At 54.8% G+C, this 262,393-nt stretch overlaps 5 protein-coding genes across 24 annotated transcripts; 1 reads left to right on the top strand and 4 right to left on the bottom strand.

Annotated features, from left to right (window-relative positions):
- Positions 1-10,643: 10,643 nt before the first annotated feature.
- On the bottom strand, positions 10,644-20,525 carry SH2D5 (SH2 domain containing 5). Of its 4 annotated transcripts, none has more exons than XM_071575669.1 (10): positions 20,439-20,525; positions 18,182-18,406; positions 17,886-17,966; positions 17,699-17,773; positions 16,780-16,923; positions 16,484-16,693; positions 13,875-14,040; positions 12,894-12,996; positions 12,300-12,459; positions 10,644-11,118 (listed from the first exon to the last, which is right to left on the bottom strand). In XM_071575669.1, exons 2-10 carry the CDS (start codon positions 18,263-18,265, stop codon positions 10,804-10,806), a joined length of 1,338 nt encoding a protein of 445 aa, XP_071431770.1. In that variant the 5' UTR covers positions 18,266-18,406; positions 20,439-20,525; the 3' UTR covers positions 10,644-10,803. The 4 variants fall into 4 exon arrangements, with proteins under 4 accessions (XP_071431770.1, XP_071431769.1, XP_071431771.1 ...); XM_071575668.1 differs by lacking the exon at positions 20,439-20,525 and adding an exon at positions 19,966-20,428; XM_071575670.1 differs by lacking the exon at positions 20,439-20,525 and adding an exon at positions 19,966-20,428 and having other exon boundaries at positions 18,182-18,269.
- Positions 20,526-22,009: 1,484 nt separating this feature from the next.
- HP1BP3 (heterochromatin protein 1 binding protein 3) lies at positions 22,010-51,971 on the bottom strand. 4 transcript variants are annotated; one of them, XM_071575651.1, is made up of 13 exons: positions 51,902-51,971; positions 41,025-41,222; positions 40,530-40,632; positions 37,261-37,411; positions 36,764-36,923; positions 34,800-34,943; positions 33,825-33,905; positions 31,521-31,675; positions 30,155-30,245; positions 28,655-28,814; positions 26,600-26,711; positions 24,635-24,772; positions 22,010-23,155 (listed from the first exon to the last, which is right to left on the bottom strand). In XM_071575651.1, exons 2-13 carry the CDS (start codon positions 41,121-41,123, stop codon positions 22,870-22,872), a joined length of 1,680 nt encoding a protein of 559 aa, XP_071431752.1. In that variant the 5' UTR covers positions 41,124-41,222; positions 51,902-51,971; the 3' UTR covers positions 22,010-22,869. The 4 variants fall into 4 exon arrangements, with proteins under 4 accessions (XP_071431752.1, XP_071431751.1, XP_071431755.1 ...); XM_071575650.1 differs by having other exon boundaries at positions 51,892-51,962; XM_071575654.1 differs by lacking the exon at positions 41,025-41,222 and having other exon boundaries at positions 51,892-51,959.
- A 10,256-nt stretch (positions 51,972-62,227) lies between these two features.
- Positions 62,228-239,902, bottom strand: EIF4G3 (eukaryotic translation initiation factor 4 gamma 3). Of its 8 annotated transcripts, none has more exons than XM_071575714.1 (36): positions 239,303-239,902; positions 188,908-188,983; positions 180,210-180,353; positions 154,311-154,406; positions 148,563-148,595; positions 142,365-142,385; positions 141,455-141,634; positions 139,066-139,180; positions 134,249-134,349; positions 131,083-131,205; positions 125,881-125,989; positions 121,280-122,458; positions 112,841-112,923; positions 110,343-110,595; positions 107,819-107,976; positions 104,786-104,911; positions 103,589-103,699; positions 98,684-98,854; positions 97,016-97,213; positions 95,570-95,716; positions 95,075-95,311; positions 92,146-92,250; positions 89,796-89,928; positions 88,488-88,582; positions 86,876-86,969; positions 85,315-85,432; positions 82,179-82,402; positions 80,922-81,037; positions 77,302-77,474; positions 74,706-74,831; positions 73,625-73,706; positions 71,844-71,942; positions 70,871-71,017; positions 69,664-69,745; positions 67,404-67,550; positions 62,228-64,663 (listed from the first exon to the last, which is right to left on the bottom strand). In XM_071575714.1, the coding sequence occupies exons 1-36, from the start codon at positions 239,467-239,469 to the stop codon at positions 64,482-64,484; spliced, it is 5,751 nt and encodes a 1,916-aa protein (XP_071431815.1). In that variant the 5' UTR covers positions 239,470-239,902; the 3' UTR covers positions 62,228-64,481. The 8 variants fall into 8 exon arrangements, with proteins under 8 accessions (XP_071431815.1, XP_071431818.1, XP_071431816.1 ...); XM_071575717.1 differs by having other exon boundaries at positions 107,843-107,976; XM_071575715.1 differs by having other exon boundaries at positions 180,210-180,338.
- On the top strand, positions 239,811-246,057 carry LOC139682055 (uncharacterized). The gene is made up of 4 exons (XM_071576015.1): positions 239,811-239,900; positions 240,041-240,687; positions 243,233-243,362; positions 245,975-246,057. The coding sequence occupies exons 1-4, from the start codon at positions 239,811-239,813 to the stop codon at positions 246,038-246,040; spliced, it is 933 nt and encodes a 310-aa protein (XP_071432116.1). The 3' UTR covers positions 246,041-246,057.
- Positions 246,058-247,063: 1,006 nt separating this feature from the next.
- On the bottom strand, positions 247,064-261,285 carry ECE1 (endothelin converting enzyme 1). 7 transcript variants are annotated; one of them, XM_071575747.1, is made up of 18 exons: positions 261,199-261,285; positions 256,469-256,555; positions 255,419-255,560; positions 254,621-254,833; positions 253,191-253,315; positions 252,679-252,891; positions 251,770-251,961; positions 251,127-251,269; positions 250,932-251,046; positions 250,620-250,730; positions 250,266-250,364; positions 250,093-250,194; positions 249,608-249,711; positions 249,340-249,450; positions 249,144-249,211; positions 248,876-249,066; positions 248,691-248,786; positions 247,064-248,439 (listed from the first exon to the last, which is right to left on the bottom strand). In XM_071575747.1, the coding sequence occupies exons 1-18, from the start codon at positions 261,199-261,201 to the stop codon at positions 248,263-248,265; spliced, it is 2,292 nt and encodes a 763-aa protein (XP_071431848.1). In that variant the 5' UTR covers positions 261,202-261,285; the 3' UTR covers positions 247,064-248,262. The 7 variants fall into 7 exon arrangements, with proteins under 7 accessions (XP_071431848.1, XP_071431850.1, XP_071431846.1 ...); XM_071575749.1 differs by having other exon boundaries at positions 256,469-256,691; positions 261,199-261,266; XM_071575745.1 differs by lacking the exon at positions 261,199-261,285 and adding an exon at positions 258,979-259,247.
- Positions 261,286-262,393: the final 1,108 nt, after the last annotated feature.

Raw genomic sequence — 262,393 nt, 5'->3', positions numbered from 1 at the left:
TCCCCCCTGGGGCAGCATCGTGTGTCCTCCCAAGAGGAAGGCTGAGAAGTGACTGCCTTAACCACTCCCACACTGGTTCCCACTGCCCTGGAGATGATGTCATAATGTGGTATGGAATACAAAGTTACTGGTTAGAAGAGGTCAGCTGTTAGCCCAGCCCAGCTCAAATCAGCTGACAGCTTCAGCCTAGTCCAGACTTCAGAGCCCAAATCTAGGCCCACCTGGGTGAACCCATGACAAGCACAAAAGAGGAGTGTAAATATTTCTTTTTCCCTGTTGGGATTAAAATTGGGATTTTGCAGACCCAAAAACCATCTACTGTCTGTGCTAAATGAGTAATTCCCCAAATCCCACACATGCTGATTTGGAGAGTGGAAAATGTGATCTTGTCATCAACATCTGGAACCACAATTTAGAAGACATTGTGTAACTTTCCCCATGGCTGGAGCAGCTGAAGAAAAGGAAGCCAAGCTGTTCCCAGCCAGGCTCAGAGAACAGGGAGACATCAATTCCTTTCTGCTCTGAGAAAAACCCTCTCCAGGTCTCTGCTCAGACCCAGCACCACCAGCTGTAGAAATGCCAGTGGAAAGAAGATAGTCCAGAAAGGAAAATTAGTCATTAAAACATTATTAAAGTGTTCTTTTATTGCATCTTGTGCTGGTTTAAAGGTAAAGGGGCAGAAGAAATGAGCCCAGCTCAGGAGAGATTGTAAGTCAGAGTTACAATTTAATAAAAATACTACAGTAAATGCAAGGGCACAAAGAGAAATTGGGTTTAACCCCCAACCCCAGCAGTGCCACCCACCCCCTGGGGCACAAACACAGGGGGGTTTGGTGGCCCCTGTGCTGAGCCCCACGTGGTTCCCCCGAGGCCAAAGGAAAAGGAAGGGACAAACCTGTTGGTGCAGATGATGGCACAGTCTGGTGGAGAGTGGGGGGCTCCTCCTGGCCAGGGTCTGCTCCTCCTCTGGATCCAGTGAGTGGTCCCCCAGTCCCCAAACCCCAAGATTCCATCCCCTCAGGTTTGGGTGGGAGCCCCCAGTGCCTCCCCCAGGGCAGGGAGTTCCACACTGGGGGATCTGACTCTGGCACTCAGGGGGGATTTTGGACTCGTTGCTGGCCCCTGAGCAGAGCTGAGCCCTCAGGTGGGTGTGGAGGTGCCAAGGAGTCCCTGCAGGGCAGTTCTCCCAGCTCCTCTGCCAGGCTTCTTTCCCAGCCAGCTCCCAGCCTGAGGGCTCAGCTGTGCCCTGGGCAGCTGCTGCCAATGGGCCCTTGGGAACAGTTGCTGGGGAATGAATGGAGGGGGGAGAATGCCCAGCTTTGGTCACCCCACACAGGGATAAACTGGTCCCACCTGCTGAACTGGGACACCCTCACACCCCTGCTCTGGGTGCCCCTTCAGCTGCCCACAGGAACCACACAGGGCAGGGAAGAACCAGAAGCTCTGAATCCAGGGAAGACACACCAGGAACACTCTGGAAGTGCCAGGGCTGCGTGACAGGAACCTGCAGTGTGACAAACCCCCCTCTGACTGCCACAAAAAGCCTCATTCCAGAAGGAGGAATAAAACCACAGGAAAAGAGGGAAACACCTTCATAGCTCAAGAGAATTCAAGTAAAAAGCTGCTGATGGAGTCAGACATCCCCCGGGCCATGAGGAACGTGGATTCCACCTGCCCTCCTCCTCCCCTGGAGCTGAGCTGCACGTTTGAAACAGAACCCTCAGTGCTTCTCACCTATTATGGCAAAGGCTCTGAGATCTCCTCAGTCACAGGGAGCTTTTTTTAATCCCAAAGCACAGTTTCAGTATTTCCAGATATTGTTCCCTGTGCTTTGCTGGAGCTCTGAGCTCACTGACAACATTTCCCAAATCACCCCCATCACACACAGGTGAACAGGCACATTTTTCTCCAGATTAGTTCATTTTTAAGATGCTCTAAAATCCTATTCAGGCACCTGGGTTGAAACAGAGTCCTAAATACCCAACAGCATCTTCTCAGTAATGATCAACTAAACCAATGAAAAATGTCATACAGAACATTAATAAAGGATGGAGGCATCGAAAATCTTGAATTACCCATCAAAGCTACCTAAAAATACAAAATAATCCAGAGATCCCTGCACTCCTACACCAGCTCCCTCCACACTGTGAATTTGAAATGAGCTGAATTAATTTCCCACGGCTTTTTTACGCCCCACATTTGCTGAGTTCATCACCAAAACTATCTTTGTTGTGCCAGTTGGGATATCAAGAGGGGGTTGTCATGATGGGTGGCAGAGACCACGTGTGGCACCAGCACTTCCAAAGGGAGCCCCAGGTACCTCAGGGATGCTCACACCTCTCATCCAGCACAGAAGCCTCAGGCTGGGCCAGGGCAGGGGCAGGGGCACAGCAGCAGGAATTGCTGCCTGGAGAGGGTGGGCAGGGGGCACAGCAGCAGGAACTGCTGCCTGGAAAGGGTGGGCAGGCACTGGAAGGGGCTGCCCAGGGAGGGTTGGAGTGCCCAGCCCTGGAGGTGCCCAAGGCAGGAGTGGCCATGGCACTCAGAGCTCTGGGCTGGGGGACAAGGTGGGCATCAGGCACAGAGTGGGCTCCATGGGCTGGGAGGGCTTTGCCAGGGTGGGCATCGGGCACAGGGTGGGCTCCATGGGCTGGGAGGGCTTTGCCAGGGTGGGCATTGGGCACAGAGTGGGCTCCATGGGCTGGCAGGGCTTTGCCAGGGTGGGCATTGGGCACAGGGTGGGCTCCATGGGCTGGGAGGGCTTTGCCAGGGTGGGCATCGGGCACAGGGTGGGCTCCATGGGCTGGGAGGGCTTTGCCAGGGTGGGCATTGGGCACAGAGTGGGCTCCATGGGCTGGCAGGGCTTTGCCAGGGTGGGCATTGGGCACAGGGTGGGCTCCATGGGCTGGCAGGGCTTTGCCAGGGGGGGCATTGGGCACAGGGTGGGCTCCAGGGGCTGGCAGGGCTTTGCCAGGGGGGGCATTGGGCACAGGGTGGGCTCCAGGGGCTGGGAGGGCTTTGCCAGGGGGGGCATTGGGCACAGGGTGGGCTCCAGGGGCTCGGAGGGCTTTGCCAAGGTGGGCATCGGGCACAGGGTGGGCTCCATGGGCTGGGAGGGCTTTGCCAACCTCAGGGATTCTGGGATTCTGTAATTCTATAAAATTACATTTGTTGTTAAACAATCTGCACCCAACAGAGCAGAAGTGGCTCAAAACTAAACCAGATGAGATTGAACCTCGTTCCAAAGGTGTGACTGTCTGGGATGGGTCCAGGTGCAGGCACAGCCAGAATTTTTGCCAGCCTGTCTGTGCCACAGCAGAACCTCAGGGTGCCCCACCTGTGTTTGGGGTGTCACAGAATCCCAAGGAACACCCAGCCAAGGACAGGGCTGTGGTACCTGAGGCGAAGATTTGGGGGGAGAATGGAGAGGGAAAGAGGAAAGCAGCAGGGCAGCCTGGGATTGGCCAGGGCACCCCTCCCAGCAGGGAGTGTGACAGTGCCAACCTCAGACTGTCCTGCCCAGCCCTGCCCTCCCAGTGCCAACAGCATCGCCATGGGAGCCGCCTGGCACAGAACAAGGGATGGGAACTGCAGCAACAGGTGCCCTCCTGCCACTCTGCACACGACGGCGGGGCAGAGGGGGGTTTGTCCCCCTGAGAGCCACAGGACACACCTCTGGCACAGGACAGGGAGGGCAGGGGGGGGTTTGTCCCCCTGAGAGCCACAGGACACACCTCTGGCACAGGACAGGGAGGGCAGAGGGGGGTTTGTCCCCCTGAGAGTCACAGGACACACCTCTGGCACAGGACAGGGAGGGCAGGGGGGGATTTGTCCCCCTGAGAGCCACAGGACACACCTCTGGCACAGGGCAGGGAGGGCAGAGGGGGGTTTGCCCCCTGAGAGCCACAGGACACACCTCTGGCACAGGACAGGGAGGGCAGAGGGGGGTTTGTCCCCTGAGAGCCACAGGACACACCTCTGGCACAGGACAGGGAGGGCAGAGGGGGGTTTGCCCCCCTGAGAGCCACAGGACACACCTCTGGCACAGGACAGGGAGGGCAGAGGGGGGTTTGTCCCCCTGAGAGCCACAGGACACACCTCTGGCACAGGACAGGGAGGGCAGAGGGCGGGTTGTCCCTCTGAGAGCCACAGGACACACCTCTGGCACAGGACAGGGAGGGCAGAGGGGGGTTGTCCCCCTGAGAGCCACAGGACACACCTCTGGCACAGGACAGGGAGGGCAGAGGGGGGTTTGCCTCCCTGAGAGCCACAGGACACAGCTCTGGCACAGGGCAATGCCCTGAGGGCAGTTTGGTTTGTGTCCACCCCAGCACCTCTCATGGTGCTCCTGCCCCGGATTTATTCACCAGAGAAGTAAACTGGGACAGGAGATGTGCAGCTCCCTCCAGGGACAGGTGCAAAAGGGTCTGCAAAGCCACCAAGGGGGACATTTTATAAAGATCAATGCCTTGATTAGGATTTGGGGAGAGTTTGCCCTCCTGTGGTCCTGGAAACTTCCCCATGTGTTCCCACGGGCAGCAACATCTGCTGTGCCCCCTCAAAAAGGATCAGCCCCTTTGGTTTAGGCAGATAATGGGATCACCCAGGGCTCCATTGGATCAGATTAAACATGGATAAGGCCCAGAACCCTCTGCTTTGGAGAGGACTGAGATGAAGAGGCTGAGGAATACGTTGCCCCATGAACACTTTATTCCATCTTTGTGCAGGACAGGATCTCCCACAGCTGGTGCTGAGCCCTGGCCACTGTCCCATGGGCCATCCTGGGCATGTGACCTGCTGGATCCTGGCTCTGAACTTCCACTGAAGTCCCTCAAAGTCTCCTCTTGCCTTCCAGATTCCTCACATGATTCATATTCTGGCCCTCAGTTTCCACCAGAACTCATTGTGGCCCTTCTGCAAGTCATGGTAACATTTATCACAGCTAATTAAAGCACTTCATTAAGACATCTTGGCTCTGCCCCACCTCCAGCTCCTGCTTGGTGGCAGCTCCTCGAGGGTCTCATCTGTCCTCGTTGTCACCAACAAGGAGGTGTTTTCAGCACTGCAGACACAGGGGGGATTTTGGGGTGTGCTGGTTTAAAGGGGCAGGAGAAATGAGCCCAACTTGGGAGAGATTATCAGTCAGAGCTGCAATTTAACAACAATATTGCAATAAATATAATGGCACAAAGAGAAATTGGGTTTAACCCCCAAGCCCAGCAGTGTAACCCACCCCCTGGGGCACAAACACAGGGGGGTTTGGTGGCCCCTGTGCTGAGCCCCACGTGGTGCCCCTGAGGCCAAAGGACAAGGAAGGGACAAACCTGTTGGTGCAGATGATGGCACAGTCTGGTGGAGAGTGGGGGGCTCCTCCTGGCCAGGGTCTGCTCCTCTTCTTGATCCAATGAGTGGTCCCCCAGTCCCCAAACCCCAAGATTCCATCCCCTCAGGTTTGGGTGGGAGCCCCCAGTGCCTCCCCCAGGGCAGGGAGTTCCACACTGGGGGATCTGACTCTGGCAGTCAGGGGGGAGTTTGGAATGGTTGCTGGCCCATGGGCAGAGCTGAGCCCTCAGGTGGGTGTGGAGGTGCCAAGGAGTCCCTGCAGGGCAGTTCTCCCAGCTCCTCTGCCAGGCTTCTTTCCCAGCCAGCTCCCAGCCTGAGGGCTCAGCTGTGCCCTGGGCAGCTGCTGCCAATGGGCCATTGGGAACAGTTGCTGGGAATGAATGGAGGGGGGAGAATCCCCAGCTTTGGTCACCCCACACAGGGACAAACTGGTCCCACCTGCTGAACTGGGACAGGGATGAGGTTCTCCCAGGGAGCTCCTCCTGCCCCTGGGTGCCCTCTGCCCCTCAGTGCATCCCTCCTGGCACCTCTCCCGGGTGGAACCACCCACACACCCACTGTGGAGGACTTTGGTCCTCAAACACCTCAGGGCCACCAATCAGGGCACCCCAACCCTGTCCCCATTTGTGTCCCCAAGGGCCACTGGCACTCACTCCTCGGGATGGGCCACCAAAAACTCTTGCTAGTAAAGACTTCTCAACAGGATGATTTTCCCAGCCAAAGGTGCTCCCACAGATGTGTTCAAATCCCTGGGAATGAGCCCCTTCTGTGAGGAAGGACCCACCACCCCTGAGTGGTGAATGACCACCCTCTGCCAGTCTGATGTGGGCACAAATGGTGCCATTGCAGCCTTTGGAAATGGGGCAAACCCCCCAAAAATAGCCCTCCACGCTTTCCCTAACTGGGAACACCCCATCCAAACCCAGCCCCAACTGCTAAAAGGGATTTGAAAGGAAGAGCTGGAAGTGAACACCCAACAACTGCCTGATCTTCACCTGCCACCAGACTATAATTATGAAGAAATTAGCATATAAATCAATGTTTTTCTCTCGAAACTGGAAATCTTGAAGCAATGCAGGTGTTGCAAAGCAGCTGACAACTCTGAGACAACCAGAATACTTTTGTGATGGGGCACAAAAATCTTATGAAACCCAGTGACAACCAGAACTGGCTGGGGGGCCCAATGGGATGGTCTCTGGCTTTGGATGATTTTCTCTTGACAAGCTGCTCACTGGCTCTTCTTTCTGTTTCAGAGAAGCATGGTAGGAATAGAAAATATTTGCTTTTGTTAAGGAATAAATAAAAAAAATAAATCTCACAATCTGCTGTTTCATACTCTGCTTGTTCTCATGATCAGGATCTTCCATCTTAAAACCATCACAAGCCACCTAATCCATGTTTCTTCTTCTAACAAAACTGGCTTTCTGAGGGAGGTTGGGCTGTTTTTGCTCCACTGGTTCCTCTCCCTCCACAGCTGCTTTCCATGATGAGGTTTAACAAGGAAACAAAACAGTCCCCTCTCATTTTGCCAGTCTAAGCCAGGTTGAGGTTCCCTCCCTTCCCTGAGGTTTCTCTCACTTAACAGTAAAAATGTCCTTAAAATCATCAGGAGTCTCATTTGTTCCTTTTCTTCTCTGGAGAAGGCTGGGAGAGCTGGGGGGGCTCCCCTGGAGAAGGGAAAGTTCCAGGAAGACCTGAGAGCCCCTTTCAGGGCCTGAAGGGGCTCCAGGAGAGCTGGAGAGAGACTTGGGACAAGGGATGGAGGGACAGGACACAGGGAATGGCTTCCAACTGCCAGAGGGCAGGGATAGGGGGGATATTGGGAAGGAATTCCTGGCTGTGAGGGTGGGGAGGCCCTGGCACATCCCTGGAAGTGTCCAAGGCCAGGTTGGATGGGGCTTGGGGCAATCTGGGATAGTGGGAGGTGTCCCTGCCCACGGTAAGGAGTGGAATGAGATGAACTTTAAGGTCCCTCCCAATCCCATCTATTCTGGGATTCTATAATATAAACATCCCCCTAAAACAATTAAATGTAATTCTCTCCTCAGCCTCACTGGCTGATGAAGTTTTTTCTTCCTGATTTCCCAGCCTGGTGCCAGGACAGTTTGGCCTCCTCTGCTCCCCAGGGTTGCAGCTAAACCTCCTGAAGTCATGGACAGGACTATTTCTGGCCATAAATCCCAGAATCCCAGGATGGGTTTGGTTGGGAGGGACTTTAAAGCTCAGCTCCTTCCACCCCTGGGCAGGGACACCTTCCAGTGCTGGGAAGGCCCAGGGGATCCTGTTCCACCTGGGGATCAGCTGCTCAGATAAAACTGCTCAGCCTGTCCCAGGCCAGGTGTTCACAGAATCCTGAATGTCCTGAGCTGGGAGGGACCCACAAGGACCATCCAGTCCCACCCCTGGCCCTGCACAGACACCCCAACAATCCCACCCTGTCCCTCAGAGTGTTGCTCAAACCCTCCTGGAGCTCTGGCAGCCTCGGGGCTGTGCCCACTGCCCTGGGGAGCCTGGGCAGTGCCCACCACCCTCTGAGGGAAGAACTTTTCCCTGAGATCCAACCCAACCCTCCTGGCACAGCTCCAGCCATTCCCTGGGTCTTGTCATGGGTAACCAGAGAGGTGCTGCCCCTCCTGAAGAAGCTGCAGCCCCCAGTGAGGTCTCCCCTCAGGCTCCTCTTCTCCAGGCTGGACACACCAAATACCCTCAGCCACTCCTTGCATGGCCTCCCCTCCAGGCCCCTCCCCACCTTCCCAGCCTCCCTTGGATGCTCTTCAAGAGCTTCATACCCTTCTTACATTGTGGTGCCCAAAACTCCCCCAGTGTTGGGGGCACAGGGCTCGCCTGGGGACCCACCTTCCTGCACGAGTGGGTGATGCTGCTGTAGCTGTGCTTGGTGTGGTGGTCAGGGCTGTGGTCAGTGCTGTGGTCAGAGCTGTGGTCAGGGCTATGCCCAGTGCTGTGGTCAGGGTTGTGGTCAGAGCTGTGGTCAGTGCTGTGGTCAGGGTTGTGGTCAGGGCTGTGCCCAGTGCTGTGGTCAGGGTTGTGGTCAGGGCTGTGCCCAGTGCTGTGGTCAGTGCTGTGCCCAGTGCTGTGGTCAGGGTTGTGGTCAGAGCTGTGCCCAGTGCTGTGGTCAGGGTTGTGGTCAGAGCTGTGGTCAGAGCTGTGGTCAGTGCTGTAGTCAGAGCTGTGCCCAGTGCTGTGGTCAGGGTTGTGGTCAGGGCTGTGCCCAGTGCTGTGGTCAGGGCTGTGCCCAGTGCTGTGGTCAGAGCTGTGCCCAGTGCTGTGGTCAGGGTTGTGGTCAGAGCTGTGCCCAGTGCTGTGGTCAGGGTTGTGGTCAGAGCTGTGGTCAGTGCTGTGGTCAGGGTTGTGGTCAGGGCTGTGCCCAGTGCTGTGGTCAGGGCTGTGCCCAGTGCTGTGGTCAGAGCTGTGCCCAGTGCTGTGGTCAGGGTTGTGGTCAGAGCTGTGCCCAGTGCTCGGGGCTGTGCTTGGGACAGTGCCCAGTGCTCCCAGCCGTGCTCGGGGCTGTTCTCGGTGCTCCCGGCCGTGCTCGGGGCTGTTCTCGCTGCTCCCGGCCGTGCTCGGGGCTGCTCTCGGTGCTCCCGGCCGTGCTCGGGGCTGCTCTCGGTGCTCCCGGCTGTGCTCGGGGCCGAATGCCCCATCGAAGGTGACCTCCTCGGGGGCTCTGTGGGGCTCGGAGGAGGTCCCAGCCCCGCCCTGTCTGCGCTGACCATCGCTGGTCACCCCCGGGGCTGCCCCGCAGCGCTGACGGGCCGGCAGAGACTGAATGACCACCCTCACCCACCCCCCGGCCACCACTCCGGTCACCCACACCCAGGTCACTTACAGCAGTGTCACCCACACCTGGCCACCCACACCTGGTCACTCCTACCCTGTCACTCCACACCCGGCTCACCCACACCCAGGTCACCTACAGCAGTGTCACCTACACCTGGTCACCCACACCTGGGTCACCCACACCTGGTCACTCCATACACAGCTCACCCACACACGGGTCACCCACACTTGGGTCACTCCATACGCAGCTCACTCCCCACACCCAGGTCACCCCAAACATGGGTCACCCCACAGACACACAAAGGACTGAGATCACTCCTGTGTGGGGGTGCCAGTGGTGCATCACACGAGTGTGCAGGAGGCTGTGAGTGCACAGGTGTGTGAGCTCATGGGGGTTCGTGGGTAGCCCAGTGTGTGTGACTGTGTGAGTGTGCACGTGTGAGCTGCACAGGAACATGTGACATTGCACAGGAACGTGTGACATTGTACAGGAAGGTGTGACATTGCACACGGGTGTGTGACATTGCACACGAGTGTGTGACATTGCACAGGAACATGTGACATTGCACACGGGTGTGTGACATTGCACACGGGTGTGTGACATTGCACACGAGTGTGTGACATTGCACAGGAAGGTGTGACATTGCACAGGAGTGTGTGACATTGCACACAAGTGTGTGACATTGCACATGAGTGTGTGACATTGCACAGGAAGGTGTGACATTGCACACGGGTGTGTGACATTGCACACAAGTGTGTGACATTGCACACGAGTGTGTGACATTGCACACGGGTGTGTGACATTGCACACGAGTGTGTGACATTGCACAGGAAGGTGTGACATTGCACAGGAAGGTGTGACATTGCACAGGAGTGTGTGACATTGCACACGGGTGTGTGACATTGCACATGAGTGTGTGACATTGCACAGGAAGGTGTGACATTGCACAGGAGTGTGTGACATTGCACATGGGTGTGTGACATTGCACAGGAATGTGTGTGACATTGCACAGGAAGGTGTGACATTGCACAGGAGTGTGTGACATTGCACAGGAACGTATGACATTGCACAGGAATGTGTGACATTGCACAGGAGTGTGTGACATTGCACAGGAATGTGTGACATTGCACACGGGTGTGTGACGTTGCACACGGGTGTGTGACATTGCACACGAGTGTGTGACGTTGCACACGGGTGTGTGACATTGCACAGGAGTGTGTGACATTGCACACGAGTGTGTGCTGTTGCACACGAGTGTGTGCTGTTGCACACCACGGGGCAGCTGTGAGCAGCCCGCAGTGTGAGCAGCCGGCAGTGTGAGCAGCCCTCAGTGTGAGCAGCCGGCAGTGTGAGCAGCCGGCAGTGTGAGCAGCCGGCAGTGTGAGCAGCCCGCAGTGTGAGCAGCCGGCAGTGTGAGCAGCCCTCAGTGTGAGCAGCCGGCAGTGTGAGCGGCCCGCAGTGTGAGCAGCCCTCAGTGTGAGCAGCCCGCAGAACTCCGGATGCACAAGAACCGTTTATTGCCGGACAGCGCGCGCAGCCCGCGGGAGGGACGGACGGACAGGACAGATGGACGGACGGACAGACGGATAAATAAGGCAGGTGGCAGCCAGGGCGAGCTCGGGGGTTGGGGGGCAGCCGTGCACGGGGGTGGAGGGGCCGGGCTATCCCCGTTCGTGCTGCACCCCGGAGGAGCCACAGGCGGCCTCCCCGCCCCAGGCGCTGCTGATGCCGGAGTCCTGCTGCTCGTGGTCGGGGTCCTGCTGTTCGTGGCCGAGGTCTCGTTGCTCCCGCTGTTCGTGGCCGGGGTCCTGCTGCTCGTGGCCGGGGTCCCTCTGCTCCCGCTGTTCGTGGCCGGGGTCCCGCTGCTCGTAGCCGGGGTTGCGGTGCCCCAGAGCCAGGCGGCAGAAGCAGCCCCCCGGCGCCCCGGAGTAGTGGGCCAGGAGCGCAGCCACGCTGGTGAACTCGGCGTTGGAGTGCTGCCCTCAGCACCACGGAGGGGAGAGGGGAGAAGCAGAGGTGAGCCCCCCGAGCGGGCCATGCCGTGTGCCCACCCAGCTGTGCACCCCTGGACTGAGTGCACCAAACACCTGTGTAACTGTGTACAAGCCCAGCCACTCACCAAACACACCCCTGTGCTCCTGCACCAGGTACCCACAGGCTCAAGGCACCCACACACCTGGGCACAGGTGAACACCTGAATCAAAAACACTCATGCACCCATTACAGCTGTGTGTGTGTGCACTGATGTACCTGTGCATGTGTGTACAGATGTACCTGTGAAGCTGTGCAGGTGTGTGTATGGATGTACCTGTGCACCTGTGCACCTGTGTATCGATGTACCTGTGCACCTGTGCATGGATACACCTGCAGACCAAAGGCCTGTGACCAGTGGGGCTGTGACTCAAACACACCCCACACACCTGTGGGCCCTGTTCCTAATAAAACACCAGGCTTCATTTCCTCTCCAGTTCCCTCCCTTCTCCCCCACAGCGGCACAGAGAGATGGGAATAGGAGTTAAGGTGAGTTCATCAGGATTCTGCTGCTGCTTCACCCTCAGGGAGAGGAGCCCTTCCCCTGCTGGAGCACGGGGTCATTTTGCACAGGGCACACCAATACCCCAGAGCAGCTGTGCACAGCTGTACTAAATGCACACACTCACTGTGCCAAGTGTGTGTGCACAGCAGGACATCCCTGCCCTGGCACCCCAATACCCCAGAGCACCAATGCACAGCTGCCCTAAACACACTCACTGTGCCAAGTGTGTGTGCACAGCAGGACATCCCTGCCCTGGCACACCAATACCCCAGAGCAGCCCTGCAGAAATCCACTAAACACACTCACTGTGCCAAGTGCACATACACAGCAGAGCACCCTGCCCTGGCACACCAAAACCCCAGAGCACCAATGCACAGCTGCCCTAAACACACTCACTGTGCCAAGTGTGTGTGCACAGCAGGGCATCCCTGCCCTGGCACCCCAATACCCCAGAGCAGCCCTGCACAGCTGCACCCAATGCCCTTTCACCCAGCGCATCCCCCACAGACACGTCACTGGCACTTCCCCGGGTGTGACCCCGCAGCGAACACCCACCCCCGTGTGCCCACCCCCTGTGTGCCCACCCCCTGCCCCACCCCCGGCCGTGCAGCCCCGACTCACCTCCACGCAGAACCTGCCCTGCTGTGTCCTCACCAGGCCGTAGGGCACGACCCCGCAGGGTGCCCGCACCCAGAGGCACCAGCGCTTGGGCAGCCCCGGCTCGGCGCGCAGCAGGAACGCCCCGGGCACGTCCCGCCGCAGCAGCGCGACCCCCGCGTCCCTGGGGACCAGTGCAGGGTGGGCACAGGGGCCAGGGGGGTGGGCACGGGGTCCAGGGAGTGAGGTGGGCACAGGGGTGGAGGGGAGTGAGGTGGGCACAGGTGGGTTGGGGGGTGGTGAGGTGGGCACAGGAGTGGAGTGAGGTGGGCACAGGGGTGGGGCGGAGTGAGAAGGGCACGGAGTGGAGGGACGGTGAGGTGGGTGCAGATGGCAAGAGGTGGGCACAGGGTGTGGAGGGTGGGCACAGGCTGTGGGGTGGTGGGCACAGGGGCCAGGGGGTGAGGTGGGCGTAGGGGTGGAGGGTCATTGAGGTGGACACAGGGATGGGGAGTGGTGAGGTGGGCACGGGGGTGGAGGGGCAGCGAGGTGGGCACAGAGGGTGGAGTGGATGGCAGGGTGGGCACAGGTGGCGAGGCGAGGCCCACCCGCCCTCACCTGGCGATGCCGGCGAACGCCCACACGCTCTCGGCGAGGACATTCTCGTTCTCGGGCAGGAGGGCCAAGCTCCTCACGCCTTTGCTCTCCCAGCCGGCCGTGGCTGCAGAGCCCGTCAGTCCCCTCTGTGCCCCCCATCCTGGCACTGCGTGTGCCTCCCAAACCCTCCATCTTGGCGCTGTGTGTGCCCCCAGCCCCGGGTGCCCCCCAAGCCTCCCACGCTGGCGCTGTGTGTGCCCCCAGTCCCGGGTGCCCCCAAGCCTCCCATCCTGGCACTGTGTGTGCCCCCCAAGCCCCCCACGCTGGCGCTGTGTGTGCCCCCCAAGCCCCCCACGCTGGCGCTGTGTGTGCCCCCAGCCCCAGGTGCCCCCAAGCCCCCCATCCTGGCTCTGTGTGTGCCCCCAGCCCCGGGTGCCCCCAAGCCCCCCATCCTGGCTCTGTGTGTGCCTCCCAAGCCCCCCACGCTGGCGCTGTGTGTGTCCCCCAAGCCCCCCATCCTGGCTCTGTGTGTGCCCCCAGCCCCGGGTGCCCCCAAGTCCCCCATCCTGGCTCTGTGTGTGCCTCCCAAACTCCCTATCCTGGCTCTTTGTGTGCCCCCCAAGCCCCCCCCCCCACGCTGGCGCTGTGTGTGCCCCCAGCCCCGGGTGCCCCCCAAGCCCCCCACGCTGGCGCTGTGTGTGCCCCCAGCCCCGGGTGCCCCCAAGCCCCCCATCCTGGCTCTGTGTGTGCCCCAGCCCCAGGTGCCCCCAAGCCTCCCATCCTGGCTCTGTGTGTGCCCCCCAAGCCCCCCCCCACGCTGGCGCTGTGTGTGCCCCCAGTCCCGGGTGCCCCCAAGCCCCCCACGCTGGCGCTGTGTGTGCCCCCAGCCCCAGGTGCCCCCAAGCCTCCCATCCTGGCTCTTTGTGTGCCCCCCAAGCCCCCCCCCCCCCCCCACGCTGGCGCTGTGTGTGCCCCCAGCCCCGGGTGCCCCGTGGCACTCACCGCTGTCGCGGGGCGGGTGCAGCTGCCCGTCGGCGCCGCAGTCGCGATAGGCTCCCGAGCGCAGCACTTTGCTCCGGATCGCTTTCTTGCGCACCAGCACCGGGGAGCAGTAGGGGTTGCCCGGGCGCCACAGCCCCGCTCTGCCCTCACCCTCGGGCCGGCGATCCTGGCACGGGGGGATGGAGGGGATGGGAGAGGGGTCTGGGGGCTCCGGGGGGGCAGAAACACCAGGCGGGGAAGGGAGGGGGGAAAAGGCGGCACCGAGAAACGCAGCGCAGAGAAAGCGCAACACCAAAAGTGTGACAGCAAAGCAGCAGGAGGGGGAAAGGCTGGGAGGGAAACGCTGGGGGGAAATTGCAGCACCAAAAGTGCCGTGCAAAGCATCATCCAGGAAAAATCCTGGGGGAAAAACATGCAGCACCAAAACTGGAACAGGAAAAATTGCAACGCCAAAAATGCTGTGCAAAAAAACTTGTGCAACGAAAGTGCTGTGCAAAAATTGCTGTGGAAAAATGTTGCTACGCAAGAAACTGCTGTGCAAAAAAATTGTGCAAATAAACTGGTGTGTAAAAAAATTGCTGTGCAAGAAACTTGTGCAAAAAAATTGCTGTGCAAAAAAATTGTGCAAAAAAACTGCTGTGCAAAAAAATTGTGCAAATAAACCGCTGTGTAAAAAAAAGTGCAAAAAACTTGTGAAAAAAATCTGCTATGAAAAAACGTGCTGTGCAAAAAAATCTGCTGTGCAACAAAACTATTGTGCAAAAAACTGCTGGGCAAAAAAAACTGCTGTGTAAAAAAATTGTTGTGCAGAAAATTGTTGTGCAAAAAATTGTTGTGCAAAAAAACCTGCTGTGCAAAAAATCTGCTGTGTTAAAAGCTGCTGTGCAAACATGCCCGATGCCAAATTCCAGGCAGGAAAAGGCCGTCAAGGAAAAGCCAGTTAATAAAAGAGATTGTGTGAAGTGAGGACGGGCTGCTCAGGGTGGGCCCTGCAAAACGGGCTGGGCAAAAACGTGCCCTTCAAAAAGGGGCTGTGTGAGAAACGCTGCCCTGACACCCCTGGGCAAAGAGGAGGGGCAAGAAAATGCCAGGCTGGGGGAAAAACCTGCGTAAAAATGTTTACACCGGGTAAAAATGTGCTTTTGGGGGACGTGCTGTGCAAAGGGCAGTGAAAGGAAAGGCCGGGCAAGACCCGCCCAGGAAAATGGGGGGCAAAAAAAAGGGCTCAGCCAAAAGCACCAGGAACAACACGTTGTTGTGGAAGAAATGAGGCTGTTCTGTGCAGGGCCAGGAGTGGGGCTTTGGTGAGCTTGGTGGGTCCTTTCCAGCTTGGAATATTCTGTGGAATGGTGTGCAAGGGTGTGAGAGAAGCTGAGCCAGACACTGTGCAAAGATGGGCAGTGCAAAAAGGGCTGTGCAAAGGTGGGCAGTGCAAAGGTGGGCTGTGCAAGAACAGGCTGTGTAAAAATGGGCTGTACAAAAATGGGCTGAGCAGGAACAGGTTGTGCAAAAATAGGCTGTGCACGAACAGGTTGTGCAAGAACGGGCTGTGCAAAAATGGGCTGTGCAGAAACTGGCTGTGCAACAACATGGTGTGCAAAAACAGGCTGTGCAAAGATGGGCTGTGCAGAAACAGGCTGTATAAAAATGGGCTGTACAAAAATGGGTTGTGCAAGAACATGGTGTGCAAAAAGGGCTGTGTAAGAACAGGCTGTGCAAGAATGGGCTGTACAAAATGGGCTGTGCAGGAACAGGTTGTGCAAGAACGGGCTGTGCAAAAATGGGCTGTGCAGAAACAGGCTGTACAAAAATGGGCTGTACAAAAATGGGTTGTGCAAGAACATGGTGTGCAAAAACGGGCTGTGCAAAGGTGGGCTGTGCAACAACACGTCGTGCAGAAAGAGCTGTGGAAAAAGGGGCTGTGGAAGAACAGGCTGTGCAAGAACGGGGCGTGCAAGAACCGGCCTTGCAAAGGTGGGCTGTGCAAAGATGGGCCATGCAGGAATGGGCTGTACAAGAAGGGGCTGTGCAAGAAGGGGCTGTGTAAAAATGGGCTGTGCAGAAACTGGCTGTGCAACAACATGGTGTGCAAAAACAGGCTGTGCAAAGATGGGCTGTGCAAAGATGGGCTGTGCAGGAACAGGTTGTATAAAAATGGGCTGTACAAAAATGGGTTGTGCAAGAACATGGTGTGCAAAAACGGGCTGTGCAAAGATGGGCTGTGCAGAAAGGGCTGTGGAAAAAGGGGCTGTGCAAGAATGGGCTGTGCAAGAACATGGTGTGCAAGAATGGGCTGTGCAAGAACAGGCTGTGCAAGAATGGGCTGTGTAAAAAGGGCTGTGCAAGAACAGGCTGTGCAAGAACATGGTGTGCAAGAATGGGCTGTGTAAAAATGGGCTGTGCAAGAACAGGCTGTGCAAGAACGGGGCGTGCAAGAACCGGCCTTGCAAAGGTGGGCTGTGCAAAGATGGGTCGTGCAAAAGCACTCACGCAAAACGCCACGCAGGGGAACGCTGCCCAAATCCCCGTGGGGAAAGCGGCGCGCACACAAAGGGCTGTGGGGCAGCGCCCCGGGCAGGGGCCGTGGGTGGCACCACCCCCGCACCTACCCCCGAGCCCAGGGAGCCGAGCCCGGCGGGCACGGGCAGGCGGCGGAACGAGACCAGGGCGTTGACGTTGCGAGACACCTCGTCGGGGTTGAGGGGCTCCCGCAGCACCCCCGGCCCCGCGGGGTCCCCCTCGCCCACCTGCTCCTCGGGGTGCGCCAGGAGGTGGCCCAGCTGGAAGCAGCGGCAGAGCAGGAGGTGCAGGGTCTGGACCTGCGGGAGGCGGGAGACGCTGCGTGCAAATATTAAAAATGACGGTGACTGGGGGCTCTAAGGGGGGTGGGGGGCTGAGGCACCACCTCTGCCGGGAGCCCCACGAAGAGGTGGCAGAAGAGGGCGCTGGGGGGGCTCAGGGGGTTCCGGGCCACGAAGGCGAACTGGCGCTCGGCGGGGCGGCAGGTGCTGAACAGGATCCGGCGCAGGGCGTGGGCCATCAGCAGAGTCTGGGGGCGAGCGCGGGGCTCAGGGGGACCCGGCACGCCCGGACACCCCCAGGGTCAGCCCTGTTTGCCCGGAAGGTTGCATCCCAACTTACAAATGCAAAGTAGGTTCCCCAGCAAAAAGCTCAGAGGTGCAGCCCACCCAAAATACCTTTCCAGCAGCACCCAGAACCCACGAACATCCCCAGCAGTCCCGACCATCCCCCAGGGCCTCTGACCCGCCTCCAGCACCCCTGACCGCCATCCCCAGCATCCCTGATCCCCCCCAGCATCGCTAACCCCCCTCCCCAGCACCTTTGATCCGCCCCCCAGCATCCCTGACCCCTGCCCAGCATCTCTGATCCCCCTCCCCCGCACTCCTGACCCCCTCTCCAGCACCCCGATCCCCTCCCTAGCCTCCTGATCCCCCCTCCAGCCCCCTGATCCCCTCTCTAGCCCCCCTGACCCCCTCCCCAGCCCCCTGACCCCCTCCCCAGCCCCCGACCCTCCCTCTCCAGCCCCTCATACCTCCTCCCCAGCCCCCTGACCCCCTCTTCAGCCCCCTGATCCCTCCCTCTCCAGCCCCCTGACGCCCCTCGACCCCACCCCCGCCCCCTGACCCCTCCCCAGCCCCCTGACCCCTCCCCACCCCCGTGACTCCCTCCCCAACTCCCTGACCCCTCCCCAGCCCCCCTGATCCCCTCCCCAGCCCTCCCGGCCCCCTCTCCAGCCCCCTATATCCCCTCTCCAGCCCCGCCCCCCCCTCCCCAACGCCCCGACCCCTCCCCACCCCCCCTACCTCCCCGTCAGCACCGTAGACCTTCAGCCCCTGTAAGCTGAACTTCAGCACCACCGACCTCCTCCTGGGACAGTCCTGTCCGGGGGAGATGTGGCACTGGGGGGGCCGAGCTGTGCCACCCGGGGGTCCCCCTCATTATTCAGGGTCCCCCCATTCCCAGCGAGGGGAGCAGTGGGAGATGCCCGACCTTCAGTGCCCGCAGCTGCTCCTCCAGCCGCCCCACCTGCTGCTGCAGCTCCAGGTCCTCCACCACGAAGGAACCCACGTACTGGGGGGGGCAAAACCCCACCCGTGTCAACAACAACCCACCCGTGTCAGCAACAACCCACCCGTGTCAGCAACAACTCCCCCCCCCGATGCTGCAATCGCTGCCCCCCAGGGCACCCAGCCCACCCTGAGATGATGTTTTGGGCGGTTGTGGGGATGCAGCCGCACCCAAAGCTCATCTTGGGCTGTGTCCCCCCCCCGCCCTGGCTAAGTCACCTCTGCTGGCCTGGTGACACCCCGGGCTCGCTGCTGGGGGGCCGCAGGGTCCGGGCCCCGCCCGTTCGAGGGTTTCTTCTTCATGGCACTGCGGTTTGGGGGGTGAAGGCTGCGTCAGGGTGGGGTTAAACAGCTCCGGCGCCACATCTGAACTATCCCGAGCCCCCCGGGGTGGTGGTGCTGGGCAAGCGCTGGGAGCCCGGATCTGGTCCCTGGTCCCCGTCCCTGCGAGGAGGGAGGGGACAGACACAACCTGCCCCCACTCTCCCCCGTTTCCAGCCCCTGCACGGAGCTCCCCACGTCCTGACGCCAATGCAGATGTCCCCAGGTGCTGTCCCCGACACGAGGGTCCTTCCATACCGGCCCAGTAAAAGGTCCCAAAGTCCTGACCCCTATCCCAATATGAGGATCCTCAAACCCCAGACCCAGCACAAGGGTCCCCACATCCCAGCCCGCTGTGACCTGTTCCCCTGTGGCCCCAGGGGCCATGCAGGGCTCCCCACAGCCTGACCCTGACCCCAGGGTGAAGGTCCCGGTGTCTCAACCCTAACCCCAACCCCAACCCCAACCCCACGGTCCCGGCATCCCGACCCCAAGGGCGATGTGAGGGTCTCTGTGCCCACCCCCGAGGGTCCCTCTGCCCGCCCCCGAGGGCCCTTGTGCCCACCCCCGAGGGTCCCGTACCCTGCCCCGAGGGTCCCTCTGCCCGCCCCCGAGGGTCCTTGTGCCCACCCCCGAGGGTCCCTGTGTCCTGCCCCGAGGGTCCCGTGTCCTGCCCCGAGGGTCCCGTGTCCTGCCCTCGAGGGTCCCTGTGCCCACCCCCGAGGGTCCCGTGCCCTGCCCCTGAGCTCCACGCGAGGGTCCCATGTCCCCACCCGAGCAGGATGCCGGCAGTCCCCATGTCCCACGTCGCCACTCGAGCAGGATGCCGGCAGTCCCCAAGTCCCGAGCCCGATGGCGACATGAGGGTCCCCAGATTCCAACCCCAAAGGTGATGGATGGAGTCCCCACATCCCACCCCCAAATGTACCCCGGGTGATCCCTGCAACCCGAGCACACAGCCCTGACCCCCAGCGAGGTGCACAACCCAGACTCCAGCAAGATTTTCAGGGTTCCCATCCCATCCTGCCGCCGCTACCCCCGTCCCTTTCCCCGCTGCCCCCGCAGCACCGACCCCCCCAGGGCTGCCCTTCAGGGGTCCCTAAAGCACCGGCGATGGGGCAGCAGGTCTGGGGGTGCTTTGTCGGCCAGGGCACCCACCGAGAGCTGCGCCGGCCCCTCCGCAGACACCCAAAGGTGGTTTGTGCCCCGCAGCCCTCGGGCTGAGACCGGCGCAACTCGTGTCACGGAGCCGCAGCCCCCGGGCGCAAACACAGAAGGGGGTCCGGCTGTACCAGGGGCAGCCCAATGAGGTGTGTTTGGGGGTCCCTCCGGGGCCGCCCCCCGGGTGCAAACACAGAAAGGGGGTCCGGCTGTACCAGGGGCAGCCCAATGAGGTGTGTTTGGGGGTCCCCCGCTACGAGCGCGGGTTCGCCCCTCTCCTTCCCGGCGCAATTTGGGGGGTCTCCCCCCCTCCCCCAGCCAATCCGCGGGCAGGCAGCCCCCAAGCCCCGCCCCCCTTTTCCCACGCTCATTCCTCAGTGGAGCCCCCCGGCCCAGGGGCCACCCTGGGGGTCCCCAAGGGAGGGATGCTGACCCCGAAATTTGGGGTGCGCGCTGTGACAGCGGGCACGGCGCATCCCCAGGGACCCCCATCCATCCCGCTGGGCCCCCCCCCGGCTCACGGGCAGCTCTCGCTTGGATGGCTCCGCAGAAACGCAGGTGAAAAATCCCCGGTGCTGCGGCGGCTCCCGGCCTTGGCTGGCTGTTCTCCCTCCCCGGCGCAGGGATCGGGATGGATGCTCGGCCCGGGGGCGTCAGGGCCTCGCCGCCAGCCGGGCCCCGGCGAGCCCGAGCCCACCGAGCCCACGCCGGGCAAGGGGCAGGCAGCGAACTCCCATTTCCTGCCTCCGATCTGCCCGCGATGAATCACCGCAATTTTCCTCCCCGGGTCTCTCCGTTTCTTGGAAGAGACGGCGAGCAGGAGCTCTCGCTCCGGCTTTTTGGAAAACGCGGCTGCTGCAGCCGATTTTCTCTCTCTTTCCCCCTCTGTCTCCTCCAGCGCGCCCCGCGGAGCAGCGATTTCCAACCCCGGCACGCACACACGTGGCCCCTCCTGGCTCGCCACCCCCTGCCCTGATGCTCAGACCATTCTCACCCCAATTTCTACATTCCCTGGGGAGTTGTGCCCACTGCTGCCTGCTTTCGCTGGAAAAAAGATGAAGAGGGATGGCTCTGACCTCAGTGCAAAGCACCCACATAACCGAGAGCTCCCCAGAACTCTCCGCTCAGCCGAAGCGAAGCCCCCAACCTGAGCTCGGCTCCTGGAGTGGGAAAGCAGCAGTTTGGGGAGGAGATGGGGTGTAACACTCTGGGATGCATCCAGAAATCCCTGTCTCGTGTCCCAGGGGTCCCAAAGGTGGCAGAAAAGGGTCCGAGGGGCAGCGTTCACACCTTGGGGCAGCGCCGGCTGCTTTGAGATGCGCCGGCACAGCCACCGGAACAACCAACAGCACAGAAAGGGTGGAAAAAAGGGAAAACCAGCCCAGATGGGGCTGAAGAAATAACATAACAGAGCCCAGTCTGGCCAGGAAGTGGAGACTGGAGACAGTGAGTGGCAGAGCAGGCACGAAGCTCCCTGGATTGTGCTTGCTCTGCTGGCAATGAAGGGTTTCCCATTCCATCGCAGTTGCTGCTCCTGGGAAGTCAGGATGGCTCCTTTGGAGGAGATACAACCAGCCCCGTGGTTGGTTTTGGGTCTGGGCAGAAACCACAGCCAAGGATGACCAAGGGAGCCAACAGCTGGTTTGGGCACAACTGACAAGTCGAGGTGCACCTGCCCCGGTGTGAGAAATCTGTGTCATCCAGAGCAGTGTTTTAACAGAGCTGTGGGATTGTTGGTGTGGGAATGTTATTGGGAAGAGGGAGGTGGCAAAATGCCCAGTGGTTGAGGCGAGGACTCCTTGTCCCTGTGAATATCCTATCACTGAGAGAAGTCTCTCAGGTTTGACTCACTGTAATGCCAACAAACCCCGTGGTTCCAGCACACGCAGCCCCAGGAAGAGCCTTTAACTAATGATTCTAATTGCTTTACATCCCTGTGGATTCTTCTTTGACAGGAGCTTTCACTATTTCCCATCAGCTGTGACTTTTAGCCTGCTGTTTGCACCCTCCTTACAGGGCTGGGAACAATCTGGGCCCTTTCTATAGGAATTCTTTTAACTCCCTGTTGTTAGAGGTAGCACACTGGGGCAGCAACTGAAAAGATAAATTCAATAAGGTTGTTTTCCCCCTTTCTGTGTGTAATTGCCCTCCTCACTGCAAGGCAGGTGCACAGCTCTTTGCCACAGCACCTTGGAGACTGTCAGATCCCATGGGAATCACTGCCCTGGGCACAGCAGAGCCAGGGATGGGGCAGGATGTGCTTTGAAGGTGCTGCTCTGCTGTTGAGCAGGGCAGGGGGAGGTTTAACTTGGGCTTTTGTCCCCACTGATCCCACCAGGGGAAGAGCAGCAGCAAGAGGTTCCAACAGAGCTTTCTTCTCGCTCACCTTTGTCTCCAGAGAAACCAGGGAAGGGAAAGGTCCAACTACAGGGCTTGGCAGGGGCTCAGGCTGGCACTGTGCTTTTACCAGAGCTCTGCCTCTGCAGCAACCCATGGTGACTGTATTCCCTCCTCTCTACCTTTCCAGGAGGAGCTGTGGCAAGGAAAGGACACAGGAAGCAGGCCTGGAATCTAGTTTCATTTTATTTTAGCAAACCGCATGTTCTTCACTTATCAACATCTCTACATTAGCACTTGGATAGCTCTCCAACTTCTCTTTAGAAAAGGGTAAACAAGAGGTGACAAACTCAGGCTTTTTCATCTCTTAAAAACATCTGAAGGTTGGATCCAAGAAGACTTTGATATATTTTGGTTTTCAGGTAACAGACGTGATGTGGAAACACTAATTCAAATCAAGTGCCTGACCCAGAGCTGCCCCTCCTGGAGCCCCCCTGGCACCAGACCCTGGGGAGAGGCCAGGGATGGACTCTCAGAGCTGTGGCTGGCTGGGAGGAGCCAGGGGTGCTCCAGGGCAGCAGCACCTCTGGCTCAGTGCAAGTGCTGTATGTACAGGCTCCCTCTGGGAGCGCCAAGGGCCCGGCATGCAGCGATCCAGGGAAGGCCCCTCTGCCGCGGCACCTTCTCATTACAGAATCACATTCCCCCAATCATCCTGTTCCTGCTGTCTAAAGATACAAAGATCTTCTCTGAAGAATTGTTTTAAAAGCCAACCCTCCCCCCGAAACCCACGCGGAACACTGGAAATGTACAGATTAGAGACGTCCTAGAAAAGTCCTAAAATTATTGCAGAAACTAAAGATGACTCGTTGCAGGGGAGGGGCAGGCACGAGGCACAGCATCGGGATCGAACCAGTGCTCGGGTCCGTTTGATTTTAGTTTTCAGCTTTTCCCCCATCATTCAGAAAAAAAAAAATGAAAAAAAAATAAAGAAGTGTTTAAGCATCAGAACTAAAATACAAATGCACGTTGACTTATAAAACAAGATTGTGGATTTGACCATGGGATTCCCTGACACTGGAAACATTTTACTTTTTTGCCCGGAGAGATTTCCTCATGGTGGATTTGCCCTTAGCAGAGGGTTTCACCTCCTTCCTCCCGCTGGCTGCTGGTTTCTTGGCAGAGCTGCCACCAGAGGGTTTCTTGATGGCTGGGGCTGCTGGTTTGGCTTTCTTGGCAGGGGTTTTAACCTTGGGAGGGGGCTTTGCCTTCCCCCTGCGGGCCGCGGGGGTTTTCCTGGGCTTGGGCTTGGACTCTCTTCGCTTCATCGGAGGGGCCCTGCTCCGGGATTTGGGAGGAGGTCTCTTCTGCATCCTGCCAGGAGGAGACACAGCACAGCAGCTCAGGGGAGGTGCCAGTGGTACCAGGGCAGAGCTGCTGCCATCAGGGATTTGCATAAACGAGGCAGGTCTCACATCCCTGTTCTGTGCTCCAGCAGCACATTCCATGAGCTGAACCTCAAAGAACAAGAGCTCTCACCACACTGAGCACTTCCCATCCCCACAGAGCTCTGCCAGTGAGGCTTCCAACCCCTTCCTTAGGCAAATAAACAAATAAATAATGACAGTGAATCAGTGAGCTGTCAGAACAATTAAGAGCCCTGAGCACGCTCTCTCCTCTCTAAATGGAATTTCATTCCTTAATGAACAACACATCTCAGATCCACATTCTGAGTGAGGCAGGTCTCATATCTGGCTCTACAGAGCTGCAAATAACATGCAGGGAAGAGTTTTCCTAAGAAAACAGTTAGTAAAGACAAAGAGTCCCACATGAAACATGACACTTAGTAAAGGAGGAGACTAAAGGCAGAACAAAGAACAAACACAGGCTCTCTGTCATCTGGGATTAAAAACCAGGAAAGCTTCAAATTACACAGTGGGGGAGATCTGTTATGGAATGGGGGAGATCCGTCATGGAATGGGGGAGATCCGTCATGGAATGGGGGAGATCTGTTACAGAATGGGGGAGATCCATTATGGAATGGGGGAGATCCATTATGGAATGGGGGAGATCTGTTATGGAATGGGGGAGATCTGTTATGGAATGGGGGAGATCCATTACAGAATGGGGGATATCCGTCATGGAATGGGGGAGATCTGTTACAGAATGGGGGAGATCCGTCATGGAATGGGGGAGATCCGTCATGGAATGGGGGAGATCCATCATGGAATGGGGGAGATCCATCATGGAATGGGGGAGATCCATCATGGAATGGGGGAGATCTGTTACGGAATGGGGGAGATCCATTACGGAATGGGGGAGATCCATCATGGAATGGGGGAGATCCGTCATGGAATGGGGGAGTTCTGTTATGGAATGGGGGAGATCCATTACGGAATGGGGGAGATCCATCATGGAATGGGGGAGATCTGTTACGGAATGGGGGAGATCCATTACGGAATGGGGGAGATCCATCATGGAATGGGGGAGATCCGTCATGGAATGGGGGAGATCCGTCATGGAATGGGGGAGATCCGTTATGGAATGGGGGAGATCTGTTATGGAATGGGGGAGATCTGTTATGGAATGGAGGAGATCTGTTATGGAATGGGGGAGATCCATTACAGAATGGGGGAGATCCATCATGGAAAGGGGGAGATCCATCATGGAATGGGGGAGATCCATCATGGAATGGGGGAGATCAGTGTCTCTGGAGCAGCAAGGAATAACCAGACACTTCTTCCAACACCTGTGGATGAACAGCCACACCAAGAGACACCTGAACACTCCACAGCTGTGACAGACACTGTATTTCCATCCAGAGGAGCCCACCCATCTCTCATACTGCCATACCTCTTCTTTGGTGGGGGCTCGTCCTCCTCAGACTCTTCCTCTTCAGATTCTTCTTCCTCCTCAGATTCCTCCTCTTCTTCCTCATCAGATTCCTCGGACTCCTCATCCTGTTGCTTCTCTGGGTAAAGCACATCTGGGCTACAAGAGGGGTCTGGTCAGAGTGGGATTTGCTTCCAAGGACACGACTCCAAGGCTGGCAGGCCTTGGACAGCCTTGGCTCTCCTTTGGCACTGCAGCTTTTCCCCCCAAAGGTTCCAGCTTTGAGCCTAGTCCAGAAATGCCCCAGACCTCTGTGACTGCTGCTGTCCTGGGTCAAAAACAGCATGGCCAGCAGGCCCAGGAGTGACCCTTCCCCTGTTCAGCAAAGAGATTGAGGGGCTGGAGCGGGGCCAGAGAAGAGCAACAAGGCTGGAGAAGGGACTGGATGTGGCTCTGAGTGTCCTCTGAAACACCTCCAGGGACAGACAGAGAATCCACCATGTCTTGATCCAACCCCACTGTGATCACCAGCCCAGGGCACTCTGTGCCCTGGGCTGGTGATCACAGTGGGGTTGGATCAAGGGTTGGATGTGATGATCTCAGAGGTCTCTTCCAACCCAAATGAGAAGAGCAACGAGGCTGGAGAAGGGACTGGAGCACAAGTGCTGTGGGGAGAGGCTGAGGGAGCTGGGGGTGTTCAGCCTGGAGAAGAGGAGGCTCAGAGGTGACCTCAGCACTGTCTGAACTCCCTGAAGGGAAGTTCTGGCCAGGTGGGGGTTGGTCTCTTCTCCCAGGCACTCAGCAATAGGACAAGGGGGCACGATGGGCTCAAGCTCTGCCAGGGGAAATTGAAGTTGGAGAGCAGAAAAAACTTCTTTGCAGAGAGAGTGCTCAGGGATTGGAATGGGCTGCCCAGAGAGGGGGTGGATTCCCCACCCCTGGAGTTTTTTAAGCTGAGCTTGGCCGTGGCACTGAGTGCCATGATCTGGTAAAGGGACTGGAGTTGGACCAAGGGTTGGACTTGATGATCTTGGAGGGCTTTTCCAACCCAATCCATTCTATGATTCTATGATCCTACCCCAAACCAAAGTTGTTTAGTCCCTGCAGTGGCAGAAATACAACAGCTTGGGAATGGCCCACCCCTAAGCTGTCCCTCCTCTGGTTCTCCCTCTCCCTCATTTCTCCTTCCCTGCAAACCCAGGGAGATGGACAACAAAGGGGCAGGCTCAGACTGGAGGGACTCAGCTGTGCTGAAGCTGTGAGGACTCAGAGTGTGTGCAGTGAAGGCAGGTGGGGAGCAGAGCCTTCAGTGGCTGTGCTAATCACAGAATCCCAGACTATTCTGAGTTGGAAGGGACCCACAAGGATCATCGAGTCCAACTCTCAAGTCAGTGGCCCACAGAGGGGATTGAACCCAGGACCTTGGCATTATTACAGCCAAGTTTTAACCAACTGAGCTGATCTCAGGGCTGCATTTGGCTCTTCCTGGGACACCAAGTGCCCATCCCTGGGCTGCCCAGGGCCCAGCACAGCACCACGAGGACAGGAAAGGCTGGCTCAGGCCCACAGGGGCTGATGCAGGTCACCCTCCCCTAAGGAGGGCTGGCAGCTGGTGCTGCTGCTGAGGAGCAGCTTGCACTGAGCACCCACCACACCCCCTGCTCAGGGGAGCTGCTTTTAGCACAGCAACACTGCAACAGGCCCAGCCTGCAACAAAAGCATCAGGACAGGCTGTCTGAGAACACTGAGCCCAGTAGTTTTCTTTTTACTGCCCTTAAAAGCTTCTCTTGGCAATGAAATCAGCTTTATGTTCCCTCACAGCCGGGCACCCAAGCAATGTCATTACCCAGAGCAAGGGTGACAATGTGGCAGTTCATCAGTTATTGAACACTCCTGTAAACAGGAGGTTGGCTCACGAGCCTCAGCTCTGCTCCCTGACCTGTGCAACACCTCTCTCAAACATCATTTTACAGCCAAGCTCCTTACCTGGGGTAATATGGGAAGCAAAGCTGAAAGGTTCCACTGAAGCCCTTGCCAGAGATTTGCTCCATCCAGCCATTCTTCTCACATTTCTGCAGGGTTCTCTTCAGTAGATGCACTGTGGAAGAGAGAAGAAATCAGAGAAATGCTGTGTTACTGTCTTTATCCTCTTGTCTGACTTCAGGGCTCTCTGCAGTGCCCTCTGAAAGCAGAGCTGCAGTCGGGATGGCAAATCTCTCACAGTCAATTTCCAAGTAAGACACAAATGTCCTGAGCACTTGGCAAGAGTAGCTCCGAATTCTCCAAGGGAAGAAGTCAAGAATGGTGCATGTTTCTGATGTCATGATCAGGGGATGCTCCTTCAGATGCATTCAGCAGCATCACAGAACTACTTCTGCCCAAACATAACCCAGGTCTCAGCTTTTTTCAGCCTGTCCTCCAAAGTGTTTTTTACAACAAGCCTTTTTCCCTCCTCATGTTCTAAATCTCACATGTGCTACATCCTTCACCATTCTGTGGTTTCCTTTTCGTTTTGTTTTTTAAAGGGTAAAATATTTGGTGTAGAAATACAACAAATGCACTTTTTATTCCAGCCTTTTATGTCAGCCATTCCATTGTAACTCAAACTGTGCAAGTACAGGGGATCTTTGTCTCTGGCAAAGGGCTGAGGTTGTTCAGTCAGTTCAGAACCATTTTCTGCTTGAATTAGAGGAGCCATTTACATATTGAGCTCCCTCCAAACCCTGGAAAAGTGAGGTCTGTCCTCAAGCACATTCCAAAGAGGTTTATGGTTATACCCACAAGGCTGGTTTCACTCTGGGTACCAAAGATCAACAGCAGCACACAAAGGATTTGATTCCAGTCAAGCCCAGTTATAGGATGAGGTACAAACTGGGAAGGAGAGCAGAGCTTTGGCTCAGCTTTCTCATCTCACCACATCTTCCTCTGGTTGCTCTCAGAACAAAGCAGAGATCATCAAAATTCCTTTTATGTAACGGAAGGAGAGAAAGAAAACAACAGATTGCAAGCTGAGATTTCCTTATCTGCCTTGCAGGAGTGACAAGCACTGGGGGCTGGCTCAGCACAGGCCTCCAAGGACCAGGGACACTTCCAAGAGCCCTGAAAATAAAGCGTTCCAGGAAGGGTTATTCCAATTGGGAAGCCTGGAAGCTCTTTTGCCTGCCCCAGGATTAAGGAGTCACACTTGACATCAGCCTCTAACTGCCAGAAGGCCTCAGGCAACTTGGGCTGTGTGTCAGAAAGCACCAAACAGCTGTGCTGGTGCTGTGCTTCACTCCAAGTGCAGAGCTCAGGGGCAGCAGCTCCTCTCAGCCCCAGGTCCTGAGCAGTGGCACCAGCTCTGGGACACCACAGCACCAGGCTGAGCTCCCTTCAGGCCTGACTGGAGTGCAGAGCTCAGCCTGCTCCAGCTGACCTCCAACTGCACCAGGGCTCAGCCCAGACAACCCAAATAAGCCATTCCAAGAACTTTAAAGGCTCTGATAGCATTGCTTCTGCCAAAGCAAAGTCAAACCAGACAATACTGTCGCTCCTGGGAACAAAGACACGCCAAATCTCCTTCCAAATACAACAGGATTAATTTCTCTCTTCATCTGCTTGACCTTTTAAAAATCAGAGCCAAACAAGGACCTCAAACAAATCAGTAAGGGATGCTTGGGAATTTTTTTAGAAGTCAGACTATGCAACATCTCTAAATAAAATGCAATTAGGAACAGCACTGATACCAAGCTGTCTCCTTTCAAAACAGAGAGACAGATGAAATCAACTTGGTGATTTAAAAAACAATCAAGTACTTGAATACTATTGCCCCTTCCTGGCTATAGACAAGAGAATCATGCATTCTGTCTCAGGAAAAGGCCTTTGTCCAGCTGGGAAGAGTTTGATGGGAATGAAAACCCCTCTGAGCATCTCTGCAGCACAAAGCTGAGCAGCCCAGCTCCCTGCAGCCTTGATGGGGTGGTTTAAAGGTGCTGCACAGGCACAGCTGCAGCTGCAGGACTCTCTCAGCACACAGCAGTGGCACATGGATGGGGACTTTACCCTGGAAGTTGGAGTTGGTCCCTGGGTAATTTTCCAGGATATACTTCTTCAGGGCGGTGGTGGAGCAGGTCTTCGGTTCGTTCATGGCCGCAATGGCAGACAGGATGGCATCTTCCATCAGAGTCCCACCCAGCAGGGGCTTCTCCCCTGATTTCTTCAGCTATTTTCCAAGGAGGAAGAGAAAAGCATCAAGACAAAATTCTCCCAAACCAGGTCAGGACAAGCTCCTCTGCACCAGGTGGGTCGGCGCTCCTGCATTAGCACAGACACGTTTAATATTAAACACTGCACGGGGAATGCTGCTCTCCCAGCCTTAGGTGGGAGGCCAGGCCCAGTCAGCCAGCTGGCCTGGGGGGCTGGATCAGCCAGCTGGCCTGGGGGGCTGGATCAGCCAGCTGGCCTGGGGGGCTGGATCAGCCAGCTGGCCTGGGGGGCTGTTTCAGCCAGCTGGTTTGGGGGGCTGGATCAGCCAGCTGACCTGGGGGGCTGGATCAGCCAGCTGGCCTGGGGGGCTGTTCCAACTAGCTGGCCTGGGGGGCTGGATCAGCCAGCTGGCCTGGGGGGCTCTTCCAGCCAGCTGGCCTGGGGGGCTGTTTCAGCCAGCTGACCTGGGGGGCTGTTTCAGCCAGCTGACCTGGGGGGCTGTTTCAGCCAGCTGGCCTGGGGGGCTGTTTCAGCCAGCTGGCCTGGGGGGCTGTTCCAACCAGCTGGCCTGGGGGGCTGTATCAGCCAGCTGACCTGGGGGGCTGGATCAGCCAGCTGGCCTGGGGGGCTGGATCAGCCAGCTGGCCTGGGGGGCTGTTCCAACTAGCTGGCCTGGGGGGCTGGATCAGCCAGCTGGCCTGGGGGGCTGGATCAGCCAGCTGGCCTGGGGGGCTGTTTCAGCCAGCTGGTCTGGGGGGCTGGATCAGCCAGCTGGTCTGGGGGGCTGGATCAGCCAGCTGACCTGGGGGGCTGTTTCAGCCAGCTGACCTGGGGGGCTGTTTCAGCCAGCTGACCTGGGGGGCTGTTTCAGCCAGCTGGCCTGGGGGGCTGGATCACCAACACCTCACCCCAGTCCCCAAACACACTGCAAGTCTAAGGGCCTGTTGCTCAGGGGAGGAAGTAAAGGAGAATAAATCAGATTGTCCTCCATCCCACGGAGCAGATGTACCCAAGAGACTTCTGTAGCACAGACATGAGTAAAAGACACAGCAGGCATCTGGGGTACCTGCTGCACCTCCAGTTAGGGATGGAGAGGAAGGCTTACCCCACCAGCTCCCTACTGTGCTGGTGAGTCAGAGCTGAGGCAGCGTGTGCAGCACACTCAGCAAGGAAACAGGGGGTCTGCTCCTTGAATGGAGAGCAAGAGGAGACCAGGAGTCCTCCTGCCTCATGGTTGGACCAGTCCTGAACATGCCAGGCAGCTGAAGGAAGGGGTACCCAGTGAAGCCAGGGGAGAGGGCGCAGTAACTGACATCCAAGGCTTGTGGCCAACAAAAGATGAACCCGATCTCTGACCTGGAATGTGCCAGACGCTCCCTTGCCTGTGATCTGCTCTAACTGGCCCTTCTCTACAGCTCTCTGCAGGGCGTTCTTCAACAGCTGGGGCCTGAAACACAGGAGAGAGAGCTTTACTGACACACTCTGACAGCTCCACAAACACAGAGAAGCAGCAGTTTGCAGTGTGAGCAGAGCAGCACTCCCAGTGCTGTCTGCCCACACACAGACACGTTCAGTGGAGCCCTGTCAGCGGGAGCGGAGCTTTGGCACACGCCCCGTGCCATGGCACAGCCAGGAACGGGCACCTCCCGGGCAGGGCTCCCTCCCCTGCACACTGGGATGTGGTGGGCAGCCCGCCAGCTCCCAGGCAAACAGGGGGCTGGGACAAGCCCCTGCCAGAGGGGACACACAGGGTGCTCCTGGTTTTGCTTCCCAAGCCTGACCTGCTCTGCACAGGTGAACTCAGGGATTACTGTACAGGTGAACTCAGGGATTACCGTACAGGTGAACTCAGGGGTTACCATACAGGTGAACTCAGGGGTTACCGTACAGGTGAACTCAGGGATTACTGTACAGGTGAACTCAGGGGTTACCATACAGGTGAACTCAGGGGTTACCGTACAGGTGAACTCCAGGGTTACCGTACAGGTGAACTCAGGGGTTACCGTACAGGTGAACTCAGGGGTTACCGTACAGGTGAACTCAGGGGTTACCGTACAGGTGAACTCCAGGGTTACCGTAGAGGTGAACTTTGGGGTTACCGTACAGGTGAACTCGGGGGTTACCGTACAGGTGAACTCGGGGGTTACCGTACAGGTGAACTCAGGGGTTACCGTACAGGTGAACTCAGGGATTACCGTACAGGTGAACTCCAGGGTTACCGTACAGGTGAACTCAGGGATTACCGTACAGGTGAACTCAGGGGTTACTGTACAGGTGAACTCAGGGATTACCATATAGGTGAACTCAGAAATTACTGTACAGGTGAACTCAGGGATTACCGTACAGGTGAACTCAGGGATTACTGTACATGTGAACTCAGGGATTACTGTACATGTGAACTCAGGGGTTACTGTACAGGTGAACTCGGGGATTACCCCACAGGTGTGTCCCACCTAAAGCACCCAGAGCCAGGTGGGATGAGACCCTGAGGAGGGGCCTTCCCACCCCACAGCTGAAGGGATGTGGGCTTGGATCAGGAGTGCAGAGCAGTGCTGCTGTCAGCAGCAGGAACAGGGATGGGGTGTGGAGGGATGCAGAGAAAGGCACAGCTTTTCCTGGAGCTTTGCACCTGGGAGCAGCACCTGGGCTAAGCCACAGTGAGGGAGGCAGAGCCAGAGCAAGGCTGAGCTTCTCTGCTTGCTGAAGCCACTCTGGCACCCACCTGATATCTACTTTGAGCTTGGGGTAATACTGAGACACGTATTTCTTGATGAGGCTGTAGGAGGCTTCCTTGGGCTCGCACAGGCGGGTGAAGGCCAAGGGCAGGACGTCCTCCAGCTTCACCTGCTGCTCTGCACTCGGGGCCGAGGTGCTTCTCTGCAACACACACATTTTACACACCTTTGGGTCTACAACTCTGGGTTTCTGAACCAGCAATGCACAGGTGGGAGAAGAATCAGAGAATCACAGAATTACCTGGGTTGGAAGAGACCTCTGAGATCATCAAGTCGAACCCTTAATCCAACCCCACTGTGATCACCAGATCATGGCACTCAGTGTCACACCCAGTCTCACCTTGAAAACCTCCAGGGCTGGAGAATCCACCACTTCCCTGGGCAGCCCATTCCAATGCCTGAGCACTCTCTCTGCAAAGAATTTCCTCCTGATATCCAACCCAAACCTCCCCTGGCAGAGCCTGAGCCTGTGCCCCCTTGTCCTATTGCTGAGTGCCTGGGAGAAGAGACCAACCCCCACCTGGCCAGAACTTCCCTTCAGGCAGTTCCAGACAGTGCTGAGGTCACCTCTGAGCCTCCTCTTCTCCAGGCTGAACACCCCCAGCTCCCTCAGCCTCTCCCCACAGCACTTGTGCTCCAGTCCCTTCTCCAGCCTCGTTGCCCTTCTCTGGACCGTGGCCACAGAGCTGGGAAATCAGGAGCTGTAAGGCAGCTCTGGAGATTAATAACTTTAAAACTTTAAGTAAAATTGAGAAAATTTGCCTGAATTTTCATAGGAGTCTCAGGAAGGCTTTATAAATACAAATTGTTGAGTATTTACCAACATCTGTATTTTTAATTATTTCCTTCCTCTTTCTATAGAAATTTTCCTTTGCTACCCTTCAATAAAATAGGAGACAAATAATAGAGTCACAGAATCATTAAGGTTGGAAAAGATCTTTAAAATCCTAAGTCCAACCATTAACCCAACACTGCCAGGCCACCACTAAACATGTGCCCAAGGGCCACATCCACAGGTGTTTTGAACACTTCCAGGGATGGTGACCAGCACTGCCCTGGGCACCCCTCCCAATCTTTCCAGCCCTTTCTGTGAAGATGATGATTCACTCTGACACAAAACTTACACCCCATCAAAGGCAGGACCCCTTTACACTGATCAAACCTTCCCCAAAAGGAGCAGCTAAACACGAGTCCATTTTTTTTGAGATAACACAATAGGATCTTGATTGAAGCCAACACTCCCTTCTGAGTTCTCCTCCATCCCTTTTGTTACAATGAGGGGATGATTGGGAAGAAATGGTTTACTCTCTATACAGAAAATGTGCTGGAGTTCAGTGATTTGATGCTGCACAGCCCAGTGTGTGAGGGAGCTGCTCCCCTGCCAGCTGAATTCACCACAAACACCTGTTTTGCTGCCACACAGAGAAAGGAACTATGACCAAAGACACCAAAAAGCTGCAGAGGGAAGTGATGTCTCAGCAGGTATCAGGTGCCTTGCTCACATTTCTCCTGGGGCCAGTGGCCTGTATTTAAAAAGCTGCAAAGCAATGAGCTCCCTTCAGTGCCCTGCCCCAAGTGTGGGAGCATTTCCCTCAGTTTTAGGGCTTTTGGTCTGCCTGGCAGGAAAGGGATGAGCACCAAGGTGTTACCTGGCTGAGCTCACCTCCCTCAGCCCCAAAGGGACAGGCAATTCCAGCAAAGGATTTTTAACTGCAGCATTAGGAATGTGTTCCACACACCCAGCACAGCCCAGAGAGAACAGCAGTGCTGGAGCCATAACTGTGAGGCTCAAAAACCAGCCCTGTCACATTGTGCTGCCTCAGAACAACACTCAGCATCAGCAGAGTTCTTCCTGTAGCCTTGGGATAGTCTCCTCTTCCTCCCTCTGCCCTCACAGTCCATGGAAAAACATCCTGAAGTCTTCCCTTTCCCCACACAACAGATACAACAGACACAGCAGCAGCATAAAGCTCTCCCACAGTGTCTCAGAGCCCCCTCTCTCTGCCAGGTAAAGACAGAGCAGGAGCTTCATGGTTGTTCAGTTTTCTGCCTCTGAACCAAAGCCCAGGGGGTTAATGTAAACATTTTAAAACTAAGATTTTGATCACTCAACTTGGTCTTAATTTCTCATGGCAATTAATTTCTGATTCTGGTGTGACTGGGATGAGTGTTTGAATTACTGTTACTTGGGGAGGAAGAGCACAGCAAGGAGGAGAACAACGTTTGGGTTGGGGTTAGGTACATTGCAGTGTAAGATTTTTCAGAGTATGGGTTGAAATGATCCATCTTACCTTCCTGTCTCTGGATTTTGGAACAGTTTTTCCTGCATTGGACACCACCACAAAGCTCCCAGAAGCTCCTTTTCCTTTCACCTAGTTCAAAAGAAAGTCCTTTTCAGTCTTTAACAGGGTAACTCAGAATAGTGACAACCTGAGGGAGACTCCCTGGTATCATGATGCAGATTTTGAATGCCCTGTCACCCTGGCAGTGGCAGAGCCTGATGTGAACCCACTGAAACTTCAGTAAGATCAAAAGCTGCAGCCAGACCTTAACAGAGACTCTGCTGTGCTGACAGACAACACAGGCATAAACTACAGTGCTAAAACCCCACAGAGCTGCAGAAGGGACCCTGCTGGAGTCACATGCTGCAATGCTGAGTGACACAACACCCAGAAACAGGCAGGAATTGCACAAGAACCAACAGTGCAAAGCATCTGACTGACACAACAGTGCTGGAACTCCATCAGTGTCTGACAGAGTGGGGTCAGGGGCTCATGAACATCCATGAGGGAGAGCACTGTCAACCCAGAGACCTGCTAACAGAGTAAAGAAACTCCTCTGTAAGTCACAGGATCAAGGAATGGGTTGGGTTGGAGGGGAACTTAAAGCCCACCCAGTGCCACCCCTGCCATGGGTAGGGACATCTCCCACTGTCCCAGGTTGTTCCAAGCCCTGTTCCACTTGGCCTGGGACACTCCCAGGGATGGGGCAGCCACAGCTTCTCTGCCCAACCTGTGCCAGGGCCTGCCCACCCTCATAGGGAGGAACAGTTTTCTAATACCAACAGTTTTCTAATACCCAACCTAAACCTTTTCATCTTATCCCACACTAACTTGGCCTGGAGTCTGTTTTATGGGGTCTCTCACAGCATCACTACTTTGTGTCAGTTCAAAGCCATTCCCCTTGTCCTGTCACCCCATGCTCTTGTAAACAGTGGTGATTTCAGCACTGCCACCTCTGGGGCTGCTCCACAGGGCAGCTCTTACCTGCCTAATGATTCCCCTCTCCAGCTCCCTTTTCAGGGCTTGCTTCAGCAGGTACCCCCTCCTCTCCAGCTCCAGGGACGGGTACTTGTGGATGATGTATTTCCTGATTGCAACCACCGAGGCCCCCGTCTTCTGAAAGCAGGCCTGAAACAGAGAGCAGACTGAGCAGGATCCTCCTGCACTGGATTGTCCTGAGAGGGGCTGAAGAACAGAGGCTGGACTGATGCACAGGGCTGGCCTCTCCCCCACAGGCACTCAGGAGTTTGACATGACTAACAAAATGCTTAACTTGCCCCTTCAGAGCCCCTTCAGAGCAGGGAACACAAAAGCAGCACAGCAAGCACAGATCAGCTGCTCTCCTGCTCTGAAACACTGACATGGAATGGCTTAAACACCAAATACTGGCACCTTTTGGCAAACCACTGGTGCACAACTGGTAAACCATTTTACTAACATCAGACAGGGTAATCATTATGTCAGAACCAGCTGACAATTATCTTTTTTAAGAAGATGGAGGATTGACATAATAAATGAGTAAAAAAACCCCAAGAAGTTCATATTTTGAAGATAAAACAGGTGGAAAGGCCATCTTGCTGGTGGAGTTCAGGCCTCCTGTGAAGGCAGAGCCAAGCCTTGAGGGGACAGCAGCACAACTACAACAACACAGGTCTCCCTCTACAAACCAGGAGGGATCCAGTAAACCAGCAAACACCACTTTGGAATGCAGGTTTGCAGTATCTCCCTCTGCCCTGAACTAGAATAAGTTAATGATACACAAAGCACACCATCCAATAGATGGATGAATCAAAGTAAAGGAAGGTAAATGTGTCTACAAGGCACAGCAAATGAAATGATGAAGCAACCCAGCAAGGTTACGCCATCCTGGCTGTTTCTTATAGTGTATTTAGGGAGGGAAACAAGTTCTACAAACAAAGAAATCAGCTACAGGACCCCTGACCATCCTCATGGCCCTTGGGTTAACCCTAACCCTGACCCCTCATCATCCTCATGGCCCTTGGGTTAACCCTGACCCTGACCCTAACCCTAACCCTAACCCTGACCCCTCACCATCCTCATGGCCCTTGGGTTAACCCTAACCCTGACCCCTCATCATCCTCATGGCCCTTGAGTTAACCCTAACCCTGACCCTAACCCTAACCCTGACCCCTCATCATCCTCATGGCCCTTGGGTTAACCCTGACCCTAACCCTGACCCTAACCCTAACCCTGACCCCTCATCATCCTCATGGCCCTTGGGTTAACCCTAACCCTGACCCCTCATCATCCTCATGGCCCTTGGGTTAACCCTAACCCTGACCCCTCATCATCCTCATGGCCCTTGGGTTAACCCTGACCCCTCATCATCCTCATGGCCCTTGGGTTAACCCTGACCCTAACCCTGACCCTAACCCTAACCCTGAGCCCTCATCATCCTCATGGCCCTTGGGTTAACCCTGACCCCTCATCACCCTCATGGCCCTTGGGTTAACCCTGACCCTGAGCCCTCATCATCCTCATGGCCCTTGGGTTAACCCTGACCCTGAGCCCTCATCATCCTCATGGCCCTTGGGTTAACCCTAACCCTGACCCTAACCCTGACCTCTCATCATCCTCATGGCCCTTGGGTTAACCCTGACCCCTCATTACCCTCATGGCCCTTGGGTTATCCCTGACCCCTCATTACCCTCATGGCCCTTGGGTTATCCCTGACCCCTCATCACCCTCATGGCCCTTGGGTTATCCCTGACCCTTTATTACCCTCATGGCCCTTGGGTTATCCCTGACCCCTCATCACCCTCACACTCCAGGGCTCCCAGGCAGGAGCACACCCCCCTCACCCCCCAGCTCTCCTGCTGACACACAGCACTGTCCCTGCCCCTCACAAACTGGAACAGTGTGTTTTAGGCACACAAACTGCTCTGCTTTGGCCCAGGGGAGCCCAGGAACACTCGTGTCCTGCTCACCCTGATGGCCTCGGTGAGAATGGCGTCCATCTTGGGCCGGGACGTGGCTGCCATCTGGGTCTGCTTCTGTGCCCGGGCCAGCTGGCTGGCAGAGAGCGTGGCCCACGCCGGGATCGTCTTCTTCACCTTCTTCTCCTTCTCCTTGGCCTGTTCCTTCTCGCTTGGGGAACACACAGGGCAACAGTCAGACAACAGGCACTGAAACCGGCCAACGAGCAGAGGAAGGACAAAAAACCCCAGCCCAGAACATCTGACATTGTTTAAATTAAAAGAACTTAAAGAATATTTGGAGGTTTCTGTGAGTAAAAGAGACCCTGTCTCGATATTCAGCCTCACTTGTGCTCCAGAACAGCAGTAGCTTCTTCCTGAGAAATATGAGCACCTTTAGGGGCTCATCCAATTTCCCCCATTTCTCCCACCACCTTTTGTCTCTCTAAGCCCTGCCTTCCTTCAGAATCCTGCCCAGTTCCCTGGATTCAGCACCAAGCAAGCCTTACTCCTTTTTGGTTTCTTCTGAGGACTTTGTTTCCCCCTTCCCTTCATTCTCAGGTTCCTTTGGCTGTTCTGCTTCGTTGGATGCAGCAGGGAGGGCTTCGGGCTCTTGTTCCTCTCCAGCAGAGGCAGATTCCTCAGAGGTGACTTCTGCATCTAAAAGACAAGAAAAAGCATCAAGTTATTGCCTCAGAATAGCTCTTTTCCTTCAGGAAGGTAAAGGAAAATAAAAAAAAAGCTTAGAACACCCCCCAAAAATTATCTCCCAATCATTTCTTTTCTCTAATTTAAATGGATGAGTTAAATGTGATTTAAAAATTGAAGAAAACTGCTGAAAACAGCTTCAAAAAGGTGCAATCAGCCCTCAAATGCCAGAATAACTGCAAACAACATCACAGAGCACCTTCACAAGGAACCAACTCCCCCCAGTGTTCTCCTGGAGTTGCTGTTGCAGTTGTTCCTCAGCAGAGGGGCCTGGGAGGGGAGAAAACCACTGCCAAGAAATCTGATTTCCCCCTGGTTTGAGCATTAAGTGTTTTTAACTCAGAAAGGTGCAAACCCACACCTGCCTACAGGAAATTTAGACACACACATGTAAATACTGGCACAGGTTGGGCAGAGCAGCTGTGGCTGCCCCAGCCCTGGGAGTGTCCAAGGCCAGGCTGGACAGGGCTTGGAGCCACCTGGGACAGTGGGAGGTGTCCGTGCCCATGGCAGGGGTGGCACTGGGTGGGCTTTGAGGTCCCTCCCAACCCAAACCAGTCTGGGACTCTGTGACGTGGCTTTGTTTATGACCAAGTTGGTTTCAGACCCAGAAGCACCTGAAGGATATTTAACATCCCATCCCATTTTTCCAGACTTGGAAAGCTTTAGACTGCACATCATTTGTACATCAGAAGGATCAAATCCAGTCAGAAATCAACTCAGCAGGCAAATTAACTCCAGTATAATTAGCTGAGAACAGGCCTTAGAGGCTGGGCTGCCTCTGGGTAAGATGAATATACACTGGAATTCCACACTTTTTGGATAGAGAACTGCCCACCATCACTACCCTGTGCAGCTCAAGAATTCCTGGTACATTCCTGTGCACAGTTTTCCCACGGAGCATTTAAAATGCTCAGTGAATTAAGACTCAGTTTCGTGTGTAATTTAGTTAATTGTGACACCAAAGAGGACAAAGTCAGAGAAACCAGCTGTGATGCTGAAGTGACACATTCTGAGACACTGAGGTGAAGCTGCTCAGCCCAGACACGTTAAAATCAGACTAGATTTTATGACACATTGTGGTAAAATGTTTTTGTTGAGAAAAACAAAGAAAAAATTTAAATACTTTGTTTTCCCATTCATTACCTCCACCTTTTGATCTCAAGCCATCCCCCTGACACTACTGAAACGTCACAATTTCTTTACTCTGAAGGATGTTCAAGCTTAAAAGGGACTATTTTTAGCCATATTTTCATGTCTGCAGTGTCAGAATTTGCCAAGGGGGAGAAAAGACAAAACAAACGGGTTCAGGCTGAAAACAGTGAAAATACAACTTCCCAAAAGTTCTGGAAAAGTCTGTGACAAGGGAGCCAAACATTGAGGGGACTGAGACCACCATCAGCAAATCTGCTGATGACACCAAGTTGGGAGGGAGTGTCGACCTGCTGGAAGGCAGGAGGGACCTGCAGAGGGATCCGGATAGGCTGGAGGGGGCTGGAGGGAGCTGGAGAAGGACCTGGACAGGCTGGAGGGATCTGGACAGGCTGGAGGGATCTGGAGAAGGATCTGGACAGGCTGGAGGGATCAGGAGAAGGATCGGGACAGGCTGGAGGGATCAGGAGAAGGATCTGGACAGGCTGGAGGGATCTGGAGAAGGATCAGGACAGGCTGGAGGGATCTGGAGAAGGATCTGGACAGGCTGGAGGGATCTGGAGAAGGATCGGGACAGGCTGGAGGGATCTGCAGAGGGATCGGGACAGGCTGGAGGGATCTGGAGAAGGATCAGGACAGGCTGGAGGGATCTGGAGAAGGACCTGGACAGGCTGGAGGGATCTGGAGAAGGATCTGGAAAGGCTGGAGGGATCTGGAGAAGGATCGGGACAGGCTGGAGGGATCTGGAGAAGGAACAGAACAGGTTGGAAGGCAGGAGGGCTCTGCAGAGGGACCTGGATAGACTGGAGAGAGCGGCTGACTTCAGTGGGATGAAGTTCACCAAGGCCAAGTGAAGGTCCTGCCCTTTGGCCACCCCAATCCCTGCAGTGCCACAGGTGGGCACAGAGTGGGTGGAGAGGGACAGGGGGAAAGGGACCTGGGGGGACTGAGGGACAGGAAGCTCAACAGGAGCCAACAGTGTGTCCAGGTGGCCAAGAAGGCCAACGGGATCCTGGCCTGGATCCAAACCAGCGTGGCCAGCAGGCCCAGGGCAGTGACCCTTCCCCTGGACTCTGCCTTGGGGAGGCCACACCTTGAGTGTTGTGTTCAGTTCTGGGCCCCTCAGTTGAGGAAAGAGATTGAGGGGCTGGAGCGGGGCCAGAGAAGAGCAATGAGGCTGGAGAAGGGACTGGATGTGGCTCTGAGTGTCCTCTGAAACACCTCCAGGGATGGAGAATCCACCAGGTCTTGATCCAACCATGTCTTGATCCAACCCCACTCTGTGCCCTGGGCTGGTGATCACAGTGGGGTTGGATCAAGGGATGGATTTGATGCTCTCAGAGGTCTCTTCCAACCCAAGTGAGAAGAGAAGAGCAACGAGGCTGGAGAAGGGACTGGAGCACAAGTGCTGTGGGGAGAGGCTGAGGGAGCTGGGGGTGTTCAGCCTGGAGAAGAGGAGGCTCAGAGGTGACCTCAGCACTGTCTGGAACTCCCTGAAGGGAAGTTCTGGCCAGGTGGGGGTTGGTCTCTTCTCCCAGGCACTCAGCAATAGGACAAGGGGGCACGATGGGCTCAAGCTCTGCCAGGGGAAATTGAAGTTGGAGAGCAGAAAGAAATTCTTTGCAGAGAGAGTGCTCAGGCATTGGAATGGGCTGCCCAGAGAGGGGGTGGATTCCCCATCCCTGGAGGTTTTTCAGCTGAGCTTGGCCGTGGCACTGAGTGCCATGATCTGGTAAAGGGACTGGAGTTGGACCAAGGGTTGGACTTGATGATCTTGGAGATCTTTTCCAACCCAATCCATTCTGTGATTCTGTGATTAGTGATATTTTAATCTTGGCAGAAAGGGCTTTTCAGGAGTTTCAGAACTCGAGCCCGTGCTTGGATAGACTTTAACACCCACTGCTGAGCTCTTCCATACCTGCTTTGACCTCTTCCCCCTCGGCAGGTTTGCTCTTGGGAGGAGTTTCCCGGGACGTGGAATTCACCGAGCGCCGGATGGGCATCGTGTCGTCCTCAGCCTTCTACAAAGAGCACAGAAAATCACTAGAGGGGCTGGGAGGAACCACAGAGGTTTGAGATGGGATTAAAGCACATCAAAGCAGCACAGGTAGAAATATTCTGTTTTGGATTTTTCAGGCTGTTAAGGCACAGTAACCCTCAAACCAGCTTCTTCAAGGAATACCAGGAGAAGACAGGTGCATATTTTAGGTTATAAAAGGATTCCAAATTAAATGAGATGAGGATTTTGACAGAGACATCATCTCAGGGAAAGCAGGGGAGGGCACGCAGAGCTTGTTGGAGCCCCAGTGGAGTTTCCTGGAAGCAGGGGAGAAAGAGAACTGAGTACCCTTCAGCAGGCCTGGAAGTCAAGGACTGATCCAAGGGCAAGCTTGGAGCAAGGGCCAGCCCCTACCTCACTTAACTTGTCCGTGTGGATCAGCTGAGCTCCCGCTAAGAGAGGAAGCGCCTTATGATGCACGGGGGGTTCAGCTTCAGACAGATCAGTCGCCATTTAAATTAATTTCTAGCCCCAACACTGTGGATGGAGCCCCAGGTTTTAACCCCAAGGAACTTTTTCCTAATGGTTTTCCCAGTGCAGTGAGGAGTCAACCTGAAGTACAGAAAAGATGTGGTGTGAAAATTAACAAAACAAAAACATCTACGTCCACGTAGCCATCAAACCAAAGATTAAAAAGGAAAGGGTAAATGACTTACAGCTCGTGACTAACACAACTGACAAGCAACACTTGCATTCAACAGAGGTGCTAAAATGTGTGTGGGAACTGGAGAGCTACAATGGAGCAGAACTGGGAGAGGTGCAAGCCAGACCTGCTCCACTAAAGCATGGCTGAAAGACAAAAAGGCTCTTTAATTTAAGGGCAAGCATTAACAAAAAGCAGCCACTGCACCGAGTCCCTCTGTGAGGGCAGGAGTGACACAGGGAGGGAGCTGAGGAGTGAAAACATCCAATCTGTCAGGCAGGAAATGCAAACATGGGGAACCAAACCATGCACACCCCCCCAAATTAAACCCCATGCAATTTAAAGAAATGAAGGAGTCTTTCAATTAAAAAAAAAAAAAAAAGAAAAAAAAAAGAATCAAGCCAGCATTCTCCATGCCTTTCACCACCAAAAAATGTAATCCTTCCAAAACTGCTCCAGGCACATGCACTGCCATGGATACCAAACAGGGTAAACTCAGTTTAAACCTCATCAAGTCTCATCCCTTACTACTTTTTTTCACACTTTTACAGCCTTTCTTACCTGCTGCCCACCTGCCTGGCCTCTCCTACAGAGAGGGGCTCCCCCAGTTCCATCACCAAACTGCCTCATTCCTTTCAGCACCCTCTTAAAAGCCTCAGAAGCAAAGCCTCAACTCTGGCAAACCAGGGCTGGGCCCACCCTCCCCAATTCCACCCAAAACTCAGCCTGTCCTCTTCCCTTCCTTACAGAGAAACAGCCAAAATGGGCCCATTTGCACCATTCTGGATTTTTTTGTTGTTAAAGGCAGGCACTTCCCATCCATTTTCACTTTAATAAGTATTTTCCCCAGCCTGAGTGTTTTGCTCTTGAACACAGACCCACCAGCACTCCCAGCCACCTTTCCAAGATGACTCTCAGTACTTTTTCAGCACTTGGCACTGCTGTCCCCCCTGCCCACCCACACCAGGCTGTGCCCCACAGCAGAGCCCCCTCATTTCCAGCACTGGGCACTGCCAGGACTGGGCAGTGCCCTGAGAACCCTCTCTCAGCACCAGGGACAGCAAAGCCCAGCAGAGCTGGGGGGGTTTGCTGTGGAAAAACAGAAAAATCAAAACACACCATGCGCCAAAACCACAAAACTGAGATGAAAGGAGCTTTGTGGTGACAGGTCAGGGTGGGAAAAAAATATTAATGGGCAAATGGAACATATGAATTATAAGCCAGCACAACTCTGGCCTGGTTGGAGGGATCATCCTTCCCCAAGTGGGGAAAGTGAGAGGAAAAATGAAATTCTTCACCAGGATTCAGCTCAGTATTCAGGTTTTTTTCTACCAAGCTGAGAGTGAATTCTTTTGAAAAATGCCAGAGTTTTGAAGGGAGTCCTGAAATAACCAACTCAAGGTCCCCTCTCGGGGAAATCAGTTGGAGGCTACAAAAGGCACTTGCTCTGGGATCACACACTGGCTGACCTGGGCCTGGGGTTTATTTATTTTTAAACTGTGTGACCTGAATGGCACATGCAAGAAAATACAGCACTTAAAAGTCACTTGCCCCAGTTCTAAACCCCCTTTGTTTAGATCAGTGTGTAACGTGTTTGCTCTTGAAAGTAAAACTTCACACAGCACAATTCCTGACTCCTACAAAACAGAGAGAGTGCTCAGGGATTGGAATGGGCTGCCCAGAGAGGGGGTGGATTCCCCATCCCTGGAGGGTTTTCAGCTGAGCTTGGCCGTGGCACTGAGTGCCATGATCTGGTAAAGGGACTGGAGTTGGACCAAGGGTTGGACTTGATGATCTCAGAGGGCTTTTCCAACCCAATCCATTCTGTGATTCCTCTCAGCTCAGTGTGCAAACCCCTCTCAGTTGGTTCATCTCAGTTGGGTTCCAGCATCTTGAGGGGCTGGAGTGGGGCCAGAGAAGAGCAACGAGGCTGGAGAAGGGACTGGATGTGGCTCTGAGTGTCCTCTGAAACACCTCCAAGAATGGAGAATCCACCATGTCTTGATCCAACCCTACTTGATGGATCCAACCCATGTCTTGATCCAACCCTACTGTGATCACCAGCCCAGGGCACAGAGTGCCCTGGGCTGGTGATCACAGTGGGGTTGGATCAAGGGATGGATTTGATGATCTCAGAGGTCTCCTCCAACCCAAGTGAGAAGAGCAACGAGGCTGGAGAAGGGACTGGAGCACAAGTGCTGTGGGGAGAGGCTGAGGGAGCTGGGGGTGTTCAGCCTGGAGAAGAGGAGGCTCAGAGGTGACCTCAGCACTGTCTGGAACTGCCTGAAGGGAAGTTCTGGCCAGGTGGGGGTTGGTCTCTTCTCCCAGGCACTCAGCAATAGGACAAGGGGGCACGATGGGCTCAAGCTCTGCCAGGGGAAATTGAAGTTGGAGAGCAGAAAAAACTTCTTTGCAGAGAGAGTGCTCAGGGATTGGAATGGGCTGCCCAGAGAGGGGGTGGATTCTCCATCCCTGGAGGGTTTTAAGCTGAGCTTGGCCGTGGCACTGAGTGCCATGATCTGGTAAAGGGACTGGAGTTGGACCAAGGGTTGGACTTGATGATCTCAGAGGGCTTTTCCAACCCAGTCCATTCTATGAGTCTATAGATGAGCAGGAATCCAACAGAAATCCTGCATGGCCTGTGGATTCCCTCTGCATTCCCAGGTGTGGATCAGCTCCTGCTCAAAAGGCAATCCAAGGCCAATCCCCTCCTGATTTCCAAGCACTGGGAGCTCCAGGGCAAAGGCAGAGGCCCCACCATGGCAGAGCCTCTCTCAGCACCTGCTCAGCCCAGTATTTGTTTCCACACAGGGACCAAAAGTCATTTTGTGCACTGGGTGTGAAATACCAACCAAACCCAGGCCTGAATGCAGCTCCTCAAAAAGATGAAGCAAAAAACTTGAAGGTTTTGCAACAATATTGCAAAAACCTCATTCTTCCCCCCCAGCAAATAAAACAGATTTATTTAAGGGAAAAATCAAGTCACACAAAACATCACCTGGACACCCTAATTCAAAAAACAGCTTTAAACAGGAGCCAGTTACAATCACAAGCATCACTCTCAATAATAACAATAAAACCAAAAGTGATAACTGTATTTTGCATTTACACAAACATCAAACAAACCAACACTGTGCTCTGAAGGCAGAAGAGGCTGCCAGCTGAGGATGCAGCTTCAAGGTGCTTGTTGGGAAACTCTCATGGACACTTAAATCTGACCTGCTCAGGAGAATAAAATCCCACCAGCAGTGACACAACCAGCCAACCCTCACAGGAGCACAGAAAGCTGCTGCTCACACCCATCTTCCCTCTGAACTGCAGGTTCACAGGGCACCAAAGGATCATGAACTGGGCACTGCAAAGCTGGTGATCCAGGAAGGAGCAACAACATTCCCAAAGTTCTGGTTTTCTGGATGGGTCTCCCGGCTCAGGGAGGGGACAAGTGGAACATCCAAAGGGAGCTTTATAAAAACTACAGGAATTCTCTCCTGAGTTACCAGCACATCATTAGGGAGCAAAGAAAGGGAGGCCTCAGGATAATGTTTTGGAAGTGTGGAGTTCCCTCACTAATGTGAGACACAGGAATATTAAAAAAGTCAAAATAATTAATTTGAGGCACAGGCTGAGTCCTTGCCCTTCTGCTGGCCAGAAGATTTTTCAGTTTTTCTCAGCCTTCAATCTCCTCTGAGGGTTAGAATGTTTCAGGATAAATCAGGCTTGGAATGTGGCAATCCGAGTGTCAGGGGGGTGGAAACACCAAAGCAGAGGGACTGGGGCAGGGCAGGGAGGCTGAAAACAAACATGCAGAGGGAAAAGGAGGAAAAGCAGGAGCAGTCCTGGGCTGGGGTGTCCCCTCACTGTCACTGCCACATCAACGGGGGTTTGATGAGCTCAGAAGGGAGGGGATAAAGCACAAACCCAGAAATCAGGCCAAAAAGGGGCAAAAAAAGGTTTGATGCACCTGCAGATCTGAAGGGACACAAACCCAACAACCCTAAAATGATGCAAGAGTGACTGTTTATTATCAGAAAGGCTTAAACAGCCAAGGAAAATGGATTTAAAACCAGGCTATTGATTATTGTGCAATTACTCACTACTCTGTAAAGCTGAAGAGCATTTAAATGTCTGAGAAACTGCAGGGAAAAAGCACAGGAAATGTGAATATTTGTGCAAGTCTAAACCAAACAGGCCAAACCCCAACACTGTTTTCCTGGCCCCCCAAGGGATCTGCTCCTGCTCCCCAGGGATCTGTTCTGGCCCCCCAAGGGATCTGTTCCTGCTCCCAGGGATCTGTTCCGGCTCCTCAGGGATCTGTTCTGGCCCCCCAAGGGATCTGTTCTGGTCCCCCAAGGGATCCGCTCCTGCTCCCCAGGGATCTGCTCCTGCTCCCCAGGGATCTGCTCCTGGCTCCCCAGAGATCTGCTCCTGGCTCCCCAGGGATCTGCTCCTGGCTCCCCAGAGATCTGCTCCTGGCTCCCCAGGGATCTGTTCTGGCCCCCCAAGGGATCTGTTCCTGCTCCCCAGGGATCCGTTCCTGGCTCCCCAAGGGATCTGTTCCTGCTCCCCAGGGATCTGCTCCTGGCTCCCCAAGGGATCTGTTCCTGCCCCCTGGGGATCTGTTCCCAACTCCCAGGGATCTGCTCCTTCTCCCCAGGGATCTGTTCCCAACCCCCAGGGATCTGTTCCTGCCCCCCCCCCCCCCCCCATCTGTTCTCAACTCCCAGGGATCTGCTCCTTTCTCCCCAGGGATCTGTTCTGGCTCCCCAGGGATCCGTTCCTGCTCCCCAGGGATCTGTTCCCAACTCCCAGGGATCTGCTCCTTTCTCCCCAGGGTTCCGTTCCTGGCTCACAGGGATCTTTTCCTGCTCCCCAGGAATCTGCTCCTGCTCCCCAGGGATCTGTCCCCACTCCCCAGGGATCTGCTCATTCTCCCCAGGGATCTGTTCCCAACTCCCAGAGATCCGTGTCCTGCTCCCAGGGGATCTGTTCCCAACTTCCAGGGGATCTGCTCCTTCTCCCCAGGGATCTGTTTCCTGCTCCCAGGCACCTGTGTCCTGCTCCCAGGGGATCTGGTCCTGCTCCCAGGAATCTGTTCCTGGCTCCCCAGGGATCTGTTCCTGCTCCCAGGGATCTGTTTCTGGCTCCCTGAGCCACTCACTGCTGCAGTAAAGCAGCTTGTTCCAATTACCCAGGAATAGTTAATTGGTCCAGGAGAGATCCAGGAGTTCCCAGGGAACACATTCCTTGGCCTGACTGTGTCACAGTGTCCATTTCCAGGCAGTTCTTCCCTCCATGGGGTTTTGGGAGGAACAACAAACCCCACACACTTCAGGGCTCAGGGGAGCACAGAGAAAATCCTTCACACTTCCAGTGTCCCAGCACAGGAATTCCTACACTCAGAGAGCCAAAGGAGAACATAAACACCTATTTTCATTTGAAAATATTCTCACTCAGAGCTGAGCTCTGACTCCAAATGCTCCAAATGCCCCCTGACTCCCACCCTGCCTGCCCCAATTTTCACAGAGCACAACAAAAACTAAACCCTGCCCTTCTGTGCACACACACGGTGCTCCCACTGCAAAAACAAACAAATAAATCAAGAGGCACATTAGTGGAGTGGGGCTGGTGCTCCCACCCCGCCCTGAGCTCAGCCCCTTCACCTCTGACAGGGTCTAACAGCAGCACCCCCAACCAGCTCAATCTGTACAAATGTTAATTAAAACAGAAGTAATTCCTGCCTCACCTCCACTGTTCTCCATCCACCCCAAGCACAGCAGCTCAGTATAAAACCACCCCAGGTTTCAGATTCCTCCTCCATCCATCTCTGACATCCCAGAAAGCAGGAACAGCTGATCATCTGGTGGCCTGGGCAGGCTGACATTCCTGCATCCCTGAGTTCCTCCATTCCTGCACCCCTGAGTTCCTCCATTCCTGCACCCCTGAGTTCCTCCATTCCTGCATCCCTCAGTTCCTCCATTCCTGCACCCCTCAGTTCCTCCATTCCTGCATCCCTCAGTTCCTCCATTCCTGCACCCCTCAGTTCCTCCATTCCTCTATCCCCGAGTTCCTCCATTCCTCTATCCCCGAGTTCCTCCATTCCTCTATCCCTGAGTTCCTCCATTCCTCTATCCCTGAGTTCCTCCATTCCTCTATCCCTGAGTTCCTCCATCCCTCTATCCCCGAGTTCCTCCATTCCTCTATCCCCGAGTTCCTCCATTCCTCTATCCCTGAGTTCCTCCATTCCTCTATCCCCGAGTTCCTCCATTCCTGCATCCCTGAGTTTCTCCATGAGTTCCTCCATTCCTCTATCCCTGAGTTCCTCCATTCCTGCATCCCTGAGTTCCTCCATCCCTCTATCCCTGAGTTCCTCCATCCCTCTATCCCTGAGTTCCTCCATGAGTTTCTCCACTCCTCTATCCCTGAGTTCCTCCACTCCTCTATTCCTGAGTTCCTCCATGAGTTTCTCCATTCCTCTATCCCTGAGTTTCTCCATTCCTCTATTCCTGAGTTTCTCCATCCCTCTATCCCTGAGTTCCTCTATCCCTGAGTTCCTCCATGAGTTCCTCCACTCCTCTATCCCTGAGTTTCTCCATCCCTCTATCCCTGAGTTCCCCCATCCCTGAGTTCCTCCATCCCTGAGTTCCTCCACTCCTCTATCCCTGAGTTCCTCCACTCCTCTATCTCCGAGTTCCTTCATGAGTTTCTCCATCCCTCTATCCCCAAGTTCCTCCATTCCTCTATTCCTGAGTTCCTCCATCCCTCTATCCCTGAGTTCCTCCATTCCTGTATCCCTGAGTTCCTCCACTCCTCTATTCCTGAGTTCCTCCACTCCTCTATTCCTGAGTTCCTCCATGAGTTCCTCCACTCCTCCATCCCTGAGTTCCTCCACTCCTCTATTCCTGAGTTCCTCCATCCCTGCATCCCTTAGTTTCTCCATCCCTCTATTCCTGAGTTCCTCCCTGAGTTCCTCCACTCCTCTATTCCTGAGTTCCTCCATGAGTTCCTCCACTCCTCCATCCCCCAGTTTCTCCTCCCACACACACTCCCACCCAGACACTCCCCAGAACTCCAGCCAAGGCAGTTTCTGCCTGCACAGCTGTCTCCAAGTAATCCCTGCACTGATGCTCAGGATGGGGACAATGGGAGGAGTTTGGGACAGTTTTTCCCTGGAATGGTCCTTAATTCAGACTCTCCACACTCTGCCAGTGCCACGAGCAGCTGGGATGGAATCCCTGAGTCCACAGGGCTCAGCTCCAACTTCAAAACAAGTTTAACTCACAAACTTTGAGCTACTCCAACGTGACAATCCCCTGCTGAAAGTTTCACAGCCTTGGATAAAATACCTTAATTCAGGATCCAGCTTTAGGAGTCTTGACAAACTGCTGACACTTGAATGCAAATTCAGGCTGCAAATGTTACACACCAGGGCTTGAACCTTTGGCAGGCCCTCCCCTCCTTGCTCAGATGGATTAAACTTCAAACCACTGCATAAACCTCCTCCCAGACTATCACTCAGCCATCACTTATTGTCCTACAGACAAAACTCTACATGATGAAAGCCACGATTTCCTTGCAGCCTGTATAAAATCCACCCACACCTCACATTAGAGCCCCTCAGTGTAAAACTCTTCTTCCCTCTCACAAAGTTAAAACGCTCAGAGGCCCCCGAGGGCACCTGAAACAAAGGATTTCCACACCCCTTCCTGCTGAGAGGGAAAACACCAGAGAAAAGACAGTCTGGACAACAATAATTTAACAAGTTTCCACCTGAGGAATGTGCACGATGTATGGAGGAGATAATTCATCAGGAGGCACACACAGATACAGGGGAGAAAGCTGAGAAGCCACTTTTCTCAAGGCATTTACATCCCAAAAGAAATAATTATCTCTGTCTGTAACTGCCTGAAGGGAAATTCCGGCCAGGTGGGGGTTGGTCTCTTCTCTCAGGCACTCAGCAATAGGACAAGGGGGCACGATGGGCTCAAGCTCTGCCAGGGGAGGTTTAGGTTAGAGATCAGGAAGAAATTCTTTGCAGAGAGAGTGCTCAGGGATTGGAATGGGCTGCCCAGAGAGGGGGTGGATTCCCCATCCCTGGAGGGTTTTAACCTGAACTTGGCCGTGGCACTGAGTGCCATGATCTGGTAAAGGGACTGGAGTTGGACCAAGGGTTGCACTTGATGATCTCAGAGGGCTTTTCCAACCCAATCCATTCTATGATTCCTCTCAGCTCAGTGTGCAAACCCCTCTCAGTTGGGTTCCAGCATCTTGAGGGGCTGGAGCGGGGCCAGAGAAGAGCAACGAGGCTGGAGAAGGGACTGGATGTGGCTCTGAGTGTCCTCTGAAACACCTCCAAGAATGGAGAATCCACCATGTCTTGATCCAACCCTACTTGATGGATCCAACCCATGTCTTGATCCAACCCCACTGTGATCACCAGCCCAGGGCACAGAGTGCCCTGGGCTGGTGATCACAGTGGGGTTGGATCAAGGGATGGATTTGATGATCTCAGAGGTCTCCTCCAACCCAAGTGAGAAGAGCAACGAGGCTGGAGAAGGGACTGGAGCACAAGTGCTGTGGGGAGAGGCTGAGGGAGCTGGGGGTGTTCAGCCTGGAGAAGAGGAGGCTCAGAGGTGACCTCAGCACTGTCTGGAACTCCCTGAAGGGAAGTTCTGGCCAGGTGGGGGTTGGTCTCTTCTCCCAGGCACTCAGCAATAGGACAAGGGGGCACGATGGGCTCAAGCTCTGCCAGGGGAAATTGAAGTTGGAGAGCAGGAAAAAATCCTTCCCAGAGAGAGTGCTCAGGGATTGGAATGGGCTGCCCAGAGAGGGGGTGGATTCTCTGACCCTGGAGGTGTTTAAGGTGAGACTGGATGTGGCATTTAAACACCTCCAGGGATGGAGAATCCACCATGTCTTGATCCAACCATGTCTTGATCCAACCATGTCTTGATCCAACCCTACTGTGATCACCAGCCCAGGGCACAGAGTGCCCTGGGCTGGTGATCACAGTGGGGTTGGATCAAGGGTTGGACTTGATGATCTCGGAGGTCTTTCCCCCCCCAACCCACTCTATGATTCTATTCTAAGTGTATTTTTCCCCTCCTACTCATTCCTGATTTCCAAGGATCTCCCACTCCATCCACAGTCTCTCAGAGTCCCACTGAGGGAGGTCAGTGCTCTCCTGCCCACTCCATCAAACAGCTCAATTCCTGAACTGAACTCACCTCCCTCTCCTCTCACTCCCCTGGTGGAGTGACAAGTTTTATACCCACGAGCACTTTGATGCTTTCCCTCCTCAACAGGAGCTGCCTGCCAAAGATTGCCGGCCGACTCCTTCTTGAAGATGCTAAAAATACTATTTATGGTCAAACGAAACAAGTGCCATGTACTGGGAAACCCGAGTGCAACAATTACTCAACAGTTAAATAAGAACCGGGAAGTGACACAGTTGTCAAGCCACAGATAATTCAGCAACGCTCCTGGAAAGTGAGAAATACCCGAGTACCTGTGAAACACCAGACAGAAACAAACTACCCAAACTATCGGTCTCTGCTACACTATATGAAAGTCCAAACACACCCCCAACCCCACATTAGGCAACTTTTGTTCTCCTGCAGCACGGGCCGAACAGTTTCCCAGCGCTTTGCAGGCACTGGGGAGTGAGAAAACAATTAAAACAAATTAAAGGGTTTGTTCAGTCAGAGCAGTGGCCCTGGTCGGGCGCTGCCCTCAGGTGGGGCAGGTGAGGTGGTGGGGTTAGTTTACATCAGCCGGGGGTTCGGTAGCTGCTCCTCCTCTTCTTAAAACTTGCAAAAAAAAAAAAAGAAACCACATCCCAGAGTGCCAATGAAGAAAATGGCACAGGAACAGGAGCCTGCCCGGGCCAGCCCCGCTCCCGACGGGGCTTCACCAGTCTCGCTGCAGGAGGGGAACAGGGCGATGGCCATCCCTTAGCCGGGCTGCGGCCGGCGGGGCTCGGGGAGGCCCCGGGATCCTCCCGGGCCGGTCTGCGCTCACCCTGCGGCGGCCGAGGGGGATCAGGGCCCTCCCTTAGGGAAGCGCAGCCCGGCGCGGTCGGGCAGAGCCTCCCTCGGGCCTCCCGTGCGGCCCAGGAAGGGCCTCTGTGCGGGAAGAGCACCCCAAGGCCCGCCCGGCACAGCCCGAGGGGCCGCGGCGCTCCCGGGGTTTATAAATAGCGATAATTTGTTGTGTCGCGGCCGTGCCGGGCCCTTCCACCGCTGACCTTCCCGAGGGCCCGCCCGGGGCCGGCGGGGCGGGACTGCGGCCCGCTCGGGCCCCGCAGCTCCTTTGTGAGGCCCCGCCGTGCCCAGCGCCCACCGCCGCGCGCGCTGCGTGTCGCGACACCCCGTCACGACACCCTCAGGCCTGTCAGGGCCGTGAGGGGGGGGGGGGGGGGCGCGCTGAGGGCAGTTCCGGGGCCCTTCTGTGGCAGCGCCGCCAGGCCGCCCCCGCGCCTCGCAGCAGCCCCCGCGGCCCCGCAGCGCTGTCCCCGCTGCCCCGGGCGGGGCGGGCCGGGGCGGGCAGGGCCGGCACTCCCCGGGACCCCCCGGGACTCACCGGGACTCACCGGGCCCGGTGGACACAAAGCGGCGGCGCCTCCAATGGCGGCGGGACCGGCGGGGGGGGGGGGGGGGGCGAAGGGGCGGGACCAGGGCCGGGCTGGGGGCGGGGCCGCGGCGTGCGGCGGGGGCGTGGCCTGCGAGGCGGCGGCCAATGGGAGGCCGAGGGCATTTTTCGAACACCGCCCCCCCCCCTCCGGGTGCCCCCAACGCCTCCACGTCGCGCGGGAGGGACGGGCGCGCATGCGCGGGGGGCGGGGCGGGGCTGCGCGCGCTTCCCGCCATTGCCGCCGTTCCCGCCATTGCCGCCGTGAGGCGATTCCCGCCCCCTGAGGGCGCGGGGGGCGCGGCGGGGCCGGAGCTCGGGCTGGGGCCGGCCTGACCCTCAGAAACTGTCCTGTCTGACCCCCGAACTCTGCCCCGTCTGACTCCCAAATTCTGCCCTGTCTGACCCCCAAATTCTGCCCCGTCTGATCCCCAAACTGCCCTGTCTGACCCTCAAACTCTGCCCCATCTGATGCTCAAATTGCGCCATCTGACCCCCAACCTCTGCCCTGCCTGACCCTCAAACTGCCCTGTCTGACCTGCAAACTGCCCTGTCTGACCCCCAACCTCTGCCCTGTCTGACCCCCAACCTCTGCCCTGGCTGACCCCCAACCTCTGCCCTGGCTGACCCTCAAACTGCCCTGTCTGACCCCCAACCTCTGCCCTGGCTGACCCTCAACCCCAGCCTTGCCAGGCCCTCAACCTCAGCCCCCCCTCACCCCACACCTCAGTCCCCCAGGCTGGGGCTGCCCTTCCATCTCCTCAGCCCTGTCAGAACCCTGTGGACACTTTCCTGTATCACCTGCACCAGGTGAGCCTGCCTGGGCAGTGGGGGTGGACTGGGTGATCTCCAGAGGTCCTTTCCAACCCAGCCACTCTGATTTGGTACCTGTGAACTCTGATTTGGTACCTGTGAACTCTGATTTGGCACCTGTGAACTCTGATTTGGTACCTGTGAACTCTGAACTCTGATTTGGCACCTGTGAACTCTGATTTGGTACCTCTGAACTCTGATTTGGCACCTGTGAACTCTGATTTGGTACCTGTGAACTCTGATTTGGCACCTGTGAACTCTGATTTGGTACCTGTGAACTCTGATTTGGCACCTGTGAACTCTGATTTGGTACCTGTGAACTCTGATTTGGCACCTGTGAACTCTGATTTGGTACCTGTGAACTCTGAACTCTGATTTGGCACCTGTGAACTCTGAACTCTGATTTGGCACCTGTGAACTCTGATTTGGTACCTGTGAACTCTGATTTGGTACCTGTGAACTCTGAACTCTGATTTGGCACCTGTGAACTCTGAACTCTGATTTGGTACCTGTGAACTCTGATTTGGCACCTGTGAACTCTGATTTGGTACCTGTGAACTCTGATTTGGTACCTGTGAACTCTGAACTCTTATTTGGTAACTGTGAACTCTGAACTCTGATTTGGTACCTGCAAACTCCCCTTCAAGGCACTCCAGGCTGGCTCTTGGCTCTGCTCTCTTCATCCTCCTCCTGCCCTCTGTGTTCCCTCCCTTGGCCTCAGCCTTTCACCCCATTGCTCATTAGCTGTGTAATTAGTGCCTGCCACGCTCACCCCAGTCCCAGCGCTGAGGTCTGACTGAAAGCTGGGAATTCTCTGTCCCAACACACCCCCAGGTTCTCACAGGAGGGAAGGATCCCTTTGCTGATGATCCTTTGCTCTGTTTCAGGCAGGTTTTGCTGCACCTCAGCGGCCCAAAGTGAGGATTGTCTCGGCAGGCAGAGCTGAGGTGTGACCACACTCCTGTTTTCACCATCCCAGTTATTTCAGGGCAGGGCAGAGCACACTGAGGTAACAAACAAGTTCTTTCTGTGGATCTCCTGCTGTGCTTTTGCTCCAAGTTTATTTTTCAGCTGGACCCACGGGTGTTCTTTTTCCCCTCTTCCCCCAAACCCTTCTCACTTACCTTGACTTTAAGGTACAACTCTTCATTTGCCTTCCCCAGCTATGATGATTTTCTCCTCTGCCCGAAGCATGTTTGGAATCCTGGAATCACAAAGGTTGGAAAAGACCTCCAAGATCATCCAGTCCAGCCACAACCCAGCACTGCCCTGTCCATCACTAATCCATGTCCCCAGGGGCCACACTGAGCACTGCCAGGGGTGGTGACTCCACCACCTCCCTGGGCAGCCCCTTCCAGCCTGACCACCCTTTCCAGGAAGGAATTTTCCCCAATATCCAACCTAAACCTGTCCTGGCACAACTTGAAGCCGTTTCCTTTTGTCCTGTCCCTTGTTCCCTGTGAGAAGAGACCAATCCCACCTGGCTCCTCATGCACCACAGCACTTTTCCTCTGCAGCCTCTCACCCAAAGTCTCTCATACTCTTTATTCACCTACTCCCAACCTCCCTCTCCATCTGAGTTCTCACCATTTGAAGACCATACAGGCCCTCACCCATTTATTTGGGCACTTTTATCCCTCCTGTGATGGGAAGCCCCTCTGAGCCCATTCAGAAGCACTTACACCACTCAAAGCACTGCAGAGGTGTCTCATTTCTGCACTAATGCCTTGACTGTTTCTTGTCTAAGCTTCTTCCACCTCCTCCCCCTCTCAGGTGACTCCTCTCAGTGAGTGTCACCTCCTAAAGTGCTGTGCCCAAGGCCTGGCCCTGCTTGGCCTCTTATCCATTCCACATTATCCCTGTGGTGCTTCCCTTTGTCTCCTGAGCTGAACAGCCCTGGGAGCACCTGAACCAGATGGCTCCACTTTGCTCAGCATTCCTGTCTTGCCTGTGAGTGTGAAACGAGGCCTTTGCAGCTGCAGAAAAATGTGTTCTTGGGCCTTTTCCCCCTGTGGTGCCTCTTTGGCAGGAGGGGAAGGTGGAGGAGAGGGGAGGGAGAGAGAAGAAGCTCCTTTACTGCCAACTTTTAAGACACCAAGAAAGGAAAGATGAAATCATCCCAGCAGCCCTTCCCTTGCTCACTGCAAGGCTTGTGTGAAGCCCCAGCACCTGTTTGGGCTGAGCCACAGAGCTCCAAGCAGAGCAGCACAAAAGCTTTTGCCTCAAAGTCCCCCCTGAGGTGGCAGCAGGCCCTGCACACTCCTCACAGCCACACTGTGGGGTCACAAACCACTGCCCCCTCCCCTCTGCCCCAGCTTTGTGCCACTTGTGTCCCCTCCCTGTCCCCTCAGTGCCACACACTGTGTGGGACAGTGACAGGAGTGGAGCTTTGGGCACCTGTGACCCAGCACAGGGAAATCTGGGTGGGCCATTCACGTCAGAGCTGGACTTGATGATCCTTGTGGGTCCTTCCCAACTCAGCATATTCTGGGATTCTTCTGTGAACCCATGGCCAGGCAGTGAGACTGTAACAGGAGCTGCTGCCAGAGATGTTTGTGATGGGGTGGAGCACTACCATCGTCAGAAAATACCTCTAATAAGCATCAAACACTTTCAATAAGTACTAAGCACTTTTAATAAACACTAAGCCTTTTCTACACCTTTCCTACCCTCTCAGTGCCATGCTGGAAGGATTCCAGCTGGGATTTTTTCCTGAAAATCACTCCCTTTGATTCCACCTTGCTGTCCCCCAGACAGTGCTGGGCTTTAGCTGTGCCACTCAGTCTAACCCAGATCATTCAGACACGTTGGTTTTGCTCCCAAGGAGTCACAGGAGATTTCCCTGCCAAGGGGTTTCCTGTCTCCACCTGGTACCCAGAGCAATGTGTTCTGTGCTTCTCCTGAAAACATGAAACTTGGTGTGTTTCTGTTTTAAAGGCTGGTTTAAATTCTGTTTTCAATCTGCCCACAGAAACTCCCTTCCAGGGGCTACTTTGTTGACTTTCTTACCCTACACCAACCCGTATTTTCCCCATATTTTTATTGAAAGGCAACACTTTTTGGTTTAAAAGCATGGCCTAACATCTGCCTGCCACACATGGTACAAACCACAAGATTATTACCTTTTTTTATTACTTTGTCCCACTGGGCACCTGCTGAAATCACCTTCTCCCATGACATTCCTGCACCTGCTGCATCTTTTTTGCCAAATTCTGTTTCAACACTGACCTGCAGGTCCAAACTTCAGCTCTGATAAAATTCAGGCCTTGCCTCTGCTGTTTTCACCCCAAGATTTTTGGTGATTTTTTGCTTTTCCACCTTCACCTGAGCTTTGCATTTACTTTAGGAAGCCTTTTATCCCCTCCTGACCTGCAGCCCACCTGGCTCAGGGAAAATTTGAGCCTCTTTCCACCCTGTCCTGTGTCTAATCACCACCAGCCTGGGAAGCTCCTTCTGGTCTTTATGCTTGATCTGCTTTTTTACTTCTGGATTTTTTTCCCATCTTCAGTACAAACAGGCACTTCCAGTCCTTTAATGGTATTTTCCACTTGGTTGCTGGTTCACTTCCCCAAAGACACTTCTAGAGATCTCCAGAAAAACTTACACTTCTCTTCCAGTTCAGTTACATTTTTTCAGCATCAGTCCCACTGCCAGCCCTGAATTTCTAGGCAAAGATCACTCCTCTTGTGCTTTCAACTCAAAATCTCATACTCCCTGCCACTTTGTGGCCTTCCAGACATCACCTTTAATCTCTTTATTTCTTATAATCTTCCTAATAATTTGTTTTCCTTAATTTTCCCACTGTGACCCTACACTGGCTCCCAGCTGATGTCCCTGCTGGCCCTCCCACCTCCCCTTAGGGCTAATCCCAGTAGGTTCATCTTTTCAAACATTTCCCTTTTTCCAAGGGGTATCCTGGTTTTTTTACACACTTTCAACCCCACAGATGCATTTTTATATCAGTTCCCAGCAAGTGAATGAAAATACACTTAAAACACACCAAAGTTTGCTCTTTTCTGGAGCAAATGTGGACTAGAATGATGAGTGTAATCAGGGATTGGAATGGGCTGCCCAGAGAGGGGGTGGATTCCCCATCCCTGGAGGTTTTTAACCTGAGCTTGGCCGTGGCACTGAGTGCCCTGATCTGGTAAAGGGACTGGAGTTGGACCAAGGGTTGGACTTGGTGATCTCAGAGGGCTTTTCCAACCCAATCCATTCTGTGAGTCTCTGGATGTGGCACTGAGGGAGAATCCACCATGTCTTGATCCAACCCTACTGTGATCACCAGCCCAGGGCACTTTGTGCCCTGGGCTGGTGATCACAGTGGGGTTGGATCAAGGGTTGGACTTGATGGTCTTGGAGGTCTTTTCCAACCCTTCTCCTCTCCTCTCCTCTCCTCTCCTCTCCTCTCCTCTCCTCTCCTCTCCTCTCCTCTCCTCTCCTCTCCTCTCCTCTCCTCTCCTCTCCTCTCCTCTCCTCTCCTCTCCTCTCCTCTCCTCTCCTCTCCTCTCCTCTCCTCTCCTCTCCTCTCCTCTCCTCTCCTCTCCTCTCCTCTCCCCTCCCCTCCCCTCCCCCCTCCCCTCCCCTCCCCCCTCCCCTCCCCTCCCCTCCCCTCCCCTCCCCTCCCCTCCCTCTCAGCCACACCTGGCAGAGATGAACTCAGGTGAGCCGCACGCAGGGGCTGCTCCCCTCACCTGGGCAGGTGAGGACTTGCTGTCAGACCTCCTGGCTGGGATGGTTTTGCAGCCCCAAGTCTCCCTCCTGGCTGCCACACACGCCCTGCCATGAGCAGCCTGTGCCATCCCAGAGCAGGGCCATGCCAGGGAGCCTCTCTGGGAGGGCACAAACCCTCGGGGTTGGGCGGGAATCAGCAGCTTTGTTGGCGATGGCTCCTGCTGGAAGTGAACGGTCAGCTCTCGAAGATGCCTCACTGGTGGCTCTGGGAAGTCTTGCCCTTGGCTTTTCTTTGAGATGTGCCATCTGCAGCTCAGGTTCCAGCTCAGACCACGCACCTCGTGCTGCTGGAGGAGGCCTGGAGAGTCAGACACGTTTCCTTGGAGGGAGGTAAAACACTCAACTCCTGTTTTGTGGAGATGGATGGAATTCCTGCGTTTCTGCCCCAGTGTGAGGACACCCTTGCAGGGTGAGGGGTGGGACAGCAGAGCTGTGAGGTGTGTCCAGGAATCCCCACAGCAGCAGTGCCACATCCTGGGGCAGCTCTGGGGGCTGAGGGACTGCTCCCTGCACACACTGGTGCTTTTGGTGAAGTTCACACTTTCCCTGCACTCACACACCAGTGGGAAGTGGCCTGGACTGATGGATTTTCCCCTTTATGCCCCCTGTAACAGCACAGAGCATTTGCACCGGGTGTTATTGCAGAACAGCTCACTCTGCAACACTGAAATGACCCATTTCCCTTTGTGGGCAAGACCTGAAGGTACCAGCTGCATTCAGTGAGATTATCTTTGCAGCCCCTTCCAGCTGTTCTCCAAAATGCTGTGAAAACCACTTCTGACAGTGCTCAGCTCCACATTCAATGCTCTGTACCCCAGGGGCTTAGTGACACTCTGCTTTGTGACAACATCTGCCATGAGCCCCTGCAGAGGCTGCAGTGGGACAGCCAAGAGCTTCACCCTTCTCTCCACTCACTCAGTAGCACAAAGATTTCCCAACCAACAGCATCAATTGCCTTCCCCTCTCCCCTTTCCCATTTGCAACCACAGCACAACCATCCCTGCAGCTGGACCAGCAACTTGGACAAATTCCCCTTTGGAAAGGACTGAATGCAGTGGGAGCTGGTTTTATTCCTGCTGCTGGTTCAGCACAATTTGGCAGCTGGAAAGGAGGAAGAGAAGCTGGTGCTGCCTGACAGAGCTTTCCACAGTCAGCATCCCTGCAGCAGCATTCAAATAGAGGAGTTTATTCAGCAGGAGTTATGTAAGCTCAGAGATGGTTACCAAAGGTGGCAAATATGAGGGTAGACAACTAAGTTTCCTTGGATATTGGGATTTAGTCACACTGCTGGGAGCTGAGTGGGTTGATCAACCTCTTGCTGTGGTTCCTTTGCCCATCATGGGTTCTCCTGCAGCAGCTCCTTGGGGGTTATCTGTGCACAGCCAGCCAAGCAGGACCCTCTGGGCTGAGGCCTCCTGGTCCCCAGGCTCCATCCTGTGGTTCCTGCAGCTCCCACATGTACCCCAGGCTCCATCCCATAGTTCCTGCAGCTCACAGTTGTCCCCCAGGCTCCATCTCGTGGTTCCTGCAGCTCCCACATGTCCCCCAGGCTCCATCCCATAGTTCCTGCAGCTCACATGTGTCCCCCAGGCTCCATCCCGTGGTTCCTGCAGCTCCCACGTGTCCCCCAGGCTCCATCCCATGGTTCCTGCAGCTTCCACGTGTCCCCCAGGCTCCATCCCGTGGTTCCTGCAGCTCCCACGTGTCCCCCAGGCTCCATCCCATGGTTCCTGCAGCTCACACATCTTCCTCAGGCTCCATCCCATGGTTCCTGCAGCTCACAGGTGTCCCCCAGGCTCCATCCCCTGGTTCCTGCAGCTCCCAGGTGTCCCCTGGGCTCCATCCCATGGTTCCTGCAGCTCACAGGTGTCCCCCGGGCTCCATCCCATGGTTCCTGCAGCTCACAGTTGTCCCCAGGCTCCATCCCCTGGTTCCTGCAGCTCACAGTTGTCCCCAGGCTCCATCCCATGGTTCCTGCAGCTCACAGGTGTCCCCCAGGCTCCATCCCATGGTTCCTGCAGCTCACAGTTGTCCCCCAGGCTCCATCCCATGGTTCCTGCAGCTCCCACATATTCCCCAGGCTCCATCCCCTGGTTCCTGCAGCTCCCACGTGTCCCCCAGGCTCCATCCCATGGTTCCTGCAGCTCACAGGTGTCCCCCAGGCTCCATCCCATGGTTCCTGCAGCTCACAGTTGTCCCCCAGGCTCCATCCCATGGTTCCTGCAGCTCCCACATATTCCCCAGGCACTCAGAGCCCCTGCAGGTTCTCCCTCTCAGCGTGCAGGGTCTTGTGCAAACTCCAGGTTGGCAGCTCATGAAAAGCCAGTGCTGTGCAAAGAGCTGCTGCTCCTGCTGACTCTGCTTGGCTGCAGATGCTTCTGGCTGGCCCAGGACCAGGGAGCAGCTTCCAGGCCAACACATTCCAAAGAACAGGAAAGGCTGAGCTGTCTCTGCCACCACTGGCAGAGCAGGGACCTCAGGGCACTTGCAGCTGTGACACCTCCCAGTGGCTTCACCCCCAACCCAACTCCAGCCTTGCAGCATCTCACACCACGTGTGGACCACCAGCTCTCCTCAAGGTGCTGCATCTGAGGGCACAAAAGCTTCAGGGGGCCAAGCATGACAGGTGGGCTTAACAGCTCCTCTGCTCTGCTGACACCACAACCAGCTTCAGGTCCCTCTGCACACACAACTCCTGCTGGATGAAATGCAGCAGGAACAGTCACAGCCACCCTTTGGCAACCAGGTGCCAACATCTGAAAACTGGCTTTAATGTTTTCAGGCTGCTCAGTGACTTAAGGGGACTTTCTGAGGCCCTGTTTTATCTTTGTCAGTAAAAACAGTCTGTAGGGTTGGAACCAAAAGCTCTGTGGGTCACAGCAATGGCTGGTGTAAATTAGTACTGGCTTAAACCTGCCTTGTACACACTAGAGACTGTCTCTGCAGAGAAATCCCTTCTCCTGAGCCTCTCCTGCCACGTGGGCTCTTTGGTTACCACCTCCTGCTCCTGATTTCAGGCAAAGAAATTCCCAGGAGCAGAACACAATGATCCTGACAGGTCCCTTCTAACCCAGCATATTCTGTGATTCTGTGAAAATCTTCCACACATCCAGAAACTGAGGTGAAACCTGGACATGTTGACTCAGGCAGATGGAGTGCAGTGTCTGGTATTGGTGAGTTCCCTGCCCTCCTTCACAGGGATGGCTGATCCTTTTATCACAACAATTTCCTAGAAACAAACCAGCCTTAAGTTAAGCACACACCTGGAAATGTGCTGTTTGGCTGCTTCGGCTTTGGGGACATTTTTAGCAACAAACAGGGATGAAAAGATGTGTCTGCTCCTCCTCTGACACTGCCCCAGCCTCGGCCCAAGGGCTCCCAGCAGGGAAAATGGTTCTAAAGCTGCTCTTCCCTGACGGGCTGCACTGACTCCCTGCTGTGTCCAGGAGTCTGAACACAAGATGTGTTTAAACAGAATCAAGATGAGGAGAAAACAACCCAACACATCCCAACCCTGTAGCATTCTTGGTGGAAATCTCTCCTCCCTGCTGAGGCTTTGCTGTAATGGCAGGTTGGAGTAACCACAGCTCTTCCCTCCTCACTTACACCAAATAAGGATCCCTCAACTCTCATTCCCACAGCAACCTTTGTAACTCAACAATTCCCTTTTCTGTTTCATACACCTTACAGGATTTTTGTATTTTAACACCCTTCAGAGGAAACAGGTTACAAAGATCTTCCAGGACCAGGGGCTGCATCCTGAGGAGCCACAACTGCCTGCAAACCTGTGCTGATCTACAAGGCAGCTGGAAAACACCCAGATCTTGGTACAGCTGCAGGTAAGCACAAGGCCTGTGGCAAAGAGCACGAGGGGAGCCCAGGAAGGATTCAGGAGTTCTGCTCCTTGCAGTGACAGTTGTGGGACGCTGAAGCTCAAGGTGACACACTCAGAGCTGGAGACCTCAAGGACTCATGTATGAACTGCTCACTGCATCCCACCTGCAGCTCCCCAGAACCCCAAAGTTGCCAAGCTTCAAACCCACCTTTGGGTAATTCTGAAAAAAACCCACATGCCAAGTCCCTTCCTGGCCTTTGCAGGGCACTGACAGGGAACTTCTCACCCCTGGAACATCTCACATTAAAGGCTTCAACAAGGAGGGGAGAGACTTTCTCACCTCTCCTCTACCCACTGGCTCGTGGTTCCCATTCCCTCCATCCAGTGGTTTCCCAACTCTTCCAGCCAGGAGGTTCAAGCTCCCCAGGCAGATTTCCCTGCCCTGACACACTCGTATTCACAGGGCTGTTCAAAGGCTCTCAGCAAGTCCTTCCTTTCCAACCCGAGGCAATGGATGGATAAATCACAGTCCTAGCACAGCTCTCACTCCCAGCAGGCTCTGCCCATCCTGGCAGGAATTCCATCCCACACCAACCCTCCAAATACTCAGCCTCATTTACATACAAACTCTCATCCATTTAATTCAACTATTTAACTGCTACAAACCACCGTGTACGGCTCAAAAACTGCCTTTTGGAAGAACAGCACCCACACAACTTTCTGTGGAGGTTGAACAGACTCATCTGGAGCTCCTTTGGGTGGGAGCTCTGTGGGGCTGAGCCTTTTGGAGATCCTTTGGGCCCATCCAAACCTCTGGGCCCAGCTCTGGGGCACTGATGTGGTACACACAGATACATCTATGTGAGAATATTTTTTCTTTTCTTTCTTTTTTTTTTTAACAAAACATCAGAGAAAAGTGTTTTATTGTTACTAAAAAAAAATAACCAAACAATGCTCTAGTGTTTTAGGCCATGGATTCTCTAGCTCAGATTCATGGCGTGGAACACATAAACAGGGCAAGTGTCTCATGGACATCTCCCCTCCAGCCACAACCAGGCACCTCCTCCCTTCCCTGTGGTGATCAAATCACATCCTCAGGCAAGTACAGCAATTGTTTAACATGTAAAAGTAAGATTAGGAAAGTAATGTATTTGTAGCCTTTTTTTTAACTTGTTTTTTTCCTTTTTTTTTAAAAAAAAAGAAGTGATTTAGCAGCTGGAAAGAGAAAGTCAGCATGACATGAGCAGCCAGTGCTGCACCGATCCCCAGCAGGTGCTCCACAGGGTGCACGTGGCTCACGGGCCGCAGTTCCCAAACCAACCACACTCGGGGCTTCGCTGCCGGCACTGCAGAGCGTCCCATGGCAGGTGCTTGGCACAGGGAGAGCCAGCAGGGCATCTTTGGTGGCGGAGCAGAGGCACAGGAGCCCTCCCGTGCTGGTCTGGGGCAGCCCCACGGTGCTGGGTCCCTCTGTGCCCGTGGGCTCGGTGCTCCCGCGACGCGACGGATCCATCGCCGGGGTGGGCACTGGCACGGTGTGGGCAGCGGCTCGGGGTGGGCACCAGCACGGGGTGGGCACCATCACAGGGTGGGCACCAGCACGGGGTGGGCACCAGCACGGGGTGGGCACCACGGCGCTCCTCCACCTCCTCCTGTGCCCACCCTGCCGTGTCCCTCCGGTGGGCACAGCTGGCGACGGGCGGTGACGGCGGCGAAGGGCTGTCTGTCTGTCTGTCTGTCTGTCGGGTCTCTGCTCGCACAGCCGAGACCTCCAGAGCTCCCACGATCCCAAGTCCCCGCAGGAATCCACTGATCCACGGCACAGGAGAGACACGACACCGCGCTGGGAGCGGGCACTGCCCGCCCCGGGCACTGCCAGCCTCGGGCACCAAACACCCCACTGCTCCCCGCCAGCGAGTTCTCTGGGCACAAAGGTCTCCCAAGCAGCAACCCCTTTTTTTTTAACTTTTTCCTATTTTTTTTTTAAACAATTGCTCTCACCCCTCATTTTTGGTAGCCACACAGACAGACACACACTTTATGTACAGCTGGGCCCGAGGACCTATGGCAGGCCCAGGAAGCACCGCCAGGATGGTGCACACATTCAGCAGCTGTCAAAGGAGAAGTCGTTTTACTTTCTTTTAAACTTGCAATGTTTGTCTTTATTTTGTTCTTTATATTTTGAAAGTGAAAAGAAATAGTATTGAGTCAATTTCTTTTTTTCTCTTTTTTTTTTTTTTTTTTTTTAAATATTTGTTCTATGTATTTACAAGCCTTAAAGTTGCTCTAAAGTTTCTCAGAGTATCACTAGTATTTTTCCCCGGGGTTGCACTGGGTTCAATGAGTTATTTTCGGAGCCTTCTGGTCCGCAGCCGTTTTCTCAAATGCATTTCCTTCCCATCCAAGGTTATGTGTGGTTTGATTACTATTTTCTTTTTTTAAATTTCTGAAGCAAGCTGAGAGGCAGGCAGAAAAATCTGATGACAATTCCAAAAAAAAAAAAAAAAAAAGAAATAATAAAAAAAAAATTGATCTTGTCCTCATCTAGCTCAGCCCAACCCCCTTGAAAGTTTTGTCTGTTTGTCATGCTGTGAAACAAAACTGAGGTGCTTATGAAGGGGAGGGAAATTTATTTCTCTGCTTTTGTTCTATTATACAATTTGTTTACAGAAACTGCAAATTCAAAAATTACACTGGCATTTGCAGTCCTTAAAATAATAAATTAAAAGTTTCCAACCTTTCTCTTTTTTTTTTCCTTTTTTTTTTTTGCTAAACAGGTTTGTGTGTTTTCCTAAGTATGAGTCCTTGTCAAAAAAAGAAAAAGAAAAAGATTAAAACAGAAAATATTTTCTATAAATAATACAGGTATTTTGGTTTAGTGCTCCCGCCCTCAGGTTTGAAGTTTAGTTTTTGTGGTTTGTTGTGTTTTTTTTCAAGTACCTTTTTGCCTCCATGATCACCTCGGTGTTTATCGGGTTGTTGTTACCTCTCCCACTCGTGCGTGTGTGGGGCAAGGGGGGTCTGCGAGAGAGAATTGGCCTTGCTGCACTGTGATTGGCGAAGACGTGAAACTTTTTAAAAAAATACTTAAATTGTTTCTTTTTCCTTGTTTTTTTTTTTGTTTGTTTGTTTTTAATGTTTTAAATCTGTATTTTAAGTTCTAGTTATCCTCCGACTCCTCCTCGGCCTCCCGCAGCCAGGTGAAGAACGCCGTGACGGATTTCAGCGCCACCCCCTTCCCGTTCTGCTCCGCGGGGTCTTTGCTGCTCTCCCACTTGTAGAAGGCGTCCTCCGAAATCACCTCCTCGTCGTACAGGCAGTCGAAAAACATCCGCAACAGGTCTGTGGGGACAGGACACGGCACGGAGGGGTCAGGGGATAGCACGGAGGGGTCAGGGGGTGGCACGGAGGGGTCAGGGGATGGCACGGAGGGGTCAGGGGGTGGCACGGAGGGGTCAGGGGGTGGCACGGAGGGGTCAGGGGTCAGGACACGGCACGGAGGGGTCAGGGGGTGGCACGGAGGGGTCGGGGATGGCACGGAGCGGTCAGGGGGTGGCACGGAGGGGTCGGGGATGGCACGGAGGGGTGAGGGGGTGGCACGGAGGGGTCAGGGGGTGGCACGGAGGGGTCAGGACACGGCATGGAGGGGTGAGGGGGTGGCACGGAGGGGTCAGGGGGTGGCATGGAGGGGTCAGGGGGTGGCACGGAGGGGTCAGGACACGGCATGGAGGGGTCAGGGGGTGGCACGGAGGGGTGAGGGGATGGCACGGAGGGGTCAGGGGATGGCACGGAGGGGTCAGGGGATGGCACGGAGGGGTCAGGACACGGCACGGAGGGGTCAGGGGGTGGCACGCAGGGGTGAAGGGATGGCACGGAGGGGTCAGGACATGGCATGGAGGGGTCAGGGGGTGGCATGGAGGGGTGAGGGGGTGGCACGGAGGGGTCAGGGGTCAGGGGGTGGCACGGAGGGTCAGGGGGTGGCACGGAGGAGTCAGGACACGGCACGGAGGGTCAGGACACGGCATGGAGGGGTCAGGGGGTGGCACGGAGGGGTCAGGACACGGCATGGAGGGGTCAGGGGGTGGCATGGAGGGGTCAGGGGTCAGGACACGGCACGGAGGGGTCAGGGGGTGGCACGGAGGGGTCAGGACACGGCATGGAGGGGTCAGGGGGTGGCATGGAGGGGTCAGGACACGGCACGGAGGGGTCAGGGGGTGGCATGGAGGGGTCATGGGGTGGCACGGAGGGGTCAGGGGGTGGCACGGAGGGGTCAGGGGTCAGGACACGGCACGGAGGGGTCAGGACACGGCACGGAGGGGTCAGGACACGGCACGGAGGGGCCAAGGGGTGGCACGGAGGTGTCAGGGGGTGGCATGGAGGGGTCAGGGGGTGGCACGGAGGTGTCGGGGGTGGCACGGAGGGGTCAGGGGGTGGCACGGAGGGGTCAGGGGGTGGCACGGAGGGGTCAGGACACGGCATGGAGGGGTCAGGGGGTGGCATGGAGGGGTCAGGACACGGCACGGAGGGGTCAGGGGGTGGCATGGAGGGGTCATGGGGTGGCACGGAGGGGTCAGGGGGTGGCACGGAGGGGTCAGGGGTCAGGACACGGCACGGAGGGGTCAGGACACGGCACGGAGGGGTCAGGACACGGCACGGAGGGGCCAAGGGGTGGCACGGAGGTGTCAGGGGGTGGCATGGAGGGGTCAGGGGGTGGCACGGAGGTGTCAGGGGGTGGCACGGAGGGGTCAGGGGGTGGCACGGAGGGGTCAGGGGGTGGCACGGAGGGGTCAGAAGGTGGCACGGAGGGGTCAGGGGTCAGGGGGTGGCACGGAGGGGTGAGGGGGTGGCACGGAGGGGTCAGGGGGTGGCACGGAGGGGTCAGGGGATGGCACGGAGGGGTCAGGACACGGCATGGAGGGGCCAGGGGGTGGCACAGAGGGGTCAGGACACGGCATGGAGGGGTCAGGGGGTGGCACGGAGGGGTCAGGGGGTGGCACGGAGGGGCCAGGGGATAGGACAGTGGAACAGAGGGGTCAGGGGACGGCACAGCAGGGTCAGGGGATGGCACAGCAGGGTCAGGGGACAGCACAGAGGAGTCAGGGGATGGCACAGAGGGGTCAGGGGATGGCACAGAGGGGTCAGGGGATGGCACAGAGGGGTCAGGGGACAGGGGACAGCACAGAGGGATCAGGGGATGGCACAGAGGGGACAGGACAGCAGCACAGAGGGGACAGGACAGTGGCACAGAGGGGTCAGGGGATGGCACACAGGCACAGAGGGGACAGGACAGCGGCACTGGCACCCGCAGGAACCAACGTGCCCACTTGCACCTGAGGGGCTGTCACTCAGTTCCTGCTCTCTGGCTGCTCCCACTGACTGAGGGGGAATGGGGACCCAGCTGATGCTGCCCGAGAGCAGCAGCCTCTGTGGGGATGAGCTACCCATGACCCCTGTGCTGTGCAGAACCCAGAGCAGCCCATCCCCTCTGGACACACTGCCCGGCTCCCCTCCCACCCCACATTTCTGTGCCTCAGCAGGAGGGATGATGCCCAAATAACTCTAAAGGGCACTAAGGATGATCAGATCAGGTGTTTTGGGGCACTCTGATTTTGTGCTGCAGAGTCCCTGGGAATGCCAGTTTCTTTGGCACATCCCTCTCCCCCTGTCCCAATAGAGTTTTCTTCAGCATCTCTGGGATAAGACTCATCAGTTCCCCACCTCATTTTATTCCCTCCAAGCCCACAGACACCAGTGGAGCAGCATTGCAATGACAATGTCCAGGCACTGTGAACTCCTCAGATTGCTTTTACTGCTCTGTTTAACCTCAACCCAGGTTTGTCCTTCCTTCTGCACAGCTGCTTACAGGAGCAACCACGACAAGAGGCAGCCTCCAGCCAAGCATTTGGGAACCTGCACTGCTCTAAAAGCTGGACTCTGGACAAGCTGACCCACCACATGCTCCTTTCATCATCTGCTACATCAGGTAAGGAAAATCACACCCTCTTCCAGCCCCTACTCCCACTGAAACTTCCCTTCCTTACACTGTCAGGGCTCAAACCCTCAGCACAGAGGCAACACTTACTAGGAGGTTGATCAAGTTTTACTATTGATGCTTGTAGTGCATAAAGTGCTTGTAGTTCCTTCTCTGTGTCTGAGTCCAGGTACTTGAGTAAGATGGGCACTCTCTGCTTGATGACAGCAGTGTCCACTCGGAAGCTGGAGGAGTCCGCTGTGGGCAGGAGAGAACAGGGTCAGGCTGGCACACAGCACCAGGGACAGCCTGGCACACAGCACCAGGAACAGGCTGGCACACAGCACCAGGGACAGCCTGGCACACAGCACCAGGAACAGGCTGGCACACAGCACCAGGAACAGGCTGGCACACAGCACCAGGGACAGGCTGGCACACAGCACCAGGGACAGCCTGGCACACAGCACCAGGGTCAGCCTGGCACACAGCACCAGGGACAGGCTGGCACACAGCACCAGGGTCAGGCTGGCACACAGGACCAGGGACAGGCTGGCACACAGCACCAGGGACAGGCTGGCACACAGCACCAGGGACAGCCTGGCACACAGCACCAGGGTCAGGCTGGCACACAGCACCAGGGTCAGGCTGGCACACAGCACCAGGGACAGGCTGGCACACAGCACCAGGAACAGGCTGGCACACAGCACCAGGGTCAGGCTGGCACACAGCACCAGGAACAGGCTGGCACACAGCACCAGGGACAGCCTGGCACACAGCACCAGGGTCAGGCTGGCACACAGCACCAGGGACAGCCTGGCACACAGCACCAGGGACAGGCTGGCACACAGCACCAGGGTCAGGCTGGCACACAGCACCAGGGACAGGCTGGCACACAGCACCAGGGTCAGGCTGGCACACAGCACCAGGGACAGGCTGGCACACAGCACCAGGGACAGCCTGGCACACAGCACCAGGGTCAGGCTGGCACACAGCACCAGGGTCAGGCTGGCACACAGCACCAGGGACAGCCTGGCACACAGCACCAGGGTCAGGCTGGCACACAGCACCAGGGTCAGGCTGGCACACAGCACCAGGGTCAGGTCATTTGTGGCCCTCGCTTGCTCAAACAGCCATCACAAACACAGCAGAGTGGAGAGAAAAGGAAGGTAAGAAACAGCAGGAAGTAGTGGATTTTTTCTGGAAGTCTTGGTCTTTCCAGTTCCCCAAACTGCAGCATCTGCTGAGCCAGGCCCCAAACACACACACCAGAACCAAACCTTACTTTGCAGGGAAAATTGTGTTTTCACAGGCAACTGGGTTTACAAGTTTAGAAGGTTTTTAGAAAATTCTTTTTTTTTCTTCTAAAAATACCAGGGCAGAAATAGAATCACAAGCTGCACATGACAAAGGCATGAGGAATATACACAGAATATGCACTAGAAATCCATCAGCAACACAGGTAAATTATTCAGCAGCTTTTAAGTGGACTTGATCTTGAGGGTCCCTTCCAGCTTGGACTGCTCTGTGGCCCTGTGGGTCTGAAGTACCTCATGCAGCACAATTAAGTGATATTTTGAAAACAAAAAGAATAAAAACTCGATTAGAGGCAAGGCCAGAATTTAAGCCTGAGGATGATGCTCCTGAAACAGGTCAGGGAACATTTAACCACTGGAAATCAAATCCCTGTGAACAGCAGGTGGCATGAGCAGGTTCTGTTCTCGGGGAGAGGAAGGAGCTGGGCTGTCCCTCCCTCCCTCAGCAGAGTCCAGCCCATTCCCCACCCCCAGCCCCTCCCAGCTCAGAGCAGAACCACTTTTTGCTTTGCCAGATGCCAACAGCGAAGTCAAAGCAAACCAAGTGAACTGAGCAGATGTTTCTGGCTGAGCACTTTCCTCAACCCCCTCGGGGGTCTGAGGCTCCAACCTGGGAACCCCCCCCCCTTTCCTGCCTTTCCAGCCGACTCCTGTCAACAATCCACACACAAATCGCCTTTCCAAAACTGAAACTCTGGATGTAAAACTATTAATTACAGGCCTGAGCTGCAGGTTGGCTCCTTCCTGCAGCCCACGCTGGCCCTTGGAGCTGCGCTGGTGGAGCACCCACGTGGGGTGCTGACACAGGAGGGGAAATGCTCATTATCTTAGTAATGGCTCAGTCATTTCCACCTTCTCCAGGAAGATCAATGAGCCACCTGGCAGTACCCAGGGTTGTCTGAAACACCTGCTGACCCAAGGGCACTCAACGTGCTGGAACATCCTTGGTGTGGGATAAAACAAAGCCCCGGGGAGGGAAAGGTGAGAGAAACCCGAAAAATACCGATTAATTCTTTGCATGTGTGGCCTGTGTGGTGTTTACACTGCAAGTTACTCACCTATAATAGCTGCTTTACAAACTGCTGTCATTAAAGCTCTAAGGAATGTAGGTGAACTCATCTGGCTCTCATCTAGATTAGCCTGAAATCAAGAGTAAATGGATTAGTCTGAAATCAAGAGTAAATGGGCCAGACAAACACACGCAGCTGCAGCAGAGCCCCCACTTCCAGACTCTGCTGCTGGACCTGCAGCAAGTCCAAGCTCAGCAGCAGCTCCTCCCTGCAGACACTCAGCTTTCCCACTCACTCCACGAAACTCCCGCAGGGCCTCAGCAGGCGCCAGCAGTTCCCCCGGGATCAAAGCACCGTTTAACACCTCCCAGCAGGAGCTGTTTGTGCGCAGAACCAAAGGGCAGCGCTGGGCTCACAGCGCCCTCACACAGCTCCACAGGGTTTCAGGCTTTTCCAACCAACATTCCTTGGGTGGAGACTTGTTTGCTCGGTAGAAGAAGCTCAGAGAATGGCTGTGGAACGTGTCCAAGGCTCCACAGAGCCTCTGGGTGATCCCAGATTTTCAGTGCTGCTGCTGTTCCACTCTGGACTCCTCAAACAGCAGTGGAAAAATGACATTTCTAACGCATTGCTCTGCCACTGAAACGACTGAACTGAAGCTGACCAAGGTTTAGTGTGAGCACAGATCTAAATGCATCAGCTTGGGTAGAACTGCAGACAATAAATATCTGGCTTAAAAGATGCAGCCACAGAGGGCAAAGATCAGTGGGTTAAGAGGCCTTTTTCACCCCCTCCTTTTATTTTCTCTTCCAGTGCCTGGCCCAGTGCACTGGGAAAGCTACAGGTGATCTCAGTGACTGCCCAGATGTTTTTTCAGGGGGGGAATTTGCAGGTCATGTTGGAAAAAAGCAAGGAGAAACTCTCCCCCCTCTGTTTTGGGAAGGGAGAATGCAGCAGTGTATGGTCTAAAATGCACCAGGTGGAGGCAGCAGGTTATTCAGTGTCAGAAGTCTACAGTATTTAAAAGGCAGTTACACAATTAATATGATTAAAATTCTTCCTTCCTAAAGCTGACTCTGAAATAACTGGCTATATTTTAGATTTTAATTCTTTGGAATTGTTGATTGCACAGCCCAAATCCTCTCAGTATCCTCTTCCCCAAGAGGAGCCCACAGAACTGCTCCTTCAGGACAGGAAATGAGCACAAAAGCAGTGGAACAGTGAGCAGGGAGGGTGAAAATCTTTGTCTTTGTACCTCTACCCAGTCAAAGATTTGTTCATCATTCGCCTTGTCCTCAACTATGAGTTTTTCCAGCTGCTTGTTCAGCTCTTCTGCACAGAGTTCTTTCTCTGAAAGTGCTTCTGAGGAACTGGAACAGTCGGACTCTGTGAACTCCAACTTCTGCAACACCACAAGTGAGGGTGGGAATTAGTGACATGGACTTTCCTAGGCTGGATTACACCAGGCTGAGGCAGCAAACCACACCTCACTCTGCCTCCTGGCACCTTTCAGCTGCTCAGTTATTGCTCCAAGGACAGAAACTTTCTCTGCTCCAAAGGTCAGGAAGCATTTTACAAACAGGTGGGAATTACATTATCCAGCAGAGACAACCAGGCAGCTCAGGCAGCCCCAGCCCCTCCCAGGTGGGCACATAAAACAAAATCAGGTGCATGTGAAGCTGCAATGCAAGCCCAGAGCTGGCAGGGGCTCAAAGAAGTGCAGCCAGGGCACCAGTTCCTTGCAAACTGTGACAGCCCCCTCAGCAAGGCCCAGGCCATGGTGATCCACTTCATTTCCTACAATACAGGAGTTCTAAGGGTTGAAACTGGGCAGGGGATCACTCTGAGCTCCGAAGGGAGACAAGACCTCCAGCACATCCTGAGGAGCAGCACCAGAAGAGCTGAGGTGCCCCCATCAGTCCTGGCTCCCCCTGGATCATAATCCAAGGTGGGATGAGCAAGTGACTGCCACCATTTTTTGTGGCCCTTCTGCAGATTGTCTGTCCCTGCTGCAAAACTCATTTTGAGGGTTTTTCCCCAGCTGGAGAAAGATCTCCCAGGAAGGCAGAAGATGGGAGTGGAGGGGACAGGCCTGTCCTCCCTGTGCTCCAAAAGGAGGTGCTGAAACACCCACCCCAGCCTGGGGACACTTCACCCCATGTCCCAGTACACAAGAAAGGGATGGAGGAGGATGAACAAACAGGGTCAAACCCATGATCTGAACTCACCTGTTCCGTGAGAAAGGTATGTACATCCTCCCCTTCGGGCAAGTAGTCCTTCCAACTGAGGCCAGACTCCCTCCATAAGGCTCCCACTTTCTTATGGCTCTGAAACACAAAGGGTTTGTTCATGTTCCAGAGCTGAGGGACACCCAGAGCTCCCACGAGCCGAGAGGTGCAGCTGTGCCAGAGGAACCCCGGCCCGTCCGGCCTCCAACAACGCCCGGCAGCGAGTGCAACATCTGGAGATCCCGTGCAGGAGGAACCCATCACATGTGCAGCCCCCCCAGGGGAATGCACATCTGGGCAGGTGGGCAAACACCTCGTGATGGGGGGTAAACAAGGCACAGGTGACACGGGGGGTTGGCAGGAGCAGGACAGGCTGGCCCAGGCCCAGACACGGCGCTCGAGGGCCTGGGAGCTCCTCCTGGCCGACCCAACTCACAGCCCTGTCCCAGCAGGGCACCAGCAAAGCAGCTCCTCTGAGAAAACCTCATCTATGTGGCTGTTTGGTGGGCACAGAGCAGGCCTCAGAGCCAGGGACAAAATCCCAGAGTCTCTCCTCGATTCCAAGAATTTATGCAAACCTTGGGAAATACCTTTGAGCACAGAGAGCTCAGCCTTGCACAGCCTCTCATGTCACACTGACCTTCCAGGCCCTGCCCCAGAGGGCACACACACAGTTCTGACAAGAGTAAAAATGCTGAGAATAACCAGCTCTTTTCACTCAGATGCTCTGCCAGAATTTTATCCTACAGCACCTGCACACTGCCCAGCCCAAGCCAAGCACTGATAAACTCAGCCTGATTTTCAGTTTACAAACCAGATTACAGTTTTCAGTTTACAAAGCAGGTTGTTAAGAGCCAACTGTGCATAGTTCCTGCTCTGATCATCAGGATCTGGATTAGATGACTGGGGTTACACTGAAATCCTCCAGTCCAAGTCTTGGCCTGGACAAGGTCAGATAAGAAGCTGTGGCAGAAACAGAAACCCCAGGCTGTGCTTCCACCCCCAGAGCACAGCAGCTCCTCTTTCAGAGTAAGAAAAAAACAAATGGAAGTTGACTGTCCAAACAAGACTGGAATAGATAAATAAAAAGTCACTCTTTGCACTGTTAGACTGAAATGCTCCTGGAACACTCAACCCTACTTGAATACATGCTCGAAAAAATAAAAGAGAGGCAAGTGAGGGATTTTACAGGGTTGAAAATAGACACTCTCCAAAGTGAAGGATTTTGTTGGATTAAAAAAAAAATAGACAAAAATGGAGACAGGAATTATTGGGAAAGCACCAAACTGGTTGGACACACAGCTGTGAGGTGTGTGAGAGCTCTTGGAGCCACAGGGTGAGGAGGTGCCACTGCCCCTGGTGACGGGTGAACCTCAAGAGTCGGCAGGTTTAGTTTGGATAAACAGCCGAGTCTGAGCCAGCGGGAGCTCATCCGAACCCTGAGAACCTCTCGCCAGATTCCCGGCACTTGCTGCTTCTGGTCAGCCCAGAAATCCCTTGAGCATGTCCCTCTTGCAGCATTTCAGCACTCTGAGCTTCTGGGAGAAGCCAAGTGCAAAGGCACCTGCAAAAGGGAAAAGTCGGGAGAAAACAAAACGTTAACTCGACTTTTTGGAACCTCTCAAGGCTCGGTTGGGAGCTGGGGGTGCACAGGCAGTTTCCCGAGTTATGTGGACTGGCTGGCCCATCCCTAAATGTCTCCAGGTGGGAACTGTGTAGGATTCATGCCTGAACATGAGCACGTTGCATCCAGCCCCTCCCAGGGGCACCTGGACACTCACCATTTGTTTGCATAGAAGGTGCAAGATTTCAGCAAGCAGGACGCCGGCTCTTCCCACAGGAAGCAAAGGTTTGCTAAATTCTCTAGAATGAAAGAAAACCAGGCATTGATTTGTCACAATTCCTGTTTTGGATCCAAGGCAAAGATTAGTGATCAAACCGAGGCAGGAAATCACCTGTAACTTCTGTCAGGGAGGAGGTTTCAACAGGCCAAAGCACTTTGTGATGCAGTGACCTTGTCACAACAGGGCTAATTACAGAGACTTTAATCTCACATCAAAAAATACATTATATTTATTGTCAAATCCCTCAGTTTTGTGGGATGCTGCTTTCCCTTTCTGGGGAAAAGGCTGTTACTTTCTTAATACACTGGTGGTTACAGAGAAAGGGAACCATCCAACTGGCTTCTGGTTATCCCCAAAAACATAAGGAGATGCACAAAACACAGGAATTTTGGTCCTGGGAATGGTTTCTAGTCTTGCAGGCAGGTTTTTTGCCTCATTAAGACAGGTGGTAAAATCACAGAATCTCAGAATGGTTTGGGTTGGAGGGACCTTAAAAGTCCATCCAGTCCCACCTCCTGCCATGGGCAGGGACACCTCCCACTGTCCCAGGTGCTCCAGCCTGGCTTGGGACACTGCCAGGGATGGGGCAGCCACAGCTTCTCTGGGCACCCTGTGCCAGGGCCTGCCCACCCTCCCAGCCAGGAATTCCTTCCCAATATCCCACCTATCCCTGCCCTCCTTCAGTTCCTGCTCTGAGCCACACACACACCCCTGTGCGATGCCTCGCTCTCTTCAATTCCCAGCCCCTCTGTGCTCCCAAACAACTTCACTGTACAACACTGGGGTAACTTTTCACCTCAGCTGACACAGACAGGGCTGAGGCAGATTTAGGATAAACCCCTTCCCCAGGGGTGAGAGCCCCAAGGTCCCTTCCCAGCACAGCTCAGGCTGGTGCTGAGCCTGACCGATGTTCCACAGGCTTTGCATCAACTCCCAGGGCAAGCTGAGCTTCTGCCCCTGCTCATCCTTTACCTCCTGCCAGGAAAACCTCCAGCACAGCTGGGAGAGCATCACTTACTGTAGAAGTTCTCTCATAGAGATTCCTCCTTCTTTTAACATGGGGGTCACCAGCTCAGCCAGGTACAACCAGATATGGGGTATATCGATGGCCATGTCGTCTGCCATCTCCAAGGTCTCTGAAAAGCTTTAAAAGGAGAAGGAAAAATGTAAAATATTCAATAAAATTTAACTGGAGACTTTTCCTGCAAAGCAAAGCTGCACTTTAAAATCTTTTGTTATGAAGAGAGGGGTGAAGAGATAGAGGAGAACACAAAGGTAACAAAAATCCTATTGCCATTTTATGCTTTCAGTGCTTCCAAACTGCCAGGTGTGAATTTCTCCATGCAATAACATGGAGAATATGTGGAAAAAGCACCACCTTTTGTACAATCAGCAGATATATCCAAGAAAGCTTCATTTACAATATTCTTACATCCCATTACCAAATCTTTTGCTGACAAGTAACACTTGAAAAACTAAAAGCATTTTTGTCTATGAATATAAAGCACCAAGTAAATGGAGTTTTCTTAAAAATACCCAAAACCCTTAAAAAACCCTTTTAGAGAAGGAGGTTAATCATAACAAAATTGGAAATATAAGGTGAGCAGTGAGGTGTCTGTAAGTACATGAAACAGCACAAAAACGAGTCCAGTTTCCAACTGCAGCAGGAATTCCAGAACTGCTCCCCACTGAGACAGTTTCCAGAATGGCTCCAACCTCTTCTTTCCCACAAAACCCTTGGAGGAGCCTGGTACAAGATGATCCTTTTCCTGCTCTCCTGCCAGTTTTTATCGTGGTTCATTTGTCCCTTGAAAATTCCAGGGTCCAGTTTAGGGACTGTAAATGCACATTTCCCCTCGTGCTTCAAACCCAGGAAGCGCCTCCTTTGCTTCGTCCTTTGCCTCCTCTGCTGCTCCTGCAGCCCAGGCCTGTCCAAGCCTTTCTGCCACAACTGGTTCCTGCTGTGCATCCCAGAGATGTGGCTGGGGCTGGTTCTCATCCCACAGCCCTCCTGTGTCAGGTGGGTCCTGGTGGTTCCAGGTGTTCTTCTCACCACCCCCGAGAACCACTTGCCCTTTCATCATCTTCAGGAGCCCTTTCATGTTGTTTGTGCCACATTCAGACCACACAGCCACTGTTTCATTGTGATCCTCCTTACTTGGCATCCCAGGAAACACCAGCACAGCTTTAATCCCAATCCATTATGGAACTGCTGCATCCCTTCAGTGAGCCCCTCTCACCACGGTGTGGACACGACTCTACCCCCTGTGGATACAGATTTTTCCTGCTGTTCCACATGGTCCTGAGCTCAGGCTGCCTGAACTCTTCCTGTGAGTCCAGTGAAAGTCGGGGACAGTCACGGGCACAGGGATGGATCCCTGTTGGAGCAGCACCAGGATGGCACAGGGACAGATCTGGGCACAGGGATGGATCCCTATGGGAGCAGCACCAGGATGGCACAGGATTAGACCTGGGCACAGGGATGGATCCCTGTGGGAGCAGCACCAGGATGGCACAGGATTAGACCTGGGCACAGGGATGGATCCCTGTGGGAGCAGCACCAGGATGGCACAGGATTAGACCTGGGCACAGGGATGGATCCCTGTGGGAGCAGCACCAGGATGGCACAGGATTAGACCTGGGCACAGGAATAGATCCCTGTTGAAGCAGCACCAGGATGGCACAGGATTAGACCTGGGCACAGGAATAGATCCCTGTTGAAGCAGCACCAGGATGGCACAGGATTAGACCTGGGCACAGGGATCCCTGCGGGAGCAGCACCAGGATGGCACAGGGACAGACACGGGCACAGGGATGGATCCCTGTGGGAGCAGCACCAGGATGGCACAGGATTAGACACAGGCACAGGGATGGATCTCTGTCAGAGCAGCACCAGGATGGCACAGGGACAGACACGGGCACAGGGATCCCTGTGGGAGCAGCACCAGGATGGCACAGGATTAGACCTGCTTTACCCATCCTGCCAGGGGCCTCCCTGGGAACATGGATCCTTTTAGGACAGGATGAGGCTGTGAATATAAACCCCAGAGAGTTGAGATGAGCCAGCAGCCAAAACTCGGGTCTCCTGGGGCAGGTTTAACCCATCTGGTGCACATTCCCCTCCTCAGCCCCTTGAGGACTCATCCACTCCCAGGTGAGGTGTCCTGAGACACAGTGTCCTGTGGGTGAAGCCTTTTCCCGGTGGGAGAGCAGCTCTGGCTCTGTGGATGGGCAGAGGCTGCAGAGCTTCCAGGTACTGATGCCACGTGAACTCTTCCTCCTCTTTCAGGTTAGTCAGTGATTTGCCAAACAGACAAATGTGGCACAGAACAGAGATCTAAACACAGGCATTTAAACAGATGCCTCCAGATCTGCTTGGAGATAAATATGATATAAATATGAACATATTTACATTCACTAAAGCACCTGAAATACTTAAACACAGATTACAATAACTGTATTAAAAACAGACCACGGTGAAAATGCTCCTTCCAAAGGGTTGTGTGGAGAGGGCAGGACACCAAAGCAAGGTGGGAAGTCCTTCCTCTCCAGCACAGCCTCCATTTGGAGGGAACACCAGAGAAAAGAACCCATTCCATGTGCAGAATACAAACCCCTTGAAGAAATCCTGCTTGCTCAGCTTTCCCGACTGCACCAGCTGGTGGAACAACTGGCCCATGTGATCCCTGGTGCTCTGACTGCGCTCCAGCGTCGACTCCACGCCCACGCGCACGAACACGGGCAGCAGCCCCTGGGCACTGAGCTCCTCCACGCACTGCACGGCCTCCTGCGGGACACACAGTGCTTCAGCACCCCCCTGTGCCACCCAGCACCTGCCTGTGCCACCCAGCACCTGCCTGTGCCACTCAGCACCTGCCTCTGCCACCCCAGCACCTCCTTGTGCCACTCGGCACCTGCCTCTGCCACCCCAGCACCTGCCTCTGCCACCCCAGCACCCCCTTGTGCCATCCCAGCACCTGCCTGTGCCACCCCAGCACCTCCCTGTGCCACTCGGCACCTGCCTGTGCCACCCCAGCACCTGCCTCTGCCACCCCAGCACCTCCCTGTGCCACTCAGCACCTGCCTGTGCCACCCCAGCACCTGCCTCTGCCACCCCAGCACCTCCCTGTGCCACCCCAGCACCCCCCTGTGCCACCCCAGCACCTCCCTGTGCCACCCCAGCACCTGCCTCTGCCACCCAGCACCTCCCTGTGCCACCCCAGTATCTCCTTGTGACACCCAGCACACCCCTGTGCCCTCCCAGCACCTCCCTGTGCCACCCCAGCACCTCCCTGTGCCACCCAGCACCTCCTTGTGCCACTCGGCACCTGCCTGTGCCACCCCAGTACCTGCCTCTGCCACCCAGCACCTCCTTGTGCCACTCGGCACCTGCCTGTGCCACCCCAGTACCTGCCTCTGCCACCCAGCACCTCCTTGTGCCACTCAGCACCTGCCTGTGCCACCCAGCACCTCCCTGTGCCACCCCAGCACCTGCCTCTGCCACCCAGCACCTCCCTGTGCCACTCAGCACCTCCCTGTGCCACCCAGCACCTCCCTGTGCCACACCCCAGCACCTGCCTCTGCCACCCAGCACCCCCTTGTGCCATCTCAGCATATCCTGCGGGACACACAGTGCCTCAGCACCCCACTGTGTCACCCCAGCACCTGCCTCTGCCACCCAGCACCTCCCTGTGCCACCCCAGTACCTCCCTGTGCCACCACCCAGCACCTCCTTGTGCCACTCAGCACCTGCCTCTGCCACCCAGCACCTCCCTGTGCCACCCCAGCACCTGCCTCTGCCACCCCAGCACCTGCCTCTGCCACCCAGCACCTCCCTGTGCCACCCCAGCACCTGCCTGTGCCACCCAGCACCTGCCTGTGCCACCCCAGCACCTCCCTGTGCCACCCCAGTATCTCCTTGTGACACCCAGCACACCCCTGTGCCCTCCCAGCACCTTCCTGTGCCACCCCAGCACCAGGCACCAGGGCAGCTTTGTCATTGCTCTGCCCTGGCACAAACAGGTATTACAGACACACACCCAGCCAGAAGCAGAAAACATCTGGGCAGCATCTGGAGGCAAATCTCCTTCTAATGCTCCTCCTTTCTGTCCTGTGCCTCTGGTAACCCAGGCAAAGAAAACACTTCCACAGAGACTTTCAGAGCAGAGTCACACATCAAACATGTCACATGTCACACTGCCATCACCAGGACCTTCCCTGACCTCCTGGGTCCAGCCTGGGGACCTCAGGGCTCCCTGACCTGCTCTGTGACCAGGTTGGTTCTGCCTCGAGTCACCCACACCTGGCAGCCCCAGGGGTGTTTCTCAGGCTCTGAGCAGCCTTTTCCCACAGGTCAGGGCCTGGGGGTCCCAGGACATGCAGGGAATGGGCAGGGAATGGGCAGGCCCTGCACGGCCCAGCAGGAACCACAGGCAGGGTGAGCTGAGAGCAAACCCTGCAGAACGTGGGGAGGGACACAGAGCACATGATGGACACACAATGGACACACAATGGACACACAATGGACACACAATGGACACACAGTGTGTACACTGTGGACACACGATGGACACACAATGGACACACAATGGACAGACAATGGACACAGAATGGACACACAGTGTGTACACTGTGGACACACGATGGACACACAGTGCACACACAATGGACACACAATGTACAGAAAATGTACACACAGTGCAAACACAGTGCACACAGTGCACACAATGTACATACAATATGCACACAGTGCACATACAGTGCACACACAGTGCACACAATGTACATACAATATACACACAGGGCACACACAATGGACACACAGTGCACACAATGTACATACAATATGCACACAGTGCACACACAATGCACACAGTGCACACAATGTACATACAATATGCACACAGTGCACATACAGTGCACACACAATGGACACGGTGCACACAATGCACATACAATATACACACAGTGCACACACAATGGACACACAATGGGCACACAGTGCACACACAATGCACACAGTGCACACAATGTACATACAATATACACACAGGGCACATACAAAGCACACAGCAGTGACTCCCTCATGTGGCTGCAGGAACACCAGTCTAAACTCAATCTAAACTCAGCTTAAGCTCAGTCTAAACTCAGTTTAAGCTCAGTTTAAGCCCCACTGCCCCTGAAGGACCCCAGGACTCCTCCCACCCAGCAGCCCCTGGGCCCAGTACCTGCCTGACCCCTGCCCTTCCAACCAGCCCTGCCCTGCTAATGCAGTTCATGCCCTGCTAATGCAGTTCAGCTGCACTTCCCTCTGCCACAGAACTTTGCATCTGCAAACAGACCCCGAGCGGCTCCTCCACCCTGGACATCCAGAGGGAACCCCTGGGGTCCATCCCAAGGAGGAGGAGCGAAGGCTCCTGGCTCAGCAGCCCCAGTCCCAGCCCAGCCCTCTGCAGCACTGCCAGTCAAAGCAGGGCCTTTCCTCTCCAAACCAGCATTTAATAATTTATCCCAATGTGAACTCAAACCAATCCATCACGAGAATATTCCTCTTTCCCATTATTAACTGGAAGCCTTATGAAATGGAAGCAGCAACTCAGCTTTTAGGGTGCCAAACCAGCAACTCCCAAGTGCTGCCATTTCAAACTTGGCAGGTTTTAAAATGTCTTTCAGTGAAAGATCAAAGGAAGCAGCTTCGCAGCCAATGTAACACTTCTTGCAAAGTCCCTGGACGAGCTTTTTTACAAACCCTTTTACAAGGGAAACAAAATTTCAACCTTTTAACTAGGAAGTGATGACAGCTGCTCAGTAATTTCCAATGTTTATTAAAAATCCTCCGGAGTAGTTTGTTCAATATTTAGTGTTGCTTTATCTGCCTCCAGATCAGAACATCACATGGTTTGATAACTAAAGGGAAACCTCTGTTTATTTTCCCACTAGTTTTTCTGCTTCCAAAATTGCAGTTATTATGGAGCTGCTCAGTGATTCATGACAGATCACATACATCTTGCTACTTAAAACACACAGCCTAGGCTATTTTTCCTATTACCAGCAGGGCAGAAAATGAGTTTGGGAGACAATTGTCCTAAAAATGCTCACGGAGCTGCTGCTGCTGCCCAGGTTTTGTCTGTCCCCACCAGTCCTGCTGCCCCTGTGAGGGCTCACACAGTTCCTGGGGAAAACACACCCCAGCCCCACAGAGCTCTCTGCTCAGTGAGGATCTCATCTTGCTTACCTTAAAATCATTAATATGCAAGAACTCATCAATGATAGATTTGCATTTTCTCTCTATTTCCTCTTCTGACAGTGAAGGCTTTTCTTGCACTGGAGCTGGGGGAGCTTCTGGCTTGGCTGGTGGAAACACAACAGAAAAACCATGTTTGGAACAGGAAAATCAGCATCATTTTAAAGATGATGTTCTGAAAACAGAAGCCACCAGAGCAGGTGTGTTCCCTGTCCCACCCTCAGGCAGGGGGCACTTCTTGAATGGCACTTGGAGCAACCCAGTCCAGGGGAAGGTGTCCCTGCCCAGGGCAGGGGGTGGAAGGGGATGAGCTTTAGGGTCCCTTCCAACCCAAACCAGTCTGAGGGTTTTGTGATCCCTTCCTGGGGACATTCCCCCCACATGAGCTCCCAGTATTCCTTTAACTGGGCCTGGCAGGAACGCAGCTGGCAGTGGCAGAGCTTGGGCACCTTCAGAGCCCTCCATCAACATTAAATGATTTAACTGGAGCTGGTGCAGGACACTGCAAAGTTAAACACACTGCCTGCAATGGGCAGCAGCCCAAGGCAATCTGCTGATCACATCCCAAACCCCTGGTCCTATAGAGTCCTCTACAACATCCCAGAGCTTCCCAAGGAGTGTGTGCCCTCCGTGGCAGTTCCCAGGGGTTTCCCAGGGAAGGAGCAGAACATTGGACTTATACAGATTCTGTCCACAGGGACCATCACCCTGAGTGTCCCCAGTGTTCTCTCACTAACAAACCAGCTCCACCTGGCAGGAGGGAAAAGCAGGAGCTGCAGCACTGACAAGGTGACACATGAGTCACCCCAGTGGGTGCCACCGCCTCTGTGCCAAGGCTGGCTCAGGAGGGCTGGCAACAAACAGCCCCACAGAGCTGCTGGGAACCCTCTGCCCCAGCCCCACATCCCTGCCCTGGCCCTGGGGAATGTTGGAAAGGGTAGACACAGCTTTACTGGGCACTGAAGAAGCATTTCTGAAGAACTGACCCTGATTTGGGGCACTCAGAGCCCAGAAAGCAGCGGGACAGTGACAGGATCTGGCAGGCAGGACCACAGGCTGGGGCTGTGCCGGTTCCTGCAGCCTTCCAAGCCCTCTGGATCCTACGGAGGAGCTGGTGGGAGGGACGAGGCCCAAGCCCTCCAGCACCACCTCACACCCTGCACAGAGCCCTGTCACTGCTCCTGGCACACCTTCCCTTGTGCCTCTCCACACACCGAGTGAGACCCCATGAGTGGCATCGCCGCTCACCAGACTCCTTGGCTTTGCTCCTCTCGGCCTCGGTGCTGTTCCTGTCCACCTCCATCCCTCCCGTCAGCTGCTTCACCGTCTCCAGCATCTCCCTGCGCTGCTCCTCCTGCGCCTGATTGTCCAGGAGCAGCTCTTTGCTGCTGCTGCCCCGCAGGAACGTGCTGGGCCGGGCCAGGGCCGGCGGCAGAGCTTTGTCGTTCTTCTCCCTGCCCGTGCTCCCGCGACTGCCGAGAGGGAGAGACACGGTCAGAGGGGAGAGCCCGGGGGCACAGGGACTGCAGGGACAGCCCTGGGGCACAGGGACTGCAGGGACACCCCTGAGGGCACAGGGGCTGCAGAGACAGCGACACAGGGACTGCAGGGACAGCCTTGGGGGCACAGGGACTGCAGGGACAGCCACACAGGGACTGCAGGGACAGCCCTGGGGCACAGGGACTGCAGGGACAGCCACACAGGGACTGCAGGGACAGCCCTGGGGCACAGGGACTGCAGGGACAGCCCATGGGGGCACAGGGACTGCAGGGACAGCCACACAGGGACTGCAGGGACAGCCCTGGGGCACAGGGACTGCAGGGACAGCCACACAGGGACTGCAGGGACAGCCCTGGGGCACAGGGACTGCAGGGACAGCCCATGGGGGCACAGGGACTGCAGGGACAGCCACACAGGGACTGCAGGGACAGCCCTGGGGCACAGGGACTGCAGGGACAGCCCATGGGGGCACAGGGACTGCAGGGACAGCCACACAGGGACTGCAGGGACAGCCCTGGGGCACAGGGCCTGCAGGGACAGCCCATGGGGGCACAGGGACTGCAGGGACAGCCCTGTGGCACAGGGACTGCAGGGACAGCCCTGGGGCACAGGGACTGCAGGGACAGCCCTGGGGCACAGGGACTGCAGGGACAGCCCATGGGGGCACAGGGACTGCAGGGACAGCCACACAGGGACTGCAGGGACAGCCCTGGGGCACAGGGACTGCAGGGACAGCCACACAGGGACTGCAGGGACAGCCACACAGGGACTGCAGGGACAGCCACACAGGGACTGCAGGGACAGTCCTGGGGCACAGGGACTGCAGGGACAGCCCTGGGGCACAGGGACTGCAGGGACAGCCACAGCCTGGGGGGACACCCCATGGGGGCACAGGGACTGCAGGGACACCCCATGGGGGCACAGGGACTGCAGAGACAGCCCTGGGGCACAGGGACTGCAGGGACACCCCTGAGGGCACAGGGGCTGCAGAGACAGCGACACAGGGACTGCAGGGACAGCCTTGGGGGCACAGGGACTGCAGGGACAGCCACACAGGGACTGCAGGGACAGCCCTGGGGCACAGGGACTGCAGGGACAGCCACACAGGGACTGCAGGGACACCCCATGGGGGCACAGGGACTGCAGGGACACCCCATGGGGGCATAGGGACTGCAGGGACAGCCTTGGGGGCACAGGGACTGCAGGGACAGCCCTGAGGGCACAGGGGCTGCAGAGACAGTGACACAGGGACTGCAGGGACAGCCACACAGGGACTGCAGGGACAGCCCTGGGGGCACAGGGACTGCCGGGACAGTCACAGCCTGGGGGGGACACCCCTGGAGGCACAGGGACTGCAGGAACACCCATGGGGGCACAGGGACTGCAGGGACAGCCACAAAAGGGACTGCAGGGACAGCCCCAGCCTGGGGGAAAAAAACAAATGGAGGCACAGGGACTGCAGGGACAGTCACAGCCTGGGGGGACACCCCTGGAGGCACAGGGGCTGCAGGGACACCCCATGGGGGCACAGGGACTGCAGGGACTGCCCCAGCCTGGGGGGACACCCCTGGAGGCACAGGGACTGCAGGGACACCCCTGGAGGCACAGGGACTGCAGGGACAGCCACACAGGGACTGCAGGGACAGCCCCAGCCCAAGCCTGGCAGGATTGTTCACCCTGGTTTTTACAGCTGTAGCTACACAGAATGCAACCAGAATGAACTCAGTCTCAGAGGTGCACAAAGATGCAGAGAGGGCAGGCAGAGCCTTTCCAGAGGACACGTGGAGAGGCAGTGACACACCTACAGCACCTGTTTGTGAAACAGGGGGTTTGTGTTCCCCTGTGAAATGGGTGGGATGAGGTATTTGGATGGGATATTGGGAAGGAATTCCTGGCTGGGAGGGTGGGCAGGCCCTGGCACAGGTGCCCAGAGAAGCTGTGGCTGCCCCATCCCTGGGAGTGTCCCAGGCCAGGTTGGAGCACCCTGGGCTGGTGGGAGGTGTCCCTGCCCATGGCAAGGGGTGGCACCAGGTGATTTCTGTTTCCTTCCAACCCAAACCATTCTGTGATTCCAGGAGTTACATTTTTCACCCATGTATTGAAAAACAGCTTCTAAACAGTGAAGGCTCCCAGCAACAAGTGACAAGGATCTGTCCTATTAATTATTGTGTTAATGAGTAAGACAAGGCAAAGCAAAACCGAAATGGAATAACTTCCAGGTAGGGCCAAGTTTTAGGTGAAATAGAAGGGAAAAGATTAGAGGCACAACCCAGGAAAACACTGCAGCAGCTCATGTGTACTGGAAGGAAGAACCAGTGGCATTTTAAATGAACTGTACATTTATAAACCATGTCTAGAGTTAATCAACTATTCAGGGTTAATACATGTTTCATGCTACAAGCTGGAGTGGCTGCAGCCCTGATGGGGTGTGGGAGAGGCTGGGCAGCCTTTCCTGGGCTGTGGGAGCAAGGCCAGGCCTGCTCACACCTGAGGGGAAGGGTCAGCCATGGTGCTCCAGGTACCTTCCTCCAAGGCTTTAGGTGTGTTTGTCTGGATAGACAGACCCACTGACCTTGCTGAGCTCACATCCATTAAATCCAACCTATTCACCACTACATTTTATCTGAAGAGCTTTTAACGTGTTACAAACAACCACCATTAGCTGAAGGGTGAAGTGGAAACTCAAACATTCCCTGACACAGCTTTAAAAATTAATTCCACCCGTCCTTCCTATGATATTTTAAAATACAAATGTGTTTGAAGTTACTCAGAGGGGAGAAAGACCCAGGCACTCCTGGGAAGGCAGGAACTGCTGTGTGAGTGCTGGCAGGCAGAGCAGCAGGTGCCAAGGGCAGGGGCAGAGCCAGGAAGGAGCAACACTCACCTCGTTAAGGCCCTGCGGGACTCGAGCTCGGGAGGGGCGGCCGAGGCAGAGCCGGGGGAGACCGGAGGCTGCAGGGCAGAAAACCTGTTCAGACTTGTGGCACTTGGTCGCAAGGAGTCTGGGGATGGTGAAGAACAGAGAGCAACAAGGTCAGGATGGGGACACCTCAGATCCCACACTGGCACAGGGGACAGACCGGCAGGGACAGGCTGGGCCTGCCCTGCTCTGGTCTGGTGTGTTGGGAGGTCACAGAGGGAGCAACGGAGGGGCCTCATCGGGGTCTGCAGCTTCCCCGGGAGGGGCAGGCACTGAGCTCTGCTCTGTGGGACCAGGGACAGCACCCAGGGAAGGGCTGGAGCTGTGCCAGGGCAGGGACAGCACCCAGGGAATGGCTGGAGCTGTGCCAGGGCAGGGACAGCACCCAGGGAATGGCTGGAGCTGTGCCAGGGCAAGGTTAGGTGGGATCTCACTAAAAGCTCCTTCCCCCAGAGGGTGGTGGGCACTGCCCAGGCTCCCCAGGGCAGTGGGCACAGCCCCGAGGCTGCCAGAGCTCCAGGAGGGTTTGGATGATGGGACAGGGACAGGGTGGGATTGTTGGAGATGGTTCCTTTGCAGGGTCAGGAGTTAGACTGGATGACCTTTCTGGTTCCTTCTAACTCAGCATGTTCTGGGATCTCAGAAGGGTTGGGCTGGACCTCAGGGGAAGGTCCTTCCTCCAGAGGGTGGTGGGCACTGCCCAGGCTCTCCAGGGCAGTGGGCACAGCCCCCCAAGGCTGCCAGAGCTCCATGAGGATTTGGAGGATCCTCTGGGGCACAGGGTGGGACTCTTGGTGATGGTTTCTGTGCAGGGTCAGGAGTTGGACTTGGTGACCTTTCTGGTTCCTTCCAACTCAGCATGTTCTGGGATCTCAGATTGTGCCAGGAGGGTTGGGCTGGATCTCAGGGAAAGGTCCTTCCCTCAGAGGGTGGTGGGCACTGACCAGGCTCCCCAGGGCAGTGGGCACAGCCCCGAGGCTGCCAGAGCTCCAGGAGGGTTTGGGCAACACTCTGAGGGACAGGGTGGGATTGTTGGGGTGTCTGTGCAGGGCCAGGGGTGGGACTGGATGGTCCTTGTGGGTCCCTCCCAGCTCAGGACATTCAGGATTCTGTGAACACCTGGCTGGGACAGGCTGAGCAGTTTTATCTGAGCAGCTGATCCCCAGGTGGAACAGGATCCCCTGGGCCTTCCCAGCACTGGAAGGTGTCCCTGCCCAGGGGTGGAAGGAGCTGAGCTTTAAAGTCCCTCCCAACCAAACCCATCCTGGGATTCTGGGATTTATGGCCAGAAATAGTCCTGTCCATGACTTCAGGAGGTTTAGCTGCAACCCTGGGGAGCAGAGGAGGCCAAACTGTCCTGGCAACAGGCTGGGAAACTGAGGTGTCTGTGCAGGGCCAGGACTGGGACTTGATGAGCCCTGTGGGTCCCTCCCAGCCCAGGACAGTCAGTCACTCTGGGGTTCTGTGAACACCCCCAGAGCTGCCCTGTGGCAGCAGAGCCCAGGGGAGGATCCCCCCAACTCACCCATCTCGCTTGCCTTGGCTCCTCCACTGCTGCCCTTCCCCCAGCTGCCCAACTGGGCTTTAGGCACGAGCTGAATCTTCTCATCTATTGTGGGCTGCAAAACACACCAGCAGGGTCCATTACAAGGGCAAGTTGTCCAGTTTCATAATAAATTGGCTATTTTTTGGCAACAGTCCCTGTCTCCTGAACACCAACAAACACTTCAACACATTTTTGGAAGACCAAACCCTGTCCAAAGACAGAGGACACCAACAACAAAGGGCATCACAAAGAGCCTCTCTGAAGGTCAGTGAGAGACACTGACACAGGAGTAGGAGCTTCTTTTTCCTGGGAGTTCTGAAGCTCAGTAAGGTGGAAAAGCTCAGCAGATCAGCACTTGAAAGATGTTCAGTTTGTTTGTGCCTTGTAAAAAAGTTCCCCTGTCCATTCAACCCTCCATCCTGGCTTTGGGGGGATCTAAAGGGCAACAAACAAAACCCAGAGGGTGAAGGACAACAGGCTGCAGAACTTGGAGGTAAGAAGTGTCTGACAAGGACAGAACATCAACTTCAGAGTGCTCAGTGGGTGAGTTGATTGAGCAGGAGGTTGTGACCCCACAGATCTATGGGAGCTCCTCCCTCCTTCCAGCCAAGCAGCTGCTGTGGGACCAGCTCCATCTGCATGGAATGGAGAACAGGCTGAATCCCTCCTGCCAGTGAAGGTTTGGAGGCTGTTTTATGACTCTCAGAAGGAACAAACTGGATTTGCAGAAGGGCTGCAGTTTGTTCAAGCTCTCCAAGAATCCAGGCACTGAGTGTAAAATTCAGGGAGAGTGACATTAAGTGGGACCAGGGAATGTTTAAGGAGTCACCCTGATTTATGTGAAGGTCAGAGTTCTCCATGGTGAGAAAACCCAGAGCTGTTCTGAAGATTGAAAAAGGAGAAATCTCCAACTTGCCTAAACCTGCAGCCTGGAAAAATGTCCCAAACCCAGAAGTGATGGTGAAATGACAGGAAGATGCTCATCTGGAGGATGGATGTGGAAGTTTGTCACACCCTGAGGGGGATGCAGCCAGGCCACATGACTCTAGAAACACTCTGGGAGCAGACACAGCTCTTCCCATTCTCCTTGAGCCTTTCAAGCCTGCAGTGCTGCCCTCTGTGACCTGTCAGATTGGACAAGGCCCCCTCATTCTGAGGAGCAGCATCAGAACAGGGTCTGGAGAAGTGGAGGCAGCCAAGGATTCCCATCAGAGAGGTCTGAGACCCCCCTGCCACAGCCAGTGAGGAGCTGCATCCCCACCTCACGTGACACCATCCCTCACATTCTCAGCACTGAATAAACCATTTTCCAGCTATGAGAACTTCTGGGGACTGAAAGGACACTGTGAACCTGAGGGAGAATGTCTGCACACTCCTCTCCCTCAGAACAAACAGACCAGGAACATCCAGAAGGCAGCAGAGCCTCCCCCTGTGCTTTATTTATGCACAGAACTAACTCTGGGATTCAGAATGTCCCAGCCCCAGGTTCTGCCCTGCACACCCTGTCCTGGTCTCCCCAGGGTGGGCACAGCCAGTAAGGCAAGACCTTGGCACGTTCCTTGCCCTGAGGGGACCTTGTGCTGGCACCTACCTTGGTGATTTTAAGGAACTTGGTGGGGTCCAGCACTCTGCTGTTCTTTGCCCCCTGCACAGTGTTCCAACCGCCTTCATCCACCCGGGGGACACCTGCAGGGGACAAACACAACCTGCCTCAGCTCCTCCCACTGCCCCGGGGCCACCCCCAGGCCCCTCCAGCCCCAGGGCCACCCCCAGGCCCCTCCAGGGCCACCCCAGTCTTCCCCAGGGCCACCCCAGTCTTCCCCAGGGCCACCCCAGTCCCCTCCAGCCCCAGGGCCACCCCCAGGCCCCTCCAGGGCCACCCCAGTCCCCTCCAGGCTCCAGGGCCATTCCCAGTCCCCTCCAGGCCCCAAGGAGAGGAACCCACTGGGCACATCCCTGCCCAGGAAAGCCTTTTGGACTCTTCACACCAAGCTGACACCACCAGCCTGGCTCTGTTCTCACAGAGCAGCCACTGCTTTAAGGGCTGGCTTTGGCAGGGGCTGTTCCCAGCTGGGTTTCCCCAGCTCTGGACAAGCTGTGTGTGTTGTGTGTTCACAGCTCGTGGGAGGAACAGCTGAAATGCCTTCCCTGACCAGGGCCACACTTGCTCCACACCTTTCAGCAGAGCTTGGCTGGTCTGAGACAGAACCTCTCAGGCTCTCCCAGGTTCCTCACCCTCTCCTGATGTCACTTTTAGGATAATTAAAACAAAGCCTACATGTATTTTCTTTATGTCCTGTTTTCACAGCACTTTGACTTGACAACCCTCAGTATTAAAGAATCCCAAAGGTGACTTTCTCCTTGCCCTGCCCTGTCCCAGTGCTCATTTTCCCTGTCCCTCCAAACTCATCTCCAGCAGTGCCAGCCCCAAGGGCCAGGGGCAGTTGAAGACACTCCATGCAGAGTCAGATCTCCCAAACTGAACAGCCAAAGACAATCTGTCTTCAGTGCCATCCTCCTGAAATGAGGCCATGGTGCCCAAGGATGGATGGAACTCTGCCTCCTACACAGAAATGGCAACTCTGCCTCCTACACAGTAACCTGTTTCACAGATTTCTGGCAGCCTGTCACGAATCAAACATGGTTTGCATGAATGGAGAACTCCTGCTCTGTTGGCTTGTGCTTGGCTGTTTTCAGCCCAGGATTTGCCCCTGAAAAATCCCCACATGGTGAGTCTGTTCCTTCTCCAGCCTCAGCCATGACCAGGCCCCAATTCCTTTTGTTCACTGTATTTAGGAAAAAACAAACCCAACAGATCTTTTTCTTTTGTGTGTGATTCCTGCATGGCCACTGCATGTGAAAGGAGGGAAAGGAGCAGCCAACTTGGCCTTTACTTTACCTGGTCTCCTCTTGTCTTTGGTCATGAGTTGTTGCACCTTCCTCTGTTCTTCCTGCTCTTCAATCTTGGCTTCTTTATGGATCTGCTCGATGGTTTTGGGGCCCTGGTCTGCCCTCCGGGACACCCAGTTGCACTGGCAAGAAGCAAACATGTGCTCAGGGAACCTGCCCATCACCACCCAGGCCTGATCCTCCCACCCCTTCGTGTCTGAGGGGCTGGTGAAGTTCTGTGGGACACGTTGGGGACAAGTTCGTCCCAGCACCAGAGGCCAAAGCCAATCCCCTGGCACAGAGACTGTGCTGGAGAGCAGGGGCTGCACTGGGGGCCTGACTGAGCTCAAGCCATGGGAAGCCCCAGCTCTGGAACATTCCCAGCTTCCCACTCTTCCCAGAGGAAGCAGAACTAGAGGGAGCTGCTGTCACTCTCTGTCTGTGACTGACACTCCTTTCCTCTGAGCTTGAAGGAAAAAATGAAACCTTGAAAATAAAAAAGCAGGAAGAGGCTGATGTTTTGTGCAGCTCTGCCACTCCAGGGATGGTGATGGCAGAGACAGGGACCCTGCAGGGAGAGGGGCACAAAGCACAGCCCTGCCTGATGTGCCCACTGAGCCCTGCACTGCCCACACCCTTCCAGCCTGCAATGACCAGCCTGGCCCTCATCCTGCTGCAGCCTCACCACAGCTCTGGGGTAATTATGGACCCTGCAGCCAAACCAGTGACTTCAGCCCCCAAACCAACTCCTAACCAGCTTCCAGCCAGCTCCAAACCAGCTCCCAGCCAGCTCCAAAACAGCTTCCAGCCAGCTCCAAATCAGCTCCCAACCAGCTCCCAGCCAGCTCCAAACCAGCTCCCAACCAGTTCCCAGCCAGCTCCAAACCAGCTCCCAGCCAGCTCCCAACCAGCTCCCAACCAGCTCCCAGCCAGCTCCAAAACAGCTCCCAGCCAGCTCCCAACCAGTTCCCAACCAGCTCCCAACCAGTTCCCAGCCAGCTCCCAACCAGCTCCCAACCAGCTCCCAGCCAGTTCCCAAACAGCTCCCAGCCAGCTCCAAACCAGCTCCCAGCCAGCTCCAAAACAGCTCCCAATCAGCTCCAAAACAGCTCCCAACCAGCTCCCAGGCAGCTCCAAACCAGCTCCCAGCCAGCTCCCAGGCAGCTCCAAACCAGCTCCCAACCAGTTCCCAGCCAGTTCCCAACCAGCTCCCAGCTAGCTCCCAGCCAGTTCCCAACCAGCTCCCAACCAGTTCCCAGCCAGCTCCCAACCAGCTCCCAACCAGCTCCCAACCAGCTCCCAACCAGTTCCCAGCCAGCTCCCAACCAGCTCCCAACCAGCTCCCAACCAGTTCCCAACCAGCTCCAAACCAGCTCCCAACCAGCTCCCAACCAGCTCCCAACCAGCTCCAAACCAGCTCCCAGCCAGCTCCCAACCAGCTCCCAGCCAGCTCCCAACCAGCTCCCAGCCAGCTCCAAACCAGCTCCCAACCAGCTCCCAACCAGCTCCCAACCAGTTCCCAACCAGTTCCCAGCCAGCTCCCAACCAGTTCCCAACCAGCTCCAAACCAGCTCCCAACCAGCTCCCAACCAGCTCCCAACCAGCTCCAAACCAGCTCCCAGCCAGCTCCCAACCAGCTCCCAACCAGTTCCCAGCCAGCTCCCAACCAGCTCCCAACCAGCTCCCAACCAGCTCCAAACCAGCTCCAACCTGCCAAGGCTCCTCCCAGGGGGGTCACAGGATCTCGGGGGTTTGTGCCACACCCTGCACTGGTACTGCCCACACACCACTATCAGCAGGGCCAAAGGGAGAGATTCCCTGCCTCTGAACAGTCAGATTTTTGGGAGAAGGGGCACAGATTTCCCCTCAACAACCCCCTTGTGCTGTAAATCCCTGCTGCACATGAGAGCTCTCCCAGGCTGGACATGGAAGGGAACACGACAGGCTGGGAGAGCTGGGGGGGTTCACCTGGAGAAGGGAAGGGTCCAGGGAGACCTGAGAGCCCCTTCCAGTGACTAAAGGGGCTCCAGGAGAGCTGGAGAGGGACTTGGACAAGGACCTGGAAGGCAGGACAAGGGGGGAATGGCTTCCCACTGCCAGAGGGCAGGGATTGATGGGATATTGGGAAGGAATTCCTGGCTGTGAGGCTGGGCAGGCCCTGGCACAGGTTGGGCAGAGAAGCTGTGGCTGCCCCATCCCTGGAAGTGTCCAAGGCCAGTTAGGAGCCACCTGGGCTGGTGGGAGGTGTCCCTGCCCATGGCAGGGGGTGGGGTGAGATGACCCTTAAGGCCCCTTCCAAGCCAAACCATTCTGGAATTCCAAGATTTGATGCTCTTTTACTCCCTGGAGTTGACACCTACCAGCCTGAGGTCTATCACATCCTGAAGCATGAACCGAATCCTTGAGGAGGTTTTCCTCTCTTTCACAATCTTCTCCATCTGATTAAAATACTGGTCCATGCGGGGCTGGGCAAGAGAAACACCATCATCATCATCATCATCATCATCATCATCATCATCATCATCATCATCATCATCATCATCATCACCACCATAGAATCACAGAGTCATAGCATGGATTGGGTTGGAAAAGCCCTCTGAGATCAGCAAGTCCAACCCTTGATCCAACCCCACTGTGATCACCAGCCCAGGGCACTCTGTGCCCTGGGCTGGTGATCACAGTGGGGTTGGATCAAGATGTGGTGGATTCTCCCTCAGTGCCACATCCACAGAATCACAGAATCACAGAATGGATTGGGTTGGAAAAGACCTCCCAGATCATCAAGTCCAACCCTTGGTCCAACTCCAGTCCCTTTACCAGATCATGGCACTCAGTGCCACGGCCAAGCTCAGCTGAAAAACCTCCAGGGATGGGGAATCCACCCCCTCTCTGGGCAGCCCATTCCAATGCCTGAGCACTCTCTCTGCAAAGAATTTTTTTCTGCTCTCCAACTTCAATTTCCCCTGGCAGAGCTTGAGCCCATCGTGCCCCCTTGTCCTATTGCTGAGTGCCTGGGAGAAGAGACCAACTCCCACCTGGCCAGAACTTCCCTTCAGGGAGTTCCAGACAGTGCTGAAGTCACCTCTGAGCCTCCTCTTCTCCAGGCTGAACACCCCCAGCTCCCTCAGCCTCTCCCCACAGCACTTGTGCTCCAGTCCCTTCTCCAGCCTTGTGATCATCATCAGTGTGATGAGGAGGAAAATGAACCCCCTCCTTCCTTCAGAGGGAGCCCCAAGGTCCTGCCCTGCTGCTCTCCTGGGGCTGCTCTCCAGAGCTGGTGCTGGGCCTTGGACACCCTCCAGGTTGGATTTGGGGGTGCACAGGGTGGGATGTGCAGGAAATGAGGCCCAAGTGTGTGGGCACATTCTCTGTTATTAATTATATTATTAATTACTGAAACAACCAACACCCCCTGCACATGCACAAGGAAAGCACATCAATTGGAAACACACCCAGTGTGAGCTCCTCCTCCAACCAGCCCAACAAAAACTGGCTCAGGAAATGAAATGGCTCCAAAACTAACCCTGGTCACACCATTCCACGGCTCACCCCCTGAGCAGGCTGAGCAGCAGCAGCAAATCTCCCAACAAGGGCAGTTTAATGGGCTCAGCTGGAGGATAAAATCCCACAACTCCTTTCCACCCAAAAAATTGTGATGTGAAGGAATCTCAATCAGTTCAGACTAAGACATGAAACTGCATCATTAGAGGAGCCTCTGTTAGGGCTAAATTTGGGTCCCAAAAGTCTTTTTCTCAAAATGGGGGCTCGGGCTGTTTTAAATAAAGACTTTCAGGGCAGTTTTCTAAAGTGTGTCCCACTCCCTTCATCAAAAACCTTGTCCTTGTAATTAAACAAACAAGAAAAATCCCATTAAAGTTTGAGTCTGGCCTTGCCTTGGAAAGTTCCAGCTCTGAGAGCAAATGTTCCACAGTCAGGAATGATGGGGAAATATTTCCAGTGGCCTTTGCTCAGGAGTTTTAATGACAATGATGAGTAACACTTCAGCTTCCATAAAAACATGTATTAAAGTGTCTACTGCATGAACAAGGATTCTCACTCAGTCTTGGGAGAAATGAGAGATCCCAAAGAGAACAGGCCATCTGGAATGACTCCCTGGCTCCGAGTCCCCCGAGGGGCAAGTGTGGGTCAGAGCCCCCAAATGGTGGCTTTGACAGTGCTCAGAGAGACCCAACAGTGCCCAGTTCTCCTCCAGCCCGAGCTCAGCTTACAGTCAGAGCCTGTTCCCTTCCCAAAGCACCGGAGATTTAATCCCAGTCTCTGGCACTGCCAAACTGTGCCAGGAACGCACCAACCGTGTTCCCACCACGGGAGCTCAGCCTGGGAATAGCTGGGGAGAAACTGCCCTGTTTTGGGCAATGCTCAGGTTGGGAAGTGCTTCCCCTGCAGGCCTGGGATTGATCCCATGATCCCAGAGATCCAGCACTGCTCAGGCTGGGGAAGTGCTTCCTCTCAAGGCCTGGGATTCATCCCATGATCCCAGAGATCCAGCACGTGCTGAGGGATCTCCCTGCCTGGGGCAACCAAGCACAAAGAGCTCTGTTTGTTTGCAGAGCTCAGTCCCACTGACTCCTGGCAAACCCTCAGGTCTGGTTTTTGTGGAGGAGCAGCAGGTTGTGCCAGAGGAGCTCATGGAGTGTGTGAAGCTCCAGGAGTTGGAGGGCAGGGAGCAGGAGGAGGGAGTGCCACAGCCATGGCACAGCTGGGGACAAGGATGGCTCAACACAAAGGCACCTCCAGGGCTCAGGGCAGGGTCTGGACCAGCAGAACTGGAGACAAGGATGGCCCAACACAAAGGCACCCCCAGGGCTCAGGGCAGGGTCTGGACCAGCAGAACTGGAGACAAGGATGGCCCAACACAAAGGCACCCCCAGGGCTCAGGGCAGGGTCTGGACCAGCTAATGAGGGGTTTTGAGATTTAAACCCAACAACACGTCAGGTGGTGGATTTTGAAGGTAACATGAACCTTCAGGGTTGCAGAAACAACTCCAAGTATTAATGTTTTGGGAACTACAAGGAAAGAGGCCCATTCAGTTTGGAAAAAATAAATGTTGAGCACTTCTGGATTGTGTGTTTGGCTGAAATCTTTGGAAACAACTGGAGAACACTGTTGGAAAAGCCACAGAATCTGTTACAGAGCAGGAGCCAGGCCAGGCCATGACGACAGACCCACAGAAAAGCAGCTGATTCCTCCTGCTGCAGACAAACCAAATCCTCAAACCCAAACACCCCACAGCCACTGGGCAGCCTCATCCCTCCCTCCTGCCCCACCTTTGCCTTCTCAAAGTCCAGGTCCTTGCCAATGGTGGTGAGCAGGCGGCAAAGGCACTCGAGGGACTCCTCGTCGTGGTTCTTGAGCAGCTTCACCACACAGTCGTGCATGATGGCCTCGGTGAGCATCTTCAGCTTGAACAGCTCCCCGATGAACTTGATGTTCCCGATGGATCTGCGCCGCGCCTTGTCCTTCGCCTCCTCCAGCTCGTCGTGGAGCCGCGTCTTCTCCTCGGGCTGCAAAACAGGGAAACAGCCCTGGAGCCACACCCAGAGCTCAGAACTCTGCACAGACCCACTCAGAGCTGCTGGGTCTGCTTTTGCTCCTAAAGCCCAGAAAGATGCTGGTAAAAACCTGCTATCAAGGCAAGTGGCTTTTATTCTCCTCAGCCACAGTGGGAGGATGAACTCTCTGCTCCCAAATTCCCCTGCTGTCTCAAAAGGAAGGCACTTCCTGAGGGAGCTTGGAGAATTTATGGGGAAAACACCACTTACAGTGGTGGCAGCTTCGAGTTCTTTCTGCTTCTTCTCAAAGACGTCGTCGTCAGCCTTGTCCTTCTCGAACTCCTTCTGGCAGCGGTTCAGCAGCAGCTTCCGGAAGTTCACGGTGCTCCCGGGTTTGTCTGCCATGGGCACCTTCAGCTGCAGCAGGAGGAAGAGGAACATCAGCAGAAACTGGAACAGACCCCACAGAGGAGCAAAGTTCCTGTGAGCCACCCCCAGCACTTTGCTCTGCTCCTCACACTGAGCCGCCCCACCCTGCGAAGGGGAAGCCTCAGTCAGGATTTCCAGGGGAGTTTGACACTGCAGATGGAAAGTCACACTCCAAGCTTGGCTGACACCACCCCCATCCCAGGATGGAGCACATTTCCATCCACAGGATCCCTTAAAAACACCCACTGGTGAGAAACACTCCTGTTCTGTGCTGAACACTCGAGCTGTGCTCCTCCACTGCACCAAAACGGGGTCCTGGCCTGGCACCTCAGGCTGCCCTGGAAATGACAGACACTGAAGGGTGGCCAGGCCCTGGCACAGGATGCCCAGAGAAGCTGTGGCTGCCCCAGCCCTGGGAGTGTCCAAGGCCAGGCTGGACAGGGCTTGGAGCCACCTGGGATAGTGGGAGGTGTCCCTGCCCATGGCAGGGGTGGCACTGGGTGGGCTTTGAGGTCCCTTCCAACCCAAACCATTCCATGATACAATTCTCTGACTCCCCTGCAAACGAGGGTGGGTCTAAAGCCAGACCTGGTCCTGACCAGACTCAGTATTTGGGCTGCAAATCTTCCCTTTGCACACATGTGATAAATTGTTATGGGCTTTTCTCTTTCCTTTCCTTGTTACAAAAAAAGGAATTAAAGGTTGTTTCTAGTCCTTCTGAAGTGCACAAATATTAAAACTAATTCATTCATCCTTCCTGCATTGTGTCTTCTGAAATCCAAGCACTTCCAGGGTTAAATAATTATTAAAATTACTCCTCTTAATTGGCATTTGAAGCCACGTTATACCTTCCCCACTCTCCTCCTGCAGCTCTGACATCCAACCGCTCCCCCAAATCAGAGGAGACCCACCAAGCTGAGCCTCCCTGCACAAAAGCCCCCTGGAGGCTCCCAAACTTGGTGCTTCCAGTCCAGATTTTCCCAGGATTAACCTGATGGGGCAAAAAGCACAGAGGTGGGACTGAATGAGCTTTTAAGGTCCCTTCCAACTCAAACCATTCCATGATTCCCTGAACATCCCAAACACGACGCGGTCGCATCTTGCGAAGAGTCCTCATCTCCAAACACATCCCCCCAGGCAACCCCCTCCACCTCAGGCACAGCCAACAAACAGAACTCCATCATTAATTATTCTCAATTACACTCAGAGAAGGACAATCAACCCTCTGTCCCCCCGTTTATGGCCCTGGGTGACGTGTGTGACACTCCCCGTGCAGTCCCCGCTCACCGTGACGAGGCAGCGGCACATGTTGGCGTAGGCCACGGAGAAGCTGGGCTCATCAATGGCCTTCTCAAAGACCAGGTCGATGACTCCCTTCAGCCTCTCCTCCGTGTCCACCGTCAGGTCTGTCACCTGCTTCATCAGCTGGTTGAACATCTGCGGCGTCAGCTTGTTCAGGATGCTGCGCACCTTGCGGAACAGCTCCTGCGGCACAGGGACGGTGTTTGGGCACGGGGGGCACCTCCAGGGGCATGGAGATGCCAGGAACACCTCCCAGGGGGATGGAGACTGCCAGGAACACCTCCCAGGGGCATGGAGACTGCCAGGAACGCCTCCCAGGGGATGGAGACTGCCAGGAACACCTTCCAGGGGGATGGAGACTGTCAGGAACACCTCCCAGGGGCATGGAGACTGCCAGGAACACAGCCCAGGGGGTGTCTGGCAGGTTGGGTGACACCCCACTCATTTCTGCACATCCCAGGGGGTGTCTGGCAGGTTGGTGACACCCCATTCATTTCTGCACATCCCAGGGGGTGTCTGGCAGATTGGGTGACATCCCACTCATTTCTGCACATCCCAGGGGGTGTCTGGCAGGTTGGGTGACACCCCACACGTTTCTGCACAGCCCAGGGGATGTCTGGGAGGTTGGGTGACACCCCATAGGTTTCTGCACATCCCAAGGGGTGTCTGGTAGGTTGGGTGACACCCCACTGATCTCTGCACATCCCAGGGGGTGTCCGGCAGGTTGGGTGACACCCCACAGGTTTCTGCACATCCCAGGGGGTGTCTGGCAGGTTGGGTGACACCCCACACGTTTCTGCACATCCCAGGGGTGTCTGGGAGGTTGGGGACACCCCACACGTTTCTGCCCAGCCCAGACCTGGCTCTCACTTGGCTACCAAAGGCTGTGGGGAAGGGTTTTTGGAAAAACCCAAGTGCTTTTTTCAAGTGAAACAGAGGCACAAAGCCCCTCCTGTCAGAAATGCTCTTCCTGATACCAATTTAATCCATGAAATATAAATTAACAGGGAATGGCCTCTGTCTCTTTCAAGCACAGGTAACCAACTTCTCCTACATTCAGTTTAAGTCACCTGGATTTTCCTATCCAGGATGGTAATGAGGTCAACACCACCACTAGGTCCAAGAACAGAATTCCAGTGTCCTCCAAGACCATCCCAGCTTATCCTACAAATGACAAGCTTGGCCACCAAACACCTCCACCCAGGTGACAGTCCCATGGAGGGGAGGAGGGGGAGGAGGACAGAGGGAGTTCAGATGGTGCTGGTTGGGCTGGGCAGGACCAGCTGAGGAGTTTTACAGAGGAACCTCAGTCTTGGTGGTGTGAAAGGGGATGAAAAGCAAGTCCTGTCTGAAAGTGTGAGCTGTTTGCTTTAGGGTGGAGACAGGAATATTCCAGTAAAACAGCACTAGAAAATCAATCCTGGAAAAGAGGTAGTAGGTTGTCTGGTGTTCCCAGTTCAACATTCAGGACTGGCATTTAAACTCCAGGTCAAGAATAAACACATGAAAAACACCACCAAAGGCTGGGAAAGCTGGGATTCCAACTGGAATCCCTTGCCCTTTTCCACTGTGTGACTCAAGGGCAAAGGGGAAGGACCATCCTCCCCCTGGTACAGGGTGTTGTGCCCCCAGATGTGCCCCCAGAGCCCTCACCTGGGTTTTGACATTTTCCGGGTCCTCCGTTTGGTTTTCCCTCTTCAGACTTGGCTTCCAGGCATTCTCTGCCTTCTTCAGGTGCACATCCTCCTTCACACACACAGTGATGATCTTCCTGGGCTCCCTCCTCTGGCCTGGCTGAGATCTCCTCGGTCCAACATTCAACAACTAGGACAAAAACAGTCCTTGTTATATCCCCTTTTAAGCTCACTCCTGGTTACCACGCTCCGGGGACGACTGACGGCTCTGCCGACCACCAGCACCTCCTCTGCACTCTGAGCAGCCTCTGCAACCCCCCCCACTGCTCCAGGTTGGGCAGAGGGGACGTGGACACACCAAACACGTTTCTCCTGGGCAGCTTTTCCCACACCAGCCACAGGACGACGCCGCCCTCGCGACGCGGCGACGCTCCGGACACGGTTACAGCGGGACAGGACGGACCCCAACGGGCCAGAATGGCTTCTGGATGGAGGAACTGCAGAACTGAGGCACCACAGCCATTGTGGGGAAGGATGAAGTCCCTACAGGTGTATTTGGAACACGCCATCCCAGGCAATTAGACAATGATCAATCAGCATTCCTGTATCCTCTGACAGAAACAGAAAGTTTTACTGGCCGTTGCTTCCAACAGAGCCATCCTGAGATGGGAACTACACAGAACACACTGGAGGAGCATCAAGGCAGTTCCTGCCCTGTGGAAATATGGATCCTGACAGAGGTAGGACAAACCCTGTGTGGGTTCACAGAAGAAAGGATGAGATGGTGCTTTGAAAGTGCCCCAAGTGCCTCTGCAGTCCTGTGGAATGTGATGCTCCTCCCAGAGAAATCAGACACAAAACCTGCCACGACTGGGGAATTTTTCACCAGTTGTACAAGTGGTAGAGCACAAGGCACCCCCAAGCCCCCTCATCATCATCTGGGGTGTTCTCATGAAGGACTAAAGGTACCAGGTGCTGTCAGGATGTTGTTCTCCCCCCACATTCCTTCAGATTTCTGAGCGCGTTTATCAGAAATGTCCCACCTCAAAGCACCACAGAACTCCCTTCTCCAAGCTGGCACTGCCCCCAGCAGTGACCCATCTCCTCAGAGGGCACAGGCTTTGCTCAGGACACTGCTTTGCTCAGCAAAGGGGTTCAACAGCACCAGAGAGGCCAAACCATCACTGGTATTCCAAGAGCTTCACTGAACAGCAGGAAAAGGCTCTTGGCTGGTGCCTTTTATGTCACAGATCAGCCCCAAAAAAGCAAAATCCTCCTTAAAGGCAGGAGTGGGATCTGTGAATGGAATCACTTGCCTTTGACAAGGGGAATGTGTGCACAGGAACAGGATCACTGGCACTGCTGGAGCTCCTGGTTGGGCCTCCTTATGGGACGATGCCAACAGAGGGAGATGCCACAAGACAACACCCTCGAGCTCCATGTGCCAGGATGGTGCCTGGGATGGGGCTCTGGGAGCAGCCTGGCAGTGTGGTGTCCACCACCCAGCACAGCCCTGCTCAGGTCTCCTGGCACCCCCAGGAATGACCAGCAGAACATTCACACTCCTTGGGGCACAGGCCATAAATTCACAGCATCCTTAAGGTCAGGAAAGACCTCCAAGATCATCAGATCCAACTCCCAACTGTCTGGAATGCAACCACCCAGCTCATGGCTCCTGAGAAATCCCCAGGAATGGGACAGTGAGGACAGGGAGCCTTTGCCACCGTTTGTGTGTCAGACACATCCCTACAGCAGCACCAGTCCCTCCCCAGGGCCCCTCTCTGCTCCCACCCCAGCCCTGGACAGACACGGGTGCGGCGCAGCAAAGCCTGATGGCAGTGACACCTTCCAGAGCCACCTTTGGAGTGACACCTTCCAGAGCCACCTTTGGAGTGACACCTTCCAGAGCCACCTGTGGAGTGTCACCTTCCAGAGCCACCTCTGCAGTGCCACCTTCCACAGCCACCTCTGCAGTGACACCTTCCATAGCCACCTGTGGAGTGTCACCTTCCAGAGCCACCTCTGCAGTGACACCTTCCAGAGCCACCGGTGGAGTGTCACCTTCCAGAGCCACCTGTGGAATGTCACCTTCCACAGCCACCTCTGCAGTGCCACCTTCCAGAGCCACCTCTGCAGTGACACCTCCCCTTCCAGAGCCACCTCTGCAGTGACACCTTCCACAGCCACCGCTTGAGTGACACCTTCCAGAGCCATCTCTGCAGTGACACCTTCCAGAGCCACCTGTGGAGTGTCACCTTCCACAACCACAGCTTGAGTGACACCTTCCACAGCCACCTCTGCAGTGACACCTTCCAGAGCCACCTGTGGAGTGTCACCTTCCAGAGCCACCTCTGCAGTGACACCTTCCAGAGCCACCTTTGGAGTGACACCTTCCATAGCCACCTGTGGAGTGTCACCTTCCACAGCCACCTCTGCAGTGACACCTTCCAGAACCACAGCTTGAGTGACACCTTCCAGAGCCACCTCTGCAGTGACACCTTCCAGAGCCACCTGTGGAGTGTCACCTTTCACAGCCACCTCTGTAATGACACCGTCCAGAGCCCCCCCCTGCAGTGACACTTCCCCTTCCACAGCCACCTCAGCAGTGACACCTTCCAGAGCCACCTCTGCAGTGACACCTCCCCTTCCAGAGCCACCTCTGCAGTGACACCTTCCAGAACCACAGCTTGAGTGACACCTTCCAGAGCCACCTGTGGAGTGTCACCTTTCACAGCCACCTCTGTAGTGACACCTCCCCTTCCAGAGCCCCCCCTGCAGTGACACCTGCCCTTCCAGAGCCACCTCAGCAATGACACCTTCCACAGCCACAGCTTGAGTGACACCTTCCAGAGCCACCTCTGCAGTGACACCTTCCACAGCCACAGCTTGAGTGACACCTTCCAGAGCCACCTCTGCAGTGACACCTTCCCTTCCAGAGCCACCTCTGCAGTGACACCTTCCAGAGCCACCTCTGCAGTAAGACCATCCCTTTCACAGCCACCTCTGCACTGACACTTTCCACACATTCTGCTGCCCAGGTTCTGACCACGCTGTCCACGTGGAGAGAAGGAACTTCCCCCTCCAGCTGGAAAACCAGGAATGCCACAGAAGCTCATCACACACCTCCTGCCCTGCAGAGGGCTCGGAAACCAGAGCCAGGTTGGCAGAGCACCCTGAAAATCCAAACTTTGGGCTCACTCTCCCCAGGAACGGGGCAAAGCCAAGGAGGGGGGACCTGCAGCCACCCCCTGTCCTGCACAGGCAGCTCTGGCAGAAGAAACTTCCAGCTGTGCCAGGGCCGTGTTGGGGACGGAGCCGCAGCGGCCGGAGCCTCCTCAGAGACGGGTCCATGGGAATGTCCACACTCAGAGCACACAGCCCTCCCTGAGGGAGGTGACAGGAAAGCTGAGGGAGGCCCCTGTGCATCTCCTGAGTGCCACCTGACACGTGTCACCACCTCCTCTGGGCCCAGACCCTTCAGCACATCAACAGAGCCAAGACTTTCTTCAGGTTGTATTTTTTTAATAGCTGTGAATAAACTCGGCTCAAACTGTGTGATCAGGTTTGAAATCAGTGAACAGAAGCCTCCTTTGAATGTGCAATAAAATAATAGATGGATCAGACTTCTAAGAGAAGAAAATCTGAGATTTTTGGATTTACACAGCAGCACATTGAAGAGGTGCCTGGCCCAGGCCTGGCCTCCTGTACTCCAGGACAAGCAAATGATGATTGTTCTGGGGCTCCTACACTGGGAGAACCTTTTGCACCAGTGGCACGGAGCAGTTACCAGCTGTTCTTGCATTAATCTGCAGTGTTTGTCCTCTGGATGAAGAGGGGGAAAGGAAAGCAGAAGGAAAAGGGATGAGGCTCCTGCAGAGGAGCCACAGACTCAGCACAGCCCGACCTGGAGCAACCACTCAGGCCACAGGTCATGGAAATGTCTCAGAACACCCAAGGAATGTTTCTCCAAGAGGCTTTGAATGCAGAAGGTGCAATTGAGCTTCAGTGCTGGGAGAGGCTCTGCCTTCCCAGAAGCACAAGAACTGAGGTGACTTGAGTTCCCACCACCTCTCAGGAAGGACACACCGACTCATCTGTGATGGGGATGGACCCGTCCCCTCCATCCCTGTCCCTCTGCCTGCATCCCCTCCCCCGACATCCCCCCTGCAGCAGGGAGCCTTTGGAGCTGGATCCTGCTCCTGAGCAACTCCATCCCTTTGTGCCACCCAGGGTGACACTGGTTAGTGCCAAAAACACTCACACAACACGCTGAAGCGAAAAGAAGGAGAAATAAAGACACAAGCCAAGGAAGCAACACAAAGGAGTCCCAGCGTGCCAGGAGCTGGTTAGCTGAGCTGCTCCCCATTACTGGGGGCAAGGAGGAGGCAGTGGGTTGGATGGATCATGGGCATGGCCTTGCAGAGGTGGGATGGCCAGGGACAGGCAGCACACGCAGGGTTTGCCATGCCAGGGATCGTCGGGGGCCGTGGGGGCCGCGAGCCCTCCGGTCCTGGGCTGGTTGAAGGAGGCCACGTCCAGCTGTCCTCAGAGCCAGGCAGGGAGGGCCCTGCTCTGCCAAGGCCATGTGGGATGTATGTTATGTGCCGAATGCTCCAAATGAAGGGGGTAAGCGGCACTTACCTGTTCTCCCCCTTTCCACAGGTCTGCAAAGTGCAGACCCTCGCGGATCCCGCTCGGGCCAACGTCCCAGCATGCCCTCAGCTGGTGATGTCCCACCCACCACTGAAGACTGCCTAGAGGGGTACAATGCAAGTCTGGTTTCGGTTTTTTTTTAAACAAGGTTGCACCTTTTTGTAAAGTTTTCTGCCAGTCGTTCTTTATCAACAACAGTGGGCGTGGGGGGGAAAAGGCAACTCTACAAAAAGGTGCAAAGGCCGAGGGGAGAGGGGGGGATTTGGCTTACCCCTATTGGCAGGTTCCTCAGTGGTGGGTGAGGCGAGACCAAGAGAGGGCATGCTGGGGGCCCACACCGAGCCAGGGAGGGCAATCCAGGGGTGCTCTGCACTTTGCAGGCCTGCGGAGAGAGAAAGAGCGACAGCGCCGTTACTGCGACGCTCCGACACGGCCTGCGGGTCCCAACGGGGGCACCTCGGCAGGGTCTGTGCACCTGGTGGTGCTCCAAGAGGAACTGCAGCACTGAGGCTGCTCCAAGATGTGGATGTGAACCCTGGAATGTGGCACTGACCACGAGGCCGCTCCCAAACCAGAGATGTGACACCCTGAACCAAAATCACTGGGTTTGGCTCCTGGAAACCTGCACACCTGGAGGTCAGAGCAGAAACCTGCACACCTGGAGGCCAGAGCAGAAACCTGCACACCTGGAGGTCAGAGCAGAAACCTGCACACCTGGAGGCCAGAGCAGAAACCTGCACACTTGGAGGTCAGGGTGATTCAGGGAACTCTTCTGAGACCAGCAGGTTTGAAGACCAACGATGGTTGTGCCACTGACACATCTGGATGGAGACACCGGATGTATCGTAAGAGATGGAAATCAATGATTGCCCCAATGGAGTCAGTGTCCAGCCCCAGGGGGGCACATGCTGGGGGCACCTGTGCCCCAAGAAAGGAGATGGAAAAGACAAGAGTGAAGAACTCAGAGAGGAATTTCAGGGTGTGGGCAAAGACAGACACAGGGAAAAGAAGAGGAAGTGGCAGAAAAGGCAAGAAAAAACAGGATGAAGTGACCAAAGCAAAGCAACACGTGGAGGCACAGACGAAGCAGGAACACCCAGTGCCTGTGCAGTTGTGTCAGTAACACCTGTTTGCTCTGCTGAGGGCTCTGCAGCACAGCCCCCCCATGACACGCAGGCGACGGGTCGTGGTGCGACGGTGGCACGACGGCACTGGAGACCGACGGGTCCTGGGGTGGAATCCCCTCCCACAGGCAGGAGGGCGAGGACATCAACCCCACCCCACCAACACATACCCCTGACAAACCTCCACACAGTCTCTGATTTGCCTACACTTTCCCAGCCAAGCAAACCTCAGCCCTGCACTCCTCCTGCCCAAACCAGAGCGGCGGCAGAGCCCTGAAAGCCTCAGCATGGACTCCATCAGTGTTAGGACCAGCTTTTAGATTAGCAAGTTGGGGTGAACTCACACTTCCAGACACGTTCCTTCCCCCAGGGGCTTGCCTCCCAAAGTCAGCAAAGGCTGGAGTGAAGTCTGGGCCCCGGGGCAGGATCCGAGGGTCCAGCGTCCGCAGCGGCAGCTTGGGCTGGTTCACCTGCAGGGCCAGAGCACAGACAGGGCAGGCCCCTCAGGGTGCTGAGCTGCCAGGGGTCATGCCACCCACACACAGCTCTGCCAAACCACAACAGCCTTATTTAACACCCAAATTAAAGCTTTTAATGAACCGTGACAGTGTTATGCATAAATAAGTGTTTAATTTAAAATCCATCTTCTGCAGGTGACTGTTGAGCAAACAGGTGGAGTTCAGAAACATTTCAAGGCTGAGCAGGAGCTGTGGAGGATGAAATCACGGTGACAGGGGCTTGTCTTGGTTCAGGACCACAAAGCTGCCACCTTCCCTCAAATCAATGGCTTTTGGGCTAAAAAGGCTCATGGGCACCCGAGCCAAGGATCTCAAACACGGAGTAGTGAGAAGCAATCACAGGGAACTGGGAGGTGGGTGAAATAATTTGGGGAATAAAGCTGTGTTTTCCAATTGGCCTGGGTATGAAGCTCAGAGTGGAAATGTTTCTGTACTCGAGGATCACCTGTATCCCTGAACCCCAAGAGTCAGTGCAGTGGTTCATCAAACCCACTGAGCTCCCCCGTTCTCAGGAGGGCAGGACGAGGCCTTGGTGGCAGCACCGACATCCCAAGTGCTTCCCCAAGCCCAGACCTCCAGCAGACACAGCCAGCTCTGGCACGAGGCTTTGGAGGAATTCCAGAGCTGCCCGAGAACTGAGGTCTTAAAGATCTATTAGATCAGCTCATAAACATGACACAACTGCTTCACATGAAAAAAAGGGTTTGCCCAACAGCCTCTCTCTGCTTTTCACAGCACTTACAGAAGGCACTGCCTGTCCTCTGGCCTTGTCTGGATCCTCACTCTTCATGGCTGCATCATTTCACATTTTAGTAACTGCCTGGCATGACTTAATCTCACTTGGTTCAAACTTGGCTGTAATAATGCCAAGGTCAGGGGTTCAATCCCCTGTGTGGGCCCATTGACTTAAGAGCTGGACTCGATGATCCCTGTGGGTCCCCCCCAGCTCAGAATAGTCTGGGATTCTGTTAATCCAGATAAAGACCACTAAAAACACTCCAGTTTTAACCCCCTGTGCCCATTCACGAGGCACCAACACCTCCACTCGCAGGTTTTGTGTGTGCCCAACTCTTTGCCCTTCCCACCTGTTATGGCTTTACCTGCTGTAGGCCTAAGTTTAGGCTTTAGATTTCAGAGTAGGCCTAAAATTCTCAGCTGACACTCCTGGCCAATGCTATTCCACACCATATTCCGACATCATCTCAAAATATAAACGCCAGTGTGGGAGTGGTTTGGGCAGTTCCTCCAAGCTGTGGTCCCAAGAGGACCGACTGTGCCATCCCAGAAGGGATGGGAGGCCCAGGCCCAGCCCCAGCTCACCACCATGTTATCCTGGGGAAGTAAAATGGTTGTTCTTAGTCTTTCTCTCTGCTTGAGTCTGTCCCTCTGGGGATTGAGTTCTCTGGAATGATTTGTAGCTGAAATAGTGGGATTTGTGTACAATGGGGACTTTTTTTTTTGTTGTTTTTAACTTGTGAAAGTGTGTGTTATATTGCAGTTTTCTTTTAATTTTTCTTTTCTGTATAAATGTATGTAATTAGTTTAAGTTTAACCCTGTTTTGAGTTCCCAGGTGTTTTTCCTTTCTCCCTTTCCTCACTGGGGGGGTGGGAGGCTCTGACACTGCATTGGGCAGTTGGCATTTTGCCAGCTCAACCCAAGGGGGTGGATTCTCCAACCCTGGAGGTTTTTAAGGTGAGACTGAACATGGCACTGAGTGCCATGATCTGGTTATCAAAGTGGGGTTGGATCAAGGGTTGGACTTGATGATCTCAGAGGTCTCTTCCAACCCAATTGATTCTATGATTTTGTGATTCTAAGACACCACGCACAGCCTGCATGGGAGCAGTGCCAGCCCAGAGGCTGAGCTGGGACGCCCCTGCCCCTGCCATAGAATGGATTGGGTTGGAAAAGACCTCCCAGATCATCAAGTCCAACCCTTGGGCCAACTCCAGTCCCTTTACCAGATCATGGCACTCAGTGCCACAGCCAAGCTCAGCTTAAAAACCTCCAGGGATGGGGAATCCACCCCCTCTCTGGGCAGCCCATTCCAATCCCTGAGCACTCTCTCTGCAAAGAATTTCCTCCTGCTCTCCAACTTCAATTTCCCCTGGCAGAGCTTGAGCCCATCGTGCCCCCTTGTCCTATTGCTGAGTGCCTGGGAGAAGAGACCAACCCCCACCTGGCCAGAACTTCCCTTCAGGCAGTTCCAGACAGTGCTGAGGTCACCTCTGAGCCTCCTCTTCTCCAGGCTGAACACCCCCAGCTCCCTCAGCCTCTCCCCACAGCACTTGTGCTCCAGTCCCTTCTCCACCCTCTTCTCTTCTCAGCTGGGTTGGAAGAGACCTCAGATTATCAAACCCAACCCTTGATCCAACCCCACTGTGATCACCAGCCCAGGGCACTCCGTGCCACATCCAGTTTCATCTTAAACACCTCCAGGGATGGTGAGTCCACCATCACAGAATCATAGAATAGAATCATAGAATCAGTTGGGTTGGAAGAGACCTCTGAGATCATCAAATCCATCCCTTGATCCAACCCCACTGTGATCACCAGGGCACTCTGTGCCCTGGGCTGGTGATCACAGTAGGGTTGGATCAAGACATGGTGGATTCTCTGTCCCTGGAGGTGTTTCAGAGGACACTCAGTGGCACATCCAGTCCCTTCTCCAGCCTCGTTGCTCTTCTCTGGCCCCGCTCCAGCCCCTCAATCTCTTTCCTCAACTCAGGGGCCCAGAACTGAACACAACACTCAAGGTGTGGCCTCCCCAAGGCAGAGTCCAGGAGAAGGGTCACTGCCCTGGGCCTGCTGGCCACGCTGGTTTGGATCCAGGCCAGGATCCCCTTGGCCTCACGTACCTGTTTGATGGGCTCTCCCCTCACCTTGTCGAGCACCACGTCGCTGATGGGCGGCAGCCCCTCGGGTCGCTGCACACAGGCCGGCAGGAACTGGATGTCCAGCAGGAACTCGCGGTCGTACTGCTTCTTGCCCTCGGGGTCCAGGGGCTTCCACTGCTCTATAGGGAGAGGAAGGCCCTGAGACCCCCAGCACACACACCCAGGAGTGGCTCTGGTACATCCAAAGGGAGGAGGTGCCTGGGAGGTCAGCTCAGTTGGTTAAAACTTGGCTGGAATAATGCCAAGGTCATGGGTTCAATCCCCTGTGTGGGCCACTGACTTAAGAGTTGGACTTGATGATCCTTGTGGGTCCCTCCCAGCTCAGAATAGTCTGGGATTCTGTGAAACTGTTATTTGTTTTTGCTTTGAGGAGGTGACTTCACGTGGCACTGAAGGGACACGAACAGAGCCAGGCCCAGAGATCACACATGGACATGGGCACAAATTCCAGTTCTAACCCACATGTCTAACTCTGGTTTCCACTCCTCTGTGGGATATGATGAAACAGGGGCAATTTGTGGGAAATTGTAGAAGTTGAAGTGGTTGGTTTGGTGTAAAAGGGAGTGATAACACAGAGGCAAGGAGAGCAGTGCCTGGAACAAAAATATCCCCTGAAAATGTGAAAATATGGAACTGGGAACAGCCCAGGCTGGAGACAACAGGGCAAACAGAGCAAACACAACCACAGGCCACAATCTCAGAATTCCAACTTTCCACCCATTTTTTGCAGGGCTTTCTGGGTGTGGAGGGTCCTGCCTGGTGCAAATCCCAACACAAACCTACAAGGAAAATCAGCATCTGGTGGTGCCTGGAGATGGGATTTTCAGCAGTGGCCACACAGTTTGTTGGAAACTGGGGAGGAAAACATGTTTTGTCTGAAGGAAAGCACCTGTGGGAGGTGCTGCCTGTGGATCTCACTGATGTCAGAGGGCTCAGCTTTTATTCAGCCCTTCAGGTATTTTTTATTTCTTTATTCCACTCCCTGACCAGCAGCTTTGGCTCTCTGGGATCTCACCATCCACATCCCACAGAGGCCACAAACAGGGGCTCATTCCAGCATTTGAGTAACTGGGAATGAAAATACCCAGAACTAATCCCAAACTGTGGCTCTTTGAGGAGCTTTGTTTCTGCAGAGCTGTGGGACAGGGGGTGCAGAGGGGCTTGCCTGACTCGCTGCATCCCAGCCCAACTCCTGCCCATTTATCATCCCAGCCACAAACAGCTTGGATGGAATTTCCTTCTCCTGGAAAGCTCTCAGTGAGCTGTTTCAACACAAAAAGCAGCTGGGCAGTGTCACAGGAAGGATCCCCAATGTGGGGAGAGACCAGGATCAAACACCCCAATCCTCCAAAAGGCAAAAATTCCCCTTTTCAGAAAGAGCAGAGCTGAAATTAAGGACTATTGCACAAGTCCAGCATGTGTTGCTTTCCCAGGATTGATCCAACCCCTCCAGCTGAGTGAAAGGACATCCAGATCCAACTGGGATTGTTCTGACTGCATCAATTATGGATTAACTTCAGGAGGTGCTGCTCAGGCACCCTGAGTGTGCTGAACTACCAGGAGGCCTCTGGGTTTCCTCCTGATGATACAATTGCCCTGAACTAATAAAACCAAAGCCACTGAGGTCTTTGTCAGAGCAAAGTGGTGCAGAAATAACCACCCTGGTGCATCTCCTGCTGCTGCTGCTCCCTGTCCAGTGCCTTGTCCACCAAGTGCTTCCTTATTGCTACTAAACTCTTCAATTTCTGGGCCCCTAAATAATAACTAATTTATCTGGAAGGAGCTTCACCTGAATAAGAAATAGCTTAAAAATTGGCAGCAACTGAGTCTTAAGTCTCTCTTAATGAGGTGAATTAACTGAGGTTCAGGTCTATAAACTAAGTATCTTCATAATTAACAGAACACCCCCCAGATCCACTACAGACTGATCAGTGGGATTGAGCTGGACAGTGCCTGGATTGGACACCACAAACTGGTTCTCTTCCTTACTCTTCTAGAAATGCAAAGATCCCTGCACCTGTTCATGCAGGAAATGAAATCTTTGGGAACACACATATTCACAGAACACACATATTCATCTTTAGGACCAAGGAGCACTTTCCCATCTCTGATTTTGAGGTGCATCAGTTCCTGGGGAATTTCTTGGGTGGTTCTCAGTCACCAACCCCCCAAAATCCACACCCACACCACACTCACAGAACCAGGAGTTTCTCTTCTCCCCATCCCAACCAGCAAGACAAAGCCCCTTTTCCCCTTGTGCTCCCCCAGGTCTCTCTCTCAGGGGCTGCTGCTCGGAGGGTCCTGGCAGGGCTGGGCTGGGCCACTGAACCCCCTTCCAGCCCCACTGGGACCACCTTCCATCCATCCATCCATCCATCCATCCATCCATCCATCCATAGGGATGACACGAGCAGGTCCCAGCCCTCAGAGCAGGGAGGCAGAAGGGCCATTCTGCCCCAGAAGGGCAGGAGTGAGCAGGGCTTACCTGGCTTGTACTGGTAGCCGGGCCCCTCCGTGGCGCTGTCGGTGCCGCCGGTGCCGCTGTCGGTGCCGTCGCCCTCGGCGCCGCTCTCGGCCCCGTTCCGCACGGGCTCTGCCTCCTGCTCCCCGTTCTCCTCCACGGCCTTGGCTGCTGCCCTGGGCTCGGGGGGCTCCCTGTCCAGCTGAGCCCCAGGGCTCACCTTCTCCTGCTCAGATTCAAGTACTTTGTCCCCCGAAGGTTCCTCCTGCTCCGTGGGCTGCGGCACCGAGGGAAGCAGAGGCCGCGTTACAAACACCCCGACACGCTCAACCAAACGGCCCTTCCATGAGCCACGGGGCATCTCTGGGTGCAGCAGGAACACAAAGGCACCTCCCCAGGGATGGGGAACACCACACGGAGCCACGGGGTGATTCCTGCCTCCTTCCCATGGATAACCCACCAATAATTAACAACTGGAAAGACTCAGCTGCCCAGGAACCCCTCTGGGACTGGGGGAAAGGAACTGTCAAGCCATGAGAGATCCCAGCCTGGGAAGACAACTGCTCTCCTCCTCCCCTACCACCTGTGGTAAAGGGATGGTGAAGGGATGGTGAAGGGCTTGTTGTGGGGGATCCTTCCATTAAATGCCTGTTGTTAACTGGAGCAGATCCCACTAGAGAAGTTAAAGGGAGGTACAGCCACAATTCCAGCATCCTGGTTTCCAGAAAAAAACACTAAGAGTGTCCCTGGCTGTTCATTTCAGAGCTCTCCAAGAAAAAAGCACTGAGAGTGTCCCTGGCTCTTCATTTCAGAGCTCTCCAAGAAAAAAGCACTGAGTGTGTCCCTGGCTCTTCATTCCAGAGCTCTCCAAGGGCTCAGCCTGACTGTGCACTCAGCTGCAGGAGGTACCTGAACATGATCCCCCTGGGAGAGTTCCCAGCACATCCAGGCCCTGAGCACAGGACACCTTCACTGAGGAGGTTCCTGACCCCTCAGCCTCCCTGCCTAAGGCACCACATCCTAAAATGCCTTTGGCAGATTTTTAAAGGGAATTCTCTGATATCTTTGCACTGGTGGAACTTGGGAGTGGGGCAGGAGACAGGACTCCTCTAAGGGAGGATGAGGAGACTGGGAGGATGGAGCTGCTGGGGCAGCCCCAGCGATGCCCTGGGCTCTCCTCTGCCCCAGGTCTGGCCTAGAGTCGTTTTTATCTCTGCACTGGGCAGTCTGAACTTCCACTTTTTGATTCTTTTACTCCTACTCTGATCAATTCTGACCCCAGTCTGACACAGGACATTAAACAAGGAGCTCTTTCCTGAGATAACCCAACCAGACCAAGGGGACATTTTCTTTACTCATCTAAGTTCTGAGGTGGTTTTCCCTGAGAACTTCCACATTCTGCTTTCTCAGCTCCTCCATCAGCTGATCACCAGGAAAACCAACTTCTGGCCATGCCATCCTTGTGCAGAAGAACCTGCCCAGTGTCAGGATGGTGGCCTGGGACCCACCCCCAACCCCTCCCCTGGAGGGACAGCAGGGATGAGCTCCTGAGTGTTGGGAGCCTGGTGGAAGTCCAGTGGAACCTTCCTAGTGGGAGATGTCCCTGCCCATGGCTGGGGGTGGGGACTCGATGGGTGTCCTAGTTCAGCAGGAGGGACCAGCTAACCCTGTGTGGGGGTGATCAAAGCTGTGTATTCTACCCCCTCTATTCATTCCCCAAGGTCAATGGGCCATTGGCAGCAGCTGCCCAGGGAGCCATTATCACTTCACACCCAGCCTGAGGGGGTGTGGCTGCTAATGGGCCATCAACAGTTCAACACCCCCTGGCTCCCAGAGTTAATCACCCACTGTGTGAGTCCCCGCCCAGGGGGAGGGACTGAGAGCTCCCTGAGGGTACATAAGTGGTGGGTAAGAAGACCTTGGGAACTTCTCCTCGGATCCAGAGCAGCAGCAGGACCTCGACAGGAGGAGATCCCCGCTCTCGCCCAGACCACAGCCCTCGCCTGCACCAACAGGTTTTTCTTTTCCTTTTGCTCTGGACTTGGGGGAACCACAGGGGTCTCAGCACAAGGGCAAACAAACCCCCTTGGGTTTGTGCCCCAGGACACTGGGTTATACTGCTGGGGTTTTGTGAGTTGAAAGCAATTTCCCTTGTGTGTCAGTGTTGTTATTGTAATATTATTATTAAATTTTATCTCTGACTTATAATCTCTCTCGTGGTGAGTTCATTTCCCCTGCTGGTTCACCTTTAAACCAGCACAATGGGCTTTAAGGTCCCTTCAACCCAAACCATGCTGGGATTCTGAGTCATTAAATCAGGCAAAACCAAAGCAAACTGAAAAGCTTTAACAGGGAACAGACTAAAACCTCTTATCCAAAGGATGCTGAGGAACATCAAAGTTCCTCCCCCCAGCTCTGTCCTGGATGCCGAGACAAGCAGGAAGCCACATCTCCCCAGTGCAGGGCCAAGGGAGCCCCACCCCCAGTGGGTGTGGGTCAGGCAGCACCAGGGCCCCTCTCACCTCTGTCTCTGCCTCCTCCTCGCTGCCTTGGCTCTGCTCTTTTGGTTTCTTCCAGGTCTTTGGTGCAGTTACAGCTGGCTGGGCTGCAATGGAATTGTGCATCTGTTAAACACGGAGCTGCCCCTGCCCTGGGGATGTTCCTGCCCCTCTGGGGGACAGAGTGTGGCAGACACAGCCCTGAGCTGGGCCCGGCCTGGCTGGACCCTCTGGGCTCCAATGCAGTGACAACAACCATTAGAAGGGCATTAAAACACAGGAATTGTTCTCCAAGTTGCTCATTCAAGCTCCAGCTGGCACTTGGAGTAGCAGGAGGTCACTGCCAGTGGCACAAGGATTGTGCAGGGCAGCAGAAAACCTTTGGGAAGTCAAGGGGTTTAAACATCAGGTCCTGGCTGGGAGGGGAGGTTGTTCTTAACATGTTGGTCTCAAGAATTATTACAAGAATTATAAGATCATTGTAGGAGTAAACATGAACAGGCCAAAATTTCCAGTATCTCATCCAAAGGACAACTCCTCCAATCCTGTCTCGAGCTGGGTTTATATTTCAATTTAAAAGCAGGTTCACAACTGCACCATTAATTACCTCCCTGACTGAGCCAAAGGAAACACCACAGAATATTCCCCAAATCAGGACTGATTTACTCCAATCATCCCCCCCCCCAGAGGATAAGAGAAACCACACAATGCATTAAGGACACAAACCCATTAATCCAATCTGCTCCTGATTTGCAGCAAGTGCTCCCAGCTCTGGTGGGATCCCAACCACACATGCCCAGTTAACAATCCATGGGGCTGATTTCGTGACTCAAGTTTAGTGCAAACACATTTCCAGCTCCAGCCTTTGCTTTCCAGCAGAAACTGTGGAAAATCCCAGTGTGCACTTCCTTTATCACAGGACACAGTTTTGAAAGGCTCTTCAGGACGGATAAATTAGAAATATTAGTAACAGCCAACTTTGCTCCTAAGGGCAAGGAGAAAATGGGATTTGTGGCATTCCCACTACCCCAAAAGATACCCATGAGCCTTGGTGGCTTCTCCAGGTGTCTCCCTGTGTGCAGGGTGACCATGGACCTGCAGACACCTGAGAATTCCCACAGGAATCTCCACAGCCCACAGGGCCACTCCACCCCAAAGCACAACAGAGCTACCAGCACCAACGAGGGATCTTTACCTTCATGAACACCCTGAAAGCAAGGGGCAATTAAAAAAAAAAGTCTTATTTCAATATTCCAACACCCTGAATGTGAAGGTCAGTTAAAAAAAAAGTCTTATTTCAATATTCCAAGCCCATCTGGTTGTTCAGAGCTGGTGGTTCATGAGGAGCCGTAAAACCCTCCGTGTCTCCCACGCTCCAAGTCCTGCACGTTCCACCCGTCCCAGCTCCCTGTGGAGAGGCCTTGAGAGCCCCAGCAGGACCCCCCAACTTCTGGGGCTCCAAGGAGGGGAGAGGAAGGGCCAGGCAGGCCTGGATTGCACCAGGGCTTTGCCTCGTGCCACCAAGGGAGGCTCCGGTGCCTCGGCAGGGACAGCCCAGCTGTTCCCACCATCCTGGGCAAGGACCAGGTGGGGATTCCTGGGATGCAGCAGGACACCGAATCCAAGTGGGCTCCACAGCTCCCTCCACCACAAAACCTGCTAAGACTCAGTGGAAAGGGAACGTTTCTGCACAGCCAACCTGCTGGTCCCAGGCTGGACATCGGGGCTGCTCCTCTGGTGACAATTCCAGGGATTCTCCAAGGAGGGGTCACAGTGACAGCCCCAACAGTGTCACAGCCAAGCCACTGACCTGGTTAACCCCCCAGTGTGTCTCCCTGACAGGATTTCCCTCCCCTCCAGCTCAGCCATGGGAATCCCTCCTGGTGTAAAACAACATTTCATTCTGAATCACACACCAATGAGCTCTGGGGTCACCACCTGGGGCTGGCAGAGGCCTGGGGGGTTCCTTCTCCTGCTGGCAGATGTTTGATGGTATTGCTGCTCAAGAATACATTTTTTCCACCTTTTTTTTGGCAAAAGAAACCTCCACAGAGGCTGAGATCCTGTCAAGCCTCCTGAAGGAGTCTTGCCTTAAATCCCACAATCCCATCAGGCCGAGGGTGGAGCTGCCTGGGGAGGATCTCCAGAGATCCCTGGAGATGCTGCTCCATTTCTCCCTCCCTGAAAGAGCAGACTGCAGGTTCCTGTTCTTCTCCTGAGATCTTGTCTCTGCTGCAGGAACAGACCCAAAGGAGAACTCACACCAGGGCGTGCTCAGGAAACAAGCTGAGTTCAGGTGCTGACCCTCCCACACCCCAAATCCCAGAGGACAACGGTGTTATCCATGTGGAAATGGAGTTCCAGCTGAGAGGCACTCCCAGAGCCACAGGGAAATCCAAGGGAGTGTGTCCAGCCTGGCTCTTGGCACAGGAAGTCTCCACACACTTCTGTCTTCCTCTCAGTTCTGTCCCCCAAGGTGAGCAACTTCAGGTGCAATTCAGCAGTTCGATTCCTGCTTAAATCCAGGTCCATTCCTGCAGCATTTCCACTTCCAGACCCTGGATCTGGCCCATTAGGTCACTTCACTCCACTGGAGAAGCAACACCAGTAAACCCAACCCACACTCTGAGCTCCTCCTTATCTCTGCTCACAACACAAGGAGTGACAAGAGGGACCTGCTTTAGGCCTGAAGGGGAACAAACCCCCATTCCAGACCATCCCAGCCAGCACTCCCAGTGGGAACAGCCCCACTGGGGGCTCAGCCCAGCAGGTCCTCAGCCCATCCTGCAGCTGCACCACGTTCCTCCAGGAACATCCTCCCACAGGACTCCCCACCAGGGAGGGCACAGGAGGCCCCTCCCCTCTGATGTGGTGCCAACTGTGAAGCCTCAATTAATACCAGCTCTTGGAGTTTTACTTTTTTATCCAACATGCCATGAAAAACCAAAGCAAAGACCCACCATCGCCTTCCAGCTCATGGGGAAGAAAATCTACTCCAGTGGCAGCACATCAAGGAAAAGGCAACTCCTGGTTACTGTTTCTCCTCCCCAGGTCTATGTGCTGGAGATATTTCTCCAAGGTTTCTCCAAGTGCTGCCCAAGGTGGTTGTTACAGCCCTCAGAGCTCAGACATGTCAGGACTCACGTCCAGTTGGGCTCCTCTGGATTGGAAAATGTCTCCTACACAAGATCTGCAAGAAACAGCCCCTGGAATTCCAGGTGTGTTCAGCTCCTTTGGCTTCCAGCATTCCAAGGAGCTCTGCCTGGGACACACACCAGGCTCTGGTTGTCCTCCCTGCTCCCATAACAGCTGTGACAATGGGTGACATCCAAGGCCTCAGAGCTCTGGAAGCACCTTGGTCTGCAGAGATTCCACTCCACCAACACCATTTCTCCTGTTCTGATCCCTGGAAAGTGCTGGTCCCTCCCTGAGCTGCAGAAACCCCAGAACGGGGTAACAACAGCCAGTCCTCAGGAAGTTTGGGGTATCAGTGGCAGGCAGAGCACCCAGTGCCTCTCCTGACAACAATAATATCTCTATTTTCCTCCTTGCTGTGGGCATCACCAGGGATTCATTGCTTTCAAAGCCACCTGCTCTTGCCCCTTCAGAGAACAGCTCTGCCCTTCCTGAAAACTCCAGGACATCGTTCCTGAGGAGGCAGAAACACACCCTGTGCCCCCAGCAGGGTGAAGGTGTCGCCTCCAGCCCCATGGTGGGTGAACACTGGAACGTGGGCAGCAGCCAGAACCCACCAGCTGGCACAGGAGCCAGAAACCCCCACGTGGCACAAGAGCCAGAACCCACCAGCTGGCACAGAAGCCAGAAACCCCCACGTGGCACAAGAAACAGAACCCACGCCCTGGCACAAGAAACAGAACACACCAGCTGGCACAGGAGCCAGAACCCACCACCTGGCACGAGAAACAGAACCCACCAGCTGGCATGAGAGCCAGAACCCCCCAGCTGGCACAGGAACCAGAAACCCCCACATGGCACAGGAGCCAGAAACCCCCACATGGCACAGGAGCCAGAAACCCCCACGTGGCACAAGAGCCAGAACCCCCCACCTGGCACAAGAAACAGACCCACCCCCTGGCACAAGAAACAGAACCCACCAGCTGGCACGAGAGCCAGAAACCCCCACATGGCACAAGAGCCAGAACCCACCAGCTGGCACGAGAGCCAGAACCCACCACCTGGAACAAGAACCAGAACCCACCAGCTGGCACGAGAGCCAGGAACCCACCACCTGGCACGAGAAACAGAACCCACCACCTGGCACAAGAACCAGAACCCACCAGCTGGCACGAGAGCCAGAACCCACCACCTGGCACAGGAACCAGAACCCACCACCTGGCACAAGAATCTGCAGCTCCCAGAGGTTCAGGGCTCTGACACCTGGCAAATCCTGCCCATTCCCACAGGGAAGCAGCACTAGTGGAGCTGAGGGAGGAGCAGAAGGAGGAGCTGGTGATGGGCAGACACCAGGACTGAACCAAGACAACTGCAGGTGAGCAGAGCAGGTCCAACCCAGTGTGAAACACAACACGGGGCCCCTGGGGAACCCTCTGACCTTGGACAGCTGATGGAGACCCCAGGCCAGGGGAAAAGAAAGAGCAGAAGTTCCCTGGACCCTCCCAGGCTCAGCCTCTCCTGCCAACACTGACACAGTCGTTGTTTGAGCTGTGAAAAAGAACTGCTGGAGGACAAAGGTGTTAAAGGTGAATGTATTTTCTTTCTCTCCAGAGTCTGATGGAGCAAAAAATCCCAGTGTTGCTTCTCTGCCAGGAGGTGTGTTCTGGAAAGCACCTGAGGAACAGGCAACTCACTTCATTCATCCCAAAACATGGGACAGAGCTGAGCCCAGCCAGGCCTGGGGAGGGGGCTGAGGGGCTCACCCCAAAACCAGGCAGGGGGGAACATGGAAGGGCCAGGCAGGGGCAGCAAGAGCTCACTGCAAGAGGTCAGTGGTGTCCCAGTGAGATCCCTTCAAAGGGAAACCAGAGGGATGATTTGGGGCTGCTCTGAAACAAAAACTCAGTTCTGCTGAAAACCCCCAAGGAATATTGTTCAGTCTGAGAGCTCAGGCAGCTTCCCCTCCCTCACCCCAGCCCCAGCCCAGCTCCAAGAACATGGAAAACACTCCTGGCCTTCAGTCCAAGTCAAACACACCAACACAAGCCCTTCTCCCCGCTCCAGGATTTCCAAGGGGTATGGCAGAGATGCAGCTCCTTGTTCCTGAACTAACATGGTGTTATTTCCTCTCTCCAAGAAAGAACTGGAAGGTTATTGCTCCAACGAGGGCTGGCAGAGAAAAGCAGCAGTTCTGCATCATTAAACCAGGGGGGAAGCACAAAAAGCCACTTGGAGAGCTTTCTGCTTTCCTTGAAGCTCTGAGCTTTTAATAGAAATCTGAGTTTCAAGTCATCTTTTACACAACTTGAGAACTGTTTCCCTCCCTGTTGCCAAAGCCAATGGCTTGGCTCGGGTGTGCTGGGGAGCCTTAATGACATTACAGCATTAAAATTAATCTGGTGCATAATTAAAAGCCCCAAACACTGTAAGTTAATTTTTTTGTAATTTAAAATCCAGGCCATTACAAAGCCAGCAATAACACCACAAGCTGGAACCTGCCTGTGCAAACCCTTATTTACAGTCCCTTTTCTCTCCTTTGTAAGGAAACTAATTTGGGTTATGAAGTAGCTCAGATTGAAAGAATAACAAGTGCCAGAGCAGGGAAATGACCCGAGTCAAATAAAAATAGAAGAAGATTAACAGGAAAAAACCCTGTGGCTGGTGTAGGGAAGGTTCTGATCTCCTCTAGATACTGGATTTTATTTAGGTTCAGCATCAGTCTCAGCTCTGGATCTGAGATAAAGCAGAGCAGAGCCCTGGGATGTGCTCAGGCCACTCCCCACCCAGGGGAGAATAAACTACAAAAAGCCTGTTTTAAATGTTACTTCAAAAAACAAACAACAAGACCTCAAATCACAACTGACTTTCTGTCCTTTTTTTCCAAACTCTGCCAAACTCCAAGAATTTAAGTAACTCCAGAACAGGGTGTAGAAGGTGACACAGGAAATGCTGTGACACTTCTGGGGGCAGAGCAGCCACCTCTCCACCCCCACCAGCACACAGGGAACTGATTCATTTCTTTTCCACAGTTTCATCTCCAGGAATTCCTAAAAAAGCCAGTTTTCCACAGAAAACATGGCCAAGAAGACGAGTGGTGTGTTAACCCACTGAACACCAGCCAGGGATGTGACAAGGCTCAAACCAAAGGCAGGGGATGATGTGGAGAAACCAGCTGAGTTTCCAAAGGAGCTGCAGAAAAGGCCATTTTTAGTGAATTTCAAACTGTAAACTGTAACATTTCCTTTTTAAATTGTAAATCTGTAAACTGTAAATTTTGCTCAGATGGTCCTTTTGCAAAGGAAAAGCAGAATCACTAAAAAAGGTTGGGCAGGTCAAGGTGTGTGACACTGTGTGTGACACTGTGTGACACTGTGTGTGACTGCTGTGGGACACTGGGGTGTGACACTGTGAGTGACTGCTATGGGACACTGGGGTGTGACACTGTGTGTGACTGCTGTGGGACACTGGGGTGAGACATGGGTGTGACCCTGGTGTGGGACACTGTGTGTGACACTGTGTGAGACTGTTGTGGGACATTGATGTGTGACACTGGTGTGACACTGTGTGTGACACTGTGTGTGACACTGTGTGTGACACTGTGTGTGACTGGTGTGGGACACTGAGGTGGGACACTGGTGTGACACTGTGTGTGACACTGTGTGTGACTGGTGTGGGACACTGAGGTGGGACACTGGTGTGACACTGTGTGTGACACTGAGGTGTGACTGGTGTGGGACACTGGTGTGAGACATGGGTGTGACCCTGGTGTGGGACACTGTGTGTGACACTGTGTGAGACTGCTGTGGGACACTGAGGTGGGACACTGGTGTGACCCTGGTGTGGGACACTGTGTGTGACACTGATGTGTGACTGCTGTGGGACACTGGGGTGACACTGGGGTGACACTGTGTGACACATGTGTGGGACACTGATGTGTGACACTGGTGTGACACTGTGAGTGACACTGTGTGGGACTGGTGTGGGACACTGATGTGTGACACTGTGTGTGACACTGTGTGTGACTGGTGTGGGACACTGAGGTGGGACACTGGTGTGACACTGCGTGTGACACTGAGGTGTGACACTGTGTGTGACTGCTCTGGGACACTGGTGTGACACTGGGGTGACACTGTGTGACACTGTGTGTGGGACACTGAGGTCTGACATTGCTGTGACCTTGGTGTGGGACACTGGTGTGACACTGGTGTGGTACACTGGTGTGTGACACTGATGTGACACACTGATGTGGGACACTGGGGTGACTGGTGTGACATACTGGTGTGACACTGTGTGTGACCCTGGTGTGGGATACTGGTGTGACACTGGGGTGTGACACTGGTGTAACTGGTGTGGGACACTGGTGTGACACAATGGTGTGACCCTGGTGTGACACTGGTCAGTGACACTGAGGTGTGACACTGGTGTGACACTGTGTGTGTAACTGGCCTGTGAACCTGGTGTGACACTGCTGTGTGACTGGTATGGGACACTGGTGTGGGACACTGGTGTGACAGTGGTCTGTGACACTGGTGTGACCCTGATGTGGGACACTGTGTGTGACCCCGGTGTGACACTGTGTCTGACTGCTGTGGGACACTGTGTGTGACACTAGTGACAATGGTGTGTGACACTGGTCAGTGACATTGGTGTGACACCGGGGTGTGACACTGGTCAGTGACATTGGTGTGACACTGGGGTGGGACACTGGTTGTTTGGGAGAGCTTGGATGGTCCATTTCATGTCCCCACATGTGGTGACACCATGACACATTTCTGTAGTTGGAAAAGACCCCACTCCAGCAGTTTTGGGAATTCCCTGGCCCAGGAGGTTCATCCCAAGGGCTTCAGGGCCCAGGTGTTTATCAGGCTCATAAATCCAGAGCCACAGTCCCTGGAGCAGCCACTCACTCCAGGGACAACAGGAATTGTGGCTGCCCCATCCCTGAAGTGTCCAAGGCCAGGCTGGACAGGGCTTGGAGCAGCCTGGGATAGTGGGAGGTGTCCCTGCCCATGGCAGGGGTGGCACTGGATGGGCTTTGAGGCTCCTCCCAACCATTCCATGATTCCATGCAAAGCAGCATCCTCTGTACTCCCCTCCAACAGTGACTGTGAGAGCAGAGTCCTCGTGGGTCACCCAAACCCCCCACCCTGGGACACACCTCTGAGCTCGTGACCTCATGACCAATTACAAGGGTTTTATCTCTGCAAACGAAGAGCACTGTTTGCAATCACAAGTTATGCAGCACAATCAGAGTTTTGCTTCTTCCTGTAGGAAGAAGAGCCCCAGAAGGCCCTTCCTTCCCCCTCCCCACCACCCCGCGGAGCTCACCTGGGACAGGACTCTGGCTGGAGTTCACACTCGGCTCCTCCGTGCTCTCCTCCAGTTGCCCATCGGCTTCTGCCTCTGACTTCTCAGCATCTCTGCCCTCTTCACCCACTGCAGTCCTTGTGCTCTCCTGCCCTTCTGAATCCCCCTGGACAGCAGGGAGGGCACTCGGAGACGGCAGAGGAGGCGGCGAAGGAGCCGTCGTGGGAACAGCAGGCACGGCCAGAGGAGGAGGAGGAGGAGGAGGCGGAGAAGGCGGCGGAGAGGGAGCAGTGGGATGAGTGCTGGGCAGAGTGCTGGGCACAGCACTGGGCAGAGTGCTGGGAACAGCACTGGGCAGAGTGCTGGGAATAGCACTGGGCAGAGTGCTGAGAACAGCACTGGGAAGAGCAAAGGGCAGAGTGCTGGGAACAGCACCAGGAAGAGCACTGGGAAGAGCACTGGGAGATGATGGCACACGTTCCACTTCTGCCAGGGCAGCCTCGGGGGGCTCTGACTCCACAGTCAAGGGCACAGCTTCGGGCTGGGGTGTGTCTGCCCCACCTTGGGCAGCAGCTCCCGTGTCATCAGCAACGCTGCCGTCATTAATTACACTAATTGCATCAGCAGTGGTGGTCGCCGTGGCATCACTGCAGGGCTCGGGGCGCACCTCGGGGCACACCTGGGCACAGACCTCGGGGCACACCTGTGCACACACCTCGGGGCACACCTTGGGGCACACCTCGGCACACACCGTGGCACACACCGTGGCACACACTGCACCATGAGGCTCCTCTGCACCCGCGGGCTCCACTGTGGCCGTGGCCGTGTCCGCACAGGGGGTGGCACTGGGGACAGGCACGGCCTCCTCGTGGGGAGAAGCCAGTTCATGTTTGTCCTCTGGCTCAGCAGGGGCTGTGCTGGGCATGGGCACAGTGGGAGCAGCCACACTGGGAGCAGCTGTGGGAACAGCTGTGGGAACAGCTGTGCCGGGAGCAGCCGTGCCGGGAGCAGCCACACCAGGAGCTGCCACACCAGGAGCCACCAGGAGCGGTGATGGAGCAGCAGCAACTTCTGGGGGGGTTTCCACAGGGGTGGAGGCCTCAGGTGTCTGGCCAGCCTGGTCTTTCTTCTCCCCAGCAGGTTCTGGTCTGAGGACTGGAGAAGGTGGTTTTAATACTGGGTCTGGTTTTGGCTTCTCTTCTGGGAAAGGAGAATAAAAAGGCACCATTAGAAGGAGCAGGAGCAGGAGCCCTCGGGTCCCACCCCTGCCCTGTGCAAGGGAGCTCTGAGGAGACACCAGAGGCACCTGCAGCTCATCTGCCATCCGAAGGGGAAGTGCAGACAGCAGAGCTGAGAACACAACCCCTGCCAGCCTGAGAAGAGAAGGATCTGGGGAGACTCTGTGGCCTTCCCGTGCCCAAAGGGGGCTTATGAGGAGAGGGAGAGTGACCTTTGACATGGGCAGAGTGACAGGATGGAAGGCAGTGATTGGACGAGGTGTTAGGAAGAAATGTGCCAAAGCAAACCCCAAAATACTGTGTCCAGAGAACAACCTTGTGCCCTGTGCTAATGCTGGGACCAGGGACGGACTTGGTGACCTCCATGCAGCTCCCAGAGCTCTGCTGCAGCTCTGTGCTGCTTCCCACTTCTTTTCCACCAACCTTTTAGATCTTGCAGGAACACTAAACTCCCTCAGGACACTGTCACACCAGCAGAAACAACTCTGGAAAAGCCAGAGGCACAAACCCTGCTCTCCAGGTTAGGAAATCAAAGGCCACAACCAACCCCAAACCATCCAAATTCTGGTAGAACTGAACAGTTTGGCTTTACTTGGGCTCTTCAGCTCTGCTGGATTTCCATTTGGGGCTCAACAGCTGGGCTGCAGGGACAGGGTTTTTGAAAGAGAACCAAAGGGTCTTTGAAGGAGAACCCATCTGAAAGTGCCTGAAGCATTGAATCCCACCTTTAGGAATAGTTGGAGCAACGACAAACTCCACTGCCAGCCATGGGCAGTGGCTCAGGGCCAAGGCAGTAATTTTGTCACCAGGGAGATGGCCTGGGAGGGGATGACAAGTGAGCAAAGAGATGGGAGAGAGTATCCCAAGAGCTGATTCTGATTCCGGAGGCTCCATGGAAAAAAAGGGATCCAGGAATGGGTTGAGAAAAGACAAGGTGACCCCTCTGCCTTCTGGAAGGTGCTTTGCAGAATTCATGGAGCATTCCTGGCATTTACAGCTCCCTGTAAACAACAGGTCCCTCCACTGGGGATGTTCTGTGGCTTTGCAGCTCAGCATCAACCCTCTCCAGAGGGCATTTTAGTGCCTCTGTTGTGGTCCCTGGTGCCTCCAGCACCACGGAGTGCTCAGAGATGTCCCCTGGCAGTGAGAGGGACTTGGAAATGTCGGCAGGGGGGACACAGACTGGGAGGAGCAGCTGTGCCAGAGATGGGCAGTGTCAGACCTGGGCAGTGTCAGAAATGGGCAGTGCCAGAGCTGGGCAGTGTCGGAGCTGGGCAGTGCTGGAGATGGGCAGTGCTGGAGATGGGCAGTGTCGGAAATGGGCAGTGCCGGAGATGGGCAGTGTCGGAGCTGGGCAGTGTCGGAACTGGGCAGTGCCGGAGATGGGCAGTGCTGGAGATGGGCAGTGTCAGAACTGGGCAGTGTCTGAACTGGGCAGTGCCAGAGCTGGGCAGTGTCGGACCTGGGCAGTGTTGGAGATGGGCAGTGTCAGGAATGGGCAGTGTCAGACCTGGGCAGTGCCAGAGCTGGGCAGTGTCAGGAATGGGCAGTGCCAGAGATGGGCAGTGCCGGAGATGGGCAGTGCCAGTGCCAGTGCCAGGCAGCAGCAGCAGCAACAGAAGCAGCAGCAGCAGCAGCCGCCGCCTCTGAGCTCAGCCCTCAGTGCATCTGAGGGACACCAAAGCCACCACCACCCTGCAGGTGACAGGGACCAAGATGCAGCCAGAGCACAGTCCCACTGCCAGTGGAGATGGGACCAGATCACCCCCAAAAGGTCCTTTTCCAGCCCCTGCAGCAGTTCAGAGCCATCCCTGGCCCAGGGAAACCCTCATGCCCACCCTGGGGCTGTGAAGGAGCAGCTCCTGCAGGCAGTGTTTGAGTGTGACCCCCCAGGGCCTGGATGGGCAGGGGGTCCCAGCAGGGACTGGGGACATCTGCACCATCAGAGAGCCTGGGATTGTCTTCTCCTGCCACAGCTCTGCTTCCCTGGGGCTTGGCTTTCCTCTGGCAAACCTCTCCCAGGTGACAAGTGACAGGACAAGAGCAAACAGCCTCAAGCTGTGCCAGAGAAGGTTTGGATTGGATGTCAGGGGAAATTCCTTTGTGGAAAGGGTGCTCAGGGACTGGAGGGGCTGCCCAGAGTGGAATCACCATCCCTGGAGGTGTTCAAAAGCCAAGTGGATGTGGCACTTGGGGACATGGCTGAGTGGTGGCACGTGGGGACATGGCTGAGTGGTGGCACTTGGGGACATGGCTGAGTGGTGGCACGTGGGGACATGGCTGAGTGGTGGCACTTGGAGACATGACTGAGTGGTGGCACTTGGGGACATGGCTGAGTGGTGGCCCTGGAAGTGCTGGGGGCAGGGTTGGACTCCATGACCCTGCAGGGCTTTTCCAACCTTCACAACTCCATGATCCTAAATGCAATAGAAGGTCTCAGCAGGCTCCAAGTTTGAGGGCAACACTCAGGAGGAGCAGAGGGCACTTCCCAACTGCCCTGCACACGCTGCTCCAGGTGGAACCCTCGGAGAATGGGATGCCATGGATAAGCAGAGGCAAGGAGTGGGGTCAGCTCCATATGCCAACACCCAGCCCAGTGACACCACACCTGGGCACTCCTCTGGAGCCACAGCTTTGAATGGCTACAAAATTCCAGGGTGGGGGAGCCTTGGAATGCTCCATTGGCCCTCCTGGGACAATTCAGAACAGTTTAAAGGATCTGCCTTCCAATGTCCATCACAGAATACCCTGGGCTGGAAGGGATCCCCAGGATCCCCAACTCCAACTCCTGCACAGGACACCCCAAAATCCCACCCTGTGCCTGAGACCATTGTCCAGGGAATTGTTTTTAAGGAACCTTTTCTGTTCCATCTGTGCCATTTTCACCAACATCAGCAAAACCTGCTCTGGGCTTTAGGAGCCCTTTGCACAGCAGTGGGTTCTTTCCTCATGGATACAGCCCATTCCTGCAGGACAGGACACAGGAGCAGCTCTGGGGGAGCCACAGGATACTCTGGGTCTGTGCCACCCTGTGGCTGATAATCCAAAGGATCCAAAGCCTCTCTGGCCAAACATTCCCTGAAAACACGCTGGTTTCTGAAGGGTGGCACCTGGGTGAGGGCAGTTCCACCCTCTGTGTCCTTTAACACACATTTAGGACACAGAGCCTTGAAGACAATTATTTTTAACCAGTTCCACATTAGTAAATTCCAATGAATCCCCTTTAGCAACACCCTCCAAATGCTCCACGGGAGGGGGAGAAGCCCCTCCCTCCCTCCCATTTCTGCTCTTTGTCTCCCTGCCACAAACCTTCCAACCAAAACCAGCCGGGAGAGAGAGAAAAACTCCTGGGAATAGTGAGGGAGGAGAAGTGCATGAACCCACCTTGCTTGGAGGCCGAGGCTGCAGAGCTGGGGGCGCTGGCACAGGGAGGGGGCGGCTCTGGGACCCCCAGGGTGGCAGGGCTGGGCTCGGGCACCGCCTGGCTGGGCACCTGCGGGCACAGAGGGACAGGCTGAGAGCGGGCTGGGGCAGGAAACATGGAGAAAAGGCAGGGAAACATGGAGGAAAGGCTGGGAAACATGGAGCAAAGGCAGGGAAACATGGAGGAAAGGCTGGGAAACATGGAGGAAAGGCTGGGAAAACACAGGAAAGGCTGGGAAACATGGAGGAAAGGCTGGGAAAACATGGAGGAAAGGCAGGGAAACATTGAGGAAAGGCTGGGAAAACATGGAGCAAAGGCTGGGAAAAAATGGAGCAAAGGCTGGGAAAACATGGAGAAAAGGTAGGGAAAACATGGAGAAAAGGTAGGGAAACATGGAGAAAAGGCAGGGAAACATGGAGCAAAGGCTGGAAAAACATGGAGGAAAGGCTGGGAAACATGGAGGAAAGGCAGGGAAAACATGGAGAAAAGGCAGGGAAACATGGAGAAAAGGTAGGGAAACATGGAGGAAAGGCTGGGAAAACATGGAGGAAAGGCTGGGAAAACATGGAGAAAAGGCAGGGAAACAGAGGAAAGGCTGGGAAAACAGGAAAGGCAGGGAAAACATGGAGCAAAGGCTGGGAAAACACAGAGGAAAGGCTGGAAAAACAGGAAAGGGTGGGAAACAGGAAAGGCTGAGAAACACAGAGGAAAGGCTGGGAAACAGGAAAGTCTGGGAAAACACAGAGGGAAGGCAGGGAAACAGAGGAAAGGCTGGGAAAACACAGAGGGAAGGCTGGGAAACAGGAAAGTCTGGGAAAACACAGAGTTGGAAGGCTGGGAAACATGGAGCAGAGGCAGGGAAAACACATGGGTTGGTTGGGTATGTTCACAAAGCACATGGGAAAGGGTGGGAAAGGAGCAGGGAAGAGACAGCAGAGCACAGCTGGCAACACACTTGGTTCTCCCAACGCTTCTTCCAGGAACAGCAGGAATGCTCCTCATGGAGGACACACCCCAAGGCTCCTGTATCTCCCTGATTTGATTTTCCAGGAGATGCAGGACACACACCAGGGCTCCTGGATATCCATGATTTGAGTTTCCAGGAGCAGCAGGAATGTTATGCCATGGAGGACACACACCAAGAATCCTGATCTCCCTGACTGGAGTTTCCAGGAGCAGCAGGAATGCTCTTCCATGCAGGACACACCCCAAGGCTCCTGGGAGGTCTCTGTGACTTGAGTTCACTTTTGGGACTCGACTTCTTCCTCAACTGACCAGTTCTTTCAACCACCTCAGAGATTTAATATCTATTTATTTCCTTTTCTTGCATTTCCCCACAGCTGACCCGTGCAGGGCTGGATGGGCAGTGCAGGGATGGCTCTCCCTGCACACACATCCTGAGTTAGCAGGAAAATCACCCAGACTGGGGGGTTGTGTAAAAACATCACCCACAACCAGCCTGGGGTGGGCCCTGCAGGGTCACAGGAGAATAAAATGGGCTGGGCAGCAAATTAAGGGAGAGCAGGAGGAGCTGATTCCCAAAAACATGGAGAGAGCCTGGGATTGTTGTGTGGAAGAACAAAACTGCAGGACCAGCAAAGTCTGAATGAAAACAGGAGGAGCCTCAGCCTGGGGCAGAGAATCTCTGTTAATTATCTCCCATCATTAATGGGCAAACACTTCACTTGTGCTCATGAAGGTTTCATAAAATCCTTTGCACTTAATCTGAGAAATTAAGGGAGACCAAATCAGTGTCCCAACCCCCCCAAACTCAAGGGTGAGACATTTGTTTGAGTGACCACAAATCCCCTTATTAATGACACACCAGGAGAAAACGGGGCTGAACCTCCAATTTCCAACCCCCAGAGTGTTCCCTGCCTGCCCTCCCCCAGCCCCACAGCCACAAACTCCTCTGAACACCCCCAGGGAAAGGGATTTTTAATCAATCCAAACCCAGCAGAGAGCCCAGGACAAGGGTCTCTAATTCCTGCTCCCAGACAGGCTCTCCAAAATCCAGGAAAAACAAATTTCCCTATAAAAAGAAACTCTCTGGCCACCTGCTCCTCTCTTTCCCCCTCCCATTTCCAGCAGGATGAAGAGGGAATTATCTTCAAGGCATTAATTTTCACCACCTCAGGGGGACTGGGAAAAAGCACATCTGGAAAAGTAAGAACCAAAACCTAAGGAAGGGTGAAGGGTCCAAGTTTTCTTTGGGATTGCTCCTCTCCAGGAACAGCCTGACCAACCAACTGGGGAAGGGATGAAGAGCTGCATTCCAACCTCCAGGCAAAGAATGGCAGCCAAAGAAGCCCCAGCTGTACCCAGGAGGAGGCTCCAAAGCTTCTTCCCCTCACCCTCAGTGGATCAGGACTTTCATTTGGTAAGAAATTCATGGATGAAAAAGCAAAATGTGGTAAGAACCAAAGGAGACCAGTGAAGTGTCAGCCCAGAAAGTTTGTGGAGCAGGAACTGTACTTCCTTCAGAAATGTGGAATACACTCCTTTCTTTTATGGAAGGATTTGCAGAGGAATAAATGACACTTTGCAGCTGCAAAATGGAGCATTCAGAGACTTTGGAGTTAAAAATCCCCCTGAAATCACTCCAGGACTCCTGAGGCTCCAGGGGTGGCTCTGGGTCATTCCACCCCACCCAAATCCCCTGCAAACACTGAGTGACACACTCAGAGCCCTGGGAGAGCTTTGCCAGGGAAACAGGAGCATTGACTCCTCAAAAAGGGATTTTCTGTGCAAGTCAGTGCTGAGGAAACACCATAACCTGGCCCTGGGTTTCCTTCGTCCTCCCAGCAAGAAACACACTGTGGAAAACAAGTGTCCTGCTAGAAATGGATAAAGATCTCCATGGACCTCCTCCAGCTCCTCTGGCAGGAACTTTAAAGCACTTTAATTGCTAAAATCTGATTTAGAAACCTCTGTGGAGGTGCTGGGAAGACCCAACCTGAAGCCCTTCTTGGTCAGTGCTGCTGAACACGGGGCAGGAGCTGCCAAAGCTCAGCACTGGCTCCTGTGGCAGCAAAGCTCAGACCCTGCTCCCTTCCCAGGCTCTTCCCATGCTCAGCACAACTCCAATGGCTTTTTGATGTTCAGCACTTCATCTGCTGAGAGAAGAGGCTGATTCAGGCATGGATTGGTGAAGCTTCAGGTTTTCTTTGAGTCACAAAAGAGTTTTGAGTTAAAAAATAATTTGAATTTAAAGAAAAAAATGAAAATTTGGAAATTATTATTATCATTAAAGGGGTTTTTTTCCATTGTAGAATTTGGGATGAGGTCTGGTCCATAGCAGTGGCTTCCTGCACTTCTTGAGGAAGTTTCTTGCTCTGTGCTGGGAACATTTGAGATTCCAGAACCACAGAAGAACCTTTATTACAACTCAGTGTCATTCTGGGAGCCCCCTGAGCAGCCCATGAGCTGCTGATGCCCTGCCAAGCCCTGAGGTTGGACACTCCCACTCTGAGTGTCCCCCAGGCCCCCCCAGGAGCAGAGCTGGTTCCTTAGGGGGTGGAACAAACCACCCCCAAACCAGGAGCACCCCCAAGTCAGGGCTGAGGCCTCAGACCCCCCTGCCCTGAGCCTGTTCATGCCCCTCCTGCTGCAGCTCAGCCTGGGCAGCTCTTCAGGCACCACTTCATCCCACCCAACATTGTAAATGTGCTCCCCAGACTCGATTCAGAGGAGCTGTTGGGACAACACCTTGGAATTTTCCTGCCTCAGGTGGGCTTGAATTTTCAGTTCTGTTGCACTAATGAGCTTTTTCTGGGGAGCCCAAATTCAGAGCTGCTCTGTGGTTACCAGAGGGGTCCCAGCCCCTCATCCAAAGGAAGGCTGGACATCAAACACAGGAGTGTTTGCTCACCTTGAGGAGGTGTCTGGACATCCCTGTGTGCTCTGCACACTAATTACAGCTGAGCAGAACTCAGGCTCCTCTTGGACACATTTATTTCCTTCTGTTTGACTCAACTGCAGTGCCTTAGAATAGATCTCAGCCTGGGAGCAGTGCTGGATTCACCATGGGAGGCCTGGCTGGGCTCTTCCCACTTCCACAGGGGAAAATCATTCCAGGAAGGAATGGGAAGATCTGCCCAGATCCCAGTGTGTGACACCTGCAGTGTCTTCCCTTATGGAGAGAAGCTGAACTGGTGCCCTGTGGCTGTGCTGGAGGGGCAGGAAGGGCTGGGCAGGCTCGAGGTGGTGCCTTCAGGTGGCAGAAGGATCTATTTAACTGTGCCTGGGAATGGCTGAACTCCAGAACTCTCCCCCTCCTGGAGGGAAATCTGCAGGGAGGCTCTTCCTGCACCTCAGGGGTCCCAGTTACACCTTCCTGGAAGCTCCAACTCCCCCTCCAGCCCAACAAGGCTGTGCTGCTGCCCCAGCAGGGCCAGGGAAGGGAGGGCACAGCCCAGAACAGGCTGTTTCACCCCAAACCTGGCAAAAGTTGGGCACATCCAACGGGGAAGAACGTGGGAGAAGAAGAAATCTCTGCCCAGCACCAGCCAGGCCAGGCTCTGGCACAGCCCCCACACCCCTGGAGACCCTCATTAGGGTTCTAATGAGGCCCCAGGCTGGGACTTGGAGGGGTCAGAGCCAAAGGTGTGTGACAGGAAGGGATTTAGGAGCCAGGGATAACATCAGTTTGGGGTATTTATGATTATTCCCATGGGAGCAAGGTGAGTTTAGAAGTCTGAACACAGAGAGACCAAATCTGTGACAGAACTATCCCAGTTCTTGGAGAAAATTCCCAAGTCCTGGTCCTGTGGTGGCTCCAAAGCAGCACCACTAAGGCAGAAGGTCTCTATTCTGGACAGAGATGCAGCTGCAGGTCTGTAAGCAGTGCCATGTGTGACATGGCCCTTCCTCAGGTGCACAAACCCAACAGAAACACCTCCTTTCCCACAGGTCTTTTGGCTCCTCCTTTAACACTGGAAGTCTTTACAAGCTCTAAATCCTCTGCTGGTGCAAACCCAGGGAGGGGGAAGGTGCAGCAGGAGCTGCAGCCCCACAGGGACCAGCCAGAGGTGGCAAAACCAGCCAGGCCTGGGAGAAAACAACAATCCTTGAGGAACATCGAGGAGAACCCAGGAGTGTGAGGGGATGGGAGCTCAGCAAGGACTGGGGATGACAAGGGAGGGGAGGAGGGCCCTGCTCACCTGAGGGGGGGTGGGGGTGGAGGAGGGCCTGGCCATGGGGGGGGTGGGGTTCCTGCTGCCCCCCCCAGACATGATCTCCTCGGTGATGTCTTTGCCTCCCTGGTTTGGGTCCCGGATCCGGATCTGTGGGTGGAACAAAGACATGAGTCAGACAAGTGTCCCCTTCCCTTCCTGCTGTCCTTGGAGAGGAGCAGGACATGCTCCCAGTACCCCCAGCAGGAGATGCTCTGGGATGAGCTGGTGCTCAGCAGGAGCTCTGGGAAGTGTCTGTTTCCATAACTTGGAATGCAGAGCGTGTCAGCCTTTCATTTCCAGAGCTGATTTAATCAAAACCTCATTTAATCATCACCACAGCAGGCTGGGGGAACTCTGTGCCCCTTGTAGTTCCAAACAGTCTCTGCTGCTGGAACCTGAGTTTCCCAAACTTATGGGATTTGTGGGCAGTTCAGGTACAGACTAAACTTGGCAAGGGGTGAAAAGGGCAAGAATAAAAAACACTCTGACCTTGCCAAAGGAGCTGCTGGGAAAGGGGAAAGCAAAGCAGCCTCTGCCCAACACAGGGAATCAAAGCACAGCACCCAGTTGAGCAAAGGAAAGTGCAAGAACAAACTCAAATCCTATAAAGCTCAGCAGCATTTGGGAAACAAGTGGGGTTTAGTGAGTCTCTTCACAGGCCCAAAATGGGAGGAATAAATGTTTTCCAAAATAAACCACTCCAGGACACACTCACTGAACCCTCAGTGGACACTTGAGCCAATCCATTTGGACATGGGGAAGAGCCAAACTCTCTGGGATAATGTGAAACAGCTTTTAATCTTCAACAAGGACTGGAGATTCTGAAAAACCTGAAGCCAGAGCTGCTGGGTCTGCCCACCTTCTCCACAGCTCTTGGCTGAGCTCTCAGGAATTCCTGCAGAAATCCAAGCAAACCACAACCCTTCCCAGGACAGGGGGCTCTGGGAACCCCCACACTCCTCAGGACCACCCCAGGTGGGGCAGGGGGTGGAACTGGAAGGGCTTTAAGGCCCCTTTCAACCCAAACCACTGTGGGATTGGGTGATCTGGAGTCAAACTGCTCAGGGTTCAGTGAGTGGCACCACTCAGGGCCTGGGGTGGGCTCTGCCCTCTGGGTTGGGAGGACACAAATCACACACAGTGCTCAGGAGCTTGGTCTTCTCTTGGTTTTGATGGAGTTTTCCTGCTAAAACATTTAACTGACCACAGCAAGGAGGGACTGAGAGCTGGCACTGATTCTGCCCTGTCCCCCTGACATGGAGTCAGTGACACTAAAACATTTCCCAGCCTGGGAGTTGCTCCAACACCCACCTAATGGTGCAGGGGGGGGTGGGCACGTTCACACAGCTCATTTCTCTTTAATTTCCCTCATTTCTTCAGCTGCAACACCAATTAGCAAAGTGAAATAGCACCTTGAGAGAGAAACATCAGGGCCATTTAAAACCCCTTTCCTGCCTGAAGGGCTGAGCTTTGCTGGCCTGAACTGCCTCATCCCAGGGAGGGCTCTGAGCTGCTCTGCATCCCAAAGGGACTGGGAATCTCGTGCTGGGGGTGTTGGGAAGGGATTCCTGGGGACTCCAGAGGTGACAGAGAGAGCTGGGAAGGGACTCCTGGGGACTCCAGAGGTGACAGGAGAGCTGGGAAGGGACTCTTGGGGACTCCAGAGGTGACAGGAGAGCTGGGAAGGGACTCTTGGGGACTCCAGAGGTGACAGGAGAGCTGGGAAGCGACTCCTGGGGACTCCAGAGGTGACAGGAGAGCTGGGAAGGGACTCTTGGGGACTCCAGAGGTGACAGGAGAGCTGGGAAGGGACTCCTGGGGACTCGAGGTGACAGGAGAGCTGGAAAGGGACTCTTGGGGACTCCAGAGGTGACAGGAGAGCTGGGAAGGGACTCTTGGGGACTCCACAGGTGACAGGAGAGCTGGGAAGCGACTCCTGGGGACTCCAGAGGTGACAGGAGAGCTGGGAAGGGACTCCTGGGGACTCCGGAGGTGACAGGAGAGCTGGGAAGGGACTCCTGGGGACTCCAGAGGTGACAGGAGAGCTGGGAAGGGACTCCTGGGGACTCCAGAGGTGACAGGAGAGCTGGGAAGGGACTCTTGGGGACTCCAGAGGTGACAGGAGAGCTGGGAAGGGACTCCTGGGGACTCCAGAGGTGACAGGAGAGAAGCCACAAGGAAGGCCCTTCCTGTGAGGCCAGCCCAGCTATTCCAGTGTCCCAACCCAACTGTCACCTCAGAGCATCTCCAGAACTCCAAAGACACAAATATTCTCCATTTTGAGACATGTCCAAGTCCCTTTTTGTGGTTTTTTCCCCCCAGGAACCAGTTCTTTTAACATTTCCAAGCCACTCTCACACTCAAACTGGAGTAATTTCCTTTTCAATCCCAATTCAATCCACCCCAGCACCTCCTGCTGAGCTCCCACATTCAGCTGCTGCACCTTCACTGCTCCCCACCAGCCCCTGCAGATGCCCTTAAATTCCATCAACCTCCAATTCCCACCAGTGAATCAGGAAGAGTGGGAATGTTCTCTCCAAACCCATTTCCATAACGTGCTCAGGATCTTCCAAGCCTGCAAATACCTCCACAACTTACTGGCTTTTTTACCTTTTTCAAGGCATAAAATTCTCTAATTTATTTTTTTGTTATTTTGAACCAATTCCCACCATTCTCCCAACTGAGCTGGGTTTGTCCATTCCCTCCTGGCTCTTTGGGAACACCCTCAGCAGCAGCACAGGCAGGTTGAGGATCTCAGACTTGTGGAGATGCTGCTGCTTTTATTGACATTTGTTTAAAACCCAACAAAAACGTTCTCCCTTCTGACTTGGCTGAGATGTCACAAACTCAGAGCAGAGTCTTCATGGAAAATGGGAAAATAAGGCCCCAATTCTGCCCTGTGGAGGTTTAATGAACTGGGCTGTGACAGCAGAGGCTGAACCTCTCTGGGAATCCCAGAATTCCAGAAGGGTTTGGGTTTGAGGGACCTCCAAGCTCACCCAGTTCCACCAGCCCAGGCTGCTCCAAGCCCTGGGCACCTCCAGGGATGGGCAGCCCCAGCTCCCCTGGGCACCCTGAGCTTCCAGGGGGGACAGAGCTCGGTCTGAAGCTTGAGCAGAGCTTTAATTGTGCCCCTCAGGGCCCCACTCACCGTTTTCTTCTCCCTCTTGGTGGGCGGCGGCTGCTGCTGCTGCGTAGGCACGATGATGGGCGCGGACTGGTACACGGGCTGGCTGGGGTAGAAGGGGGTTCCTGGGGCACCAAAGGGGGCACAGGGTCACTCTGGCTGCTCAGGAACCAACACCCACCACAGGAGGCAAAGCTGCCCACCGGCTCCTCCCTCCAAACCCCACAACTCCCACCAGCGCTCTGGGAACCGCTGGGGCTGCTCTGCCCACGTCACTCAACAGGAGCTGCTGCTCCATCAAGAGATTAGGGGTTCATTTAATTATTAACATTTAACTGGTTATTAAATTAATTTTTAAAGTTATTTCACTATATGGTTTTTTATTTCCATGACAAAATGTGCATCCATTTCCAAAGGGCTGTGGACACCACCAGGGCACCAAGAGACCACCAGGGCACCAAGAGACCACCCCAAGGCACCCAGAGACCATCAGGGCACCCAAAGGGTACCCAGAGACCACCAGGGCACCAAGAGACCACCCCAAGGCACCCAGAGACCATCAGGGCACCCAAAGGGCACCCAGAGACCACCAGGGCACCAAGAGACCACCCCAAGGCACCCAGAGACCATCAGGGCACCCAAAGGGCACCCAGAGACCACCAGGGCACCAAGAGACCACCCCAAGGCACCCAGAGACCATCAGGGCACCCAAAGGGCACCAAGAGACCACCAGGGCACCAAGAGACCACCCCAAGGCACCCAGAGACCATCAGGGCACCCAAAGGGCACCCAGAGACCACCAAGGCACCCAGAGATCACCAGGGCACCAGGAGACCACCCCAAGGCACCCAGAGACCACCAAGGCACCCAAAGGGTACCCAGAGACCACCAGGGCACCCAAAGGGTACCCAGAGACCACCCAGAGACCACCAGGGCATCAAGAGACCACCAGGGCACCCAGAGACCACCCTGGACTCCTCTGACTGACAAACAGGTGAGTTTGTTGCTGGTTTATCCTTTCCATTTTTGCCTCTGTAGAGAAATTCAGTCAAAGCAACACCAACAATCTGCAAGGTCAAGCACAGCCTGTTTTGAGGCATAACCAGAAAACTGAATTACAAGCAATGCTGTTCTCATGCTGCAGCACACAGAGCATAACCAGTGATTGGTGATTAGTGATTGGTGATCAGTGATTAGTGCAGAACTTCACCTGCTGCTGCTCACACTGGAACAGCCAATGTGGCCCATTATGGTTTCCTTCATGGAATGAGAGTGGCTCAAGAACTGAGGGCTTTAAAGCTGTGCCAGCCACGAGGGTGGCAGAGCAGGAATGCCCCTCTGCCCACAGACCAGCTGTCAGGGGGGTGGAGGGTGAAGGGTTTTCCCTTCTAGGCATGGCTATTGGATGGACTGACCACTTGCAGCAAACTGATTTATTCATATCTGATTATTCTTCAGCTGAACTAACCTTGAAATGGGAATGGACCCCTGGACTGTGCCTGTAACCCAAGCAGGGGGTTCCTGAGCCCTGAGGCAGAGGGTGAGCCCAGGAAAGCCACAGACCCCAGGGCAGCCCCAAAGGGTGGGAGTGGGAAGCACCAGCTCAGGGCTCCCTGTGCCAGCCCCACAAGGGAACCTGTCCCTGTGCAGGGAGCACAGCCTGGCACTGGGGGTCCTATGGGGGCTCAGGGACTCAGTGAATGCCAGGCTGAGACACCAGGACTCATCTGGCCTTGGGCACAAAAGTCTCCATCAGCATCCCTGGAATGTCCAGGGATGAAAAACTGCCTTCCAGAGCAGCTGTGGCTGCCCCAGCCCTGGGAGTGCCCAAGGCCAGGCTGGACAGGGCTTGGAGTACCCTGGGACAGTGGGAGGTGTCCCTGCCCAGGGCAGGGGGTGGCACTGGAGGGGCTTTGAGGTCCCTTCCAGCCCAAACCAGTCTGGGATTCTACAAACCCTCCTCCCTCTCTCCTTACAGGCAGTGATGAACCCCAAACTCTCCCGAGTCTGGGGCAGGAGCCACTGGGAGCCCTGGAATGTGGGAATCCCCTCCAGTTCCAGTTTCCAGGACAGCAGCTCTGCCACAGCACCTGGGATGATCCCTGGCAGAGCACCAGCAGAGCTCAGGGACAGGCTCTTTATGAGAAATATTTTAAACCCCTAAATCCTGAAAAACAAGAGACACTTCTGGGAAGGAACAGAATTCCTGTGGCCACTGTGTCAGTGCCACACTCCCTGCTCCTGCCCTCTGATCCCTTCAGTTCAGCAGCAGCCAAGTTTTGTTTTCCCTCTTCCCAATGATCATTTCAAGGCCCTTCCCAACACTGTAGGAAACTCCCTGAGATCAGACAATGATGAACTGCAAAACTGAGCTGTAAAACTGCACAGTCCACCCTCACAAGTTTTGTCTTCTGTTGTGTTTTCCCCTCTTTCTGTGCTGCCATGATGTTCATATCCAGCAGCCACACTGGCTGCAATTCCTGGGGGTGTTGGGAAGGCACTGCCAGCAGCTTCATCCATGCCTGGATTGCAGATTTAGCTGTTCCCAAGCCCGGCAGCACCTGGTGAGAGACTGAGCATTCCCAGTCCCTAAAAATAGCCAGGAAGGAACAGGAGGGAGAGGTGGATGAGCACAGGCAAAACCTGCACCTTCCCCTTCCTCAGCCAGACCTTTCCTGCCTGGAAAACTTTGCAGGATGGGGAGTTCCAGCCCCAGCCCCTGATGCCCCACAGACACAGCCCCCTAAAACAGGCTGGGACTGAGAGATTCCAGGCAAGAAACCAGCAATGCCAGGAGAGGAAAACAGCCAGAAAGGAACCTTTTCCTAATTACAGGAGTGAAGACTAAGCAGGAAATAAGACAGCAGAAAAAATGAGGAGTTCTGGGCAATTTCCTAATTTAGTGGATCAGATCTGAAGAGCCATTGCAATATTTCTTCCTTTTTTCCTTGGATAAACATCCAGGAAGTGGCTGCCTTGTAATTCCCCTCCCTCCTTCCACTCTGGAATTGCATAACCAGGTTTGGAGGGTTCAGGGTGACCTTCCAAGGGAGTCCCATGAGCTCCAAACACACCAAGCAATAAGAGGAGGAAGGAAACCAGATGAAAAGAGAGTTCAGACCTTTCCAAAGATACACAGGGAGGCAAGTGGGGTTTTGCTCCCTTCCAAAGGGATCTGTGGGTGTGAAGGGCAAAGCTGCAGCTCTGCCAGGGCTGCCCCTGTGTGGCCTGGAAGGCAATGTGGCTCCATGGGAATTCCCAAGGCTCCCATGGGAAGCTGCAGTCCCTGTGCCCTCAGCAGGTCTCAGAATGGGAGGGGCAGGTGGCAGTGATGGAACAAAATGCCTGGCATTGATATTGGGAAGTGAAAACCCTTCCAAAAATCCAACCACACAATGAGGAATGACTGGAATCGTCCTGGTGGTTTCCCAGATGTTCCAATAAATGAGCAAGGGAAGTAAATAAAGGAAGGGATAGACATGAGGACAAGACTCCCAATCCTGCACCTCAAACACAGGAGCTGGTCTGACTGAACCATCCAAGCCCAGATCCCATGGGAGCCTCCCAGGGCCTGTGGTGTCAGCAGGACATGGACTGTACATGGAAACACACTGGGAATTGTTAAGGAAGGACCTCCTGCTCTGAAGTAAGAGGTGGTTGCCAAGAGCAGAGGTGCCCTGGGGTGGGGAAGGACAGTCCCACTGCTAATGGGGCCTGCAAACTGGGGGAGGAGCCCTGGAGGAGTCAAGGACCAGGAGATGGGGACAGAAAGGGATTCCCTGGACAGTCCTGAACATGCAGCCCTGGAATTCTTAAATGCAGCTTTAAAGCTCAATACTTGGGACAGTCACAGAATCAGGGAATGTCCTGAGCTGGGAGGGACCCACAGGGATCATCCAGTCCCATCCCTGGCCCTGCCCAGACACCCCAACAATCCCAGCCTGTGCCCCAGAGGATCATCCAAACCCTCCTGGAGCTCTGGCAGCCTTGGGGGGCTGTGCCCACTGCCCTGGGGAGCCTGGGCAGTGCCCACCACCCTCTGGGGGAAGGACCTTTCCTGAGATCCAACACAACCCTCCTGAGACCCCAGAATGTGCTGAGTTGGAAGGAACCAGAAAGGTCACCAGGTCCAACTCCTGACCCTACAGAGGCCCATCCCTGTGCCCCAGAGGATCATCCAGTGCCCACCACCCTCTGGGGAAAGAGCCTTTTCCTGAGATCCCACCTGACCCTGCCCTGGCACAGCCTCAGTCCAGCCCAACACCCTGACCAGATCTCCACATGAGGATCATTTATTTGACAACCTCCCAGCCTTTTTGGCTGAGGAAAGGCAAGAGCAGGAGCTGCCCATGCAAGAGCCCAACTCCAGCCTGGGCAGAGGTTTCAGACTCTCCCACTGCACTGAACTGACCTTTGCAGCACAAAACCAGGGCACAAACCACAAGGCTTGTTCTCAGCCCTCACTGAACACTGAACAAGGAGCACTGGGATAGGAAAGTTCACTGGGAGCAACCCCTAGGGCAGGGCTTAGTGAAACCACTGCCAGATGTACCCACAGCACCCCAATAAATAACAGTGACTGGGCAGGGACTGACAGACAGCCACCATTCCTGGGCACAGCGATCCTGGGCAGCCCTTCCTGGGGCACTCACACAAACAATGCTCTGGGAGTGAGGATTTTTCAGGAGTGAATAATCAGGGCTGTGACACCACCAAATTTAGCAGCTATTTGAAGTTCAAACAAATGCTAACCCAGCTCGTTATGATAAATCTGCAGCTTGACAACAGAAAAACACACCCAGAGAAGATTCAGGAAGAAGAAAGCTCCAAGCACAACTTACCGTAGGCATTGGGGAACTCTCCTGGCCCCGGGCCTGGGTAGAAGGGTCCTGGTCCCGGCGGCTGCACCGGGTACTGCTGCGGTGGCCCCACGTACGGGGGCCCACTGTGCCGGTACTGGGGACAAAACCAAGCATCAGTATCTCCTCTGCAGCAAACAGGACCTGCAGTGGGGCCCACACTTACTGTCCCCAGTTACTGTGCCAGTTCTGGGGACAAACCCAACCATCAGCCCACTCTGCAGCTCACAGGACCTGCAGTGGGGCCCACACTTACTGTCCCCAGCTACTGTGCCAGTTCTGGGGACAAACCCAACCATCAGCCCCCTCTGTAGCTCACAGGACCTGCAGTGGGGCCCCCACTTACTGTGCCAGTCAGTACTGGGGACAAACCCAACCATCAGCTCCCTCTGCAGCAAACAGGACCTGCAGTGGGGCCCCCACTTACTGTGCCAGTTCTGGGGACAAACCCAACCATCAGCCCTCCCTGCAGCTCACAGGACCTGCAGTGGGGCCCACACTTACTGTCCCCAGCTACTGTGCCAGTTCTGGGGACAAACCCAACCATCAGTCCCCCTGCAGCTCACAGGACCTGCAGTGGGGGCCACTGAGCTGGGACTGGGGACAAAACCAACCATCAGTCCTCCTGCAGCTCACAGGACCTGCAGTGGGGGCCCCACTTACTGTACCCAGTTACTGTGCCAGTACTGGGGACAAACCCAACCATCAGCCCCCTCTGCAGCAAACAGGACCTGCAGTGGGGCCCCCACTTACTGTGCCAGTACTGGGGACAAACCCAACCATCAGCTCCCTCTGCAGCTCACAGGACCTGCAGTGGGGGCCACTGTGCCCATAGTGGGGACAAACCCAACCATCAGCCCCCCCTGCAGCAAACAGGACCTGCAGTGGGGGCCACTGTGCCCATACTGGGGACAAACCCAACCATCAGCCCCCCCTGCAGCAAACAGGACCTGCAGTGGAGCCCCCAGACCTGCAGGGAGCTGAGTATATAGGATTGTATGGCTAGACTTCACACACAAAGATTTGGGCAGGGCTCTCCCCACATGGTGTGGCCCTTCCAGCCTGCACAGTGGATGTTTTAGGTGAGGCTCAGCGTGTGCAGAACTGGCCCCACCGTTTCAGTCCCAAGGTCCATCTGCCACGGCCGAGCGAGCTTGGACAGTGACAGGGAAGTCCTCGGGACTGTCACAGCCCCCAGCACTGACCGGGGCTGACCCTGCTGAGCATCCCAGATCTGACAGGATGGGATGGCAGGGAGGGATTGAACTGCCAGGGGATGGTCCCCACTGAGACTCGAACTCACGACCTTGGGGTTCAGAGTCCAGAGTGCTCTCCTTTACACCAGGGACTGCCCACAGGGAGCCGAGTGGCAAACCAGTTAATCACAGGAATGATGGAGAAATGCAACCACCACTAAGGCTGGGAAAGCCCCCCAAGGCCATCAGGTCCAACATTCCCCACCACCACGTTCCCCACCAAACCATGTCCCACGTGTTCCTTGGGCACCTCCAGGGGTGGGGACTCCACCATTCCCTGACTAACCCTTCCATGAAGGAGTTTTCCCCAATATCCAGCATAACCCCCCCTAAATGTTACTGTCAGAAAAATAATGACAAGGCAGGGAATACCCTGAGATCAGCTCAGTTGGTTCAAACTTGGCTGGAATAATGCCAAGGTCCTGGGTTCAATCCCCTGTGTGGGCCATTGACTTAAGAGTTGGACTCGATGATCCTTGTGGGTCCCTCCAACTCAGAATAGTCTGGGATTCTGTGATTCTGTGACTCAAGGGCTGAGGAAGGAAACAGTCACTCCCCTGATTTCCATGATGCCCAAGGTGTCAGAGTGATTGCAGATCAATGATGCCAATTTAGATATATTTAAATATATTATATTTAAAAATATCAAATATTTTCCAAGGGCTTGGTTTCCCCCTGGTTTTGAGGGAGACCTTAAAAAGGTCATTGACTCCCACAGCCCCCAGGCACAGGACAAATCCTGCACATGGAGAAAGGGGCTGAACCACAGAATCATGGAATGTTGGGACCATTAATACTGGAAAAGGCCTCTGAGAGCACCAAGTCCCACCATTCCAGGGGCACCACTAACCCACATCCTCAGGTGCCACATCCAATGGGTTTTGAACATCTCCAGGGATGGGGACTCCACCACTGCCCTGGGCAGCTGTGCCAGTCCCTGACAACCCTTTCCATGAGGGAATTTTTCCCAATATCCAAACTAAACCCCCCCTTGGCACGTGAGGCCAAACATGCAACCACCAGCTTGGTTTCAGACACATCCCCGTCCCCACCAGCTCCCTGGGCCAATCCTGCTGGGCACAGGAGCTGCTCGGGGCCCTGGAGCGTGGCCTTACCTGTGGGATGCAGTACTGGGGGCCCTGGGGCATGGGGTAGGGCATGGGCAGGTGGTTGACCATCATGATGTGCTGGTTGGTTTGGTACACGGCCGTGGGGGTCTGCGCGCCGGGACGGATGGAGGGGCTGCTGTTCTGCAGGGTGGCCCTGGGAGGCTGGAGCTGAGGCCTCTGGAAAAACTGGGGGAGGGAGGGGAGAGGAGAGAAAACACAGAGCTGGTCAGACTCCCCGGGAGGGGATTACAAGTATCATCACAATGTTCTATCATTTCCAGGGGCTGCCACACATTCAGAAAACAGCAGGACAGTCTGTGTTCATCTGGAGCAGCAGGGCCAGGCTGGGGCTTTGTTTGACAGGGCAGGAAAAGGCAAGAAACTTCACAAATTAACAATTATTAGTTTGTAGTTACTGAATTTTACAGCTCAGCTTTCAGAGCAAAGGGTGGAAGAAGGAGTTTGTCTCATAATTGTTTGTATAAGGTGGGTTGGCTGCTACAAACCCACCTTATAAATATCCAGGGGAATCAAAGATCAGAGCAAGTGTCCAACAGAGCAAGGGAACTGTTCCAATACACCTCCAGAGCAGCTAAAAAGCTGGAATTGCCCCAAGGGCAGAGGCACCTCCTGCCTCTCCCTCACAAACTCATCCAGAGGACTCGTCCTGCCCTGCTTTCTGAAGGGTGGCAACTCGTCCCAGGGTGGCACCAAACTCCTCTACCATGTTGGGATGAAGTGATGGCCCAGGTGGATGGACCAGTCCAGGAATCCAAGCAAGCCCCTGGCACAGGCTCTGGGCTGGCTCTGGAGGCTGTGAGGCCTGGGGGGCAGGAGTGCCCCCCACACACGGCATTCATGAGGGAGGATGGGGCAGTGAGACACTGATGCCATGCAGAACCAGAGGTGGAGTTACCTGGATGGGTCTGAATCCTCCCTTCAAGAACGAAGCAAGAAAGCAGCAGGAAACAGAAAGAAAGCCAATGGAACAGCTGACAGGTCAACAGGAAGGCCCAGGACCAACATGCACCTGAGCCACAGCACTGCAGCTCCTCCTGGCCTGCTCTGCCTCAGCCCTGCACAAACTGCCAGCTCAGGGGGCACCACAGGGGCAGAAACTCTGCTGGACAAGGTTTATAAGGAGGTATGAAAGTTTAAAAAAAGAAAAAAAAACAACCACATCACGAGTGACTGCAGGAGATGTGACACTATAGAGAGACTTTGTGTTTACTCTGTTCCTAAAACATCAAATATTTCTCCTGTCTGGTCTCTCTCAGGGATTCAGAGGGAGCAGGCACAGCAGAAATCCTGGCTCCAAGCAGGGATTCCTCTCCATCTCTGCACCAACACTGGGGGGGGTAAGAAATGCCACATATTTAACTGCTAAGAAAAAAAATAAGGTAATAATTAGGCCAGCACAGATCACACCAAACCTGCTGTGCTGTGAAGTGTGGGAGCAACTGTGTGAGGGGGGGAAAAGAGAAAAAGAGAAAGAGAAAAAAGAGAAAACAGAAAAGAAAGAGAGAAAAGAGAGAAAAGAGAAAAGAGGAAGAGGAAGAGAGAGAAGAGAGAGGAGAGGAAGAGAGAGAAGAGAGAGGAGAGGAAGAGAGAGAAGAGAGAGGAGAGGAAGAGAGAGAAGAGAGAGGAGAGGAAGAGGAAGAGAGAGGAGAGGAAGAGGAAGAGAGAGGAGAGGAAGAGGAAGAGAGAGGAGAGGAAGAGGAAGAGAGAGGAGAGGAAGAGGAAGAGGAGAGGAAGAGGAGAGGAAAAGGAGAGGAAGAGGAGAGGAAGAGGAGAGGAAGAGGAGAGGAAGAGGAGAGGAAGAGGAGAGGAAGAGGAGAGGAAGAGGAGAGGAGAGGAGAGGAGAGGAGAGGAGAGGAGAGGAGAGGAGAGGAGAGGAGAGGAGAGGAGAGGAGAGGAGAGGAGAGGAGAGGAGAGGAGAGGAGAGGAGAGGAGAGGAGAGGAGAGGAGAGGAGAGGAAGAGGAGAGGAAGAGGAGAGGAAGAGGAGAGGGAGAGGAGAGGGAGAGGAGAGGGAGAGGAGAGGGAGAGGAGAGGGAGAGGAGAGGGAGAGGAGAGGAGAGGAGAGGTGATCATTGAGGAATGCAAGAATGAGCTGGGATTATCCACCTTGGGTTCAGGAAGGATGGGGATGATGGCAGGAAGCTGTGATGCCTCTATCCTTGCCATGACAATGAGCTTGAAATGATCATTCTGGCGCTGCTGAAGACTTTGTGACACCTGAGCTGTCCCCACAGCAAGTGATTTCTCCAGGAAAGCCATGGGTGAGTCCATCCCAGAAATCCAGACACTGCTGAGATTAGCTCAATGATTGTATGTCCAGCCCAGTTACTCTGGATGCAGGACTGACTCCAGCACACTGGGAATGTGACCTGAACCAGGAGAGAGCTTTGAAGCAGAAAGGAAACCAGAAGAGCATCTCCCTGCCATGGTCCTGCTCCAGTCAGGCTGTGGCTGTGAGAGGGGGCACCACAGGAGAGCCACAGCAACAGGGGCAGGTGCTGAGCTCAGGGGGACAATCACCACAGTCTGCTGGGTTTTACTATGCAAAGACACCAGAAAGTGCACAAGTTTTTCCTCTCTCACTGCAAACTGCTGAGTAAAGGTTATTTCTGAGCTGTTGGCAGGTTACAGAGGTCTGAGCTGGGGGAGGGAAAACCCACAGTGTGTGTTTGTGCAGAGTGAAGATGGGCTGGGGGCTGAAGCCAGGCCTGTCTCTCCATCACCAGCACCTCCATCCACAGGGCAGTGCAGGAGAACCCCAGGGCAGAGCTGGGGACACTCCACCAGTGCCAGCCAGATGTGAAACTGCTCCTCAGACTCCTCTGTGCCCACCTGCTCCCAACAAACCAGCACCATCCAGGGGCACTGCCAGCTGTGGAGCCTCCTCAGGTATGGAGAGCTGCTCGTTTCCATCACTGGTCCCCAAGGGCTCAGGAGGTGAGACCTGCTGGGGACACACTGGAAGCTCCACCCCAAGGGACACAGCAGGGTCTGCTCCCCACTGGAGCAGAAGGAAGGAAGGGACAGGTGCTCTGGAATGGGGTGTGAGGCACAGCCCTGCCCTCCCACAGCACTGGGCACTCCTGGCACTGCTCCAGAGCACTGAACTCTGCAGAGCAGGATCTCTGACCAGGAAACTCTGAGTGAAAAACCCTCTCAACCCTCCCCAAACACTGCCCACACCATCACAGAGCTGGCCCAGCTCCAGAGACAGACAAACAGGAGGAGAATCCATCCCTGGCCCAAAGCAGACCAGCAAGAGCAACAAGACCATCAGAAGCTTTTAGAAGCTCCAACCTGAGCCCTTTCTGACAAGGTCTGAATGACTTGTAGCTGCTCCTCTCCCTGTCAGTAAAACCAGGATTCCCAAGGAAAGGGGCTGTTGGAGCACTGGGCACTTGAGCCATGGGGGGTTTGGCTGTTCTAAACCAGCATCACTTGGCTGGCAAACTGGTTTGTGCTCCACCCTCACCTCTGTCCCTCCAGAACTCAACATGGAAATGCTCTGCTCTTCTGACTTGACCTGCCAAGGTCAAATATGCCCACGCAGAGACCTCCAAGGATGTCCCAGGGGAGAAACCAGGAGATGAAAATCCCACAGATTTGAGCTCTGTTCTTCTAGTTAAGTGGAATTTGGGGTGGAGCACACACAGCCCCCCCAGGACCAGGGGGAAGGTTCCCTGGGCCACAACGAGGCTTCTGAGAGAAACCCAGGTTGATCCCAGCCCATCCTTGACTCCTGACCCTGTTACATCTAATGATGGTCAATCATGGCTGTTCAGCAAATTCAGCAGCCAGTGCAGACCAGGGTTGTGTCCCCCAGCCATGTCCCATCCTTTACCTGTCCAAGTCTCCCAGGGAGGGAGTTCTTGGCTCACCCTGGAGTCAGCAATGCTGGAAAATGTTGCCTTAATGCTGGGTTGGATCCCTGACCCCTCACAGAGCAGAGCAGACCCCCTGCCACGGCCTGAGGCTCAGCTCCTCCTGCCTGATCCTTTGAGGAGCTCTCATGGTCCCAGCAGGTCCCTCATCTCCCTGCTCAGGGAAGTTCTTCTGGAAGACCCAGCAGCAGAACTGCACACAGGTCCCACACAGGGTTCCCCAGCACTCCCCAAACCCTGCAGAGGTGGATCTGTGGTTCCAGCTGAGGAGCTCCCACCCCATGGAATAAGTTTAATTGACAGGAAGCTCAACATGAGTCAACAGTGTGCCCAGGTGGCCAAGAAGGCCAATGGGATCCTGGCCTGGATCCAAACCAGCGTGGCCAGCAGGCCCAGGGCAGTGACCCTTCCCCTGGACTCTGCCTTGGGGAGGCCACACCTTGAGTGTTGTGTTCAGTTCTGGGCCCCTCAGGTCAGGCAAGAGATTGAGGGGCTGGAGCGGGGCCAGAGACAGAGAATCCACCTCCAGGGACAGAGAATCCACCTCCAGGGACAGAGAATCCACCATGTCTTGATCCAACCCCACTGTGATCACCAGCCCAGGGCACAGAGTGCCCTGGGCTGGTGATCACAGTAGGGTTGGATCAAGTGTTGGACTTGATGATCTCAGAGGTCTCTTCCAACCCAACTGAGAAGAGCAACGAGGCTGGAGAAGGGACAGGAATTCAACCAGGGAAGCTCCATGCACAGGGTGAGGAATGGAGCAGCAATGCCAGGCAGGAGCTGAGGCCTCTCCAGGAGAAGAGGGTTTAGAAATGCTGCCCCAAACACCTCACAGGGTCTGGGTTCCTTCTGCTCAGAGTGAGGCCTTCCAGCAGATCCTCACAGTGGGACTGGGGATCAGGGATTCCTGATGCACCTGGAACTCTGGCTCAGAACTGTTTCCCTTTCAGTTCAGCCACTTCCACCCCCTCAGTCTCCACTGTTTCCTCCCAATGGGGTCACACTTTCTCCAGCACTGAGTGGCTCCATCAACCATGACCATCCAACACCAGGACAGGAATTCCCACTGGAACAAAAACTGCTTATGAAGATGCCATTCAACTTCAGGTGCTTAAATTGTTCTCATTTGAGGACTTTAAAGATTTGATAATTACAGAGAACAACATTAAAGAGCAGTCCACTGTTTGCCTGAAAGAGACCCAGAATCACAGGAGAAAAGTGTTAATAAAATCCCACTGGGAGGGACACAGGGAACTGAAAACCTCCTGGTGCCCTTCCAAGGGCACTTCGAGTTGTTGCAAAAATATTAACTCTGCAGTGGCCAATTTACTTATGGAGCCCTTTTTAGGTTACAAAACTCAGTCTGGGCCCCTCTGCTTATGTTAAAGAGTTTAAACATGTTTAAATGTTGGTCTGGAGCACCCACTGAGTTGGGTTTGGGAGGAAGTCCTGCCCCTCCTGCACAGGGTGGTGGCCAAACCCCCTCTGGCCACCCCAATCCATGCCAGGGGTGGAGAGTTCTGGATTAAAAGAAATCAAGAACCCCATCCCAGGTTTCCCTGGGCCTGTCCCATCCAGCCCATGAGAGATGTAACTGGGAATAAAGCCTGGAATGTGTTTCTAGCAGTGACAGCTCCTTGCAGATAATTGTAAGCAGATTCAAGTGTAACAGAGTCAATCTGTGATGAAATCGGGAAAATGCTTGGAAATTCCAAGTTTTATCCTGCAGGCAGGGACAGAACTGGGTCCAAAGAAAAGTCTTAGAGCAAATCCTGACAAACTGGTGGCAGAGTCCCACCAGTAAAGCCACTGGTCACTGAAATGTTTCCTCCAAGGCTGTGCTGGGCCAAAAACTGCTCCAGGGAGTTCAGACAGTTCCAGAACATCCCCTGGCTCAGGCTGTGCCCCCAGAACAGCTGGGGCAGAGCTGAGGGTGCCAGAGCAGGGATGCAATTCCAGCACCCCAAATGGAAACACAGACCTGAGGGGAAGACAGGAACAGGAGTATCCAAACAAGATGCCAGTGCTGCCACTGCCCACAGTGCCAGGCACCCTGCAAACATCCTGCAGCCTGTGCAATCCTGCCCTGCTCTCACAGGGCCTCTGCCTGGCAGCAAACCAGTGGAAATGCTCCATTTTACCCTTTCAGCCCTTTCTCCCCTGCTCTGGATGGCTCCCACAGCCCCCAGGCAGCTCCAGGAGGTGGAAGGAACAAGGATGTTGAGGTTTTTGGGGTGTCTGTGCCCTCCTAACACTCACCTGCTCTCCTGAGACAGAACCATCCCCACACTGCTCAGCCCCCCAGTCCAACTGCTCAGCAACAGGAGCAAAACAGAACAAAAGGATCCCCCAGGAACAACCTCCTTGGCTCAAGGCCCTGTCCCAACACCACTGGGGTTAATGAATTTTTGGTTCCTGTTAACTTGGTGGAAACAACCTGCTCCTTCCAAGCCAGGAGTGTCATGGAAACAGCCCAGTCTGGGACAGCTTTCCTGCTCCTGTCATGCCCCTGCTCCTCTTTCCCACCCTCTGCCCCCTCCAAAGCTACAGGAAGCAGCAACAGCTCTTCCCAGTGGGAAGGGGGTTGGCAAAGATGGAAGCAGGAGCTGATAGGAAAGTTAATTTTGGAGGACAGAGGGATCTGTCCTGACTCTGGGGAGGTCCTTGGGGTGCTCCTGCCACCCCTGAGCTCCACCAGCCAGGGCTGCTCCCCACAGTCCCTTTGATGGTTCCTCACAAAGTCCAAGCCACAGGAACACTGAAAGATTCCTACAGTTCTGGCTTTCATGGGCCAAGTGAAAACAACACCAAGCACTGCAAGGAAACAGAAAACCAGGAGTGGCACACAACAAACAGGGGATGGATGGAGGGTTGTTCCCTTTGCTCCTGGTTGGAAGAGCAGCATTTTCTCAGCTGGCTCCTTCAGGCAACTCAATGCACTGAGGAGTGTGAGGAACAGCCAGAAGAAGGTTCCAGTGTTTGGAGAAGGCAAAACACCCCCCCAGACTCCTGGCAAGGATCCCTGCAGGTTGTGCTTCCCCAGGCACCGGGGGGTTAATGGAGCAGTGGCCCAGCTGTCCCCCAGCAGTTAGAGGGTTAGGCAGTGCTAGTAACCACTACAGGGGGGTCCTCCACTCAGGGTTAGTGGGTGAGTGCCCTCCTCCCAGCCCCAGGCAATTAGTGCAGGGATAATGAAGGGGCATTACTGTACCTGGTGATGGGCAGGTCGAGGCCCCGCTGCAAACTGAGGGAAGGCAGAGACAAACACAAAAGGAAAGGCACAAAGAGTCAGAAACACCACAACGACCAAAATGTCACAGTCTATGCAAAATAAACCCACAGAAAAGAAAAGGACAAGGACACACTCCAAAGCTTGGCTGCAGGACAGACAGACAGGGCTGGGGGGCACAGAGTGGGCACGGGGAGCTGGGGGGCAGCTCCTGGGATGCCAAGGGCACCCTGGTGGGGGATGCAGGAATTCCTCACCCTGCCTGGGAGAGAACACAAAACCAAACAAAAACCCAACTGAAGCCGAGCAGAAGTGGCTGGGAAACTGTGTGAGGTGGAGGGAAATGGTTAGAGCAGCTGGACTGGGCACTGGGGGGGCACATTCCTGGCTGAGGGCAGGGCAGGGCCAGGCACAGCAGTGACTGCTGGCACAGAGCAGCCACTCCCTGCACACACTCCCCCTGCTATGTCACTGCCAGCTGGTGTTTCTCCACCAGGACCAGAACAGAGCCTGGGATTTGTCCATCCCTCTGGCAGAGAAGGGCCAGGTTGTGCCAGGCTGTCCCCAGGGGCACCAGCACGGGGGGCAGCAGGTCCTGCCTCCCAGCCCTGAGCTCAGGCACTTCCCACCCACTTGGGTTCCACACAGAGGAAACAAATCCCAGTTTCACATGCTCAGTTGACATCAAAAGCCTTTCCCAAGAAGGAACTGATTGTTAAAATAGAAATAAAAATGAATGCGAGAAATGGAAAATATAAATAAAGATGACAAGGTGTCTTCTTCCAGAGCTGAGTTAGGTGTGGAACCTTTAATCCTCAGTGTAATGAGCAGAGCTCCATGATGAGAGCAGAGAAATCTATTGATAAGAGCTGCAATAATTATCAGGAACAATCAGACCAGACCCAGAGTGGGTTTTGCCCACCAACAGTGACTGCAGGCACAGCCCATCCCTCTCACTCAGATCACTGTGGTTTCATCTCTGCCTGGGAATGCTCATCAAAACTGGCTACTAATTATTTGGTTTCATAAAAGAGGGTTTTCTGTAAGGAAAAGTGGGCCAGGGTTCACATGCAGCCCTTCCTTCTGTTTAGTCCCAGTTGCCACAAAGCAGAGTATAAATATCCACTGGCCCAGCTGATTTTTTCCTTTATAAACATTCTAATTGCCAAGATCTAAGATGTCCAAGAGCTACTCTGCTCATCCTGGTGTTTGTCCATCCCTTCTGCCTTCACCTCATGGATGGAGAGTTGGAAAACCCTTCAGGAATGTCCAAGTTCACACACTGGTTCTGGCACGAGGGTTGGTGAGGCCACACCTTGAGTGTTGTGTTCAGTTCTGGGCCCCTCAGTTGAGGAAAGAGATTGAGGGGCTGGAGCGGGGCCAGAGAAGAGCAGCGAGGCTGGAGGAGGGACTGGATGTGGCTCTGAGTGTCCTCTGAAACACCTCCAGGGATGGAGAATCCACCATGTCTTGATCCAACCCTACTGTGATCACCAGCCCAGGGCACAGAGTGCCCTGGGCTGGTGATCACAGTGGGGTTGGATCAAGGGATGGATTTGATGATCTCAGAGGTCTCTTGCAACCCAACTGATTCTATGATTCTATTCTATGATTCTGTGATGGTGGACTCACCATCCCTGGAGGTGTTTAAGATGAAACTGGATGTGGCACTGAGTGCCCTGGGCTGGTGATCACAGTGGGGTTGGATCAAGGGTTGGACTTGATAATTTGAGGTCTCTTCTAAACCAAGTGAGAAGAGCAACGAGGCTGGAGAAGGGACTGGAGCACAAGCCCTGTGGGGAGAGGCTGAGGGAGCTGGGGGTGTTCAGCCTGGAGAAGAGGAGGCTCAGAGGTGACCTCAGCACTGTCTGGAACTCCCTGAAGGGAAGTTCTGGCCAGGTGGGGGTTGGTCTCTTCTCCCAGGCACTCAGCAATAGGACAAGGGGGCACGATGGGCTCAAGCTCTGCCAGGGGAAATTGAAGTTGGAGAGCAGAAAAAAATTCTTTGCAGAGAGAGTGCTCAGGGATTGGAATGGGCTGCCCAGAGAGGGGGTGGATTCCCCATCCCTGGAGGTTTTTCAGCTGAGCTTGACCGTGGCACTGAGTGCCATGATCTGGTAAAGGGACTGGAGTTGGACCAAGGGTTGGATTTGATGATCTTGGAGGTCTTTTCCAACCCAATCCATTCTATGATTCTGTGTTTATAAAGGATGACCTGCACTGGTTCACCAAATAGTTTTCTCACTCTGGAAAATTTTCTCTAAGCTTTAGATTAAGGAATCAAAAGCAAAGCCTGGTCACCTTGTAAGACTAAAAAGCTGAATTTGTGTTTGAATCCAGTGGAAGGACTCAGAGACTCCCAGCACCAGCCCGAGCTCCAGGAGGGCAGGACAGTGGCCTGGGGGTGCTGAGGAAGAGGCACCTCGATGGGGCTCAGGAGGGAAAAGCTCTTCAAGTCCCTGTTTCCCTAAAGAACTGCCCAAACCACCTCAAATATTCTGTGTGTGTGGGGGGAAAAAAAGGGGCTCAAGGTCCTCTGGAAGGGCTGAGCCTTCCCATGGGGTGACACGCTCTGTGTTTCACACCAGGGGCAAAAATGACCCAAAAAGACAATGCTGGGGAGCAAAAACCTTGTGCAGCTTCACCTCAGGGCCAAAGCATCTCTCTCATCCCTGCTCCATGGAGGAGGTTTGTTCTCACTGTGCTTAAAACAAGAGCTGGAAGTTTCTATCTGAAGAAGCTGGAATATATTCTGTGGTGGAAAGGAATGTGTTATAAGAAAAAATAAAGAAATAAAATAAAAGCTCCAAGTTAGTGAAAAATGCCCTCATCTATTTTGCACTGGTCACCACTGGCTCTGGACTTTTTATTTCAATAATTGATAGGAATTCCTCCCATCAGTAGCTGTAAGCAACAGAACAAACTGTAGTCACTGCTGTCTCCATTCAAATTCATATTTTGGGGTGTTTTTTCTCTGATGAAAACAGTAATCAGGAAAACTTTCTAAATCCTGGGTCCAACCCTGCTGCTCCCACACTCCCTGCAGCCCTCTGTGGACACAGGGAATGCTCTGCTCTCCCTGGGGATGCTGTTCCCTCTCTCCCCACTCCTGGGTCACTCCAACACCCTCTCCAGCCCATCTTTCTGTGGCAGAGCCCCCAGAACGGGGCAGTTTGTGCCCCAATCCCCTGGGATTTGGGGCTGGAGTGGCCAGGAGGGCACAGGGAGCTTCCAGCAGTGCTCAAGGGCCTGGATTTCCTTTTCCTTCCCCAGCTGGAGCTGCACTTTGACATTCCCACCCTGGAGTGATGCTAACAGGACATGAAGCCAGTTGGATTGCAAGGGCAGCCAGAGAAGCCCAAGCTGTGCAATTCCAATGGCCCTCGGATGCAGGACAGGATGGAGAACTCCAGGGGCTCTGGGAAGGGGATCTGGGATCAATCCTGTGCTGGGGGAGCCCAGGGATGGCCAAGCCACCCTCCTTGTCCCCTCCTCACTCTGCCTTCACCACCAGAAAGGATGGTAAAAAACAAATCAAAATGTAATTAAATCAAAAAGAAACAAATCAAGCCCAGAACAAAATGCAGGAGCAGCTCAGGCTGGGCCAGTCTTGCATTTGCTTTGGGGTGGGAGGTGGAATGAGATGGGATGGGTGGGAGCAGCTTTTAGTCATGGGGTGGAGATGGTCCCAGCAGAGCTGGTGGCAGAACCTGCACAAGGAGAGCCCAAAGCCTGATGGTGCAGAGAGAACCCTCCCTGGATTCCTCCTCAGCAATGGGGGGCCACACCTGCAGTTTGGTGCTTTCTGGCCCAATTCCCTGCAGGGGCTCCCTGAGTGACACAGCCCAGGGGCCCTGTGGGTGCCCTGCCCAGGGCAGCCCCCCAGGCTGGACCCTCCCCTGGGGTCCCTGTGGCACCTCCTCACCTGGCACAGCTGCCAGGGCAGCCCCCCAGGCTGGACCCTCCCCTGGGGCACCTCCTCACCTGGCACAGCTGCCAGGGCAGCCCACCAGGCTGGACCCTCCCCTGGGGTCCCTGTGGCACCTCCTCATCTGGCACAGCTGCCAGGGCAGCCCCCCAGGCTGGACCCTCCCCTGGGGTCCCTGTGGCACCTCCTCACCTGGCACAGCTGCCAGGGCAGCCCCCCAGGCTGGACCCTCCCCTGGGGTCCCTGTGGCACCTCCTCACCTGGCACAGCTGCCAGGGCAGCTCCTGCCTCAGCAAAGAAGCAAACTCAGTGCATTTCTGTAGCCAACCAAAAAGATGTGGTAAAAAAAAATAAGGAAAGGAAGAAATCAAAACAGTGCCATGGGCACAATGGCCTGCAAGAAGGAGTACAGTTTGTTATATTGCTTACAATGCAGTATTTTATCCAGCCTCTTCCAGCCAGGGACCTGTAAACCGGACTCTGTTCCAAAACCTTCCTCCTCTTCCAGTTGTCTGTGCAATGTATTGGCACTGCTCTGCTGGGCTGTCAAAGAAACTGGTTTAGAGATGCAGCTCTTCAGTCAGGTTTTTTGCTCCAGTTCTAACCACACCAATTTAGCTGAGCTTTGCAACAATTAGAGAAAGAAGATGGTTATACTTACTGAGGAAAGAGGTTTTACCTGCTGGGTCCTGCCTTCTGATCAGAACTGGGCACTAAGGACAAATTCCCAGCTGTCCACACCACAGAACTCCAACACTGGTGTTAATTGGCTCTGGCTCATCAGCACAGAGGTTAATGGGGCTCAGACAAGCCCTCCTGGAACACTCTGGAGGGGAACCTCCCAAAGCTGGGGAAGCCACGGGTGCAGCTGCACATGGGGGGGTTCTTGCCCTGGGTTTGTATTTATTTATTTATATTGTTTTGAGCACAAACTCCTCTGCCCTGGAGGTTTTCCTGTGGCTGCAGCAGCACCAGACAGGGCAGAGGGCAGGGAGGGAGCAACAGGTGTGGGGACCCTGAGGGGGTCGGTGCAGATGCAGGATTGTCCCCCCTGGGCTGAGGGAGGCTCAGCACGTGGGGATGGGAAGCCACCACATCTCCAGAGCCTGGGCTGAGCCCCTCTGCCCTGGAAGGGCCTCCTGACATCCTGTGGGGCTGTGCCATGAGCAGAGATCCCTCCAGAAAGAGCCTGGCTTGGGGAACACCAAAGTCCCACAACAGCAGAGCAGTGCCACAGTAACACACCCCAAAAAACAGGCTGTGGAGGACAATCAGACCTAAAGCTGGATGAAAAAGGGGCTCAGCACAAAAAGATCTGAGTACACAGAAGTTCCAGGTCCCATGTGAGCACCTCCAGGGGTAGAGCTGAGCAGTGGCACTGACCTGGGGGCAATGCCCAGAGCCACAGACACTGCAGGGAATTGGTGCTGTTGGATCCTGCTCTACCCCTGCAGAAAACACTTCCTTAAGGAAAAAATCAAAAGGGAAAAAAAAGAAGAAAAGAGAAAGATTCTGGTAATGAGCCTGAACTCTACAATGAAGGAAACCTGCAAGCAACTAGGCTAAAAGGAAGTTGTGCTGTTTGAAGTGGTGAGATCCCTCCTTGAGCCACTTGAGAAGGAAAATTATCCTACCAGGACAGTGCCTGAAAAACTCAGTCAAGCTTTGCCATTTTCCATGTGCTTCCAGGTCAGCAGAATGGGCTTCCCAGAGAACCAGCCACGTGCTACAGACACACAGACACACAGACACAAGCAGGGGGGAGAAGGGACAGCAGAAAGGCCCGAGGGCTCCGTCCTTACCGGCGAGCGGGTCTGAGGCTGCGTGTTCATTGTCTGAGGGGCTTGAGGGTACACCAGCGTGGCTGGAGCTGCATTCTGTCCTGAGGGGTAAGGAGCCTGCCAGGAGGGAGAGGAGCAAGTGTAAAATCAGTGTGTTCCATGATTCACCCCAAGGGACAGGAATGGAACACGTTATTGCTGGAGTGATCGACATGGAGATGAAAACAACAGGATTGGGAAGGAAAACCTTCTCCAACAGGAACCCAACCAACCCTTCAATGCTGCCTCTCACAGCAGCACTTTCCACTACTGAGTAAGCAATAGCTGGTTACTCATTATTAAGCAAACTCTGCTAATTACCAGCTGAGCTCCCCAGGGCACTGCAGGGAAAACGAGGGAAGGGAAATGTCACCCCAGCACTGGCCCCTGTGTGTCCAACCCTGGCCACACACACAGCACTGCCAAAGTCCTGCTCTGGGGTGGCTGTCAAGGAAAGCTGAACTGCAGACAGTGCCAATAAACCCTCCCAAACCAGACCAAGAGCAGGAACCAGCCCCAGTGTGTTCAGCAGGAGCCGCTGCCACGTCCAGGTGTTTGCACCATGAGGAAGGACCATCCCAGGTGAAGGTACAGCAGGGGCTGCACAGGCTCCTCCCAGGGCCACCCATTTCCAGGGGCTACAACAACTTCTCCTCCTCCCAAATGCTCTCCCAGGGGTGTTTGCCCCAAGTCACAGTAAGTTGGAGCTGTGGAGCTCTGCCAATGACACATTTTAACGAGATGTTTAGAAACAACTTTTCAAAGTGCCTTTTTCCTTATTCTTTTTGAACAAAAATATCAGAAGTTACAGTATTACTTTTTAAATAGTTCTTATAGCAATGGCACCAAAAGCAGCCACCAGACTCTGACAGCCTTTGCTTTCCACCATCACAGAATCACTGATGGTGGAAAAGCCCTCCAAGATCTTGGAATCCAACTCTGCCCCCAGCACTGCCAAGGTCTCCACTGAAACACATCCCCAGGGGCCACAGCCACAGGTTTTCTGAACACTCCAGGGCTGGGCACTCCAACCCTCCCTGGGCAGCCCCTGCCAGTGCCTGCCCACCCTTTCCAGGCAGAAATTCCTGCTGCTGTGCCCCCTGCCCACCCTTTCCAGGCAGCAATTTCTGCTGCTGTGCCCCCTGCCCACCCTTTCCAGGCAGCAATTTCTGCTGCTGTGCCCCCTGCCCACTCTTTCCAGGCAGCAATTCCTGCTGCTGTGCCCCCTGCCCACCCTTTCCAGGCAGCAATTCCTGCTGTTGTGCCCCCTGCCCACCCTTTCCAGGCAGCAATTCCTGCTTCTGTGCCCCCTGCCCACCCTTTCCAGGCACCAATTCCTGCTGCTGTGCCCCCTGCCCCTGCCCTGGCCCAGCCTGAGGCCGTGCCCTCTGCTCCTGTCCCTGTGCCCTGGGGCACAGCCCGACCCCCTGTCCCGGCTGCCCCTCCTGGCAGGGATTGCAGAGCCAGAAGGTGCCCCCTGAGCCTCCTTTTGCTCCAGCTGAGCCCCCCCAGCTCCCTCAGCCCCTCCTGCTGCTCCAGCCCCTTCCCTGGGCACCTCCAGCCCCTCCATGTCCCTGCCCTGAGGGTCCAGCCGTGCCCAGCACTGGAGGTGCCCCAGCCATGCCCGGCACTGGAGGTGCCCCAGCCGTGCCCGGCACAGGGGCATGATCTGTGTTAAGTCTTTCTTGTCTTCTTTTCCATCCCTGTACATAAAATCCCCCACTGTCACCTGCTGGTCAAAATGCAACACAAGGTAAATGAACACACAGTTCAGAAACAAGCCAAGCAGGTATTTCCCAGTCCCAGAAATAAAGAAGAAAAATAAAACAAGAAAAACCCAAGCTGTGGCAGAGGGGATGAGGGGACTGAGCAAAGCCCCAAAATAGTCCCATCTCAAACACCACCTGCTGCAACACCTTCTATTCCTGCTCTGGGAACACAAACTGCTTTTTAAAGAGTAAAACATACACAAAACCCCACAGACAAGGACACTGTTCCCACCTCACAAACCAATCAGGACCTTCTCTTGTTTTCTACCTGATTCTCACATTGCTTTGTGGGTCCAAATGCTGATAAAATGTGTCTCCAAGGACACCCCTGTGACCCAGGACCCCAAACACTCTGGGCAGGATATCCAGCTGGGAATGCTGTTCTGGGGGTTGATCCCAGCACAGACTGGGCAGGATATCCAGCTGGGAATGCTGTTCTGGGGGTTGATCCCAGCACAGACTGGGCAGGATATCCAGCTGGGAATGCTGTTCTGGGGGGTGGTGATCCCAGCACAGACTCTGGGCAGGATATCCAGCTGGGAATGCTGTTCTGGGGGGTTGATCCCAGCACAGACTGGGCAGGATATCCAGCTGGGAATGCTGTTCTGGGGGGTGATCCCAGCACAGACTGGGCAGGATATCCAGCTGGGAATGCTGTTCTGGGGGGGTTGATCCCAGCACAGACTCTGGGCAGGAATATCCAGCTGGGAATGCTGTTCTGAGGGGTGATCCCAGCACAGCCTGGGCAGGATATCCAGCTGGGAATGCTGTTCTGGGGGTGGTTGATCCCAGCACAGACTGGGCAGGATATCCAGCTGGGAATGCTGTTCTGGGGGGTTGATCCCAGCACAGACTCTGGGCAGGATATCCAGCTGGGAATGCTGTTCTGGGGGTGGTTGATCCCAGCACAGACTGGGCAGGATATCCAGCTGGGAATGCTGTTCTGGGGGGTGATCCCAGCACAGCCTGGGCAGGATATCCAGCTGGGAATGCTGTTCTGGGGGGTTGATCCCAGCACAGCCTGGGCAGGATATCCAGCTGGGAATGCTGTTCTGGGGGGGTTGATCCCAGCACAGACTGGGCAGGATATCCAGCTGGGAATGCTGTTCTGGGGGGTTACACCAGCACAGACTGGGCAGGATATCCAGCTGGGAATGCTGTTCTGGGGAGTTGATCCCAGCACAGTCTGGGCAGGATATCCAGCTGGGAATGCTGTTCTGGGGGGTTACACCAGCACAGACTGGGCAGGATATCCAGCTGGGAATGCTGTTCTGGGGGTTGATCCCAGCACAGCCTGGGCAGGATATCCAGCTGGGAATGCTGTTCTGGGGGTGGTTGATCCCAGCACAGACTCTGGGCAGGATATCCAGCTGGGAATGCTGTTCTGGGGGGTTGATCCCAGCACAGCCTGGGCAGTCAGAGCTCTGCTCAGCCCCTGCACAGCCTCAGGCAGCTGAGCAGGGCAGGTCTGTCCTGTCCCTCCTCCCCAACCAGCCCTTCCCTCCCTTCTTACCAGTGCCAAAAGCCAACTCATGCCAACAACTGATTTGCAAGGAGCCTTCTAATGTTTTATTTGAGATGTCAGATGCAGCACCAACTCCTCTGCCCTTTTATCTGCCAAGTGTGGCTGTGCTGGAGGTGTCGAGTGCTGAACATTCCAGGGCTCTCAGTGGGGCAGCACAAGGCACAGGAAACTCCAGAGTCTTTCCATCCCCAGCCTGGGGAGGTTGTCCTGCCTGTGCAGGATCCTGCAGCTGATTCTGTGCCCCTGGATCTCTGCCCAGAGGGCCAGGAAGGCCTCTCCCCTCAGGGATCAGAGCACTGCTGTCAGCCCAAGCACCTTGCACGGGGTCCTGGGGCTGCTCCTCATGGCAGAGAATCCTAAAACAGGTTGGGTTGGGAGGAACCTTCAAGTCCACCTTGTCCCACCCATGGCAGGGACACCTCCCACCAGCCCAGGCTGCTCCAGCCTGGCCTGGGACACCTCCAGGGATGGGGCAGCCCCAGCCGCTCTGCCCAACCTGTGCCAGGGCCTCCCAGCCAGGAATTCCTTCTCAATATCCCTCTATCCCTGCCCTCTGGCAGTTTGAAGCCATTCCCCCTTGTGCCTCTCCCAGCAGCCAGCAGGGAGCACACGGGGTGGGGGACAGGAAACACTGAATAAGTAACACCAATAAATGTGCCCTCAGCCCAAGGTGCTGCTCCCACAGCCCCTCAGCAGAGAGAAAAGAGAATACCCACGGTCAGGAAAACTTGTTTTCTTCTGGCTTAAACTGCGTGTGACAGAGCAAAGCCCAACTCAGAACTCCCAAAGCCCAACTCAGAACTCCCAAAGCCCAACTCAGATGGAACTCCCAAAGCCCAACTCAGATGGAACTCCCAAAGACCAACTCAGATGGAACTCCCAAAGCCCAACTCAGATATGAATGCTGCCCCCAAATCCAAAGGAAAAGAAAGAAAATAAAGGAAGGGAAAGGGAAAGGAAGAGGGAAAAGGAAAAGGAAAAAGGAAAAATGAATAGGAAAAAGGAAAAGGGAAAAGGAAAAAAGGAAAAGGAAAAAAGGAAAAAGGAAAAGGAAAAAGGAACAGGAAAAAGGAACAAGGAAAAGGAAAAAGAAAAGGAAAGGGAAAGGAAAAGGGGAAAAGGAAAGGGAAAGGAAAAAGGAAAAGGAAAAAGGAAAAGGAAAAGAAAAAGGGGAGAGGGAGGAGGGGGGGGGGAGAGGGAAGGAGGGAAAAAAAAAAAAAAAAAAAAAAAAAGAAAAAGAAAAAGAAAAAGGAAAGGAAAAGGAAAGGAAAAGGAAAGGGAAAGGAAAAGGGAAAAGGAAAAGGAAAAAGGAAAAGGAAAAGGGAAAGGAAAGGAAAAGGAAAAGGAAAAGGGAAAAGGAAAAGGGAAAAGGGAAAAGGAAAAGGGAAAGGAAAGGGAAAAGGAAAAGGAAAAGGAAAAGGGAAAAGGAAAAGGGAAAAGGAAAAGGGAAAAAGGAAAAGGGAAAGGAAAAGGAAAAGAAAGGAAAAGGAAAAGGGAAAAGGAAAAGGGAAAAGGAAAAGGGAAAAGGAAAAGGGAAAAGGAAGGAAAAGGAAAAGGAAAAGGGAAAAGGGAAAAGGGAAAAGGAAAGGAAAGGAAAAGGGAAAAGGAAAAGGGAAAAGGAAAAGGGAAAAGGAAAAGGGAAAAGGAAAAGGGAAAAGGAAAAGGGAAAAGGAAAAGGAAGGAAAGGAAAAGGAAAAGGAAAAGGAAAAAGGAAAAAGGGAAAAGGAAAGAAAGGAAAAGAAAAGGAAAAGGGAAAAAGGAAAAGGGGAAAAGGAAAAGGAAGAAAAGGAAAAAGGAAAAGGAAAAAGGAAAAGGAAAAAGGGAAAAGGAAAAGGGAAAAGGAAAAGGGAAAAGGAAAAGGGAAAAGGAAAGGGAAAAGGAAAAGGGAAAGAAAGGGAAAAGGAAAAGGGAAAAGGAAAGGAGAAAAGGGAAAAGGGAAAAGGGAAAAGGAAAAGGGAAAGAAGGAAAAGGGAAAAGGAAAAGGGAAAAGGAAAAGGGAAGGAAAGGGAAAAGGAAAAGGGAAAAGGAAAAGGGAAAAGGAAAAGGGAAAAGGAAAAGGGAAAAGGAAAAGGGAAAAGGAAAAGGGAAAGGAAAGGAAAGAAAAGGGAAAAAGGAAAAGGAAAAGGAAAAGGAAAAGGAAAAGGAAAAGGAAAAGGAAAAGGAAAAGGAAAAGGGAAAAAGGGAAAAAGGAAAAGGGAAAAAGGAAAGGGAAAAAGGAAAAGGGAAAAGGAAAAGGGAAAAGGAAAAGGGAAAGGGAAAAGGAAAAGGAAAAGGGAAAAGGGAAAGGAAAAGGGAAAAGGGAAAAGGAAAGAGGAAAAGGAAAAGGGAAAAGGAAAAGGGAGAAAGGAAAAGGGAAAAGGAAAAGGGAAAAGGAAAAGGGAAAAGGAAAAGGAAAGAAAGGGAAAAGGAAAAGGGAAAAGGACACAAGGGAAAAGGAAAAGGGAAAGGAAAAAAGGAAGGAGGGAGGGAAAGCAGGAAGGAAGGAAGGAAGGAGGAAGGCAGCACAGCTCTCACTAAGCCTAAAACCCTCTGGGTTTTCACAGCCAGACTACAAACCAGGGAAACTCAGTGCCAAAGGCACCACTCACTGGGGACACAGCACCTCTGACACCACACAACCAGCCTGGAACTTCCTCTGCTGTTTAAAACCCAACCAGGATAAACACAGCATTGAGTTAAAAATAAAGGAAAAAGCACAGAAAGGCTGAAGCAGCACCCACTGAAGGGTTTCTGCAGTGAAGGGGCCACCAAACAAGGCAGTTGGGGACAAGGGACCGCTGTGGGGGGAGGCCACAAGTGCTGCCCCGAGGGACAAGTGCGAGACAACCCCACAGCAACCACAAACAGCTCCTAAACAAACATGGTTTACAGCCCCTGCACAGCCACCACCGCTGCTGCTGCTGCTGCTGCTGCTCTGCCCCCTCCACACCACGGGGGTTTGGCCTCAACTGGTGTTTGTGTGACAACCGTAAGGGGGGACCAAAGTGAGGGCAAAGTGGTTTATGAATTTCTGCAGGTGCTACTTCACATGTGAGACTGTGGGAGCCAAAGGGAGTTACCAAAGCTCCAGGAGAATAACCCCCTGCCTGCTGAGTCCCTTCAGCCCTGTCAGCTGCTCCAGCACAGCACCCACCCCTCTGTCCAAGGCAGCTCCTGTGCCAGCAGCCAGACAGGAGCTCCAAGGGAGGGGGGCAGGTGGAACTCCGGGCTCCAGGCTGGAATGCTGAGGATGGAGGGAGGGGGTGAAGGGATCAGCGAGGAAACCCTCTGAAAATCCCCTACATAACCCCCAGGGAGGGCAGGGCAGGGTGGGCAGGGCAGGGCAGGGCAGGGTGGGCAGGGTGGGCAGGGCAGGGCAGGGCAGGGTGGGCAGGGCAGGGTGGGCAGGGCAGGGTGGGCAGGGCAGGGCAGGGCAGGGCAGGGTGGGCAGGGTGGGCAGGGCAGGGCAGGGCAGGGCAGGGTGGGCAGGGCAGGGCAGGGCAGGGTGGGCAGGGTGGGCAGGGCAGGGCAGGGCAGGGTGGGCAGGGCAGGGCGGGCAGGGCAGGGCGGGCAGGGCAGGGCAGGGTGGGCAGGGCGGGCAGGGCAGGGTAGGCAGGGCAGGGCAGGGTGGGCAGGGCAGGGTGGGCAGGGCGGGCAGGGCAGGGTAGGCAGGGTGGGCAGGGCAGGGCAGGGCAGGGCAGGGTGGGCAGGGCAGGGCAGGGCAGGGTGGGCAGGGTGGGCAGGGCAGGGCAGGGCAGGGTGGGCAGGGCAGGGTGGGCAGGGCAGGGCGGGCAGGGCAGGGCGGGCAGGGCAGGGCGGGGTGGGCAGGGCGGGCAGGGCAGGGTAGGCAGGGCAGGGCAGGGTGGGCAGGGCAGGGTGGGCAGGGCGGGCAGGGCAGGGTAGGCAGGGCAGGGTAGGCAGGGCAGGCAGGGCAGGGCAGGGCAGGGCAGGCAGGGTGGGCAGGGCAGGGCAGGCAGGGTGGGCAGGGCAGGGCAGGGCAGGGCAGGATGGGCAGGGTGGGCAGGGCAGGGCAGGGTGGGGTGGGCAGGGCAGGGTGGGCAGGGTGGGCAGGGCAGGGCAGGGCAGGGTGGGCAGTGCAGGGCAGGGTGGGCAGGCCAGGGCGGGCAGGGTGGGCAGGGTGGGCAGGGCAGGGTGGGCAGGGCAGGGCAGGGCAGAGTGGGCAGGGCAGGGCGGGCAGGGCAGGGCGGGCAGGGTGGGCAGGGCAGGGCAGGGCAGGGCAGGGTGGGCAGGGCAGGGTGGGCAGGGCAGGGCAGGGTGCCCCACTCTGCAGGCAAATGTTGGCTCTGCAGCATCCAAAGGCTGCACTGAATCCCTGGAGCTCCCAGAACTGCTGCTGAGCTGCTCCACTCGGAGACACAGCAATTGCTTCCCTGAAAGCTCCCCCTTTCCTGATCCTGTCTTTTGTTCAGGGGGGAAGGTGATAATGGCTGAGTGTTTAACATTCCCACACCTTGCTGGGAAAACCCTTTCCCTGCGCTGTTCCCACCTCGGGTGCTGCCTCTGTGCTAAGCAAGAAAAATCATCACTATCAAGAAAACAACTGAAAAAAAGTTATTCTTAGCTCAGTGCCCGAGCTGGTTAATAAACACTGAGCTGGGCAGTAACATGACTCCCTCGGGACTGCCTGTCCTGGGAATAAACAGGCAAAGGACACACACCAGGCTCACAAAAGCTGAGTCACAGCTCTGCCTCTGGGAAACACTTCTGGGAACAAAACTCATCCACCCCCAGGCAGAGCAGTGTCAGCTCCTGTGGCCGAGGGGGTGTGGGAAGGGGTTAATCCCCCTCCTGAACCCTCTCCTGACTCGGGGAAGGGGTTGGCTGGTCTGTATTTATGGAGTTCTACACGAGGAGAACCGGACCTGCAGCTCCAGCACATGACCATGACTCAGGAGCTTTGCTGCTCCCAGTCCCTGTGACCTTGGGGGGGAAACATTCAGCCTCCAGTCACCTCCCAGTAACACCAGCACAGCCCCAGTAACACCAGCACAGCCACTGGGCTCGGGTGTGGGGACAGCCCCAGTAACACCAGCACAGCCACTGGGCCCCTGTGTGGGGACAGTCCCAGTAACACCAGCACAGCCACTGGGCTCGGGTGTGGGGACAGCCCCAGTAACACCAGCATGGTCCCAGTAACACCAGCACAGCCACTGGGCCCCTGTGTGGGAACAGCCCCAGTAACACCAGCACAGCCACTGGGCTCCCCTGTGGGGGCAGCCCAGTAACACCAGCACAGCCACTGGGCTGCTGTGTGGGGACAGTCCCAGTAACACCAGCACAGCCACTGGGCTCGGGTGTGGGGACAACCCCAGTAACACCAGCACGGCCCCGGTAACACCAGCACAGGCCCCGGTAACACCAGCACAGGCCCCAGTAACACCAGCATAGCCACTGGGTTTGTGGCGGGACAGCCCCAGTAACACCAGCATGGCCCCAGTAACACCAGCACAGCCACTGGGTTTGTGGTGGGACAGCCCCAGTAACACCAGCACAGGCCCCAGTAACAGCAGCACAGCCACTGGGTTTGTGGTGGGACAGCCCCAGTAACACCAGCACAGGCCCCAGTAACAGCAGCACAGCCACTGGGCTGCTGTGTGGGGACAGTCCCAGTAACACCAGCACAGCCACTGGGCCCCTGTGTGGGAACAGCCCCAGTAACACCAGCACAGCCACTGGGCTCCCATGTGGGGGCAGCCCAGTAACACCAGCACAGCCACTGGGCTGCTGTGTGGGGACAGTCCCAGGAACACCAGCACAGCCCCAGTAACACCAGTACAGCCCCAGTAACAGCAGCACAGCCACTGGGCTGCTGTGTGGGGACAGTCCCAGTAACACCAGCACAGCCCCAGTACCACCAGCACAGCCACTGGGCTCCCATGTGAGGGCAGCCCAGTAACACCAGCACAGCCACTGAGCTCAGGTGTGGGGACAGTCCCAGTAACACCAGCACAGCCCCAGTACCACCAGCACAGCCACTGGGCTGCCTTGTGGGGGCAGCCCCAGTAACACCAGCACAGCCCCAGTAACACCAGCACAGCCACTGGGCTGCCTTGTGGGGGCAGCCCCAGTAACACCAGTCCGAAGCTTTAATCCCTCTGGAATGTGACAGCCAGGAAAGCAGCTCAGGAGAACCCGCGGGGAGTGCTGGGGCTCAGACAGCCCTGGGGGTCCCAGACTGCCCCAAGGGCTGTTTTCCTGCCCACTGTGGTGCTGCAGGGGAATAAACACCCCAGTGCCTTGCCCAGGTGGTTTGTAACTCGTTATGTCTCATCTATCACTGCACTAATGAATGGGGAGCACCTGGCTAAAATCTCACCAAAAATGCCACCACACACATCTATAAAAATATCCTTTTACTGTTTTATGTTGAGAAAGCAAATACCAAAAATATGCACAGGCTGGAAACAGGATAAAGCTGTGGTGAGATCCACCTCTGTCCCCAAAGGACCCCCAAGCACCCCCATCCTTCCTGCAGAACAGGCACAGGCACCTCTGCACAGCTCTGGGCTCTTCCCAGGCCGCTCCCTGACCCAGTTAAAGGCTGAGCATGGATTCAAACCCCAGCTGGGCACTTGGAGGAACACTCAGTGCTCTTTTACTAAGGGATCTTACCCCTAAATTTATAGATCCCCAGCTGGGCACTTGGAGGAACACTCAGTGCTCTTTTACTGAGGGATCTTACCCCTAAATTTATAGATCCCCAGCTGGGCACTTGGAGGAACACTCAGTGCTCTTTTACTAAGGGATCCTTCCCCTGAATTTACAGATTTTCCCTGACACAGCCCCTGAGGCCACAGGCAGCTGCCCCTGGAGCCAGGCAGGGGACAGGACCATGGTCCTCCCTCTCATCCCTGCTTTGAACAACCAGACTCAGGTTTCCCTCCAGCAGCTGAACTGTTTTCCTCAAGGAAAACCACACAGGGAAGGTGGCCCAGGCTGTGCTGCTGCTCCAGCCCCCGAGGCTCCTCCTGGGGAGTTTTCTCCGGGTCAGGGCCTGGCCAGCAGCAGTTTGGCCTGGGATGCAGGGGAAGGAATCCCCCCAGGAGCAGGACACCCCCCCTGGCCCACATGATGGGGACAGCAAGGACGTGGCTTTGAATTGTGAGCCCTCCCTGCTCTGTGGGGCTGGGCTGGCCCTGCCACAGCTGCAGGGCAGTGCCAGGGCAGCCCCAGCACTGCAACCCACCCAAGTGCAGCCCTCCCACACCCAGCGAGTGGAACCTCGGACTCAGCTCTGAGAAAGCAAAGAGGATTATAATTTAAACCCTGTATCTTCATTTCCCCTAATGAACTCTCCCCTGGCTGCCCCTCCTCACACCCAGCTCCTTTAATTCCCCTCAGGCTTTGGTTCCTGACTGGCCTCGATTCTAACGAAGGTGTCTCAGCATGAACTCAGTGTTGGCAGCAGCAGCTTTTCCAGCCTCCTCCAAAGGCAGCTGCTCCTGCTCCTGGCACTGCCTTCCAGGGAAAGTGGTTAAAACGTCCACAGACTGAACCTTACAGCAGGATTGGGTTTCTTCTCTGATGTGAAGGGCTGTGTCACTGCAGGGCAGAGAGAACACCCCAGAGCTGCACCCAAAGGTGCACAGCCCCAAAAAGCTGCACAGCCCCAGAGCTGAACAGCCCTAAAGCTGCACAGCCCCAAAGATGCACCCAAAACTACACAGCCCCAAAGGTGCACAGCCCCAAAACTGCACAGCCCCAGAGCTGCACAGCCCCAGAGCTGCACAGCCTTAAACATGCACAGCCCCAAAGCTGCACAGTCCCAGAGCTGAACAGCCCCAAAGCTGCACAGTCCCAGAGCTGAACAGCCCCAAAGCTGCACAGTCCCAGAGCTGAACAGCCCCAAAGCTGCACAGCCTTAAACATGCACAGCCCCAGAGCTGCACAGCCCCAGAGCTGAACAGCCCCAAAGCTGCACAGCCTTAAACATGCACAGCCCCAGAGCTGCACAGTCCCAGAGCTGCACAGCCCCAAAGATGCACAGCCCCAGAGCTGCACAGCCCCAGAGCTGCACAGCCTTAAACATGCACAGCCCCAGAGCTGCACAGCCCCAGAGCTGAACAGCCCCAAAGCTGCACAGCCTTAAACATGCACAGCCCCAGAGCTGCACAGCCCCAGAGCTGCACAGCCCCAAAGATGCACAGCTTCAAAGATGCACAGCCCCAAAACTGCACCCAAAACTGCACAGCCCCAGAGCTGAACAGCCCCAGAGCTGCACAGCCCAGGATGTGGCCAAGGAAAGGCTCCTTCCCCATCCAGGCTCTGCCTCAAACACCAAGGGCAGGGAGGAGGTTCCTGCTCTGCCTGTCCTGACACTCTCCCAGGGGCTGCAGCACAGGAGCTGAAGCAGCTTTTGACCTAAAATGAGTATTTTGGCAATGGACAAAATAAACCACTTTGTAAGTCAGTCACAGAACTCTGGAGATGCCCAGGATGGGCCACCTGAGTCCTGCTGGCAGCACCTGCACAGGCCAAACCACTCCTTTGGGACATACTTGCATTTTAGTATTATTTTGGCAACTAGGAAACTGAAACCTGACTGGTTTTGCCCCTCCTGGTGGGCTCTGCAGGCAGCAGAACAGGCTTGGGAGCTGCAGTGGGTATAATGTGAATAACTGGAGTCTGGCAGAGTGTCTGTAACACACAATTCCAGCTCATCTGCAAATCCTCCAAATGATGATGGAGAAACCTGAATTACTGGATTTATTTACTGCAGCCTTTCCTACACAGAAGCCTCTCAAACAACTCATAAAGAATATTCTCCCAATAGCCCTGTGAGTGATGCCAGCTTTAAAACAGCACAATGATTAAACCACTAAACAAGACAATTCCCCTCCAAGTGCTCCCACTTTGGGTTCCATTTTCACAATGACACTTCACCTGCAGATCATCCCTTCAGGTCCCTTTGCCCAAACAGAGTCCTCTCTCACAGCCACCTGTACAAACATGCAGGTTTTGGGACACACCTCATCAGAAATGCTGCATTTTTTAAGCAGCTCATTTGCAAATTATCCAGAATCCCTGAAATCAGCAGTAAAATAAAACCAGGTGCCTCTCTAAGTCAGTGCTGCTCCCCTGGAGGGGCATCACACCCTGGGAAAGCCCCTTTCCTGCAGATTTTGGAATCTGTGACCTGGGATAGACCAAGTCCCATTAAACTGAGGCATGGAAGGCCCACAGCTCTTCTCTGACACTGAGCAGGTTGTGCAGATGTGGAAATTCCACTTTAAAACAGAATTTAACCCAGTTCCAGTTGCAAACACCCTGGTCCTGATGGAGGGGCTGGGCTGGGACAAGGGACAAAGTCTCTGCACGTGGCATTGACTGAGGAACCTCAAGGTTTGGGTTTGTGTGGAAGCAAAGAGCAAACAGGAACTGGGACTGTTGAGGGACTTTATTTAAACATGCAGGTTTTTACCCAAGCTATTCCCTCCAAATGCAGGTACTGGGCCAGCTCCACTTGTCCTGCCTGATTTTAGGGATTTAGCAAACAAGACAAGTAAAACAAGCAGAGCAGAAGCTTCACCAGTTTGCAACACCACTGCCCTTCCCCTCACACTGGTTTCAGTCCCCCTTTTCCATAAGCAGCAGAATTCCTTGTGCTGGTAAATATTATCATTTTAAGGGAAGTGTCCCTGCCCATGGCAGGGGTGGAACAACAAGATGAGCTTTAAGGTCCCTTCCAACCCCAACCAGTCTGGGATTCTGTGATTAAACTCAGCCTTTATAAGGATACACCTGACCCAGGAGGGATTCCCCTCCCCACCCTCCATCCCCTGCACCAGTTTGTGCATCACCCACGTCATGACCTGCCCTGAGGAATTTGTAACCACCTTTTTTAGGGCTTTGTGTGATTTCAGGTCACACATCCAAGAGGGCAAAGCAGAGTGGAAGAGGGAACTGAGTCCCAGGAGAAAGGACAGAGCTACAGGAGGTTTTCTTGCTTTAAGGTGGATAATCAGATTCTCACTGAGGGAAGGGGTTCAACAGAACATGGTTTGTTCTTCTCTGACAAACACAGTTTGTGCAATTCACACACAAGATGCACATTCTTGACCTGCTGGAGGAGTCCAGAGGAGGCCACAAAGAATCTCCAAGGGCTGGAGCCCCTTTGGAGCCAGGCTGGGAGAGCTGGGGGGGGTCACCTGGAGAAGGGAAACTCCAGGCAGACCTGAGAGCCCCTTCCAGAGCCTAAAGGGGCTCCAGGAGAGCTGGAGAGGGACTGGGGACAAAGGATGGAGGGACAGGACAAGGGGAATGGCTTCCCACTGCCAGAGAACAGCATTAGATGGGATATTGGGATGGAATTCCTGGCTGGGAGGGTGGGCAGGCCCTGGCACAGGTTGGGCAGAGAAGCTGTGGCTGCCCCAGCCCTGGAAGTGTCCAAGGCCAGGCTGGACAGAGCTTGGAGCACTGGATGAGCTTTAAGGTCCCTCCAACCCAACCCATTCCATGGTTCTGTGACTTTCCCTGCAGCTCTCCTGGATGTGCCTCAGCTTGGAGCAAAGGCAAACAGAACACCCATCCTGGGGAGGAGGAACAACCCTCCTGCTCCTGGAGAAAGAAGCTGCTCCAGCTGAACAACCCTCCTGCCCTGGAGAAGCTGCTCCAGCTGAACAACCCTCCTGCTCCTGGAGAAGCTCAGTCACTCCACAGCAACTGCAGCTCCTGCCCTGGGTTTTCTTGGCTCCTCTGCCAGGCTGACCTGCCAGGCCCTGCTGTGGCTGCAGCCCCTGCTCACAGCCTGGGGGGCTGCCAAGGACCCCCCAACATCAGGAAAACTGGGATCTGGGGGGGCTGCCAATGACCCCCCCCAGCATCAGGGAAATTGGGATTTGGAGGGGCTGCCAAGGACCGCCCAACATCAGGAAAACTGGGATCTGGGGGGGCTGCCAATGACCCCCCCCAGCATCAGGGAAATTGGGATTTGGGGGGGCTGACAAGGACCCCCCCCAACATCAGGGAAATTGGGATTTGGAGGGGCTGCCAAGGACCCCCCAACATCAGGAAAACTGGGATCTGGGGGGGCTGCCGATGACCCCCCCCAGCATCAGGGAAATTGGGATTTGGGGGGGGAGCTGCCAAGGACCCCCCAACATCAGGGAAACTGGGATTTTCCATAATAAAGACACAGAAATACACAGAGGGTGTGTGTGCCTGTGTGTGCTGGGCCAGAACTGCAGCCCCTGCACTGCTGGGAGTGTCCTGCAGTTCACAATGTGCCCTTCACTTCTATAAAACTCTGTTCCATTTTAACAAAAACATGAACTTTGAGGACAAATACTGTGCTCAGGAACAAAACCTCAGAAAGCCCAGACCCTCCTCCACAGTAACATCAGAACAGCATCAGCAGCTTTGTAGTTTCCTCCCATTTTTCTCCTAAATCTGACAAAAAGCCCCAAAAATTTGTCATCCTCTGTTTCTGAGGATGTCTCCACCCTTGGGAATATTCAGAACCCAGGGGATGTGGCCCAGAGTTCCCTGCCCAAGCTCCTGACCTCACCTCCAGGTCTCTTCCAGCCTTCCCCTCCCTGAGCCCAGGGCAGCAATCAGGGAAAATATTCCACATTTACTCAATTCCATTCAATATCCTGTGTATGAAGTGTCTGAACCTGCACAAAGTTAAAGCAACTCAATAAATTCCTGGTTTGTGACAGCACCTTGAAGAGGGGTCTGTGGAGATCATGGGCACAGCCCTTCCAGGCACAGGGAGCCAGACTGGAATTGCTGCTCTGGAATCCTTGTTGTTTCCATGGAAAGCAGCACAGGGAGGACCAGGCAGGTTATGGATCCAAACCCCCCTCTCTGGAATGTGGCCCCCATTCTGCAGGTAGAGCTTATTCCAGTCTGCCACAACAACCAACAGTGGACTCCAGGAATTGCAGGGCTCCCAGCTCCCAGTTTTTGGCTGCTGGGATGTTTGATGCCCTCTGCTCACAGAATGCAGCCTGAGCAAGCCCTGCCTTCTCTGCTGACTCTGGTGCTCCAGGGGACACAGGGTGTTTGTTTAAAACCTGCCTGTTTTCTGGAGCATGCACAAAACCAGCCCTTAAACTGCCTGGAACAGAAGGGATTGTTGCAGAAGGGATTCCAGAGCTGGAATTATTAAATGGAAGAAAATGGCAAACTGCCTTGTATAGTTTTGCCTTCTTATATTACGAATAAAACTGTGATTCAACAAGTGGCAGAATCTGAAAAACAGCAAAATAAAGCCCAGGGCACGTGGCTGTGGGAGCAGAAAACACACGTGGGGAGGTCCTGAGGAAAGGGATGTGTGGAATTCTAAACCAGCTACGGAGAAATTGGGATGTCTATAAAAAATGCCATTTCACTCCCTCCCAAAAAAAACCTCCTGGCAAGTTTCCCAATTCCCAATCACCTCCTGAGCCAAACAAAGCTGTTCCTGCTGTGCCCAGCCAGGATGGGCCAAGGGGCAAAGACACCCACGGGGGCTCTGCCTTCCTGAAGGCCCTGCTGGCTCCTGGTGGAAGGGCAGGGAACACCCTGGGCCAGGCCACGGCCACTCCTGGGGGGAAAAGCTCAGGGAGCCAACACATCCCTGCCCTCTGGGGCACCTGGAGAGGGAGCACAAACACCTCTGAGCAGGAATTCTGCACAAGGGCCTGGAGTGGCAGGACAAGGGCAAGGGCTTCCCACTGCCAGAAGGCACAGGGATAGATGAGATATAGGGAAGGAATTCCTGGCTGGGAGGGTGGGCAGGCCCTGGCACAGGTGCCCAGAGAAGCTGTGGCTGTCCCATCCCTGGGAGTGTCCAAGGCCAGGCTGGACAGGGCTTGGAGCCACCTGGGACAGTGGGAGGTGTCCCTGCCCATGGCAGGGGTGGCACTGGGTGGGCTTTGAGGTCCCTTCCAACCCAAACCATTCCACGATCCAGTTCTAAGACTCCCCTGCAAACCAGCAGCATGAGGGTGGGTCTAAAGCCAGACCTGGTCCTGACCAGACTCAGTATTTGGGCTGCAAATCTTCCCTTTGCACACACGTGATAAAATTGTTATGGGCTTTTCTTTTCTTTCCTTTCCTTGTTACAAAAAAAGGAATTAAAGGTTGTTTCTAGTCCTTCTGAAGTGCACAAATATTAAAACTAATTCATTCATCCCTCCTACGTTGTGCTTTCTGAAATCCAAGTGCTTCTAGGGTTAAATAATTATTAAAATACTCCTGTTAATTGGCTTTTGAAGCCATATTATGCCTTCCCCACTCTCCTCCTGCAGCTCTGACATCCAACTGCTCCCCCAAATCAGAGGAGACCCACCAAGCTGAGCCTCCCTGCACAAAAGCCCCCTGGAGGCACCAACACACAGACATGCTCAACATTTCCAGCCCAGATTTAACCTAATGAGGGAAAAAGCAGAGTAATGAATCAAAAATAATGGACTACGTTCCAGGAGGAAATATTCCCAGCATTATTAACCCAATCAAACCCCTCCTAATCCTATTACAAACCAGAGGGTTCAGCTGCACTTCCAGCAGGTCTCCAACACAAAGGCCAAAAGCAGATTACACTTCTGGATTTATCAGCTATTAAATAACTCACAGTTTCAAATCTCCACCTGCAGCCACAGATCCCTGCAAGCTCAGAATTAGCAAAATGCCCTGGGAATGCTGGGATCAAGCCTGACCTGGATGTGCAGGAGGAAGCACAAGGAAAGAAGTGGGAAGGACAAGAGGCCAAATATTTGGCTGTGCAGAAAAAATCCATCAGTGCATATTAATTTGGGGTTTTTGGCAGGTCTCTTGCTCTCAAACCACTATCAGGAGTTGAGTGGCTGAGATCTGCTTTACCCTCATTATCTGCTATGGGCAGAAGATCCAAGAACCTGCAATGTGCTGGTTGGAGGAGCAGAACAAACTGGCCACTTCCTCACTCAGTGGGTCCAGCACCAAGTTCTTCACTTCCCCAAGCAGAGGTTCATCTTCCACTCTGTGTCAACATCACATAAACATCCTCACTGACAACCCCACAAGCCACAGGACTCCTGGTGGTTTGGACTGGCAGGAAATCTGGAATGGCACTGAATCCAAACCAAGGAGCTTCCTGCAGGGACAGACTCCGGGGGGGAAGAGCTCCCTGCAGAGTCAGGGACTGACTTGCCCAAGGTGTTCCCAGGGACAGTCCTGGACACAGGAAATGATGGGCAGGGCCTGGGGATGACTGGGGTGATGACAGCAGGAGCTCCAGAGGCCGTGGAAGTTCATTATCTGACTTCCTGCAGAATTCTTTCTAGCAAAGCACATGTAGACCCACATAATGGGGAATGAGAATATCCTGAGCTGGGAGGGACCCACAAGGACCACCCAGTCCAACTCCTGGCCCTGCACAGACACCCCAACAATCCCACCCTGTGCCTGGAGAACATCCAGACCCTCCTGGAGCTCTGGCAGCCTTGGGGGGCTGTGCCCACTGCCCTGGGGAGCCTGGGCAGTGCCCACCACCCTCTGGGGGAAGGAGCTTTCCCTGAGATCCAACCTGACCCTGCCCAGACACACCTTGAGATCCTGGAATATGCTGAGTTGGAAGGAACCCAGGAAGGTCATCAAGTCCAACTCCTGACCCTGCACAGGAACCATCCCCAACAATCCCACCCTGTGCCCCAGAGGATCATCCAAACCCTCCTGGAGCTCTGGCAGCCTCGGGGCTGTGCCCACTGCCCTGGGGAGCCTGGTCAGTGCCCACCACCCTCTGGGGGAAGGACCTTTCCCTGAGATCCAACCTGACCTTCCCTGGCACAGCTCCAGCCCTCCCCTGGGTGCTGTCCCTGTCCCCAGCATTTGGGGGAAGGTGAGTGTACCAGGCAGCAATCAGACCCTGAGGGCAGCTGCCTCCAGCAGCAGGAGAGACCCAGGAGCACCTCCCCCCTCCCAGACCCCTGACTTTCCACAGGGCACCACGGGCCAGGTTCAATTAAATTACATCCCTCCTTCCATCCCAATCCCTTAATAAATGTGACTTTATTAAAAGCATCTCACATTGGGCCACGGGTGATGGAAGCACTGAATAAACATCATGGTTATAACAGGATTATTCCAGCTCCTGCAGCAAGGATCCAAGATAATAAAAGAGGGGCTTGGGGATTGCCTATAAACATGCCACAGATGGCAGGCAGACGTGCCCCTGGCACCCACTGCCAGGCCTTGGGGTACTCAGGAATGTCTCCCTGCCTTCACAAACGCTAATTTAACGATGGTGACATTTTTGAGGACCAGAATGAGACCACAAAACTCTCTTCACTGCAGGCACAGAACCAGATGGTAACAAGCTGCAGCTGGTACAATCTGTTCTGGATTTCATCAGCCACCTAAAAGTCAAGGTCTCTGCACAGAGAGATCCAGAGGGTTCAGCCCTCCTGCACTTTGGTTTGCTTGGGTCTGTCCTGAGCTTTTTGGGAGGGATGGGGGATGTCCACAAGCACAGCAGCTCCAGAGAAGGTCTCCAGAGGTGGCACAGGATGCTCAGCCCCCTGGTGCCCCAGCCCAGCCGTGGGCAGGCAGTGCCATGCCCAGTGCAGTGTGTTCTCCAGGAGAGCTGCAGCTTTCCCTAAATACCAGAGGAAATTCCTGGCAGGTTGTTCCAAGCGTGGTTGGTGCTTCCAAACCGTGGGCCTGGACTAAGAGGATCCCTCAGAGGGCACATCAGAGCCAGCAGGTTTAAAGCTGAGGCAGAGAAAGCCAAGAGTCTGTTCCAAACCAACCCTGCTCATGTGCCAGAACCCACTGCACTTGTTCCTTGGGATCCTTCACAGCACCCCCAGCTCATGAGGGGGATGAAATTGTCCTCTCCTGGTGCCCCAAGCTCCAAGAGCTGCCTCTGCTCGTGGCACAGCTGGAGGAGCCCTCTCCCCACCCTCTGTCCTGCTGCTCCTTCCAAGTCCCAGTCTGGCTGCTCTGGAAGGGCTTTCTCATCATTCCCATCCCACCAGGGCTCCCCATGGATCCCTGGGGGCACAGTCAGAGCAGGACAGACTGACAGCACTTGAGCTGCTCTGTGTGAACAGCTCTGGGAATGTTCTCTGCCTGCCCTGGCCTCTCCCACATCCACTACTCAGGCAACCAGAGCACGGCCAATCCAGGCCCCACTCAGGCTCTGGAGAACCTGCTCCAGGAGCCATATCCAAGGAGAAACTTCTCTGCTCCTTTTCCAATGGCTTCTCCTTCCCTCTGCATGCTGAGAAAGCAAATTGTGCCAAACCAGCCCCTTGTGCAGCCTCAGGCCAGGAGAGGAGGGAGAGGGGCTGGGACCCTCCTCTCCCTGTTGGAATATTCACACAAACCCAACAGAAATATGGAATGTGATGGACTTGGGGGCACATCTGGCCACATCCCTGCAGCAGCAGCCCCTGCTGGGCACTCCCCCTGCACATTCCTGAGAGCAGCCGATGATTTCAGGGCCCTGGAATGTGGGAAGGGAAGGCTGTGGGGCCGGGGCTGTGGGGCTGCCCCCCAGCTCTGCCAGGCTCTCCCCCTCAGGGGCACAAACCCACCCTGAGGGGCAGCAGGGGCTGGTGGTCAGGATTGCCCCCGGAGAGGTGGGACAGGAGCCTTGCTCTGGTTTGGCTGCAGCAAATGGGAAGGGCAGAGAGAGGGGTGAGAGACCCCCAACCCCAGCACTGCAGGAGCAGCTGGTCCTGCTCGTTCAGGGAAGCTGAAGGGAAGCCAACCCAGGGACCAAACAGGCTTGCACCTGACTTTTCTTCCCACAGGACAGACCAAATACCCCACCCAGGCCCTGTTCTGTGGTTCCAAACTCTCCCTTGCAGACCCCTCAGTGGGACACCATCCCCTCCCCACAGGGAGGGCCCCACCCCAGAGCTCTGCTGAGGGGCAGCACCTCCTGCCACCACTTCCCAGCATTTCAGCCATTCCCTCATCCCCATCCCCCAGAGCACCGGGACAGCAGCTCTGGAGCAGCCAGGACAGACAGGGGGCACCCCTGGAGCCACAGCACTTGTTAATCCTCTGCTGTCCATCAGGGCAGGGATTATGCAAAGGGGGAAGGGTCTGGAGGGCCACGAGGGGCTGAGGCCACTTGGCTTGTTCAGCCTGGAGAAGGGGAGGCTGAGGGGAGACCTCAGTTTACAACATCCTCCTGAGGGGCAGCTCCAATCTCTGCTCTGGGGACAGGGACAGCACCCAGGGAATGGCTGGAGCTGTGTCAGGGCAGGGTCAGGTGGGATCTCAGGGAAAGGTCCTTCCCTCCGAGGGGGAACTGACCAGGTGGGCACTGACCAGGCTCCCCAGGGCAGTGGGCACAGCCCCCCCAAGGCTGCCAGAGCTCCAGGAGGGTTTGGATGATCCTCTGGGGCACAGGGTGGGATTGTTGGGGATGGTTCCTGTGCAGAGCCAGGAGTTGGACTGGATGACCTTTCTGGGTTCCTTCCAACTCAGCATGTTCTGGGATCTCAGGAGGGTCAGGGTGGATCTCAGGAAAGGTCCTTCCCCCAGAGGGTGGTGGGCACTGCCCAGGCTCCCCAGGGCAGTGGGCACAGCCCCGAGGCTGCCAGAGCTCCAGGAGGGTTTGGATGATGCTCTGAGGGAGAGGATGGGATTGTTGGGGTGTCTGTGCAGGGCCAGGGGTTGGACCGATGATCCCTGTGGGTCCCTCCCAGCCCAGGACACTCCATGACTGATATTCCCACTTCCAGGAACTGTGAGCCCCAGGAGATGCTGAGATTGCAACCAGGGGACCAAGGACTGAGCTCTGCTGGGCCCAGCCTGAGCTCAGCACTCAGACTCATCTCTGGCCACACAAAGTGACACAAATTCCACCACTGGCAAGATCAGTTTTAGCACCAAACAATTTATCCAAAGCCTGAAAACATCCATCAGTATCTCCTCTCACTGCTGCCTCAAGAGCAGTCCCTGCCTCAGAAAGTCTCACTGCCAGGAGTATTTATTAACTCAGGGGTCTGATGGAGAAATCAATGCCCCTTAATCAGACTCTAATTCAAATGAAGAGGTCTTGTCCTTATCTTTCATGCACAAACAACCTGCATTAGGCAGGACTGGACCTTTGCTCAGTGTTCAATCATCCACACAGCGTGGGTGGGTGAAATAGTTATTTGTGAAGTGGTTTATTGCTGTTAAAGGAATTAATAATAATACCTTCATCCCAATCCCATGGCAGCTTGGATCCCTTTATCTCAAAAGGGAAACAGCAGGATTTAAGGGGTCCAAGAATCAGACAAAAAGAACAGTTACAGAATGGAAAAACTTCCAAGTGATGAGAGATTTAAAGGATTTTCATTGTTTATCTAAAAGTAAGCAAATAATGAAATCCTGATGGAATCTCACAAACTACAAGTGCTCTGGAAAGAGGAACCTTCCACTCACCACGTTTGTTAACACAAGTACAAGGGCATTCCCTGAAACCCACAGGAGACAAGTCATGATGCCAAGAGCAGGTGAGACTTTCTCCCAAACCTCCCCTGAAGTGGGGAATTCCAAACCATAACACAGAAACTCAGCCCCTGATAGGGCTCAAAGTGAGATATCCAGAAGAATATTCAGAATTTAAATTTACCCAAACCTCTTTAACAGTCCAGGAGTAAGGAAAACTTTCCCTGGAGACAGGTTATCCTGTAGCTGCTCATGCCAAGAGGTTTGACTCCCGTTCAAACCTTTCTGGTGGGAGTGTCCCAAGTTCAGCACTTCCCTTTTGGTTCTTCATGGAATCCCAGAGTGGTTTGGGTTGGAAGGGACCTCAAAGCTCATCTCATTCCACCCCCTGCCAAGGGCAGGGACACCTTCCATAGGCAGGGACACCTTCCATGGGCAGGGACACTTTCCATGGGCAGGAACACCTTTCATGGGCAGGGACACCTTCCATGGGCAGGGACACCTTTCATGGGCAAAGACACTTTCCATGGGCAAAGACACTTTCCATGGGCAGGGACACCTTCCATGAGCAGGGACACCTTCCATGAGCAGGGACACCTTCCATGGGCAAAGACACTTTCCATGGGCAGGGACACCTTCCATGGGCAGGGACACCTTCCATGGGCAGGGACACCTTTCATGGGCAAAGACACTTTCCATGGGCAAAGACACTTTCCATGGGCAGGGACACCTTCCATGAGCAGGGACACCTTCCATGGGCAGGGACACCTTCCACCAGATCAGGCTGTCAGGAGTCCCCTCCAGCCTGGCATCATCCTCCACCCTTCTCCACCAGCTCCAGCTCAAAGGGCAGGGTCACCTCAGGTGCCAACACCTGCTCAGAAGCGCTGGGAATGAACAGCAACCACCCTTCTGGCTGCTTTGCTACTGAATCCCACCTTTCTAGGAACCATTCAGGGAAAAGCTGCCCAACCCTCAGCCCTCCCTGCCCCCAAACTGCTCAGTGCCTGGTGCTGCCCCTGACCCACAGCCCAGACCCTGCCCCCAAACTGCTCAGTGCCTGGTGCTGCCCCTGCCCCACAGCCCAGACCCTGCCCTTCCCCTCTCCCAGGATCTCCCAAGCAGTGGGAGCACAAACAGCTCCTGGAGCCCTGGATGGGCCTCCAGCAGGGACACAACGTGACATTTCCAAGGTGAGGGGAGAGGGAGAGGGAGAGGGAGAGGGAGAGGGGGAGGGGAGGGGAGGGGAGGGGAGGGGAGGGGAGGGGAGGGGAGGGGAGGGGAGGGGAGAGGAGAGGAGAGGAGAGGAGAGGAGAGGAGAGGAGAGGAGAGGAGAGGAGAGGAGAGGAGAGGAGAGGAGAGGAGAGGAGAGGAGAGGAGAGGAGAGGAGAGGAGAGGAGAGGAGAGGAGAGGAGAGGAGAGGAGAGGAGAGGAGAGGAGAGGAGAGGAGAGGAGAGGAGAGGAGAGGAGAGGAGAGGAGAGGAGAGGAGAGGAGAGGAGAGGAGAGGAGAGGAGAGGAGAGGAGAGGAGAGGAGAGGAGAGGAGAGGAGAGGAGAGGAGAGGAGAGGAGAGGAGAGAGGAGAGGAGGAGGCAGGACAGAGCAGGGCAGGGCAGGATGGGACAGGACAGGACGGGACAGGACGGGACAGGAGCATTTTCCCACTGGCTGGAGCAGGTTTGGCACTGAGCCCACTCTCCATGTAAGCACTGACTCGACAAGAAAATATTGATGGAAGAAAAGAAACCCCCTGATCAGAACACTTTTTAAAGAGGCTGCCTGGAATGTTCTCCTTCTTCCCCTCTGATCTGCCATATGATTTGCTTCCCTGTGTGGATGAGGTTTACCAGGAAGGAATGTCTTGGTGCATGACACAAGCCAGACACCATCTGAGGGTTTGCTCTGCAGCCCTGCTGGGCCTTCCCTTCTCCATGAGCCTCAGCCCTCAATGCAGAGCCTTTCCCTCCAAACCCCTGCAGGGACAGTGCCAGGAACAGCTCCAGCACTGCTGACCAGTGCCTGCAAGCTCCTTATGATCCTGAGCAGGTACTTCAGCCTCTAATTCCCCACTCCATGAAGGATGAGCACCTGCACCATCCCAAACACAACCACAGGTGTCCACTTTCCCCACTGTTTCATGCAGAAGGTGCAGCACTCAGGTGAAGTGTTCCTTCCATGGCCTTATTTGTTTCCAGGAATCTCCTGGTCTAGGGACTGAAGACTTGGCAGGACTTGGGAGCTTCCCTTCTCCCAGCACCTCCCCATCCCCATCCCTCCCTCAGGGTCTCATCTGCTGCCACTGCTCAGAACAAACCCACCCCTGAAGAGTCAACCCACCTGACTGAGATGAGTACAAACTGCTCAGGAGCACAGGGAACATCAGGAGCACAGGGAACATCAGCCTTGCCTCTGTCTCCCACCTCATTCTCCACACACCCCCCTTTCTCCCATCCCACTGTCTTTCCTCTTTCTCACCCCATTCCCTGCCTCTTGTGCCCCCTCCTTTTTCAGATAAGCTTCCCCACTCTCACTCCAGCCCTGTGGAATATTTATCTAATAAAGACTACAAAGAGACCAATTCATTCCATATATCTCACTAACCTCTATTTCTCCATTCCTATTATAACTCCCATTTATCTCCTCTGGACTTTTTCTGTAACCAGCCCTTTATCTCATCTCTTTGATGAGCATTCATTTGTTCAGCTCATTTTCCTGACCCATTTCTTGGAATTACAGACCTGCAGCATCCTGTACAAAACACTCACCATGGAAAATCCCTGCCAGAGGACACTGGTGGGGAGCTGAACCTGCAAGTCAGGCTGTGCCCCAAACTGCCTGATCCAACAGCAAAGCACATTCCCCATCAATGAGCATTTCCTATCATTTTCCAAGCTGCTTTCAGTTCCTGGAACAACTATCAACAAGGAACTAATGCCTGATAAACTTGTATTTCATTTATAACCCCTCATTCATGGTGTGTCTGTGCCAATCCAAGTGGTGCCAGAGGGCACACCCTTCACTCACTGTATTTCCACCCTGGTCACAGAGAACACAGCTCAGTTTGGGAGCTGAGAGGCTGAGGATGGGCCAGGAGGGAAGGAGGAGGCTGGGAATGGGACAAGGGGGCACGATGGGCTCAAGCTCTGCCAGGGGAAATTGAAGTTGGAGAGCAGAAAAAAATTCTTTGCAGAGAGTGCTCAGGGATTGGAATGGACTGCCCAGAGAGGGGGTGGATTCTCCATCCCTGGAGGGTTTGAACCTGAGCTTGGCCGTGGCACTGAGTGCCATGATCTGGTAAAGGGACTGGAGTTGGACCAAGGGTTGGACTTGATGATCTTGGAGGTCTTTTCCAACCCAATCCATTCTATGATTCTGTGATTCTGTGGATGTGGCACTGAGGGAGAATCCACCATGTCTTGATCCAGCCCCACTGTGATCACCAGCCCAGGGCACAGAGTGCCCCACTCTGTGCCCCACTCTGTGCCCCACTCTGTGCCCCACTCTGTGCCCTGGGCCGGTGATCACAGTGGGGTTGGATCAAGGGTTGGATTTGATGATCTCAGAGGTCTCTTCCAACCCAAGTGAGAAGAGCAACAAGGCTGGAGAAGGGACTGGAGCACAAGTGCTGTGGGGAGAGGCTGAGGGAGCTGGGGGTGTTCAGCCTGGAGAAGAGGAGGCTCAGAGGTGACCTCAGCACTGTCTGGAACTGCCTGAAGGGAAGTTCTGGCCAGGTGGGGGTTGGTCTCTTCTCCCAGGCACTCAGCAATAGGACAAGGGGGCACGATGGGCTCAAGCTCTGCCAGGGGAAATTGAAGTTGGAGAGCAGAAAAAAATTCTTTCCAGAGAGAGTGCTCAGGGATTGGAATGGGCTGCCCAGAGAGGGGGTGGATTCACCATCCCTGGAGGTTTTTCAGCTGAGCTTGGCCGTGGCACTGAGTGCCATGATCTGGTAAAGGGACTGGAGTTGGCCCAAGGGTTGGACTTGATGATCTCAGAAGGCTTTTCCAACCCAATCCATTCTGTGATTCTGTGGATGTGGCACTGAGGGAGAATACACCACATCTTGATCCAACCCCACTGTGATCACCAGCCCAGGGCACGGAGTGCCCTGGGCTGGTGATCACAGTGGGGTTGGATCAAGGATTGGACTTGATGATCTCGGAGGTCTTTTCCAACCCAATCCATTCCATGAATCTGTGATTCTATGAATGCTCTGCCCAACCAGGTCTTACCTGTGAGAGCCCAGGGGACGAGGCATGTCCCGGTGGCGTTGCAGCAAGATTGGGGTGTCCCTTATTTATTTCATGTGCAGTGTAAGGGGATGGGGCAGGAGGACCCGGTTGTCTTGCTACTTGTGTTACCTGTGTGGAGATAAACTGTTAGTAAAACAGAACATTAGTAACCAGGCCTGCACAGACACTGAAATCTGTAACAGAAAGCAGCAAGCAGCACCTCCATAAAGACATATATCTATATATATCATCTCTCTTAAATATGTCTAAGTGAAATACTGTAAAGTTATTTAACTATCTACATTTTCAGGCAAATGGGGAAGGATCAAAATATCAGGACACCAGGTGGAGTCACTGGTGGAAATGTGCAGGAACTGGATGAGTTTTCCTGCTGTGCTGGTGCTTTGGAATATCCCTTGGCCTTCGGCCTGAGACCTTCTGACCCCTCCATCAGCAGCCTTATCAAAGAATCTTGGGATTCTGGAAAGGGATACACATCACCAGTGACCCAAAGCACAAAGTAAGGGGGAGATTTGCATATTCCTCTCCAAGAAAAGAGAAAGAAAGGACTGCATTGAGGCCCTGGTATCTGCAGGAGCAAAGAATGAAACCCCAAAGCAATTCTGGCATGTGTTTATCTCCTTTCTCAGCTTCTATAAAAAATACTCATCAAAATATTACGTAAGTAAAATACTATAAAATACACCCACAGCACAAACACTTGCTCTCCCCTGGACTATGTTTGTGATGGAACTATTTTAAATATATCTTATAGAGTTGCTATAGCAAAAACCAGGAGAATCAAAGGAAAAAAGAATCCCATAACGATGGGGTGACACCCTCCAGCAATTCAACACAACTAAATCTTGGCAGGTTTGGTTAAAACTCACAGTATTGAAATTCAGCACTTGCTTCTCACTGGCCTTTTCTGATATATTTTATTTGCTGAAAAGCACCATTTTAATCCCAGAATAGTCTGGGTTGGAAGGGAGCTTAAAGTTCATCCAGTGCCACCCCCTGCCATGGGCAGGGACACCTCCCACTGTCCCAGTGTCCAGCCTGGCCTTGGGCACTCCCAGGGCTGGGGTAGTCACAGCTGATCTGGGCACCTGTGCCAGGGCCTGCCCACCCTCCCAGCCAGGAATTCCTTCCCAATGCCCCACCTATCCCTGCTCCCTGAGCTGAGGGCACTCCAAGCCCTGCTGAGGTCCCAGGCACTGCGACAGATGGGTGGGAATCTCCCCAGTGTGGATAAAGGAGGCAGAAGGGAATTCCTGGCTCCTGAACGGAGGATTCTCTCCAAGCTCCAAGAGAGCAAAGCACCAGAGCAAAAGTCACAGAGTTCAGCACTAAATGCTCCTTCCAAGTGGTTTTATTGCACTCCAAGTATCCATGTCTGTCGTTCCAGGCCCTGAACCACTTCAAGAGCTGTGAGAACCACAACGTGCAGCTGCTCTGGGCTTGGGCTGGGGCCAGGACCCTCCCCTGAGGGAGATTTACAGCCCTCCCCGTGCTCACCAGAGGAAAGGGTGGGTCAGCCAGGGCAGCTCAGCCTCTGCCCCACGGGGATCCTTCCCCTGGCCAGGGATGAATCATTATCCCTCCTCCTGGGCTGATCTCTGCTGCCAGGTGTGGGCACACCAACCAGGGCAGGGCCAGCCTGACCCAGCAGCAGAAAACTTTCCACAGCCCATCCCTGGGAAAATCAGTCTCTTCCCTGACTCCTGTGACAGCCCTGAGAGATTTGTCCCCTCCCCTGTGCAGCCATCAGTGCTCAGAGGTGACTGTATCGTGGTGGGTACCCAATAATGCAGCTGAGGGGGGTGGAAGCAAAGGCAACCCCAAACACACAGAAATCCTTCCCAAAACCAGCCCCACTGGCAGGCTGGGTCTGTGCTCAGCACCAGGATATGTCCCTGAATGCCATTTCTTGGGGAAAACAGAGGTTATTGTGCAAGAGCTGTGGGACTTCCACCACTGCCAGCTTTTCCCCTGCCCACCAGTGCCAGCTGAGCCTGGAGCCACCCAAAATCCTCAGAGCCATCCAGAGCTCTGCCAAAGGGACACCCCAGGTCAGTGTGAGCACTCAGTCCTCTCTGCAAACCACAACATGCAACAGAACCACGGGACAGAGTCCTGGAAGTTTGGGAAAGGCCTCCAAGATCACCAGATCCAGCCACTCCCCCAGCACTGCCAGAGCCACCACTAACCCATGTCCCAAGTGCCACAGCCACGAGACTTTGGACACTCCCAGGGGTGGTGACTCCACCACTTCCATAGGGAAAAAACCCTAAATTTTCCATAGGGAAAATAACCTAAGGTTAATCAAAGCCATCAAGGAATGCTGCTGTGCTTGGAGCTGGGAGCTGAATGGAGAGGGAACATTGGCCCTCGAGGCACCTCCATGCAGGGCAGCAGAGCAGCAGCAGATCCTGGATGGACACAGGTCTGCACCCACTGAAAGCCTAATTAGGGCAGCAGAACAATTACAGAATCATACAGAATCCTTCCCCTGGACTCTGCCTTGGGGAGGCCACACCTTGAGTGTTGTGTTCAGTTCTGGGCCCCTCAGTTCAGGAAAGAGATTGAGGGGCTGGAGTGGGGTCAGAGAAGAGCAATGAGGCTGGAGAAGGGACTGGATGTGGCTCTGAGTGTTCTCTGAAACACCTCCAGGGACAGAGAATCCAACATGTCTTGATCCAACCCCACTGTGATCACCAGCCCAGGGCACAGAGTGCCCTGGGCTGGTGATCACAGTAGGGTTGGATCAAGGGATGGATTTGATGATCTCAGAGGTCTCTTCCAACCCAAGTGAGAAAAGAAACAAGGCTGGAGAAGGGACTGGAGCACAAGTGCTGTGGGGAGAGGCTGAGGGAGCTGGGGGTGTTCAGCCTGGAGAAGAGGAGGCTCAGAGGTGACCTCAGCACTGTCTGGAACTCCCTGAAGGGAAGTTCTGGCCAGGTGGGGGTTGGTCTCTTCTCCCAGGCACTCAGCAATAGGACAAGGGGGCACGATGGGCTCAAGCTCTGCCAGGGGAAATTGAAGTTGGAGAACAGAAAAAAATCCTTTCCAGAGAGAGTGCTCAGGGATTGGAATGGGCTGCCCAGAGAGGGGGTGGATTCCCCATCCCTGGAGGTTTTTAAACTGAGCTTGGCCGTGGCACTGAGTGCCATGATCTGGTAAAGGGACTGGAGTTGGCCCAAGGGTTGGAGGTCTTTTCCAACCCAATCCATTCTGTGATTTATAATTCTACACTGACAGCCTGGCAATAGCACACCTGGGCAGCATCCCATGGGAGTCCACCCACCCCTGACCTTCCAGGGCCTCCAAAGCTCAGCCAAGTCCAGCTTAGGGAACCCACCAGAGACTGGTGGTGATTCCAGCAGGAGGGAAAGCACAGAGAGCCCTTCTCAGCAGCTGCAGCAAGAAGGTGTTTCTGCACCTTCCTCCTCCTCCAACCAATTGTTTACAGACAAACTGAAATGTGAGACAGTGATTTTAATGTTAGATAAAGGAAATAAAAACTGCTGCGTGTCTGTGTCTTTCTGGCAGTTTTTAACAAATCCATGAGGGAGAGCCCATCCAAACCATCCCTTCCTGGTGCCTGTGCCCATCGTGCCTGGGCTGTGGTTTGCTGTTTATTAAATGGTCTGAGATGACTATGGAAGGAAACATCCCCCTTAAACCTAGAGATTAAATTGCTCTTCTAAAAATAGAGACACAAAATTACGTATTAATTTGCTCTGGCATCACTTTCTACGTTCCCTGAGTACTAAGAGGCTCACTTGAGTTTTCCAGAAGGCTTAATCTTGTGTTTTAAAGGAAGGAAGGAATGAGAAATGAAACAAAAACTCAGTCTGAAATTCTTGTTTTTCTTTTTCTTAAATCTTTCAGGTTTAGCATCTTTTACAAGTTTGGGATTATTCTTCCCCCAGCCAAGTATCTGATTTCAGGTACTCAAGAAGCTGTGGCTGCCCCATCCCTGGAGTGTCCCAGGCCAGGCTGGATGGGATGGGAGCAGCCTGGGTTGGTGGGAGGTGTCCCTGCCCAGGGCAGGGGCTGGATGGGATGAGGAGCTGAGTGTCCCTCCTGCACTCTGAGCCAGCAGGGACTGCGTGGCCTCCTGACCCAGATCCCTCCTTTAAGCACAGGGTGGCTGGAGCAGCTGATCCTCCCTAATCTCTCCTCTGCAGGATTCTCTTCCCTGCAGGAAGATCCTTTAAAGGCCACGAAGGAGCCTCTGCTGGATGTGAAATGCTCAGGGGGGACCAACACACACCCCGGAGCCAAAACAACCACAGCCCAGAAGCATCGAGCCTTAATCCCTGAGAATGTTGGACAAGGGGGTTCTTCAGCCCCTCCCTTCCCACCAGCTGGGCTGAGCTGGGCACCCTCACAGGAGGGGCACCTGCTCCGAGGGGCACGGTGGGACCGCAGGGAACACCCAGAGGCTCCGGGATCCAGCCAGGCTGGGGGGCTGCTCCTGACCAGGGCACTGACACTCCTCCCCACAGGGGCACACCTCGTTAACACTCATCTCTAATCAGTTCACACCCAGAAGTCAATCTCAGAATCCCAGAGTGGTTGGGGTGGAAGGACCTGGAAGCTCATCCCGTTCCAACACGTGCCCTGGGCAGGGACCCTCCACACACATCAGGGTGTTCAGGGTCAGTGTCGCTCCTCAGCCTATCCAAGCACTCCCAAAGCATTTCTGGTCCAAACTCCAACCCCTGAGATCACTGAGGGAGCTACAAACGTCCACCACAACCTGTCAGAGGAGGAGGGAGATCTGTCTGAAAACTGCATGTCCATTAACACAGTTACTCCTCTTACCTCATTCCCTGCTCGTGCCCCAGGCTGAGTGTGAGGAGCACTTTGCTCCTGGTCTTTGGTCTGCCTGGATCTCATTTCCAACAGGATCAGCCCTCTGGGCCCTCTGGCATTTATGGTCACCTCTGGAGCAGCTCCTTTGCTGTCACAAGTCCCTGTCTTCCCAAAAACTCCAACCCTAAAAACTCTCTTGATTGTAATTCTTTGAAATCATTTACAACAGACACAAAACTTGGTTCTTATTTCCCTTCCAAACTCTACAGGTTTGGGATCCTACAGCAGACACACCAGTAATTCCCTCAATTTCCTGCAATATAAAGAATTAGGAAACACCAGGCAAGGAGCTGCTTAAAGCACAACCCCCAAATCTTTATGTCCAAATGCAGCTGTTATGACAGAGCATCTCCATTATTGATGAGGGGAAATTATTCCAAGATTAGTTCACTGCAGTAATTATTTCCAACTGTGATTTGCTTTAAAATAATTCTACTGCTGAATTGATTTATTTAAAAAACCCCAATCCAACAACCTCCTTAATATCAATCTTTCCTTCAGGACACTCTATTAAATAAACAAAGTTGACTCATGATGAATTGAGGTGGGTTTGGTTTTAACACCAGTAGGATTCCTTGAGAAAGAGGTTCTACCAAAGTTCTGTTGGGAATTCTGAGCAACTCCAAGTTCTCAGCCAAACTTTATCCCACTTGGTCTCTCTCCTCACCTCCTCTCTCTGCCCTGCAGGAAACAAGTTCCTCTGATTTGCTTTTATTACTGGGGCTCAGAGTGGAACCCACGTGATTTTCCATTCCCATTATTGTAGCCCTGGAAAAAAAGAGCTCTGGAATGTGCAACCCAGGTCTTGACAAAGCGTGGAAAGGCATGGAAAGGATAACTGAGTTATTTTTTATCTTTAACTAGAAACTGGGGGCTCACCTGTGGGTTGCCCACCCCTCAGAGTCACCACGTGGTGCTTTCAGACCCCAAAACTCTGCCCAAACCAGCCACCCTCTGATAAATACCCATCTCTGAAGCTGCTGCCCCTCAATCCACGTGCAATCCCACCCAGGAGATCCCAGCAAATCCAGCATGGAAGGCACAGAGCAGCCCCTGGGGCTGGGCATGGACAGCAAGGCTGGGCTGGATCCTGGAGGCCTTTCCCAACCTTAACACCACTCTGTGATTCCATGGGGCTCTTCCACACCCTCAATTAGGGGTTTTTATAAAATCCATCAACTAAAAAATGACTTGTTTGTTGCAAAGCCAGGCCTTGAATCCTGGGGCTGTTCTTGTGTCACAAACTGCCCAGGCCCTTCATGAATGGGTTTGTCAAGGCCCTCCCACCATGTGCTCTTCCCATCCCAACTCATTTTTCCCAGGACTCCCCTGACTCTGCCACCTGCCTGGGGCTTCAAATGGAAGCCCAAAAGGAACCCAGCTGGGAAATTTCTCTCCTTTGCCCAAAATATGGTATTTTCTCTCAAACTTGTGCTTTCTTAAAGCCTGGAACTGAGATACTCCCAGCCCTGGCTTCTATTCCTGTAACACAGCAAGGAGGGATATTTTTCCACACTGAAAAGCTATTTTAGGTCATTCTTCACAGTTACTTTTCTATTTTACATTAATTTAAATTTTTACAGTCATATTTTCCCCACAGGCATCTGCATTATATCTTGAGAGGAGAGAATTGAAAAAAATAACCCTCTTTAAAAGGAATTTAGAATATTTTTAAGTGGTTTCTAAGTGTTGTATGAGGCACATAAAGCATAATAAAACTGAATTATTTATTACAGTTGTTTGTACACTCATGTTCACAGAATCCCAGAATGGTTTGGGTTGGAGGGACCTTAAAGATCATCCCATTCCATGAGCAAGGACACCTTCAACTATCCCAGGTTGGTCCAGCCTGGCCTTGGACACTCCCAGGGATGGGGCAGCCACAGCTGCTCTGTCCACCCTGTGCCAGGGCCTGCCCACCCTCCCAGCCAGGAATTCCTTCCCAATTTCTTCCTTTGGCTTTGCTTTTTTCCACACATCCACTTACTGGGATACTGTGCACAGAGGGAGCAAACAACCCAGCCCAGCCTGCAGCTCAGGGTTGTTCCTCACTGCTGTCAAACACACCTCCCCAAACCCCAAACCCTTGTCAGAGCTGTATCCCAAACCTTCCAGCTGCCCTGGATGGACACCCTGGGCTGGCTGCCCACCAGGCCACCCATGGCCAAGCCAAGTCCTTCCCCTGAGCCTCAGCACTTCTTGGACCAACAGGCACCTGACACCCTCAGTCCTGCCCAGAGCTCAGCCTGGCATCTCCTGGCAGCAGATCCCTCATGGAAGAGGCATCTCTGCAACCCAAAAGGGGAAGGGGCTGAAGATCAGCAGCAGCATGGAATGATTTGGGCTGGAAGGGACCTCAAAGCTCATCCCATTCCATGGGCAGGGACACCTCCCACTGTCCCAGGCTGCTCCAAGCCCCATCCAACCTGGCCTTGGACACTTCCAGGGGTGGAATATCCACAGCTTTCCTGGCTAAAGATGCTCCAGGCCTGGACCCCTCATGGAGCCAGAGCTGACACCCCATTCCCAGTCACTCAAGCAAAGGGAGAAGGAGAAAACCTCACACAGCAGCTTTTCTATAAGCAGCTTATGCCACTGCATCAAATACACTGAATTTATCCCATCTACAGCTTTTCTTCTTGTTTTCCAAATAATTAAAAGAGCAGCATGAAAGCATTTTTTTGGCATTAAAAATATTTGCACTATCCCAACCAGAAAAGCAAAATATGACTTTCCCAGGGCTGTGCTGATTAAGCAAAGCTTGTAAATAACCCTGGGCTTCCAGCTCTTGCCATTGGAAAAAGAAGAAAGGAATAAAAGGAAAACACTACCATGTGTTCACAAATAAACATGGTTGTTCCTAAGCTAAATTTCCACAATAATCAATATTATACAGTAACAAACATGTAGGACAGTGAGTCAAAGGCACCTACAGATATTCAATGTACTATCAACACATTTCCTCCTCTGTGCCATGGAATGTTTCACAGGAAAACAAATTCCCTTCATTATTTCTCTGATCAGGAGGCATTAGAAGGTGAACCACTAAAACACTCCAGGTCAGTCTCTGAGCTGCAGGGGGAAGGGAAGAGATGGAGACACCAGAGTGAAAACTCAGCCAAACCAGTGTCATTCCCCTGAGACTGCTGGGCAGAGCCACTCTGGAGACCCTCAGACACAGGGATGGACCCCAAGTCCTCCCAAGATTTCATCCTTTCCTGGTCACACACACAAAAAAAGTTCCTTCAGAAAAATGTAGAATTATTAAGGTTGGAAAAGATCTCCAAGAGCATCAAGCCAACCTTTGACCAACACCCCATTCCCAGTAATCCACGTCCCCAGCTGCCACATCCACACTTTTTGGGAACACTTCCAGGGATGGGGACTCCACCTTGCCCTGGGCAGCCCCTTCCAGTGCCTGACCACCCCTTCCACAAAGGAATTTTCCATAATATCCTGTCTAAACCTCCCCTGGTGCAACTTGAGGCCATTTCTCCTTGCCCTGTCCCTTGTTCCCTGGAGCAGAGCTCCAACTCCCCCAGCTTCACCCTCCTGTCAGGGAGTTGTACAGTGAGAAGGTCCCCCCTGAACCTCCTTTTCCTCCTCACATGCAGGAAAATGTGTCCTTATCCAGCACCATTAATTGCAGGAGGCAAAAAGAACTTGCATTTTCTCAAATGTGCGGGTTCAAATTGCACAGTTTCTAATTGCATTGTTTTTTTAAATAACTCCAAGATAAAATAGTTGCTCTATAACATGACATGACACATGAAATGGTTCTCCAAGCCCAGAGGTGGCCCCAGCAGATACTCACAGTGCTGTACACAGCGGAGACGGTCGGAGTGAAGATCCGATCCTCGAGGGGCTGCTGGACAGGACCTCGGGGGATTCTGCAACACAGCAGGTCAAGGAAAGCACAGGGGAGGCAGGGCTGGGTTGGGGGACACCAGGGGACACCCACGGGACACCAGGGGACACCCCACCCCCAACACTCACAGCCAGCTCCGATCCCGGGGGGTCTCCCAAGGAGCACACACAGCTAGTCCAGCACTCACAGCCACCCTGGCAGCTCCAACCCCTCAGGTTGTCCCAAGGAGGACACTCACCCACCCCAGCACTCACAGCCACCCTGGCAGCTCCAACCCCTCAGCTTGTCCCAAGGAGGACACTCACCCACCCCAGCACTCACAGCCACCCTGGCAGCTCCAACCCCTCAGGTTGTACCAAGGAGGACACTCACCCACCCCAGCACTCACAGCCACCCTGGCAGCTCCAACCCCTCAGCTTGTCCCAAGGAGGACACTCACCCACCCCAGCACTCACAGCCACCCTGGCAGCTCCAACCCCTCAGGTTGTACCAAGGAGGACACTCACCCACCCCAGCACTCACAGCCACCCTGGCAGCTCCAACCCCTCAGCTTGTCCCAAGGAGGACACTCACCCACCCCAGCACTCACAGCCACCCTGGCAGCTCCAACCCCTCAGGTTGTACCAAGGAGGACACTCACCCACCCCAGCACTCACAGCCACCCTGGCAGCTCCAACCCCTCAGCTTGTCCCAAGGAGGACACTCACCCACCCCAGCACTCACAGCCACCCTGGCAGCTCCAACCCCTCAGCTTGTCCCAAGGAGGACACTCACCCACCCCAGCACTCACAGCCACCCTGGCAGCTCCAACCCCTCAGGTTGTCCCAAGGAGGACACTCACCCACCTACAGCACTCACAGCCACCCTGGCAGCTCCAACCCCTCAGGTTGTCCCAAGGAGGACACTCACCCACCCCAGCACTCACAGCCACCCCAGCAGCTCCAACCCCTCAGGTTGTCCCAAGGAGGACACTCACCCACCTACAGAACTCACAGCCACCCTGGCAGCTCCAACCCCTCAGGTTGTCCCAAGGAGGACACTCACCCACCCCAGCACTCACAGCCACCCCAGCAGCTCCAACCCCTCAGGTTGTACCAAGGAGGACACACATCCACCTCCAGAACTCACAGCCAGCTCTGATCCTCTGGATTCTACCAAAGAGGACACACACTGCACCAGCACTCACAGTCAACTCTGATCCCAGGGGGCCTCCCAAGGAGGACACACAGCTAGTCCAGGACTCACAGACACCCTGGCAACTCCAATTCCTCAGGTTGTCCCAAGGAGGACACCCACCCACCCCAGCACTCACAGCCACCCCAGCAGCTCCAACCCCTCAGGTTGTCCCAAGGAGGACACACACCCATCTCCAGGACTCACAGCCAGCTCTGATCCCAGGGGGTCTCTCAAGGAGGACACACAGCTAGTCCAGGCACTCACAGCCACCCCAGCAGCTCCAACCCCTCAGGTTGTACCAAGGAGGACACACCCCCACCTCCAGAACTCACAGCCAGCTCTGATCCCGAGGGGTCTCCCAAAGAGAACACACACCCACTCCCAGCACTCACGGCCATCCTGGCAGCTCCAATCCCTCAGGTTGTCCCAAGGAGGACACACACACCCATCTCCAGGACTCACAGCCAGCTCTGATCCCTTGGATTCTCCCAAAGAGGAGGACACACACCCATTCCCAGCACTCCCAGCCAGCTCTGATCTCTCACGCTGTCCCACAGGGGACACACACTCACCCCCGGCACTCCCAGCCAGCTCCAACCCCTCAGGTTGACCCCCAGAGGACACACACCTAGTCCAGCACTCCCAGCCAGCCTGGTTGTCCCAGAGGGGCAGAGTGTGGCTCCAAAGGCTGTTCCCACAAACACATCCAGGGAACCGAACGCGAACTCGCCGCCGAACAATCCACCAACCCTTGGGCCTGTCAGGAGCATCCCCCACCCCTGGTTTCATTTGGAAGAGTAAGGGAAAAATCCCAGGAGCCACAGGCCCCCAGCATGCAGCAGGACAAACCCTGCTGGTCAGCAGGGCCTGGACAATGGCAGCTCCTGTTTTGCTCACCACGCAGGAATCCTGCTGGAATTGTTGCCTTGTTTGCCTCTCCTCACCCAGGGACTCCTTTCCTCTCCCACCCACCAAATAAAGGGGCTGCTGCATAAATGGGAGGGTTTGAGGAGCTGCTGAAAAGGGATTTAAAGGCAAAACACAAGAGTGTGCTTAGATTGGAAAGGTATTGTGAGAATCTGGAGGAAAAAACAGGGAGAAAGACTTTATGCACACAAAAAAAAAAGCTGGGATCTGTTCTGTTTATGGAATAAAACAAGGTGGTGCAGGGATTTAGGAGAAAAAAAAGCCTGGCTTAGGTAATACCTTGTGGCCTCAGGCCCAGCATATATCTAGGCAAGACCCACTGCCCTGAAAATGTCACTTACTGAAACATTTTCCTAAATGCCGTAACCAGGTTTCACCCTTTTGCTGTTTGTGTTTTATACACCAAAACCTCGTGGGAAGTGAGAAGAGTCTAATTAAGTTTCTTGTATACAAGGCAGGACACAAAGCTCAGGTGGGATAAACAGAGTCAGGGCAACTCTTCTTGGTTTTGTTCAAACCAGGAAAATACACTCCTAAGTCAAATGTTGAGCCTGGAAGGTAAGTTTGGGTCTTTCAAGAGACTCTGCACTCCAAGTTTGATCTCCAATTTAATGCTGCTGCCCAAAGCTCTGCAGGGACCAACAGGACAGCACAGGACAGACCCTGCTGGTGCTGCCAACACCCAGGAGTGACCCAAGCTGCAGAGTCCAACCTGTTTCCCCTAAAGTGGGATGAATTTTTCAGTCAGGACTGTTCAGACCCGACCTGCTCTGCCCCTGCTGACTGTCCCCAGCACCCCGGGCCGGATCAGCTGCTCCTCCAGCAGCACTGGGGCAAATGTGCAGCATCAGAAACAAACACACAGAATTAAATCCACAGTATCACACTGTTTTGGCTCTGAACTCGTCACTAAAAAGCTCCTCCCTCACCAAACAGGCTGAGAAATTGCTCTAACCCTCCCAAACCTGTTACATATTCAGTGTTTGAGCACAGACACCATGAAAGCTCTGCCTGATAGGATTAGGCTGGGGAGAGCCCAGCCCTGACCTTGACAACACCCCTGCACATCAGCCCTGCCCTGGCAGGTGGGACACAGGACACAGGACCCAGCCCAGGAGCAGCTCTGGGACACCAGAACCAGGACCAGGATCCCCTCTGGTTCCCAGGATGTGCTCACTCCCCTCCAGCTCCTTTTGCCTTTTTTTAAGGACTGCAGGAATTTGCAGGGTCTGAGGCTCCTCTGGGCTCTCCAGACCTGCCAGCTCAGCCCCAAGTGGTGCTGTTTGAGAAATAAGGAGGTTTTTAACAACCAAAGGAGATTTAAAGTCCTGAGTCAGCAGAACAACAGCAACATTTGCCATGGACTTCAAGGGAGCCAAGGCACCACTCCCAGCCCTCATCCCGAGGATTCGAGCCTGAGTTTTGGAAAACAGCAACAGAAAGCCAAAATCAGGGATGGGAGGATTAGAAACACACTGTAAGGCAGAAAGAAAACTCCAATTTCCTGCTATGGCACCATTCCCTCACTCCCAGAACATCCCTGTGACAGCAATGACAGCCCCAGGCCCGGGATGGAGCTGTCCCCTTGTGTCACCAGAGATTCCCATCTCCAGGCAGCCCTGACAACTAAGGAAGCAATCCCTGCTTCAAAAGGGATCATTCCTGAGTTTGGAAAAACGGTTTCATCCTCGACAAGGTTGGGATTTATTTTCTTATTTTAGAACTTATGTAAGGCAGGAGGAAATAATCTCCTTTGAGCAGAGCACCTGCTCTTTTTGCACCCAGGAAGAGCTGCCCAAAGGAAGGAGAAGCTCAGACGGATCTGCTGAGTTTGGGGTCACTGCTCCAGATCAGTTCCAGGATGGGATGATTCTCAGCAGATCCAAAAGAAACCTTTGAAGTCCTTTTTGCCAAAGGATTTGACCTGGACACAAGACTGATAGGGACAAAATGCCTCAAATTCCAGTAAGCCTTAAAGGGGAAAGTGATTATTTGCAGCATCCAACTCCTGGCATCCGTAGAGTGACTCTGCAAGGACCTGGGCTAGTGGAGACTCTCCTGTTCCCTGGAAGGAGCTGGACTAGTGGAGACACTCCTGCTTCCCTGGAAGGAGCTGGACTAGTGAAGACATTCCTGGTTCCCTGGAAGGAGCTGGACTAGTGAAGACATTCCTGGTTCCCTGGAAGGAGCTGGACTAGTGGAGACACTCCTGGTTCCCTGGAAGGAGCTGGGCTAGTGGAGACTCTCCTGTTCCCTGGAAGGAGCTGGACTAGTGAAGACATTCCTGGTTCCCTGGAAGGAGCTGGACTAGTGAAGACATTCCTGGTTCCCTGGAAGGAGCTGGACTAGTGAAGACATTCCTGGTTCCCTGGAAGGACCTGAGTTAGTGGAGACATTCCTCGTTCCCCCAAGCCTCCTGGAGCTTGTTCCTGCTTCCCAGTAGAAATCACCACCTTCCCCCTCTGTACACCTGCCCAAGGAGCCCATCCTGGGACAGCAGCTGCTGTCACTGTGGGACAGGCGAGCAGGGGTGGTGGCAAAGCTGCTCAGACTCTGCTAACGAGGCTCCTTTCCTCGAAGAGGGTGAAGTGACAGCACAGGGGCTGCCCATGGGAGGGGAACGGGCCAGGGCAGGCAGGTGGGAAGGGGAACTTCATCCAGGAGCATCATCCCATCCCATCCACACACACATCCTCATCCCATCCACATCCACATCCACACTGTGCTGGGGCACTCACTCACCTGCTCTCACACAGAGCTTCAGTGCCACTGGGGGCTGCACAGCCCAAAATGCAGCACAGTCCCTGGGATTGCTGCCTTCCCACTCTCCCAGCACAATCCCTGGGATCACTGCCCCAGCACAATCCCTGGGATTGCTCTCTCCCTCTGTTCCAGCACAATCCCTGGGACTGCTGCTCTCCCACTGTCCCAGCACAATCCCTGGGATTGTTCCCTCCCTCTGTCCCAGCACAGTCCCTGGGATTGCTGCCCTCCTGCTGTCCCAGCATAATCCCTGGGATTGCTCCCTCCCTCTGTCCCAGCACAATCCCTGGGATTGCTGCTCTCCCTCTGTCCCAGCACAATCCCTGGGATTGCTGCTCTCCCTCTGTCCCAGCACAATCCCTGGGATTGCTGCTCTCCCTCTGTCCCAGCACAATCCCTGGGATTGCTGCTCTCCCTCTGTCCCAGCACAATCCCTGGGATTGCTCCCTCCCTCTGTCCCAGCACAATCCCTGGGATTGCTGCTCTCCCTCTGTCCCAGCACAATCCCTGGGATTGCTCCCTCCCTCTGTCCCAGCACAATCCCTGGGATTGCTCCCTTCTGCTGCCCCAGCACACCCAGGCAGGTGCAGGAGGTGAAGCCCACCCAGCTCTGCTGCAGTGCCCAATTCCCCAGAGCCAGGAACACCAGGATGTGCTGAATAACTCAGGCAGCTCTTTCATGTTACTATTCTGGCACAGGGAGAGCCAATTCAGGAGCATCCTGTGCCCTCCCTCTTCCTCCTCCTCCTCCTTCTCCCCCCCCCTACACCCCTGACTTGTGCAGCCGTGCTCCAAAATGATCCAGGAGGCTGGGAAGGGGGAGGGAAGGGTGGAAAAACAAAGATAACCCAAACCTCAAGCTGTTTCCAGAGCTCCTTCCATAGGGAGGAAAGACAAGGAGAGCGACGAACAGGAGCAAGGGGAACCTCGTAAATCCAAGGAGAACCCCTTAAATCCAAGGAGAACCCCTTAAATCCAAGGAGAACCCCTTAAACCGCCTCTGCCACCACGAGGCTGGGAAAATGGGAACTGCAGCCTGTGCTCTGCTCGTGCTGGGCTGAGCAGCCCTTGCAGCCCTCCCTCCTCCACCTCCTTGCCAGAATCCAGGGAAGGACAGCGGCCAACGGCGGGGGATCCTCCTCATGGCTGTTCAGGGCTCATTAACTCATGAAATATACATTTAAAATCTCACCTAAGTGAGATAGTTCTGGCACATCAATAAATGCAGGCGCAGATGCAGTGGGAGTTCCACCCAGTCCCCATCTGGCTGCTGCAGTGATTGTGAGCTGGGGAATTTTGGGAGCTGTTACAGACCCAGTGGGAGAAGGAACGCCGGCTGGAAACCAAACAGAATTTTTCTGGAAACTAAAAATCTCCCTAAAAAGGGGAGGATCTCTTTTAATTAGACAGCCACAGCCACGCTCTGAGGAGAGTGGAATATGAGACTGATCTGTAAAGCGATTAAGGAAAAAAAATCCAGCCTGGAGATGCTGGAGCAATCGGAGGCACTGCCAAAGGCTGAGGGAAATGACAGTCAGGAGGAATTCCTTGCAGAAATCTCCTCCCTGTATCATATTTCTCTGCTTGTTTCAATCATGCCACAAAACTGCAATCCATGAGATCTCTGTGTGCTGTTCCAGCAAGGAACAACCTGGAAACACGGAGCAAAATCGGCTCTTCCAGCAGGAAGGTCCAGGTTTCCCTGCTCTGTTCCTGCCTCCAGCACTGGAGGGGGAAGGAAATAACACCATAATAACACCATTATGTTTTCTCCCAAGATGGATTCATTTTCCCTCGAATGGTGCTTGTCACCAAAGCTCATTTCAGCCACTTCCACCCCTTTTTCCTGAGCCTCTCCTGCCCTCCCAGCTCCAGGGATGCACCTTCTCACTCGAATAAAAACACCCACAGTACCCATGGGCACCTTCCACACAGCCATTCCAGAACTCCTGATTTTCAGCCCTGCCCAGAGCCAGAGTCTCCCACCAGCCATCCCCAGGGTTACGTAATCCCCACGCGTGTCCCTGCTTGTCCCAAACTGTGTATTAAAAGACACACAAGATAAAACCACCAAGCGAGATTACAGCAGGGCAAGAAACCACATCAAAGTGGAGCATTCCTTTCAGCTGTTGGGAGCAGGGAATCTACAAACCCCCCTGAGCAGGCAGGGATGTGAGGGCAGGGAGCTCTCCAAGAGAGTGTTTCTCCTCTGCAGCCTCTCCTCTATTCACCAAGCAATTAAAATGCAGGAGGTGAAACCCCAACAGCAGAAACACTTCATTGAGCTGTCTGGGAAACCACACGGGCTCTGAAAAGGTTCAAAGGGAGAGGCTGTGCCGGTCACAGCAGCTGGAACTTCCCCAGCATCATCCCCCCCATCCCTGGCAGCTCCACAGTCCTGCACTCGGGGGACAAGCCTTTTGTTCACTGTGCCTGGTCCTACCTGGCAGGGAGACCCCGAGAGAGCCAGCAGGGATTATCCTGGAGAGATCCAGCAGTGAGATCCCAGAGAGAGCCAACAGGGAGACCCCGGAAAGCTGTCACTGTGATCCTGGAGAGCTCTGGCAGCTGAGTCCAGAGAGATCCAGCAGTGAGATCCTGGAGAGCTCTGTCAGTGAGATCCTGGAGACTTCCCCCTGTGAGATCCTGGAGAGAGCTCTGTCACTGTGATCTCAGAGAGCTGTCACTGTGATCCTGGAATGCTCTGTCACTGTGATCCCAGTGTCACTGTGATCCCGGAGAGCTGTCACTGTGATCCTGGTGTCACTGTGATCCCGGAGAGCTGTCACTGTGATCCCAGAGAGCTCTGTCACTGTGATCCCGGTGTCACTGTGATCCCGGAGAGCTGTCACTGTGATCCTGGAATGCTCTGTCACTGTGATCCCGGAGAGCTCTGTCACTGTGATCCCAGAGAGCTCTGTCACTGTGATCCTGGTGTCACTGTGATCCCAGAGAGCTGTCACTGCAATCCCAGTGTCACTGTGATCCCAGTGTCACTGCGATCCCGGTGTCACTGTGATCCCAGAGAGCTGACACTGCGATCCCAGAGAGCTGTCACTGTGATCCCAGTGTCACTGCGATCCCAGAGAGTTCTGTCACTGTGATCCCTGTGTCACTGCGATCCCGGTGTCACTGTGATCCCAGAGAGCTGTCACTGTGATCCCGGTGTCACTGCGATCCCAGAGAGTTCTGTCACTGCGATCCCTGTGTCACTGTGATCCCGGAGAGCTGTCAGTCTGATCCCTGTGTCACTGCGATCCCGGTGTCACTGTGATCCCAGAGAGCTGTCACTCCGATCCCAGAGAGCTGTCACTGTGATCCCGGTGTCACTGCGATCCCAGAGAGTTCTGTCACTGTGATCCCTGTGTCACTGCGATCCCTGTGTCACTGTGATCCCGGAGAGCTGTCACTGTGATCCCAGAGAGCTCTGTCACTGTGATCCTGGTGTCACTGTGATCCCAGAGAGCTGTCACTGCAATCCCAGTGTCACTGTGATCCCTGTGTCACTGTGATCCCGGAGAGCTGTCACTGTGATCCCTGTGTCACTGCGATCCTGGTGTCACTGTGATCCCGGAGAGCTGTCACTGTGATCCCAGAGAGCTGTCACTGTGATCCTGGTCTCACTGTGATCCCGGAGAGCTGTCACTCTGATCCCTGTGTCACTGCGATCCCGGTGTCACTGTGATCCCTGTGTCACTGTGATCCCGGAGAGCTGTCACTCTGATCCCTGTGTCACTGCAATCCCGGTGTCACTGTGATCCCAGAGAGCTCTGTCACTGTGATCCTGGTCTCACTGTGATCCCGGAGAGCTGTCACTGTGATCCCTGTGTCACTGCGATCCCGGTGTCACTGTGATCCCGGAGAGCTGTCACTCTGATCCCGGTGTCACTGCGATCCCGGTCTCACTGTGATCCCGGAGAGCTGTCACTCTGATCCCTGTGTCACTGCGATCCCTGTGTCACTGCGATCCCGGTGTCACTGCGATCCCGGTCTCACTGTGATCCCGGAGAGCTGTCACTCTGATCCCTGTGTCACTGCGATCCCGGTGTCACTGTGACCCCGGAGAGCTCCCCCCGTGCGCTGCTCTGTGTCAGTGAGCTCTGGAGAGCTCTGGCAGTGAGAACCCAGACAGCTCCAGCAGTGAGATCCCACAGAGCTCCATCACTGAGCCCCCAGAGAGCTTCAGCAGGAAAATCCCAGCTCAGCGCCGGGTCATCTCTGCACCCCCACGAGCGAATCCCGTGGCTGCGGCTGCATCCACATCCCCATCCCCGGCGCCTCCATCCGTGCCACGCCGCGCTGGCTCCGGAGCTCTTCCTGCCTGTGGAGAGCCCGAGCTCTTAAAGAGGCAGCGCAGGGAGGGCCCGGCGATGCCCTTCTGGCGGGGTTTGGTACCCAAGCGCTTCCATGCTGCTGAAATCCCTCTGCTTCCACAGTATTTGCTCCGTGCACGCAGAGGAGAAGGGATGGGAGGCAGCATCGTGCTCCTCTTGGCAAGTTTTTTTGGGATAATAATCAAGCCAGGCTTAGAAGGGACAGGATGAGGGAAAAACAGCAACTCCCCTGCAGCATCATGGTGTGGTCTGGAAAGCTGCAGGGTGGGGAATGAGGAGCTCGGGAATGAGGAGCTCGGGAATGAGGAGCTCAGAAGGCTCCGGGGCTGGGGAGGATTTTATCCCAGCACAAGCTCCCCAGCAGGGAATTTTGCAGCTTGTTCCCCTCATCTTTGCACTCACTGCCCTCAAACACAGCACCAGGAACCCCTGTAACCAGCAAGCACTCCATCAGTCAATTCTCCCTTCAAAATCAATCCCTCTTTTGACAGCTCCTATTTCAGAAGGCCAGGGAAGGAGAGCTGGTAAAGCAAACTACAGCCTTTAAAAAACCAAAACAACAACACAACCCCAAATCAGACACCAAGTGAAAGTCACCCAGGAAAAAAATTAACATATGAGATAAAACAGGAGTCGTCCACCCTCTCCATGCTGAAATGTGACAGCCAAACCAATCCAAGGAAAAACAGAAGTCAGGTTACAAAGCAACTAAGTCCTGACTCAGGAAAAGGCCGGGCTGATGTTGCCTGGGTGACCAGAACTCGATCCCCACCGTCCCCAGCCCTTCACTGGAGGCTCAGGCTGGTCTCCTGCCCGTGTCACCTCCTCTCTGACAAGACTCGAGCACCCCACCCCACCCACAGCTGAGCATGCTCATAACAAATGAGATATAACAGCACAAAAATCAAAACCAACATAATTCAAGGATTTTGAAAAACATTTAAGGACTTAAACCCCACCTAATCAAATGCCAACCCTCTCTAATCCCTCCCTCTCCTCTATCTCATCTCCCATCCCTGCAGATGTCACGTTTCATTTTAGGGTGGGTTTGGGGTTTGGTTTGTCTGTTCAGGGTTTTTATTGCCAGTGGATTCCCAACAAGGGGGCCAGCCAGGCCTTTTGGCTGAGCCTCAAAGGAGCGATGTGGCCTCTGTATGAAAACACTGCTTTTATTTTCATTTCTTGGCCAGATGCAACTGCTCTTGAGCAGCACAGAGATTTCAGAGTGAAGCACAACTGGGAGCCCTGGCTGGCCCACAGGTCAGGCCCCAGTGGGCACTGCTGTGCCAGTCCTTGGGGTTCATTGTTATTATGCCAAGGAAAAAATAAATCCAACTTTTTGCTGGCAGGAGCACTCAGGGACATGTCACAGTTAAGGGCTGCAGGTGAGGAATCCCTTGCACATCCCTGTCAGATTTACACTGGTACTTAATTCTGATTTAGGGACGAAAGCCAAATGGTTTTAAAATACAAGAAAACAATAAAAGGTGTTTGTAAATAGGCAAAATTGGGGCTTAGGGTTTAAAAGTACTGAGGCTTGTAACAGAGCAGTGCATCATTCCTGCAAAGAGAAACCTCCAGGATCTGCCACCTTCCCTAGAGACTCATTCCCAGAAGGATTCAGTGGGAAAAGCCATTATTAAGCTGGTTTCAACATTTTATGGCTCAGTATAAAGCTCTTAGTGCCACATGTGTAGTCAGTGTTCACAACCCAGCTGCCATTTATCAAACATATAAATTTTAAGTGGATCAATGAAGTGTTTGTGCAACAACCTCTTTAATCCTTCGTGTATTTTGTGTATTAAACAGTACCACTGAATTCTCCTGAAGTTGTTGTTTATGGGCTGGTTTATACTTGGAACAATACCCTAAATAAAGTATTTATCTTTTGGTTTTGTACCAGAAATGCACCTGCATAAATACTGTTGATGTTTCAGGGCTCCTTTATTGCCTGGCTGGAAATCCCTGAGTGCAGGATTCGTCCCCTGGTCCTCAGCTGAACTGTGTGATGAGAACTGGCAGGGATAAGGCTTGTCCATCCCCCTGCCATCCAAGAGCTCCTCATTAAATCATCCTATCCCAAGCTCCCCCCACATCCCAGTGTTACAGAGAGGCTTTCCCTGCTTATCCCAGCTTATGCCTCTAAGAGAACATTCATAATAAACACCCCATAATAAAACTTGTCTCGAAATTCATCTTGAGCTTTTTACTTAATTATGCATCATTAATCTCAGCACCAGCTTCCACATAATCCCCAACACTTCCCTTCCCTTCCCTGCTGTCTGCCACACAATGTCCCCCAAGCTGTGCCTGCACGGAGCTGAATGGGAACAGGGAGAGCTTTCCAAAGGAAAGGGGCACACAGATCCTGGGGAACCTCAATGCCTGGCAGAGGACAAGCTTTCCAAGGCTCACAATTGCAGCTTGAAAGGGAAATGTGACCTTCAAAGGCTTGCTGAGCAGTGTGCAGTCCCCCTCCTTCCTGCAGCTCTGCACAGTCCCCCTCCCCTGCCCTTGGAGTCCCCACACATTTGGGATCTCTGTGGATGCTGCGCTGGCATGGCCGGAGTTCAGGGGGCACAGCCCTCCTGGCACAGCCCCCCTGGCACAGCCCCAGCCCCTGTGGCTGAGCAAACCTGCCCAGCCCCACTGCAGCAGCCCCTGAGCAAACCTGCCCAGCCCCACTGCAGCAGCAAACCCGCCCAGCCCCACTGCAGCAGCCCCTGAGCAAACCTGCCCAGCCCCACTGCAGCAGCAAACCCGCCCAGCCCCACTGCAGCAGCCCCTGAGCAAACCTGCCCAGCCCCACTGCAGCACCCCCTGAGCAAACCTGCCCAGCCCCACTGCAGCACCCCCTGAGCAAACCTGCCCAGCCCCACTGCAGCAGCAAACCCGTCCAGCCCCACTGCAGCACCCACTGAGCAAACCTGCCCAGCCCCACTGCAACAGCAAACCTGCCCAGCCCCACTGCAGCACCCCCTGAGCAAACCTGCCCAGCCCCACTGCAGCAGCAAACCTGCCCAGCCCCACTGCAACAGCCCCTGAGCAAACCTGCCCAGCCCCACTGCAGCACCACCTGAGCAAACCTGCCCAGCCCCACTGCAACAGCAAACCTGCCCAGCCCCACTGCAACAGCCTCTGAGCAAACCTGCCCAGCCCCACTGCAGCAGCCCCTGAGCAAACCTGCCCAGCCCCACTGCAGCAGCCCCTGAGCAAACCTGCCCAGCCCCACTGCAGCAGCCACAGCCAAGGGGCATGTCCTGGGTGTGCCCAGCACAGCTCCAAATCCTTCCAAAATACTGGAATACAAAATAGCACAGGATCCCAGAACGGGTTTGGCTGAAGGGACCTCAAAGCCCCTCCAGTGCCACCCCTGCCAGGGGCAGGGACACCTCCCACTGTCCCGGGGTACTCCAAGCCCTGTCCAGCCTGGCCTGGGACACTTCCAGGAATGGGGCACCCACAGCTTCTCTGGGCACCTGTGCCAGGGTCTCACTTCCCAACATCCCAGCTAATCCTGCCCTTTGGCATTTTAAACCATTTCCCTGTGTCCTTCCACTATTTGCCAGTGTAAAAAGCCCCTTTCCCTCTTTTTTATATGCCCCTTGCCCCTGCCCCTTTCCTTTCTGCCTTTGGTCCACACATGATCCATCCCCCAGCTGAGCCGAGTGGGAATGCCAAAGGAAAGCTGAGGGTTAGAGGGGAAGGTAACGGGGAGAAAACCACCCCTTTGTTGTGAATTAAGTGTGTGTTCCCAGCATCCCACTGCCTCCATCATGCTTTCCAAGACAGCCCAGCAATATCAGGAGCACCAGCTGCAATCGTTCCACCTGCAGACAAGCACCTAATTAGGCAGAGCTCATTACTTTCAGGCTCAGTTTTGCATCTCTCAATTAGGCAGCACTGGCGACAGCTCATCCAGGGGCTCATCAATCACCCAGACCTCTCCTCGCCCCCTGAGCCTCCTCCAGGCCCTGGAGCTCCCGGGGCCGGGCAGGACCCACAGCCCAGCACACACCAGGGCACCCAACCCACGCTGCTGCTCCTCACAGATGTGTCTCAGGGCAGCCTGACTTTGTCACTCCCTCTCTGTCTCCCTCAGCTGCAAACTGGCTACTCTCAGCTGAGACCTGCAAAGAGTGTTTGGGGTGGAAGGAACTGTGTCTACACCCTGTTAATCCTGCTGGGATTTTCCTTGAAGGGGGTGTTGGTGGGTGGGGGACAGGTCTGGAAGCCACAAATGGAATATTTCTGGAACTGTGAACTCTGAGGTGTATTTTTATTTTTAACAGCAGCACCTCCCAAAAGTGGGTTTTCAAAGCACAGCCTGAATAAGGTTAAATCCAGGCCTGAACCAAGCTGTGAAATATTAGTAATTAACAGAAAAAGCCACAGAGGCTCCTTGGATCATGTCTGTGCCAACTCAGGTAACACAAGGAGAGCATCCCTTGCTCAGCTACACCAAATTCTCACCAGCTGATTGTCCTCTTTCCTCCATAAAACACCAGTCACTTCCATATTTTCTCATTTCACATTTTATTCTCACAACAAATGGACTCTTCCAAGCGAAGGAAAAGTCAACACATCCCCCTTCAGCTGGAAATCCTGGCATTACCACTCTGGAGAGGTAAAAGCATCACGGGGAACATGCTGATGGAGCCTTAAATTTCCACTTAATTTTAGGAGGGTTATTTATGATTGCACTTGCCCTTGTTAATTGAAACTCCCACCAGGCTGCAGGACCAGGCAATGCTCAGGAACCTGGAGCTGCCCCTTTGCCTTCAGCACTCCCTGCTGCTCCCAGTGATCCCTCAGCTCCTGGAGCCACCACCTCAGTCCAGGCACCTCCTCAACAGCCCAAAATACTCAAGTGGGGGAAGAGGCTCAACCAGGTGGTCCCTGGAGACTGAACAGAGCTGAGCTCTGCAGAGTCTGCTCCAAGTTACAAAGGACACAGAGGGCCAATATCCCAAGTGATCCCAAACAGCAGAATCAGGGGGGCATTAAAGCTGGAAAAGTTCTCTAAGATCACCGAGTCCAACCACTCCCCAACTCAGCTGGGTCCACCCAGAATGGATTTCCCCAAGTGCCACAGCCACAGGTTTTCTGAACACCCCCAGGGCTGGGCACTCCAACCCTCCCTGGGCAGCCCCTGCCAGTGCTTGCCCATCCTTTCCAAGCAGCAATTCCTGCTGCTGTGCCCCCTGCCCACCCTTTCCAGGCAGCAATTCCTGTGCTGTGCCCCCTGCCCACCCTTTCCAGGCACCAATTCCTGCTGCTGTGCCCCCTGCCCACCCTTTCCAGGCACCAATTCCTGCTGCTGTGCCCCCTGCCCACCCTTTCCAGGCACCAATTCCTGCTGCTGTGCCCCCTGCCCACCCTTTCCAGGCAGAAATTCCTGCTGCTGTGCCCCCTGCCCACCCTTTCCAGGCACCAATTCCTGCTGCTGTGCCCCCTGCCCACCCTTTCCATGCAGCAATTCCTGCTGCTGTGCCCCCTGCCCCTGCCCTGGCCCAGCCTGAGGCCGTGCCCTCTGCTCCTGTCCCTGTGCCCTGGGGCACAGCCCGACCCCCTGTCCCAGCTGCCCCTCCTGGCAGGGATTGCAGAGCCAGAAGGTGCCCCCTGAGCCTCCTTTTCTCCAGGAACATTAAACAGCTGCATAGGATGCTTTTCCAGATTTTTTTTCACTCCCAAATGAGAACAAAGGAGACCTCCCTTAAGAAATCACTTCCCTGTAGGACATGGCAACAGCCTAAACCTTCAGTGCCTGAATTCAGAGCAGCCACAAACCATGGAAGTCTGAGAAGTTTCACTCAAGAGATGGAGGTTTGACAGGGCTGCAAGGGAGGAGCAGGGACACAGCCCAAGGAATGGGCTGGGCATTGCTGTGCTCTGCCATAACCACGGAGACACCATCAGTGATGCTCCAGGGTGTGGCCACAAGAGGATTTTTGAAGGATACTGTTCCCAAGGCCCATGTGCACCTTTCTAGGAGCACAATCCACTCCAAAATCATCTTGGCTTGAAGCACAAGGGCTGAGAAGACCCCAGGAAGATAAAGGTAGTAACACAGTTTTTAGATTTTCCTTCCCCACTCCAGAAAGGCCACGGGGCCCTCCTGCCCCAGGGGCTGCCCAGACCCCACCACACCAGCAGTGAACAACCTGCCAGCCACAAATACAGATATAATGTAAAAACCACCACAACTGGGTAGGTAACAGGCTTTTAGTTTACCAGAGACAAGGATAATTCTGCCAAAATAATTCAGATATTTGCCCCCAAACAATTCCTGTAGTTGGTAGCAGCTCCTGAATCACCTTCTGTGCTCTGAGACGCCCCAAACACCAGCAGGGTCTCCCAAGGGCAGGACTCCCACCCAGCAATGCTGGAGGGTCAGCAGGTCATGGACGAGCTGCCCCAGACACCAGCCAAGGCCAGGCTGGACAGGGCTTGGAGCCACCTGCTCCAGTGAAAGGTGTCCCTGCCCACAGGATGATCCTCAAGGTCCTTCCAACCCCAACCACTCTGGGCCTTGATGTAACCCAAGAACTTGATTCAAACAGGAAAAACCCTCATGATTGCCACCAAGAACCTTTCCTAGACATTCTCACACTCCAAAGTAATTAGCATTTTAGTGGCATTTCACAAGCCTAAACAGCTCAGCTGCTTCTTTTAGTTACAAGATTTTATGCAGCTATTACACCCCTGCTATTCCCAGAAATGAGACAAAGCTCTGAAGTTCCCTTGTCACCAAAATACTTACTCTTTGTGGCCCTGACAAAAATAAACCCCCCTTTAGTGGCAGGAGGAGTGTGCCTGCCTCTGGAACAGCTCACCCTGCAGCCCTTCCAACACTGAAACCCTCAGGGCTGTTTAAGCAAAATAAAACTATTATTAGTTTTATTCTATATAATAATAATCAACAATAATACATATTAAATAATTAATATAGTTATACAATAATAAATAATTATAATATTAGTGGGCTATTATTGTTATTATTGTACAAGTGACTGAAGGCAGTGGCTGTTGCTGCTTTTATGTGGCTCCTACAATGCACATCTCCTACTGCACAAGGGACAATTCTGGATCAGAAAAAGCAGGAAAAAAGCCCAAGTCCTGTATCCAGCAATTCTTCCATCAGTCCATGCCTGGGTGGCCAGGCAGGGAAAGGAACAGAGCCCTCAGAGGTGCTGGAGGCTGCAGGTGTAAAAGCTGGTTCTCCCTTTGCCTCGAGAGGAGCTCACAAACCTTCTGGCACCACTGATGATTACGGGTCAAAGGGGAGTAATTCCAGGTCATGGAGTAGCCCCAGTGTCCCTGGGAAAAGAAAACCAAGGCATCTTCCCTGAGGGCACAGTGCCTGCCTTGTCCCTGCCACAGGTCACATTCCAGGGGATCCCAAACCGACCCAGCTGAATGGTGGCACCTACAGCTTCTGTCACCTCCCTCAGGAGGGACCAACACCCCTCAGGAAGGACTGAGGATCACGGGACTCCTTGGTGACCCAGCTCAGCCTGGTGATTCAAAAGAAAACTATTTTTTTTTCTTGGCCGGGTGAAATTTTCCATGGATTCCGTGAGCTGATTTAAACCACCAAACACTCACATGATCATCACAGCTGAGACCAGGGTGGGAAGACACTGCCTGGTCAGGGAAGGCAGATCCACCCTTCCCACTGAGGCTCAGAGCTGCATCTTTAATCCAAACATGGAACTACACCCATCAAAGCACCCCTGGCACACCCAGACTGTGAAACACGAGCCGGTGCCTTTCTCAGCTGGGCACAACACCCGTCCTGCTCTGTGGCTTTGCCTCTTCTGCATTCCAGCAGAGGAGCTGGGCATGGCAGAGAGTTCAGTCCCACACCATGCTCTTCCCTGCTTCTCCCTGCCCTTCCCTGCTCCTCCTTGCCCTTCCCTCCCACTCCTTGCTCCTTCCCTCCCCCTCCCTGCCCTTCCCAGCCCTTCCCTGCTCCTCCCTGCCCCTCCCTGCTCCTCCGTGCCCTTCCCTCCCTCTCCCTGCCCTTCCCAGCCTTTCCCTGCTCCTCCCTGCCCTTCCCTGCTCCTTCCTGCCCTTCCCTGATCCTCCCTGCCCTTCCCTGTCCCTTCCTGCCCTTCCCTGTCCTTCCCTGCCCTTCTCTGCTTCTCCCTGTTCCTCCCTGCCCTTCCCTGCTCCTCTCTACTCATCCCTGCCTTCCCTGCTCCTCCCTGCTCTTCCTGGTTTTCCACACCTCCACCAAAGGGCTGCAGCCCTGGCGGAGCTGGGAGAACAGCCCGAGGGGCCCAAGTGGGTTTTGAAGCTGTGAGAAAGGAAGGAAACAACGGGCATGTTCACACCAGCTGGAGTCACAAGGAGCCCTGTGATTCTGCAGGATTATTTTAGTCCTTCATGTGAGACAGCAGGGAGGTGAGTCCTGGTGGGATGTGGCTCATCCCGGAGGGATGGAGGCTCTGCAGGTGCAGGAGAGCAGTGAGGGCTCCTCTCCAGGGCAAGTGGGCAAGAACCAACATGGACACCACCAGGACCACCTGAGCCTCAAGGCAACACAAGCCACTGAACCTCAAGATGGACACAAAACTCAGGCATTTACCAAAGGAAAAATAAAAAATTATGTGGGAAAACCAACACTTGATCTGAGAACAGATTTTCCCTTCAATGCTGAGATCTCTATGGTACTACCTGATTGGATGTCTTCTAATTCTTTAATTAGCAATTCATTTCAGTGCCATTAGTTCATTAGCAGGCTAAAGGCTTCCAGGAGATGTTTTACATACCACCTTGAACGTGTCAGCTCCTGCCTTGCCCCTGGAACACGCCTTGGAAAGGGCTCCCTTCCACCATGAGCCCCTTCCGTGCCCTGGAGAGGCTGCAAATCCCCCAGTGACCCCCACAAATGCTCCCAGGATCGTGTACAACCAACAACCAGCTCCTACAGCCAAGCCGATGGATGTTTGGGATCTGCCCCTCCAGATGTGCTCATGAACACCATTATGGCCACACCAACCCCCTGCAGCACTCCAGGCTGGGCAGAGTGGCTGGAGAGGGACAGGGGGAAAGGGACCTGGGGGGACTGAGGGACAGGAAGCTCAACAGGAGCCAACAGTGTGCCCAGGTGGCCAAGAAAGCCAAAGGGATCCTGGCCTGGATCCAAACCAGTGTGGCCAGCAGGCCCAGGGCAGTGACCCTTCCCCTGGACTCTGCCTTGGGGAGGCCACACCTTGAGTGTTGTGTTCAGTTCTGGGCCCCTCAGTTCAGGAAAGAGATTGAGGGGCTGGAGCGGGGCCAGAGAAGAGCAACAAGGCTGGAGAAGGGACTGGATGTGGCTCTGAGTGTCCTCTGAAACACCTCCAGGGACAGAGAATCCACCATGTCTTGATCCAACCCCACTGTGATCACCAGCCCAGGGCACAGAGTGCCCTGGGCTGGTGATCACAGTGGGGTTGGATCAAGGGATGTATTTGATGATCTCAGAGGTCTCTTCCAACCCAAGTGAGAAGAGCAACAAGGCTGGAGAAGGGACTGGAGCACAAGTGCTGTGGGGAGAGGCTGAGGGAGCTGGGGGTGTTTAGCCTGGAGAAGAGGAGGCTCAGAGGGGACCTCAGCACTGTCTGGAACTCCCTGAAGGGAAGTTCTGGCCAGGTGGGGGTTGATCTCTTCTCTCAGGCAACCAACAGTAGGACAAGAGGGCACAGCTCAAGCTCTGCCAGGGGAGGTTTAGGTTGGATATCAGGAAGAAATTCTTCCCAGAGAGAGTGATCAGGCATTGGAATAGGAGGTTTTTAAGGTGAGACTGGATGTGGCACTGAGTGCCATGATCTGGTTATCAAAGTGGGGTTGGATTGAGGGTTGGACTTGATGATCTCAGAGGTCTCTTCCAACCGAACTGATTCTATGATTCTATGACCATGAGCAGTGAGACCCAGGGGTGCCCTCCAGGAGGGGTTTGGAAGGGAGGACTCCAGGGAAGATAAAGGTTATCCAAAGGTCAGGCTGCAATTCCACGTTATCTGCCAAGCTGCAGGCCAGGGGCTTTAAACTGTCCTTTTTGTGGTTTAGGGATTAAGCACTGTAGGAAAGGAGAGGCCAGCCTGGAGCTGCTGGACTAGGGCAGCTCTGCCCCTCAGAGCACTGCTGGGCACAGCACTGGCACAGAGTGACACTAAGGGGGGCACTGAGCACCAATTTACACACAAGGAACCCTCCTGATGGACAAACAAAAAACAGCAGCCAACATTTGAAATAAGTAAAATCAAGGAATCTGCCATAGAACTCTCTGCATGAAGGTCCCAGAATGCAGTTTATGAGGTGTTCCCAGTGGGCACAAGGAGCCAAGGGGCACATGTCCCTGCACAGGCTGTCACCTCCACCTGCCTGAGGACTTCAGAGGAGAAGGGAGGGGAGGCAGGAGGTGACCATTTGTGCTCAACTCTAAAGTTCTTTAATAAAAATTCCTGAAGGTTTTAACCTCCTGGAGCTGGAGACAGAAGGCTGAAGCCCTCCCTCATCCCTGCAGAGGAAACCAGGGTCACTGTCATTCAGCCTTTCTCCACAGCAGGATTCTGCCCAGGAGCTGCTGAACATCCACAGCACCAAACCTGGGGCTGCCCCCAAGCCCATCACTGACATAACCCCACACAAGGTGCCAGTACAATAAAAGAGGTGACCAAGGGACAAGGCAAAGGGATCTGGATAGACCTGAGAGATGGGCTGATTCCAATGGGATGAAGTTCAACAAGGCCAAGTGCCGGGTCCTGCACTTTGGCCACAACAACCCCCTGCAGCGCTCCAGGCTGGGCACAGAGTGGCTGGAGAGCAGCCAGGCAGAGGGACCTGGGGGGACTGAGGGACAGGAAGCTCAACAGGAGCCACCAGTGTGCCCAGGTGGCCAAGAAGGCCAATGGGATCCTGTCCTGTATCAAAAATAGCGTGGCCAGCAGGACCAGGGAAGTGACCCTTCCCCTGGACTCTGCCTTGGGGAGGCCACACCTTGAGTGTTGTGTTCAGTTCTGGGCCCCTCAGTTCAGAAAGGATATTGAGGGGCTGGAGCGGGGCCAGAGAAGAGCAACGAGGCTGGAGAAGGGACTGGAGCACAAGTCCTATGGGGAGAGGCTGAGGGAGCTGGGGTTGTTTAGCCTGGAGAAGAGGAGGCTCAGAGGTGACCTCAGCACTGTCTAGAACTACCTGAAGGGAAGTTCTGGCCAGGTGGGGGCTGGTCTCTTCTCCCAGGCACTCAGCAATAGAACAAGGGGGCACGATGGGCTCAAGCTCTGTCAGGGGAAATTTAAGTTGGATATCAGAAAAAAATTTTTTACAGAGAGAGTGCTCAGGGATTGGAATGGGCTGCCCGGAGAGGTGGTGGATTCACCATCCCTGGAGATTTTTAAACACAGATTGGACGTGGCGCTGTGTGCCATGATCTGGTAAATGAACTGGAGCTGGACCAAGGGTTGGACTCGATGATCTTGGAGGTCTTTTCCAACCCAATCGATTCTATGATTCTATGATTCTATGATTCTATGATTCTATCCCAAAATACCAGAGATATGAGGCTGCTGCTGCTTCTTTTTTGTGATGATTTCATATGAAAGTCCTCAAAGGAGGAAACTGTGCTGATACTGGAGGACAAACTGCTTGTTGAGGAAGGAGTTTCCAGCTCATGTTACTTCAGTGCAAGGAGTTACTGGCACAGCTTGGGCAGGGCTAATTCAGCAGCAGCCTGTGCAATGGGCTGCACTCTGCTCTGAACTGATGCAGCCATGGGGTCTTCTTTTGGATAGCCAAGGGGTCCCTGGAGGTGGGAACCTGTTCTGAGGCCCAGGGTCCTGCAGTGCCAAGGGACAGCTCACCTGTGGCTCCTGGGAATGCCCCTGGACAGAGTGGGGTGATTACACCAGGAGCTTCCTCAGCAGAGCCCCAGGGACAGAGATCACCATTGCAGCAAGTAACCACATCCACAACTAGAGAGGTCACACAGGTATTGAGATCAGTGTCAGGAACCTCCATGCTGGAGGTGGAGGTTTTATGCCTGTTTTATGGGGAGGTATTAAGGCCTTTTTAATTCAGGAGCAATTGAAGCATCCCCGTGTTGCGCAGCAGAAACAGCCACGTGGATGTTTAACCAGATCTAACTGGACACCCCAAGCACCACATGTGGCTTTTCCACCACTTATCTACATAAAGAGCTCTCATTCCATAATCTTCCACAATGCTTTAAGATGAAAAGTATCCCACCCTTCCCATCCTCCTATTTCACTCCTCATCCTTCTGTTCCTCCAGAAAATGAAAAGGTTAAGACACTCTAAGGTTTTCCTGGGCCAAAAATGGCCTTTGGTGGCACAAGAACCGAGGGCTCCAGAGCCACTTACACAACTGAGTGGCTCTGATGTCACCAGGGCAGGAGCGGCCAGGGCAGCGCCCACCTGAGCAGCGCTCACCTGGGCAGGGCTCACCTGGGCAGTGCCCACCTCAGCAGCGCCCACCTGGGCAGTGCTCACCTGGGCAGGGCTCACCTGTGGGCAGTGCTCACCTGGGCAGCGCCCACCAGGGCAGGGCTCACCTGGGCAGTGCCCACCTCAGCAGCGCCCACCTGGGCAGTGCTCACCTGGGCAGGGCTCACCTGTGGGCAGTGCTCACCTGGGCAGCGCCCACCAGGGCAGGGCTCACCTGGGCAGTGCCCACCTCAGCAGCGCCCACCTGGGCAGTGCTCACCTGGGCAGCGCCCACCAGGGCAGGGCTCACTTGGGCAGCGCCCACCTGGGCAGCGCTCACCTGGGCAGCGCTCACCTGGGCAGTGCTCACCTGGGCAGCGCCCACCAGGGCAGAGCTCACCTGGGCAGCGCTCACCTGGGCAGTGCCCACCTGGGCAGTGCTCACCTGGGCAGCGCTCACCTGGGCAGTGCCCATCTGGGCAGTGCTCACCAGGGCAGCGCTCACCTGGGCAGTGCCCACCTCGGCAGTGCTCACCTGGGCAGTGCTCACCTGGGCAGTGCCCACCTGGGCAGTGCTCACCTGGGCAGCGCTCACCTGGGCAGTGCCCACCTGGGCAGTGTCCACCTGGGCAGCGCTCACCTGGGCAGGGCTCACCAGGGCAGCGCTCACCTGGGCAGTGTCCACCTCAGCAGCGCCCAGCTCAGCAGTGCTCACCTGGGCAGCACCAGCACAGCCAGGATTGCTCAGGGCAGAGCTCACCTGGGCAGTGCTCACCTGGGCAGCGCCCACCTTGGCAGTGCCAGCACAGCCAGGATTGCCCAGGGCAGAGCTCACCTGGGCAGTGCTCACCTGGGCAGTGCTCACCTGGGCACCGCCCACCTTGGCAGTACTCACCTGGGCAGTGCCAGCACAGCCAGGATTGCCCAGGGCAGAGCTCACCTGGGCAGTGCTCACCTGGGCAGTGCCCACCTTGGCAGTGCTCACCTGGGCAGTGCCCACCTGGGCAGCGCTCACCTGGGCAGTGCCCACCTGGGCAGTGCCAGCACAGCCAGGATTGCTCAGGGCAGGAACAGCTTCCCTGAGTCAGAAAGCAGCAGAAACCCCTCCCACCTCCAGCAAAGTCAGTTTGCATGTCCCCAGGTACTGGGAAATGCAGTCCCTAAATCTTGCCCAGGAGCAGCAATGCAGGAACATCCGAGTTTGGGCAAAGTCCTGTCTGGGTATTTGCACTGTATGTAATAAAAGGGATGGGTTTATGACTATTCCACCTATGATTAAAAACTAATACTCCTTAAAAAAACCCAAAATAGTGGCTAATCACAAATAGCAGGTCCCAATCTGCCAGGAGGAGTTTCAGTAGCCCTGGTGTGATGAGCAATCCCACACCTGTTATGTAACATCAGCTGGGGTTTCCTGCTGTTGGTGCCAAGCACAGGCACAGCCAGACCTGCACCCCAAACACCCCAACCCAAAATTCACCCCAATTTTAGCAACAAGTGATCAGAATGCAGAAAAAACCCAAGCTCTCTCAAATCCAGGTAAATTTACCTTTAATCACTTCACTTTAGTCTGTTTACTTCAAAAAGGAGCTGTAGACAAGGGGGCTGCAAAATCTAAACTTCTGCAGAGATAAGTGAGTTTTCCTCAAGATAAAAGAGAAAACGGTGTAGAATTCCAAAGCATCCCAGCCCAGCTAACCCACAAAGCTCTTCAGAGACCACCTGGTCCTCTGAGCTGAGCATTCCCTCACACTTTCTCCATGTGGATTCACTGACAACACAGACAAGGACAGAGTCAGGTATAGGAATCACTCACAGGATTCCAGCACTGACTCAATTAAGCCCATGTCCAGATGCTTCCAAACCACACAACCTGTGCATTTGTGTGAGATTTCTCAGGGTCCTGGGTCAGTCTGCTGGAGAAATTGCTTCTCTAATTAAGTGACATATTAAGCACAGTGACTCTCCATGCTTTAAACAGAACCAGAGTGATTTTATCCACACCCTGCAATGTGTTCCTCCATATTTAAGTGCACACAGCCAAGGGAAAGTTTTGCAAGGTCAGCTGTTTCATCAGCCACTTTCATCTAACACTGTCTTTCTTTCCTTTCATCCCACAGGTTATTTAATCTTTCCCAGATTCCAATACAACCAACAGCCCTCTTGAAGGGGAAACCCAACTGGAAATCCCCATCAGGAGCTCCACATCTTGAATTCCAATTCATTAATCAAACTTGGTATAGCCTGAAGCGCTTGGCCTTGGCTACATAAAAAGGCTTTTTCTCTGTTTCAATGGACAATTCCATCTGAGTTGCCTTAGAACGTGCCTGGAGACACTTCAGAACCATCACAGTGAGTGGACATGAGACCTTTTGTGAAAATAAGAGATGCAAAAGCCTTTGGGAGGCCAGGTGAGATCTGTGCACAGCTGAAGGGCAGAGAAGGCTCAGCCAGGTGGGTCAATATGCCACTAACCCACCCCTTCAGTAACAGCCCTGCAGCAGCAGGGAGAGCATCATGACATGCCAGGCAGGGGTAAAGGCCCCATGTCACTGCTTTGGGGACCACCCCTGTCCCAGGTGGGTCACAGAACCCATCCCAGGTGGGCTGAGGTGCTGCCATGGCACCCAAGGAAAGCCAACAGGTATAAACACTGGCTGATGTGCTCTGTGGCAAATCCCAAGGCAATCCCTGGATGATCCCACAGACAGCAGGGATTTACTTTCACTGTTTACTAGAAAATAAAATCCCTTTTGTGGCAGTGAAAACAACCTTGAAAAAGAAAAACCTTCAGAAATCTCCTCCTAAATGAAGGGACTGAGGCAGTGAAGGTTTGACTGTTGGTGTTGCTTCCAAGGTTAGAAACCCCTCCACCTGAGAAAGCCTCTTCCCACTCAAACACTCCACGGGGCTCCCTCCTCTCCTGTTTCCTTAATGGAAGAACCAGTGCCTGGAGAAAGGAGCCAGCACAGCTCTTTGTGACATCCAGGGGCTCTCACATGGACAAATCTGAGCACTTTTAGGACCCTCCAAGTGGTGCCAGGAATCTGGGATGAGCTGAGAGATGGAATGACACACAGGCTGGCAGGGACGGGGCCGGCAGCCAAGGGGGAAAGGAACATTAAGGCACAAAACAGAGCTCAAGCAGAAAAAGTTAAAATGTCACTGTGCAGCTCCTGTGAAACAGTAAAGAATTGATTTTATTATGGATAAACTGATTCCCCCTGTGATGGTTTTCATTTCATGTTATTTTACCTGACCTGGTACACTCTAAGGAGCCACTGAAATCAGCATCGAACCATCGGCTCTTGCATGTTTTTCCTGCTCTTGGTCTCTCATACTCTTGCTGCAGAAGGACAAGGACTCTGATACTGGCAAAAGTTAAAAATAATAACCATAATCCCATTTTTTCCTCCAGTGGCATTAATCCCCTTGGCTGCAGACGTCATGGGAAGAGCACTGGACTCCAGAACAGAACAGAGCTGCTGTTTTGTGACGTCCTTCAGAGCGTCAGAGCAGATCCAAGAGAAGAGCTGTGACCAGTCTGCCTCACCCCAGAGGACTCACACAGAACCCATGTCCCACCTGGAGCTTCCCCACAGCCCTGGAGCACACCTGCCCCCCTGTGACCCCCAAGCACAGTGACCAACAGCATCCCCAACCCCATCTGGGTGTTCTGCACGTGCTGTGGGGCTGCAGGAGAGGGAAGGAGGAACAGGCACTTCAGAACTTCCCAAAACTGCCACAGCAAGAGGTTTGAAAGCCAAGCTGAGGGAGAGGTTTGTTCCCTTTAAATTTCAGCTCCTGCCCTTTCTCCTCCTCTGTTGCAAACCAAGAGACACAGGCTGGGTTGAGGAGCACAGGGCAAGGCACTGCCCCATCCATCTCTCTGCAGACTCCACATCAAAGCAGAGCATTCCAGCCCTCACATCCTGCCCCAGGGAACTCTGGACAACGGCCTGGAGGGACAGGACAAGGGGAATGGCTTCCCCCTGACACAGGGCAGGGTTAGATGGGATATTGGGAAGGAATTCTTGGCTGGGAGGGTGGGCAGGCCCTGGCACAGGTGCCCAGAGAAGCTGTGGTTGCCCCATCCCTGGAAGTGTCCAAGGCCAGGCTGGAGAACCCTGGGCCAGTGGGAGGTGTCCCTGCCCATGGCAGGGGGTGGAACGAGATGAGTTTCAAGTCCCTTCCAAGCCAAACCAGTCTGGAATTCTATACAATTCCACCTGCTCTGGAAGCCTGATGATCTTTAACACAGCTCATCTTCCAGGGGTGAGGCAGGTCCGTGGATTTGGGAGCAGTCCCCCAGAGCATGGCAGTGCTCTGCTGCCCAAACTGAGACCCAGCTCTGAGCCAGCACTGACACGGTGAGTAAGGAGCAGGATTAACAACATCCCTGCCCATCTTTGAGCCAGAGGATCCTCCTGCCCTGGATCCTGCCCTCCCTTGGGGCTTTGGGCCTCGCCAGCCCCCAATGAACCGTCCCAGCTCCCGCTCTCGGGCTCTCAAAGCCTCCTCTGAGCAGGGACAGCTGACTGGCTCTTTCTCTGGAGGGATGGGGGTGATGGTGGGGTATGAGAAACAGGGATTTATGGTATTTGGGAAGAGAAAAAAGAGATTTTGGGTTCTCATTCCCCCAGAGCTTTAGAAATCCAATAGCTAGTTAGTAAAAGGCACAAGCAGTGGTGCCACACAGTCCTAAAGCACCTGAACTGGGGTCCCCCACCCCACTCCCTGCACTGATTTTGGCCACACCAAACCATGTGTAGCCCCTCAGAATAAACCTCCATGCACACACTTCCAAGCAGGTTCAAACTTCCAAAGGGAAAAAACCAACAAATGTAAGCAGAGCTCAAGAGGCCAAACACCTGCAAGTGTCCATGGGAAGTACTGTGAGAATCAGTAAGGGGATGTGAAAAAGCAAGTTTCTATTTATTTCCTGGCAGAAGAGCTGGGGCTGAAAACACACTGATGTGAGGGGAAATTAAGGAGAGGATGCAAGGACCTGAGAGAAGAAGAGCTGATCCGATTCCTCCAAAGCCCAGCAGTTTGTGCAAATCCGGCCACGCTCAGCACAAGCCCCCGAGGAAACAAAGGAGCAGCTCATGTTGTCACCCTCTGACTCATCTCCTGTGTTCTGTGCTCCCATGTCAGGGAAACAGAAACGCTTTCTCCAAGATCAGCCCGAAGAGGAAGGGGCTCCTGCCCCAGCTGGGGGTGTTTGCAGCACCACAGAAGTCACACACACACATTTCTGCAGCACATTCCTCTGCCCAGGAGGCCTCCGTGGGTGCTTTGCCAGTTCAGCTGAGCCACTATTAGCAGGCATGCAATTGGATTTATGTTTTTGGATAGGAGAGGCTTAAGGGACTGAAGATTTATCCCTCCCTTGGCTGAGGGAGCTGTCCCTCGTAAAGTTTTAGAGGGTCAAGACACGACATAAGTTTGGCCAAGCCCCCTCCTAACTTGGCTACATCAACCCCGTCCAACGAGCCCAGAGCTGCTCCTGCTTTCCAACAACAATCCCAGTGTAATTAATGGTTTGATTTCAGAGTTCCAGGCTGATGGCTGTGCATTATGAAATCCCTCTTTCCCCAGAACTGCCCAAGCCAAGCCCAAGGTGCAGCCAGGTCTGGGTGAGCACAGGACACGCCTGTGGGAACCACCACAAACAGCGCTCGGACAGCAGAGATGGGAAAAGAGGAGCAGCACAAAGGGCAGCCAAGGTCAAAGCTGCTAAACTCCAGGGTTTTACTGCAACAAACCTTCCCAAAAGGCTTGCAGGGGAAGGTGGCAGACCCAAAGAAAGGAAATCAAGCTTGGAGCACCTGTATTGAGTGGCCAGAATGAAGCCAAAGGGTGGGTTTGTGCCACGGGTGATGCTGAAACACACCAAGGTTTGAGTGGCCTTGGGGGCACAGCAGGTTAGGAGACCATCCCTTGCTTCAGTCAGGGCCAAGTGTGCCAAAACCCACCTCACTCAGTCCAGTCCCAACATCTCAACCCTCCACCACCAAACACAGAGACGTTTCACTCACTGAAGACACCAAGAAAACAACTTATTTTTACTTCGTTGGGTGAGTTTGGGCATAAATTAAAAAAAGCTTATTAGAAAGGACAATCTGAGTGTTGCATCACAGACACACTTCCACACTTTTTAAGAGAAGTGAAGGCCCCCAGGCCCTGAGATTCATTTCCCCTTTGATCCACAAGCCCCTACACTTATTAGCCTTCTGGACACGCAGTGATGCTCGTCCTTTGTACAGGAAATTGGAAGGAATTCAGACAAGGCTTTAGTTAAAGTTCAGACTCCCCCTATTGGGCTCTGCCACCACACAGGGATTTTACCCCAGGCATTGACTTCCAAAGCTAAAAAAACCAAAAAAACTGGAACCAGACACTCTGACAAGAACAACAAAATTAAGACAACACTTTCCAAGGAGCAAGGAGTGTTTGTATTGATTGGTCAACAAGTTTTTTCTGGATAAAGCAACCCTTTCTTAGTAATTAAAGAAATATTGTCTTTTTAGGTGATGGAATCACAGAATGGTTTGGGTTGGGAGGGACCTGAAAGTTCACCTCATTCCACCCCCTGCCACGGGCAGGGACACCTCCCACTATCCCTGGCTGCTCCAAGTCCTGTCCAACGTGGCCCTGGACACTTCCAGGGATGGGGAGTGCACTCCATCATGGAATACACTGCAAACAGACACACCCATGTCCCTCCAGAGAGGTGGCAAGGCAATGCTGACCTGGGAGAATCTCCTCCTTCCATCCCTGTGCTGCTGCATCTGCCTGAAGTTGGTTTAATTTATTTAAGACTGTGGATCTTCAATCCTTCAAGCCATTAAAAATCACAGCACCCACACAGGCAGGTTGTCTCCTCAGCAAAGTTTGCCAGTGCCTGTTCCCCAGGGCTGGCTGGGGGGGTGATGGACACTGGGGGCACTTTGTCCAGCCTGAACCCGAGTGCTCAGCAGCCACCTGTGGCCAAGGGTAAGTCATTCTCCATTAGGGGAAAGTCTGTGGTGCTCTCCTGACCAGGATTTCTCTGCTTCTCACTCAGGCCCCTCCACATGTGTGAACACTGGTTTGCTCCCCGTTTGTCACACACTCCCCAGGGAGTGCTCTGTTACCCTGCAGAAGGTGCAGACACGAGGCCTCACTCCCTCTCCAGCTCCACAGTCCATGTTCCAGTCAGGGGGTGCTCACCAGAGAGGACACAGCCTCACATGCTCTTAAAAATTGGTTTAGAGTATGGAAATAACAACTATTTCTAGAAAAAGCAGCTGCACTGAGGTGCTTTGAGAGGCTGGGACAGCCTTTGTGGTCATCCCTCAACTGCTGACACCGTGTCATTTGCACAAACTCATCTCCATCCTGCTCTCCCAGTTGGTTTCACCCAACAACACACCTGATTTTGGGGCACAGACCCCTCAAACTGTGCCTGCCCTTCACAGTAAGAAACATCCATTCCCCTCCATCCTCTCCCCCAGCAGCATTTACATGTATTTTTGCATGTCTGCTACACACCAGTGCTCTCCATCAGCTGCTTCCTAACAGTTTATTTCCAGGAATTAATTCCACAGTGATGTTTCATAACGATTAGAGAGCACCTACCAGCAGCTTCCTGGTTTATTAACAGGGAATTGGAAAAGCATCCCTCCTTTTGGTTGGTAGGAAGTGCTGACCTGGGAGATTCTCCTCATGCCATCCCTGTGCTGCTGTTACCTACCTGAAGCTGGTTTAATTTATTTAAGACTGTGGATCTTCAAGTCCTTACAAACCTCAAAGCAAGCCCTGCTGTTGCCCGGCCCTCCCGCCCCTGCTGCCACTCAGCAGAGCAGCTGTTTTAATAAGCACTTACATCTTTAGCTGCCTAATGCAATAACAAAATTAAACAGGACAACATGGAGCCTAATCCAGCCGGGGCGGGGGAAAGCCATTTAGTATTCCCAAGCACTGGAACGAGGCGCTTGGCTCCAGCACCGGGAAGGATTTGCCCAGATCTGTTTACACGATCCACTTTTCCCTGCCCCAGGCATGAAAGCAAATCCTCTGCGGAGAATCGAGCAGGCAACACGTTCTCCCTGCAGCTTTCTGCAACTTTTCCTGCGAACTGAGCAAAGCCAATGAATTCAGGGCTCCGAGTGCTGCTCCGGAGCTGCATGAACAATGAGCGGGAGCTGCCCCGAGAGAAAGGGGGGACTGAGAGCACGAACAAAAGCCCCGGGCGCGCTGGCTGTGCCCAAAGCCCGGCCTGAAAGGCTCCTTTGTCTCCCTCTGGTCAATGCAGGCCCATTCAGCAGCCCATGCACAGCAGAGAGCAAGTGAGGGTGGGAGGAAGAAGAGCCCTGTGTCCCCAGGGACGTCCCCTCAGCTGCCAGGCTCGAGGCAGAGCAGGGACTGTGCGAGCACAGCTCTGTCCAGAACCAGCCCCTGCTCTGCTCTCCCCCAGCCTGCCCTGGCTGAGGCACACACAGCCCAGGCACTGCACACCCAGTCCTCAGAGGGCCTCCAAGGCTAATATAAATAGTAAGCTATAGAAAATGATCCCCTATTTCTGAGCCCACTGGCTTTTCTACAATCCCTCCCTCCCAACAATGAGCTATTGTTCCTCTCCTGGGACTGAGGAAATGTTTGTGTTCCTTCTCTGGGTCCTTTACATTTGCAGACCTGCTCCTCATCCCCCACCGTGCCACAAAGCACTGGGCCTTTCAGAGTTCCAGAGAAAACACATTTAACATTGACTTCACCACACAAAACCAGCAACCCCTTTCTTGTTTTCTTACTGTTACCACAAAACTCAGCAGAGCTCAACAGCAAACCAAAACAGCCAGGAATGGCCAAAGGAGGAGGGTCCCAGCTGGTGTCCCGTTTGACACAGACACACGACCACCAGTCTGAAACACAGAGTGATGAAGGTGAGCACCATCTCAAATGGTCTGGGGGTATTTCTTCTCCCAGGTGTTGAAATAGCACCATCTCAAATGGTCTGGGGGTATTTCTTCTCCCAGATGTTGGAACAGAGGTACACACAAGCTCCTTGCCTTGGCCAGGGAGCCACCAGCACGTGCTCCCACACCCCACGAGGCAGGACCCTCCCCACGGGGTAAGACATGGCCATCATGTACCTTCTTGTGACCCACATGCCCCAAGGAACATAAACCCTCTGCTGCAGAACCCAAAGGCAGGAATTCCTGCCTGGTTGCTCCTCTCCCAGACCAGGCCCCTGTCACACACGAAGCCCATGGCCAAGGAGCCGAGTCTGAGCCCGCCATGCCCGGAACCACCACAGGGAAAGGGCTGGTCACAAACAGGGGCTCTGCAGAGGCTCCTGCAGAGTCTGACCCTTCACAGGACAAAAGAAACATCTGAGTGAGAAAAAACAGCCCAGTGCCTGTGTGCGCCCCTTGCCCATTCACCCATGTCCCCCAGGGGCCAGCAGGGCCACCGCCCAGGACCCCTCTCTGGACAAGGAGCTCCCAAGGCAGGACACACACGCTGACTCCAGGGAAACTGGCTCCATTTCCCCTCAGCAGCCTGGCCTTGGATCACCACAGGGAAGGCTCAATTGGCTTAATCCCCTCTTTTTGCACCACCCCATGAGCTAATCCATATGCTGTGTTTAAACACTTCACTTCTGGGGACTCCCCAGCTATTTCTGGAGCTGGCCAAGGGGCAAGATATTTCTTTATAGAAAGCAGCAAATATTTATTTGCCTAAAAACCAAGAGTTTCTCCTCAACTGCAATCAGAGCAACAACAGCTTGTAAAGATAAAAACTTTTTTCTTTCCGTGCTGCAGCTGAACTAAAAAAGGAGGAAAACCCCTCTGTAACTGGAGTTTTAATTAAATGTGATTGATAGCCAAAGCCAGGAGCTGCACGTGGCCACTGCTCACACAGGACACCGTTTCCTTGGGGGGTTTCCAACAAAGAAAGGCCTCCTGTTCTTCACTGTTGAGATAAAGATCTTTTTAGAGGTGCTGATCTGTTGTTTCATTGGAAGATGGTGGAAGGTCTCAATAAAAACAGGCAGCTGTGCAGAAAGTTACTGTTCTCCAGGCACCCAGAGGGAGAGTCCACTCAGAGGGACCAAGCCTGGAGTCGTAACCGAGCACAAAGAGGCTCTGGAAACACACACACACTCACACCACCCTCTTCTCCTCGAGAGCAGGAACAGTTTCTGCCTCCTTTGTTTCCCTGCAGGTGGGGAAGGTGATGTGGGGCAAGTGGGGAAGGTGACGTGGGGCAGGTGGGAGAAGTGGCGTGGGGCAGGTGGGAAAGGTGATGTGGGGCAGCTGGGGAAGGTGACGTGGGGCAGGTGATGTGGGGCAGGTGGGAAAGGCGACGTGGGGCAGCTGGGGAAGGTGACGTGGGGCAGGTGATGTGGGGCAGGTGGGAAAGGTGACGTGGGGCAGGTGATGTGGGGCAGGTGGGAAAGGTGACGTGGAGCAGGCGGGAAAGGTGACGTGGAGCAGGTGACGTGGGGCAGGTGGGAAAGGTGATGTGGGGCAGCTGGGGAAGGTGACGTGGGGCAGGTGACGTGGGGCAGGTGGGAAAGGCGACGTGGGGCAGGTGGCTCATAAAGAGGGGAAGAGAACTTAAAAACTACCCCCTTGTACAGCAAACAGCAAAGGACCTGTGGCTGCTGCAGAGATGGGAATTTGCAGCTGCTCTTGCATCACATCCCGTACTCTTCCCTTTTTTTTGAAGCCAGGCTCAATGCCCTTAGCTCCAACTATTGGAACATCCTCAGAGGTGAGTAAGAATAAAGAAGCAGAAGGAGAAATGGAAGAAAATTATCCTTGAGGGATAAAACAAAGTGATTCTGTGCAGGTCAGGAGTTGGTCTCGATGACCCTTTGGGGTCCCTTCCACCTCGGGATATTCCAGGATTGTATGACCTGGCACAGTCAGGGAATTCTCTGTGCACTCACAACCCCAGCTGCTGCAACACACAACTCGAAACCAAAGTCTAAAGAAACACGGAAATCCAGAAGAAACAAGGAAAAAGTCCATAAAACACCTATTTCTGATAGGCAGTGACTTGGGCTGCCACCGGCAACTCCGGCTTGATGGACAGAGACGGGATAGAACCAGGATATTCCCTTACACTTCCTGACTCTGAGGAAGAGGTTGCTGTGCTGGTGATGGAGAACAAACCCAAGCATAGTAAATTGTATTTATTTATATTCCTGATCACAACATGCCCCACTCAGCATCAAATAACAACTCCTTACTCCAAAGCTTTAGTGCTTCCACCATAGATAGGAGAATGTCAATAATCTGCAGCAAAGTACACCCTGTTTTCAGATAAAGCAAGATGTGTTTGTTCTGCTTAATTCTGCTTTGCACAGTCCAGATAACACACACTTTGAAACAAAATTACGAACTGGAAGCATTTAAAAATCAACCTGTGATAAAAGTTACACAATAAAACAATTAAGGGCCCAAAAAAGCTGTTCTCACATATGCTCTTACATGATACAGGAGAGCTGTGAGATGCTGCTTATATGCCAATATCCATGTGGAACCAAATTAAGACCTAAGAAAAGCCAGACAAAAACCTTATTAAGGTAATTAAGGCCAGTAAAAGAGCTCCAAGTGGAGCTGCCACAGAGCAGGTAGATTGAAGTTCCAACTGCTGGGCTCTTGGCAGCTTTCAATAAGAGTACTGTGGCCTTGAGACTCCACACAGGAACAGGCTTTAAGGGACAAGCAACACAACCAAAACAGGTTTCTTCAAAGTTCTGTCAGTGAAGGTTTCCTGGGTTTATGTCCTTTGCTTTTACAAAGTTGTGAACTGCACAGGGGATGAAGCACGTTTTGGGTACAGAGATTATGACCAGCTCACTGATGTCCCTCCAATCCTGTTTCACAACAGCCAAGGCAGCCCCGAGACTGGGATGATGGTAAATACTGTCCTGTCCTGCAAAGGGACCCCAGAAACTGTTTTGCCCAAGGAATGGGAGCCTGCCCTGTGTTCCCACCTGCTCCTAAAGCTCCCACACGCAGCCCCCGAGGCCCCTGGGTCACCTCAAACCAGTGCCTGGCACAGCAGCCCAGAACCAGAGCCCTCCACTGCACAGCTGGCACAGCAGTCCAGAACCAGAGCCCACCATTGCACAGCTGGCACAGCAGTCCAGAACCAGAGCCCACCACTGCACAGCTGGCACAGCACCCCCAAACCAGAGCCCTCCACTGCACAGCTGGCACAGCACCCCCAAACCAGAGCCCTCCACTGCACAGCTGGCACAGCAAACACGAGCCCAGCCTGGCAGTAACACACAGCAAAGGCACAATCCCAGCTGAAGATGAACAGCTCTGTGCTCCAGGGCACCACCGATGAACCGCCGAGCTGTGGCCTCTGCTGCCCACGCTGACACCGAGGCTGGGAAGGGAAGTCGATATTATTACTCGACACAACCAAAATGACACATCAGGCAGCTCTTGCCAGGCCACATGCAGCTGATCTTTGCTTTTCAGTCTCTGGAAAGATGGTCTGTTGCAATTCCACTGTTTTTAAGAGGAATTCAGCAAGTCAGGTGCTCTGATTCTCTGCAGCCAGGCCGTGTAAGAAAGTAAGGAAGGTTCTTGAAAATAATTCTGATTCATTCACCCCCATCCAAGTGAACACACTTTACCCCACTCATCCATTTGCAGCCTGGATTCTCTGGAACAGCAGGAACAGGCACAGAACCACAGACTGCTGGGGGTTTTAGGGAACCTCAGAGAGCATCCAGGTCCAACTCCCTGCCATGGACAGGGATGTCACCACCAGGGCTGTGTTTCCACAGACCCCTCCTGCTGTCCCTTAGGCTTTAATCCAGATAAGGCTCCCTAATTTCCTGAGCTGCAGATAGAAAGCTACAGCCAAGACTCAGCTTTGTTCTCACCTTTAGGCAAGAGGGAACACCCAGTCAAACCCCAGGTATGACACAAGTCCCCTGCAGGACAGCACAGGATGGCTCTGCAGGGCCCCGTGGGGAGGGCCAAGGTCTCAGTTTAGAAGCCCCGTTGCTCTCAAGGCACCTGCTGAGCCCAGCCCAGGTGAGGAGCTCAGGACCCCCCTGTGCTGGTGGCAGTGAGGGCAGGGCCTAAACTGGGAGTGTTAAACTGTTCAGTGCCCCACCAAATGTTTCTTAGAATCATGGAATGTCCTGAGCTAGGAGGGACCCACAAGGATTATGTTAGTTATGTTATGCTATGTAAGGATTATTGAGTCCAACTCCTGGCCCTGCACAGACACCCCAACAATCCCACCCTGTCCCTGTCCCATTGTCCAAACACTCCCTGAGCTCTGGCAGCCTCGGGGCTGTGCCCACTGCCCTGGGGAGCCTGGTCAGTGCCCACCACCCCTCTGAGAGAAGGACCTTTAAGTGAGATCCAACCCAACCCCCTAGCACAGCTTGAGATCCCAGAACATGCTGAGCTGGAAGGAACCAGAAAGGTCATCCAGTCCAACCCTCAGCCCTGCACAGGAACCATCCCCAGGAGTCCCACCCTGTCCCTCAGAGCATCATCCAAACCCTCCTGGAGCTCTGGCAGCCTCAAGGCTGTGCACACTGCCCTGGGGAGCCTGGTCAGTGCCCACCACCCTCTGGGGGAAGGACCTTTCCTGGGATCCATCCTGACCCTGGTCCTGACACAGCTCCAGCCATTCCCTGGGTGCTGACCCTGTCACCAGAGCGGACATCGGAGCTGCCCCTCGGGAGGACCCTGAACAAAGAAGGAGCTGAAGCCCCTCCACCAACACCAGCTCTGTGTCTCCAGTGACACACCAGTATTTTGGTCAGGAACCCCCAGTGCTGCACTGGAATTCCTTTGCTCTGAATTGCCAAGCTTTGGCACAACACGTCCTACGGGATGTGCCAATGGGAGGAAGCAGCAAGTACCAAACTGGAGAAGATCCGCTCTGTCCAATGGCACTGGGATCAGTGTTCCCTCAGAGCTGTGGTACAACAACCTGGGCAGAGGCACATCCCCATCCCAACCCAAAAATAACGGCATTCCAGGAGTGACAGTCAATTCTAACTCCATTATTCAAATCTTGATTAAATCCAACACTCAGTTTATTTCTTAACCAACTTGCCTCAAATGGCCACCCCAAGTCTAATCTCCCAAAGCCTTTTTTCAGGGGAGAGAAGATCCTTCCACAGCCTGAACACTCGGAGGAGCAGGTAGAATATGAAAATGATTATCCACAAAGCCTGTTCTTTCCAAAAATATTTGGCAAAGCACTGGGGTGGGTTTTTTTCTTTTTTTGTCTGTTTCATATAAACATGATGTAAAACAGAGTTAAAACAGTCTCAAAAATGCCCTTCAGCATCTACAAATGATCCAAGCTCAGAGAGAAGAAAGCATCTTGAACAAGGCATTTCGTAGCATGATGCAGAAAAAAAAAGGCCCTTTGGATACTGTTAACCACGTTTATTTTTGTGATTAACTCCGACAGAAGGGAAAATTACCTGAAAGAGAGAGATACCTTAACAGTGCTTTCCTTCACAAAGTCCTGCCAGAGCAGCCTCTGGCTCGGAGCATTTGGAAAGTGTAAAAGCCAGATTTCTGTATGGAGCAGTTCAGCAGGGAAGTGGGATGGGATGGGGTGGGATGGGATGGGATGGGACAGGATGGGATGGGATGGGATGGGATGGGATGGGGTGGGATGGGATGGGGTGGGATGAGATGGGATGGGGTGGGGTGGGATGGGATGGGATGGGATGGGACGGGACGGGACGGGGTGGGACAAGGTGGGACGGGATGGGACAAGGTGGGACGGGGTGGGATGGGATGGGGTGGGATGGGACGGGACAGGACGGGACAAGGTGGGACAGGATGGGACGGGACAACGTGGGACAAGGTGGGACGGGACAGAACAGGACAGGACGGGACGGGACGGGACGGGACAAGGTGGGACGGGACGGGACAAGGTGGGACGGGACGGGACAAGGTGGGACGGGACGGGATGGGACAGGACAAGGTGGGACGGGATGGGATGGGACAAGGTGGGACGGGACGGGATGGGACAAGGTGGGACGGGACGGGATGGGACAGAATGGGATGGAATGGGAGGACCCAGACCCCCCCAGCACACATGGAGCCTCCGCACTCAGCAAAACTCCCTCCAGAGAGGGTGAACGCAAAGGGGCTGCCAAAACCAGCTCCAGCTGCTCACTGAGGACACTTCTGCCCCAGCTGATAAGCAGAACCAACCACACCCTGGGCCTGGCAGCTCCAACCCCACTGATTCCTCCCTGACCTGTGGTGGTTAAATAATACTTGTTTTAAACAGTTAAGTGTGGAAGTGAACAGATCACCAAATGCCAGACTGGTTTGGGTTGGAAAGAACCTTAAAGCCCATCCAGTCCAACCCCTGCCATGGCAGGGACACCTTCCACCAGCCCACACTGCTCCAGCCTGGCCTTGGACTCTTCCAGGGATGGGGCAACCACAGCTTCTCTGGGCATTGCAGAAGAGTTGGGAGAAGAAGAGATGAGCTGTGAAAAATTCCGAGGCCACTTCATCATGCAAAGCCACCAAACTGACTGTGACCATCCCTGGGGAAGATTATCCTGGGATTCTGTGAAGATGGAAGATGCTCATCCCAGATGGGTGGCAGCTCCGAGGTGCTGAGAAGCATCACCCCCAGTAAATGAGGAGGAGTTATCAGAGTGAAGGAACTACACGGTTCAAGAAAGGAGAGAAAAGCAGGAATCTTTAATAGGATAAGCATTCAAAGAGAGACACCACACCCACAAACATCCTGAGCAGAGGCCAAGGCAGACCTGCGAGGACAGAGGCAAATCTGACACAGGGCAGTGTCAGAGCTGAACTTGTGACAGTTGCTGTACTTTCTTTGATCACATTTTAAAGAGGGAAAAAGAATCAACAGTCGTATCTCACACTGAAGAGCAGCTACACGAGGCTAAGACTGAGCAAAGCTCCTGGGAAGTGCTGCAAAATTATCCAAAGGCTGTGAGTAAACTGCCCTGATGGTGAGACCAGGAGTGGGAAGAGACAGCCAAGGAGAACAAGGCTTGATGCCCTGTGTGGCCAGTGACACAAGGCCCACTCCCTCCTGGAGTTACTTTGGCTTTTGTCTATTCCAAAGGAACAGATTCAGTTCTTCATCTGCCTCAGCACCTTTGCCTGCACACATCCAGTCTGGCAGAAAAATCCAGTAATTTTAGAATAGAATCTTAGAATCACAGAATGGATTGGGTTGGAAAAGACCTCCAAGATCATCGAGTCCAACCCTTGGGCCAACTCCAGTCCCTTTACCAGATCATGGCACTCAGTGCCACATCCAAGCTCAGGTTAAAAACCTCCAGGGATGGGGAATCCACCCCCTCTCTGGGCAGCCCATTCCAATCCCTGAGCACTCTCTCTGCAAAGAATTTCCTCCTGATCTCCAACTTCAATTTCCCCTGGCAGAGCTTGAGCCCATCGTGCCCCCTTGTCCTATTGCTGAGTGCCTGGGAGAAGAGACCAACCCCCACCTGGCCAGAACTTCCCTTCAGGGAGTTCATTTAACAAAATGCCACAGACCAGCCAGCAGAGCTAAAGCCACATCCACCTTCCACCTTTCCCATCCCATGTTGCAACTGCTGATCCAACAGTTTATTGTCCAATACTCCTGTATTTCAACCACTGACCTTAAAAGAAACCACACCACAACAGCCAAATACACATTGTCTCACACAAACTCAGTCACATTCAAAGGAAACAGAGAAGCCCAAGTTTGGTGTATCTGTGTCCTGATGAGCAGCTCAAACAGCAGTTTCTGGTCCAGCACCAGTTCATGGAGAGGCTCTGCCCTGCTCAGTCCCTGTGCTGCTCTGAGGTAACCTGGTAAATGTGTCCTGAACACACACACAGGGAGCTGTTCCTGCACAGGGTTTGCCCTGTACACACATAACCAGCCCAGAGCATTGAAACCCAAACACAGAGGGCAGACAGGGCCAGGTGACACAACCAAAATGCACCTGGAGGAAGGCAGAGCAAGAGGAAACCAACCTTATCCCAGAGAAATGTTCCCAAGCTTTCACCAGGCCTCACTCAGCTTTAAAGCCTGGAATAAACTTCCCTGTGTGTATCCCAGCCCACCCTCCCTCCTGCTGAATTCCCAAAGGAAAACCTCAGGTCTCTGACCCCCTTCAGCACCAGCAGCTGCTGCACCTGGAGCACTGTGTTACCTGACTGGGAAAGAACATTCCAACACCAGCACCACGGGGCTCCTTTGTGGCACTGTCACCCAGGAGTGGGAATTTCTGGGATGTACCAAAGCCCAGCTGCCTTTTCCCTCTCTGTGCCTGCCACTAACACAGAACTGCCCCAACCCACTCACCTCACACTCTGTGCCCTCAAACCATGAAAAGCCTTCACAGCTCACCAGGCTACACCCCCTCCCACCCCTCTGCTCCACAGGGACTCAGGACTTCCAGCAGCATCCAGCTGTTCCTGAGCCAGGCTCTCCATCTGTGGGATGAGCAGGAATGTCCCACAGCCTGGTGTGTGACCACCTCAGTCGCTCAGCTGTGCTTCCTGCTGTGTCTCTGTGACTCCACACTGTGACTTCTTGGGGACATGCAATGCTCTGCTGGTCACTTTGTCAGGAGCACCGTGGTGACAGCTCTGCTGTCACCACGGTGCTCCTGACATAGTGACCAGCAGACCAGAGTGATGGTCCTGCTGTCAACTGAGCTCCTGACACAGTGACCAGCAGACCAGAGTGATGGTCCTGCTGTCAACTGAGCTCCTGACACAGTGACCAGCAGACCAGAGTGATGGTCCTGCTGTCAACTGAGCTCCTGACACAGTGACCAGCAGACCAGAGTGATGGTCCTGCTGTCAGCTGAGCAAGGAATTCCACAGGGATGATCCTCCAGAGTGTTAGTGCTCATTTCCACTCCCAGGTCTGCAATGCCTCATGATTCCCTGCCCTAATCTTTATTTCAGTGGTTTGTCAAAATGAAAGGAAATCCAAGTACCTCCTTGGCACCTGCAGAGCTTATGATTTCTCCTGAGATAAAATCCCATGTCATACAAACTCAAATCCTGGGAAAGCAGCATCCAGGCTGGGCAGTGCAGCACACCTTGCACTGCTGCACAAAACCAGAGTGCAGAGGGGGCTGCAGGCTGGGTGGGAGCTCTGGGTCTCCTCAATCCAACCCTCTGCATCTCCAGTTTTCCCTCCTAAGGACTCTCAGGTGCACATTTCACACACAGCTCCACAGGGGGATCCAAGAAACAGGAACAGCAAGGATATATTTATCCTGGCTGGGGCTGAAGATGAGCACAGTAAATTAGGCTCCAAGCATTTTCCATTTGAAGAAATGCTGGTTTAACTCCAGAAGCTCTTCCTGTTGCACCCAATGTTGGATGGGGCTTGGAGCAACCTGGTCTACTGGAAGGTGTTCCTGTCCACTGAGGGGAGTGGAACTGCATGAGGTTTAAGGTCCCTCCCAACCCAAACCATTCCATGATTCTAAGAATTCTGGACACAAACACAGGGAAAAACACAGAGGGAAAAGGCTGCAACTGCTGCCCAGTGGCCTCTGAAGTGATGCCACGTGGCTGAACCCACACACAGGCAGAAGTCAGTGAAGATGTACCTGATGTGCTATCCCAGACTGGAAAGAAATGGGAATTTCAGGAACTGTCCCTGCTTTTTGGTTGCTCAGGACTATTTGCAGGACACCCTGAGCCCCACAACAGGAGAAGCATTCCTTTCCTGCCAAGCATAACCCCCAATTCTGCTGATGCCAGGCTGCAATACCACTGTAGTCACAGCAGGTCTTCACAGACCGTGCCCTTCCCACCTGCAAACACGATCCAGCCCCTTGGGTTTCATCACCACCCTGGGCAAGGAGGGCCATCCCCACCCACAGCAAGGCCAGGGGTGCTCCAAGGAGTGTGCTGGTCACCAGGGCTGTTTTAGCAGCCTGTTATCAAATTACCCATAATCAAGACAAAACACTGAGGAGGGGAGGAAGGGAAGAGTAAGACAAGTATTCCTCCCTTAAATGCTCATGTTCTGCTACACTTCAGAACAGGAATGCACCAAATCAAACACTTCTGGTTATCCCTAGAACCTCTGATACCATCAGGGGCTGCAGTGCAATTTCACCAAACTGTCTGCTTGAAACAAGCTTTGGGTTTTTTCCTTTTCACCACAATCCAGAGATGTTTTTGCAGTAGATATACAGTTTTATGTCTCTCTAAGCAAAAACACCACCTTAAGCACAACATAATAAAACTAAGGATGAAGCCAGACCACAAGACAAAGCCTGAGGAGTGAACTCTCCTCCTTCCAGGGAGTATTTTCAACCCTCTCCTCCCGGAGGGGGAAGTTCAGCAGAACTCTCTGAGACCTCCCAAACCATCCACGACCTTTTAGAGTTTTAGCTCGATGAGTGAGACCTCAAACTCCCCCGTGGGGCCCAAGAGCTATCCCTGCTTTCAGCACTTCCCAGCCTGGCTGCATTCTTGTCCCCAGAACTCCTTTCCAACACAGCACAGGCCTGTGCTGACAATGGAGAGGCAGCTCTGCCCCCCTCCCACCCCCCTGTTTATTGCTGTGCTCCAGCTCCTTTCTCCATCCCTTCCCAGGTTCATTAATACTCATCCTGGATGATCAGATGGCTGCTAATTCAGGCTCCCACACCACAGCTCTCAGTCAGGCTCACCCATCTCACTAGAAACCTTTCCTCTGCCTGTTCCCCTCCTGCCATCCCGGCCATTCAATAAGACATTCTGGACAGAGGTCCTGCCTATAAAATTCTCATGTTCTTCAGCTGCCAGGATGGGAATTTGGTGACAGAACAATTCATTCATTTATTTAATGATCTTAATGTCAGCCTGAGTGGATCCAGTGTGCTGTGGCTGCAGCCAGCAGTGGTGGGGCTGTGCCAAGGCCAGTTGTGGCACTGAATGCCAGTGGCACCAGGTACCTGCCATGGGCACCACAGTGGGGAGCTTGGGGGGGAAATGGGGATCAACTCAACTCAAACTTGCTGCACAACCTCCCAACTGAGGGTTTCAGCATAAAGCAGCTTGTTTGTGCAGGTGGAATTTTTAGTTTTTTAATTGAGAAAGTGCTTTGGAAATGCAATCAATACAATTAGGCCCAACAGATTAAACTCGTCGAAACTCACACTTTGTGGTATTTGCATATTGACAAAAATTAGGGTTTTTTTGTCTTTTGAAGAGGGGGACATAAAGGCAGTTTGAAATCAACTTCAAAACACAATGCTGAAGGGAAACATAAAACTCAAGCTGGACAGGTTGACAGCTGAATTATTTCATTCATAAATCCAGAATATGAAACTTAGAGCCCAGAAAAGTGATGTGTTTGAAGAGAGACCACCCAGTGACAAGCAGGGAGCTCTGGGGAGGAGCGTGGCACAAACTGAAGCTGGGTTTGCCCTCTCCAGCAGGTGGAACTCAGGATGTCTCAGCAGCTCAGGAAATGGAACATCCAAATGAGCCTTGCTCTGCTAAAGCTGGGCATGAACCACCAGCTGGAGAAATCCCTTTCCCAGGACACTCCAGAGTTTGAGGGGCACCACGAATTTCACATTGAAAGTCACAACAAACAGCCTTTAAATGCTTTTTGGTTTCAGTTCTTGACTTCCCCCGCAGATCAGTGCCGGGGTGACCCACCCTCGGCCACACGGCCCTGCTGAGTTCCCCTTCCAGCACAATCTCCTGAGTCAGCCCAGTGAGTCACCTGCAAAGGGTCCCGTGTGGGGCCTGCACCTCACCACAAACAGGAATAAAAGGTTTCAGCCTCATTTCCCATCAGACCTGATGGCTCTGTGGGAGATCTCAGGCAGTCCCAGGGCTGGTCTCGCCACTCAGTGGGAATGCACTTTTTTTTTCCAGACAGGTCCTTTCCTGGGATGCTTCAGAGCCCTCTCAAGACAGCAGCTGACTGAAAAACCAAAGCTGGAGGTGTATCACTAAAACATCCTTCCTTTGATGTGCATAGAAGAGTCTCCTGCTTAGTGTGGAAGACCAAAGCCTTCTCTCATTTTTGCTTTTAGGCAAGAGAACAAAATAAGTCCACAAAAATGACAGTTTTGAGGCACTTCTACCACTTATTAACAACACACAGAAGAGGGCAATCTGTTTTCAGAGCACCATTCCCACAGCACAGCACAGGCTCCAATGGATTTCCAAACCCCACCAGTGCCACAGACACTGCAATCAGACTCCTCTGACTACTGAGTAACTCACACAGTCACCCTCACGTGTAAATCCAACCCAAACACACACTCATCATGTGGCAATCCCAAAAAGAGCAGCCCTACCATGTTTGTTACCTCCCACCTCCCCAGAGTGCCCCAAACTCAGGAAAATCTGTGTTATCCAAGACCTCTAATGCACTAACTCCTGCTGGCTGGATGTTCTCTCAGCACCAGGAGCAAACTGTGAGGCTGGCAGGGAGATGTCTCTTCCCACCACTGCTAAAGGCAGGGATGGTCTTTGTGCTTTCCTGCAGCCATTCCTGTGCAGATCCCTCTGGAGCACGGGAGTCCCTCCTGCTGAGCTCGAGCTCTTGGAAAGGAGCAGCTGCTCGTTGCACCCCGACAAGTCCTGACCCATTCCAAGACTTCTCCGTGGATTTGGAGAGCACTCCCGGGGTGGTCGAGGCCAGGAGATGTTTTTCTTTCAAGACACACATTTTAGAAGCCACTTTGCTTTTCTTTTCAAGCATGTCTAAAACTATAAATATTTTAACTCTGGTCCAGATAAAGGAAACACAAAGGGCGTTACAACCAACCACCCAAACGTGGTTTTTTGGTGGCAGAACTGATTTAAACCTGATACAATCTCAGTGTGGGGAATCTTGTGCTTTTCTCTGCACCTCAACAAAGGTAAAAGCAGCTCCTTGGGTGCCACTGGAATGCAGAGCGTGTGATTTTCCTTGCAGGAAAGACAAAAAATAATCCCACTGTCCCATTAACCCAGTTCCATGCCCAGCAGCCATTTGACTCAAGTCCCATCAGCAACAGTGTGCCATCACCTCCCTGGAAAACAGGGAGCACTCTGGGACACCTTCCTCAGGTATGGAATAAACCACAGGAATAACATGCACCAGAAAATTCCAGCAGCCTAGAAGCTTGTTTTGCCCTGCTCCCTTTAATCCTTCCCTTTTTTAAGAACCCATCCTATTTTCTTCTTCCAGCTGTTCCACATCATCAGCTCCTGTTAAAACAATGGGTTTGGGAAGGGAAGTTTTACAGGGGAGAAGAGCTTGAAATCACAGCCAGTGTAAAACACAGCACTCTGAGAGTCCCATCAGCCACACTCCCTTCAAAAAAACAAGAAGAAAACTCAGTTCCCCTGGTCCCTGCAGCCCACAGGGGGCTCAGCTCCTCCCCACACACGTCCAGGCGTGGAACAAACACCCATTTTCTCTTCCCCATTCATTCCAGAAAAGCTTTTGCAATTGCCAGCAGCCACATTCAAGTCACAGATAAAGTTTCCTACCAAAGCAATGCCTGTAGAATATTACCCAGCTAGAATTCCCCAGAGTAAAAATTCCAGCAACTCTAATCATATTAGAGGATTTACACACAACTAAACTTGACAGTTGACTAGCCCTGAAATAGCTGGATTAGGGAGAAAAAGAAAATACAGGTTACCTCTGACTTCTGGAGGGAGATCTTCACTGTTACCTCCCACTGCCAAACAAAGATGGAGCAAATGCATCAACTCCACACATCCCAATCTTTGCCAACAACATGGAAAAGCCTTTCAGCCCCAAAATGATGGACAAAATCCCTATGCACACAGAGGAAAATCCTTCTACATCCCAACAGCTAAAGGGGAAGTTATTTGTTCTGAGTCTCCTGTTCCTCTCTCACCAACTTCTCACCACAGATAAAGACACAAAGTCAGTTCCCAAATCAGAGCTGCACATTAAATGCACACAAAACCTTCTCACACAGACCATACACAGTCATGGCCTTGGATGTGAGGAGAAAAACCATTTGAAATCACATTTTTGGAACAGTTTTCTCCAAGAGATTTCACCACAAAAATCTTACAGAGCTGGTAAAGTGACATATCTGTGCTCTAACATGATTAGCTTTTGTCATTAAATAAATTAAAGCTATTTCTGCTCAAAAGAACCCCAAGATGTGCCAAGGCTGGGGAACATCAGCAGGGGAGGTGGCAGAGAGGGCTAAAAGCACTTAAATTTTTTGGCAATCCACTCCCAAACCCAGGCCTGTTCCTCCCCTGCAGAAGAGCTGCAACCTCAGAGCAGCAGGGAAAGTCTCTTTTCCAAGCTCCTCTCCTGCTGCTCTGACCCTCCCAGGGTGTTTGATCTCCACAACTTCAACACTCCTCAAAGGAAACACCTCCCAGGTAACACCCCTGTCCCTTGTTCCCCTTCATCCAGCCCAGAGCTCAGAACGGCCCTCCTGAGCTCCCTTCCCAGGGAGGGCAAGGGACACCTCTGACCTCAGCCTGGCCTGTCCCCTCCTTCCCTTTCAGGATCTCGGTGCTCCCAACACCCTCCTCACACCTGGAAAAGGCCTCCCCACCGCTCCAGGTCAGTGCCAGAGCCACGTGCTACAAACCAACTTCTGTGCCCAAGCAGCTCCCGAATCCCTCGTCCCCAACATCCCAAATCCCAAACCCCTCGTCCCCAACATCCCAAATCCCAAATCCCTCGTCCCCAGCATCCCAAATCCCTCGTCCCCAACATCCCAAATCCCTCGTCCCCAACATCCCAAATCCCTCGTCCCCAACATCCCAAATCCCTCGTCCCCAGCATCCCAAATCCCTCGTCCCCAACATCCCAAATCCCTCGTCCCCAGCATCCCAAATCCCTCGTCCCCAGCATCCCAAATCCCTCGTCCCCAGCATCCCAAATCCCTCGTCCCCAGCATCCCAAATCCCTCGTCCCCAGCATCCCAAATCCCTCGTCCCCAGCATCCCAAATCCCTCGTCCCCAGCATCCCAAATCCCTCGTCCCCAGCATCCCAAATCCCTCGTCCCCAGCATCCCAAATCCCTCGTCCCCAACATCCCGAATCCCTCGTCCCCAACATCCCGAATCCCAAATCCCTCATCCCCAATTCATCAACAGGCAAAGCCCTGAGAGCACAGAGCTGCTCCATCAGTCTGGGAAAACACCCCTCGGAATAGAGGGAGCAGGGAGGGAAGATAGTGATGGCTCCAAACTTCTCCCAGAGACCCTGACCCTGCACTTGCTCTCCTTGGAGGAATTCTTGGGCACTTTCCCCTCTCCCTGAGAGAAGACAGGGAACTCCACACTCCCAAATCCTCCTGAACAGTCTTGATTTAACCAGATCTCCACCCCAGGCTCCATCCCCATGTGCTGCCAGAACTCACCCCGACCTCTCACAGCCTCACACGTTCCCCAACACCATCCAGCTTTTCCTGCTGTTCTCCTGGGCCTTTGGGAAGCCTCTCACATCCAGGAGGTACCAACCCCAGAGCAGGAACCAGCACACCACCTTCTGAAAGGGACCACAGCACAGTGAGGTGAAGCAATGCAGGAAAAACTACAACTAAATTACTGAGGCAACATTAACAAGAAACACATTTCCATGCACAGCAAAGATGGAATTCATGCAGAATTCCCCCCAAACACTGACCCTTCCTCTCTGCTTCTCAGAAACAGAATTAACAAGGGGGAAGAAGAAGAAAAAAATTAAAAATGGTCTATTGAAACCTCTCCTGAGCCTGCCATGACCTGCAATAACCTGGGAAACACCCAGTTTTTCAGATGCCCAGTCCCACACAGGAACAGCCACAGGGACAGAATGAGGTCAAGCTTACAGAGACCAGCAACAACCAGGAAGCTGAGCTCCCTCTAAATGCTGGGAAAAGCAAACACAACCCTACTGACCCCAGCCCAGAGCCCAGGCTGGCTCTGACGGGACTCACACTGAGCAGGGTGACATCAATCCCTGCCAGCTGCCCAGGGACCTCACCTGGGGTCCCTCCAACCCACCCCACTGTCCTTCCCAGGGACCTCACCCGGGTCCCTCCAATCCACCCCACTGTCCTTCCCAGGGACCTCACCCAGGTCCCTCCAACCCACCCCACTGTCCTTCCCAGGGACCTCACCTGGGGTCCCTCCAATCCACCCCACTGTCCTTCCCAGGGACCTCACCCGGGTCCCTCCAACCCACCCCACTGTCCTTCCCAGGGACCTCACCCGGGGTCTCTCCAACCCACCCCACTGTCCTTCCCAGGGACCTCACCTGGGGTCTCTCCAACCCACCCCACTGTCCTTCCCAGGGACCTCACCCAGGTCCCTCCAACCCACCCCACTGTCCTTCCCAGGGACCTCACCCGGGTCCCTCCAACCCACCCCACTGTCCTTCCCAGGGACCTCACCCGGGTCCCTCCAATCCACCCCACTGTCCTTCCCAGGGACCTCACCCAGGTCCCTCCAACCCACCCCACTGTCCTTCCCAGGGACCTCACCCAGGTCCCTCCAACCCACCCCACTGTCCTTCCCAGGGACCTCACCTGGGGTCCTTCCAACCCACCCCACTGTCCTTCCCAGGGCAGTGTTTGCTGGGAAGAAACTGGTGACCTGATTCTGGATGCTGAGAATGCACTGACAGCACGGGATGTTTCCCAGAGCAGCCCAACGTAACACACACACACACACACACAGATCACTTTATGCTGAAGGGGGAGAGGGAAGAACACGGGGCACTTTAACTGGTGTCAGAAGCACCATCAAAGGGACACCACAAAGGCCACAGTGCCCTTGCAGCCCAGGGGTTACCTCCATTATTTGACATTTTTATGGAAAAATCTCACCCCAGACTTCATCTGAACTCCTCCCTCAGAGACAGGCTGGGAGCCAAAGCCAAGGAGGGCAGATTGGGGTTTATTTTCTGGAATATCCCTGTGTGTCATTTCCCCCTCCCCTGTCCATGCTCCCCAATAAGGGTCAGAATCCAACTGGAGGATTTTTCCATACTGACAACTTTTGAGCACAATTTCAGTCTGAAATCAGGCTTGGCTGAACACTCACCACAAACAGAGTCACAAAATTACCCCAAACTACTTTTACACAGAAAATTTAACTTATTGAAGCCACTATGTAGAGGAAATTCCTCAAAACTCTGTCTTGTCTTACAGCAGCTTCAATAACTTTTTATTCACAGGAAACAGAACTAATCTCCCATCCCAAAATTTCTGTTTTCATGTCCACCAGTCCTCAGCTTTGCTTTTCTTAAAAAAATACTATTTAAAATAAAATTCCTTCTTCCCACTATATTTTTCTTTTCTCTCCCTACTGCTTTTCTACTTCTCTCACACAATTCTTTTTTTTCCAGCTACACAGATATTGTTTAATTTCATTACCTACTAAATCTGAAACCACATGTGCTTCCAAAGACACAGAGTTCACCACACGGAAACCCTTTTGGTTTAAAAAGCCCAAGTCAGAGAAACCTGCAGCTCTATTTTCTGCTGTGAGGTAACACTGGCTCAACAGTTGTATCAAAACAGAGAGAAAAAAAAAGAAACCAAAGAGCTAAAAATAAGGCTGAACTCAGCTGACCCCCTGCACTCCAGTAAATCAGGGATGAACTCTGCTCCCCGAGCCTCCCTCCTGCAGCAGCCCCAGTGGGGGAACAGCTTTGCTTCAGACCTGGAAACGGGTTTTGGTGGAGGATAAAACCAGCCCGGACACCAGAACAACCCTCACACAACAGGTATCAAGTGTTTGTATATATTCCAAGCACAATTAGGAGTTTAGAGTGATACGGGTCAAACATGATGTTTTCAAAACAGACGTGGCTAGAAATAAAAATGGAACTGTGTCATTTTAACCTCCCACTTTTATAACACCGATTCGTTGTTTCCACCTAAGGCTTCTCCCTCCCTCGGTACCTCCTGCATGGGACACGCTGCCCCTCCACCTCCAGCTCCTTCAGGAGCTTCTCCAGCCTTTCCAAGCCCTTTTGTTTCCAGGCTGTGCTAAGAGATAAAGCCAAACTTCATCCCTCGAGTGTTTCATGCCAACACCCACCGAAAGCAGCAGCGTCCCCCTGTCCCAGCCAGAGAGGCACAGCCAGTCTGGGAACCCCCACTCAGCGACACCGGCCAAGTATCCCGGCCCCTCCTGGAGCGTTCAAATATTCCCTGAAAATAAAGTGCTTTGGAAAGCCCAGCACAACCCCAGAGGCAGGAAAACTTCAGCCCTTTAACTGTCAAGGCATCCAAGCGTCACGTTCCCCGATAAAAATGCCCCTTCCCGGACAAACCAGCCCCTTGCTGGGAAGCTCAAACTGGGCACAGTCCGTGTCCGTGTGTTCCCACATCCCGCAAACTGGGCAAGGCTTCCCCGAGCGAGTTGTACTTACCCCCACCCCCGTCTCTGCACCGACGGCACCTTCCCACTTTTCCTATGCCCAAAGCAGCCGCTGGAATTACGGAACAGCACAAATCAGCCAAAAATCACCCAGCACGGAGAACGTCCAGGGGTTTTCACTTGACCCAAACAAATCTGTAACGTCAACGGTCTCATGATTTAAGCCATGAATTTGTTGTCATGGCAGGGGTGACTCTGGCCGGAAGCTCAAGAAAACAATGGCCCTAAACTGGTTATAAAAGCGCCGGGTTTTCCCACCTCCAAAATGAAAGCGAGAGCAGGAAAATGCTCCCACAGAGGGAACACAGTTCTGAGAGCACAGGCGGCCCCGTACAGCTCCAGCAGGAAAACCACCCTGCGCTTCCACCTTCAAACCCAACTCACCGCCAACACTTCCAGCAAAACACTCTCCAGCCGTCCCTGCACCATCCCCGGCCGGCACAGCTCGGGGGGCTCTCACTGAGCGGGGGTTTCACTTCATACTCCCCGCAGAACTCCGGGGAGTTGGGGAGAGAGAAAAGCCACTTTGCCACGGGATGCTGGAAACAAAACCGGCAGCACTTTCCTGCTGATCCCTGCAGTATTTCCCTCCTGACTCGGGGCCTACTCGCAGCTCAGAACCGAAGACCTTTAAAAACACTCACAGCCCCCGCCGGCCTCTCTTTGTAGCAGCTCTGGGGGGGATTTTGGGGAGTGGGAGCCTCCAACTCCTCCTCCTCCTCCCCACCACGCGTGGCCTGGCAGGGGAAGCTGCTCGCTGAGACATTCCACCTCAGATTTATCCCAGCCGGCCGAGTAAGAAAAATTAAATAAAATAAAATAAATCACAGGAAAATCGAACCCAGCTGAGAAAAAAAAATAAACAAAACCCCCAAAGCCCTGGGTTTAAATTCGCCTGGAAAAACAACAAAACCAAAGCACTTACCTGGGCAGGACTGGAGGAAAAACTGAGGAGAGGTTTATAATTAAAAGTTTACCCTTGGGGGTCATCGCTGCTCCGGGGGAGAGGGAAGGGACCCCCGGGAAGGCTGAGCCCCCCACGGGGTGGGGGCAGCCCCGCTTTGGCCGCGGCCCCCCGGCAGGTGCAGCCCCCCCTGTGCAGGGTCCCCTCGGAGCACACACACAGCACACACAGCCAGACAGCCCGGCAGCCCCCCGGGCACCCACCCCGGGCCGGGGGGTCCCGGCACCCTCACCCCCCACCCCCCGGCTCGGGGGGTCCCGCGCCCCTCCTCGCCCCCCACCCCGCGGGCCTGGGGGTCCCGCAGCCCCCACACCCCCCCGGGGCCGGGAGCTCCCCGAGCCCCGCCGGGGCAAAGGATACTGTTGGGGCGGCTGGGGCGGCAAGGCCCTGATGTTGGGGTGAGGCGCCGGCGCCGGGTGAGGGGGAGCCTGGGGGGGAGGCGGCCCCGCCGCCGCCCCGCTCCCGGGGCCGGGCCCCGCCGCCGCCGCCGCGCCGGGTTTCAAAGCCGCCTTCTGCGGTAAACTCATGGCCGAGCGCAGCCACCACCCCGCGGCGGGGAGCGGGGCCGGGCCGAGCCGCGGAGCGGGCCGGGGGAGAGCCGGGGCAGCGCGGCGGGCCGGCACCGGCGCCGGTCTCCGTGACAACGCGCCTCCCTCCCGGAGGGCTCGGGAGAGAGCGGGGCCGGCGGGGAGGGAGGGAGGGAGGGGAGGGAGGGAGGGAAGGGGGGGCGGCTCAGGCCGCGCTGCTCATGGGCCGCCGGCGGCGGGGGGTCGCGGTCGCCCTCGCCGGGGGCAGCGGAGCCGTTCGCGGCGGCGGCTCGGGGGCGATGCCGGCGGATTTTCCTCACTGGAGTAGCGGAGCATCAAACATGGCGCTGCGGCCGCCTCCAGCTGTCCGGCCGGGCGGGCGCTCGGGCGCCTTCGGGCCGCTCCGGAGCCGCTCGGCCCCGCGCCGCTCGGCAAGACTCGGCTCTTTCCGGACCCGCTCGGCCTAGCCCCGCTCGGCAAGACTCGGCTCTTTCCGGACCCGCTCGGCCTGGCCCCGCTCGGCCACCTTCGGCTCTTTCCGGACCCGCTCGGCTTGGCCCCTCTCGGCAAGACTCGGCTCTTTCCGGACCCGCTCGGCCTGGCCCCGCTCGGCCACCTTCGGCTCTTTCCGGACCCGCTCGGCTTGGCCCCTCTCGGCAAGACTCGGCTCTTCCCGGACCCGCTCGGCTTGGCCTCGCTCGGCAAGACTCGGCTCTTTCCGGACCCGCTCGGCTTGGCCCCGCTCGGCAAGACTCGGCTCTTTCCGGACCCGCTCGGCCCCGCGCCGCTCGGCAAGACTCGGCTCTTTCCGGACCCGCTCGCCCTGGCCTCGCTCGACAAGACTCGGCTCTTCCCGGACCCGCTCGCCCTGGCCTCGCTCGGAAAGCCTCGGCTCTTTCCGGACCCGCTCGGCCCCCCGCGCCGCTCGGCAAACCTCGGCTCTTTCCGGAAAGACTCCGCGGGATCAGGCGCCCTGAGCCCCCCTCCCTCCCGGCCCGGCACCTCCCGTGACCCCCGCGCTCGGCAGAGTTCGGCTCTTTCCGGAGCCCGCGGGCGCGGAGGGTTTGGGCAGCTTCGGGCGCACTCGGAGAAGGGCTTCCCGCCCCGCTCGAGGATCTTCGGAATTGCTCGGGAGTCTTCGGAATTGCTCGGAAGCGGCGCGGCCGCAGCTTCGGACACGCTCGGCTCGGCCCGGAGGGAGTTCGGCAGCACTCGGGTGTGAGTGAGGGGCGGGCTGTGAGTGAGGGGCTGTGAGTGAGGGGCCGGGGCTGTGAGTGGGGGGCGGGCTGTGAGTGAGGGGCTGTGAGTGCGGGGCAGGCTGTGAGTGAGGGGCTGTGAGTGCGGGGCAGGCTGTGAGTGAGGGGCTGTGAGTGAGGGGCGGGCTGTGAGTGAGGGGCTGTGAGTGAGGGGCCGAGGCTGTGAGTGAGGGGCCGGGGCTGTGAGTGAGGGGCAGGCTGTGAATGAGGGGCGGGCTGTGAGTGAGGGGCTCGGGGCTGTGAGGGGCTGTGAGTGCGGGCCGGGCTGTGAGTGAGGGGCTGTGAGTGAGGGGCTATGACTGAGGGGCTGTGAGTGAGGGGCCGGGGCTGTGAGTGAGGGGCTATGACTGAGGGGCTGTGAGTGAGGGGCCGGGGCTGTGAGTGAGGGGCCGGGGCTGTGAGTGAGGGGCCGGGGCTGTGAGTGAGGGGCCGGGCTGTGAGTGAGGGGCCGGGCTGTGAGTGAGGGGCTGTGAGTGAGGGGCTGGGGATGTGAGTGAGGGGCCGGCGCTGTGAGTGAGGGGCTGTGAGTGAGGGGCTATGACTGAGGGGCTGTGAGTGAGGGGCCCGGGGCTGTGAGTGAGGGGCCGGGGCTATGACTGAGGGGCTGTGAGTGAGGGCCCGGGGCTGTGAGTGAGGGGCTGGGGCTGTGAGTGAGGGGCTGGGGATGTGAGTGAGGGGCCGGCACTGTGAGTGAGGGGCTATGACTGAGGGGCTGTGAGTGAGGGGCCCGGGCTGTGAGTGAGGGGCTATGACTGAGGGGCTGGCTGTGAGTGAGAGGCCGGGGCTGTGAGTGAGGGGCTGGGCTGGGCTGTGAGTGAGGGGCCCGGGCTGTGAGTGAGGGGCTGGGCTGCGAGTGAGGCGCCGGCCGGGGTTCTGAGGGGCCGGCCTGGGGGTCCCACGGCACCCGCCCTATCGCGGGCTCTAGAAAGGAGTTCTCCCTGCCCAAACACTCGCCCCCAGCCCCACTTCCCGGCTCCCGGGGTGGCTGGAAGGGGCAGCACCGCAGCCCCACGTGAGGTGAAGGGACAGTCCCGGAGCCCCTGAGGGAGCAGCCATGAGGGGACCCGCAGCACCCACCGCACTGCGAGCCCTGAGAAGGGACTGCCGCAAAAAAACCCTCACCCCCGGCCCCATCCCAGCCCTGCAGCCCCAGCCCCCAGCTCCTGGGGCAGCACATGGCCCCACATGAAGCCAGGCAGCCCTGACGGTGACAGAGTGGCTGTGGGGACCCTCTGGGCCACCTGTGGCAATGTGAACCCTTGTGGGGACAGGTGTCCACCCCACTGTCACACCAAGCTGTGACCCCACCGAGGGCTGCCACACCACCGTCACCATGTCACACCCTCCTCACGGCCACCCCGGAGCTCAGCAGCTGCCAAGGCACTTTGTGCCATCTCGGGGAGATAAAAAGCACCTCTGAGCAGGTTCCAGCTCGTTGTCCTGACTTGTCCTGCCCCACCGCTGGCTCCCGAGGGCACATTCCAGCCCGCTGGCACCTTCCACCCTTCCTGCCCCGCTGCACGTCCCAAAGAAGGGCTCCCAGGTGTGGCCCGCAGGTAATGCTGTCCCTGACACCCAGCCCGGGGTGCTGCCCCAGGAAAGCTTTCCAGAGGTTATTTGCATTCTGTCTGCTGCCTTTTCTGGGCAGCTGCAGGCTTAGAGGAAGATAATACTTTAGAACAATCACAAATAAACTCTTAAATATGGAAAGCTTCTTTTATTGAAGTGAACAGCTCTCATGGTGGTGTGTTCAGGCATTTGGAGAGTAACTTGTACATCTGCAAGCTGAGAGGAGAAAGACAAAAGGTCTCGAGCACTAAAGAAAACACACCTGAGGAGTCACATCTATCCCTGTCTATACAAGGGTCCTGTTGTAAGCAGTGAAGTATTTTGAGTTTAAATACAACCTGAAAGCAGAGAGTTTGGATGTTGTTCACTAGAGCAAAACTCAACACAGTGGGCAAAAATTAAAAGAATTTTTAGCAGATTTTCTCTTTGGAGTCAGACTGAGTTATTGAACAGTTGAGTTCAGGTGCAGGTCAGGTTTAGGACACACAAGGGGTTGCTGTGTATCCTCCATCCTGAGGTGTGATTGAATAAGGAAGTCTGGGAGCTGCCAGGCTGGTCTCCAGTGGTATCAGCCCTGCAACTGGAATAGTTTCTCACTTACTCAGGTGGTGCCTGCAGGGCACAGCCACCCCTTGCAGTGCCAGCGGGGATTAGGGGGGCAGGGGCAGGTGACTAACTGCTGTTTAGTGTCCCTTTCTGAGCTCTTTGTTCTGTGCCGGGGTAAGGGAAATACCAGGGAGGAGGTGAGCTCACACCTACCCCACACTGCCGGGGGGAATGGGGCAAAGGAGGAAACACGGAGTTTTTTGAGGGGTAAAAGCCCAACCAAGCCCTGTAAAGAAGTCCCAAATAGGGGGGAGTATTTCCATTTGAACCCAGGAACAAATATTTAGAGAAGCTTCTGGGGATTTCTTTCCCAAGCCAGTTTTCCTCTGCAGCCTTCAGCCTGCCAGATCAACTGATTCCCCAGCAGGAAAACGAGAACAGAGGAATCTGGATGCCTTCAGAGAAAGGCCAAGTGCTTCTCCACCACCCAGAAACGGGAACAAAGCAGGAACTTCTCTCATGGTATGGGATTTGCCCAAGGATTGATGATAGATCTCCAGACATCCCAGGGAGCTGCTGGGAAGACAGTTCTCCCTCCACAGCTCATCAAGACTCAGCTGTGATAATTTTGAGGGTGCAAATAGATCTGTGTGTCCTTGTATGGGCCGTTTGCTTCCAAGCTGGACTCAGTGATCCTTGTGGGCCCCCTCCAGCTCAGAATATGCTGTGAAGTCTGTGTGGTCTGGGGGGGCTGGTTCTGTTCCTCTGACCACCTCCCAGGCACGGCCCTTTCCGGGTTCAGCCCTGCCTGTGGAAGGAAATTCATCCCAAAAGCAAATTGCCATCTCTGGCTCCCTCAGTCCTACAGAAACAGCTGCCTGTAAACACAGCTGTGAAAGCCTCTGAGCTCTGGGATCTTTTTGCCTGATTCGAAGGGGGAAAATTGCATTTTCACCATATTATCAGCTGTAGCTCCAAAACCTGCTGGCCACGCAAGGGAGAAGGGCTCCCAGCTCTGCCTCAAAGCCCTTCCACGGTCAACATCTCCCTCTGACCATGTTCTTGCCTTCTATTTAATTATTCCCAAGCAGAAGCAGCAGACATGTCTCTCTTCTACCCCACGTAGGATGATTTGGCCAACAAACCCTGCAGATTTGGTGAGCCTGAGCGAGTGCCAGCTGGATTCACACCCTTCCTCCTGCCTCTCCATTTTGTTTTCCTTCTTCTTTTTCCTGCTGGCTTTATCAGCATCTGGGAACTGCTGTGTCCCCGTGGGCAGCTGGAGTCTGCAGTGCTGAGCTCCTGCTCTGGAACACCACCAGCCCTTTTCCCAGTCCCACCAGTACATGCCACAGCAGAGACACAACCACCCACCACAAAGTGTGGTAGGAACCCTAAGTGGTGAACTTAGGAAAATACAGGATTGGGGTATCACTGGAAAATGGTTGTTTTCCTGGAGGGATCCTCGTGAAGATGAAAACACAAACACAGAGCTGTGGTCGTGAGAGCGAGTGGGGACACACAGCCTTGTCACTGTGTGGCTCCAAGTGAGACCCACCCCAGTGATGGGCATGAGCAGGTCCCAGCTGGGATTTACAAACTTGCTCCCCACTTCCCACTGTCTTCCTTCAGGAAGGTGCAGCTTGTTCAGGGAAGCTTTTGGCCCTAAAATCTGATGGGCCCAGTAGGTGATCTAAGCACCACTGTGGTGTGTCAGGGGTTAGATCCAAACCTGGAGGAGACAAACTGGGAAGGGGAATAGCAGTTCAGGTGGTTGTGAGAGGCTGAGCCCAACCTTGAAGGTTGTCTCGGCCCCACCAAACCTATCCACAATTTCCAGCTCATTCTGGAGTCTCCATCCTGCTCCAGCCTCCTGCTTCCACCCAACACTGCACAGCAGTGCCTCGCTCTTTGGCCTTCTCCTGCTTTTCCCCCACTGATCTCCTTCTAACACCTCCTGGCAAAGAGGAGAAAAAAACCCCAAAAAAGTCCTACTTGGAGCTTTCCCCATCCCTGCTCCTGCCCAGACTCAGCTTGGAGCTTTCCACGTCCTGCCCGGGCTCAGCTTGGAGTTTTCCCCATCCCTGCTCCTGCCCAGGCTCAGGTTGGAGCTTTCCCCCTCCTGCCCAGGCTCAGCTTGGAGCCTTCCCCATCCCTTCTTCTGCCCAGGCTCAGCTCAGAGCTTTCCTCATCCCTGCTCCTGCCCGGGCTCAGCTTGGAGTTTTCCACCTCCCAGCTCCTGTCTGCACTCAGCTTGGAGCCTTCCCCATCCCTTCTCCTGCCCAGGCTCAGCTTGGACCTTTCCCCATCCTGCCCAGGCTCAGCTTGGACCTTTCCCCATGCTGCCCGGGGTCAGCTTGGACCTTTCCCCATCCCTTCTCCTGCCCGGGCTCACCTTGGAGCTTTCCCCATCCTGCCTGGGCTCAGTTTGGACTTTCCCCATCCCTGCTCCTGCCTGGGCTCAGCTTGGAGCTTTCCCCATCCCTGCTCCTGCCTGAGCTCAGCTTGGAGCTTTCCCCATCTCTGCTCCTGCCTGGGCTCAGCTTGGAGCTTTTCCCATCCCTTCTCCTGTCCAGGCTCAGCTCAAAGCTTTCCCCATCCCTGCTCCTGCCTGGGCTCAGCTTGGAGCCTTCCCCATCCCTCCTCCTGCCCGGGCTCAGCCCTCAGCAAACATCTCTGCCCCCCAGGGCCCAGCTGAGCACAAAATAGATCAAATACCACCCAGGACCAGGCAAGCCCATGCCAGGCCCTGGCACGCGAGCGGGATGATTCACCTCCTGCCCGCTCCTCCTACACGGGCAGCCTCCCAGGGAGGTAAAATCCCCACCACCGGCCCCCAGGGAGCCTTGACCGTGGTGTCCCCACCATGACACAGCTGATGGTCACCCTCAGAGTCCTCCCTGTGCTGGGGCTGTCCCAGGACATGACCTGCCTGCTCCCTCCCTGTGAGTAAGCCCCAGAGAGCCAAAATATTTCCCTTTTGGATGGTGAAACCACTTCTAACAGCATCCTACGACGGGCTGTGCTCCCTTCCCTCTTCCCTGCAGCTGGGAAAACACCCTCCCACCCCAGCCCTGCTCTCCCCACTTCATTCCCCTTCGCCTGACGCCCACGCTGCTCCTTGCTTTCCCTAGGAATGCAGGTATTCCACCACATTTGAAGACACCTGGGGCCACGTCCAGACCGCAGGGCAGCACTAACTCCTGCCAGCCCGGCACTGGAACGTGCAGGCTGTGATTTTCTCGGCTCCACCGCCCTCTGCGGGTTTGCGCCATTTCCAGGCACATCCCAGGGAAAACAAGGGCCACGGCCGGTCTGCAGCACTGCTGGAAACTGAGGGCCTCACACGATGTCCTGCGAGCAGAAAGTCAGCACTATTGCTATATTTCGACTCTCTCTGGGAGAGAGAACACGGTAAAAACAGTCAGAGGGATATTTTAATGCCGTACTTACGCAACCCCCGTGTCCTCGGCTCGCTGCTGGCTCAGTCCTGCTCGTGCCAGCAGCAGGAACACTCTGTGTTCCCAAATGTTTGCTACCAATGGGCTGCAGCTCCCTGGTTTTGCCCCAAATAACAATCCCGGGACTCAACAGCTGACTTGTTTTATGGCCACCGGCCCTCCCAGGTGCTGGGGTGAGGTTCGTAGGGGGCACTTTTTGGGCAAGCCTGACAAAGCCATGGATCATCCACTTGGAGTGAGTGTTGGCCTGGGCCATGGAGCATCCACTTGGAGTGAGTGTTGACCTGGGCCATGGAGCTGGCAGCAACCCACGGCATCACTGAGCTGTAAATAAGGGAGCTTGGAAAGCAACCTGTGCAGGCTGTGCCACTGCATCCAAGCTCAGCCCAGCTGGCCAAAAACTCGCCCAGGAGGAAGGAAAAGCAGCTGGGAAAGACCTCCCTGCCTGGGAGCTGCATGGAGCCAGGGCAGAGAGAGAAGCAAACAGCCTCCCACAGTGAGAGCGGGGGCTTGGGGCACAAAAGCTTGGATTTAGTCCCTGAGAGAGGTGGCAGGCACCAACACAGGCTGGGAAAAGCCTTTGCAGCTCAGCTTTGTCAGCACAGAATGGTCTCAGCAGTATGGACAGAGAGAAAGCAGAGATAGAGGGACACAAGACTCTCCTGGTATCAGAAAACAAGTCATGAGCAGCTCCAGACCCAGTAAAAAGTATTTATTATTTCAATTACGATAAGCCCCACGTATAGAGTGAAAAAATACTTAGAAAACCCAGCCCCTCCCACCCCTCCCTTTACATATAAATATTAAAAATCCCTCTGTGCTTTCTGTCTAGAGCAAGAAGGTGACAACACACAGCACCTGAGCTCCTGTCAGTGCTTTCCTCTCAAAATGAGCATTAAAAACATCCCGTAGAGAGCCCCTTGCCCCCATCCCAGTCAGATCTCATGCTGGTGCCAAACTGGGTGTGGAGGGACAGGGTTTTGGGGTTTGTGGTGATTTGGGGGCTTGCAGATTCCCGGGCACAGAGGGCACAGGCATGGCAGTGAGCAGAGCAGCGGCAGGAACCGCCTGCACTTGTCTGGGGAAGCTTTTGGGCCAGGAATCCTGGCTGGCCTCACTCCAGAGGGGACAGGAGGGAGTGCACTGTCACCACCTTGGTTACATCTTTGGCACCTCAACCTTTCCCTTTGCATTCCCAAATTAAAGCTAATTCCAGAAGCGTTCCAGCACAGCCTCTGTGAATTGCAACATCCTCCAGCCCTGTCCCCAGGCCTGCTGTCCCTAATTTTCCTGTCAGCATCCTCTGGGGACAGTCCCTCCTGGAGAAACATGAGATACAAGGCTGGAAAGTTATATCCATGGCCTCATCCAGCCTCCCTGGCCAAGGGACTACCACCCCAGGGTGCTGCACCTACAGCTGTACTAAGTAAAAAAAAATTAATAAATATACTAATCTTTTACTAAAAAAAAGGCTTTTAAATGCATTTTCCCTGAAATCTTCCAGTGTATTCCACAATGCATGAAAAAAATATATATATTTCCCCCCCTCAAAAAAAATATATCTCAAAGTATTTTCCATCCTCGTGTGCGCATCTTTGGAGAGAGGAAGGTTCGTCAGGCATATTTAGACATGCAGACAAACCTGCCACTGTCAGGGGTTCCCTTTGTCACCTCCAAAAAAGAGGGATTGTAGGTCAGGGCGGTGCTCATGGACACAAGTGTCTCATGGCCCCGTCACGGTGGGAAAGAAGAGAACCCTGAACCGGAGTCATTTCACCAATGAGCAAGAGGATGAGGAGTTTTCACAGTGGATCGAACCTCAGTCGATGCCGGGGCCGCGGACGCCGCTCCGGATGAGAGCTGGGCTGTCGCTGGCGTGGTGGACAAGTGGTTGGATCCTGGCAGCACCGGGGCAATCCAGCCGTCGGCAGAGCACGGAGCAGCTGGCCCTGGGTTGCCCCTCACCAGACCTCACACTTCCTGGGGGGGTTCATGGGGGAGCCCACGGGGCAGCCGAAGTGCTCTGCGAACTCGCGCGAGTTGGAGACGGTGCCGATGACGCGGAAGCGCGAGGGGCTGTGGGGGTCGGTGATGAGCCCCTCGTGAGAGCTCTCGGGCGTGCGAACTGAACACCACACCTGGGAACGGAGGGCGAGGGGCTGAGCACCAACAGCCACCGCTGTGGGGCCGCGTCCAACCTCCCCACCGGTGTGACAGACACCGACACAGCTTCATCTCGCTCTGTAACCAGCACCACCCCAACCTCGTTCTCCACCCGCCACATCTCTGGAGGCCTCGGTTTTGTCATCACACCCTCCCCATCCCATCCAGGCACGCTCCACCCCCAAAAACCTGTGTGCCCACCCTCCCTGCCCACCACCTGACCTACCTGTGCAAAGCCAACGAAGAAGAGCTGGTGGTTGGTGAGGCCCAGGGTTGGGAGAGTTTCCTCATCCCCGTTCTTTTTCAGCCAGTTTTGATATGCCTGGAGGCCAGGGAGCACAGTGGGCTCAGGGGACACTGATCCCACCACACCATGTCCCCCACCACATCTCCCCAGCCCCGTGGCCCTACCCGGTAGGCGGCCTTGAGGCCCCCGTTGTCGGCGATGTTCTCCCCAAGGGTGTGCTTGCCGTTGACAGCCTCGCCGTTGACGGTGTAATTGCCATACTGCTCCACCATGCACTCTGTCTGGCGCTTGAAGGCCTCCACTGAGGAGTTCTTCCACCAGGGACGCAGGTTGCCGTCTTTGTCATATTCCCGGCCTGCCAAAAGCACAGCGGATTCTCCATCACCCCACTGGCCGCTCCTCCAGCCGCCCACCTGCCCGGCCCTGGCATACCTTGGTCATCAAAGGCATGTGTCAGCTCGTGGCCCACCACCACACCAATCCCACCGAAATTCAGGGACCTGCAGGAGGGCAGTGCCGAGACTTAGAGAGCAGTCGCAGCTCCCCACAGCCATGAAATATAGGCATGGATTTGCATCCAGGAGGAAATTTTGGAATCCTGCCCTCTGTGTTTTCCCTGGCCTCTTACTTGGGGGATGCACGGGTGTAGAAGGGGGCCTGGAGGATGCCAGCAGGGAAGACGATCTCGTTCTTGGTGGGAGAGTAGTATGCATTGACTGTTGGAGGGGTCATGCTCCACCTGCAGGGACACAAACACAGCTCCAACAGCATCCACTCACCATGTGGCATTGGCCCAAATGTCACTCCCCAAAACCAGCATGGGCTGGTGGACACCAGATCCCAGTGCTCCAGATATCCTGACTGAGCACAAGAGGGAAGGGGAGCACTGGACTTACTGGTCCCGGTTTGGTGGTTTCCGCAGCTGGTCGGCTGTGACCCTGGCCGAGAAGTTGTAAAACTGCATGACATTCTCAAAGTAGAGGTCGGACACGGCCTCGTACTGCAAGAGACCAAGGCATGAGTGGTGTGTGGTGATTGCACAGCCCTGCTCCTCCCTCCACAGCTACGTCTGAGCCTCTGGAGCCGCCTGAGCTACGGCTGCCCTTGTTTATCCACCTCTCCAACATCTGCGGAGTCTCTGGAGGGCAATGAATCACCGTTACGGAAAACGGCCCCTCCTTTTCCCAGGCAGGGATCCCGAGAGCCCCAGCCACCCCAGCACTGGCCCAAAGCTCTCTGGGAAGTCTGCAGAGAAGGGCCAAGGACATCAGTGAGACCCTTCTGGAGGAAACCTGGAGTTCAAGGCTGCCCTGGGGCCACAGTGGTGGGCACATCCTGTACATCCTATAGGACACCCAGGGGACATATCCAACCAACTCACGTCATTAAAGACTTTATCCAGCTCCTTGGGGTCCATGATGAACTTGGGGTAGCCAATCATGTTGTAGATGGCATCTGCCTGGGGGTGACAAGGACCGGAGTGCTTTTGGTGCTGGGGGTGGAAGGACAGACTCCACACTCACCCTCTCCCCAGTGCTGCCACCAGCACCTCACCTTCTCCTTGGCCGATTTCCTCGTCTCCTCATCCATCCACTGCAGGGTCTCCAGGCTTTCCTCGAAGGCGGTTTTAATCTCTGCGATCATTTCCTCCGCCTACACAAAACAAGGCAGTGCAGCGTCGGTCTGGAGAGCCACCTTCCCTCTGCAGAGGTCAAGGACCTTCCCACCAGCGGGCAGGAAGAGGCTGGGCAGCCAACACAGCACGTGGGCCGGTGAAAAACCCAGCACAAGGAGACATACAGTGCACAGGGCGAGGTGGACAGACAAACACCGGCTGCCTGGGCAGTTCCACCACCGCGGTGGCTGTGCCAGCACCGGGGCTCGTGTGCTGCTGGCCTGGGGACGTACCACCTGCTTGCTGTCCTCGGCGAAGGTGGCCTTGACGAACATGGCCCCCAGGGCAAAGCCCAGGTTGTTGTCAGTGTCACTGATGCAAAACTTCCAGCGTGGGAGACAGGTCTGTGTGGGACAAGAGGTGTTTGTTTATCACAACTGAAGCTCCCCACCTTCTCATCCCCTTGCTACACCCAGAGAGGAATCCATCCATCCCCTGTTACCCCAGAACTGCCCCACATCTCTGTTGTTTGGATGCCACATGACCTAAGATCTCATCACCATTTTATAATGGTCATTTGGGGGCACTGGGGGCTCCACCCTCACCTTCTTCGTCCCATACATCACTTCCATGAATTTTTCCTCAGCGTCCTGGAAGCGTTGGTCGAGGAAGGGGCTGGTTTTCCGCACCAGGTTCCAGATCATGTAGTTGTTGAGGAGACTGTGGAGGGAGGTGGTGAGTGTGCAGCAGGACATGCCTGCCCACCCTGGACACCCTCTGTGCAGACTCGGGGCTCTCACCACTTATCTGTGGCCAGGATGAGGTCTGAGACCTGCTCCAGGTACTCCTTGGCATAGACCACAACAGGCTCTGACTCATTGAGCTCCACGGGATAGAAGACTGTGGAGAGGAAGGGCATCCAGTCCACGGCCGGTGCCAGCTCCTGCAAAAGCCACAGCACTGCTACAGACCCCCAAACCATCAGAGCAGGGTGGCAGCTGCTTCCCAAGCTGCAATAAGCTGCATCAGTCGCCTCTGATGGATGCAGCTGGCTTTGCAGAGGCCATTCCTATGCCAGCAGCATCCTTCAAAGGTCAGAGGGGAGTAAACAATTTCCTCCCACAAAGGAAAAGAAAGTGGGGTGGGTGTCAGAAATGTTGACACAACCCCTTTGGGGACACGGGGAGGTGACCAGGCTGATGTCTGGGGGCAGCAGGGCCAGGAGGGTGTAAGTGCCGCAGCAGGATGGCCGCCAGCCCCAGGGGTGGTCCGGAGGCTGGGTGGGATTTCCCCAAGGAGGACACGGGCCAAACTGTTGCAGAAGAGCTTCCCAGGCAGTGATGGCAGGCGTCAGGCTTCCCACAGGAGCTGTGTCACCCCTACCCATCCACCCCACTCCCCAAACCATGGCAGAACAGGGAGGCTCCCCAGTCACACCCCTACCTCTAGGTCTCCTGCTGTCATTTTATGGTAGATGACCTCCTCGTCCCGGTGCTTCTCCTGCGGGATGGTGATGTTGGCCAACGCCGTCTCAAAGTCCAAGATCTGCTGCATCTGCTGCCGCGTCGACTCCTCGTCGGTGCCCCCCAGGAACATCCCCAGCTGCACCATGTAGTTCAGGTACCCAGCGAGCACCTGCGTGGGACAGGTGAGATCAGCAGGGCAGGTGCCCCCCACCCAGGCACCTCCCTGGCCAACTGTGTCGGGAATTAAAAACTGTTGATATTTTGGTCTGTGTTTTTGCTAATGCCACCTGTGAAAAGATTTATCCTTTCCCTGCCAAGTTCTAGTGAACAAAAGCTGATAGAGTGAAGGCTTCGGCCTTGAAGACAGAGTTGGCATAAACTAAAGTTTCTTGCATCTCTCCTATTGGTTGACAGCCTTTGGAGGAGAGATGAGGGGGAGAGCAAGGAGGAAGAAAGAGAGCAGAGCCTGAGACCTCTTTCGGGGGGTGCTGGCCACACTTCCCTAGGTAGACATCTCTAGCAGGTTCAACAAAGGTGAGAGGACTTGTGCTCTGGTTGTTGGTGTTTTTTCCCCAAAAAGACAGTGGGGACACTGCTGTCTGCCAATGCCTAGAGGATGCAGCCCCTGCCTTGGAGGGAGTGTCTGGAGTTGGTAAGAAAACCTTATATGAGTAACCTCGTGGTGAGTGGGGTGCTTACATGTGTGGGCTTATTGCTTTAATCTCCTCTCTCCCTCTCTCCCTTCTCTTTGGGTTCTCTCTAGTCTGTCACTCCTGTTAATAAAGACACTGTGTTTTCTGAACTCTCAGTGGTGCTCAGCCTCACTTTTCCAGCACCTGTAGAACCCACCCCGTTACACCAACCCACATTTCCCCAACACCCTCACCTTCTCATTCTCTGTCTTGTTCAGGTAGTAGTCCCTCGACGGCAGGCCCAGCCCCGACTGGTCCACCTGGATGACGTTGCTGTTGGAGTTCTTGGAGTCGGCGCTGACGTAGACGGAGAAGAAGGGCGAGGTGCGATAATGCGCCGTCACCTCCCGCAGCGTCTCGTTGAAGTTGTCACCGGCCCAGGTACCTGTGATGTTCCAGCCACCCAGCTGGGCACAGACAGCAACTGCTTTTGAGTAAGGAACCACCACCTGGAATCGCTTTGATATCCCCCAAATACCCATCCGGGGGGGAAACAACTTGCCAGGGAGCTAAAAAGTCCCACTGTAGGATTATAAATCCTATAGATTACAGGATTATAAATCCCTGCTTCTCTTGGCCCACCTGCCCTGCTGTTCCCCGAGAAGCACCAGAAACGGAGTCTGGAGGGTGCAGCAACTGCCCTTAAATAATCTTTCCCCCCACTCTACAGACAGGAGATGGCTTTTCCCCAGGGAACGGGGCAGACCTTCTGGATGAGCTCCATGAGCGGGGTGGCACGGAGCTCCTCGATCTTGCTCTCGTTCATGCAGGCCTGGTAGTAGCGCTGTGCCTTGCGCTCCGCCTCGCTCGACACGTTGGCCGTGGTGTTTTCTGCAGGAGGTTCCCGGGGGGATCACAGAGGGTCCCCAGGGATGGGCTTCCAGCCCTCATGGGGCTGCTGAAGTGCCCTGGAGCCCCCACCTTCCCACCATGGAAATATTCAGCCCTATTTTGAGCAAAGCCAGGCCCCAAAACAGCACCAAGGATTGCCCCAGTCCTCCTTTCCATGCCCTGAGAGCATCCCATGGGCCCAGCCCTTCCTGGCCTCCTGCTCCTCTGTCCTTTCCCACCCGCAGCAACTGCTCCAGCTCTTTGGAAACAAAAGATAAAGAAAGGAAAAACAAAAAGCATTTTTCCAGCAGCTCTGATATTCCCAGCATCATCCAGCCCCCTGTGCTGCCCTTGCCTCTGTGCTGGTGCCCCTCAGACCTTTATTATTTATTCCTGCAGAAAGGAACAATAAACCCATTTTTCTCCTCTGCCTCCAAAACCAACCTTTTATCTCCCCCCTGCTAAAACTCTGCCTCCCCAGAGAGTTTTTGGGTTTTTTTATTTATTTTCCTGATGACACAGCTTGCACCTTTGGCTTCCCAGCTGTGTGGTTTTATTAACTAAAGGTCCCTCAGCTCCAAGGAATTCAAGGAAATGCCGAATGCGACCACTTGGCCAGAGGCCCAGGCCCTTCTCCTGGTAAAACCAGCGCCAGATTTCTGCGGGAGAGCCGGGGACGGAGCCGTTCCCGCGCCACCCCCCCTTCTCCCAAAAGACAACACGCTTCCCAAACCTTCTCTTTCCAGATAATCAGCCCTGGCGCAGTGGAAAGTGCTGATAAGGAGCCAGTTGTTTGCTCAAAGCCTGAACAAACCGTCCCTGCCGGTTGCTCGGATAAGCGGCTGCGCTTCGGTGTTCGCACGCAGAGGCCGAGCACGGAATCCTCCTCTTGCTGGAGGAGTTTTGGCCCCCCAAAAATGGCCATGTGGGCAGCCAGACCCCCCAAAAGGCTGCTCACAAATGCTGGAAGCTATAGGAGCAGGAAATGCTCGTATCCTTGGGGTGATATTGCAGCCTCTGGAGTGCAAATCCTAAATCTCAGAGCTGCAGGCAGTGCTGCTGTGAGGCCCTTTTCCCTACTCGGCACCAAAGAGCAACAACACCACAGTCAAAACTCCCAGGAGCATCCAGGAGAGCAAACACAGCCAGGATGTGTTTCCCAATGTCCTCGCAGCACATGAGTCACAGATTGGTTTGATGCTGGGGTTCACTTCCAACTTCATATCCCCATGGGCATGTTTTGGGCATCCCCTGGACCTAACAGGGTGCTGGCCCCGTGGGGTCCCAGAGCTGCCGTGCACTCACCCAGCAGGTGCTTCATGATGGCCTGGTTGTGCTCCCAGAGGTTGTTGAAGGTGCCCCAGCGTGAGTGGCCATCGGGGAGGGGGTTGGCCTTGATCCAGCCCCCACAGGCGTAGCTGAAAAAGTCCTCGCAGGGATTCACCGCCCGGTCCAGGGAGCTGAGGATGGAGCTGGTGACGGAGATGCAGGATTCCGACAGGCACACGGCGGGTGGCCCTGGGGACAGTAGGGATGGCTCAGCTCCTCCACCACAGCTCCATGGGCTGCCCCACAGAGCATCCTGTCCTGTGCCACAGAATGTGGGCACATATTCCCCCTGCCACCTGAGCATCCTGCCTTCTACCTTAACATCCTGCTTCAGAGCAAGCGATATGGACCAGCAACCCATGCCTGAGCATCCTACCTGATAATCCCATTCCAGGGCAAGGGATGTGGGCAAGCATCTCATTCTATGCCCAAGGATCCTGCCCAGTGCCCAAGCACCCACCCTGGGGTGAAGAATGTCGGCAAACATTCCATCCTGTGCTCAAGCATCAAGCTCCAGAATAAAGGATGCAGATGAGCTCCCCATCCTGACCTCTGAGTATCTACCCTGCAGCAAGAGACGCAGGTGACCATCCTGTCTTGTGCCCAAGGATCTCACCACCCCCCAGCTGAACACCCTGCCTGGTTCCCAAGCCCTGCCCTGGGGCAAGGGATGCAGGTTGACCATCCCACCCTGCACCAAACATCCCCTCCTGAGAACCCCCAGCAACCCATCCCATCACGGGGGCAGGATCCCTGCGCAGTACAAGGACTTACTGGCTCTGTACTGGAAGATGAGTCCCAGCAGACAGGCCAGCAGCACCACCGCCAACACCGTCACCAGCACCAGCAGCTGCCTCTCGCTGCGTGTCCGCCCGGCCCAGCAGGCGCGGCTGCCCCGAGAGCCGCGGAAATTCACCTGCGGGAACAGCAGCGTGGTCTCCCCGCCCGCGGCAAAGCTCACCGAGGCAGCGCCCATTCTGCCTCCTGCAGCCCCCTACACTAAGGCAGCCCCCGGCCAGGGACCCAGCACGGATCGGGCTGGAACGGCAGCAGCTGCCTTCCAGAAACCGGGCAGGAAGGGCGGCACAATGGCAGGAAAGGGAGCGGGACGAGCGTTGCGGCGGGTTCACCTGCTGCCCTGTGCCACCCCGAGCCCCTCCTCGAGCACGGTGTAACCCCCTGAGTGTCCCTGTCCCCGCTGCCGGCCCTGGGACAGGGTGGGGGCTGCGTCGGGAAGTGCCTTAACAGGATACTCCCACTCAGCCGAAAAACATCCCCAGGAAACATCCCGATGCGACGGCGAGCGGAGACGGCCCCGCCGGCAAAAGTAAAAACACATTTGGGGCAGAAACCACCGTTCTAGAGACTGATGGGGCTGGGAGTGGGGCCAGCACTGAGAGCATCCTCCAGACCCCAACCTTTCCACACTGGCAGCCCTGGGGGTTTTTCTCGCCACCCTCGGCCCTCTTTAAGCCGCTTTCCTGCTGCCTGGGGAGGAATTAACCTAATCCCCTTTTGTGCCAGGACAAAACTGCCAGTGCCATGATAATTGCTCACCCCGGCCACGCTGGGAAGGGGTTTGGCTGGCAGAAAAGCTGGGAGTTGGGGTGTTGAAACAGCAGAGCCAGGATATGACCCTGCCAGCTCCCCGTGCCAGGAGCAAAGGGCAGCGGCAGCAGGAGCCAACACGGCTCTGCCCACGCCAGACTTTACCCCCTGGAGGCAAGTCCCAGGTGGAAGACCCTTCTGCACCCCCTTTGCTGCTTCCCAGGACCTCAAATCCCACTTTTTTTCCCCCCACTTAAAAGACACACAAAGCCCTACCTGGAAGCCGTTGGGGTACCCATCACCGTCACCCAGGGAGTCCAGAGGGTCTTCATCATCCAGCGTTGCCCGCTTGTAGGTCGACATCTGCACGGGGAGATCGGCAAAGGGAGGTGCTCAGGGGTGAGGAAGAGCACGGAGGATGAGGAAGGTCTCCGCAGCCTCTAAAGCCACCACCTCCTCCAGGGAGCTGAATCCCGAATGGCTCCGGGGTGGTAAAGCGCTACACAAACGCCAGAGGAAGGTTACAGAGAAAGCAAAGAGGGCCGGAGCCAAAAGCTGAGCAAAGCCCGAACCCGCCTCGCTCTCCCCCGGGGCCGGGTTGTGCAACCTCCCCTTCAGCCTGGAATAAAGCTGGATCCACCTCCTCCCCTCGCCAGGGAACCCCGGCATGCCAGAGACCTGGGAACGGCTGAGAGCACAGAAAATGGCTTTTCACGCCGGCACTACCGGCTCGCTGCTGCTCCACGCCCGGCCTGTGAACCCTGAGGAACACCCGGCGAGGTCCCGGCGAGCACCCAAAGGAGGCACCTCCCTGGATTTCAGCTGCAGACGGGCTCCCTCCCGGCGCCGTGTCCCCCGGGCATTATCTTGTGCCAGTGCCCGGCTCTTATCTCATCCCCCGGCAGAAAAACAAGGAAAACCTCGCGGGTTGGCAGCCGGCCCTTATCGGGTTGTCGCTGTTTCCTTCCCCCTGGCACAGCCCTGCCACCAGCCGGACTGTCTCCTGGTGGAGAAAACAACTCTCTGCCCTCCACTGAGCACCCCAAAATCCACCCTGACTCTGTCGCTGATGGGCCGAGCACCCCAAAATCCACCCTGACCCTGTGACCGATGGGCTGAGCACCCCAAAATCCACCCTGACCCTGTCACCGACAGCGTGAGCACCCCAAAATCCACCCTGATCCTGCCATTGATGGGCTGAGCACCCCAAAATTCATCCTGACCCTGCCAGTCATGGGCTGAGCACCCCAAAATCCATCCTGACCCTGACGGGCTGAGCACCCCAAAATTCATCCTGACCCTGCGACCGATGGGCTGAGCACCCCAAAATCCACTCTGACCCTGCCACCGACGGGCTGAGCACCCCAAAATCCACCCTGACCCTGCGACCGATGGGCTGAGCACCCCAAAATCCATCCTGACCCTGACCCTGCCACTGAGAGGCCGAGCACCCCAAAATCCACTCTGACCCTGCCACCGACGGGCTGAGCACCCCAAAATCCACCCTGACCCTGCCATTGATGGGCTGAGCACCCCAAAATCCATCCTGACTCTGCCATTGGTGGGCTGAGCACTTCAAAATTCACCTTGACCCTGCCACCAATGGGCTGAGCACCCCAAAATCCACCCTGACTCTGCCATTGATGGGCCGAGTGGTGCCACAGCCCTTCACCCCCCAGCAGTGCAGGGTGGGGGCTTGTCCCCATCCCACTGCCAGCAATCCCAAAGGATGAGATGATCCCAGCCTGGCACAGCCTCGGTTTCCCCTGGCAGGAGATGCAATGAAAGCACCAGTTCTCAGCCTGATTTCCAACAGCAGCATTCCCAAAACTCCCTTGCACAGTTAATAACAAATCCCCTCCTCTCCCTGGAACCCATTCCCTCCCCAGATCCCAAATCCCAGCCTCAGTTTAATTAACCACAAAACCCACCTGGGGAAGAAAACGGGGGGAAAGAGGCGCTTTCCCTCCTTGGCTGTCCCGAAATCTCTGTTTCCAGCCCTAAAATCTCCCCTGGCGCCCGCCTGGAGCTTGTGAACCGCGCGGCGAAAACGCCTCAACTGCAAGATTTTATCGCGGGGGAAATCTGCCTTTAGATCCTATTTGTTTTCCGCCCCCTTTCACTTTTTTCCACCTATTTTTGCACTTCGCACATGGCTGAATTTGGCAGCTCCGGGCACTGGGGGGATCCACGAAGCCCCCACGGCTCGGCTACACCAAACTCCTGGAATCTCAGCTTTCACTCCATTTCCTCAGGAAATGCGATTTTTTTTTTCAGCGATCCCCCAGCCCGCCTATCCCAGCCTGAAAACAGCAGGAAAAAGGGAAAAGAAAAAAAACACCTATTTCCCCCCCCCCCCCATCCCCCTTGCAAATGATGTGCTGGCACAACCCTCTATCAGCCATCAGAGAATCCAAACTGAGCCTGAAATCCGTCCCCTCGCCAAAAACACCCCCGGGGGCACCGGGAACTACTCCCGGCATCCTTAATTAGGGGGAAATGGGGCCCGGAGGTATTTTTAGCACCCGCACCCAAAGGTGCTCCCCACTCCTCCCCGCTCCCGAAGAGGGAACATCCCATTTTTAGGGACAAAAAGAGGTGGGTTTTGCCCCACCCTTCCCCACCAGGCTGTTGTTTGCTTCAACCCGAGTACAAACTCATTTCCCAGCTCCAGCAGCGTGCGGGGCACCCCCGGGGGCGCAGGTTGGGGGCACCCCCACTTTAACCCCCCACCCAAGCGATTTCCACGCTCTTTTACAACTCACCAGAATCTCGGCATTCATTACCTTAAACCGCCCGGGTTTTCCCCAAACCGCTCCTGTGCTTTTTATAAACAATAAGCCCCACGTGCTTCGACCCGCACACACCGGGGGAGTTTGGGGGGGCAGCGGGGTCGCCCCCGGCCCTGGGGCAGCCCCCGGATCCCAGGGCACCCCCAGATCCCTGGGCACTCCCAGATCACGGCGCACCCCCCTGTCCCGGGGCACCCCCCGGTCTTTGAGCATCTCCAGATCACCGGGCACCCCCAGAACACTGGGCATCCCCCACCCTGGGCACTCGTGGTCCCGGGGCGGCCCCCGATCCCTGGGGACCCCCCCGATCCCTGGACACCCCCCAGATCCCGGGGCACCCCCCAGATCCCGGGGCACCCCTCGATCCCGGTGCACCCCCACCCTCGGGCACCCCCCGATCCCTGGGCACCCCCCGATCCCTGGGCACCCCCCCATCACAGGGCACACCCCGGATCTCGGGGCACCTCCAGATCACTGGGCACCCCCGGATCCCTGGGCATTCCCTACCCGGGGCACCCCCCAGATCCCGGGTTATCCTTGATCCCTGGGCACCCCTCGATCCCAGGGCACCTCCTGATTCCCGGCCATCCCCCACCCTGGGGCACCCCCTGATCCCGGGGCACCCCCAGATCCTGGGCCACACGCTGATCCTGGGACATCCCCCATCCCTGGGCACCCCCCAATCCCTGGGCACTCCCAGATTCCTGGGCACCCCCCAGATCCTTGAACACCCCCCCAGATCCCTGGGCACTCTCTGATCCCTGAGCACCTCCAGATCACTGGGCACCCCCTGATCCTGGGGCACCCCTCGATCCCTGGGCATGCCCTGATCCTCGTGCATCCTCCACCCTGGGGCACCTCTCGATCCCTGGGCACCCTCTGATCCCTGGGCACTCTTCAGATCCCTGGGGCACCCCCTGATCCCCGGCCATCCCCTGATCCCGGTGCATCCCGGATCCCGGGGCACCCCCGGATCCCTGGGCCCCCCCTGATCCCGGTGTATCCCCCACCCCAGGGCACCCACAGGATTCCGGGGCACCCCCTGATCCCGGTGCATCCCCCACCCTGGGGCACCCCCGGCTCCCGGGGCACCCCCAGATCCCGGTGTATCCCCCACCCCAGGGCACCCCCCGGATCCCGGGGCACCCCCAGATCCCTGGGCCCCCCCCAGATCCCGGTGTATCCCCCACCCCAGGGCACCCCCCGGATCCCGGGGCACCCCGAGCCTCCGGCGCCGCTTTCAATTCCCCTCCCGGGCGCCATTTCCGAGCAGCCGCCGCCACGATCGCGATGGCGATTTCTCCACCTCCCTCCAGCCCCTCCCACATCCCCCAATCGCACCCCAGCCCCCCAAACCATCCCCGCACCCCCAAACCTCCGCCTCGCATCCCGGGGTGCCCCCCGCACCTCCGCAGCTCCCACCGCGGCTCGGCCTGTCAGTTGGGATGCCCGGGGGGTAATTACCAACCCCCGGTGTTAATGAGGGGTGCTAGCGGTAATTAGGGGTGCTGGGAAGGGAACTGGGGGGCTCCCCAGCTTTGCAGGGAGCCCTGGCTGCAGATAAATTCATGTTAAAGAAACCTTTAAAAGGAGGGGGAAAAGGGTTAAAGTTTACAAAAAAAAATGGGGCGGGGGGAGGGAAGATTTACAAACAAAATGGGGGGGGGGGGGACAGTCCAGGCTGGGGGGTTTGAAAACAGCCCCCCAAAAGGGGGGAGGGGGTGCTGGGTGGGGGGCCCTCCCTCCCCCCCTCCTTTGCGGAGGGAAACGTGGAGCAAATCCCTCCGGGTTGGGGACACGGGGTGGGTTTGAGGGGTCTGGGGGGAATTAAGGGGGGGAATCTGCTTTGGGGTCCCCACTGGCCACAAAGAAAACGCTGTTTGGGGGACGGGGAGGGCACCCAGGGGTGCAGGGGGGTCCCTTGGGGTGCAGGGGGGGCCTGCGGGGGTCCCTTGGGCTGCAGTGAGGGATCCTCAGGGATGCAACGGGGAGCCCTGGAGGGGGTCCCTTGGGAGTGCAAAGGGGGTCCCAAAGGGGTGCAAAGGGGCCCCCAAGGGGGTGCAAAGAGAGTACCGGGGGGTGCCCTTGGGATACAGCGTGGGGTTCCCATGCGGTTCCAACGAGCATCCCATGGCACACGCCTCGCTCCGCTCCGGACAAGGACACCACAGCCCTCCCCCCGAGGCCGGGGGTGTCTCCGGACCCCCCACTCACCATGGCTGTGGCCCCGCTGCCCCCGGCCCCGGCCCCGCGGGGCGAGCGCCCACCGAGCCCGGCGCAGCCCGTGCGGCCGCCGCGGCCTAAGCGAGGCTGGGCTGGGGGGCCGAGCGGGGGATGTACCTGCGCTGGGAAGCCAATGGGGCCGCGGAGGGACGGGCTTCGCGCCCGCCCGCCTTAACTCCTTCGGGGGGCCCCAAACCTCGCTTTAGGGGGGACCCCACGTGCCCTCCCGACCGCCGGAGTATCCCCCGAACGCCCCCGGGAACATCCCCCGGGAGCATCCCCTGAGCGCCCCACGGGAATATCCGCCCCCGACCATCCACCCGGGAGTATCTCCCCGAGGGCCCCCCGGGGCATCGCCCGAAGTGCCCCCCGGGAACATCCCCCGAGCATCGCCAGGAGCATCCCCTCGAGTGTCCCCGGAAACATCCCCCCCGGGAATATCTCCCCGAACTCCCCGCGGGAATATTCCCCCGGGAGCATCGCCCCGAACCCCCCCCCCGAGAACATCTCCCCGGGAACATCCCCCCCGAACGCCCCCCGGGAACATCCCCCGAGCACTCCCCGGGAACGACCCCCCTAGCACCCCCAGGAGCATCCCCCCGAGCGCCCCCCGGGAACATCCCCCTGAGCGTCCCCCGGGAACATCCCCCTGGGAACATCCTCCAGGAGCATCCCCCGGGCGCTGCCCGAGAGCACCCTCTGAGATCCGCCGAGAGCATCCCCCCGGGAACATCCCCCCGGGAACATCCCCCGAGCGCCCCGAGAGCACCCCCCGACGCCCCCGACCCTCCTGGCGCTGAGGGGCACGGGACGCGTCCCGAGGTAGCGCCGTGCGAGGCGCTTGTGCAAACAGCGGTGTCACAAACGGCGTGTGCGGGGAGCGCGCTGCGGGTGTGCAAGGCCGGGCACTGGCCGAGGTGTGAGTGTGCAAGAGCCCCCGCCCCCCGCGGCTGGGCGAGAGGCTGTGCACGCCTGTGAGTGTGCAAGGGCGAGCCCTCCCGCAGCCACACGCACAGGGCTGCGCTGCCGAGGGACGGGAGCGGGACAGGGACACGCGGGGCCTCCACCTCGGCCCGCCCCGCCGCGCTGAGCACGGACACGCTCATCACACCCACCGGGCTCCAAATCGCTCTGCTGGGCTGGGAAAGCGCTTGCGGGGGTTACAAAGGGGTGAAGGAAGCGTGAG

This window comes from Pithys albifrons, chromosome 22, assembly GCF_047495875.1.
Source record: "Pithys albifrons albifrons isolate INPA30051 chromosome 22, PitAlb_v1, whole genome shotgun sequence".
NCBI lineage: Eukaryota > Metazoa > Chordata > Aves > Passeriformes > Thamnophilidae > Pithys > Pithys albifrons.
The sequence above is the reverse complement of the archived record's forward strand: the minus strand, read 5'-3'. Positions and strand labels throughout refer to the sequence as shown.

Excerpts from the sequence above, each read along its gene's own strand:
- SH2D5 (XM_071575667.1), bottom strand. The coding sequence starts at position 19,145 with ATGTCGCCATCGGGCTCGGGACTTGGGGACTGCCGGCATCCTGCTCGA. Across the intron at positions 16,924-17,698 it reads TCTACGGTGCTGACGGGGAG|ACTCTGCTGATGGCCCACGC; the intron begins GTAGGGGGGGTG and ends GCTCGCCCCCAG. Across the intron at positions 12,997-13,874 it reads GCACCCGCCCCGCGACAGCG|CCACGGCCGGCTGGGAGAGC; the intron begins GTGAGTGCCACG and ends CGGGCTCTGCAG.
- HP1BP3 (XM_071575651.1), bottom strand. The coding sequence starts at position 41,123 with ATGGCGACTGATCTGTCTGAAGCTGAACCCCCCGTGCATCATAAGGCG. Across the intron at positions 36,924-37,260 it reads TCAGAAGAAACCAAAAAGGA|CGAGAAGGAACAGGCCAAGG; the intron begins GTAAGGCTTGCT and ends GTGTTCCCCAAG. Across the intron at positions 26,712-28,654 it reads GACCAACTCCAACTTCCAGG|TGCATCTACTGAAGAGAACC; the intron begins GTAAAGTCCCCA and ends TCTCTTCCACAG.
- EIF4G3 (XM_071575714.1), bottom strand. The coding sequence starts at position 239,469 with ATGAGTTTACCGCAGAAGGCGGCTTTGAAACCCGGCGCGGCGGCGGCG. Across the intron at positions 141,635-142,364 it reads GAGGATTCAGACCCATCCAG|TTTTTCCAGAGGCCTCAGCT; the intron begins GTAACTCCACCT and ends TCCCTCCCCCAG. Across the intron at positions 95,717-97,015 it reads TGTGCCGCTGCCTCGTCACG|CTGAAGGTGCCCATGGCAGA; the intron begins GTGAGCGGGGAC and ends CTCCTGCTGCAG.
- LOC139682055 (XM_071576015.1), top strand. The coding sequence starts at position 239,811 with ATGGCGCTGCGGCCGCCTCCAGCTGTCCGGCCGGGCGGGCGCTCGGGC. Across the intron at positions 239,901-240,040 it reads GCTCGGCCCCGCGCCGCTCG|ACTCGGCTCTTTCCGGACCC; the intron begins GCAAGACTCGGC and ends CCTCTCGGCAAG. Across the intron at positions 243,363-245,974 it reads AAGCAGGAACTTCTCTCATG|GAATGCAGGTATTCCACCAC; the intron begins GTATGGGATTTG and ends TGCTTTCCCTAG.
- ECE1 (XM_071575745.1), bottom strand. The coding sequence starts at position 259,233 with ATGCCCAGTGTTCTGGGGGTGCCCGGTGATCTGGAGATGCTCAAAGAC. Across the intron at positions 252,892-253,190 it reads TCATGGAGCTCATCCAGAAG|CTGGGTGGCTGGAACATCAC; the intron begins GTCTGCCCCGTT and ends GTCTGTGCCCAG. Across the intron at positions 248,440-248,690 it reads TCTTCGTTGGCTTTGCACAG|GTGTGGTGTTCAGTTCGCAC; the intron begins GTAGGTCAGGTG and ends CTCCGTTCCCAG.